The following is a 288358-nucleotide window of genomic DNA, read 5'->3' as shown; positions in this document are numbered from 1 at the left end:
GGCCTTCACCATGAAAAGGCATTGTGGAAAGAGAACTGTGCCCTGTAGTTAACCGGTATTGGGTTTATATGATGAGCATGATCAGGGATTCGATTTCAGTATGTGGAGACGTAATTTACGATTTTTGTTTTGCAATATTTGATGAGTCGAGTAAATCATAAATAAAATTGCACATTTATATTGAAGTGCTTTTTTCTACTCACTTGGAGGAAATTTCGGTATAAATATTATCTTTAAAACAATTAATAACGTATATGCTTACTGATGCTATAATTTACATGAAAAGCCTTTTTTATTTGATCTCAAAATGTTAATAAATATCTAAGAGTAAATGAACCTTAGTTGTAGAGACAGGGAAGATATTTTCATTGACTTTTGAGATTTTTCACTTAGAAAAACTTAATCGGTTATAATCGATTTAAAAACTCACAGTAAAACTAATAGAATTCAAAAATAACGTCAGACCTCCAAAAAGTTCTTAAAGAGGAATGTTTTTAAAAAATGCACGACAATTTCTTAAGCTGTTCCTTTAAAATTTTGTTTGTGATTGTTCATATAACTTTAGTATTAAAAAGATACGATTGGAACTTTATTCGATTTCATATTACTTGATTAATATAAAATTTGAACATCAAACGTTTCGCAGAAATAGCTGAACGAGTTTATAATAACATCTTTGCTCTAGATGTTTTTACAAGCCTTTACCTACACAACTCTGTTAGTTAAAAGTTGTGAAAACTTTTCACCGTTAATGGAAACCAAACCATAAATTTTCCTGTCTGATACACATTCCACATTAACTAGTAACAAAAAGTGAATTAACGTGAATAGTGTTTTATGTTAACATAGGAACAACTTTAAAAACTTTGTACGATAATTTAGACAAATTGTTAGAAATATAATTAAGTTTTTTTTTTAAATTATAAATTAATTAATGTAAGGGTGAGCGTGCCAGGAATGCTGCATTTCCGCGCTGAACAGCCAGGCTGATTCTTTGCGCAAAAATGAGCCAGCCTTTCTGTCATCAGATGATGCAATCAACCGCTGTGTAATGCCTCGCAAGTTATCTTTTTGTACCCCAGACCCCATGGCCCCAGTAGAGTTAAAATATGTAACTCTCTGTTAGGTAGGCATAATTTAGTTGGAATGGATAAAGGAAATTGGAATTATTGATAATTCAGCTATTATTTAGGATGGTTGAGGTAGACATTGCTACCCAGACAATTAGCAAATGGGGGCCCTAGTTCGGCTAGCCTCCTCGTGTGCCTCTATTTTTTGGGTCCCTTTTGATTCGTTTGGAGGGGAAGGGCCCGGCCGGTGCACCCTGGGAACATCGGTCACAATAGCCAGTGGCTAAAGACTAGAAGAGATGAGTTTTAATAAAGACAATAATTATAATTTTCAGGCCCATAAGTATCTACTTATTACTTCTACTATAAATTGTTAATCCAATAAAAGAGGCCAGTGCTCCTTAGTCGTCATTCTAAACTGAAAGATGGAAAGATTTAAATCTTGTTGGAGGCTTCGGCCGTGGCTAGCTACCACACTACCGACAAAGACGTGCTGCTAAACGACTTAGCGTTTAGGGTTTAATATAACTGCACTACCCTTAACAGTTTAGCCCCTTACCATCTTAGACTGCATCATCACATCACAGCAGGTGAGATTGCAGTCAAAGGCTGTTGTAGTGGAATAAAAAAAAACAAAAAAGATTGATATATATTTTATTCATATTTTTAAAAATTAATTAAAAATACGCAAATAATAATAATAATAATAATCATTCCATTCAGACGTTTCCATCCATAGATTGTTAGTATATTAGTAACAATTTTTCCTTTACCACTAAGTTAGTATTGATGAGTTTAAATAATAAATATAAATAAATACAGGGAAATAATATATAGAATAGTTTTTTTTTTAATATTACACACATTGGTATTCAAAAGCGATCTTATTAATTAAAAGCAATAGTTATAATTAAGTTTTCAAACATTCGCTCGTCCTCGATAAAAAATATAACTGAGGATTGGGTTGTTGTATTTTAATTACTTTTTCCCCCTAGGGCGAAGCTTTTGCCCGATGTTTGAATCTATTTTCCAAATAAAGTATATAATGAATAATTTATTTATTTTTCAGTTAGGCTGACGTGTTCCCGCAGCTACTCGACATAAGTGCTTAATTAACTATGCAAACCGTCATATCCGATTACGTTCATTGGCTTTTATTTAAAAACCGAAAACAATAGATACTTAAAGTTTTGTGAAGTTAAGTACTTCTATACCACGAAATTTTACATAAAATCATAATATAATAATAAGTATTTGTAGTTTATGTGTACGAACTAAAGCACATACCAAGACCTTTTGCATGAGTCTATCCAGGAAATTGTTTTAATTTATAATAAAAAAAAATGCATTTTATGTGATAAGTCCACTTAAGCAAGGGGTAAATTTTCAAAAATCTTTTCTTAGCGAATACTCAAAGCTGGAATTAAGAAGGCACACCCTCTACAACTTATATAGAAATAATCTACATTCCTATATAATATAGTTAGATTGTCTTAGTTGAGTGTTAAGGAAACAATCGGGCCGTGTCATTATTAAATTATACTGATATATATAAATCGTGTTCAATTTTAATGCTGTTTTAGTATAACATATCCTTTACTAAACTTTATATATATATATATATATATATTTCTTGTGTGCGTGTGTATGTCACTGAGCTCCTTCTAAACGGCTGGACCGATTTGACTGAATTTTTTGTTATGCGTTTGGGTGGCACCCTAGATGGTTTAGATTCATAAATCAGCCCGACAGATGGCGCTGGGGTCCGTGAAATCGCTATCAAGAAAAAATTATATTCATTCATTCATTTATTCATATAAAACTGAAGAGTTTGTTTTTTACTTAAACATGATGATCTCACTAAATGTTGGTCCGATTTAAACAAATCTTTCAGCGTTGGCTATCTAACCATTTATCAAGGAACGCTATAGGCTCGTCACGAAGATTATTTCAAAATCAGGGTTTTCTTCTTCTGAGAGCTTCCGCTGTGAGCGCTGCGTAAACACTTAAAGTTTCACGGAAATCACTTAAAAGTTCTAAAAAACAGCTCGCGACAACATAATTTATGACTGTCTTGACTGACTGACAGAATGAAAAAATTGTTTATCACTATAACAGTAAAACAGGCCTGGTTTTATCACCTGAGGACTCTGTGATGTCTGCAGCCATTACTGTCGATTTTTAAAATAGATTACATTTCAACTAAAATTTGTTTTTGCTCTAAAAATAAAAACGGTTTTCGGAGAACTAATATTAACACTCAATACAGTTGGAGTCCTCACGGCCGCTTTGATGTTTATTATTTAAATTATGCTGAGTGGACTGTATATAACGCTGATTATATTATATTAGATTTTTTATTAATAAGAATAACAACGTTGCGAACAATTGTCTAAAAAATCGTTGATCGTGTCGTCGGTCCTTTGTTGTCTCCTCCCGTGCGTTACATACGAGTATATCGTTCCCGCATAATACATTTAGTAGTACTAAAGATGTTTTTTAAAACAGCGCGTCCCTGGAAATACTACCGCCATGTTTATATCTGCCGCCGATCAGTATTGCGGCACGTTGCGGGTTGTGTTCCTTACATGCCAATCGAATCGTTGCTTTGTTTATAGGCGATGGCTTTCCATTTACCATGAACCATCAGGTGGGCCATCAGGTCCGTCAATTATTACTATTAAAAAGCATAAAAAGGGGGTCTAAGCTTTAAATCCACTTTTCATAAGAAACAAGACATATGCCCAGCACCTATACCATACGGCATAAGAAAATACAGTCATAACCGAATTATTGCAAGCTTGGAATGGCAAACCATTGAGTATATTTTTTAGCTGGTAGGACCTTAAATTATGTACGTACGTTGTTTACGCATAAAATTAATTATGAGTTATTTATTCGAAATGTACAGTATTTACCATTATAGCGTAGTACTTAAATCACAAACAAATAAACATTATTATATATTACCTACAACGTGTCGTGTAATGAGTTCTCTGCGACCGTTTCCGAGATATTATCAGTTAGAACAATTTTGCTGGCAAAGACTTCGCGTCTTGAAATATATTAGGTTGGAACAATTATCTTAAAAGATGCTAAAAAATATTTGGTATACATCCCTATCCCTACTAATATTATAAATGTCAATGTAAGTTTGTTTGTTACGCTTTCAAGCAAAAACTACTTAACCGATCCCCATGAAACTTTGTACACATATTTTTGGAAGTGTTAGAAGTAATATAGCATACTTTTTATCCTGACATTAAGCTCGGTTCCTTTGGGAGAGGGGATGAAAGTGTTTGGCGATTTTACACCATAACTCCGACAAATTATAACCGATTTATATAATTATTTTTGTACTATAGAGGTTATAATATCTGTCTATAATTTTGTTATAATTTTGCCAAAACTTTGTGCAGACCTGATGAATGTAGTTGGAGACAGAGGATAGAACTCCTCAGCGGACAGCAGCAAACCCCTCATTTAAGGCTTAGCGATACTGAATACTTGAATGCCAATTAAATGCCTCATCAATAACAAAATCAAACGCAGACGAAGTCGTGGGCAACAGCTAGTTTTGATATAAGTAAACTGTAAAACCTAAATATATTTTGAAGTTCACGAGTTTTTTTTTTATTTTATTGATCTTTATCTATACCTATTGCAGATAAATAATATACGACTCACATTCGTTACGAAGCTGAAATGGCAATGGACAGGGTACATAGCTCAGAGAACCGACGAACATCGGGGTCTCAAGGTGATGGAATGTCCTCTCCGCACCGGAAAATGCAGCGTTGTCCCCAACGAGGCTGACAGACGAAATCAAGCGAGTTGTATGAAGCAGCTGGAAACAAGCGGCTCAGTACTTTGGATCTTTCTACAAAGAAGCGGCAATCAGTTGAAGCGGTGATGATGCTGATAATACTTCTGCAGAATAACTTAAAAAAAATCTTTATAACTGTATTTTTTTTATGCCGTATGGTGACTGCAGATCAGAATGCGGTTGTCATAACCTCTTTTCTTCCCGCGGGTGTCGTACTAGGTGACTAAGGGAATATAACTGAAAACGAGCAGCAGCGTCCTCAGTGCATCTACTACCATCTACTGCGTTGATGATGTGTAGTCTTTTCGATTACACCGCACAATTTTGGTACGCTAAATGCGACTGTATAGGCGTTCCATCGTCACGTCTCCAACAAATTGCGCTCAAACTGACAGTATGGCGACAGGTGATGCGAATTGCATAGCACGTGAAATTGACGTGCACATTTCCATAAGGATTTCTAGTTCTGTATTTAGTTACAATTTAAAATGTAATTCAGTTTTTTAGAACCATGAACCATGTATTTTTCGAGGTATGAAGTAGCCATGTTATCCATTGTTTAATATATCTCAATTCCAAATTTCAGTCAAACCCGTTAAGTATTTTTTGTGTGAATTAGTAGCAAATATCCATACATCCATACATCCTCACAAATTTTCACGTTTATAATTGTAGTAGCTGTTGCCCACAATCATCGCCCGCGTTAATTACGAAACCTGGGATAAAAAGCCTATGCTTCTCTTAGTCCTTTCAACTAACACTGTGCCATAAAATCAAATCGATTGGCTGCCTATTTTGTGCGTGAAGGAAAGACAAACAAACAAACACACTATCGCAATATAATATTAGTAAGGCTTTATTTATTATTTAATGTAACACACGATAATATACTATGGATACAATAATTAAGAAAATTAAATCACTTGGATTGGTCATAAACCGGTTACAAGCGGTTACGGCTGGTTATGTCCAGCTGTGGAATGATTGTGTGTAAGTTTACAAAGTGAAACCCCAGCCTAATCCGTATACCCGGTCCATAAGAACGTTTTTTTAATTTATGTTTTTAACTACTAGCGTAACGCTGGGCAGATGGGTTGTTGATCGCAGTATATGGTAGTAGTAGCACGGCTGCCCGTTCTCTGTTATATTTCCTGAGAAGGGGCGGTGTCAACTGTATTCTGATCTGAAGTCCTTCAGTAAAGGTCACCTTCAATATTATATCATACTACGACCCGTAACGTGTATAAAACCGCGCGACACAGCTAGTTAGTTATTCAACGTATCTAACCTTATCATAAAACGTTTTGCTTGATGTTTCTTTGTAGAAATGTTGTAAAGAAATGTATGATAGAGTGTAAACGGTTATGACACTCTTTGATCCCCAAGTAATATTTCACATCACGTCGACACTACAACCCCTGTCTTCCAGACGCTAGTATCATCGTAAAACTACCACCTTCTTATAGTTCCACCAGTGTGCGTCTAAACTAAATTATAACTTGTAATAACATTTGAATAATTCAGCGCAAAGTAAATTTCGTTATAGATGAGACGAAAATGGACCGAATTTAAATTACCGCCAACAATTTTAGTAGGGGTATAACGTTATGTAACGTTGAAAATAAGGAAAATCAGGTATTTTACTTTAGTTACTTTAGACGGGCATTAATTAAAATTCAGAAAATAAATAAATGTATGGTAGGTACCTACATTAAGGCTTCCATTTCGAAATTTGAATGACTATTATTCTATTCCATTTCGAAATTTAAATGACTATATTTATATATTCTAATGATGAAATCGACATTAAAATGAAATAGTCATAGAGAAATAAGTGTGATATTTAAAGATTCATCATACTTACTCAGTTTATAGGGAGGAGGGATTAAAAAAGCTTCAAGCCAACACAGGCACCATGACAGTAACAAAGAATCGATAAAATACAGTATTTATCAAGTGATATATGATTCATGTAGTATGAAAAACGATTTTTTTATGTTCGAAGTGAGATTGGAATTTATTTTCAATAAATAAAACCTCTATCTAGCGATCCGGCAGTACAGGTGAAACACCGAATTCAAAATTATGAGGTTACGTCTCATCATATCAACCCACTACCGGCTAATTACAGGGCATGGGTCTTCACCCACAATGAGAACGGGTTAAGGGCGTAGTCCACCACGCTGGCCCAGTGTTGATCGGTGGACTCCACACACCTTTGATAACATTGTGGAGATTCGAACTCGGCCCCCCGGCTGTGAAGTCGAGCTCCTACCCACTTCTTAACGTCTATATAATATTTAATTTTGTACCGCTGGAACTTAGAAAATCTCTGCGTATATAAAGTATTTTGTGATTTCAAAAATACCAAAATCGTTAGCTGTGGAACAAGGGCTTTCTATAGCTCTAATTTGCCTATGACGTCACGAGTCACTTGACGTCACATGACACCCGAGCCTTTTCGCGAGATCTATTTTTTTTAATATAATTTGGAATATAATAATATAATAATATAATCAACAAAACCTTTTAAGAAAAAAATATTTTTTGGATAAAGTACATACATCAGGACATAATGGGGCAGTTTTTAGAAATTAGTCATCATGCCTATTACATCCGACATCATGCCGACAGGATGGACGTTACTAACTTGCTTTTTCAGGCCTGGTAAAACCTGACTACAACTTCAGACCGGTCCAGACCAAATTATAAAAACTGAAATTACACCTAATTAAAACACTATATTGGCATATATTTTATATCTATTGTTAATTAATCAGAGATTAATTTGATAATTACTATTAGTACCTCGCTCGTCTCTTTACTCGTTCTATTTTCACACATTCGAGTCCTCCAGGAAAAAAAATCTTAACGACATAAAAAAAAAGAATAGCTGGTAAACGAACTCAGGATCTCCTTAAATAACGCAAAGGTGTAATACAGTCATATCGCCGCTATCTTAAGATATAATCTAAACACGAAATAATAATACTTATGTTATCATTTCAGTTAGCTTAGAAATCAAGCAATCACTCAGGGTTTGGCTGACAATTTGAGCCTATTTTTGGTCAGCTTTGAGTTATTATACTTATTTATTTGTTATTACTAGTTCTGCCCGCAATTTATACACCTGTAGTTATAAGTTAACTTTAAAGAAAATATTTTTAAGAAAATCAAGGTAAGGTAAATAATTAATCAACATTAGATACTTATTTAGTAATACTAACACTCAAACCTTATGGTTATAGACTTCATTGTTTTAGAGTGCATAAGATATTTAACAATAAAAATTGGTTTATGCGAAGGCGGAAGGTAATTTTTTAAAGATGAAAATTATAATCCCTCTATAGGGCTAAGATGCACGTATCGACATAATTATGTCTACCTATTTTCTCATCTTATCTGATAGAAATAGGTTGAGTAAATGGTAGACATGGTAGCTCTACAGATTAGAGAGCTTTTTTTACAATTAGGTACTTATTTAGTAATACTAACACTCATACCTTATGGTTATAGACTTCATTGTTTTACAGTGCATAAGATATTTAAAAATTGGCTTATAGAGAAGCGGAAGGTAAGTTTTTGGTCGTAAAAAAGAAATTTTCACTCAGGACTTTTTCATTTGAATTTTACAAAAAATTAAAAAAGTGATTTCTTAGTATGCTTGGAAAGAAATAACACGGTAGATGTTAGATCTTGATAACATTTTTTTTTGCTTTTGTATCATAAAGATTACAAACAAATAAGCAATAAAATTTAAGGAACTTGAAAAAATTATAAAGTCATATGATGACATATCCCACATTGTTTCGATACGTTACAGATGATATCCCAGGTCAAAAAAACATCAAAAGCGAATATCGAAAATAAAATGATATAGAAAATCATTTTATATTTTTTTTACTTACCACTTTTACTTTACACTACGCTTTAAAATTAATAATAAATGTACTATAACAATACACACATCGCCATCTAGCCCAAACGACAGCATGGCTTGTGTTATGGGTACTAAGATGACTGATGAATATTTTTATGAATAATATACATAAATACATTAATGTTCATCACACAAATATTTTCCAGCTGTGGGAAACGAACCCATAGCCGTGGACTCAGAAAGCAGGGTCGCTGCGCCAATTGGCCGTTGACTATTGCGTTAGGTTATCAAAGATGTACATAGTCACAGACAAACATGGGCAAACTATATCACTTTATTATATGTGTAGATACAAACACACACACACATATACATTATTTATATCTATATAAGATATAGATAATGAATATTTTAGGATTATCAAGACTATGCAATATACACCGATAAAAATAAAACACAACATTTTTTGTATGTAGTATGTAGGTACCATTTTGTTCAATAACTTTTTGCCATTTTGTAGGTAGGGACATAATCCCATTGCTACAGAAATTTTGGGGCTTCTGATCAAAAAACCGCGACAAGTAGTTTTGGCAGCCCTCTCTTGATGTTAACCTGACACTGCTTAAAGAATTCTGAAGAGACCGAAACAGGTGGGAATCTGAAGGTGCAAGGTCAGGACTATACGGCGGATACAGCCACAGTCTGTGAAACCTGACCGGCCTTTGACCACGACCTTTTTCGCACGTTCTTGTCCTACATGATCCACTTCTCGTCACCATTTATCAGCTTCTTTCGGTATTTTACTAACGTTTGCTATATATATAGATATAGCACTACACTACAGCCCTTCTCTTGTGTGGAAGACGTGCCCTTCAGTGGGTACATATAACGATGATGATAGAACTCACAATTAGTGTAAAAATTATTCACTTTCTACGAAAGCACGTGACAGGAGATTGGGAAGTTAGATACTATGTGGTTGTGATTGACTGTCGTTATCGGGGCATCACAGCAACTAATTATTTACTTATCATAATTGAATAAAGATCAGGTTGTCGATCGAAGTATTAACTACATCATCAAATTGTCATTAATATACCGATAAGCATGAAATAGTTAAACGTTTTTTTCTATTTGACAATCTCATCTGATCACTGATGGCTACTTAATGACAAAGCAGTCTAAGTCTCGCATTCAAAAACCGATATAAATAAATAATAAATAAATATACTACGACAATACACACATCGCCACCTAGCCCCAAAGTAAGGGTAGCTTGTGTTATGGGTACTAAGATGACAGATGAATATTTTTATGAATTATATATACATAAATACTTAGAAAATACATATAAACACCCAGACACTGAAAAACACTTAATGCTCATCACACAAACATTTTCCAGTTGTGGGAATCGAACCCACGGCCTTGGACTCAGAAAGCAGAGTCGCTGCCCACTGCGCCAGTCGGCCGATATAGAAGTAAGAAGAGGTTTTCTAATTTGAATGGACAAATAGCTCGATATCCTATCCTTAGGCTGATGAGCTTATTAATATGATCCTAAGAAAAAAAGCCTACCATTTAATCAACCTATTTCTATGATAATCTTTTTCATCTTTATTATATTAATCTTAATAAAAAAAAAATAATTACATATGAACTTACGAGGTACTCTTGGTAGCTACCTTTATCTAATGATAACGATATTCTTATAAGTTTTGCTATTTCGGGCGTGCGCATTTAAACTATTTTTTATTTCTAACATTTTTACTTAACTTATAATGAAATGTGTGTGTGTGTGTGTGTGTGTGTCTCATGGCTTTGTATTTCCCGAACGGATGAACTGATTTAGATTTTGTTATTTTAGTTTGAAAGGTGTATTAGTCGGGAATATTCTTAGCTATGTTTGATGAAAATCGGATCAAGATGGCCTCCGCTAAAAAATGGCGGAATACATATTTTTTCCAACTCCCTCAATATGTGTATCACATAATAGGGCTTGACTACTGGAATAATCTACTCTGTCTGCCTGTCTGTCTGAAACTCAAGGGTTTTTTTTTTAATTTTTAACCTATATTTATTTATATTGCGGGAAACAGTAAGACAGACATGTAAAAATTACGTCACAGCTTACTCCTAGGGACTCAATAAAATAATAAATAATTATGAATTTATACAAGAGTAACCAAAATTTTTCAAGATTAAAGATAGCATCAAGGTAAATACTTACTTTGATAACATGACTATCATGCTTTGATCATAATATTATTAAAGATAATATTATATCAAAATACCTATCTTATCGATAAAGCTCGTCACTAAAATTTGAAATTTGTTAGCTCAGGCTTACCCTGCTTACGTGCGCTATTTTTATGTCATATTTCCGTGTAATTTTAATTCTGAGTTGATGTCATCGCAACATTATAAACTCAACCGACGAATGTCATATGCAGGTTATTATACTACGACCCGTAACGTGTATAAAACCGCGCGACACAGCTAGTTAGTTATTCAACGTACCTAACCTTATCATAAAACGTTTTGCTTGATGTTTCTTTGTAGAAATGTTGTAAAGAAATGTATGATAGAGTGTAAACGGTTATGACACTCTTTGATCCCCAAGTAATATTTCACATCACGTCGACACTACAACCCCTGTCTTCCAGACGCTAGTATCATCGTAAAACTACCACCTTCTTATAGTTCCACCAGTGTGCGTCTAAACTAAATTATAACTTGTAATAACATTTGAATAATTCAGCGCAAAGTAAATTTCGTTATAGATGAGACGAAAATGGACCGAATTTAAATTACCGCCAACAATTTTAGTAGGGGTATAACGTTATGTAACGTTGAAAATAAGGAAAATCAGGTATTTTACTTTAGTTACTTTAGACGGGCATTAATTAAAATTCAGAAAATAAATAAATGTATGGTAGGTACCTACATTAAGGCTTCCATTTCGAAATTTGAATGACTATTATTCTATTCCATTTCGAAATTTAAATGACTATATTTATATATTCTAATGATGAAATCGACATTAAAATGAAATAGTCATAGAGAAATAAGTGTGATATTTAAAGATTCATCATACTTACTCAGTTTATAGGGAGGAGGGATTAAAAAAGCTTCAAGCCAACACAGGCACCATGACAGTAACAAAGAATCGATAAAATACAGTATTTATCAAGTGATATATGATTCATGTAGTATGAAAAACGATTTTTTTATGTTCGAAGTGAGATTGGAATTTATTTTCAATAAATAAAACCTCTATCTAGCGATCCGGCAGTACAGGTGAAACACCGAATTCAAAATTATGAGGTTACGTCTCATCATATCAACCCACTACCGGCTAATTACAGGGCATGGGTCTCCACCCACAATGAGAACGGGTTAAGGGCGTAGTCCACCACGCGTGTTGATCGGTGGACTCCACACACCTTTGATAACATTGTGGAGATTCGAACTCGGCCCCCCGGCTGTGAAGTCGAGCTCCTACCCACTTCTTAACGTCTATATAATATTTAATTTTGTACCGCTGGAACTTAGAAAATCTCTGCGTATATAAAGTATTTTGTGATTTCAAAAATACCAAAATCGTTAGCTGTGGAACAAGGGCTTTCTATAGCTCTAATTTGCCTATGACGTCACGAGTCACTTGACGTCACATGACACCCGAGCCTTTTCGCGAGATCTATTTTTTTTAATATAATTTGGAATTTATATCAACAAAACCTTTTAAGAAAAAAATACTTTTTGGATAAAGTACATACATCAGGACATCATGGGGCAGTTTTTAGAAATTAGTCATCATGCCTATTACATCCGACATCATGCCGACAGGATGGACGTTACTAACTTGCTTTTTCAGGCCTGGTAAAACCTGACTAAAACTTCAGACCGGTCCAGACCAAATTATAAAAACTGAAATTACACCTAATTAAAACACTATATTGGCATATATTTTATATCTATTGTTAATTAATCAGAGATTAATTTGATAATTACTATTAGTACCTCGCTCGTCTCTTTACTCGTTCTATTTTCACACATTCGAGTCCTCCAGGAAAAAAAATCTTAACGACATAAAAAAAAGAATAGCTGGTAAACGAACTCAGGATCTCCTTAAATAACGCAAAGGTGTAATACAGTCATATCGCCGCTATCTTAAGATATAATCTAAACACGAAATAATAATACTTATGTTATCATTTCAGTTAGCTTAGAAATCAAGCAATCACTCAGGGTTTGGCTGACAATTTGAGCCTATTTTTGGTCAGCTTTGAGTTATTATACTTATTTATTTGTTATTACTAGTTCTGCCCGCAATTTATACACCTGTAGTTATAAGTTAACTTTAAAGAAAATATTTTTAAGAAAATCAAGGTAAGGTAAATAATTAATCAACATTAGATACTTATTTAGTAATACTAACACTCAAACCTTATGGTTATAGACTTCATTGTTTTAGAGTGCATAAGATATTTAACAATAAAAATTGGTTTATGCGAAGGCGGAAGGTAATTTTTTAAAGATGAAAATTATAATCCCTCTATAGGGCTAAGATGCACGTATCGACATAATTATGTCTACCTATTTTCTCATCTTATCTGATAGAAATAGGTTGAGTAAAGGGTAGACATGGTAGCTCTACAGATTAGAGAGCTTTTTTTACAATTAGGTACTTATTTAGTAATACTAACACTCATACCTTATGGTTATAGACTTCATTGTTTTACAGTGCATAAGATATTTAAAAATTGGCTTATAGAGAAGCGGAAGGTAAGTTTTTGGTCGTAAAAAGAAATTTTCACTCAGGACTTTTTCATTTGAATTTTACAAAAAATTAAAAAAGTGATTTCTTAGTATGCTTGGAAAGAAATAACACGGTAGATGTTAGATCTTGATAACATTTTTTTTTGCTTTTGTATCATAAAGATTACAAACAAATAAGCAATAAAATTTAAGGAACTTGAAAAAATTATAAAGTCATATGATGACATATCCCACATTGTTTCGATACGTTACAGATGATATCCCAGGTCAAAAAAACATCAAAAGCGAATATCGAAAATAAAATGATATAGAAAATCATTTTATATTTTTTTTACTTACCACTTTTACTTTACACTACGCTTTAAAATTAATAATAAATGTACTATAACAATACACACATCGCCATCTAGCCCAAACGACAGCATGGCTTGTGTTATGGGTACTAAGATGACTGATGAATATTTTTATGAATAATATACATAAATACATTAATGTTCATCACACAAATATTTTCCAGCTGTGGGAAACGAACCCATAGCCGTGGACTCAGAAAGCAGGGTCGCTGCGCCAATTGGCCGTTGACTATTGCGTTAGGTTATCAAAGATGTACATAGTCACAGACAAACATGGGCAAACTATATCACTTTATTATATGTGTAGATACAAACACACACACACACACACATATACATTATTTATATCTATATAAGATATAGATAATGAATATTTTAGGATTATCAAGACTATGCAATATACACAGATAAAAATATATCGAATAACCTTCATATAGTTATTTCATTATCATTACGAAACTTTAACTAAATAAATATATTAGGTTGCGGAAAAAGTTTCTTCGCATTTTTTTAGGTAAATTCGAAACATTTTTTGTATGTAGTATGTAGGTACCATTTTGTTCAATAACTTTTTGCCATTTTGTAGGTAGGGACATAATCCCATTGCTACAGAAATTTTGGGGCTTCTGATCAAAAAACCGCGACAAGTAGTTTTGGCAGCCCTCTCTTGATGTTAACCTGACACTGCTTAAAGAATTCTGAAGAGACCGAAACAGGTGGGAATCTGAAGGTGCAAGGTCAGGACTATACGGCGGATACAGCCACAGTCTGTGAAACCTGACCGGCCTTTGACCACGACCTTTTTCGCACGTTCTTGTCCTACATGATCCACTTCTCGTCACCATTTATCAGCTTCTTTCGGTATTTTACTAACGTTTGCTATATATATAGATATAGCACTACACTACAGCCCTTCTCTTGTGTGGAAGACGTGCCCTTCAGTGGGTACATATAACGATGATGATAGAACTCACAATTAGTGTAAAAATTATTCACTTTCTACGAAAGCACGTGACAGGAGATTGGGAAGTTAGATACTATGTGGTTGTGATTGACTGTCGTTATCGGGGCATCACAGCAACTAATTATTTACTTATCATAATTGAATAAAGATCAGGTTGTCGATCGAAGTATTAACTACATCATCAAATTGTCATTAATATACCGATAAGCATGAAATAGTTAAACGTTTTTTTCTATTTGACAATCTCATCTGATCACTGATGGCTACTTAATGACAAAGCAGTCTAAGTCTCGCATTCAAAAACCGATATAAATAAATAATAAATAAATATACTACGACAATACACACATCGCCACCTAGCCCCAAAGTAAGGGTAGCTTGTGTTATGGGTACTAAGATGACAGATGAATATTTTTATGAATTATATATACATAAATACTTAGAAAATACATATAAACACCCAGACACTGAAAAACACTTAATGCTCATCACACAAACATTTTCCAGTTGTGGGAATCGAACCCACAGCCTTGGACTCAGAAAGCAGAGTCGCTGCCCACTGCGCCAGTCGGCCGATATAGAAGTAAGAAGAGGTTTTCTAATTTGAATGGACAAATAGCTCGATATCCTATCCTTAGGCTGATGAGCTTATTAATATGATCCTAAGAAAAAAAGCCTACCATTTAATCAACCTATTTCTATGATAATCTTTTTCATCTTTATTATATTAATCTTAATAAAAAAAAAATAATTACATATGAACTTACGAGGTACTCTTGGTAGCTACCTTTATCTAATGATAACGATATTCTTATAAGTTTTGCTATTTCGGGCGTGCGCATTTAAACTATTTTTTATTTCTAACATTTTTACTTAACTTATAATGAAATGTGTGTGTGTGTGTGTGTGTGTGTGTGTGTCTCATGGCTTTGTATTTCCCGAACGGATGAACTGATTTAGATTTTGTTATTTTAGTTTGAAAGGTGTATTAGTCGGGAATATTCTTAGCTATGTTTGATGAAAATCGGATCAAGATGGCCTCCGCTAAAAAATGGCGGAATACATATTTTTTCCAACTCCCTCAATATGTGTATCACATAATAGGGCTTGACTACTGGAATAATCTACTCTGTCTGCCTGTCTGTCTGAAACTCAAGGGTTTTTTTTTAATTTTTAACCTATATTTATTTATATTGCGGGAAACAGTAAGACAGACATGTAAAAATTACGTCACAGCTTACTCCTAGGGACTCAATAAAATAATAAATAATTATGAATTTATACAAGAGTAACCAAAATTTTTCAAGATTAAAGATAGCATCAAGGTAAATACTTACTTTGATAACATGACTATCATGCTTTGATCATAATATTATTAAAGATAATATTATATCAAAATACCTATCTTATCGATAAAGCTCGTCACTAAAATTTGAAATTTGTTAGCTCAGGCTTACCCTGCTTACGTGCGCTATTTTTATGTCATATTTCCGTGTAATTTTAATTCTGAGTTGATGTCATCGCAACATCATAAACTCAACCGACGAATGTCATATGCAGGTTATTATTTTTTGTAGTTTTTCGTTATCCACACGCCATTATAAATTGAAATAGTGATAGCCCAGTGGTTAGGACTTCGGCTTCACTTTCGGGGGGCCGAGTTCGAATCCCAGCGATTAAATAACTATCAGCGGTGACGAAAAACGTCGTGTCTGCATGCCTGAGAGTTCTCCATAATGTTCGAAAAGGCGTGTGCGGTCCGCCAATCCGCACTAGGCCAACGTGGTGGACTACGGCCTAAATCCTTATCACTGTGGGAGGAGACCATTGCCCTTTAGTGGGCCGGAAAAAGGGTTGCAATGCTTGTAAATTAAGACACATGTGTCATGTTTATAGAGAAGTGTCGGTTTCGGTTTTTTTTATTGCATTTTAATTTTACTTTTCTGTAAGCCAACTGAAATAATCTTAAATGTTTTTTTTAATAATCATTTTAAATAGTGTGATATTCAAAATGATTAGTTTGAAATATTTTATAACATACTGGAAAAAACCCAAGTACCTTATACTCTTTTATATTGGCTAAGGTAAACACTGAAAATATTATCTACAAAATTTTAATCCGCTATTTTCGATCTTGTCACTATAATAATTAATTTCTTCTTAACGACGACCTCAAACATACAAATAAGCAAACACACTTTCCTTATTTTAACCCATTTTTTCCGTCGGAACATTACGTTTCGGATAAATCATAGTAGAAGGTCTACAATCATAGTAGAAGGTCTACTTGACTTTGACTTTGACTTTGACTTTGACATATAAGTTGCGTGATTCCACTGTCAATCTTCTTAATGAGGATAGTATAAATATAGACAATATTTCAACAATGCCTACATATAAACCGCCATACCTCCATGTGAAGCCCTTCAGAACACAATCGCTGTAATTCCCTAATTGTAGCTGTCAGTTACAGGGGCTAGTTTTGGCGGACAGCACAATAACTGTCTAGACCATATGATAAAGTCTGTCGAACAGTTAATAATCCAACAATAGCGATACGTCTTACGCTGTCGCTGTGGATTATAAAATTGGTATAGACAATTCTAGAAATTATATTTACGTGGCGCAAGGACCTAATGTTTTAATCCTGATAAAAACTCAATCAATACCCTTAGGGTTTTTTTTATCTGATAAAGATGACATTTGTTGTTTATGCAAAATGGCTGAATTGTTAAAATGCAGCCACACTGCAAAAACAACTCAGATCATCATTATCATAATTATCGTATTTTTTACGAAGGCCCTGGCGCAGCAGTGAGTGCTGTTTTAAGTTAAAGGTCCCGGGTTCGATGCCTCGTAGGGCCAATTTGGAAATTTATAATTTCTGTATTTTCTCTAGTATGGTCTGTTGGGAGGCTTCCGTCATCGCTAGTTACAACCCGACGAACAAAATCTTGCCGCTAAACGATTTAGCGTTCCCAGGTCGTGTAGAAACCGATTACTGCCCTCTTAGACTGCATCATCACACTCTACCAGGTGAGAGTGCAACCAAGGGCTATCTTGTAGTGGAAAAAAAATCATCGTCAGCCCATGCATGCCACATGCCACTACAGGGTACAGAACTCCTTTCAGAATGAGCAGTGTTTTAAGCCTGACTCCGCAAATTTGTAGACCTTTGACATTGAACTTTGAATTGACATTTGTAGTCTTTTGATTTAATATTACGCAGAACTCTCAAGCATGCAGGTTTGATCACAATATTTTTCCTCACTGTGAGGTTTTCCTTCGAGTGATAATTAATTGCTTTAAACTCAATCTCTCTTCACTCGGGCTCCCGAAAAGAATGCCGAGGCCTTACCCACTAGGGAAGCATCCCTACTGGTGTCAACAACGACTAGGCGTTATTGTCTAATGCCCGTTTTCACTAACGAAGAACAAGGCAATACCTAAAAGAGTTACGCCGTAACGTAGGAGCAAAATCAACCGTTCGCCAATAGTTATCATCTAAGAGTTGGTGGAATGTTTTTTTTCTATAGACATCGCCAATATCATTAGGCATTCGATCAAGGTGATGCCCAAGTTTAGTTAAAACAGGCATAAGTTTTAGGACCGTACTCCTCAGATAGGTAAAAGTATTTTATATACCTTGGCTGTGACTTCGCCCTTCGGTTTCGTCGGTTGTCGCCTGTCGGCTTTCAGTACATGACAATCTATCGATATCATCATTATTGGGACGAAAACACGTCCACTGCTGGATATAGAAAGGTATTTCTCACACTCCTGGCTTGTGCCGCTTGTGTACTACTTACAACTAAAATTATGTCCATACTAATCGACGGATAAAGTTTTTCTATTTCAATTTCTGTTACATCGCAATTCATGCTGTCATTATTGCCTTTATTATAAGAACCGTCTGTGCCGTGTTTCGACAACATGATTGCTGCTGCGTTTATAAGCACGCCAACCAAAAATTAAAAAGAAAAAAAAAAATACACTTATTCATGTTAAGTTGTAACACAAACAGTACATCTTATAATAATTCAGACATTATAAGAAAATCAACTGCCTTCAGGTTCCGTATAGAATTGTGAGGAAAATTTTTAAAGGTCATAAGTCCACGCATAAGTTCTTATCTTGAAAGGGAGTGTAGCGATGTTTTTTTTTAAATTATAATAGATTAGCGCGAATTAACGATAATCTCACCTGATAAAAAGTGTAGATGTGACCTAAGATGGGACGCGCTTGCCTAGAAGATTCCTATTCACTGTTTTTAAGACCCAGGTTGTAAGAATTACGAAACACAGATCTCGGAAGGAAACCGATTTTGCTGAAACTAGCGCTATTCCCTGAGTTGAAGATTTTTTTAACCATTAAAAAGAAATGGTCATGGTGAAATTGTAGTAAAATAAAAAAAAACTAGACTACTTGATCACTTAACAGGTTAGATTGCAGTCAAGGGCTACCTTCTAGAGGCATATAAAAAACCTTCACAGTAAATAGCACTCACCCTATCTTTCGTGGATAAAAATAATACACATCCATTCTAATATTTCCTAGTCCGCCTATCTTAATACAGAACAAATGAATTACTTTATCTAAATGGAATTAGTAGGTATATCCATTTAATTTTGGGGAACTATCTATTTTGTTTAAACATTAGTCAACTATGCGGAAGTAAATATAATTTATGTACCGTTGCTTTGATGACTTTCTAAATAAGCATGCGTAAATTGTTTGCGAAATGATTTTCGATTATGCAATCTATATACTTATATATATTACTAGCTGACCCGCGCAACTTCGTCTGAAACCAAGAACGTAATTGCAGCACCACCTACCAGTTTTTTTACCCAAACTATATAATACGCGGCCGCGCGGCCCTCGGCATTTTTCTTGCTTTTAACATTTGTAAACAACCGTCGTAATTTCTATACAATAGATTGAATTTGAATAATTTAAAGAGGAATTTGCTGGTAAATAATCAATTTTTGTTATAAAACTATTCATTTGGATAAGGATTATATTTTAATGAAGATCTGATAAATATTGTCGGAGATAAAGGACATAACTCTTCACAGATAACAGCGAGTCGCAAGGCGTATGTGACAACGATCGAATGCATGCGTACCATCTTAGTAATATTATAAATGCGAAAGTTTGCGAGAATGGATGTATGTATGGATGAATGGATTATTGTTACGCTTAACGCCAAAACGAAAGAACCGGTATATATGGTTCTTTTCATTAGATTGAATCCTTTTTAGTCTAATTTTATTATTATTTGTGGATTAAAGGAATTTAATTGGGGAATTATATTCTAAACTAGCTATTGCCCCCGTTCTTTGTCAGCATTGATTACGGTTTTTTACAAATCCCATGGGAACCGTTTGTTTTCCTGGGATAGATGATAGCCTATGTTACTCTCCGTCCTTTCAACTGATTCAAATCCAAATTATTGGTTGCTTATTTAAGGCGCGAAAAAAGGTCAACCAACAAACAAACAAACACGGAAAAGTTAGTAAAGATTACAAGAAGTTTACGTACCTATGTGATTATGAGTGGGCAGTGACCCTACTTCCTTAGTCAAAGGCTGTGAGTTCGATTCCCAAAACTGGAAAATGTTTGTGCGGTGAACATTAATGTTTTTCATTGTCAGGTTGTTTATCTGTATATTATAAGTATTTATGTATATTATTCATAAAAATATGCATCAGTCATCTTAGTCCCCATAACACAAACTACGATTACTTCGGGGCTAGATAGCGATGTGTGTATTGCGTAGTATATTTACGACCCCAAACGACGTTACCACATTACCACATACCCACATGCATTCACAGCGATTAAATCATTATTATATTCTCTACTAAACGGTTCCATAACATAAAGAGAGGACCGTAGTTAACTGAACGTCTATTTATCTACGTGGAGCAGCATCTATTGTTCACACTTCCGCAATTACGAGCTATTTAGGTAACAGCGGCATATCTCGGGAAAAGGGAAACCTTTAATCTCAGGGATTCCCGTAGCCGGAAGGGCATTCCAAATCTTTATTAACTTACACTAAAGTTAAGAAATTTCTGTAATTCCAGCTTCTGTTTTCCGAGTGTTTAAAGTGCCTTCAATGCAATTGTTCCTGTGTATTGTTTGTAATTATTTAAAAATTTTATCATGCTGATTTGACGTCTCTAAAATATGGATAACAGCTGAGACATAGGAGTGTCAGCAATATTAAAGCAATGGAAGCTTCCTGGACTTAACTTCTATGCCTGCCTTAAGAACGCTCTAAAATAAACTTTACTTGTGTTAGCTTAAATCTGTCATTTTATATTAACGTCAAGAAATAAAAACATAAATAATGTACGTTAAGATTTGACCATTCCTACATTTTTTAAACGTTTATTAACATATCTCTGGCGTTAGGTTTTTAATTTGAAAACTTAAATAGATAGAATTCAAAAACATTTTACATGGTTGCCCCTTACAGGCAAATTCGAAATCTATATTTATTTGACGGCCGATTAGGGCAATAAGCAGCAACCCTGCTTTCTGAGTCCAAGGCCGTGGGTCCGATTCCCACAAATAGAAAAAATTTGTGTGATGAACATGAATGTTTTTCAGTGTCTGGGTGTTTATCTGTATATTCTAAGTTTTTATGTATATTATTCGTTTCAATATTTATCTGTCATCTTAGTACCTGTAACACAAGCTACGCTTACTTGGGGGCTAGATGGCGATGTGTGTATTGTCGTAGTACATTTATTTATTTATTATATACCAGAGATAACTTTGTGGCTAGCCAGGTTTTCAACATCAAATTTAATCACCATAAAACAAAATCTAACCAACATCCAACATCTTATTTATCCCAAATCTTACTTTATCTTTGTAAACAACTGAAATAATATTTTAAAACACGCAATCTACTTGAGTCTTTAATTTATTTTTGAAGTTCTTATCGTAGTGGGGCCGAATTGGGTCCCACTATCAAGTTTCTGCCCCGGTTAGAACAAATCGTAAAGCCCGGGCTGCCACTAGGCCACCATGCTTTAACATTGTCACCATAACAAATGTTGATAATATCAGATATAATATTCAATCACTTTCTATTATATAATTTTTAACACTACGATAAAATAGTAGGTAGTTATATAACTATTTTCAAATATTGATCTCATTTTGGTCAGCGTGTGTAAATAAGAACATAATAGGTAATCAATATACGATAAGATAAGTTAATCTAACGACATTCAAAAGCCTACCGAAATATGTTATTGATGTGTTTATATCATTACAGGATCAATGTTATTAAACTCGATATTGCTCTTCAATTTTGTATCTTCTGTATAACTACCTAATCATCAATAACGACGCTGGGCAGAAGTGTTGGTGGTCGCAGATCGCTGTCCGCTCTCTGTTATAATCTCTACTTATTAAAGTATTTTCAATGTAACAATAAGTATTAAGTTATATTATTAACAGCTTACCTACCATGAATAGGATTTAAATCGGACCTGACTTTAATTTATTTAATTTAAAGGGTTCCTTATGTTTTCCTGGGTTAAAAAGTAGCCTATGCTCTCCGTCCTTTCAGCTAAGTCTAGAAAATCTAGTTGATTCGTTGCTCATTTAGGGCGCGCAAGCACAAACAAACAAACAAAAAAAAAATAACTTTTTTATTATATATAAATAACTCATTTTCATTTTTAATGTTTATAAATTATCTAAATTAATAAACTTAGAAACGTGCAACGTGTTGCTAGTGTGTAGTCAATATTTTTACAAATTACCACAGACACAATTCGAGTCCAATGCGTAGAAGAAAAGTCCGAAAGGGTCCGGCATAACATCATGCGGATGCTCAGGGACACTGACGGACTTTGGAAAATTACAAACCTTATCCCTTTGATCCGAAAGGTTGCGGTTATTCAACCAACAAAAACACTTCCAAAGAGGGTTGACATCAGAAAGGCGTCGGACGGAACTTAAGCAACAAGTCTCTCCAAAGTTAGAAGAGGAAAATATGTTGAGCTGGCCCCGCATAACATTGGGCGGGGTAAGACGAAAAACCATGAATACTCCTACCATTTGGCCGTTTGTGTTTATCTATGTAAGCCGCTTTCTTTGATCTGACGACAACCATGTGTAGAAAAATCAAGTGGTGAAAATCACGTTACTTACCAAGATAATAAAAGCGTGTTAAAAATTATTTCCCACAATACTTCCCTCAATTCAAAATCCAATTCAGTTTATTGTGTGCGTACGTACGTTACCACCACTATTTTGCCACTGTCAAGGTCATCGATTACCACGTCAAGGTCATATTATATTTGCAATTTACTTGTCTGGAAAAGATCAGTACTTGTAGTTATAGCCCTTAATTGAAGCTAATGAACTAAATGTTGATTGCATATTATTTATTAATGCTTGAGTTTTTGTTGCGTACAAAAGTAAATATAATTACACCTTACTCACATTCGAGGACTCACAAGCTGGAAAATATATGTATATAGGATAGGAAAATAACTTCAAAACGGGTTATATTTGAAAGGGAAATACAAAAAAATGCGCACATTCAACAATGTTCCAAACAGACAAGGTTATCGACCTTCCCCTTTTGGAGTTCCAGTTCCTTACTTTAGTAAGAACATACAAGTTCACTCGACTCGTTTGGTTCTTGTGGACGAGTAGAGTAATTTCCCCTTATAATCATCTACGTTTATTTTACTATTATAAATCGAACACCGGGTTGATTTGATTTATACACTTAAAACAAACATCCCTAAACTGATTGGAGTTCAAAAAGCTTTAGTACTTAAATACTACACAGCAATACAACACTCCATATTATTCCAGTGAATAAGTAAACATAAGCAAATTTTTGGCAAGAGATAAGGTAAAACAAACGAGAAAAACAATGAAAATTTTGTGCAATCATTTAAATTTAATTATATAATATAAAATTAAACAAATATTAGCTAAATATAATTGGGTTTGCTTACTTATCTTAACAAATTTTATTATATTCCATACCTTTTATGGTAACTTGCTAAATTTTACTACCTACTTTAGTAGATATCGTAACAAACAGTTCTAGACCAAATTAAATACCAATTTAAATAAACGCTCAGATAGTTTGTTACTGTGAAGTTTTGCAGAGTAAGTATGCGATGGTGTACAATGAGGGAATAAATTCTACGTGCCATTAGAATCGTACTTCGCCTACTCGTGACAGTCATAAGTGGCATCACACCAAATATTTCTTGTACGACTAAGTGTATTATTTTATGTTATCAAAAACATTTAACTTCATAGAAAATCAAGGCCTATCAATAATCTTATTGCTGGAACCTAAACCTCTTATTCGAATGCTCTTGTGTGTCAGATTTTATAGAAATCGAGCAAATATTGCTGATATAGCGTTACCGACAAAACACAAATTAAAAATTAACTTAAATACTTCTTAGCAAATTTCAATTTTATAATATACTTTAACATAATATCATAAAATTTTAATTTAACATCACATTTATCTGCAGAAATATAAATTAAAAAAAAAAAAAAACTCTCGCTAATTCGCAGATAAAGAGCCTTTACCACCGAATTAGCGTAACCGACAAATAAAATTTAATTCAACGAAGTTTTATTCAAAAAGATTACATTCATAATTATGAAATTTGAACTGGGATAAAATATACATGGCTTAAAAAGAGTCCTTGACCGGATAACTAATATTCGGCGGGATCCTAAGTGGAATATTCGGCATAGCTTTAAATAACCTTTCATAATAATTGTCCAATTATATACCAGAATCGTATAATTATTTATTATTATTTTCTTATTACGTAAATAACTTAACACAGATATACTTATTTTAGTCCTTAGTTATCCTATTCTACTATAGTCTTTTGTTCTATATTTAGTTAAATAAAAATATGGCGAAAATTCAGTAAAGTCTTCTCTCTTTCTAATAAATAAATACTTTTTCAATACCTTAAACAATCTCTATAATGTTGCCGTGGTTAAAGACTGACTATGACGACTAACTGCGATTTTATACATTACTGAAGACGACTCGTAATATACGAGTAAATTATAAATTCGTTTACACCATAATTCTAACACCGAAACTCCATATTTGTCAAGCTGTAAAGTAATTCGGTCTTTGAATATTTTCACATTTGGCCATTGCTAGATTGTACTTCAAAGTCTTTATCTTTCTTAGTTTCCAGCCAAGCTACCTTATAAAGCAGAGGTGCTACCGCACCACCGACGGCCGGGCCTAGCCAATATACCCAATGTGTATTCCAATTACCAGTCCATACGGCGGGCCCTAAGGACCTTGCCGGGTTCATACTCGCCCCTGTCAAAGGCCCCCCTGCAAGCGACAACGCGGCAATAGTGAACCCAAACTTCAAAGGAATCGCATCTTGCTTCTCTTTGTTCACAGGGTCCCATACAGCACAATTAATAAAACCTAGTGCTGTTGACAGTATTATTTCAATCACAAGAGCTTGGTACATAGTGTGATTCATATGAGGCTGAGTTATGCAAACACTACCTGGGATTAAGTCGATAGGTGAAACACTTAGCAGTAAACCGTATCCAACGATCGCACCACCGCACTGAGCTATAGCGTACATAACAGCGAGAGGGAGCGAAACGCTTCCCCATATTATTGCAGACAATGTCACCGACGGGTTCATATGCGCACCAGATATATGCCCAAATGACGTTATGTTGAACAAAACGACCAGACCAAAAGCAATCGGACCGTACATCGGAGGTTGTACGGTGAAATCGTCCAGTGGCACGTTAGCCATACATCCCAAAAATACCAATAGTGTTGTTGATACAAATTCCGCCAGGATAACTTTGAACTCTTTCGACCACCATCGCAATATATTCTTCACTGGTGATGGCTTCGAAACTCGTTCAGGCAGATCCCTCACGATGGTCATCTTTCTCGGTATAAACAAATATTCACAATAACAAAACTTGCTTTAAATTCACTTTAAACGCAAACACTATATCGATTTATCATCACTCGATTTGTTCACGTCTTATTCACTTTTGGAGCAACGTTTACGAACGCGATAGGCGACTGTTCTCCGGGGGCGATCAGGTGAAAATATTGATATTGATGTATGTTTATATGACTCGAACATTTGCAGCGAGAAGTGTATAATAACACAGATAGGCTAATGTTATCTGCCAACCAAATGCGTACGTACACCTATTTTCCTTCCTTGTGGAACGTTTAGAGATCCGTTACATATTTTATAGTGATATAAAACGATAATATAAAATGTACTTTTACCTTTGGTTTTTTTATAGACTTTGGCAGCATTGACGAAAATATCGAGATGTCATGTTGCCAATATGTGTAATCAAGTTGGCAGTCCTGTTTTCATTTCGTCGTATATGAAGATAAATTTTATGATTTGAGATTCGGCTCCACGAGAGAATCTACTTGAGTTTAGAATGTTAAGTTTTATGCTTTGTATACCCGTGCAGGTTATACTTAGAATATTCGAGTACGTTCAGTTAGTATGTATGGTTCCGTTATAGTTTTTTTGCAACTAACTGTAAGCATAGTAAACTTATGCATGTTAGCATTTTAGGTAGAACAAACTGAACCGGTTTTCATTATACAAGTTGAGATAACTATACCATATTTTTTGTGCGCATTTGCACGAACTATTTCGCCCGTCTGACGTGTCATGTACCTACCCAGTAGATACCTAATAAGGTAAGGTTCCAAGAATGGCATGCAAGCTGCCATGTTAATTTCGTTTTTGATTTTTTGTGTAATGCGTGTGTCTCTTGTTTTTCGAATGCATGGTCTCTTTGACAGGAATTAAAAATGATGTTTAGAATATATCAGTGTAGAATTAAGTATTAGTAAGTGAAAGTAAATAAAGAGGTTTTATTTAAAATACTCAATATTTATATATTGAGTATTCCAAATCATCTAAATATTTAGCTATAAGCTATGTTATTAATGACCTAAGGTCAGGCCATACGTTATTAAATTTATGGCAATGCCATGAATTTGCCTGCCTATTATAAGTTTGGATCCAATAAATAACAATAAATGATTAGAAAGTTGTTGGAAATTTGAGACATTAGTAAAATTTAAAATATGCTGTTCAATATCTATCGCGGTTTCATGCGTATAAAGTTTAGTTTTCGCCAGTGGTCAGTGCTGCAGTGGTTAGACAAACATTAAACCTCTGCACATCATCCTCCCCGTTCTACAATCATCCCCTATCGTCATCGGAACGTGGGCTCACTCATCGGGCTTTCCCCCATTTAATCCCCCCCCCCCCCCCGCGCCACGATTCTGAGGCACCCGGGTTACCTCCTGTTACCCCCTACAGCAATGCTGGTTGGGGGGCAGAAATACGCATAGCGGTTATACGTGGTACTTCCCCACTCACTCGCTCTTCCAGCTCGACTTACTTATCATCACCCTCAAAGTGCGTGCGTTATAAGTTTCCAGGTCCGGTCATCGGGGATGGCAGCGGACATTCTGAACAATCTTGACACCCCTTGCCCCGCCCTTAACATAACCGCTGCCAGAACCAGGAATAGCGCGGCTGCCGGGAACTATGGGCTTTAGCTCTCATGTCTCCATCTCATCATCATCATCATCATCTAGCCAATTCGTAGTGGTTATACCGCCACTTGTACGCTGTCGGCGCCTCGTTGGGCATTTACCATCTGGATTAGGGTATTTATTACGGGATCGAACTTTTATCGGATTCGCAACCGAAGAAGCGTGCAGAGCTCCTAAAAAATAATATCATGTTTTAATAATTCTATAATGTACCTACTTAAACATGTCAGTATGACGTCTAATATAAATTTAAACATACAATATATCTTAAAGACAACTGAGTATTATGTCAGTAGGTAAGACTAAAATATGACATACTTACGTATCATTTGACAATCTTATCTTATACTTAGATGTAATATCATAGATCGCGAACTTGTCTTATTTTGTGAGAGCTATACAAATTTTATCAGACGATGTTTTGTTGCCGTCAATCTTGAATTTCAAGATAATGTGCATTGGGTTGTTTGTTTTAAAAAAATGTTAGGTTCCGGAATTACACGTTAAGTCATCGTCTGTTCCAATAACTATCACTAAAATATGATAAACCTGGAAGCCCACGTTGACATGTTATAATTTAACGCAATATCGCAGAGTAAACAATTTAAAGTTATACAGGTGTATTTCACATAATATGTGAAACCTTAAATATTCTGTAGTTACAGATACAGTGAAGGTAGAAATTCTCGTTACACCGTACTCACTTACTAAACGAGTATAGCCCCCTCAATAAATATTACAGTTTGGTAGGTAACATTCCCATCGATATTACATCACATGGTTTATCTGGGTTTTCCATGCATATATTAACAACTGCTTTAATGGTAAAAATCTTCAACGTTACAAATTCACCCACTATTCACGAGACTTGGGACATTTCTACTTACTAGAAGAATATCTTTGTGAATTGAAAAAAAAAATGTAAGCGATCGAGATTATCATTAGTATTTGTATGAATAAATTAATGAATACACTTTTATTGTACCCCACATAAAAATAAACATACACACACACACACATGCAATACATATATATAAACATACAATATGAATGTGTCCTATTTTAGAAACTAGATTTGTTTTGTATACTTATTATTTTATTCATAAATTGAAAGTATAATCTCTAACGATCTTTACAATTTGTAAACAAGACGGGGATTTTGGGAATGCGCCACAAAATAATGGCTCTAAAAAGATGGTCTCTTTTAGCACAATACCACCTTTTATGTAAATACATTTGCACCGACAGGTATACACAGCGACGTCTAACAAGTTTTTGCGAATCACTCCGTGTATAATTTGAGGACATCTTGTATTTTTTGCATGTATGACCTTAAACACGAGCGACCAAAAATACAATCGCTTTAAATTATCTACACATACAATGAAAATTTTTTGGATACAACAAAGCAAAATAAAAACGTCATTTTACTGTTATCATAAAGGTATCATTCAGTGGCGTGCACTTCATATATGCACAAAAGCACTGCATACCCTAAATTTTTTGTGTAACTCATAAAGGGGAAGGATTTTTCAATTTTATGCCATCTTCCTTCTTTATGCATACCCTGGTCAATAACCCTGTGCACGCCACTCGTATCATTATATGAAAACTATACAATAGGCAAAAGGATATCCTCTTGATTCCTAATGAATTAAAAATCCATAAATCTGACAGCCGTTTAAACTTTTGTTTACCATAAAGGTAAACCGTTTTTTATGACCTTGGTATGACTTTTCTGGAATCTAGCTGTTACCGCGTTTGTTTCTGTTTATTAAATAGCCGCGAGAACCGTTTGTTTTTCCGGGATATAAAACGAATTGATATCGATTTTCAGGATACCGGATCTCTATGCCAAATTTCTATAAGCGTAGGATGTTATCTATTATTATTATTTAACTCTTGTATACCACAACATTAACATATATAAAATATAGTAAAAACAAACATATCCAAAGAAGTAGAATACAAAAGGCGGCCTTATAGCTTAATAGCGATCTCTGCCAGGCAACCTTTGAATTAGGAAAATAAAGAAGAGGAGAATAGACTGCTGGTGGTACAAATTTTAAAACACATAAATGCGAATAACTTCATACTAAAACATAAAGTATTGTACACAAATAGATCAAAGTACATACTATCATTAATAAATAAATATTAAAATAAACTAAATTATATAATAACAACACTTACATATTTAAATACTTTAACATACAATAAATGAGTAAGTATATACATGCTATTAATAGTCGTTGACAATATAATGGGCCTTAACTGCTTTTTTTAAATATTGCCAGTGATTTGGATCGTCGTATGCTCATTGTTAGAACATTCAAAAATTCCACAGCTCGTACGCTAAAAGAACGCTCTTATAATTTTGTCTTATGATAAAGCATACTCAGCGTCAGCGCACGGCACGATCTTAAATCAGATTGCTCACTAAGAAAAGTGAACTGCTCTTTCAAATACGAGGGAGTTTTTAGATGAAATAACACACAGTACAGAAGTGAAAGTACATGCATATTCCAAGATGTTAACGGCTACAGGGCTGCTGACATCATTTAATGATCCGCGCTGACCGTTGTTCACTAATCAGGTTAAACTGGAAAAACCAATAAGAAAACACATGTAAGTATCTTATGTGCAAAATCAGCATATTAAGTTCCCACAACTGTTAATCCCACAATTTATTTTATTATTATTTACTTACTTTAGCGGTGAAGGAAAACATAATTGGACGGCCGATTGGCGCAGTGGGCAGCGACCCTGCTTTCTGAGTGCAAGGCCGTGGGTTCGATTCCCACAACTGGAAAATGTTTGTGTGATGAACATGATTGTTTTTCAGTGTCTGGGTATTTATCTGTATATTATAAGTATTTATATGTATTATATTCATAAAGATATTCAACAGCTATCTTAGTACCCATAACACAAGCTACGCTTACTTTGGGGCTAGATGGTGATGTGTGTATTGTCGTAGTATATTTATTTATTATTATTATTATTATTATAATGAGGAAACCAGCATGCCTGAGAGTTCTCAATAATGTTCTCAAAGGCGTCTACCAATCAAAGGTGGTGTCTACCAATCCGCACAGGGCCTGCGTGGTGGACTACGGCCTTAATCCGTTCCGATGATGATACAAAATGGACGCTATTTCTATTGTATGTTACTAGTTCATTGTTGAACAAAACAAAACAATTCCTTTGTCTTGTTCTTAAAATTACCTTATTCTGTATTTTACAATAATACACATTAATCATAACTGGTCGCAACATCGTAATTCCATACACTTTATAACATCACTTCACATACATCACTGAAAAAACAACTTTTAACTAGCATGTACATCAAGTTTATAACTACGAGTTTATCTCGGAACATCTATGGCATCATTATAATAATTAAAATGTACGTAGTATTGCCTCATAAGTCTAGTAGGTGCCATGACTGACTACGGAATACTAGATCAGATTTTTTAACTCCTGGATCGCCAAAAATCATTAAATATGTATTGGTTCTAACTTCCAAGAAGTTCTTAGTAAATAGGTACCAGCCTATGTTTGTAATTTAGCGGTGCTACGGTCGTGGCTATCGCAAACATGTGTTTATAAACCTTCAGCCCGCCAGCCCGCATTTGAAGAGTGTAGAGGGTTTAAGCCCTATATTCCCCTCAGAAGATTGCTGTTTTTACATACATTTATTTACTACAAGTTAGCCCTTGACTGCAATCTCACGTGTTTGTAAGTGACGATGCAGTCTACTCTCGCTAAGCGATTTCCGCGAAACCGATTCAGGGTATGGGTTAAATATAACTGCCACACTCCCTAACAGGTTAGCCCGTTACCATCTTAGACTGCATCATCACTCAAGTGCTAACCGCTTGCTACTGTAATGTAGTAAATTTAAAAAAAGACTATATTACTTTGTTCTATTATATAATAGAACAAAGTAATATATTTCTTTTACTTTGTCAGCCGTTGATCGTGCCGTGAAGAACACAGCGTTCAAGTCATTCACCGATATGCAATCACTGGCGACAAACCACTTACACTTACACCAATTCTAACAATAAAATTTCCAATAGCTAATTAATCAACCGATTACGTTTATTCAACTCAACAGTGATTGTTTCAAACGCAAAACATGGGTATGTTTTTTTTTTCTATTCAAAATTCATTTATTTTAATTAAGCCCACTGTTGAAACGTCAATTACGTTTGATTGTAGTGACTCTACTATAATTCGGAAACATTTCTTTGTTTGTTTGTACCCAATAGGTCCCGAAAGTACTCCAGTGATTCTAACCATTTCTTCACCAATTGAAAACTAATCTTCCACGAAGTAACATAGGCTATAATTAAATTTTAAAAAATTGGAGATCCTTAGGAAATTTGCAATAATGAAACCATTTGCAATAAAATTCATTACTTAGCGTCCGCTGAGAAAACTAATGATGATACATTAAATTTACATGATTAAAGTACCTATTTATTATTACCTCCCAAAAAGTTCACAAGGAAATATATATAACTATTAGAATATATAACTATTAGAATATATAATAGAATCATCATCATCATCATCATCATGTCAACGAATCGACGTCCACTGCTGGACATAGGTCTTTGTCTGGTAGGGAGTTCCACAATACACGGTCCTGGGCCGCTTGCCTCCAGCGGCTCCCAGCGACTCGCCTGATGTCATCTGTCCACCTCGTTGGGGGCCGACCTACGCTGCGTTTACCGGTGCGGGGTCGCCATTCCAGCACCTTAAGACCCCAACGTCCATCGGTTCTCCGAGCTATGTGCCCTGCCCATTGCCACTTCAGTTTCGCGACTCGCTGAGTCATGTCGGTAACTATAGTTCTTCTATTGATCTCCTCATTTCTGATTTGATCACGTAGAGATACTCCTAGAGCTCTCTCCATCGCCCGCTGAGTGACTCTGAGCCTTCTTATGAGGCCCATAGTTAGCAACCATGTCTCAGTTCCGTAAGTTATCACTGGCAACTGTTCCAAGACTTTATTCTTCAGGCACTGAGGGATATAATAGAATATATATTAGAATATGTAGTTAAGGCGCAATAGCAGCCTTTATGTTCTATAATTTATCAGAACGCTGGTAGAAGCAAAAGTGGGTTTTCAAAAACATTAGTATCGCAGTACTAAAATCTTATCCAAATAAATGGTATTATGATCAAGTATATTTATGTATCAATAAACTACTTTTAAATTCCAATCAGACATTTAATCTAGAAGATATCGCGAGTTTCAATAATGTTGGGAATACACCTGAACCAAACAGTATGTTGTGAGATACAATTAATTGGATTTTTAAAAACTACACCCGATTATTTTTAATAAGAAGCGATTTGGATTATATCATATACATTATATTTATGTATATTATAAAAATTTAAATAACATCCTGCATTGTCCCATTAGGACAGCTTTGTACTTTAATGACAGAAATGTAAGATGTGAAATAAATAAATAATAAATACCTTAAAAAATGCTTTAAAAACAAAATCAAACGCGGACGAAGTCGCGGGCAACAGATAGTAATAGTACATAAAATATTTTGTTTAAACCTCACGCTAGAATACTCAAGCCATTGTAAGCATGCATTTGGCAGCCAAATGTTAGTGAGGTACCTACGTTACTCGAGATTGTTCATGCGCACAGCCTCGATCAAAGACTTCAAAGAGCGCTTGACGTGCAACATAACAATTGAATTTCAATAATTTTCCACTCACACAACGCATGCTTGTATATAATCCATGCATAAAGTTAACTGAGGCAATTGGAACCTGTATAAGAACTCCAGATGTGGTCGAAACTAGTTAGGCGTAATTTAACGAAAGTTACAGAGACTTCAGACGTTGATAAGGGGCTATTTGGAAAGAGGAAGTAGAAAAACAAACTAATAACAATCGATACAACTTCGACACGACGAATGTGAAAACAAGGTGATTTCTGACGTCATACGGATATGGATTCATGGTCCCGAGGGCGTTCAGATTACGCTCTTGTCCAAAGACCCAAAATCAGAAATCGAGTTCGAACGTGACAAGCACTCTTGAGCAGCGACGTCATAGATTTTATGCGAAATACTTAAGATATAGGAAACTAAGACAGTTTTCTTGCAACGTGCCATCAACTGAGCTTGGCATACCTACGTTACCTAATTAATAAATGGGCGTTAATTACCCAATAAAATGCATGCAAAGTGCATGAAAATTTAACATAACCTCCATCTAACCAAACCTTAAACCAGGTTTTGGAACTGTAAATCTTCCTTAGATTCCATTTATCTGCTCCTTTTTTAAATAATTGACGAACCAAGGTTACCCGATGGTAAATGGAAAAACATCGCCTTTAAATAGAGGTCAGTTCTCAGGGCATGCTTCCACGCATGCCCTGAGAACGTCCTGCAAAGTGCGGTTCTGTGCACATCAACCTAAGAGGTACTTAGGAGCTGTGACACACTGGCAACCACTGGAACTGGACTGTGTCCATCTGGAACACAGGAATGCTGTTTCACATGCTGTTTCACCGGATGATGTCTGCCACAAAAAGCTCTACTTTACTTCCTTTACTTTTTTAATTGCTTTGCAATATTAATTTGTCCTTTTGTTTCACGCGATCATTAAATTGATCATGAAAAATTGTTATCAATCGAATGTTAGCGTAAACATTGTTCTGAGTTCAGATTTATCCGATAAATCATCGATACAATAAATAATTATCCTGCGACATTATGTAACATAATCAATAAACTTTCCTTTCCATCTAGCTTAAAAAAATTTCATTGTGAATTTTAATTTATAAGAACAGTAGTATGTTTTATCAAATCTATAATAGTGTACAAATCCTTCGATCAATATCTACTGTATTCATTGTCGTTATATTTAGATCACGTTTATCACTATGGACTAATCCGTTTGTTCTTGATTGATCGCCATAAGTAAGCCCTGGTATTATTGCCTATTAACAATCAGAGATTTGATTCGATTTACGCATTTAATCGTCACCATCACTTCAACCGTTTGAATTCCACTGCTAGACGTAGGTCTTTTCTAAAGCGTTTCAAAATCCACTACCCTGGTTCGCTTGTTTCCAGCGGCTCGCCGTTAGACTGTCTGCCCACCTCGTTTGGGGCCGACCAACGCCGGTTACCGGTGCGGGTGCAATCTAAACCTTGGGACACCAACGTCCATCGGTTCTCCGAGCTATGAGCCCCGCCCATTGCCACTTGTCGGTAACTCTAGTTCTTCTACGGATCTCTTCATTTCCTTGGTTACGTAGAGGTACTCCCGAAATATGTATCTTTATATAAATATTTCTTTTGTGCGTGTGTATGTCACTGAACTCCTCCTAGACGGCTGGACCGATTTGAATGAATTTTTCGTTATGCGTTTGGGTGGCACCCTGGATGATTCAGATTCACAAATCCACCCGACAAATGGCGCTGGGGTCAGCTAGTATATATATACATATATATATATATATATATGACGATAAATAGATGAAAGTTATTTTTCATTTTTCGAAAGCATTTAAGGTTATTTAAAAAAAAACGAATTTTTATTTTAAAAAATATGAATTTGGATTTTTTTTAATAACCTTAAATCCATACGAAAAATAATATATATGATATATACAAACACAGCCAATGATCATGACATTGTGTCGGTGGGTACTTTGATAAAAAATACGGTTGCATTTTCGATACACAAGCGTCTTGTATGAGACTTAAACAATGATACCTCATGGTGTCTTAGTCGTTAACAGATTCAAGTTTTGGCTTCATGCGTGAATTAACATGAGTTTAGAAAGTAATCATTATTATTTCAACCGACTGAAGCCCAATGCATAGGTCTTTTGTAAGCATTTCTTGGTTGGTTTTGAGCCGCTTGTGCCCAGCGACTCCCTGCCACTCGTTTGATGTCGTCTTTGAGAAACAAACACTGAGCCTTTGAAATACCTACGTCACAGAATTAAGAATATACAGAAACCGTGTACACGACTATTATTGAGGCATCAAAACCACTCCACATTGGATTGGTTTCTCGAACAAATGGTTAGTCACTTTATACCATTTAGCAGTTGATAGTAATTATTTTACCTCTAATGTTTTAATGTTCTCTAATGTTCCATGAAGTGGGAAAATGGGAAACAATTTGTGATTTAGCAACATTCCCGGGTGAAAAGTGTGCGGGGAGTTTTCACTGTTTTTGGACACAATGCACTACATACAATAATAGCTGAATGAGGATGTTCTTAATTCAATGAGCTACGTGATTAAAAATCATCTGTGCTACATACTTTACTAAAGTTCCCACTTAGGTTTCAAAACTCGTTTAGTTAAGTTCTAAAGTAAGAGGACGTGTGCATCTTTTATCGAGTTAGTTCGATTATAGTTATATTACTAGGTACATCTATTCGTCGATCGAATCACGAAGGCGAGTATCCAACGACAACGATTTTGAGTTGTCTCCACCATCGTTATCATAAAGAAGTTTTATTATGTCACGTAAAGGCGTAATCTAAATCGCAATAAAACCAGGCTTATGTAATCATGAAGAGACCAAACTGGTACTCAATCGAATTATTAAAATCACGAATAGACTTATTTCAGGTACTTTACCTTGTACCTATTTACGCCTGCTCTCATTTGATATCACTTTTTTACGAGGAGGCGTTACCTATTTTACGAATGAGACAGCGACACGTCCTTATACTTGTTAGACAGTCATTAATTTAATTATTTTAACATAGCAGTAACAAGAAATTCCTGCTTCTTGCAATAAAAGCAGTAAAATGTCCTAAATATTTACCTAAACCAACATCTCTCACCAAAGATATGGCATGAGTAATAAAGCTTAATGCTATCATGCCATTTTGTTAATGTCTCGCATTGTCAAGGATAACAGAAGCAGGTAGCTAGATATTAAAGTGATATGATTAGATAAACTTCATCGATACAGTGCTGCAATGAGCAAATCCCTAAAGCCAGAATGACGAAATTCCATTCGAATTTGATGCGATCAATTCATAAGCCCTGAGTAGGTACTGTTTAAATGTTCATGACATATCTTTACGGATGCTTACGTCAACAACATGCTACTTAACTACTTAAGCCTATGTTTAACTAGTTGCCAGCCGTGACTTCGTTTGCCTTTTGCGTTCGAAGTGTTGGTACGTCTTTTTTCTTTATAAGCCTGGTTGCGGTCACACAACCTGAAAATCTTATAAAATGTAATTAATTATATAAATAAGTCGGTAATTAGTAATGTAAAATTTAAAATTTTAAGATTGGCAACACTATAAAGAAGAGTCGCACGATGACATCAACGGGCATCCATTATGTGTAATAAAAATTGCATCCTATGATCCTTTTACGAAGACTTACGCGTTTGATTTCGAGAAATACCAAGCCTACGAGTATCCGCTTACTCCATCCGATACTCCAACTTAATTTAAATCGGAGCAGCCGTTCTGAATATCTTTATGTTCTTAAACGTTTTATGTCTGTGTGAGAAGCTTCGACCGTGGCTAGTTAACATCCTAACGAGAAAGACGTGCCTGAGTATTTGAGCTTTCGAATACGATGAACCGACTAGGAGTGTGATTCTATTTCAATTTCATAAGCTCAACAGGTTAAGCCGCTGTCATTTTATCCTTGCTAACTTGGAGTCGATCTTATAAAAACCGGTCACTTTCCCGGAGTTGTATCCGGATCTAGCCTGGGTCACCCTCTTAACCATAAACTTGCGTTGCATAAAAAACACTGTAAGGCATTATTACTGCACGACATAAGAAAAACCAAACTTACATTAAAGCATTTATTATATTATTAATTTTAATAAATATGTTGTTGTTTTTTTATATTTATTATGTGTATACATAATTATACGACCTTAGGTAGATAGGTACGTTATGCGTAGACTGTAGAGGTTTGTTTTTTTCGAAATAACCTTATAGTTAGTACACTTGTCAAATCGAATTGAATCATAATCATCTAAAGTGTAATAAATGTAAATATATGAAAAATTTGTGCAAATTAAACATTATCAAGGAAAATAATGTAAAAATTACAGTTTTTTTAAATTAACGGTGTAATGTGAAGATAATAATGCCATCTATTCATATTTATCTAAACTACGCGAGAAGGAATGCCATCTACGAATAACCATTAACATTAAGCAGTGAGAACTTTAAAACTCTACGTTATTGGAATTACGTAGTAATAACTGATGATACCAATAGATGGCGCTAGATGATCATTAGATAGATAACAAACAGGTGGCGTTAGCGGTTCTGAAAACTTGATATGCAAATAAAAGGAACAGAATCTCAGTGAATTTACCTAGTAGTGAACATGTCTGATTGTGCCCGTCTAAATAACGCAAGATGATAATATAAAAGTGAAAATGATATAAACTGAGAAAACATTATAATAAATCGTTTCAGTTTGTATATTTATTTGTTGTTAGATGTTTTGCAATACACTCATTGTTGTAATCTGAATAGAACCTATAATATTGTATATAAAATAATACTATTCTTTGTTACTAAATATATTTGCTAATAAATATTTAAATAAGAATAAGCAACAAGTAATCAAAAAATTTTTAAAAAGTGGTGCTCAAACATACTCGGATAATTTACCCGTTGCTCTTATTTTCTGGCTAAACTCATACTTTAAGCTACCTTAATACCTACTGTTTATTCAATAAGGAAAAAAAAAAAATGGCAGGAGACACGGAGCAACTCTTAAAAGCTCTGGAAAGAATGGAAGAAAAAATAACTACAAAAATAAATAACAACATCGACCAGAAATTTGATTGTCTTCAGAAAGAGCTTCAGGATATGAAAATTTTGAGTGAAGACCAAGAAAAACGAATGTCTCTTATAGAGAAGCAACTAAGAGAAAAAAATCTATTATTTTTCGGAATATCAGAAGGCGAAAAAAGTTACGAAGAACTCGAAAACAAAATAGTGGAAACTATAAATAAAAATATGGAAATAGACTGCAGCTATAGAGACATTGAAATAGTTCACAGAGTAGGAAAAAAGGATACGGGTAAAATTAGGCCTGTTAAGGTTACGTTTGTTAGACTAGGAACTAAAATAAAAATATTAAAATGTAAAAAAGGCTTTGAGAGTTTAAATATTTACGTAAAACACGATTATCCTCAAAAGGTGCTTGAAATCAGAAAAAACCTACAGGAGCAAGTAAAAAAGGAAAGAGAGCAAGGAAACCAAGCTATATTAAGATACGATAAACTGATAGTAACTAAAAGAAATGAAAAACCACTAACGAATTCTCGATCGAACTTTGTACAGAAAAGACCCCTAAATATCACTCCTCCAAATACAAAACATACGGAAGAAAATCGAAACGAGCACAATACGTTCACAGAAACACAGCATAATAAAAAGAACAAAACAATGTCTTATGGAATACGTCATTTCATGCAAAACAAAAACACAGAAAGCATGACACCCGATAATCAATAGCAATTATTTATGAGTCCACGACTAAAAACCACCAACAACACTACAAACACTATATATAAAGGTAGAATACATAAAAAATCTCCCCCAGAACGGTTTGTCACCGCGGGGGTAGTAGACAAACACCCTCCATTAAAGAAAAAGTATTATATATCTACTTTTAACGTCAGATCATTAGGAAATGAAGATAGAGTCATACAACTAGAGCATGCGATAGCGAAAATAAAATGGGATATTATAGGTCTATCAGAAGTTCGCCGGTTGGGATATAACATGGAAGATAGAGGCCAATACATACTATATAGCTTCGGAGAAACGAAAGGAGAAAAAGGAGTCGGTTTTCTGATAAGAAAACAAAATCAAATTATAATATTGGATTTTATAGGTATAAGCGAGAGAGTGGCCGTACTTCGAGTGCAAATTGAAGGAAATATCTTCTCAATTATTCAGGTATATGCTCCTACAAGTGAAGCGAAGGACATTGAAATCCATTATTTTTACGAATGCTTGCACAATACAATTAAAAAATGTGATCTAAAAATGATTCTAATGGGAGACATGAATGCAAAGGTAGGACAGACAAATAATAATATGGGATTTATCATGGGAAAATACGGATACGGCATCAAAAACGAAAGAGGTGAATTATTTATAGAATTTTGTCAACAAAATAAATTAACCATAATGAATACTATATTTTACAAGCCTAAACAACTTAGATGGACATGGGAGTCGCCAAACGGATCCACAAGAAATGAAATAGACTTCATTACAACAAATGTCCCTAAGTCGATAGAGAATGTTAATGTCCTTAGCAGTTTAAAATTTCCAAGTGATCATAGGATGGTAAGAGCAACTTTAAATATTACCTGTCAAAAACGATCTAGACGACGATTCAATCAAAAGTCAGTAAAATATGTAGATATACCTAAACTTAAAGCATCACTTGCAAGCAAAATATTCAAAACATATTGGAATGAGACGGAAAACCCCCAAGAAATGTATGACATCATAGAAAAAACTATATTTGATAGCACAAAAGTATCTAAAATTACAAGTAGAGAAAACAAAAGGCAAAATATAATAAATAAGGAAGTGGAAGATCTAATAAATGAAAGACACGAGTTGAAGAATAAAAGAAATAAAACAAGAAAAGAAAAGAAAAAACTGAGCATGTTGTATAGAACTATTAATAAAAAAATAAGGGAAAATACTAAAAATTACAGACTACATATACTCCAACACTTACTAGAAAAAACTGGAGCAGTGAAGAAAGCTTATAAGAAGTTAGCCAATACGAAAATCGTCATGAGTCAGATAGAAACCGCTACAGGCTGTACCGTTACTAACAGAAATGAAACTATTCAGATAGCTACTCAATATTATAGAGCTCTATACAGTCAACAATCCCATACAAATGGTACAAAAGTAGAAACATACAATACGGACCCAGCACCACCGTTTATGGAAAGAGAGGTAGAGTTATCAATAAATAAATTAAAACATGACAAAAGCCCTGGACCGGACGGTATTAGCAATGAAATAATAATAGCTGGAAAGGACAGTCTTATTATACCATTGACGAAACTTTTTAACATTATACTTTATACGAAAAAACTACCGACTCAGTGGACATATTCTGAAATTTCATTAATTTATAAAAAAGGAGACCCGAAACAAATATGTAATTACAGGCCTATCAGTCTAACATCATGCATCTATAAAGTGTTCGCTACCACTTTATTGCGACGCATAACAAAAATCATAGATGAAAACCAGGGAGTAGAACAAGCAGGTTTTATACAAGGATTTTCCACAATAGATCATATTCACACACTAAAAAATATAATAGAAAAATACAAGGAATATGGAAAACCATTATACATTGGATTTATCGATTATTCTAAAGCATTCGATTCCATTTCCCATAATGCTATGTGGAATGCTCTAGCAGAACAGGGTATTAATAGTGAATACATAGACATTATAAAAGAACTCTACCACAAAAGTACATCTAGCGTTCGTATAGACACGGTCGGAATCCCATTTAAATTAGAAAGAGGTTTAAGGCAAGGCGACCCGCTCTCTTCAAAGCTTTTTTTAGCTGTCCTTGAAAATATATTCAGGACACTAAATTGGGACAACGTCGGGCTAAAAATATACGGTAGCTTCTTGTCACACCTGAGGTTTGCGGACGACATAGTACTATTTTCTGAAAGTTCAGATGGTTTACAGTATATGTTGGAAACATTAAATTTACAAAGTATGAAAGTAGGTCTGCATATAAATCAAGAAAAAACGAAAATTATCACAAACTCCACATGCAGTCAGATACAAATACAATCGAAAGTTATAGAATACGTAGAAGAATATATCTATCTTGGTCATCTGATCTCATTCCAAAACTCTATTGACAAAGAAATAGATAGACGAATCACCAATACATGGAAAAAATATTGGAGCATGAAGGAAATTTTTAAAGGAAATTTACCAATAAGATTAAAAACAAAAGCGCTAGAGACGTGTATATTACCATGTCTTACCTATGCATGCCAGTCCTGGCCCCTCTCAATCAGGACATTGAAAAAAATAAGGACATGTCAAAGAGGTTTGGAGAGGAGTATAGTTGGCCTTAAACTTAAAGACCGCATTAGGTGCTCTGATATAAGACGAGAGACCAAAGCAAGAGACGCCATAAAGCTAATTATGCAACTTAAATGGAGATGGGCGGGTCACATTCAAAGATGTCAAGATAGTAGATGGACAAAAATTGTTACCAACTGGCATCCCATGGATTGGAAGAGAAGACCCGGTAGGCCATTGAAAAGATGGGAGGACGACATCGCGAAAGTTGCGGGTAAGACATGGAGTACTCTTGCAAGGGACAGGTGCAAATGGAAAAATATGGAGGAGGCTTTTACCGCTACTGGCGGTCCTTACGTAAATTAGATAGTATAAGTACAATAAGGGCAATATATTACTTAGCTATGAAAACATTAAAATAGAAAATAAGAATTTAGGATTAAGGAAAATTGTATTTACTTAACTCTATTATATTTAGCCAGTAAGGTATTTAATTGTAAGGAATGTAAATAAAGCTTTATTATTATTATTATTATTATTATTATTACGTACGTCATACTTTTTTACAGTGTACCAATAATTAAGTATGTTACTCCCTATTACAGTATAGTGAGATTATGGTGATAACTATATTCGCAAACTTAAATTACAGCTATTAGAGTTAAAAACGTACCCTGGTTTTGAAGAAGCTGATAATTCTGTTTGTTATAACCATTTAACATTGTCAGCAAAAAGTACCTACCTAGTTGAAAGCAAACTATTAACTAGTAATTTTCACTCCAGAGTTTTTATCGTTTATTTTTTTCTCCTTTACTCTATAGGTACGTATTAGGATTTTTCTTTAAGCTTAAGTACGTTTAATAATATTAACCTCGACCTTGAGTCATCTCTGTGTTTTTCCTTTTGGAATTTCTGTAAAACTATATATTATTTATTTACTATTATATTTTTTTTTTGCATTTTATTCTATTTATGAAATACAGTAGCATGCAGCTCTAATATATTTTCACTTTTAAGAATTTTACAATCATTTATTTTCTTGTACTATGGCGAATAAGAAATATAAATCTACAACGATTAGAAATCATTAAGAGATTTCAAAGCGAAAACGTTTATTGAGTACCGTAATACCGGGAACATTTTTGTTTACTCGCATAACCGAAATAAATGGTCTGTTAAAATACCATTAGGAGAGTCGTTGAAATCCAATCGGAGTCGTTATAATCAGACTTGGCAGGAAATAGGCAAGTTAGGGTGATTAATTGTAGCGCTTCACGGGTTGCCAATTCATATAATTTCATTTGTGCTTAGGTAGTATGATTAGCCGACCATTTTAATGTATAAAGTTGATTGCCGACTACCGTAAGAACCGCAAACATTTTTTTTACATCGCTTTTAATTTTTTTCCACTACAAGTAAACCGTTGACTGCAACATCACCCGGTGGGCGTGAGGTGGCCAAGATAAAGACAGACAGACACACACAAATAAAAAAAAATACAGTTTTGGCTTCAGTATCCATTATAGAGGGCTCTATAGACCAGAAGCTGGGTATGTCCATGGGTAACGAGCTAACTTTGGCAGTTATATTAAACCCACCCCCCTAGTCGGTCTCTACGTGACATATCGGAACGCTTAAACGCTTGGCGGCACGTCTTTGCCCATAGAATAGTAACTAGCCGCGGCCAAAGCCTCCCACCAGACTATATAACCGCACAAAGTTTAGAGGGTGTACAAAACTACAATTTCAAACTCCAAAGAAATGATAAATGAAAAGAAGAAAGAAAGAAAAATACATAAATGTTTAATCCTCCCGAATTTCCTGCTAGCAACGAACAGGAAATGTTCTCAACAACATAATTTTAGAATAAATTCTCCTCACGTACACAGTTATGCATACTGGAATCCAAGCAGACACCTCAAGTTTCGCAAACCCCAATTTTAACCGTAGTACAGGCAGCTTTGTTCGGTGAGCACCTCTAAACCAGTGACCCCCATCTACACATTGGCTAGCATGTAATTTGGCTTAAATTCAATTTCCGTGGTAAATATTAAAGTGCCTTTTTATGAATCCTTACTAATATTATAAATGTAAAAGTGTTTTTGTTTATTTGTATTTCCTTAACGCACTAACTCAGGAAGCAATTGACTTGATTTTTGGCATAGAATTAGTTGGAACGACGGAGAGTAACATCGGCTACTTTATATATCAAAACCTAAAGTTCCCACTGGATTTGTAACAATCTTAATAAACTAGGACTAAAAACGCGGGAAATTCATCATCATATAAACCCATTAACGGCCCACTCCACAGCACACAGGTCTCCTCCCACAATGGGAAGCTAGTAGTTTTTTCAAATGCGGTTTATGTCATGCTAGGTAATTTTGGACCTACCAATGCATAAGTTTAAAGAATGTGTTAAAACACATTTATTACAGCGAGGTTATTATACAATTGATGAGTTCCTTAATGACAAGGTTGCTTGGAAGCATCCGGCTCCGCTTTCATCTCTCACAAGATAGAAAAATGAATGTTAAAATATAAAATGTAAATTTTTGATGTTGGAAAAGAGCAACTGCTGAGTTTCTTGCCGGCTTCTTCTCGGTAGAATCTGCCTTCCGAACCGGTGGTAGAGTCACTACACACGGACAGACTTGACGTTTCAAAAGTGCTTGTATTAGGCCTACTTGAAATAAATGAATTTTGAATTTTGAATTTTGAATTTTTGCTATCTCGCTCGCACAATATTTTCTTTCTTTATAGTTGTAATTGACGGACCAAGCTGATGGCCTGATGGTAACAGAAAACCATCGCCAAAAAATAGTGCAAAACTTTGCACGGCATGCAAGGCTACATGCATCGCTACTAAGCGATAAGGCCGCCTTTTGTATTCTACTTCCGTCTTTGTATTTCCGTTCTAATTTTATTTCCCTAACTTCATAGTGGTGTACAAATAAATAGTAAAAACCAGGAACACGTCCAAACAGTGGCGTGCATACCCTGCACAGGTTATGCAGACGATATAAAATGAAGAAAATCCCCAGCACGAGTTATAAATACTTAAGGGTAGGCTTTTTATACCCTTTACAATGCCTATCCTTAAGTTCTTTATAACTCTTCACTCGTCCATCAACCTGAAGTCTCACGTGCCTGTCAATTACCGGCATCTATTAAATTTTACAAAAGTTATTTTTTTCCACTAGTTAGCCCTTGACTGCAATCTCACGGTTGTAATTGATGTTGGAGTCTAAGATGGCAGCAAACTAATATGTTTGTTTATCTGATTGTTTGAAAACTTGATTGCGCACACACATTTAAAAAAAAGTAAACATATACATAGAAGAAACTTAGAATAGAAACTGGGGCGTGCAAAGGCGGTCTTTTCGCTAAACTGATCCCTTCCAGACAAACCTTTGACGTTAGGAAAGACGAAGGAACGTTAGGAATATGATACAATAATGGAGTTGTTTTAAACCCATACTTAGAATCGTTTTCAACGCGGCATCGTACCGCAACGTTAAATCGATTATCGACATGTCATTTTTGATAAGGTGGTAAATACCCACGGCAAAAAAAGTCAAAACATAAATTCAGCAATGAAAATATCCAGATAAGAATAATAAGGAATTATAAAATACCAAAGTGCATTTGGTGAGGATCGTACTCAGGACATCCCACTCATCAGAACAGCGCACACGATTGGCCACAGTGGTTATCAAATATTTTTTTACAAATCTCGTGGGAACCCTTTGTTTTCTAGGGATAAAAAGTAGCTTTGGTTACTCTCCATCCTTCCAACTAAGTCTATGCCTTAAATCTTTTTGACTGGTTACTATGTTAGGGAGTGAAGAAAGGACAAACAAACATACAGTCGCACTTATAATTTTATTATATTGAATGCTATATATATTGAAGCGGTGAAAGCCTCTTCAATATATTAAGACTTCAACCTCACTTTCACACTTTTACATTGTAAATCCTATCACAATTTGTGTATTATGTTAACACACATTCGTAACGTTCGTATCATAACTTTGACACAAAACGGGTTTAACATTTACGGAAGCTCGGATATGAATTCCAACTCAGCCAATTAGAAGGTGGGTTTTACCGTTATTAGTGGGAAAACAAAGGATAAGCCGCAAAATACGATGGGAGTTGGGCGTAGTGCCCGGAACTCGTCGCTGTCGACTCGGAATCTCGGATACCTGCATGCATAACTGTGTACCGTAAGAGAATTTATCTGTAATATTGTAGTGATGTAGTAGCTTAATAATTAAAAATATTACTTATATCGTTCAGTATAATATATAGCATAATCACCATCAACATATCAATCCATTACCGGCCCTCTACAGGGTACAGGTCTTCTCCTACAGTAAGAAGAGGTTAAGGAACGATGTTTTCCTTCACCGTTGAAGCAAATTATATTTTTATTGATAAAACGCACATAGCTTAGAAAAGTTAGATTTGCATGCTAGGATTCGAACTCACCAGCTGCAAGTGAAGCCGAAGTCCTAACCACTAGAGTAATTTTTGCTTTTTCCCAGTAGTTATTTATAGGGCGGCCAATCTTACCGGCCTGAATGTTATAATAGGTACGCCACTGATAATACGCAAAAACACATACGGAGAAATAACTGGTATTCATTAGGTACTACATTATTTGAACAATGGCATCCTATCTCTTATTGGAATATGATTGTTTTATATAACAAAGAACGCTTGTCATCCCTACTAATATTATTAATGTGAATATTAAGTTTGTTTGTTACGATTTCACGCGAAAACTACTTAACCGTCATCATGAAACTTTATACACATATTCTTGGAGGTATTAGAACTATTAGAAGCCACATTACTTAATTTTTAGTAAAAAAAAAAATACGATAGTAAAAAAAATGATTGTTAAAATATCTCAAAATCTAGCTACTATAACGCCATCAAGCATTGTTATTTTTTTCTGTCATTATATGCAACATAAAAGTATTTGAATTTTTTAAGTTAGGGGGGTTTTTTTGAGGTTATATTTGTGGTAAGATGCTATTCATTATTTAAGATCTTACTCGCTGGTAGTTTATTGATAAAAATACAATAATCAGAATAGGTAAAAATGTCATTTTAGAATAATTATTAGTTTGTTTGTTCTTCCTTAACACTTTCTAATTGCTCTACAGTTTAGTACCGACTCATTAGGTAAATACGACGTTAATATAATTTCTGTAGTGTAAAAGTATATTTTATAATTAATTAATATATTTTATATAAAGTTAATTAATTTCATAATGTAAAAAATAAATATATAAATATGGTATATTCGTAAATATGTCATATTTTTTATTAGTCCCTAAAAATGTTTAAGCACATTTAGGTTGGATGAGTAATTATTGTATCATGTAAAATATCATTGTTTCTCTAGCATATAGGCTTTAGAGAAACAATGTTAAAGAGCTAATGTTGTTGCACTTATGTTGATTACTGGTATATAAAATACAGTAATATATAAACGGTTAATTAACAGAGATCGTTTTTTTTTGCGATAATGTTGCCTTTTTAACATTTTATTTGTACATATATTTCTTGTTTTTTTTCGTAAGAAATAAAATAAAGCTTACCTAATTTCATTTATTTCATTATATTGATTAATAATAACGAAACTGTGAAACTTTGAAGAGTATGTAAATCTTTTTATCAAAATTAAATTCCGAAAAACCCAGACGGAGAAAACACGTTTATAAAGTTCCGAAGAAAAATTGCTGTCAAAATTTTTAAAAGAATTTAGCACGTTAGCTAAATTTACCCGGGCTTCCTTTGTGATATCACAGCATATTGTGGCAGATTCCGCTTGCAGATGAAATTAAACTGGACTCAAAGTGAGCGACGTTGCTTCATTAAAAATTTAATCCCTAGCTCTATTAAGAGAGTGTTATTAAAGCTCCATAATTTTTCTGCCGGAAAGGCTAAGCGAGCAATCACTCAAAGGCACTTGTGTAAAATTCCAGTCATATCCAATACTTAAACAACAACTATCCATCGAGTTTGATGAAAAATATATCTACTTTTATAATAATTAAAATGCTGCAGAGTTTTTGGTTATTGTATATAACTCGTTAATTTTTGGGACTGCCTTGCTGCTGTAGGTGCCGCTTGGAAACCGCTTAGTGGTATGGGTTTTGTGGTATTTTATGGTCGAAGTTTGACCACTGCGGGACTACTAGTATTCATGAAAATGTGTGAAAGGTTAACTACTTTCAAGCAGTTATATTCTATATCCATAGTATTTTGAATTGATTTTAGCTTCACCCGCAGCTTGCTTTATATATATATAATACTAGCCGTTTCCCGCCCGCTTCGCTGAGCGAATTGAAAAAGGAAATAAATTACATTTTATGTTTCATTTTTATTTATTTTTTTCATATTTTTATTATTCTCCTTTTTTTTTTATTTTTGTATGAACATAAATAGGCCCTGCGGATAGAACTGTAAGCATCGATATTGTTTAGACTTACTCAAATTCCAAATTCCATCGATTTAGCCTGTATCTTTCATCCAGGTGATTTTTCTCACTAATATTCATTGTAACTTTCAATGTGCAATCATCATAACATTTCCGTGCCTTTCTTCCAAAAATTAATAATAATTGACATGAAAAAAAAAATTTGAAATGAGCATTGAAAGTTTAAGTTAAAGTCATTGCAAGTCTCATATGTGAAGTTGAAATCTGTCTAGGTTCAAGTGCGACGAATTTTCTGTTAACTAAAATTTTCTCCGTGACATCAATTTTTTATAGAAAATTAATTGTGCATGTTTTTTATGAATTCTATTGGAATAAGTAACTAAATTTCTTTTCCACATCTCATGTGCTTGGAAAATGCATTCATTTTAATCTGTTACATTTCCGCGATCCCGCAATAAAAGAATTCGTCGGTTATGTAGTCTGCAAAAGTAAAATGAATGTAAAATTCTTAGTCCGTTGATTTGATAGCTACATGTAAAGTTAACTTTTTGAAACCTCTGAATGACTTTTTCTCCGCTGCCAAAAAGACGATGGTTGTAAGGAAATACACGAATATCCCTACATACACGAAGATCCCCACCAAATTTGGAGTCTGTAGAAGTTACAGGTTAGAAATAAAAATTTTAGATTTTAACACCCACCCCCGCAATTCCTGTCGGAAGTAGACTTTATTGAAATCCATTTTGAGATGTTCTTTATGTGAATAATAAAAGATTCCTACCATATTTAGAATTTTTAAACCTTATTGGAGGTGATTCATTGTAAAATCCGTTCGAAGATCATTTTTATATTACATAAAGAATACTCTCACTAAATTTGGAGTCTATAGGAGCTATCGCTTGGAAATTGAAAATTTTTATTGTTAACGCTCCGCAATCTTCTTTGGGGTGGGATATCGTAAAATTTGTTCATAAATCATTTTTACATCACTTATAGAAAATTCCTACAAAATTTGGAGCTTGTAGGAGCTTTAGCTGGAAAATTAAAAATAGTAATTGTTAATACCCACCCCCGCAACCCCCTGTGGGGTGAGCTATCGTAATATTCGTTCATAGCCTATTTCTACACCTCTTACAGAAGATTCCTGCCAAATTTGAAGTCTATAGGAGCTATAGTTTAAAAACGGGAATTGTTCATTGTTAACGCCCACGCAATCCCCTTTGGGGAATGAATTTCTTAAAATCTATTCATAGCTGACCTCTACATAGCAAAAGTAATATTCCTACCAAGTTTCACGTTTCTAAGTCTTATGGTTCCCGAGATTTCGTGGTGAGTGACTATATAGATGGGAATTCTTCGATTATCATCGAAATTTTTAACTTTTTATCGGGCTTTTTTAAAATTTTCTTACATATAAAACTTTCTCCTGACAATTCTGAAGATAAAAAAAAAGCCCAATTGGTCCAGCCGTTCTCCACTACCGTGAGTAGATTCTTAGCTGAATGTAAAAAACCATAATCCGTTTAATACACTCTGTTGAAATCCATGAAAACAAAAGAATCAAGAGAAAATGCTTATCTTTTGTTTTTATTAGCGGGATAAATGTTCATAAAAGTAAAACAGCAATAAAAAAATGAAGGAATGTTGGAATTCAAAAAATAGATAGCCATAAACCATCTAGGAAAAATTTCGCATCGAATGGTGATAGTTTCATGTCGATACGATTAGTGGTTTAGGCGTGATTGAGCCTCAAACGAAGACCATTTTCATTATATATATATAGATAGTTACTTTATATATAATAGTGAATTTTTCTTTAAATCTCACGGGGTATAGAAGTGAAATTTGGAGGATTCCGCGTCAAATAAGTGTCAGATGTCATATGATTATCTGTGTAACTTTAGGGAACTGCTGGCAGTTATTTTTTGTTTCTTTACAAGTTTAGCCCTTGACTGCAATATCACTTGCGGTTTGTTAACTATGAATAAACGTTTGAAACAGCACACTTACAAAGATGGACGCGTTCATGAGGTCCCTAAGCTACTATTGCAGGATATTAGTCGGGGGAACTAGCTTTGGGTCGTCGCGTCGTCGGTGTGTGCATCTGTGTGAGAGTGATGTTAGTATCTACATGCTTGTTTTCATCATTTGACGCTCTTCATGTTTTCGTGTGTTGCTGTAATGTATTAGGTTTGACAACCGATTTAACGTCTAAGCGGAAAAATAATGTACGCGTTATTGCAAAACTGGGTCTTTATCACGCTACGGAGGTCAAATTTTTAGTTAATGCTAGTTGAAATGATAACTCTCCTTAATTAATTGCGGTTCTATTCGAATAGATAATAGTAGGTACTACGGCTAAGTTCTAGTTATTACGGCTTCGGTTAAAATAATTGCGTTATCCAATGTAGTGTGGTAGTTTCAGAGTCTTCCGATTACAAATAAATAATCATACAAATGTTTCCTGTTTATAATATTTTTATTATATACTTTTGGAATCTGCTTCAATTCAATACCAGAAAGAAAGAAAATATTTAGTAGAAAAACAAAAAAAAAACTTCCGTCGCGTAACGTGTACCAGAGTCCAATATCCTACTAATATTATAAATGCGAAAGATAGTAGCAATGGATGGATGGTTGTTAGTTACTCTTTCACTCAAAAACTGCTAAACTAAATCGACTACAATTTGAAATGGAAATAAATTATATCTTGCCTTAACACATAGGCTACTTTTTATCCTGGAAAATAATAAAGGAATTAAAAAAACGCGGACGAAGCCGCCGGTAACCTGCTAATAATGTAATAAAGCAGCACAATGCTGCACTAGAATTTATTTGTATAGTTATTAACTTAAACTTAAAGCTTTGAAGATTACAAACTTTCGTAAATTTTACACGACCTATATGTTCTCGCTCTTGTCCTAATCCTAAGGTTGCCTGGCAGAGATCGCTTTTAAGCGATAAGGCCGCCTTTTCTACTCCAGTTTTTGTATTTCTCTCTATTCTTCCTTTATTTTCCTAAATGTGTAACCAATTTTTTAACAAATAAAGAGTTTAAATAAAAATAAATAAACTGTTTAAAAGTTTTGTACTCTATACAACCTAACCTAAACAATATAATGAGAACAATGGAACCCTGTTACAAACTATTATGAAATTATTAGAAAAAGCACACATCGTCTCTCTCCTTCGCTAACTTGAATGCATGGCAATAAAGCTACGGGTATCAAACACCCATTGCGGTTCGACGGCAAGTGAAATGCAATCATTTTTCAATTTTCCTTTATGCCCCGCGTAGTAGGTACATCACGAGTTTAAAGTCTAAACTTCAATCACTTTATAATGCGGCCAGAAACATGAGCGCTGTCGATGCTTCGCTCGGATTAGCTATTGAATTTTATATTCACATCAGAAATACTATTATCGGATATTTTTGGTACCCTTCCAACAGTGAATAGACATCGTCGTTACGATGCGGTGAGCTACGAGTAAATCTAGATTTATACTAGTGTATTAATGTCGGCGGCCGATTCGCGCAGTTTGCAGCGACTCTGCTTTCTGAGCCCAAGGCTGTGGATTCGATTCCTAAAACTGGAAAATGTCTGTGCTATGAGCATGAATGTTTTGCAGTGTCTGGGTGTTTATATGCATATTCAAAGTATTTATATATATTATTCATAAAAATATTCATCAGTCTTCTTAGTACCCATAACACAAGCTACGCTTACTTTGGGGCTAGATGGCGATGTGTGCATTGTCGTAGTATATTAACAAACATATAATACTTATATAGGTATACAAAAGTAAAAAACTTGCTGCTTTGGATAATTTTTACAAATAATATACGTGGTTCAACTGTTCACTTATTGGCATGGCATCCAAAATGCTGGCACTGTTGTAAAGCACTGTCAAGGTTATAAAGAACTGGTGACAAGACCTGTGTTATAATGTTAAGGTATATTCTTTATACATAAGAAATATACCTACGTTTACTGACAAAATTTAAATCTACAACGTCTTCGAAACTGGCGCAGGCATAGTGCCTAAGATACTGGCAGTATTGCACCTTTGTAATAGCACTTTGAACTAATTCTTTGGCCATGGTAACTGCCAGCTCTAGGATCACCGGTAGACTGGCTAGCCCTTTATTAACCCTTTAAATTTTTACTTTAATTTGCTAGGTACTAATATATTAGTATTGTGATTTTAAAAATGAGATCTTCCTGTCAGTCGTAAAAAAAATGCACATTAGCGTGTAGATTGTACCTACAAGTGCATGGAATAAGCAAATTTATTCGAGAAAATTATCTACATATTTGTATTATATTATTTAACTCGAGGATCAAAAGGTTTTTATGCCTGAAATACTTGCTTTTCACTTTGCGAGGAAATGAAACAGTGAAATTTAAAGTAAGAAGAAATGACTGAATGTTTTACACGAATTTTATTATTCTGAAAATAAAAACTACCTCTGAATATTTTTTTTCTATTTATTGCCTTCTCCTTTTGTAATACTTATTTTTATTTATACGCTTTATTTGTGCACAAACGAAAAATAAAGGAAGAATACAAACATAATGATTGAAGTAGAATACAAAAGGCGCTATCGGTTAATAGCGATATCTGCCAGGCAGCCTCAGGGTCAGGATCAAATTACTATATACGAATACATAAACTGTATTAAATAAATATAAAAATTATAAACTTATATGTGGTTATTAAATATAACAGAATTTAGAAGATTTAAATACTGAAGAATAAAAAAACATATATATATATATATATATATATATATATGTTTTATTTATATATACACTTTAAAAAATGGATACTTAGCTAGTAAGTTTTATTTTTACTCTGTCATTATAATGACCATTGCGTCGGCTTTACGTGGTCTCCGTGTCAAGATGGTTTGTCATTTTAGACTTCTAATCCAATTCTTGTTGATGGCTTTTATCCGTGCCAACTGTTGCCGTGGTGCGCGCTGTGGTCTTACCAGCAGGAAGTCCTCGTACCTGACAGGTAAGCTACAATAATAAAACAAATAAAAAAACATACTACGACAATTCACACATCGTCATCTAGCACCAAAGTTAGCGTAGCTTGTGTTATGGGTACTAAGATGCCTGATAAATATTTTTATAGGTATATAAACATCCAGACACAGAAAAACTTTCATGTTCATCAGACAAACATTTTCCAGTTGTGGGAATAGAACCTTGGAACTTGGAAATAAGGTCTTGGCCTCAGAAAGCAGCCCACTACGCCAATCGGCCGTCAGATTAATCAAAAGTTAGGTTGCAGTCTCGATAAAGGGGTTTCTTGTTGTGTTTTTGAAGTATAAAATTATATTCACATAATATGCTTTTGATTAGAACGGTAATTAGGTATTTATGGAATTCAAATTTGGTTAAGTAAGTATTATCAAACTAACAGGTAATATAGATATAGTAGAGGAGGTAGGTTTACAGATAACATTTTTAAAGCGACGTCGCTCACAGAGTCCAGAGTAATTTAATTTTCAGTAGGACGTTCCGCAATACGCTGTGACGTCACAAAGGGGTCTGAGTAAACCCAGCTATCTTGCTCTCAATTCACAAATGTCAGGAACAATTCTCTTTACGCTGTCTTGAATTTTTATACACGACATCTTTACATTTGACAAGCAGGTAAAATGTAAAACAGATTTTTATACCAATTACGTACCTGTTCGTCATAAAGTATTTGTATAGTGTGATTGTTTGTTTGTCCTTCCTTGACGCCCAAAGCTAGCAAAAGCGACTTGTTTTTTTTTGGTTAAAAGGTAGTTAAAAGAACTACGAATAACATATTCTACTTGGTGCTGGAAAAACATCAAATTTCTAAGGAACATAAAGGAACATTCGTATTTACATATTTTAATCGTAGTAATAACGCAGAGCTGTCACCATAGTGTTAGGACTCTGGCTTCACTTTCGGGGGGCCGAGTTCGAATCCCAGCACGCACCTCTCGCTGACCCGTGCTGTAATGGTTGAATGATGATAATAATAATGACAAATTATGTCTAATGATGACGGCCGACTGGCGCAGTGGGCAGCGAACCTGCTTTCTGAGTCGTGGCCGTGGGTTCGATTCCCACAACTGGAAAATGTTTGTGTGATGAACATGAATGTTTTTCAGTGTCTGGGTGTTTATCTGTATATTATAAGTATTTCTGTGTATTATATTCATAACAATATTCATCAGCTGTCTTAGTACCAATAACACAAGCTACGCTTACTTTGGGGCTAGGTGGCGATGTGTGTACTGTCGTAATATATTTACATTTTATTTATTTATATTACTGATTATTTTGGTAAAATATTTAAAGAACAAAAAAAAAATTGTGTTGATTTTTTTTTTCTTTCTATCTACGAATGATAAATCACTATATGTGAGTACGAATTCCTTAACTTTCTTTTTTAAGGTTTACTTTTAAGTTAAGTCGGGGAACTAAAGATATTGCGGTTTGAAGTTTTTAACGTAGTTTTACATGCTCTTTGGTTTCAAAGGTTTTTTTTTAAATTTTTGTTAACCTATGCGTATCCGTTCAGTTAGGTACCTACTATGAATGGGACAAAAGTAAATAGGATGCAGTTTAATAATATGCGGACTTTGTAAACATAATTATTAAAAAAAAGATTTGCATCTTTATAAACGTTATGTACCTAAACTGGCATTCATACTAGAAACACCGAGGATCAAAGAAATATTTTGTTTTATTTTTTGGAAAAAAAATCCTTACTATCGCTTTGTCATAAAATTAAAATTAATATACCTTTGCCTGTTCCGTACGGGAAAGAATAAAAAATAAAATTTATACTCTCTGAATCTCTAATCAAGGGGATCTGCATTTTTACATTTACTGTTTGGCTCGGATGACATTATTATCATTTGACAAACTGAAGCCAAACCAAAACTTTGATTATGTTTGTTAGCACCTCAAAGTAATGAATAAAACATTTTACTTTGGTACGTAAACAGCACCGAAAAAATCAATGCCAATGGCTGTCGCTCAGAGAATATAATATTCTTTAGACTAGTCAGTTGAGTTCAAGTTAAAAAATGGCGTTGTTTCCAGACTTAGACTCATTTAAAAAAATCTGTTTTAGTCACATTTGTAGACGCTCACGATTTCTATCTATATGATTTAAAATTGAACGGCCTCGAAGCACTTCGCGTCGCGAAGGTCGCGTTTTAGTTTGCAACGTTCTGAAATCGAATCCGTTCATGACACAGTCTCAGTAGTAGTAAACCCTGTGCGCACCACAGCCAATTTGGCAGGAAATTGATTTAAATATTAAATGCACTTACGTGTAGATTGTGACAGCTCAGCTACAGAAATCAAGCTTCGCGTTATTAGTGAGTAAACAAAGGATAAGCGGGCAGGAGTTTAGCACGGGCAGCTCTCGAGCCTTCTGCTTGGATTTCAGCATGCATAATATCGAATAGTAGTAGAGTTTTTTGTAACAGAGCTCGTCCGGGGAAGTACTGTTACCATGTTTATTTCTGCCGCTAAGCAGCAATGTTGCAATGCTGTGTTCTGGTCTGAAGGGCGTGTGTACCGGTGCAATCACAAGCATATGAATCACCTAGGCCTCAAGTTGACGGACACGTTGCTGGACGTGCGCCTTGCTCTGATGGTTTACCACTTACCATCAGGCGGGCCATCTGCTAGGTTCATCAATTATTACTATAAAAAAATAACCGCTATTAAATAAAGATAGTTTAGGTATCTTTTGGCGAAGAAATGGTGAAAATCAGTCCAGTACTTTTAGAGCCTATTGGGTCCGAACAAAAAATACATTTTTTTCTCTTTATAATATTAGTATAGATATTGTAAGAATATTAATAATTGGAAAAATAAAAACCAGTTGCCTGGAAGACGCTATTATAACAGATACAGCCATACCTCTAACCGCTTAACCCGCAGAGGTGTTCATGACCCAGGTAGGCATAAAGCAAGATAAAATGAAAAAAGTCCTCTTCCAATACGATTCATATTAAATGTATGAAGTATACTAGTAGACATACTAGTATGTATGAAGTATACTAGTATGTCTACTAGTATATGAATCGTATAGGAAGAGGACTTTTTTCATTTTATGACAGCTAGATAACTTTTAAAGTAATAAAAAAAAAATGTGAAGATTTATAGATAAAGCGTTATAAGTGGGTAAACAAAGGATAAGCCGGCAGGAGTTAGCCATAACATGCGACGCTCAAGCCTTCTGCTCGAATTCCCGCATGCATAACAGCTATGTACGTGAAGGGAATTTATCCGGAAGTTTAGCTGTAGGGAAGTTCTTGTCGTGTTCGTTTGTGAAACTAAATTCAGTGAGTTTAACCATACGTAGTGTACGGTACTAAGCGAGATCTCCGAATTAGCCATATGGTCATTGGAAAGGCTAAATTACTTAACCGCCTTCTCTCAGAAAGCGAAGCGTTTAGGCCGTAGTCCACCACGCACGCCAAGTGAAGGTTGTAACACTTAATACACTTTTATAAACGCTATAACGAAGACTCAGATATGCAGGTTTCCTCGTAATGTTTTCCTTCGCCGTAAAATCAAGTGATATTTCATTTGTTAAAAAAAAGTAGAAAGTAAAGAAATGTTAGAGGTATGTGCAAGGGGTCGAACTCGGTTCTCATAAAAGAATGGCTAAAAAGGTAAGGGATAATTTTACTCACAGGCAGATCACCGTTTATTTTAAACGTAAACATCATATTTATATATGTTGTATTTTATTTTAGTAGATTATTACATTAATTATTAGTAATGTTATTTCATGTATGTTTATATCTTATTTGTATTAATATATAATATTTTCATTATATATTTGTGTAATGTTTAAATTTTATTTATCGCACCACCTACCTCTTTTCTATATTTTTTCCTGTTTGTTGCCTGGAAGAAATCGCTATGTAGCGATAAGGCCACCAAAATTGTACTCTCTTGCTCTATGTTTATATCTCTGTAATTACTTTTTTTCTTTGGTGTACAATAAAAGTGTTCATTCATTCATTCATTAATCATCTTTACATAGTAAAATACAATATCGCTCCCGTTCTCGCTCAGTTCTACGCATAGATCTTTTACACTACGCAACAGATTCTAATGCAGTTTTAACCAAATAGATTGTTTCAAGAGGAAGGTTTATAAGCAGTATACAGGCATATTAAAGCAGAGGAAAGCCAAGATTTCAAAGATAAGGAAATATCCTGCAGTAAACATAGTTATTATATTTTTAATCACTCCAAACTGCCCCCCATTTGTATATACGAGTACGTTGCACCAGTGCGTAACCGGCAGGGTGATTACGTATTTCGCGACAGGTTTGCGACAGGTTCGCTACAGGCGTATATCTTGCAATCACTGCTGTCAGACGTAACTTTTGTTTATTTATTGTATAGAAAAGTGACGTTTGACAGCAGTGATTGCAAGATATACGCCTGTCGCAAACCTGTCGCGAGATACGTAATCACCCTGCGGGCGGGTTGCTAGTTATTTGCATTTAAACAACAAAAATAAAACTACATTTGCAATTTTATACTCGAACACTATACTTTCGCATTTATTCAAGAACACTATACTTTCACGGGATGTACGCGGTCCCAAAGTATCACCAAGCCTGTTGGCTTAAGAGGCAGTTTACCAGCTAACCGGCTAACTATAAAAGCAACTACACTACAAATGTCAAAATATGTAATATCAAAGGACAACCGCAAAATTCGATCCAAACCAATATTTTCTTTGTTACACAATTAATTGAATGGCATTCTATTTAATGGAATGCCATAAAAAGTATTTTAAAATGTTGGAATATTATATCCAAACGGCTTTTATTAATGATGGGGTTTAACGAAACGTACTATGTCTGCGGTGCGATATTTTGACAAATGCCTGATTGCAGTTTGTCAATTGTCATTTGTTCACGATGACGAGATTTGGACACGTGATGACAGTTGACATACGAAGATTGAACAGTGATAATTCAACCAGCACAGGATAAATATTGCTTCAAACGTCAAAATTAGTCGCTTTTTTTTAAACTATAAAAATTAATGTCATTGGAACCCAAAACAAAATTAAAAAAAAAAATCGTCTCTGTACACTCAAATTTGTTTCGTTGCCTACTCTATAGAAAGTTGCGGTTGCCCTTTATTTTCTCTTCACGAAATTAACGCGAGCGAAGTACGGGAGAAGATTGATTCAAACAGATTACATTCCTTTGTAGTTTCCCAAACTTAACCGTATTCACAATAGGTACGCAGATTTATTTCTTTACGTGCTCCTGATCCATTATTTTTTCACCTTTTTGTTGCAAGCGATACAATTCGGCTCCAAGTCACATCGGCAAACTTTGAAAGAGAGCGATCCATCGAAAGCCTTATTGTAATTCCACAACACCTTCACAGTTCCTTCGGTGTACGGTTCCTCGGAGTCATTTTTCATTTCGAACGATTCGCAGAAAATGGATTCCCCTACTAAAATTGCAGGTACAATAACATCTTTATTGTTCAACTGTATTTTGCACTTCCATGGTGTGAATGCCATAAACAGGTATATTTCAGCTAATTTCACTGTTAAAATTTCCCTCTTACCACTTTCGTATGTCATATATTCATTCGATGCTATTCTAGGGCAGAAATCTGGTCCGGACATAAGGGCCGGAACCTGTTGGGGATAAATCACGTTGTCGTTTCCACAAAGCTGTTTGGTGCACAGGCTTTTGGATACACACCATGTGCACACGTTCTTGGTGAGACATGAGGAACATGAAGTTATTGATCTGCATTCATCGTCCTTGGAATCTATGATGATGTCTCCAGCCAGGCAACATAATGCTGCACTGACAAGAATTACAGCAATTACGTTGATATGCAACGACATGATAGCGTCTGGAAAGAAAACAAACATTTTAAAAGTGTTGGTACCAGTGTTCCCGACATAAATCACTTTATTTCAAGCTTTCAGGACTCGGGTTACTCGCTCCAAACTAAGCTGAACGTTGCAGTTATTTTGTCTGACTGCCTCGTTTCTCTTTTGGTTAGCATGTTTGACTGCAGATCGCGACTCTCTGGTTGCTTAGTATAAGCTCGGTGTGGTGATTCAGTCCCGTGCTTCAGAGAGCAGAGCGGTCAGTTCAACCCGTCGTGTCGGATTTGCCTTCCAATCGGACAATATGAGTGAGGGAATAGAGAATGCGCCTGTGTTTTCGCATACACTTGTATACTGTAAAAGATCCCGCGTATTTGGAAAATTTCTTTTGATATTGAACACCGGTGCCGAAATCGGTCAGCCGGTGCAGAAACTGGTTCTATAATGCCTAAATACCTATTTGATATTTTTATTAATAAATACAAAAAAATATTTAAAATTAACGAAACTTAGATACAGCTTTTAATAGACCCCGTTACAATATGAGCGAATATTTCATGTAAAACAGAAAAAAAAAATTGTGGTCTCATTAAAAAGTTACTTTCAACGATAACCCAAATGCCCGTGTATTTTATCGTCTGAGCGATCTCCACAAATAAAGTTTTTATTATTGGTCATTGCTATTCAGATTTTTATGTAATTTTCGGCGTTGAACCAGAATAGGATTTTTAAATAAATGTGTTCTTTATTTTATAAGTTAAAGTGGTCTGCCGGTCAATTTTAAAATATATTCTACGCTACGCTTAGCAAAAATTATATTAACGAGTTGTATTACGAAACACCTTTTTAAGCTGTTTTAAGTAAAAATATGGATGTTTTCATAAAACGCGGTGACGGGGAGTTTATGCGCATAATATTTGCATAGCTTATATAAACAGGCGTTACTGAGTAAATGTTGTTAAATTTAATGGAAGTTTATTTTGGGGACGGAATGATCTGTAAAATTAACAAATTTTAACTGTTCCGTGCTAAATTTGACAAGATAAATTTTATATTAGACCAGTAAAATGAATATTTACTTTGAATAAATATTAAAGTATACAACTGTTGCCCGGGTTCTTCGGCCGCGTTTTTTCCGGTTTTTTACAAAATCCCGTGGGAACCGTTTGTTTTCCCTTCAACTAACTCTATTCCAAAGATCATGTTGATCGGTTGCTTAGTTAGAGTGAGAAGGAAGGACAATCAAACAAATAAACAAACAAACTTTCGCTTTATGAAAGTTATAGTCAACATTATTATCGAAAATAAATAACTGATGCATCCATAATTCAACATTTTAATCCACATATCAAAATACAATCACATCAATCTTCTATACAAGTTTTTTTTTATTTTGTTTTTCAAGGGAAACAAACAATAGGTACTACTACACATAAGAGTAATGCCGTATTTTTATCTCACATAAACCAATGAAGTTACCACAACTAAGTTTTACATAAACGATAACAATAACAAAATTAAATTAAAACAAAAAAAAAAACGAAAACTTTAAAAGCTTATAACACTCGTTTGCCAAAATTATTTTCCTAAAAGTGCCAGACGTGAAAATTTACATGTACTTCACAGTAACATTAATGCATTTACTTTTAAACCTTCCATCTGGAGATTCGTATTACATAGATTATTAATATCACGTACGTCAATAAAATAGCGATACAAAAATTTTACTCACTTTAACTCTTCTCAAACATAGGTCTCTTCTTCGTCATCTCATAGGTTAAGATGTACTAGGGAATCACTCTAAATAAACTATCACTTTATATAGAAATAATTTGCTATCAATTAGTGTGCGTGCAGAGTAGGTATGCTAATGTTGCATTTGATTAGCACATGGGGTGATGTCGTTAATATTATCTGGGGTACCTACTAAACAACCGATAGGAGAAATAAATTCCTCAGTCTGCTTGTATAGTTGAAGATGTAAAAAAGGATATATAAAATTAAAATAAACAATCAGTAGAAACCTAAAAGCGAAACTTAGAGGTAAATATGAAAATTTAAAATATTCACTAAAAATTAATACGAACCTCCGAGCTTTGGCTTCGGACGGAGCACAATTTTAAAACCCCTTATCCCCTTACTTTGCATAAGTTGGAAGAATATGTTAAAACACATTTATTACAGCGAGGTTGTTATACAATTGATGAATTTCTTAATGACAAGGTTACTTGGTAGCATTCGGCTCCACTTTTATGTCTCACAAGATAGAAAAATGTTAAAATGTAAAATGTAAATTGTTAATGTTGGAAAAGAGCAACTGCTGAGTTTCTTGCCGGCTTCTTTTCGGTAGAATCTCCCTTGCGAACTGGTGGTAGAGTCACTACAAATAGACAGACTTGACGTTTCAAAAGTGCTTATATTAGGCCTACTTGAAATAATTGAATTTTGAATTTTGCATTTGAATTTGAATTTACTTTATCCCTCTAACCTGTATTGGAAAATGCCTAGGATATTCCTCATCAACATCATCGTCATATTAAGCCATTACCGACCCGTTTCAGAGCACGGATCTCCTGACACAATGAAAAGAGGTTTAGGCCACCATGTTGGCCCAGTCGCAGGAACTCTTAGGCATAGTACAAGGTTCCTCACGATGTTTTCCATAACTTGAAGCAAGTAACATTTGTATTGCTTAAAACGCACATTACTTAGACAAGTTACAGGTGCGTGCTGGGTTTGAACTCGGCGCCCCGAAAGTGAAGTCAAAGTCCTACCCGGCTATTACCGCTTCTCACTGGGCTATCGACGCATCGAAAATCCCGCCATATAGAAGTTAATTATTTCTTCTAGTTATACATAGATTTTCGTTACAAGAGTCCTCATTATCATCCCATTCCCGGCACACTAAAAGGCCTCCTCTCAGAAAAGGGTTCTGCCGTAGTCTACCGTGCTAGCCAAGTGGGAATTCGCGAAAGAATTTACATAAGTTTTTTGATCTGAGATTATTATGAAGAACTCTCAGGCATGCCGGTGGCATCACGAAGCATCGGTAAGTGATACGTAATCAATCGCTAACACACTACAGTACCGACGTAAAAGCCTGTTTATCAGTTTTTTATAGGTTAAAATTTGGCGAGTGTGTTCAGGAAATTCCTAATCTTGTTACTACGGCACTATTCTACCACGGTCAAGATGCCGTGAATGGTGGCATCTTTATGAGATTGACATCGCAATTCGTGCGCTTTTCTGATATGTACCGGATTTGGACGCTTTTCCGGCATTGGTGTTTCCTGCCACTGTTTATGAAAAGTTTGGAATAGTTTGTTTGTATGAACAGTGATAGCCTAGTGGTTTATACTTCGGCTTCTTTTCGGGGGACCGAGTTCGATCCTCAGTACTATTTCCTCGAACGTATTCAAATTGTATACGTACTATCACTGTTCACACAAACAAACTATTCCAAACTTCTCATAATTTGAGCACCCTAATGCTACATTTTCCTTAAATATTTATCAATTCAAACAGACAGACAAAAACCCCTCAAATATTGAACCCCTCAGTTTTGTTCACAGGCGCAGTTTAAAAACATAATGCCATAATTTTGCAACGGCAGGGAAAATTTGTTTTTGAATTTAGATAAAAGTGATAAAAGGATATCCATAACGTATGGGAAATAATAATTTCTCTTATAGTCCAATGTTAACTTTTAGAAACCTACTATAATTTTCACACAGATCAAATCGGGAAATCAAACTAGTATTAAAGAGATAGATAGAAGGTCAGCATCAATAATTTATAAGCAGCGTGCTGAACCTGTGAGTAAATAAAGATAACAAAGACGTAAATACTTGCGCCAATCATGATAGGAACCTACTGTGCGAATATGATCGTATTGCTTGACCTTTTTATGCACGTAGTTGTATCGAATAAAACATTACGTACGCATCTAATATTTGACGGCCAACTGGCGCAGTGAGGAGCGTACCTATGAGTTCATGACCGTGGGTTCGATTCCCACAACTGGAACATGTTTGTGTGATGAACATGAATGTTTTTCAGTGTCTGGATGTTTATATGTATATTATAAGTATTTATGTGTATCATTCATAAAAATATAAGACAGTTATCTGAGTGCCCATAACACAAGGTACGTTTACTTTGGGGCTAGATGGCGATGTGTGTATTGTCGTAGTATATTTATTTATCATTTTTTTTTAACTAGCTGCCCGCGTTCTTCGTCCGTACTTTTTACGATTTTTTATAAATTTTGTGGGAACCGTTTGTTTTTTTCCTGGGATAAAAAGCAGCCTAGGTTACTACATTCATTTTACTCTATTCCAAAATTGATTGATTGATTGGTTCCTTAGTTAAGGCGTGAAGAAAGAACAAACAAAAAAAAACACTCGCATTTATAATTTTTTTTAATAAATCATTTGCCATTTTATATATTTTGTTTCTATTCCAATGGGTTAAGCCTAAAATAAATTAATTAATTTTTTTTTCTTGAATAATATTTGTTAGAATGTACATAAAAATTCCAGAATCATAAGGAATCGCGTAACTCAATTTCAGCATCGAATTGGCAAAGAATTCGAGCCGCAATAGTCGGAGAGATGTATTTTTAAAATTTAAATATTTAAAGTAATAATATTTGGATTGAATTCCAGAAACTTTCACTCAGATTAAGATTACCCACATTGTTTGCTTTATGGCTTTTCGTCTCGTCGCAAGAGCACGTTAGTTAGGTCCAGATATTATAAAATAAAATCTAATAATAACCGTTAAAACCCTCAAGAGCCTTGAAGGAGCGTTGAGAGACTATGCTCTTAAGAGCCCCTTATTTTTATGAGAGAGAAATTAATCTCTCCCTCCTAAAAATGAGGAGTCCTCAGCCAAGAAGCATCGCTAGCAAAGGGGATATAATTGGGGGATATAAAAATAATATATCAAGCACCATCAGCATCATATCGGCCCACCACCGGCCCACTACAGGGCACGGGTCTCCTCCCACAATGAGAAGAGGTTAAGGCCGTACTCCACCACGCTGGCCCAGTGCGGATTGGTGGACTCCACATACCTTTGAAAACATTATGTAGAACTCTCAGGCATGCAGGTTTCCTCGCGATGTTTTCCTTTACCGTCGAAGCAAGTGATATTCTTAATTACGTAAAACGCACATAACCTAGAAAAGTTAGAGGTGCGTGCTGGGATTCGAGTTCGTCGAAAGTGAAGTCGAGCCCCTTCCCACTGCGCTAAAGCACGTCGACAAGGAATAGCAGAAGTTTACCCCCGTTTACCCCCGTAGAGTTGATAAAATTTATAAAGTATTTAACCTAATTAAGGTATAAATTTAATTTCATAATGATGAATATATCCATAAACATTAGAGATACAAATTGCCCGATGTACCATGTGTTGCATAAGCAAGTGTCTAATCCATCTGAAAGCTAAGTTTAATACGGTAGTAATTACTAAAGCAGTAAATCAGTTAGGTAAACCAGCAGGTAAGTCGGGTCGCTAGCCATTTAATTGCAAAGTAGCATTTCCTACGTTTATCAAAAAAATTAGAAAACAACATAACAATATTATATTTAATAATTATTTATATTTCTTTAAAATAAATTCTTTGGTGTAAGTTTTATTTTCAATAAAAGAAAAGAAGCTGGTATTTTCAAGAATCTGTTGAAGCAGAAATAAAACTTATAATAGACAAAATGGGTTATTTTTATTTGGCGTTGATTTTGGTCTAAAATGAAATCTCTATCACTTTAATTATTCTCACGTCCGAAAAATCTGTTTAAATCTGATCAACCTTGAGCACGTTCCTAGTCGGTTGGTAGGTACTGCATGTTCAAAATCTAACTGCACAAGAAGAATTATATGATTTTCGGAAATAGGTATCACATAATTATATATCCTATATTTCTTAAACACAACCTGAACAAATTAAAAAAAAATTGTTTTAGTACGACATCATTGACGTCCCTCAAAATACAATATAAAGAAAATAATTTATTTGATGTTAACTAGTAACTACCTACCTAATGAACAAAAGCCTATAATTTTATTTCGCCTCGACACCCAATTATTAAATACAGATAAACACCCAGATACTGGAAAACATTCATGCTCATCACACAAACATTTCAAAGTTGTGGGAATCGAACCCACGGCCTTGGGCTCAGAAAGCCAACATCGCAAATCAATTAAATTACTATTATGTCATTTGTGGAAATATTAATATACATTTAAAATTCAAGTAGTAATAATATATTATATTTTCGGAGTAATGTGCGCTCTTTAACGGTGAAGAAAGTTCTCCGTAATGTTCTCAAAGTCGTGTGAAGTCTAAAAATCTCATTGTGGTGGACACCGACCTAAGCCCTTCTCATTTATGGTTATGGCTGGACAATGATGATGATGATTTTAGGTTTTATGGGCTTTATTATTTTTACCTTACCTTTCTTTTCCATACATATAATTTTTCCAGCAATACACGAACACGTTTTAATCAACAGTGGTAGTCAAGAAGTTATGCATGAATTCATTTCAAATAAAAAAATGTTTCACGTGAAATAAAATAACAATTAAAAGTGTCTAACTTATCTCTAAAATTCGGATTACCGAAAGCTACCAAATAATTATTCAAGAACTTAAACAAACTTTTAACAAAGGGTTGTCAATTTCACGTGCAATATTTCAATATTGATTGTCCTAATTTTATTTAGAGTTAGAGAGAGACATAAACTGTTTATCGGTCATGAAAATCTTTAGCTTACCTCTCTTTACTAAACATATCCCTTTACTATTCTTACAAACTAAGGTTTTAAGTAAATGTGCATCATCATCATATTTTCAAACGATTGATGTCTTTTTTAGAGAGTTCAAAAATCCACGGTCCTGGGCCAACCGATTCCAGCGACTCTTAGAAACTCGCTAGACGTTCTATCCATCTTGTTAGGGGTCGACTAACGCAGCAATTGCCGGTGCGGAGTCGCCATTTCACCTTGGGTCTCCAACACCCATTGTTTCTCCGAGTTATGCGCCCATTGCCACTTCACTTAGATACTCGTTATAACTTAGAGCTATGTTAATAAATTATATTCAGACAAATGAACATATATTTTTAATGTACATCTGTAACTGACTTAGTATACGTTTTGGCTAGCTGTAATTATACTAAGGATATTCATAAATAAATAAATAAATAACTACAGATCTTCTACAGAACAACTCAATTCTGATTTGACCACGTATAGCTTTCTCCATCGCTCGCAGATTGGCACTAAGCATTCTTATGAGGCCCATAGTAAGCGGCCTCGTTTCAGAGCCGTATGTCATCACCGGCAGCCCAGCAAATAGCAAATAGTAAATACAAATTCATAAAATTCATTTTGAAGCCGCAGTCGAAATAGCACTTAATTTCAAATTACAAAATGCTTCACGAGAAATAACACGATAATTCAATTTATGTCTAACTTGTCTCTCACATTCCAATTACTGGAAGATATCAGCACCTGTTGGTTCAATAACCGCACCGCACTCCAAATGCAATTTCATCAACAATTCACACCAACTCCGTCGTTAAATTGAAATATACCGATGTAAACACTTATCACGGATTCGTGTTTAGGTTTCCGCCATTCATTTAGAACTCAGTTAGGGTGTTTTTTAATGATATAGACACGCTAAACCTGTCGAAAAGTTATTTTCTGTCTTTGAACTTTCACATTATTTAATGTGTTTTCATACGATAGTAACATTTTAAATTAATGCATTTTCTATTTTAATATACCTTACAAGTTAACATATTAAAATAGTTCAAAACATAGATTTATGTTACTACTTATTTGTAAGCTCACTGATATTCAACGACAGATTTCCAAAAAGAGCAAGTTATTATTAAGACTTTTATATTTGCTTTATCACTCCGTAGTTAAATTAATGGTATTTAAAAACAATTTTAATTTGAGAGTCTACTATGTTTATATTATATACAACTGTATTTTTATACCCATTTATTATTTACACCAATCAGGTATTTAGTTTGGCCAACCTATTTTTATTATGTATGGGAATTGGGCTAATTGCAAATCGTTGAATTTTCGCATATCCCTAGGTCTTCATAATTTTAAAGCAAGAGTTTTAAATATAGGTACGTTTATTTTATTAATACTTTTTTAATAAACACCGCTGTTATTTCCAAGCTTGGATGATAATAATTATTATGCTCGCTCGGTAAACAAACAATGTCAGCAGAAGCGGAAACGACGCCATCGTTGTGCCGCCGCGACATCCTTTAAAATGCCTCCTTCCTTCCTCACATTGATGAGCACCGAAACGAGTGACTACCTATAACAAAATTGCACACGTGTTTGCAATTGTTGTTCAGATAAAGCCACATTACAGAGGTCGCGAAGTACGTTTATTTAATACTAGCTGTAGCTGAGTACTTCGTCCGCGATTATTACGGTTTTTTACAGAAGACAAACCGTGGGAACCGTGTTTTCCTGGGGTAAAAAGTAGCCTATGTTACTCTCCGTCCTTTTAACTGACTTTATGCGAAAAACTATGTCGAATGGTTGCTAAGTCAAAGCGTAACATTTATAATATTAGTATGAATTAGTATGGATTAAAATAGCGAGTAATAGGTTTTTTTTTATTTCACTTGACTGCAATCTCATGGTGATATGTAATGATATAGTCTAATATGGTTGCGGGCTATCCTATAAGGGCTATAGTGAGATATTGAACCCATAATTCCCTATTCCGCTCAATTGTTACGTTTAACCAGTTATCGTTGAGTGCTTCACTCGAAGTTTTCTGAGAGAGAGAGAGGTGAATATTTTAGTTTGGTATGTCCGACTTCGAGAAACAGGTGAACCACCGAATCCAACTCGGATGGGCAGTGGGAAACTCCATGACATCTTCTCATCGTAAAAACCTCAGTGCCTAAAGACCAAACACAATCATGATGACTTATTGCTCTGAAACGTGGTCGCTAACTATGGGTCTCATAAGAATTTCAGCTGGAAGTATCTCTGCTTGATTAAATCAGGAATGAGGAGATCCGTACCAGATCCAGACTCGCCAAGCTAAAGTGGCAATGGACGGGACATATCCCAAGGTGCCGGAATAGTGACCTCACACCAGTAAACGCATTGTTGGTGGACCCTTGAAGAGATGGACGAATGACAACAAGCGAGTCGCAGGGAGAAAGCGACAAAAGACCGTGGTATTTGGAACTCGCTACAAAAGACCCATGTCCAGCAGTGGACGTTCATTGGTTGAAATTTACATGAATTTGCTGAACACAATAGGCCAAATGACTTGCAAAGTAGAAATACTATCAAAATATTTTATGTCCAACAACGGATCGATCAAGACGACGCAGTATGGTATATAGAAGTTCAATCTGAAGTAATCGCAAACATCATCAAAACATTAAATTTCATCTCCGCAAAGTCGCAAAGACAAACATTGTCTACATTTTGCGCTCCCGCCAAGTTCGCGCGAATATCAAAGGAACAAAGATGTCACCGCGAACGACGTAAAGCCTACAACGCTGCTGTGTTATCTCTGAACGTATACTTACATCAATTCCACGAGCTCCTTATAATTACAAAATTCCTCGCGTGGAGATATAAGATGTTGTTTACTTGAGACAACATGTCGAGTCTTGCTTTTATTTTAAACTTTGAGAATCCAAACATTCCTACAAGTGTACCTATTATATCTACTGTTAAATAACTTAGACTTATCTCCGAAATAACTTAATAATTGTTAATAAATATTGCATTGAGTGTACTTATCAATTTAAAGGTAATTACTTTGTAATAGAACGCCGTGCCGGAGCGGCCAATTACATTCAAATGCGGAATGTGGGAATTTCGATGAAAGATGTCGCAACGTTGGACGTTAATCGGTTGAGATGATAATGATGGACCAGTGGCAATAGTGGATGTGATTAAATTTTAATTTATTTTCATTTTTACTATGAGACTTGACTACGTTTTAGGTAATTCAAATCTTAGCAGAGTTGAAACGGAAATAGCTTTTAAATTTTAGGTAAATAAATAGTTAAAAATCCATGTCCAAAAGTAGCGATTATAATGTGAAAACAATTTTACATTCAAATAAGCACTCATATTCTTGGATTATTCCAGTGAATGGTATAAACGAAATCACATCTCCAAAATGCAGAGTAAGATATTCAAAACGCGTAACTGGGGCCGTAAAAAATGAGAATAGGCTATTACGGGTCACTGACGCTAGTTTTTTCATTCATACTACCCTCAAACCAGAGGAAATGGAATAGGAAAGTTGGCATTTATTGCTAGCGTTTTATATCCATGCATGAAAAAGAGGGCGTTTCTCCCTAATGCGCTCGGAAACGTTTCTATCTGTGATATTATTTTTTACTGTCAATTCAATTAGAACTAAAATCCATATTCTAAAACTCTGTGTCTTTACTTTAAGTTTTATAAAATAAACTAACGAAATTATGAACGTTTAAATGTCATAATTTAGTAGCAAAATTCATTTATTTCAAGTAGGCCTAATATAAGCACTTTTGAAACGTCAAGTCTGCCTGTGTGTAATGACTCTACCAACGGTTCGGAAGGCAGATTCTACTTATTTCCATACTAGTAAAACGTAGGTATTATCAAATACTCCGTTAGTCTACAGATGGGAATATTCGTTGCGAATCAATCTAAAAATCAATCTAGGATCAACTATCCCAGGCACTGGGATATAAAATGTGTTTTGATACATTGTTTAAAATTATGCAAAAATCTGATATTACATTCGATGTCATGTTATAAAAGAATAATATAATCAGCCCCACAAAGGTTTTCTGTTCTTTTCTCAAACTTTATAACCGATATCACCAATTCATGTTCTTCTCTAGTCAGTCAATTGTTGATATCCACTAAAAAGTTAGCTTTGTATCATATTCCACAAAGTTCACATTCCAATGCCATAATTTGCGGAGTGGGTGTTGAGTCGATATATTGTACGAAGGCGAACGTCTGACGTCTAACTGTCTAACGTATTGTTCCGCTTGCATCCAGATTCTCACACCAACACGGTTAATGTCGATCTATATAGTGAACTCTACCAACGATCATTTTCAATTGAATTGATGAGTTGAGCAGAACTCAATAAGCTCTATTAGTATACTCCATTATAGTATCATCAATAGCCTGTAACAGTCCACTGCTGGACTAAAAGCCTCTCCCAACGCGAAAGTTGACGCATAAACACCCCTCTGCGCGGACGGTTTGGTGTTCACAGTAGACGGAGGTAGTTGCACAGAGTATGCAACCCGTTCTCCTTTATATACCCCTTGTCGCATTGTACGAAAACGCGGCATGCTATAGACAGCCTATTAAAATATATACTCAGCCCCGCACCGGTAAACGCAGCGTAAGTCGGCTCCCAACGCGGTGGACAGATGACATCAGGCGAGTCGCTGGGAGCCGCTTGAGGCAAGCGGCCCAGGACCGTGGATTGTGAAACTCCCTACCAAAGACCTATGTCCAGCAGTGGACGTCCATAGGTTGAAATGATGATGATGATTATGATGATATGCTCAGCTGACCTATTCCTTGCTATCTCCGTCTCGTGGTGTTAGCCACAGTGGTTTGATTGCTCTGTAAGGACGTGCAGGAAGGGCGATATTTGGTTTAAAAATACGAATGTTTCTTAGTTTCTTAATTTTTTTGACGACCGATTGGCGCATTTTGTAGCGACCCTGCTTTCTGAGTCCAAGGCCGTGGGTTGGAAAATGTGTTTGATGAGCATGAATGTTTTTCAGTGTCTGGGTGTTTATATGTATATTCTAAGTATTTATGTATATTATTTATAAAAATATTCATCAGTCATCTTAGTACCCAAAACACAAGCTACGCTTACTTTGGGGCTAGATGGCGATGTGTGCGTTGTCGTAATATATAAAAAAAAAAAAATTGATTTCTATCCAGGATCAAAAGAATCCTATGTTACTCTTTCATTTTAACTGTAGGCCAAAAATCCAACTGATTGGTGGATTGGTGCTTTAAGCAACGACAAACATACAAACACGCTTTCGCATTATTGTATTATCATGTATTTTTGAGTTGCGCGGGTAATAGCTTTAGTTCTTCTCCTTATCTCCTCATTCCTTCCTCGATTACGATTATTCTTTATTCGATTACGTAGAAGTGATTTGTGCATGGTTTTCTGTCCACTGTTGAATGACTTATAGCAGGAATAAAAGGCAATACACACCGGTCATGTGCAGCACGAGTGCCAGCCAGCATCAGTTGTGTCGCATGATACTGCTCCTGCCACGCGCTGCTCATCGAAAGCAGTCGGTGCGACGCGTTACATAGAGTTTCATAATGTTGGTACAGTTTGGGTAAAAGTCTGCAGTTGACAACTGGGACGCAACAACAACACTGAAATAATTTGACAATAAATAAAATTTCCATTGGTACCCACACTAGGTAAAATTTGTATTTACTATACGTTCGGTTAATGCAGATCGGAAACATGTTGCAAGCTTCTTTATATGTTTTTTTCTAATAATATTTTAATAATAACGAAACAGCAATACACGGTTCAGTAAGAGATCTAATATAGATAGATATATTAGATTTCTAGCTGAACCGTGTGCTCTAGATTTATATGTTCGTCTACTTAATTAACTTAACAATACTAATTCATTCATTGAATTACCCATTTATTCGTTAGACTGCGAGGTGAATTTTAGTATTCATTTCATCTATATTAATGAATTGGAGCGAAGATAAAGTAGAAATCTAGAGTCTCTAAAATTGAACCGTTTGAAATTCACAGCCGGTATTAATAGTCAGTGAGATGGTGAACAATTATTTTAAATGCTAAGAAATGCAAAGGACTGCAATTCTTCTGACTACTACTGACTTCAAAACTGCAAGTCCTTTTACTTTTAAAAAAACCTTTACAAAAGCAAGCTAAGAAACTAATAATAATAATAATTATTTATTTATTTCATATATAAAAATGTATACTTCAGGAATCTCCTAATGGACACAGTGATACTCTATTGATTTAAAATATATCCCAACTTTATATACCATCTGGGAATAAATACGCCAATCCATCTAGATGCAGCGCAGTTGATCTAAGTTGTGCTCAATCAACCAGGCACTAGTTATGGTACACATTTTGACAAGATACTAAGTTCATCATCAACTGTGATAGCCTTGTGGTTACCAACAAGGCCACCGGCTTCCGCTTTCCTTTCGAGAGACTGAGTTCGATACCCGGCAGCCACCACTGACTTATCGGAGTAATGTGCGTTTTTAATTTTAACAATTAAAACACCGAGAGAAAACCTGCATGCCTGAGAGTTCACCATAATGTTTTCAAGAGCTGGTGCAGTCTGCCAATCCGCAATTTTATCACTTTGAATAATTAATAATCTAATATTAAAAAAACAATATATTTTTTTTACTGGTTTTATGCAAAGGGATAGTGAAAAAGCAACGCAACTTTATATCTCAAGTAAAAATACCTCGAAGTGCCGATAACGGGAAAAATATTGAATAAATTACCGATGTAGGACTTATTTGAAATACAGTATTCTCTAGCTCTTAGTCTATGTGATTGAGTTCAGATTGAGGACCCTTTCTCATAAACTTTGAAGGTAAATTACTATTATCATAATGGTTCAATCGGGATTAGGTCAGGAAAAATATTATAGTAACTGTAACTATAGTAATTTCTATGTTATTTCCCACTGTTCCCCACGGTTTCACCCGGGTTATATAAAGGTCGTAACATCATGTTATATTTCCCACGCGAATACCACATTCTTAGAACCCTGCCGTACCTTACGTCATATTAATTCTTCATTATCTCCTAAACTAAGGGACCAAAGAAAATGCTGTAAAGTACGAGGTTTATTTGAAATTTAATTTTAAATTAAAATTATATTACAATAAATAAACAAATAAGTAAACTTTCATAAAATTCTTGGAAATAAAAAGGATTAATATTTTATGCCTAAAAATGACGATTGAAAGTCACTTTCTTCTTAGACAAAATGCGTTATTGTGAATAATTTTTGACGGCCGACTGGCGCAGTGGGCAGCGACCCTGTTTTCTGAGTCCAAAGCCGTGGGTTCGATTCCCACAAGTGGAAAATGCCTATGTGATAAACATGAACGTTTTTCAGTGTCTGGGTGTTTATCTGTATATTAAAAGTATTTATGTGGATTATATTCATAAAAATATTCAATAGCCATCTAAGTACACATAACACAAGCTACGCTTACTTTGGGGCTAGATGGCGATTTGTGTATTGTCGTAGTATATTTGCAAGTGCACTTTTAAAACACTTATAAGTTGTCCACCAAGTTAGTTGTCAACCTTTGTCACTTTCAGATAAAATAGCTTTATAATGGTGAAAAATAATTATAACGGATTCAGTAAGCAGTGCCAAAATGTATGTGTCTTTATTTTATAGTATTTTTTATAGCAATAGTTGACGGACCAAGTAGGCCCACGTTATGGGATAAGGGGAAAACTATCACCCATATCGTATCCATCATTTCATTACCCTGTATACATCATTCGTCTTGCCCTGTATCCATGTGAGCAGGGCATGCAAGGAATACATGCTGCAACGTGCCGCCATGTTTTTTTTGATTAACCTGAGGCATAGATGTTAAGCATCGTGTGCTTTTAATAAAATGGCAACTACGTCCCTCAGATAGCAACACACAGTTGCGTGCACTTAATACATGCGCAAAAGCACTGCCTACCCTAAAATTGATAAAAAGCTCGTATATTAGGTGGATTTTTAGGTATTTTATGCAATTTTCCTGCTGTATGCATACTCTGGTAAGAAACCCAGTGCACGCCAATGGCAACACAACATTGCGACAGTGCTACTTTGCGGTATAGGAAGGTTGGTAACACTCCGGACGAGCACAAAATTCTCTACTACTACTAAAAGAAAAGATTACAGTTTTACTTAACCATTTTATTTATCTATGATTGAGTTTATAATAATGATGGACGTGTTATAAACGTAGTAAAGTGAATTTAATCCAATTAATGTGTTGGTTCATTCTAGAGATAGGAAATTGACAATGTCAATCCCCTTTGCCTTAGAGCACTTTCAGCTGTCGGTTCCAGTAGTTCCAGCTTAGTAAAATCCCACCAGCGCTGCATCCCACTGGGCACAGACCACCTCTCTCATGTGAGAGAAGAAATCAGAGCATTGACCCACCGCGCGTCTAGTCTTCAAAAAGTTTTTACTATGGTGTAGATATATTGTATTGTTGTATGATAAGTATTGTAAGGAAAGGGTTTGTTTTATAAGCTTTAATAGTATATTGTTTGTTTATGCATAAGTTTAAAGAATAAGTCGAAACACATTTATTACAGCGAGGTTACTATACAATTGATGAATTTCTTAATAACAAGGTTGCTAGGAAGCATCCGGCTCCACTTTCATCTCCCACAAGATATAAAAATGTATGTTAAAATGTAAAATGTAAATTGTTGATGTTGGAAAAGAGCAACTGCTGAGTTTCTTGCCGGCTTCTTCTGGGTAGAATCTGCGTTCCAAACCGCTGGTAGAGTCAACTACAAAGAGATAGACTTGACATTCAAAAAGTTTTTACTATGGTGTAGATATATTGTATTGTTGTATGATAAGTATTGTAAGGAAAGGGTTTGTTTTATAAGCTTTAATAGTATATTGTTTGTTTATGCATAAGTTTAAAGAATAAGTCGAAACACATTTATTACAGCGAGGTTACTATACAATTGATGAATTTCTTAATAACAAGGTTGCTAGGAAGCATCCGGCTCCACTTTCATCTCCCACAAGATATAAAAATGTATGTTAAAATGTAAAATGTAAATTGTTGATGTTGGAAAAGAGCAACTGCTGAGTTTCTTCTGGGTAGAATCTGCGTTCCAAACCGCTGGTAGAGTCACTACAAACAGACAGACTTGACATTTCAATAAAGCTTATATGAGGCCTACTGGAAAAAAAAGAATTTTGAATTTTATAGATCGTGAAAATCAAAATATAAATCGGTGAGAAATAAGTTTGCTTTTGACACACAATTAATATAACGATCTCAGTAGGTGTCTACCTATTTCTATAGGAGCATTTCAAAGGTTTTAAATAAACCAATATTGCTCGAGTTAAGTTACATCTCAAAGCGCCTTGTTTACTTGCCTACTCTTTCGCCAAAGGCGGGTTTGATTACAAAAGCATGAAAAATTTATTTTCGACGATATGAGCGATATGAGCAAAAACATGTTATCTTATTACGCTTGTAGGTAGAAATATAAAGGCTCACTCACGGTGCTGGAACAACTCCGCTCTACTCACCCCACTCATTTAGTCGTTAACGGGAACTATTTCGGTAAAATTCAGATCTTTTTTTTTTTTGACACATATCTTATTTTACCGGTTTATTTGATTTAATTCAATGAAATTGGTTCCTTATAAACGAAGATTTGACTAACCAGTTAAACAAAGAAAAGAATTTATAACCGGATTTAATCCACTTGAATCCACGTCTTCCTACAATAAATTAGACTTCACAAAACATACAGAATAAGGCGGATAAAAATATATACTCACGAATAGCTGCAATGACTGCTCACGCGGCATTTTTGTTTTTCCATTTTTGAGGAGAAAAGTCTAACGGATAAAACTGCAATGCAGGCCTTCCCCGATGATATTATTAAGTGTATCTACTACAAACCTCAATTATCCAACACTTACTTTGACATCCCTAGCCATCCTGTAGTACGTACGAGTGTCTATAATATAAACACACACACACACACACACAAAATCTAGTGGAACATTTGTATAATTAGTGTACTATAACTCGTAGGTGGTACTTGCTAGTATTTTAAGTGCCATTGTAAATGTAGATTTATTATTTATTTATTTACTTACTTTCCTGTAAGTAAAGGAATGGCAGCTGTTCTTATGACATTGTTTTCTGCTTATCCCATTTGTTATGCCGTCGCATTAGTATCCTACCAATCCTACCATGCACAGTTAAATGATATATATTAGTTTCTACAAACATTTTCTCCGGAAGGCACTATATAAAAGTTAATTTTTGGTACAATACTTTTGGATGATAGAATAACTCAATTGCATCAAAACACAGATAAATAATACAAGAAAATTACTGAAAATTGGCGTTGCTGCTACCTGATGCTGCTGACTGATGCTGACCGAGCTGATGAGGTGACCATTGACCACAAGAACGCAACGTGCCTTTTAACTATTTGAGTGTTTTTCCCCTATATGTTATTTTTATAATTTTTGTATATTTTGCTTTAAGAATTGTGGTCAATAAATTGTACTATTTTAATAATGAATATTATTATTATCAATATTTATTATTAAAATAGTACAATTAAAATTTACCGATATTTTTTTTTCGAACTCTGGTCTGAATTTCAGTTTATATGTAAAGAACTCAATAGGTATCTAACCGATACTAGCCAAATCCGAGAATCAGACCCAGGATCCGTTGCCGAACCCAATAACTATTAGACCAACGAAGCAGGCCACGGAAGGCTTAAAGGTAAAGGAATGGTCAGGATAAACAATGTTACCCCATTCAGTGATGATGGCCACTCTTCTACAACTAAGTTCAAGTCGTTTTAAAAATAATACCTTTAAAATAAGTGATATAAAGCATGTCACTCACACTACAGCCCCATTGCAACACGAATGAGGGAAAATTCACTATCTACTAACGTAGGGTTGATACCAAGCCTTTTACTTTTAAGTATTTTACTGTGAACACGAATCTGTAAAGTCGAATTCGAAGCTAAACTGGCAATGTGCGAGGCACATAGCTCGAAGAACCGATGGAATTGTTGGTCCAAAGACCCCAAGGTGCTGCAATGGTAAACCAATCTGAATTGCCTCCACAATAGGTGGCACAATACCGTGTAATTTGGAATCCCTAGAACCCTAAATTCCAAGAATTATGTCCAGCAGTTGACATAAAAACATCTTAAAACGCTTCATTATGATGTAGTCGCCATTAAATTGTGACATGCTTCTTATCTTAAGGAAAAGTTAAAATTTCTTGTAGTGCAGTCCGATCTTAGATCGAGACGTTCGCGGACTTTGAGCATGCCGTTCCACAAAACGAAGTTTTACAAGCTACTGAATTGTGGAATTCACTCCTATTGAACATACGACAGTCGAAGTTACTAGGCAAATTTAAAAATGCTGTTAAGGCTTATTTTCCCGCTCAATAAAGACGACTATTACTTATTTATCTACTCTAACTCATATCTAAGTATTTATGGTATGTTAAAGTATGTATTAGTATACTTATTTTTATATTTATCAATAGTATTGTTGTATTAGTGTAGCCGGATTTATCTATTAGTAGTTATTCCTATGTATGTTTTAAACAGTGTACCCCAACTTTTCGTTTTTCTTTTTAGTTTTCCTAATCCTAAGTTTGCCTGGCAGAAATCGCTACATAGCGAGAAGATTGCCTTTTGAATCCTACTTCATTCTTTTAGATTTTTTTCCTTTTTTTTTGTTTTTCCGAATGATGTGGTGTAGAAATAAAAAGTAAAAATAAAAAATAAATAAATGGCAGGTAGCTGCCAAGTGGCAACCCTGGTTACATTGAAAATCAATTTTGCTACGAAGTAATAATAAAAGAGTTGCCTTTCAATTATCTTACGTGCTTCATTGGGTTTATTGAAAAGGGAAAAGGGTTTTTTTGGCTGTCATGTTTTTGTGATATTTAATATCATCATTTTACTAGTACTTTAATTAATTATAGCTGAACAAACTACATATCTGTTAGGCGAGATGATCATAACACACAAGGTCGTTTACTAGTACCGATAGAAATTCTCATTACCAGTTAGGAAATTTTCGTTAAACAGCTCCATGTCTCGAAGAGCACCCTGAGCTGTTGGTTGCAATTATAAACACAAATATATTGTGTTAATAGTTATAATAATCTAACGAAAGTTTATATTGTCACGTTATCTATGTGAGATGAAGATTAATGTAATTTAAGTGTATGGGTGTTTATTTGTATATTAGAAGTATTTATGTATATTATTCATAAAAATATTCATCAGTCATCTTAGTACCCATAACACAAGCCACGCTTATGTTGAGGCTAGATGGCGATTTGTGTATTGTCGTAGTATATATATAGTGTAACGTATATGTTTTTCTCGGTGTAAAATGGCATTTTTCACATAACGCAAAACTTCGTCCGAATACAAAACTTGAACTAAATTCAACATACACTAAATATATTCATTTATAAATTACAGAATTTGCTCGTTTCTATATATTTATTACTTTATGTAAGTTCTCGAGACCGAACATAGAAAACTAACATTTCATTTAACTAGAATTAACATTTCTATTGCTGGAATTTTGAAAATTGGCTGTCAGTTACGTATAAAGATATAGATATATGTATATATATCTTTATTTTGGTTGTTTAAAATTGTAAAAAAACTGATTGATGCTGGATGGCAACCGAATAAGTTATAGTAAATAGAAAATCTCTTAAAGATATACCTATCCTACAAGCGTACAAACACTTTAATGAAAATATAAATTTATGAGCGCCTAGAAAGCATCAAAAGTTACGAAAAAAAATCCACGTTATACTTACATTGGACTCAAATAAAGATGATATTCAAAATTGTATATGTTCAAATGATGTATTGTGTTTGATTATGTGAATCGACTCATCGCTCGTAAATGACGAATTTCCCGCGGAGACATTTCCACATTGTAACAGCTTTTGTTTCCCGATTGGTGGATATTTGTCACTTTTTAAAAGCCAATGTTGTGCTCATTAGACGGGAAATGAGCACATCGAGCTCGAGTCGAGCCAACACCTGCGCTCTCCCAACAGGATTCAATGATTGCTAAATCGGATTTCCTCTTTGCTTTTATAAAAGAATTTGATTGCGCAGCCATCTATGATTTTAGGGTTATTTTTGACGTGACAACGTCTTATAATTCGATGGAGCTGGCTACACGGCTGGCTGACGTATGCGGCGTTACCTCGCTCTGAGGCGTTCCACTCAAGGCTTGAAGTGCAAGCGAGAGCGCGGAACGAGCGACAAAGAGGCACAGTCGGCCTCCGCGTTCGACATCTGTCTCTCTCCTACTTGAGTGAGCGATGCGTCCGCGTGGACAGCTTCTATGCAATAATACATTTACATGTTTTCGGCAAGGATGATGTACAGTGAAAAGTGAATGTGGTGTCAATTGTTTGTAGCAACGATAATATCTACCAAACAAATAAAATTAAAATTTTCTTTTGAAAAATGCAACCATTCCATCAGGATTTTTCTTACGACGTTGTCACGTTTAACTATCGTCAGTAAAGCCGACTTTACAGACAACCAATTTTTTAGCAATCACTAAAGCGGGTCTCTGCGTCTTTTTGCAGTGATTCAGTAGCGATACAATGGTAAAAAGAGCGCGATATAGTTGCTATGCTGTCGCTGGTTCCGCACCTGCGCCCACGTAGCCATTTTAATGCAACAATACTTTCGCGATACAGTATAGCTACAAACACTACGCAACAATATCTACAGTCGCGCTCCACAATAAATTGATCGATACCCCACTCTTCTTTTATCCGAAGTCACTCAAAATAGTTGAACGTTTGCATCGATGCTAGAGCGATGTTTATTTGATTCTAAACGAATGTATCATTATTTCGATTATCGCGTTGCAAATGCGACAAACAGCATAAAGTAGCTATTCAGACGTGTGTTACCAAAACGGTCTACTGAGTCGCTCCATAAATGACAGCCGCGACCTTCCTTTATCACATTACAAATATTATCTGTGCGGTGGGAGGTTTCGGTCGTGGCTAGTTAACCTACCGAAGCCGTGTGCCGCTAAGCGATTTAGCATTCCGGTGCGTTCGCGTAGAAACCGATTAGGAATATGGGTTTAATATAACTGTCATACTCCCGAACAGTTTAGCCCGCTACCATCTTAGACTGCGTCATCACTCACTACCAGGTAAGATTTCAGTCAAGGGCTAACTTGTATTAAATTATCAAAAAAAAGTCTCGTTTTGCAGGGTCAATTTTACCATGAAAAACTCAAGAGAATTGAGCTTTACTTATTAAAGACTTCCTTATAAAGTAAACTACTTAAATATGTTCTGCATAAAAATTAACGTTTTAAAATTAAACTTCAAAGAGAAGGTGAACGTTTGAAAACTTGGCGATATTCTGCGCAAACATACTTTGTGTCTTATGCTTTTAAAGGCAAAAATATAAACTAGTTAGGCTTAAAAAGATCTTGGGTAACATTATAAATTGTGTAGTATGTTTGTTTAGTTTTTAAATTCTTTTTCTTCTGGGTTTATCATTAACATCATTAGTTCATCGAATAATATTATCTTAGGTTTTAGCAAACAGAACCTGGGACAAATTTTCCTCGAAAACCACTCTGATACAATGAACGGTTCATCCTTCTTTCACGCAGCAACTTTTACTTTAACAACATTAAAAGGGAAGTTATTATCGGCGTTTAACACTTTTCTTTATTTATTTACACATAACAAGCTTGTTTGGCTTTTGTGTACAATACAGTAATTAACAAAATGGGCAGCCACAGAAGCCATATTGCGACATTAAGCTAGGTATAGCAACGTGTTCATTTTTAAACAATTTTTCTTATTAAATTAGGATTTAAGACCTTATACTTCACTAGCTTTTGCCCACTTTCTTTGTCCGCGTTTATAACGGAGTACAAATCCCGTGGGAACCATTTGTTTTCTGGGATAAAAAGTAGCATATGCTTAGTAACTCTATGTAAAAAGCAAAGTTGATTGGTAGCTTAATTAGGGCGTTAAGAAAGTGCAAACAAACAATTACATTTTCGCATTTACAACTTTACTAAAGATAACTTCAAAGTTGCACGTAGATGGGTTTTAGTTTTTGTACTTTATTTTGCTGCACATAACACGACACGCCTACTCTAATGTAGAAAATGATTATTTTCTTTCAATAGCCCTACCTGCAATTTGTTCTTTGGCTTGCTGATTTTCAAAGGACTGGGATTATCGCACGAAGTCGGCTACTTTAAGACGTTTCCATGTGCGCCTGGCTTTTCTCAAGGAGCCTTGAAGGAGTCTCGGCGACGACGACAATGTCTCAAGACTTGTTCATGACTTTCAAGTTTGGTAATTTAACAACATGTGTTACATTATATGTGTTTGGAGTAATTGGACAAATCGAGTACCTACTTGTGACTAACCTAGATAATTTGAATAAATTTAAAGAATATAACGAAGTGGCGATATCCTAGTGATAAGAGCTTCGGTGTCACTTTCGGAGGGCCCAGTTTGAAGGTGGGCAAAAATATCGTGAGGAAACCTGCAAGCCTGATAGTTCTCCATAATGTCCAGCGTGGTGGACTACTGGCTTAACCTGTAATGATGATGAATTTAAAATTTGAAAATCCCCACGACTTTCAATATACTTAATGTATTCTACGAATCGAGCCCTTTCATTGGATTCCCACATTGAGAGAATTGCGAAAAAAAAGGAGTTCACCATTCTGTAGTGACGGCCATCTTGGATTTGTAATGTTTCATATTGTATAAAGTATTCTACTAGTTAAGCCCTTTCATTTGATATCCATATTGAGGGAGTTGCGAATAATAGGTATGTAATTTGCTTCGCATATTACGGCGGCCATCTTGGACCTATTTTCATCAAACATAGCTTAAACATAGTGGCGGTACTTCCATAAAAAATGGGTTTGCATTACAATCAAATAATCCGCAAGTTTTATTTATCGTAGTGTTTTACAAATATAAGTTGAAATGGTTCGTCAGTAAACACAACAAGAACTGCCGTTTAGAGCGGTCATGATGACTTAAATTAGTCCTAGAAGTATCGTGGTTTGCTCAAATCCAAGAACCTAGGAACGCCACCGACACTCACACATACACACACACACCGAGACACGTCAAACTTATACAACCCCAACGTTTTTGCGTTTTTTAAATTTAACTAGCCGATAAGTGTTAGGTGAGTTTTTCCCTAAAAGCTGTGGGCGAGTCATGGAAGACATGGATGCCAGGTTTCTCTTTTTAAACATCGTTTTATAAACTTTTTTCTATCATGCGGAAAATAGGAGCGCCTCTATCTAATACTAGAAAACATAAGATACCTACTTAATTTTACGCAGAACCATTTATCAAGAGAGCTTCCCTATCCAAAGAGAAAATCTGTTAATAACTGCCACGAGAGAATATCAAAGCGGTGACTTTCTTACTGAAATATTCGCGGTATTTTGAAATTTTAAAGCGCTAGTAGAGGCAAGCGTCGCATACAAAACTTATGAGAAAAGGCAAATTTCTACACGTAATTTTAGTGCAGCTGGTATAAAGAATTCGTACTTTTTAAGGGCGTGAATTACTTACATTGAAAAAGTCTAGGTTTTTTAGTACTACATACTTCAATGTTGCCTGCCTCGTTAATCTATTCAAAGTCAAAGTCAAAGTCAAAGTCAAAAATATCTTTATTCAAGTAGGCCCATAGGTGGCACTTTTGATGCGTACATAAGAATTACACGGTAGTGAGATGATGGCGATAACCACATTCGTAAACTTAAAACTAAAGCTACGAGGGTTACAACCGCGTCCTGGTCTAAGAAGAAGCTCACAACAAACTTAGCTGGGTGTTTTTTGTTTGTTTGTTATCACCATCTCACAATGTCATTTTAAATTATTGAATCCTGCCTTGTTGGTTTAGCGGTTCGCGTGTTCGATTGTGGACTTAGATCAATTTCTATTAAGTGCCAACATATTGCGGAAATAAAATACTAGTTAACTTATGCAAAAAAAAAAAAAAGTTCTTTATTGTTTCAAGTGCTGAATTTGAATTCGGAGCAAACGAATTCTTTGAGAAAAAAAATCTCATGATAGTAAAGGATAAAAGGGCCAAAAAAATATATTTATATGCACCACAAAACTCTCTTCTTTAACTGTGTTTTGCACCATTTATTGCCAGGGAGGGGTCATTATATAGCGATAAGGCCTACAAATTGTATACATTGTACTTGCTATTCACAATAATTCTCCTGTACTATTTTTTGTGGTGTACTACAAAAGTGTATTCATTCATTCATACATTCATTTAAAAATGGCACCTTGATTTAGTGTTAAGCTTTATATGTAACTAGAGAAAGTATAAAATCTGTAATTTGTACGGTTGTTTAAGATAACAATATTTTGAAACAAAATTACAAATTAATAAAATCTCCAACGAGTTCTCATTGCCGAAAAGAATACTTTTGTTTTTAATATTACTTACCATAAAAATATTGCAAAATGAAATGTTAGTGTGTGGATAAATCGTAAGTCAATGAAATTCCAAATGCCAAGTCGCAGCGTTCTAAATTCAAATCAATTTTCGCTCGCTGGTTTTAAGCAACAAAGACTCGCTGTTCGAGTTAGTGAGGCGAAAAGAGAAATTCCCATATGTTACGAAATTTTTCAATTTTATTTTTCAAAGCCACCTATGTAAATAATTCAAATATATTATGATCTTGAATAGCTTAATCAAGCACTGGCTAAACCCTGTTGGCCGATCGCGTACCTTCAGATTATTTATCAATGCTCTGCATATTATTTTGCTTTTTAACTTTTCGTACTTACTATTAATCTACTTGGAAAAGGAAATCAAACATTCATTTGATTTAAAAATAAAGATTGTTGAACTAGATTGCAACAATATCTACTTACATACGAGTACATATTTTTAACAATGCATCGGTGAGGTTTTAACTTAGAAGACCCGGGTTCGATTCCCGGCAAGAGCAATTTGAGTAATTATAATTTCTGAATTTTCTCTGGCCAACCGACAAAGATGTGCAGCTAAGCGATTAAGCAGTACCTACAGTAGTACCATTTCGTGCAGAAATCGATTAGCTTTAAATATAATTGCACTTACGACCAGGTGAGATTGCAGTCAAGGGCTAACTTGGCGTTATATAAAAAAAAATTACTTATAACCGAAATATTTGGTCAAAACCGATTAAGTCCTTATTATGCAAAGAAATGTCTCAATCCAGAATTGCAATATTCTTCAATCTGGGTTAGGACGCTCTTTTTACATAATTCGAGGAATACGGGGCTGATAAGGTCAAATTTTGATGCACTCCAAATGCTGCTTGTACCTTACCTTACCTTACCTTATCAAACTCTAGAATTTTCAACTACATAAAGCAAGTTTTACGCTAAAATACATTTCACGACACACTCGTAACGAATGGATACTAAATCTTGCACCCTAAACTTTGGCTGCCTCGTTCTTTGTCCAAGTTCCTGAGTGGAATAGAAAGAAGAACAATCACTTACGCAAGTTTGGGCTTTGTTTCACAAATGCTGTGCCTCGCTTTTATTGTAAGTAGGCATGTAGCTAGGTACTCGATGGCGATAGAAGTTTGGCCTTTGTCACCGCCCGATTCTGAGTATAGGTAAATGTTCGATAAATAGCGCATATAGGCGCAAGTACCTAAAACATTTTGCTTAATGGAAGTTATTTTTCTTGGCATTTTACCTATAATACACAAAAAATTAAAATCTTATTTGCTATGTATACCTACTATATATATTATCTGCAAACAAAAAATACACTGCAATGTGTTTGTTTTGTTTCTTAAGATTAACTTTTTAAAAATGAGCAATCTTTTTTGCGTTATTAACTTATTGTAACTAGTGTTACTTAGTATAAGTTACTTATCCATATAATTAAACAAAGCTCCCGTATCATAAAGATAATTTTAATTAATAGTGAAAACTTGATTGGCTTGTGTAAGATCTATTATTAAGATTATCCATTGTAACAATTTATTTGTAGCTGTTTGTTTTCAAAAATAAATGTATATAGTATAGTTATTTGGATTACTTGTATTTGTGGTTATTACATACACTGGTAAATGCACCATTATTTGATTTTGTGTGGTTTCTTCGCAATGTTTTTATCAGTATTTTAAAGTCACACATTTGCTGGTCGATCGATATCATCTTTATATTTAGTAATTTATCATCATCATCATCACTTAAACGAACCGGTTGAAGTCCACTGTTGGATTTTGGATCTCCAAAATCCACGATCCCTGGCCGCTTGTTTCCAGCGGCTCCCAGCGACTAGTTTGATGTTTTCTGTCGAAAAAATCATTTAAGAAATCGAATCCGGCCCTATCACAATCATAAACCGTTGGTTTACTTATATCAGAACAATAAATTTATTGACCTGAGGTTTATGTGTAACCGAGAATTATACAATGGAGACAAAAATTTCATCTCTCGAATGTCAACTGGGTGACGACAGTGGCGTGCATAGAGCATCTGCATACCGCGCAGGGTATGCAGATGATATCAAATGAAGAAAATCCCCAGTACGAGTTATAAATAGTTTAAGCTTTTTATAACTCTTACAATGCCTATCCTTAAGTTTTTTTATTAAAACCGTACTGGAGATTTTCTCAATCTTATATATTCTGCATACTACACGAGCAGTCTGTGGATTAATTACACGCATAAACAGTACAGTGCCCTCCGCGTACAGTAAAATAATGCGTTCAGGATGCTGACGGGATTGCCTCGGTCTTGCAGCGCGTCAGGGATGTTTGCCGAAGCGCATATAGATTGTTTCTACACGATCATACGAAAACGGTGTACATCCTTGGTGCGCGTGTAGGTGAAGTTAGCAGAGCATTTGCCAGCAGATCAAAAATAAAACGGAGTTCTCTTCGCATGCAGCTGAGTTCTGGAGTTCCTGATGATTTTTACGAATAGTTCTGGCGTTTTTACCCCCAAAAAAAGGGTGTCAAAAAATGATCTGCTAACTTCCGATAGCAGATCATTTTCGAGCAAATCAAAATTTGATGCTTGTTCTGGACGCATGCAGCTTAGATCTATAGTTCCTGATACTTTTTAATAATAGTTCTGTCGTAAATACTGAAAAAAAAATACTTAAAGAAAATAACCTTAAACATCCTATCGTACACAAAGACCTTTGAATAAAACATTTTTTAGACCCGTACTCTCTCGAAACTCTTTTCTTTCTCACACATCAGTATATAAACTATAATAAAAAAATATTAAAGTTCTTATAAATCAAGTTTCAGAGTCACCACAACAAACATGAAAATTTATTTTCTTAAATAATTACATAAAGTAATACAAAACATTTGTTTTTGAAAACCCTAGCTATTAAAGGGGTAAGAACTCTTTTGTTTCTGTTGAAGCATCATAACGCCTGAAACATAACATAAATTCAAGCCTAGAACACACGTACTTTAGACTGCATATCACACGTCAATATTTTAATATCGAAAAAATTACATAACAGAAAGTTTAATTATTTTTGTCAACCCTTTATTCCCCACAGCCTAGAACTCTTTTGTTTCCGATAGAACACTACTAACACTATAACATAATTAAAATTCAAGCCTAGAACACTCGTACTTTAGACTGCATATCACACGTCAATATTTTAAAATCGAAAAATTAGATTACTTGGTTTTTTTTTTTTAAGAAACCCATCCTACAGCCTAGAACTCTTTTAATTCCGATAGATAACTACTAACACTAAAACATAATCACAATTCAAGCCTAGAACACACGTACTTTAGACTGCATATCACACGTCAATATTTTAATATCGAAAAAATTACATAACAGAAAGTTTAATTATTTTTGGCAACCCTATATTCCCCACAGCCTAGAACTCTTTTGTTTCCGATAGAACACTACTAACACTATAACATAATTAAAATTCAAGCCTAGAACACTCGTACTTTAGACTGCATATCACACGTCAATATTTTAATATCGAAAAAATTACATAACAGAAAGTTTAATTATTTTTGGCAACCCTATATTCCCCACAGCCTAGAACTCTTTTGTTTCCGATAGAACACTACTAACACTATAACATAATTAAAATTCAAGCCTAGAACACTCGTACTTTAGGCTGCATATCGCACGTCAATATTTTAATATCGAAAAATTAGATTCCTTAAGTTGTATTTTTTTTTTAAAAAACCCATCCTACAGATTAGAACTCTTTAAATTCCGATAGATCACTACTAACACTAAAATATAATTTAAATTGAAGCCTAGAACACTCGTACTTTAAACTGCATATTACACGTCACTATTATAATTTCGAAAAAAATTCGGAAGAATATATTTTCTTCGCAACCCTAAACATTCCACAGCATAGAACTCTTTTGTATCTAGTTTTGAACACTTTTGAGACTATGAAGTGCTTAAAACAAAGTCTACAACACTTGTATTCGAGACTGCATATCACACGTCAATATTACGTTGCCAAAAATAATTAAACTTTCTGTTATGTAATTTTTTCGATATTAAAATATTGACGTGTGATATGCAGTCTAAAGTACGTGTGTTCTAGGCTTGAATTTTAATTGTATTATAGTGTAAGAAGTGTTCTACCAGTAATTAAAGAGTTCTAGGCTGTGTGGCCTATAGAGTTGCCAAAAAAAATTATACTTTCTGTTATGTAATTTTTTAGACATTTTAATATTGACGTGTGATATGCAGTCTAAAGTTCGAGTGTTCTAGGCTTGAATTTTAATTATGTTATAGTGTTAGTAGTGTTCTATCGGAAACAAAAGAGTTCTAGGCTGTGGGGAATATAGGGTTGCCAAAAATAATTAAACTTTCTGTTATGTAATTTTTTCGATATTAAAATATTGACGTGTGATATGCAGTCTAAAGTACGTGTGTCCTAGGCTTGAATTTTAATTATGTTTTAGTGTTAGTAGTGATCTATAGGAATTTAAAGAGTTCTAGGCTGTAGTATGGGTTTCTTAAAAAAAAATACAAACCAAGTAATCTAATTTTTCGATTTTAAAATATTGACGTGTGATATGCAGTCTAAAGTACGAGTGTTCTAGGCTTGAATTTTAATTATGTTATAGTGTTAGTAGTGTTCTATCGGAAACAAAAGAGTTCTAGGCTGTGGGGAATAAAGGGTTGCCAAAAATAATTAAACTTGCTGTTATGTAATTTTTTCGATATTAAAATATTGACGTGTGATATGCAGTCTAAAGTACGTGTGTTCTAGGCTTGAATTTTAATTGTGTTATAGTGTAAGAAGTGTTCTATCAGTAATTAAAGAGTTCTAGGCTGTGTGGTCTATAGGGTTGCCAAAAAAAATTATACTTTCTGTTATTTAATTTTTTAGACATTAAAATATTGACGTGTGATATGCAGTCTAAAGTACGAGTGTTCTAGGCTTGAATTTTAATAATGTTATAGTGTTAGTAGTGTTCTATCGGAAACAAAAGAGTTCTAGGCTGTGTGGAATATAGGGTTGCCAAAAATAATTAAACTTGCTGTTATGTAATTTTTTCGATATTAAAATATTGACGTGTGATATGCAGTCTAAAGTACGTGTGTTCTAGGCTTGAATTTAAATTGTGTTATAGTGTAAGAAGTGTTCTATCAGTAATTAAAGAGTTCTAGGCTGTGTGGTCTATAGGGTTGCCAAAAAAAATTATACTTTCTGTTATTTAATTTTTTAGACATTAAAATATTGACGTGTGATATGCAGTCTAAAGTTCGAGTGTTCGAGGCTTGAATTTTAATTATGTTATAGTGTTAGTAGTGTTCTATCGGAACCAAAAGAGTTCTAGGCTGTGGTATGTCAAGGGTTGCTAAAAAAAAATACAACTCAAGTAATAAAATTTTTCTGAAATTTAAATATTGACGTGTGATATGAAGTCTAAAGTACGAGTGTTCTAGGCTTGAATTTTAATTATGTTATAGTGTTAGTAGTGTTCTATCGGAAACAAAAGAGTTCTAGGCTGTGTGGAATATAGGGTTGCCAAAAATAATTAAACTTTCTGTTATGTAATATTTTCGATATTAAAATATTGACGTGTGATATGCAGTCTAAAGTACGTGTGTTCTAGGCTTGAATTTTAATTGTGTTATAGTGTAAGAAGTGTTCTATCAGTAATTACAGAGTTCTAGGCTGTGTGGTCTATAGGGTTGCCAAAAAAAATTATACTTTCTGTTATTTAATTTTGTAGACATTAAAATATTGACGTGTGATATGCAGTCTAAAGTTCGAGTGTTCGAGGCTTGAATTTTAATTATGTTATAGTGTTAGTAGTGTTCTATCGGAAACAAAAGAGTTCTAGGCTGTGGTTTGTCAAAGGTTGCTAAAAAAAAATACAACTCAAGTAATAAAATTTTTCTGAAATTTAAATATTGACGTGTGATATGCAGTCTAAAGTACGAGTGTTCTAGGCTTGAATTTTAATTATGTTATAGTGTTAGTAGTGTTCTATCGGAAACAAAAGAATTCTAGGCTGTAGGATGAATATCTAAAAAAAAAACAAACCAAGTAATCTAAATTTTCGATTTTAAAATATTGACGTGTGATATGCAGTCTAAAGTACGAGTGTTCTAGGTTTGAATTTTGATAATGTTATAGTGTCAGTATTGTTCTACCGGAAACAAAAGAGTTCTAGGCCGTGGAGAATATAGGGTTGCCAAAAATAATTAAACTTTCTGTTATGTAATTTTTTCGATATTAAAATATTGACGTGTGATATGCAGTCTAAAGTACGTGTGTTCTAGGCTTGAATTTAAATTGTGTTATAGTGTAAGAAGTGTTCTATTAGTAATTAAAGAGTTCTAGGCTGTGTGGTCTATAGGGTTGCCAAAAAAAATTATACTTTCTGTTATTTAATTTTTTCGATATTAAAATATTGACGTGTGATATGCAGTCTAAAGTACGTGTGTTCTAGGCTTGAATTTTAATTGTGTTATAGTGTAAGAAGTGTTCTATCAGAAATTACAGAGTTCTAGGCTGTGTGGTCTATAGGGTTGCCAAAAAAAATTATATTTTCTGTTATTTAATTTTTTAGACATTAAAATATTGACGTGTGATATGCAGTCTAAAGTTCGAGTGTTCGAGGCTTGAATTTTAATTATGTTATAGTGTTAGTAGTGTTCTATCGGAAACAAAAGAGTTCTAGGCTGTGGTTTATCAAGGGTTGCTAAAAAAAAATACAACTCAAGTAATAAAATTTTTCTGAAATTTAAATATTGACGTGTGATATGCAGTCTAAAGTACGAGTGTTCTAGGCTTGAATTTTAATTATGTTATAGTGTTAGTAGTGTTCTATCGGAAACAAAAGAATTCTAGGCTGTAGGATGAATATCTAAAAAAAAAACAAACCAAGTAATCTAATTTTTCGATTTTAAAATATTGACGTGTGATATGCAGTCTAAAGTACGAGTGTTCTAGGTTTGAATTTTAATAATATTATAGTGTTAGTATTGTTCTACCGGAAACAAAAGAGTTCTAGGCCGTGGAGAATATAGGGTTGCCAAAAATAATTAAACTTTCTGTTATGTAATTTTTTCGATATTAAAATATTGACGTGTGATATGCAGTCTAAAGTACGTGTGTTCTAGGCTTGAATTTAAATTATGTTATAGTGTTAGTAGTGTTCTATCGGAAACAAAAGAATTCTAGGCTGTAGGATGAATATCTAAAAAAAAAACAAACCAAGTAATCTAATTTTTCGATTTTAAAATATTGACGTGTGATATGCAGTCTAAAGTACGTGTGTTCTAGGCTTGAATTTTAATTGTGTTATAGTGTAAGAAGTGTTCTATCAGAAATTACAGAGTTCTAGGCTGTGTGGTCTATAGGGTTGCCAAAAAAAATTATATTTTCTGTTATTTAATTTTTTAGACATTAAAATATTGACGTGTGATATGCAGTCTAAAGTTCGAGTGTTCGAGGCTTGAATTTTAATAATGTTATAGTGTTAGTATGGTTCTACCGGAAACAAAAGAGTTCTAGGCCGTGGGGAATATAGGGTTGCCAAAAATAATTAAACTTTCTGTTATGTAATTTTTTCGATATTAAAATATTGACGTGTGATATGCAGTCTAAAGTACGTGTGTTCTAGGCTTGAATTTTAATTGTGTTATAGTGTAAGAAGTGTTCTATTAGTAATTAAAGAGTTCTAGGCTGTGTGGTCTATAGGGTTGCCAAAAAAAATTATACTTTCTGTTATTTAATTTTTTTGATATTAAAATATTGACGTGTGATATGCAGTCTAAAGTACGTGTGTTCTAGGCTTGAATTTTAATTATGTTTTAGTGTTAGTAGTGTTCTATCGGAAACAAAAGAGTTCTAGGCTGTAGGATGGGTTTCTTAAAAAAAAATACAAACCAAGTAATCTAATTTTTCGATATTAAAATATTGACGTGCGATATGCAGTCTAAAGTACGAGTGTTCTAGGCTTGAATTTTAATTTTGTTATAGTGTTAGTAGTGTTCTATCGGAAACAAAAGAGTTCTAGGCTGTGGGGAATATAGGGTTGCCAAAAATAATTAAACTTTCTGTTATGTAATTTTTTCGATATTAAAATATTGACGTGTGATATGCAGTCTAAAGTACGTGTGTTCTAGGCTTGAATTTAAATTGTGTTATAGTGTAAGAAGTGTTCGATCAGTAATTGAAGAGTTCTAGGCTGTGTGGTCTATAGGGTTGCCAAAAAAAATTATACTTTCTGTTATTTAATGTTTTAGACATTAAAATATTGACGTGTGATATGCAGTCTAAAGTTCGAGTGTTCTAGGCTTGAATTTTAATTATGTTATAGTGTTAGTAGTGTTCTATCGAAAACAAAAGAGTTCTAGGCTGTGGTATGTCAAGGGTTGCTAAAAAAAAAAAAAACTCAAGCAATAAATTTTTTCTGAAATTTAAATATTGACGTGTGATATGCAGTCTAAAGTACGAGTGTTCTAGGCTTGAATTTATGTTATGTTTCAGGCGTTATGATGCTTCAACAGAAACAAAAGAGTTCTTACCCCTTTAATAGGTAGGGTTTTCAAAAACAAATGTTTTGTATTATTTTATGTAATTATTTAAGAAAATTAAATTTTCATGTTTGTTGTGGTGACTCTGAAACTTGATTTATAAGAACTTTAATATTTTTTTATTATAGTTTATATACTGATGTGTGAGAAAGAAAAGAGTTTCGAGAGAGTACGGGTCTAAAAAATGTTTTATTCAAAGGTCTTTGTGTACGATAGGATGTTTAGGGTTATTTTCTTTAAGTATTTTTTTTTCAGTATTTACCACAGAACTATTATTAAAAAGTATCAGGAACTATAGATCTAAGCTGCATGCGTCCATAACAAGCATCAAATTTTGATTTGCTCGAAAATGATCTGCTATCGGAAGTTAGCAGGTCATTTTTTGACACCCTTTTTTTGGGGGTAAAAACGCCAGAACTATTCGTAAAAATCATCAGGAACTCTAGAACTCAGCTGCATGCGAAGAGAACTCCGTTTTATTTTTGATCTGCTGGCAAATGCTCTGCTAATTTCACCTACACTTGGTGCGCAGGGTTCTGGCTAGTTCCAGCGGCCTTCTGAGGGTACTTGCTGGCAGTACTGATTGTCAGTACCTGTGCCATTGCTGCATGGTACACGTGCTTTCCAATCAGGCATGCTCGAAGGGTTTTATATAAACTATTTCCTTAGGCTAAGTTTACTAACAGTTAACTTTGTATTTTACTAACCATTTATGATCCAAGTCGGTCGAAATAAATGAATTTTATTTATTTATTTATTGTGCATACCCTCTGTGTGCCACTGGGTGACGACCAACGAAAGAAAGAAAATATCATTATATGGGTAACTAAAAGCTACCTATATTTTTAGTGAGGCTGTAGGGTGTTTTTTTTTATACTAGATATGCTTGCGCTTGACAACTAACATGCCTGATGTTAAACAAAGATGCGGTCTTAGTTGGGGCGCGCTTGCCTAGAAAATGCCTATTCACTCTTGCCTTAAAGGCATTCAAGTTGTATGAATCAGGAAACACCGATGCCGGAAGAGCGTTCCAAACCTTATCGTAGGTTCGTATCAGAAACGTAGATGAAAAGCGCTTCGTGCGTGTTGTCTGTATCTCAACCACATAAGGATGCCACCGTTCACGGCGTCTCGCTGTGTGTGTGTCTCGGTCGGTAGGAATTATTCTAAGCGTAGGAATAATACAAATAAACAATTCAAACCTACACCTATTAATCTTGTAAATTTGCCTCCATCTAAAGTTGAAAATTAAAGCAATCAATCATTTCGATGTTCGGGACACATTTTGTAGGTATTTGATATCTTTGAGCCAATGGATGTTTCTTTTGATTTTAATGTTGTATTGAAATATATCGTTCTGAAATTGTAATTTATTTTTAAAATTTTCAAGATTCTCTTATTCGACCATACGTACACAAAACTTCTACATACCTACTTAGGTACTTAACAATTTTAAAATATAGTCACATAAAGTTTACATATTTGGTGTTCTACACCGTCTGGCATAACGTCGGAAGCATTGCTTTAATATTTCACTATCGGTCGGAAAACGGTTTCATGAGTAAACACTTAGAATGTTTTGAATTCGTTTGTATGGAAAAATGTATATGCTTATTTTGATTTAATATTTTTACAGTGAGATTCCTTATGAAATGAATGAATTCTTCAAAATTATTTCATAGTTCGGAAACACGTTGTATAAGGGCTGTCATGCAAAAAAGTTTTCTTTCGTTGGACTGGCAGTTCAGTCAGAGAGTGTCCCCACTACAGGGCACGGGTCTCTCAGAAAGACAAGGGTTTAAGAAGTAGTCTCAGGCAGAGATATCTCAGGCAACCTGTTTTTCCTGTACTGTACAAAAACCCGTTTTTTCTGTACTGTTAAAGCAAGTGATATTCAATCGCTTAAATTGAGGCTGCTGGTACAAGTTTATATTATTGACTATAATATGGACTGTATTGAAAATTTAAAGTTATGGTAAAAAATATTGTCAATAATATTGAATGCACGCGGGCAGCCTAAAAACGCACAAAGCTCCGAAAAGTTGATGACTAAACACTGAATAGGTAATTACCTAATTCCGACGTTATTCCACGTATAATTGTCGCTTTGTTGGTAAGACCCACCAACCCACAATGGAGCAGCCTGGTCGGTCTATGCTATTAAACCGTCTCTCCTATGAGAGACGAGGCCTGTGCCCAGTGGGACGTTAATAGGCTGCGGATAATGAAGACAGGGCTTTTCCCTAACATAGGCAACCACCAAGCAAAGGTGTTGTGGGCTCATTAAACGTAATTAAGAATCTTATCTCAATAAATATCCTTGCTAATTGCTTATCATATTGTGTTCGTACATTAAACTTGTATAAGTATTCCTACTAACCTCGGCTTTTGCCCCACTCAAAGCAGGCGTCCGACTCAGCAAAGTGATTGTTTTACCATCCGCTACTCAGAAACTCCAACAAAGAAGACGAAGTTTTCAGATTCAAGATTTAGTACCTTGATGCACTTTAGTATTGAAACTTAGAAGTAATATCCTTTAGAACTTGCCATCATGTTACGTTCATAATTCTTAAGTTTCAAAGCGCTTTACAATGGACGCACTGAAAATTTTAATATTCCAAGATTGTATGAACCATCAAAAAGTTTATACAAGAAACTGCTTTTACCTTTTACGCTTAAAGTGTAGTTTTAGATTCATGCTTTTAATTACTATCCATTCAAAATGCTGAGCGGAAGAAACCTTGTCGAACGCGTTACGTGCAGGTAGGGTTATCAAAGGAGAATCAAATTCAATTTAAATTCGAATTCAAAAAATCTTTATTCATGTAGGCTTATCACAGGCACTTATGAAGCGTACTCATAAGTTTGCATTACTTGAAAATAAAAAACCGTAATAACGAAGAACGTAGGCAACAGTTGGTTTTCCTTTCTACTTGGTCATAAAGATCAAGCAAACAAATAAGTTTCTAAAAAGGCAACTCTTTAATTTACAACTTTATTTATTATAAGTAATAAAAAATACCTGCACATTCTTCAGTTTGAACTCTCTTTATATTTTATAACTGTAATTATATACAGGCGATATTGCGTTGACAGACAGGCGAACGGACGGGAAGGCGAACAGAGGCCGCTTTGTAACAGGCTCCCGTTTACGTACCATTCGGTACGAAACCGTAAAAATAATCAAGCCGATGAAATTTTCGAGATAGCTTTCTTTCCCGTCATGCCCTGTAGTTGTTATTAAAATTTTGCTACATATAGCGTTCAAAGGAAGGCATGCATGCCTTCATATAATGCGATATGGAAACGGGATATTTCTTATCGCTAAGATTTCAGGGAAACATTTTCCTACTTCATACCTACTACCTCCAATCTACATACTACCTTTACTCCTGAAGCTTAGCAGACCGCTCATACCGCCAAGAGCTTCAGGTAATGATGCCGAGGAGCCAAGGTGTGCTGTGCGTTATTAGTATTTAGCATGCACGCTCTGGCCAGAGGACTGTAAAACCTTGAGCAGATAATGCAGCATCAAGTAGTCCGAGGCGACGAATAAATTTTTGTCTGACAGTTTTTGATCGATTAGTCTTAATCATTTTCTTTGTTGCCTTACGTTTTTGTACTTTAACTTATTTATTTATTCAAAATACCTAATTCTTTTTAGGGGTAAATCTGAGACCGTACCTAGTTCAAAATCTTATATTTATGTAACCTTTATGGCCTTAGATTATAGTGAAACTATTTATAGATATATTTTTATTGTAACGCTGATTACGAATAAATAAATAAATTTAAAAAAATCTGCAACTTACAGCATATACTTACTATATAGACATATTTTATTTGGGTTCATTAGAATAAATAAATATACTTACTACAATACACACATCGCCATCTAGCCCCAAAGCGAATGATGAATATTTTTATGAATGATATACATAAATACTTATAATATATAAATAAACACCCAGACACTAAAAACATTCATGAACATCACACAAGAAGTTTCCAGTTGTGGGAATCGAACCCACAGCCTTGACTCAAAAAGCAGGGTCGCTGCGCACTGCGCCAATCGGCGGTCTAATAGAATAGTCTCAAGCTTAGAATAGAATGAGCATACAGACTACGTTTCGTGCAAAGCGCATGGCCGGAGTCGCACACGGTATCTCTGTAGACCAATCACCGGCGTGCACGTGTGATGCAGAGTACTAGAACGTTTTGTGACAGAGCTCGTGCGGGGAATGCTTATTTCTGCCGAGCAGCAATGCATTGCTTATCCGGTCTAAACGGCGTGGTTGCCGGTTGTTAATTGTTATAAGGTTGATTTTTGCTTGATAGTTTAAAAGAAAATACGCATGCACTTTGTCAAGGTTTTATTGCGACTGGTTATTAGTATATCACATACTTACTTTAATTGGGATTGCTATGCTTGTTTGCTCTGTGTATGTATAATAGGAGTATGTTTGTATGCGTGTTAGCGGAATGTATGAAAGAAGACGTGTGAGTTGTACGTTTGTATATAATGTATGTCTATTTGTCACATATTTAGTATCTAGCCATATTTGACTCAACACCGATGTAGTAATGCCTTGACCCGTGCCGAATTTTGTTAAAGGAGCTCCAGCGCTACCAAAGGATGCCGCGTGCGGCGTACACCCACAGGCATTTTGGCAATTTATTTCGAAGTTCCATGCCGTAGTGAAAGGTTCTGTTTGTTGACTAGCAGAAAAGGTTTTTTTCTTACTTTATGTAGTACCTACGTCGAACACATGTTGTGCTAGGTATCGATACTTTAGTATGGATTCAGAACGTAATGACGTTGGATCCTTTATAATAAATAGGTTCAGGACACAATTACCCCACTATTCGCGTGATGAAAAATAGTGTCTATTTTACTTTGGTTCATCTACTCATATTTTTCATTTAAATTTTCCTTTTGCTTGTCTTAACTATTTATATTCGTATTTATTTGAATACCATAAGAATAAAATAGAAAAAAAAAATTCACAAACAGCTCACATAAAATTAGAACATTAATGTAAAATGCCAAATTCTCCTGCCGGTGTACCGACGCTATGAAATTGAACAGACCATAATTACAGGCACGTGAGGCCGGCACTATGGTATGGACACAGAGCGGCACATTGTAGGACGCATTCCATGCATGCCATAAATAGATCCTTATATAGGCGACTTTTGTACAGGTACACCATCTGATTAGACCGTCAATTATTATTATAAAAAACCTTAGAAGTCTTGAGGGTCTGCCTCAAGACGTTGTATTCTATCACTTTCCGTATAGCTCGTCACACAGACGCGCACGCAACACTTCTGCGCGTACCCCGTACGAGTGGCTTGCGTTCACACGTTTGTGTTTATTAACATAATGACAAAAGGTTTCAATAAAGGCTTACAAATTAGTAAATAATAAAACACAGAAAAATATTTCGATAATATTTATTGTATCATTGATACACGAGCACAATAATGCATTGTAATAACAATTACCCATTGGAATATCTGATAAATTAAGCATGAAAAATTCCGGATAGATAACAAGTTTATAACTGGGTTATTTTCAGATTCTAATAAGGGTAGGAATTCTATGTCTCAGCCCTTAGAGTACCTCAACCAGCTGGTTCGGGCCGCAGAAGGAATTTAGAATTGCATTAACAAATAAACTTATTTTTTCACGAGTCATATTGCACGAAATAAATTGACACCGGTTTGACGCGCGTCACCACTTGACGCTGGATTGACGCGCGTCACCACTTGACGCTGGATTGACGCACGTCAATACTGACACCGATTGACGCGTCACGTAGTCAGTCTATATGTAGCGCGTCATTATGAGCATAAGCAAAATATGATAAGATCTACCTGCAAAGCCATACAGGGCAACTGCAAATGCAATCGGCATAAATATAATTCTGTTACGCCGATGTTCCACTTTAAATAGCTTAAAATATTAAGATCCAAATCTAAGTATCTAACACATTATATTAATTCTTATATACTACACTTAATACTCTAAAACGCTAAATTACACTTCCAAGTCATAACGTCCAACTGTTTCAGTTATTATTTTCTTCCGCGTCCTGTAACACAAGAAAATATCGTTTTAATAAACACGAATTATGCGAAAAGAACATTTTCGGAATATCTTCATCTTCTTTTAGTATTTTGTACATTTTCTACAAATTAAAGATGATAGCTATTGCACGCGGCTCCATCTGTACTTGGATGTATGTAGCCTATGTCTTAATCGATATGGAGAAGCAGTGATAACATAGTGGTGGGACTCAGTCCACTCGTTCGGAACTTTTTGGAATTAATTAATATAACTTGATTTTGAAGCGGTGATAGAGAAGGTCAGAATGAGAAGGGTTTAGGCCATAGTCCAACACGCTGGCCAAGCGCGGATTGGAAGACTTCAAACGCCGTTGAGAACATTATGGAAAACTCTCAGGCACGCAGGTTTCCTCACGATGTTTTCCAACACCGTTTTAAGCAAGTGATATTTAAACAGCTTCTGATCATTATCTACACCTATGTACACCCAACAATAGAATTTCATCATAGTAAATAAAAGCTGTTTTTGACAGTTTGACAGTTCAAAAATAGGAGTGCTCCGATCGTCACCAAAGCGGAGATTCCCTGAAAGTTTCATTGAAATCGGTCCAGCCGTTTCGGAGCCTATACGGAACATACCCACACACTTTCTCTTTTATATTTATAGAGATAGATAATTTATGCCTAAGTTTGTAACAAAACTGTTGCTAAAAAAATAAAAGTTCTAACCAAATTAAAGTTTAAAACGAACCGAAACACTTTCAGTGCAAATAATAATTAATTATAAGCATCGCCCAGGCGAACATTAAGACTGCTCGCCGAGCTCCGTGCATTTTCCAAAACTATTTAAGCCATAACGCTGCCACCACCTTTATAATAGCTTTTCTTATTAGTGTTAGGTAACATTACTAGTAACAAGACAAAATAAAAATTTAAGAACGCACGAATATAACTAACATTTTTAAATAAGCATTATGTGTGCAAGTTTATCATTTTATAAAAAAAAAAAAATTTAATTGCAAATCTATTTTTGTTTTGAACGAGCTATTCTCTGAAACTATGATATCTATATCTATTTAATTGTTATTTAGTGAAATTCTTGAAGAGCGTTATACCTACGACTTTTGGGGGCTACCATATGAGATTGTGTGTTCCATTTTTGTTTCTTCACGAGCTATTCTCTACAACTATTAGAAGGATTTATTTTTATTTTAGTGCAATTCTTGAAGAGCGTTATACGTTTAGTGCAATTCTTGAAGAACCTTCGACCCTGGGAGCAACCAAGTAGCAACGCGCGAAGGACATAAGAAACGGTAGTTTTATGGGATAAATTTAATTATCATTGGGGATTAATTGCTAAAAATGCACTTAACTCTGCAAAGTTGAGAGGTGCCTACACTCTAAAAAAAGAAAGCCAACTAAGAGAGATTTTCTCTTAGTTGACGTTATATAAATTATAACAATTATGATAATAAACATAACAACAAAAGCTGATTAGTTATAGCAGCAAGTTCATTATAGATTGAGCTAACAATGTAGGTATGTTCATTGATTCTAACAAATAAATACGTTGTTTCTATTATTATTTACTTCTTTGTATGATTAGATCATTTTTAATTATTTAGCTTAAACAAGTACGTAAATTGAATCAGTTAAGAATATGCCTTAGTTAAGTAACAATAATAGGAGCAATACAGTTGCCCAGTCCATTGAATTATGATAAACAATCATTATCATCTTATTTGATGTATCTATGTTCTTAGGCTCGTATGGAATCAAGATGCTTGATCACAACAATCACTATCTTGTTAGGAATAACCAATTTTTTTTTAGAGTGTACCGCGGGATCGAATTCGAGCCCCCCGAAAGTGAGACCGACGTTTGACCCACTAAGCTAACACCCCTCTTTCTGATGCAGAAGCATCACTAAAACATACGCGTCGCATTCACGGAGACTCTTTTATTCAAGGGGGTTGTAAAAAAAAACTTTGCCGTAAAAATACAAAAACAATAAAATCCAATTCAACTCGGTAAACAAAAATATTTGAGAAACGCTATGTGAATAGCTGCGAAATGGAAATTTATTTAATTAGAGAGCCTTTTAACAAAGTGGAACTCATAAAAATACTGTATGAATTCCACTGAGGACTTTTTACTTTTAACAAAAGGCGTAGGGTGAGAATTTTTACGATCCTAATAAATGAAATTGAAGTGTTTGTGTTTTCGTATTAACTGCCTCTTTTTTTACTTCATAATTATTATACAATCATCCTTTTAGCCTTCCTCGTTCTCACCCGTCCCTCATTCATGGCATCGCTCCATTATGGTTGATGGTGTAGAGTGGCGTGCATAGAGGGTATGCAGATGATATAAAATGAAAAAAATCGCCAGTACAATGTATAAATACTCAAGGGTAGGCTTTCTATAAATCTTACAATGCCTAGCCTTAAAATGTTTATAACTCTTACTGGAGATTTTCTTCATTTTATATCATCTGCATACCCTGTGAATACCCTCTATGCACGCCACTGATGGTGTACACCCCTACACTTGCTCACCTCCATCATTCAAAAGGTAAAAAAACACTAATAACGCTCGCCGATTATTCAGAACTGGCATAAAATACACTGTCAATTCGCAAAGTAGACATACAGAACTCGCATGAAAGTCTTTCTATCTACATGCCAGACACACGGAGAAGGCATAAAATACCCTTGCAACTCAAAAGCAACAGATTCAGAACACGCATAAACGACACTTGCAACTCGCAAGCGACACATTCAGAACTCGCATAAAATACACTTTTTGCTCACATGACAGACATACGGAACTCGCAAAACAGTCAATTTCTACGAATATGCCAGACATAGAGAACTCACATAAAATACACTCCCAAATATATAAAAAAAATGGACCTCACAATAAGGCTCTGAGACACTCATCGGGCGATGAAGAGAACGAAGCTCGGAGTGTTTCTTCGTAATCAAATTTCAAATGAGGAGATACGAAAAAGAGTTACCGACATAACTCAACGAGTCGCTTTGCTAATGTGCCATAGCTTAGAGAACTGATGGACTTTGGAGTCCCAAGGTGCTACACAGCGTTCGTTTACCCCCAACGAAGTGGGCAGACGCATCAATCAAGTCGCTACGAGCCGCTGGAAAGAAGCGGGATATGACCGTTGATTTTGGAACTCCCTTCAAAAGACCTATATCTAGCAGTGGAGTCAATCGGTTGATATGCTGGGGATGAGTGAAGAGCTTAAAATAATATAGTTATCGCGGGCAAAGTCGCGGGGAAACGCTTATAAGTAACAATACAAAAGTTCAATACTCACAGTGGGGTCGCAGTCGGCACAATGCCATGAGTAGCCGCGCTTTTTCGGATTCTTATTCAGCGGCGGCTCGAGGCAAGTGAAGTGGTACCGCTTGCTACACTCGTCGCATCTAAATATAAACAAACGCTTTAGGCCTTCACACACTTGCGCCGCTCGCAATATCTTATTTGAGATACATAAAAAAGAAAAGTTGATTGAATTGTTGAAGCATTTAGTGTAACCGATAAATAAACAGTTTTAACTTTTTTTTTTATATTTTCTTTTGCTGTTAAACTGAAATTGTATCATGTCATGTTCATAAAGAAAGGAGACAATCGTTTCTGTGTGGGGAATAGGCCCACCAAAAAGTTTTGACGTACATTAAACAATTGCACGTCGATTTATTTTTTTGTATGATCTCTATATTAGAATGGTATGATTACCCTCGTCTTACCGGAGTAATGAGAAATAGATAAGTAAAACTGTGAACCTATAAACCTCACTAGCGATTTTCTCGTAAGTAGGTAAGTCCCGTCGGACGTTAAATTAGTTCACTGTACGGCTGCGGCGTTGAACAAAAGAAAAAAAACAAATCAAAGGAAAAAAAACACGCGAAAACATACAAAATCATTCAAGACTGAGTACAATTTAAAAACAAACCTGAAGTTGACTGGCATAAAAGGCATGACCGTGACGTAGACAAACTAAACGAATGCCAATAAAAGTATGGTGGATTTACAACATTAAGTTTCACGGTTTATTTAATACTAGCAGATCCGCGCGACTTCGTCCGCGAATGAGCCGATTTTAAAAAATATTCGTATGTGGTCGCGGACTGTTTTATAGAACTTTAAAGAAACAACAATTCCGACAATTCCGATATACTTAATACATACTTCCGTAGTTTGGCGTAACGTTTACCGTTCACGCATCGCACGTGTCAGAAAATAGGGAATTACAGCTATGATAAACCCGATGATTATATTTAATATATCAACAAATCATAGTATGTATACTCATTGATAGTGTATTAAAAATAGAATAATGGTAGTAGACTGTCAAAGAAAAAGTATAGGATCTATGGCGGGTGACGCGAGTTTGACAAGATAGATTGGCGGGAAAGAAAAGTGAGGACGGATTTAAATTAATGAATTGAGAATAGGAGATTAAGTAAAGTATTGTGGATAGAACGTTACAAATTGGGAATAGATGATTTATAATGGAAACGACATACTTAACGAAATATTGTTGTGGCGAAACAAGAGTCGTATATACTGGTGATGGAGTTGAGATAAGTTGTTAAAAGTTGTTGGTACTATGGTTGTACCTGATGTTGCATCGGATAAGTATGTATCTTATATCCTTTGGGTTATTCAGGTATCCTATATGGAGCCCTAGCATTATTTTATACAGATAGCTTATGTAGCAGACGTTGCTCTATACAAACAGTTTGTTCCAAAAGTCCTGATGTTATAAGTGATCATAGTAGTTATGTTTGACCCGTCTTATATGTCTTGTATAAAAGGGCCTAGCGTTATAACATATGACAATGTTGTAATTGTGTTTATAAGTCTTGTTTTAATTGATTGAATAAAAGAGCAATGGTAGAGTTTCTTACTAGTGGTCTTCTCTGCCGAAGACAGCATTCCGAACTGGTAGTATCATTTAAAGATAACAAGTAATATGAATTATAGAGATGCTTAATATACAGTATTAGAGTCAGTCCAGTTGTTTTATTTTACTCCTTAGGAAGACAGGGTTATAAAGTACAGACCCACAACACTGCTCTAATGCAGGTTGGTGGTGATATCTCTTATAAAATAATACCTTAATCGTAAGGAAGAATAATATTCATGATAATAAATAATTACTGCTAAGACACTAGGTATTTAGCTTCAATAATACTGTTAATTAATGAAAGATCTAAGTGCCATCCTAAACATTGTGGGTATTGAAGTTAATATCTGAATACCTTGGCCTCTCATCCCTTATTTTTTTAACACACGCATCAGAATCTCTCAGAAAGGATATTTTATGCAGTTTTAGCCCGATATTCCAATATAAATGAATCCTAGCTAGATCGATTTATCGCCCCCCTGTATACTAAATTTCATAAAAATCGTTGGAGCCGATTCCGAGATTCCAATTATATATATATAGTAAAATTTTATTTTCAAATTGTAAAAACGCTACAATACACGCTCATTTTTTCATATTAATATGACATTAACCGAATCAGATTAATAAACTCGAATAAAATGAGTAAATTACTTTATAAATGATTTCGTGAGAGTATACCTATGTTAAATTTTAATTATTATTATATTAAAAAATATTTTATAGAAAAAATGTCTAAAAATAGTGTGGCAGACAAGTGTGGAGAGACTCTTATGCATCTATTTTTACTTGGCAGCGAACCGAAGAATTCTTACTATTTCCCTTTTAACTTGCCTTTTAACTCAATGCAACGCTGAAAAGTTGGCTACGGACATAGTTCCCGCTTGTTTGACTTGTAAAGTTGTACGGAATTTAATTTGTTTTGAATGTTTAAATATCTTTGTAATTCCATTCAAAGTAGACGCTTAATATTTAAATACTCCCTCTTATTCCGGCAGCTGTAGACAAATATGTTGCAGTAAAGGAATTCTTGGGTTTAAAGTTAATTACTATTAAGTACGGATAAAGAGATCCTCTTATCGAATCCCGGTTCGCGCCAAGAATTGTTAGTTTTTTGTTAAAATTTCTCTCGACCCAACCTTAAACTTAGGAAATCGGCGGTGTTCACCTGCGCGTTTTGAAGAGCACGTTAAGCTGACGGTTTCGGTTATTGTCACAAATATATGGTCTTCATGATCTATTGACATATTTTTTTTAATATTGCACTATCCCGTTTCCATAATCATTTCTTTTCTTATTTCATTAAGGGTTGTCCGGAGATCGCTTAAAGCAATAAGACCGCCTTTGCGCATTTTTATTTTCTTTTATTACTGTATCTATGTATATATCTATCGGACTAAACAGTAGAGGTACGGCAACTATAGTTAATCCATCTAATCGTTTTCTGCTTAATTTGAACGGCAATATGGTGTTATAGCGTCAAAACAAAAGCGCGTCGAATTTTTACCCAAAGTCAAAGTCATATATTTCTTTATACATAGATGGGACTTTTGATGCGTACATTACATGTTAAATATGACATAGAAGCGAGTTGGTGACGATAAATAAATTCCTCAACTTAAAACTAAAGCTACGTGGGTTCTAAACGCGCCCTGGCCTAAGAAGATGCCCACAAACTTAGCTAACCCCACTTCGAGAGTCAATTTAAAAGGGGTCCAATACGGATCTTGAGGATTTCAAAACCCTAGCGCCTTTTACGGCTCTAGAAACCTTGAAATAAACTAAAAAAAACGTACCTGACGAGGTTGCTAGTATCCCCGGGCTGTCCGCACACATCGCATTGGGTCATAGGTGTGACAGGGTTGCTCGTGGATGCAGCCTCGGAGCTGCCCGCGCTTTTACTTGCGCGACTCGAACGCTATACATAAACTTAAATGGTTTCTTTTATAGTTATAACTAGCTATTGCCCGCGACTTCGTCTGCGTTTGATTTTGTTTTTTGATGTGGCATTCAATTAAGTTGTTGTTCTAAAAAAAAATTAAGTATTCAGTATCGCTAAGCTTTAAATGAGGGGTTTGCTACTGTCCGCTGAGGAGTTATGTCCTCTATCTCCAACCACATTCATCAGATCTACACAAAGTTTGGGCAAAATTAAACACATATTATAACCTCTATAGTACAAAAAAAAATATTTAAATCGATTATAATTTGTCGGAGTTATGGTGTAAAATCGTCAAACACTTTCATCCCCACTCCCAAAGGAACCGAGCTTAATGTCAGGATAAAAAGTATACTATATTACTTCTAACACTTCCAAGAATATGTGTACAAAGCTTCATGAGGATCGGTTCAGTAATTTTTGCGTGAAAGCGTAAAAAACAAACTTACATTGACATATATAATATTAGTAGGGATAGGTATAGGGATTGACGGACCAACCAGATGGCACACCTGATGGTAAGTTGAAACAGAGCAACACTTCGGTGGCTAAAGTCAAAGTCAAAAATATTTTTTTTTAAGTAGGCCCCATATGTGGCACTTATGGGTTTTACCCTGCGTTTCTAGAAGGCTTCGGTCGTGACCGGGACAGTTACACACACGGGACAAACACGTGCCGCAAAGCGATTTAGATAACTTATATATAAATAAAACAAAGCGATTCTTCAAACTTTGCAGTTTTCTTCTCTTTTTTGCTGTTTCCGACACTCTTCGTGTCAAAGACTTTTCAGCGAGCGAAAAATAAATTCCATTTATATTGCAAAGTAAAATCGGAGTTTATATTTAAAGCTCCTTTCCAAAGAATAAGGAATAAAATATTTTTTTTCAATATTTATCGTTTAATGAAAACGCTCCACAGTTAAGTAATAAGTAAGTAAAGTAAATATTAAGTAGGAGTCCCTGGGCGATTTTGGAAACTAATGTATCACTGTCCGTTGATCAAATAATAATAAAAAAAAATTACAAGTCTTTGATTTAAAAATTATAACAAACTTTTTCCCCGTGTAAATTGTGCACAAAGTGATTGATCAGTCTGATTGTGTAATAATGAAAAGTAATTAATATAAATGATGAACGATTAGCGCGGTGACGTATAAGTAACAGCTTGCCCAGACGATTTTAAATTGAATTTCGTTACTGATAGAGAAGACTTTTGATCAAAAGTAAATTTTGATGATAAAGTAGGCTATTTTAGCAATTGTACTTGTGTATTTCGATGTATTTTTATCGCAATAATACCCAAATACCGGAAAGATGTTTTAGCTCGTTTAAGCCATATTAGTGTGATTTCTGTACGAATTGAGTGCAACATGATTGAAATGGGCATCAAATACTTTAGATTTTTCTTTCAGTTACAATAGTTAATTATTTTTTAATATATATATTTAATTCTACTTAAAACTAAGAATTAACAAACTAAATACAGGCAAAATATTAAAAAGTTGTCAATCTTTAAATATTTTACAATTAATTCATAGTTTAAAAGAAGAAACGGACGGTTCAAATCACGACAGCCGACAAAAATCATGGAGAAATCATTTAAAAATGCAGGGAATTGATTTAAAAAGAAGGCTTAAGGCCTAAATATTCAAGTCGTGGAAATTCATAAGCATTCGTCTAGTTACGAGCGACGTTTTACGGAAGACATCCTTCACACATTATGCCCTTTATTCGCCGAGCGAGGGGAAACTGTCTTTTGTTAACGCATCACGTATTGTTAGCGTCTACAAAGGATGAAGTTGCTTTAAAAAGTGATGCCCTGACGGATCTGTAATCCAAATAATGCCTCTAGTTCCAATTTGTATGACCGTCTGTATATTATCCCTACAAATATTATGAATGCGAAAATGGGTTTATCCTTTGATAACGTTGAAACACAGTTTGACGTGATCCTTGCTACAGCTATGCGGAAACTATAGATGAAGTATTTTAATAAAACGGCACCCCAATTTCATCATCGTCAACCCAATACCGTCACTTCTCAGAATGAGATAGGTTTAGGCCGTAGTCCAGCAGGCTGGCTATGAGCAGATTGGTAGACTTCACACGCCCTTGGGAACCTTATGGATAAGACTCAGGCTCCGCAGGTTTCGTTGACGATGATTTCTATCACCATTAAAAGCATGTGATATTTAATTGCTAAAATAAAAAAACTCATTCGAACTCGGTTCTGCGACAGGAAAGCCGAGGACTTCCCTCTATAATCGCTTTAACCCTCTTTTAATAACATAAATTAAAAAAAAAAAAAAACTCCCTCTTTTGTCTTAGCAATGTAACCTATAATTAATAAATATACTACGACACACATCGCCATCCAGCCCCAAAGTAAGCGTACCATGTGTTATTTGTGTATATAATATTTTTGTGATTAACATACTTATAATATACAAATAAACACCCAGGCATTGAAAAACATTCATGTTTATCACACAAACATTTTCCAGTAGTGGGAATCGAACCCACAGCCGTGGACTCAGAAAGCAGTGTCGCTGCCAACTGCACTAATCGGCCTTCAAACTATAACAGTCCTCTGCTGCATCAAAATTACCACGTTGGGCAGACGGGTTCGTGATCGCAGTAGATGTCAGTTCTCTGTATTTTCCCTTAGTCGCCTCGTAAGACACCAGCAGGGAGAGTAGGGGTATATTGTAAGGGGTGACAACTGTATTCTTATCTTCGGTTTAATTTTGCTCCGGAAATTTTGCCTCTTTTGTACTTAATTTAATTTTTATTTTCTTTCCTGAAATATGAAGTTATGACAAACGGACAATGTCGCACCTTAAACACTTAATATAAATCATATAAATTCGGTTGTTTTTTTCATTTTCTCAATCAATTACCTTCGGCTTTGAAGATTCTGTAGGTGTCCCAACTTTCTCCTTATTTGCAGGACCATTAACATCCTGATCGTTAGCATGCTTGTAAGAAATAGTTAAGATCTCAGTACAAAAATTTTGTACAGAACAATTATTTATTTATTAATTATACAGTAAAAATAAAGTAATATTTATCTCTTTTGGCCTTGAAGTTGCACATAGTTTAGGGCGTTGGGAAAGGGTAGTCTGCAAACATTTTGGAACGTTATCTGAACCCTTAGACCTTTATTTAAAACTAAAGCTGTATTTACCGTTACTTTTAACCGGGTTACCCGGTAATTTATGCTGCCATTACTGATCTTACTGATCAATAAACTTCCAGTTAATTTGTTTTGCAAACGCTAATAATATTAAATATGTGAGGTCAAGTGTTGACAACGGCAACAGTATAGCAGTTGCCGTTATCAATATCGCTTGAAATATTCACAGAATATTTTAGTTCTATATTCACTTGAAAAATAAATAATGAAATTAGAATAAGACAAATAGTTCAGGGGGGCACCCCACACAACATACATGTTTTTTTTTGCCGTTTTCATTGATAGTTGTACGGATCGTCCGGTAAGTAAACAACGGGTTAAAGTAAAGCCAAGGATAAGGACATGTCATGGTGCTTTTAAGTACGAGTCCTACAATACCTCTGTCCTGCCCAAAAGCTGTCCTTTTGGGTAGCCATAAAGTACGGAACCTTTCTTCTTACACTTACATCTTCTTTTTCTTCTTAGGGTGGTGGTGTTTTATTCTCATTTTATTCTTAAACCTCGAGCTAGAAATGGATACTTACGTTTACAGGTGTGGTGGCTAAGGGATCGGGTGCGTTGAGAGGCAGTGGCGGCGGCAGCGCTAGTGGACTCTTCGGAGCTTCGACTTCAGAGTGCTGGACGAATACAGAATAGTTTAGAGTAGTAGATTGTTCAACATGCGAGTTATACGCTTCGCTTATACAATATGTTTTTACCTCTAACTCAAACTTATTTCTGAAAAAACGCACCCGAGTTCTACGATAACCAACTTAACATCTTACTATTTCGAGGGGTTTAGGGGCGGATGTTAAAGCAAAGTGGATAATAAAAGCATGGCTTGTAGAATTTTGGAATGTCTGTCATAAAACTAATTATCATCATACAGTAATTTTGATCTTCAAAATAAATAAACTTGATATAACTAATATTTACAGGTTTTTTGTTTTACAGGCCTTTCGGATTTTTTTTATCGAGGTTGCACTGTAATTGCTACATTTTCGGAATCTTTCATCATTCGATCACACTACATACACTTTTTTTTTAATTCATGTGATACTGTTCATTAAAAAGCTTACCTTAGCATGTTTCTTGATAACGGTAGGAGGTGGTCCATCGTTGCTGTCTGTTGGCACATAGAACATCTGCGTATCCAGAGATCCGTCTGGTTTCGGAATAGGCTTGATCTAAAATGAAAAACCAAGTTGATCTTACTACCACACATTTATTTCGTGAAGAGATAAGTTTAAAAAAAGGAATCAAAAATCATACTTTTATTGTAATCCTAGGGTGTGGTTGATCGGGATTCTCCACGTCCTGAGTCTTCTTCTTTCTCTTATGTTTGTGCGATTTAGATGGCGTGCGCAACAAATCTGGAGAATACCTAGATCTATGCTTTTCCTTCCTTCTTTTCCTATTGGCTTTATACATCGCGATATCTGAAGATAAATTCGCGAGAGTGTTTTCAATTGAACTCTCTATAGCTTTGCTATCTCTTTCTTTGGAATCATTAAGTAGAGCGGTGAAAGATAAATTTTGCGAATACAAACTGGAATCTTTAGGCGTTGGAACGTTACCGGAATCATTAGAATGTTCGTTGTGCGAGTCATTCGGACTGTCAGCTACTATTGGTGTTATTGACATAAGCGGGGTATTTGTTAAAATGGGCGACGTGAAGCTACGCTTGTGAATCTTCTTCGCTGAGATCTCACTTTCACCGCCAGATGTCGAAGTATATTCTTTCTTAGCTTTTACCCGTTTATCTTTCTTCAATTTCAGCATCTCTATACTTTCGTTCTCTTCGGTGAATTCGAATGGCTTTATAGTCACTTTTATCGGTGATATATTCTCTGTGGGAATGTTACTTTTAGGTTTCTCGATCTTATGGGATTTCTCTAGTTTAGGTTTGGGCGGCGGGGATAGCGGTAAAGAACCAGGACTGTGTGGTTCAGATATTATCGCTCCGTCCTTGCTGTATCGTATCCGCGAGCGTCGAGGCACTTTCTTTTCGAGTACTTCTGGTTCTGAATCTGATGTTTTATCACATTCAGAACATTGCCTGTGTGGAATTAATAAATTGATTACTAACAACACGTTAATAAAATTTTCCTTCTGTATGTTAGAAAAAAAAAAACAGAAATTTTGGGTGTGTGAGAGCACTTAAGTCACTCGAATGCCTGGCAAATGCTGAAAAACCTTAAATTTCGTGTTGTCTGCTCTGGAACCTTTCATAGATAAAAGAGTAATTGTTAACAAACGTGGCATATGGTGAACGCCACAAAATAAATTAGCTGCATCTTGTCAACAGCTTTCTGTACTTTAATGTATGTGTTTAAGTAAGCATCGTGTCGCATCAGCGTTTGTCATTTTATATAGATTTGAGAAAATTGGTCTGGACTGGTGATAGAATTCGCCGCTTCTTTTATTCGTCATCACATCAATCGATGGACGTCAGCTGGGCATAGATCTTTTGAGCCCTTGACTACAATCTCACCTGGTGGTGGATGTAGTCTAAGATAGTAGCGGGCTAAATTGTTAGGGACTATGGCAGTTATATTAGACCCATAACCCCTAATCGGTTTCCCCCACGCGAAATCTTACAGGAATGCTAAATCGCGTAGCGTGGTAACGGCCCAAACTTCCGGACCAGACAGAATTCAGAAATTATAAATTCTCAAATTGCCCCTGTCGGGAATCGAATCCGGGAACTCCAATTAAAACCACAGCGCTCACCGCTGCTTCAGGATGTAAAGTAAGTCAACCATGTGGATTACAGAGTAAATAAACAGCCTTACCATCCGTACATCTTGCATTTTTTGGGCGGGCGCTGGAGCGGCGGACGCAGGCAGTGCAAGTGATAGTGGTGATGGCACGTGTCACACGCGGCCATCAGGTGCTGTTCACTGCTGCGCGCGCACACTGCACATTCGCGCGCCGCCAACGCGCCCGCGGCTGGCAACCAACACACCGGATATCACGGTCAAACTTGGGCCACATATCCGGTTGCAATGGTCAACGCGAAAAGAAAGCATCTCGAGCTCATAAGAACTTGCTAGTTAACTAAAAACTACAGATGCGGCTAGCTCCTTACCGACACACTTCGATAAAGTGCTACAAAAGAACCTTATTGCTAGAATTCTAAAATTCAAAATCGCGTGCTACGTCACTTTAATCATATACCTACAAAAAAACAAAGACCGCTAAGTGCTAGTTAACTCAAAAGTACGGCTATTGCGGGTAGCTCAGTACCAACACACTTCAATAAAGAGCTACAAAGAACCTAATTGCTAGAACGCTAAAGTTCAAAATCGTGTGTCACTTTTATCGTATACCAGCACGACAAAGATATTGAGATAATAATCATTATGTTACTGGATCATCCCTTTTGTTAACGATCTCCAAATAAAGAAGGTTCTAGGGCTTCAATTATATAAAAGTGGGGGTACGTCGCTACGGAGTCAGTCTGCTTTGAGAGCGAAGCGAAGTAGCGTCAAAGCGAAACAAATGATCCAGTGTGATCTCGGCTACCATTATGGTTTACGATTACGAAGTGTGGTCTGGAACTTTTTTGAAGAGAATATTAAAGTCTTATAAGATTCATCAGGTGTTCTTATTCCAAATCCTCGAACCAATATATAGTTATACACAAATCAGTTTTGGGAGACAATGTTAAATAGCCCGCTCTCTTGCTCTGTTAAATTTCGACATTTTATATGGTTTAATACACTGAATATTACAATAAAGACGGTAACTTAAATTTTATATAACTTCTGGCGTTCGTAGTTTCAATCATTGGATGGCCTAGAGCAAGAAAAGCAATACGCCCATTATTTACGAAAATAGCTTAAACGAACGTAAGCCTGAAGTTTTTTTCTTTAAACAGTTCACGAATTTAAGAAAAAGGCATTAAACACAGGTTTAATTTAAAAAAAAAACTTGTGAGATTCTAGCATTTATACTAAATAATATATATACTAAAATTGCAGTATTAATCTCCAATTAAAAACTCTGTGTTAGTGAATAAGTGGACAATCCAAAGCATTCGTTTCAAAATCGTTCCGAAGCACTTTGTGGGCGAAATCTTGATAAATAATTATTGAATACATTACACCAACCAGACTATAATTTTAAACTCTTACAGCAAGAATGGATATCAAACTATACATGTACTGACCTTCCAATGAAGTAGACAAGACTTTTCCTTGGCGAGCGTCCGGGTTGTCGCTAAGAGGAAAACCAACGCCCATCTTAAGTGCAGCCGCGGTGGGTACAGAAATTGACCTGCTGGCCACCGACCATACAGTTTACAATATGTGGACATTGTATACCAATATACCATCACCCTCATATATTCGTGCCAACAATATACACCCCTTGGAATTCAAATTTTAAATTAATTTATTTCAAGTATAATATAAGCACTTTTGAAACGCCAGGTCTGTCTGTTTGAAACTACCACCGGCTCAGAAGACCTCACCGGCCAGTAAGAAACTCAGCAGTTTAAATAGTATCCTATGTCCGTTTCCTGGATATAAGCAATGTATGAGCTAAATTTAATCAAGATCGTTTCATTGCTCGTGTTACACGTACACACAAACAAACAAACAATCTGACACACTTTTGCATTTTATTATGGATTATGGATGATGAGTACTTTGACATTGATAAAAATACATATATACAAAAAGCATAGATCAGTAAAAAAGCTTTCGTATCAATCCGCTGCATACTTTAATTCCAAACTTAAAGAAATTGATACAAAGGGGTATATTGTTGCATGATACATCTGAATTTTCATCCTTTTTCTTGAAGAGCATAGAATTTTACTCTTTTCGATACATACTTCTACTAAGTAACTGTTAGGTACTATTTGATACATTTAATTTTGTTAAAGCATTATTTACTCTAGAAAAAGGATGTAAACCTGATAACATATTGAAATTATTGTGTAATGCCTCTCCCAACTAGGTGCATAGTTCTAGCTTGAATATCGAGTAAGAAACTACAAGTATGATTTTCAAGGACAGGAACAACAATATGACATAAACCGATCCTAGTAGAATATTCTGTTTCAGAAGTGAGATCGTTATTTGTGCTTAACGAAATATACCTACAAATTACATGGTCAATAATATTATCGAAAATAGATCGATGCGCTTACATACATTCTCAGGACCGGATGTTAACAAGATGTTTGTGAGACCGTTCATCAAGATTTGGCTGGCAAGAGCTGAGCACATCTACTAGACATTTTCACGTTCAAATAAATATAAGTCTGCGCCTTAACTTTTTACTCTGCGAAACTATTTCTCTTTTAGAACGCCGATTGGCATTGGTAGCGGCCCTGTTTTCTGAACCCAAGGCTGTGGCTTTGGCAAGCTACGCTAACTTTGGGGCTAGATGGCGATGTGTGTATTGTCCTAACAAATAATGTATTTATTTAGTTTTTGATTCGTTGGTTCACATTATAAATCTATATATTTCAATCAACTATCCACTTTAAAGTTTTCTCGACTTTAATTTTACACGCCTAGTTTTTTTTAATTTAAACAAAACGATTAAGATTTATGCTATGCCAATACTTTAACCTTTTCAGCCAAATATTCAATTTATTGCCAAAACTAAACTTTGGGCAAAAATCTGAGTTCTTGGTCGTGACGAGAACTAAATGCGTAAATTTTGAAAATGAGTAGGCACCTCTTTGGGAGAGCAAAGCATAGTTTAAGGCAGACTTAGATACCAGTATACTATACCGTTTGTGCAACTGTTGAGGTGTCACTTTGGGGGTAGACCGAGCGATAGCGGGCGGTAACAATGGTTTATCCTCCATAATAGGCGAGATGGTCTTCTTCGGAGAAACGGCTATTATGGCATCGTATATCTTTTGGAGCCCTTGACGCATCACTGTGAGTTTTTCCAACCCCTCCGTGTTTATTTTTGATGCCTGTGAATTACATCATATTCTATTATAATTGGAATTATAAACACTTTTAAGAAATTTCAACAATACAAAGCAAGCAACATGGTCACCCTACAATTTACCGGTTGATATCTTTGGGATGTCTCTAAAAAAGCTCAAAGTTTGTATTAAGCTTATAGAAGTCCTGTTATAGGATTACGAAAAGGATAAAAAAGCTTGGGTGTGAACTATTACTCTAACCAGGTTGCTTCTTAAATATTTTCAAATGTCAATGTGAGATGGTGGTAACAAAAAGAACATCCGGCTGTTGTTTTGGGCTTCTTTTAGACTAGGGCGCGTTTGAAACCCTCGTAGCTTTTGTTTTAAGTTTACGAATGTAGTTATTGTCATCACTACTCACTACTATGAACACATTTTTTATGTAATCAATGCATCAAAAGTGCCATCTATGTACCTATTTGAATGAAGAAATATATAACTTTGACTTTTACTTTGACTTTGACACTTCATAAGTTAGGTTTTTGTTCCCTACAACTTTAAACAGGTTTCGCGTTTCGAGTATATTTTGCTCCACTTACCTCATCATAATCAGCTCGCAATTTCTCATCATCAGCAACCAGTTTCTCATTTTCCTTAGTGAGTCTTTCTAGAGATTTCCTCAGGGAGGAGACACGTGTGTTCCTCTCGAGGTAGTACCCGACAAACTCCACAGAGAATGCGGGCGGTACGTGCCAACGACGTGAAACATCTTTCAATGCTGCCATCTGTAGAAAAAAATAGAAGCCTATCTGGTATTAAAGGAGCAAGGGAACAATATTCTAGGTAGCATTGTCTTGAGCCCCATATCAGTTTCTCGACAAAATTCGAAATCGATTCGAATCTTCTGTTCTTTTGTTTAAAATAAAATTCAGGTATACCAAAGGAACTTTGATGAAAAATTTGGAAACAGGGTCCAGCCTTGAGAACTAATTCCATATACTTTTGTGACCGGAAAAATTCCCTTTTGAGTTGTGTCGAAAAGGATCCAGGGAGAAAAAGCCGTTATACTTAAGAGTCAGGGGTTAAGAAGCGAATCTCGGTGTTACTTCGTGAAATGCGATCAGCTTTAGTCGATCTAACTGGCGTAGTGATAAGCGCTGTTTGGAAGTGAAAGGCTACTTATAAAGAACCGAATTTCTTTTTTATTAGAAAGAAAGAAAGAAAGAAAGAAAAACTTTATTTGGATATACACACACTAGAATTAAAATACAACTTAATAGTCTACACAACAATTATAGGAACGGTGTGATCCCAAAATGGTCTTCACTCAGCATGTTTACAGTGCCTGTTAAGACACAGCGCTGATCTTCCGTGAAGCCAGACGTGACGTTTGGACGGTAGGCACTGTCAGAGCGACGCTTAAAAACTATTACGATTTATAATTTCTGAATTTTGTCTTGTTTGAGACGGATGAAAAGCGATTCAAGTTTAAACTCATGAATTCTTTATTTATGTAGGGGTATCGGGTTAATATAACTGCCATACCCCAAAACACGTCACTAACTTAATAATTGACGAACCAAGATTTTGGATCAAGAGGTACGAGGAAACCCATCGCCTATAATTAAAGCACGCCCTCAGGGTATGCGAGGGACTCGTTCTGCAAGTACCAATTTACTTTACTGCACAAAACAACATCAGACAATACACACATCGCCATCTAGCCCACAAGTAAGCGTTTCTTGTGTTATGGATACTAAGATGACCGATGAATAATATACATAAACACTTATAATATACAGTAAAACACCCAGATACTGAAAAAGTTTCATGTTCATCACACAAACATTTTACAGTAGTGGGTATCGAGCCCAAGGCCTTGGATTCCGAAAGTAGGGTCGCTGCACCAATCGACGCGACGGTCAAACTCACTTGTGCGTCCTGGAACTCCAATGCGTGTGTATCGACGCCCATACATACGGCCTTGCGTTGAAACTTGCGCATGGCTGACGCACTGCTGTATATCATACGCGCCATCTTCTGCGTCGGTACTTCATACAATAAAAAAACGGATACATTATTTATGTACAGATTTATTAATGTAACACATATTTAATAATGTTATACAGATTAATTGATGTATTCTTAAGACCGCGTAAAGCTTCGTATGATAAAATTTAATATTTGCAAACTTACATCTACTGCTTAGCACCGACACACCGCGACGCACAGCCCGCCCTCATTGTTACTTAATTTTTTTTTCTGTTTTATGGATCGTAACATGACAATCGGATTTGAATAATCTGTTTTTGCATTCCATAACCGAATTCTTAGGGAAAGCTTTGTGTCGCCCTACGACTTATAGAAATCGAAGTTAAAGTGGAAAAAAATACCTATCAGAAGTTTAAATCTCTAGTTTACAAATAAAACCAAATTCATGAATTATTTTAATATAAAAACTGTAAATTGATGTTTGTATACATAAAACACATACCCCATGGTGGATTTCTGTTTTCCTTCTGCAGTGAATACTTTTTTCTGTATTTGATCAGCTTACGTTGTATTCTCTTTTTCTCTTCGGTACTAACTTTGTTTTGTAGCTCCAACTTTCTGTAAGAAAACATTTTCATGTAGCAATATCGAACGTACTTAACACGTCACCATATAAATAAAACAACCATTTTTTCTTTTATTGCGTGAGCTAAACATTTACTAACGCACTGCAATAGATTAAATTAATAAAAAAAACTTTTACACAAAGATAAATAAATATATTTTTTTTTATTCACGTTCTTTTGGAAAGTAAAACCTAATGATGGGTCCATGAACATCTGAGTAAAACAGGGCAGGTGTAGCAGCACACAGACGTGACGGACCCATCCGGCGTGAACTGTATTCTGTACAATCGACCAGTAAAGTTAAACTGCATGGACTGCAGGAGTAATTTTATTGTTTTACTAGTTGTACCCTGCCACGCTTCGCTGTGGCAAATTTTTATGGAATGTTTGAGAAATGAGAAACAAAACAAAAAATATATAACATATGTCAGCGAGTGTTTTTCTCGCTTTCGACAGATGGTGCGGTCACTGGTACATCGATCGTTAAAAAAAAACCTGTAGTTTCGCGGTCGCGGATACGTGACTGATGCAAAAAAATAGATAAAAACATTCCTTGATGCGGATTATATATCATGCTAAAATTTCAGCTCGATAGGTGCAGAACTTTTTGAGTTTTGGAAGCGTACACAAACGAACATAACATTTTTATATATATATAGATTATTGTTATAATGGACGGGGCAGATGGCTCACTTGATGGTATATGGAAAACCTACGCCTATAAACTGGCCCACTACAGGGCACGGGTCTCCTCCCACAATCAGAAGGGGTTCAGGCGGTAGTCCACCACGTCGGCCCAGTGCGGATTGGTGGACTTCACACACCTTTGAGAACATTATCGACAACTCTCAGGCAAGTGATATTTTAATTACTCAAGACGCACATAACTTAACAAGAAGAAACACTTAATTGCACGTATAACATACGGATTACAGTAAGGATTACACAATGAAGACATGCAAAGGCGGCCTTATCGCAACTCAGTGCGTGCTGGGATTCGAACTCGGCGCCCCGAAAGTGAAGTCGAGCGTACCCACTGGGCCATAACCACTTCACCGCCTGTATTCACACCGGCAACCGCACCCTTCAAATGGCAACAATAATGCTTCTTAGCGGCAGAAATAACGGCCGTGTTTCCGTCCTCACCTCTTATCCGTCCTTAGCTGCAACGCCAGCCAGTTACGCTTGCGTTTCTTGACCAACGCCTTGTCTGAATGCAGGCGACAGTGCGCGTAGAATGGATCAGCTTGTTCCGCCTCCTCCGAATGAGCTTCAGCTAAAAGACCTTCACGTTGCCCACTAAAATATGTAGTAATTGTTTTATTCCTCTAAAAGATAGCCCTTGACAGCAATCTCACCTGATGGTAAGTGTTGATGCAGTCTAAGATGGTAGCGGGCTAAATTTAATAAATAATAAATAAATATACTACGACAATATCGCCATCTAGCCCCAAAGTAAGCGTAGCTTGTGTTATGGGTACTAAGATGATTGATGAATATTTTTATAAATAATATACATAAATACTTATAATACACCCCCCCTGGTTGTCCACTTGGTTGGGGGTCGACGAACGCTGCGTTTACCGATGCGACCCCCAACCAGGTGGACCGACATCATAAAACGAGGGGCCTAAAATAGTGGAGTTTGGAACGCCCTACAAAACACCTATGTGCAGCAGTGAACGTCAATCGGTTGATTTGATGACGATGGTGATGAAACACCCAGACACTGAAAAACATTCATGTTCATCACACAAACATGTTCCAGTTATGGGAATCGAACCCATGGACTTGGACTCAAAAAGCAGGGTGCTGCCCACTGTGCCAGTCGGCCGTCAACATTAATACGTACAGACATCAATTTTTTTATGAGAAATAGGCCTGGGTTATAACGCAACGAGCGATCTGTGTTGCAGCGCGCTAACTTCAGTAATTTCTAGTTACTCTAATAACTCAATAAGCTGTTAGGTACTGTTACATTATAGACAGATTTTATTTATTTATTTATAATGGACAACGAACAGTAGATACATTATTACTTGCTCTTTCTTTTTGGAAAGAGTCACATAGTAAATGTTCAACTGTTTACAGGTTATCAAAGCATGTATTAAAATGTAAAAAGTCATTCCTATAAATTATTTACAGTTAATTAATTAGTTTGTTAATTCTTAATTCTGTGGCAAAAAAAACTTAAATATATTTTTTTAATGAAAAACTCGCCGATTACAGGAATACATCAAAATAGCAAAAAAAAATGTAATTTAGATAATAAATGAAATTCATGTATTTTTATGTATATCTCACCAGGTGACATGGAAGAAGGTCTTGCAAAGTCCCGCGTCACAGCCGACGCAGACGCCGGTACGGGCCAATGTAGCGTCGCTGCACAAAGCACACGAACGCGCACCCCAACGGGAGTATGCCATCTCGAATAACGTAACCCCTGACAGACGTTCCACCTAGAGACAGATAATTATGTATTCAGAAGTGTTATAGGTTCGATCATCACCATTATCAATACTTTAACTCAGAACTATAATTCGTGGACCTTCTATATTTTAAGTGATAACTTTTTAAAAAGATTTAGTTTTCACATCTATCGGTAGTTCCAAGACTGCCCTGCATGTTTTATTTAATTTAAAAGATCCAAGAAAATCTTTTACATACAGCTCGTTACAGAATTATGAAATTATGTTGAAGGATGCAAAATTATATTTCATAAGGAATCACCCTGTAAAAATATGAAATCAAAAGAAGCATTTATTTTTCCATACAACCGAATTTAAAACATTATAATTATTTCAAAATAGTGTTTACTTATGGCAACCCTATTGTAGATAAAAGACCGACACGAGCATAGTACCTACGCTACGCGACACGTATTTAATTAATTGGCAAATAATTTTAATTTTGCATGTGATGTTAGGGCTGTACCTGATTTGTTTCAGTAAAAACTATGGCAGTGGTTTACTCAAAAACGTTAAGGTTTTCGTTTTCACACATAAGTCTCAAAGACAGTACATAATGCTACTCTAAAGCCTGTGAAGTATTTTTGTGGTTTTCATTTACACGTTGTATTATGCTATAATTATCACTTACGCTATTCATAAGAAGAAGAATTATTAAGAAATAGTTTTAAATAAGAAGATTAGTATCCAAACAGAACAAACCTCTGAAAAAGCAACTCCTGGCACATAAAGGGCGCATACTAGATGAACCCATGCTCCTACCTCGGTCTCCTTGAATATACCACCTACAAAAGACAACAATTTTATAAAATTTTGATACGAATGTCGCCTAATTTAAATGTACTCAGATCTTTGACTTACGCTAACCTAACTATAGGTAAAGCTTTATTCATTGACAAGTTCGCGTGAGCTACGTAATACGACGTCGTTTTGATTTTAATGTGAAACGGCACAACATCACCCGACGTGCTTTAAACAGTCCTAACTTTTTTTTTTGTTTGTGGTATACAACGGCGCTATATAATTTTTTCATGCATATTTCGGCGGGACGTCTTTAGATGTCACTTAGCAAAGTTTGTATGTGATAATGGTGCGCCGCAGCGCACGAGTAGCATGCGAATCCGCTTCGAAATTGCTCACGCGAACGTGTTAATATTAACAATTTGCAATGATCCAAAGTACCAAAGTAAAGAGAGTCCAAGTACGCTTTTTACATAAACCATAAATAAGCTAGTACTTCTTCAAAGCATGTTTATTTAGTTTATACATCTCATGACATGAGACAAGTCATGAAATGATAAAGGCACAAAAAAATGACCACACCTTGCTAACTAAGATCTGTATATTTTCAACAGAACTCAGTCTTCCTTCCTCTATGTCACGAGACTACATCACCGTAGTGGTGATATAGTCTCGTCAGGCACAGATGTTGATAGCTGAAAGATAATGTTTCCCCTCTGTATGTAACAGAAGGAAAACCCTATGAGTTAATGATGCAGCAGCATGGAAGATATAAGCATCGTTATCAATCCTTCACCAGCTCACTAAAGGGCATGAATCTCATCCCAGAATCAGAAAGGTTTAGACCGAAGTCCGCCGCGCTGACCAAGTGCGGATTGGGGACTTCGCACGCCTTTGAGAACATTATGGAGAAATCCCAGGCGTGCCGGTTTCCTCGCGATGTTTTTTTCACCATTAAAAGCAAGTGACATTTAATTGCTCAATCGCACATAGCTTGGAAAGTTTAAGTTGCATACGAGGATTCGAAGTCAGCCCCCACGAAAGGCCTAACCTAACCACTAGGCTATCACCGATAATCTATCATCCCATATATGTAACGTCTATCACTAATTACCTTTATTGGGGCACAATTCACAATTAGGATCCGTGACGCCAGCTTTGCAAGCCTCGCAGAACCACGGCTCTGTGGAAGCTGAACTTATTGTGCTCGATTCACTTGCCACATCGGACACGCCATAGCATCCTAAAATATTGTTTACTTAGTTAAATATTAACCAAAAAATATAAAAGGTGTATTTTTGTTCAACTACTATAATCATAAATCCTTACAAAATTTACAGTACACCACCATGCCAGTAGGTAATCAGCAATAGGTAACCTCTAAGGAAATATTAATTAACAATAGTGGCATGTACCTACTCAGTACATTAATTAATAAACAAGATATTCCATATGAGTAAAACTTCCCTCAAAATTTTTTTAATGTAGTCATCGGTTAAAGTTTAGAATTGGTAGTAGGTGGATACTTTTTTTTTTGGAACGTTACTATGGATTTTTAAAAGCAAGATTTTTTTAAATTCTGTTTTAAAGGAGATTCAATATCCAGGTCTCAAGTAAATTGATTAAACAGTCTAAGATGTTACCACTGGACGGTAAACACACTGTCATTTTCCCTGAATGAAGAATATAATAAACAAAACTTACCCTCATGAACTGTTACACCACAGCCATCACACTCAACTATCTCATTGTAATCATCACTTCTTGAGCCCAAGCAACCAGCGCATATAAGGACATTCGCTAATTCTGGATACTGTAGGAGATGAAAGATATAAAAAAAAATTGACAGACTTTATAAAAAAAATTATTTAACCATCATATAATAAGCAGGAATTCACAAATCTTAAGCTAAATTGAACGATCTAGTAAGAAAAAGTAAGCACTAGTAAATACTAGTGCTTACTTTTTCTTCAGTGAACATTGTGAAAAATACAGCACTACTTGACCTGTGGTTTGGACCTGTTATGCTATATTAGGACCAATATCTCATATTAAAACTTTGCTTTTCTATTTTAGAGTAATTTAATTTATTTTGTAGTCCTCAATTCACACAGCAATGGAAAATTATGTATTCCTGAGCCATAGCCATGAGGCAGGGTTTGCATAGTGGTAACTAAATAAATACCTTAAACACTTGTTGTTTAGCTTTTTCAAGCAAATCTGTAATGCAGATCTCCTCCCCCAACTTTCCAGTTGTATTCTTATAATTCTCCTCTGCCTCTGAACCTGATTCCTCTGAGCTGCCACTGTTAGCAGCTCCTTCTAGAATTGCAAGTACATTATCATTTATTAAAAAACATTTTAATTTGTATACTGTAATTGGTTTATATTCATAAATAAAGTTTACCATATGTGATGTATATTATTAATTAATGAACTTTGGAGTGATGTATATTATTAATTAATGCCCTTCACATATAAGTTTTGAAGTCTTAACAACTTCAAAAGTTATTTTTGAACTCCACTATTCCATAACTGAGTTTTGGCAAACCGTCTACGAAACCAGACCTGAGCTAATTTAGAACTTGTTAATTTTCAGGGCAGGACTTATTCATTTTTGAAGTAACTAAAGTAGGTTAGCTTAGAGGTTTAACCTGTCATAGCCCTATACTACCCCACAAATATGTAGTGTGCTTCCATTTTCACCTTCATCTTTTGGTTAAACTTTGTGATGCTATCTGGTAAAACATGCAATGGTGGAGTTCCTTTGCAGCTTATCTAAAGCAAAGAAATCAGTTTATCTCATATAAAAAATCTTTTCTGTCACACTGATGTGCAGTTCCATTAAGCATGGGTTAAATTTTAGACTGCAATTCCCATAAGGTGAGATTTCGGTCAAGCTCTAACTTGTAATTCTAGTTTTAAAGAAAAACTTACTCTTATCATCATCGTCGCTATTTATGGAGTAGTCATCACTTTCCTCTGGGTGATCTTCTATGCGGAAGTCCGAGTCGTCTGAGCTCTCTCCCTCTCCAAGATCAAAATCCAATAGGGACTGCGGCTCTACCGGCTTCACTTGGCGTTTCGCAGCATTTCGGCCCGCTGTATAACATTTTACATTAGGTTGAAACTATATGCCGGCGAAAAAACAACAATAATGGACATTCTCTAAAATAAACATGTTATCTAAAAAAAACTTACGATTGCTCATGTTGTAGAGTAGGTAAATGTTACGCACTTTCACATTATGAGAAAAACTTGCATATCGCAAACATTATTACGATTTGAACTAAAATTTGCAGATTTTTTATTTTTAGCGTAAACCAAGCTTTGGGCTTTGGCGTTAGCAAAGTTTGACATAAGACAGATGACATTGATAGTTGATTGACACTGGCAGCATAAATTGAACAGATAATATATTAGTGAAGAGTAAGCGATTCTTGGTTCAGTCAACATGCCGAATCAATGACAGTCGGTGTCACTGTCGGCTGTCGTTCGTCAAGTGTCATAAGTCATTCTGATTTTTTTGTTTTTTTTGTTGTGAATATAGTGCCGAATTACTGATGTAAAAATTATACATCCTGACCAAATAATTTCACTGCCAATCAAGTACTTTTCCTTCGTTATTATCGTTTTAAACGTGGAAATAATTTAAAGATTGCTAAACTCTTCTGATAATTGGAAAAATGGTGGCTCTTGACGCAGACACCGACTGCGACAATATTGGTCTAGGATGTGCTCTGGAGCACTTCTCCGAGGTGGAAGAGGTGTTGAACATGATAGACAATGTGAAAAATATATACAACACACCAACTTTCGAAGTGGAGTACGAGAAACTTTACACAATATTAAAACAGTACTATGAACAGCCCCATTTGTTAGATCCTCATTTAGAAAAAATGTTGGCTAAAGTCATGAGTATAATCAATGATAAAAGTACACCGTTCGAGTTGAAGCACGCCACTTTTAACTATATGTATCAAATTATAAGAGTCAGAGGCTACAAAGTGGTAGTTCGTCATTTGCCACATGAGGTATTGTTTTTGTTTGTATGTTCTGTCAGGTCACACAGGTAAAGCTAGCCAATTGGTATGACTAATGTCTATTATAATAACAGAGTACTTATTATAGCTGCAATGATGCTGACAATAGACATAAAAGAATAAAGAGTTTTTGAATTGAAAAATTGTTACTTAAACCTGCCGCAAAAAACATTTCATATAGCCTATGGCTACCTTAGTAAATAGATTTTTCGACACAAAAATACTTTTTTTTAATGGGGTACTAATCCCTAAGATTGTTTAAGTCGGGTTTATGTATAAGGTTAATGCTAAGCTCATAGTATGGGTTGGCATGATCATTATGTTATAACCTTCCTAAACATTTTTTGTACCTATTGCCAATATAATATGCAATATGGTGGACTACCAGTAATTGAGATTAATGTTCCTCCATTTGAAGAATAAATTACTGACAGGCTCTGATCAAATGAACAATATAACTTGTAGAGTTTATTTGCTCTACTTATTTAAAAATTATATTATTAAATTCAACTAAAATTTTATTTTATAATCCTGACCTAAATTAGATGTTAAATTATATAAATAAGAAAACAACAATATTTATAACATTGTAACCACAAGGTTATGCTAAGCGGCAGGTGACACATCATTTCAGGGGCCAAATTATAAGGTACTTTATAGATTATATATACTTACAGGTTACAGACCTTTTAACTGTTCTTACATATCTTGAGGCCCAGGATCCAAATAACAAGGAAACATGGAGGAGCAGATTTGTTCTACTTCTGTGGTTATCTATAGTCGTTATCATTCCTTTCCACATGAGCCGACTTGATGGATTTGCTCCTGATCAACCAGGTAGTTTACAGCTTTGTTTGCATATTCTATCTGATAAGCCCAACTTTTTCATACGTAGCATTTATCCCCTCTTTTACTGTATATAACATTATTGATATACCGAGTACACTCACAAAGCTTTAATTACACACTTACAAGATCCAGAATGCCTTTTCCGCTTCCATATCATCAGCATCATCAACAACCTTTAGTGGCCCAGATTGGTAGACTTCACACTCCTTTGAGATCATAATGGAGAACTCTCAGGCACGGTTAAAGCAAGTGATATTTTAAATTCCTTAAATTAGAAATGAATATAACTCTACAAAGTTAATAGTGCATGCACTGCAGGGTGACCATGTTTGATCCCTGGAAATCGAACATTGTCACCCTGAAGTTCTAGCGTCTAGGCTATTACTGCTTCTCTGCTTCCATATGGAATATATTTACAAAAAGAGTGATGGACATCTTTTACACCCTCACACTACTTTAATGTGTCATTTATATGTATGTGCTTAATGTATCATCCAATACAAGATATGACTTCAGTCAGTAAGTAAGTGCTGGTATGTCTTTATAATAAAACAAACTTAATAATACAAACCAGTGTCAACTAGTATTCATACTATTATGCAGAGATATTTATATATTTCAGGTGCTGGTACATCCAAGAAATTAACAGTAATGGAGAGAATATTTAATATTTGCAAGACATATGCACTGAGCAAGGAAAGTTGTGCAGAAGCTAGTGCATATTTAGCCTCTAAATTTTTGATAAGGTAAGGCTCTTAAGTAAGCATTCCTATAATTCCATATCTTATAATTTTTAAGGAATTTAACCTGCGACTAGTACTTAAACTACTTTTGTTTCAAAGGGTGTCTAACAGGAATCTATTGCAATTTTCAACCATCTGTCTGCTTGTCATAGACAACCCAATAGCTTGACTTTACAGAATATTTGGCCTTATTGCGCTGTGAATATTAATAGTTCAAGTTTTATCAACCTCATTTAGCAGATCTGGACACTTACGTTTTTGATATTAGTTAATATACTTATTTTAGGTCTGACGTCAAAGAATTATATATGAGTTCATTCTTTGACTGGGCGTGTGATTTACATTCCAATTTACAAGAGGAAGGTACAATACACTACGGCGTATTAGCAGCAGTTGCTGCGGTGCTCAAACACGGAAAAAGAGATGACCTATTGCAGTATACACCTAAATTACTTGAGTGGGTCACAAAGCAGAACTATCAACAACATAAGGCGATGTTGGTCCGGAAATATGGCGTCAAGATTGTGCAGAGGATTGGTAAAACAAAAGCAAAATTTAATTATATAAATATTGATCCTAATTTCATTTAAGATTTACATTTTTACCACAGTGGTGTCATGTTACGAGTATCAAAACACTGTAACCTAATCTGTCTAATTTTAAATGTGTTTGAGAGTGAGACGCTAATTCTGCACTCCCGTTTTTTTACTGGAGCGATTCCTGTAAAAGTTGGATGGATTTGAGCTTTGGAATCTCGATTCATAAATTTCACAGAGAGTTGCAACTCTGCTACTCTGAGTTGACACTGCGCAATTACGCACTGTAATTGCGCAGTGAGCAGCGACCCTGCTTTCTGAGTCCAAGGCCGTGGGTTCGATTCCCACAAAAGGAAAATGTTTCTGTGATGAACATCAATGTTTTTCAGTGTCTGGGTGTTTATCTCTATTTTATAAGTATTTTTGAAGTTATACTTCTTTTGGCGCGTTAGGGAAAATGATGAGAGTATTATTTAGAGTTTTTTTTTTGTATATTTAAATAAACTTTATTTAACTAAATAGTGCGTTAGAATAAACTTTCAAGGTATGAAATATCTTTTTGTATTTTTAGTGTCGTTTTTTCTACAAACGTAGAATAAGGCGAAAGGGTAAAATTTTTGAAAAGATTTTTATCTTGTTACGCCAAAGTATAACTTCTTACGCGTGTACACACGTTTTTTTAAATATTATTCATAAAAATATTCAAATATATATAGATATTTATGATTAGGGACGCACAAATGTACGTCACTAATCATAAATACAAATTGACGTACAAATACTGAGGTTACTTACGTTATTACTATTTTTAAACCAGGTTTAACATTCCTTCGCCCCCGCGTGGCATCATGGCGATACACGCGCGGTTCTCGGTCATTGTCTGTGACGTTAGGGGGCGGCACCGCTGCTGCGGCGGGGGACACTGAACCCCTAACGTCACCGCCTGACGATGACGACCAGGACATTCCACAAGAGGTATTAATCTATATACTAGCTATGGCCCGCGGTTTGTTTACGTAAATCTAAATCTGTAATTTTTCCAGGATAAAAATAGCTTATGTGTTAACAGGGTATCACCATTTATTAGTAATAGTAGGAGTGGAAGTTATTTTTAGTAGTAGTAGAGCTTTTTGTGCCAGAGCTCGTCAGTTGCAATGCTGTGTTCCAGTCTGAAGGGTGCGGTTACCGGATTAATTACAAATGTACGTCCAGGCCTTTCACAGACACTTCAGGTTAAAGAATCATTTATTTCTCTTAAAGAATAATTTACATATTCACTTACAGAGAAATCATATTGAACTTATATTATTTGATTAGCAATAATTTATATTAAACTTATTATTAAGGTATACATATAAATTATTAAAGATCTGCCCACAGAAACTTTGATAACCGTATATTGCGAAATGCAAAGTCGTTGCATGCCACTTATGAAGCATTCATACATAAAATATGTTTACATAATGGTAAGGGGGTGGTGATAACTTCGTTCGCTAACTTAAACCTAAAGGGTTCCTAACGCACCCTGGTCTAAGACGAGCTCACAACAAACTTAACCGGGTGTTTTTTTTTGTTATCACCATCTCACAGTAAATTTATATTACGCTATGAAGTTAGAGCAACTCACACCCAAGCTTATTTATCGTTTAAGTAATCCTCAACGTTATAACAGGATTTTTCTGTAAGCTTACGTATTATATAAACTCACAACTTACGTATTATATAACATTCGGCAGCTGAGTTCGACACCTATGTCTTAGGTCGATGGATAAAGGGCAGGACTTGTTTCTGGCACGACCTTTTAAGTGTTGCTCCACAAACAGACAGACTTGACGTTTCAAAAATGCTTATATTAGGCCTATTTGAAATAGATTAATTTTGAATTTTTTTTTTTTTTTTTAATTTATAGGCGATGGTTTTGCTCTTAACATGAGGATGCCATCTGATTGGTCGACTAAAACAAAAAACCCATTCCGAATTTCATTCAAATTGCTTGGTGAAAGTAGATAGATAGATAAATTCTTTATTGCACACAATTAAGGTATACAGAAAATATATATTGAAAACTATATATATAACAAAAGTAATAAGTAGTAAGTCGACAGAGAGTACCTTGAAGAGACGTGCACTTAGTCCAAGTTCCAGACTAAATTACCACTTCGATTTAGAAAACGAAAAATAATTGTCTGTGAACTTTAGGCAATAATTGTTCTAGGTTGAAGATGTAGTGGAACTGCTACTTTGTTCTCTCCGCGATGACGACACAGTGGTGCGCTGGTCAGCGGCTAAAGGCGTTGGCCGAATCGGCGCTAGGTTGCCAGCGTTGGCTGCGGCAGATGTGTGCGAGAGCGTGCTCGTGTTGTTTGCCGAGAACGAGCGTGACACGGCCTGGCATGGGGGATGTATGGCACTTGCTGAGCTGGGTAAGTGGAAATATTCACATAGTTTACCTGAGAATTGCCTCGTTTGTCTATCGGGCTGGCATGTTCAACTACGTACCACAAGTTCTTGTGTTTGTGGTCGGGCCAATAACTCCTGTGTTTTTCTGTACTGTGATAGCCTAGTGGGTAAGGCTTCGGCTTCCGTTGCGGGGGACATAGCTTGATCTCCGGCACGCACCTCTAACTTTTCGAAGTTATGACCGTTTATAAATTAAATATAACGTTTTTAGTTAAATATAACTTGCTTTTACTATTACGAAGTCTATCACGCATATTTTATTTTGTAAAATGTACAAGATAAAAATGGTTACTGATTATCTCTAGAATTATCAGTGTTTCTCTACTATATAATGCAGGTATTATAACCTACTCGTACTCTAGAATCACTCTAACTTAAAAAAAAAAATCGCATCTAAATCAGTTGCGTATTTTAAAGATCTAAGCATTATACTTTGTTTTATACTCTGTAGCGATTATTATATTTATTCTGTGAGAATACTAGTAGGTCACAGAGGTGATAGCCTTGCAGCAGTAACAGCCTAGTGGTTAGGTATTCGGCTACACCTACATTACCGTCCCGCCTGCCCAGCGTGGTGATTATGGGCGAACCATCCAGTTGGGAGAGGCCTTTAGTCCAGCAGTCGACTGTCATAGGCTTTTGATGGTGATGAAGTACTTCATTTTTATTATGGACAGCATCCCTACTAATATTATAAATGTGAATGTCAGTTTTTTGTTACGCTTTCACGCAAAAACTACTTAACCGATCCTCATGAAACTTTGTACACATATTCTTGGAACTGTTAGCAGTAATATAGGATACTCTTTATCCCGACATTAAGCTCGGTTCCTTTGTGAGAGGGGATGAGTGTTTGACGATTTTACACCATAACTCCCACAAATTATAACCGATATAAATAATTATGTTTGTACTATAGAGGTTATAATATGTGTTTAATTTAGCCCAAACTTTGGTTGGAGATAGAGGACAGAACTCCTTAGCGGACAGCAGCAAACCCCTCATTTAGGGCTTAGCGATACTGAATACTTTAATTTTTTTTTAGATCTACAACTAAATTTAATGCCACATCAAAAAACAAAATCAAACGCAGACGATGTCGCGGGCATCAGCTAGTAATAAATAAATAAATAAATATATTACTACCATGTAGCCCCAAAGTAAGTGTAGCTCGTGTTATGGGTAGTAAGATGACTAATGAATATTTAATGAATAATATACACAAATGCTTATAATATAAAAATAAACACCCAGACACTGAAAAATTTTCGTGTTCATCACACAAACATTTTCCAGTTTTAGGCATCGAACCCACGGCCTTGGATCAGAAATCACGATCGCTACAAACTGCGCCAATCGGCCGTCAATAATTGATCCTATTGAGCATTGCTGTCCTAGAGCGCAATGCGCAATGAACTCTGTATAGGTGCCATGCTTCGGGTAACAGTGCAACAAGAAGGGACCAAGAACCAATTTTGGATAATACTCTTAGGTCGCCGCGGTCTAATCTCGCCTCGCCAGCTAAGCTCGGCGGTGCGGTGCGCGGTCGCAGCGCTCGCGCGGGACGAGCCACGTGCGGCGGGCGGGGGCGGCGGGGGACTCGCCGCGCGCGACTCCGCGTGCCACGCCGCGTGGGCCATCGCGCGAGCCTACGACGCGGCTGCGATTGCGCCGCACGCAGACCTGCTCGCCAACGCGCTCATAGCTACCGCTTGCTTTGATCGGGAGGTGAGGATTTTTTACACAATACAATGTAAATCCTTACTAATACTGTAAACTAACGATTTTAATTATCAACATTTGTTAAAAATCGTTAAAACTGGTATACATCACGATTGTGCGACCTCCCTGGCGCATTCATAGCACTCACCGAGCTTGCTATGAATTTAAGCGGGAGGTCCTGGGTTCGGCAGGGGAAATTTGGGAATTTATAATTTCTGAATATTCTCTGGTCTGGTTTAGTTGGGGGCTTTGGCTGTGGCTAGTTACCACTCTACCGACAAAGACATGCCGATGCCGTTCCGATGCGATTGGGGCACTATGACTATTATAATCACTAACTAAATTAATGATATGCTGTAAATCGCAAATAATAACTATATGAAATGTACAACGTATCTAATATAATTTATTTCATACAAAAAATATAGTAAAACATGTTATTTCTGTAAAGTGAGCCATGCACACACATATGTGTTAAATATTGAATTTCACAAACTATCGAGTAAAAAAAGTCGTAGAACAAAAGTTGTTAGTTTTAATGTAAAAAACTGCAGGCAAAGAGCTTCCTGGTATTATTTATTTAAACCTGTATACAAAGTGTAAACGGAATACTGTTGAAGGGGTTCAGTATATTTCAACAACACCCTGTAAAAATATTAAATCAAAGAATATTATTTTTTCCATACAAACAAATTCAAAACATTCTCAGCGTTTAATTATGACAACCTTATTGAGGATAAAAGACCGACACGTGCATAGTACTTACGCTACGCGACGCATACCTACTTAATAAAGAGGCAGGAGTCACTTGATTTTACTTTTGCATGTGATGTTAGGGCTATATCTGACTTATTTCAGTAAAAACTCCAGAACTATTAGCATTTCGGTTTTACAGATAAATCTCAGAGACAGTAAATAGTTGTACCTCTAAAGCCACTGAATTATTATTTCGGTTTTCATTTACACGTTGTATAAACATATGTATATAGATAAACTGTCGACGCGCGGCATCCGCTGCGTACCAAGAAAACGTCGGCCGCCACGGGTTGTTCCCTCACGGCATCGATGTGCTGACCGCGGCGGATTTCCAATCGGTCGGGCCTAGGAAAAACGCGTACCTCGTAGTCGCGCCCTACGTGGCCTCCTTCCCGGAGTACACCAGGCCGTTGCTGGATCACCTGGTGGAACTGAAATTGGAACACTGGGATTGCGCCATAAGAGAAGTGGCAGCTAAGGCCATAAGCAAACTTACAGATAAGGTAAGATTTATTTTAAGGTTTATTTAGGAATAATCGCTGGACAAAGCAGAGGGAAGAGAGATGAGAAAGAGCTGTTATGCGGAAAACCATTTCCTATTAACAGAGCAACACTTCGCAGGGCGATAGCAAGTGAAAAAGAGTTTTTTGACGAACTCCCGACGACGACGAGGCGCAACGTCGAGCGCTTTGAATTTCGGGTTCGATTCCGGGAAAGAGGGCAAATTGGGAATTTATAATTTCTGAATTTTCTATAGTCTGTTCTCATGGAAGGCTTTGGCTGTGGCCAGTTACCGCCCTGCCGACAAAGACGTGCCGCTACGCGATTAAGCTTTGCTGTGCGATGTCGAAATTTTCTGTGAAAATTTATTTCTTTAGAGGGCTCTCTATAATCGATACCGTAGCCGGCCTTTTTAGCCGATAATTTTGAAGTTGATAATGATAATGAAATAATATAGAAAAACAATACAATTTCTCTTACTCTTAATACCCCAGTTCGACTCACACGCGGCCCGTTAGGTTTAGTATGCGCTTCACTGACCTCTATTATGAAAGAAGCCAGTGATGCGCTCACTAAATAGGTTTCTATCACAACACTGGTTTTAAAATAAGATTTTTTTTCTAAATATAATATTTTATATTAATCTAAATATTGTCAAACACTTGTCAATCAATATTTCATTGATCTTAGAATAGGTTATCTTTTAAGTTATTTTTACATATTCTTCGCAGTAATAAAATAACTGTGATTTTTACAATTCCCAAATTTAATGATTGTGGGTGGTAGCATCATTGCAACAAGTCTAAAATGTTTGAAGTAAGTTCTTTCGACGTTTTTTTATGTCAGCAGCATGCATCCTTATCCTTATATACAAAAACAAAAAAAAAACATCGGCTAAGTTTGTTGTGGTCTTCTTCTTAGACCAGGGCGCGTTTGTAACCCTCGCAACTTTAGTTTTAAATTGCCGAATTTAGTTCTCGCCATCAACTCACTTCTATGTCATATTTTACATTAATGTAGGCATCAAAAGTGCCATCTATGTACCTATTTGAATAAAGAAATATTTGACTTTGACTTTTTAATTTCTACAATTATAAGAGCAGAAGCGTGTATGTTGATTTGACCTTCTTTCGCGCAGCGATGAATCAACGTAAATTTTTGCATACACATAAATAGGCCACTGATTTTTGATTGAATCTATTCGCTAACCTCAAATTTGTGCCTTTTACATTTGTACATTTTCTACCCTTTCTTTCTGAATCATAAGTGGACGAGTGATCGTTTTAATTGATTTTCAGATACCGGAATACGTAGCAACGGAAGTTCTGCCTAAATTAGTAAAGAAGACTGAATCAATTGATCTTAATATACGACATGGAGCTATCCTCGGCATAGGGGAGGCGATTTACGCGCTGTCGCAAGCTGAATTACCCGATGGTAAGTAAGCAAGATGTTACGCCATAGCGGCCATAACAGGACACTTCGGCACAGGGTGGACCCTGTGCCGAAGTGTCTGCTCAAAATGGGCATAATTGATGACCCTACATGTAGGGTCATCATCGAGGACGTCGAGTCCATGGAGCATCTACTTCGTGGATACGACGGATTGGCTAGAAAGCGGTTGGACCTCTTGGGAGTGGCCTATTCACAACCAGAGGATTCCTCCAACCTAAAAGCTTCAATCAAACTCTTAGATTGGATATTTGAAGCTATTTAGGGTGAGGGGATACAAGGACGGGGCGAGCACAAAAGATCCCGGAGGGTCGAAGTGCATCCGCTGAAGCGGGCCTCATTACAAGATAGATAGATAGAAGCAAGATGTTTTCTATCAAACAACAACAAAGGAAGGATACTCAACTGTAGAACTGATCTTTATAAAATTTGGCACACAATATATTGATGTCTTATTTATTCGGGTAAAGCTGCTGGAAAAAGTTACTATAGTGCCCGCGTTATTAACCGAGTCATCGGGTCATAAATTTCATTTCATAGATAAAATATTTAGGTAGCGAGTGCAAATGCAAAGCGAATGGTGTCTGGGTAGAGCGCGCGAGAAGTTCGGAGAGGAGAGTATTAAGCTTTGTTAAATCTTTGCAAAAGTACGGGTTAAAGTTGAATAAACGATTAGTATGATAATTTGTTAATTAAAAGTATGTTGTCGATAAATGTTATCGGTATCAGCTATCTGTTGTTACGCTACAGAAGCACCATGTGTGCGAGTGAGATAGACTGTATAATTATTTATTGCCCGACTACTATTAACGCGGGCACTATGAAAGTAATACAAAAAAAAGTGTGTCAGCTCCGACGCACGACTGGCGTTTACTCCTTAAGTACGATTGTCGAAACATACTCAAAAAGAGTTTATTTAACTGAATAAAGATTAATACCATATGAAAGGGTAAATTAAAATCCTGTGCAATATATTCACACACGGCGGAAGTGTAACTTCTTAAAAGTAGCCTACGAGAGGTTGAGGTGTATGTAGAGTATCTGAACTATTAGGATAAATGTAATGTTTATTATTTAGTTTCCATGGTAACTAGAATACGTAAAAAAATGTATTATGTTTTTTATCTTACTCTGTCCTATATTTTTATGTGTTTTTCTTTATCTAGATATTATTCGGTTTCCTTGGTAATTTAAATAGGAAAAATAAGTTAATTAAACGAAAGCGACGTTGCATGTTTGCGCATCATGGTTGCCGGGCATGCAACGTCGCAAAGCGAAAACGTAACGAGGTCATTCATTAGTAGATTTTACTCCTCACATTTTTCTCATACCGGGCGCCTTATATATGAAAATCGATTCTTAAGGAGTAAACTCCAAAATTACATTTGTTACCTATGCATAGCTTGGCATAATTTCGCATAGACATACTTCGCATCCCGGTAGGTCACCTAGTTTATATAATCTACGCTTTAGGTCGTAAAGGTGACACGTTGATAGACGAAGAACTATGGTCTCGCGTACGAGGTCTCGTAGGCGAGTTGCGTTCTCGACAATTGTTGCGTGGACTTGGCGGTGAGCTTATGCGCCAAGCCGCTTGCCATTGTCTCGCTAAACTATCCCTCGCCAGGACGCCTGTACACAAGGAAGACACTGTTGGTAAGTCACTTACTTACCCTTACACTAAAACCTATTTTCAGTGCCACATGTATTTATCAATAAGTGATAATAATCGACGACATAAAGTGCGGAGGTAGGCTAACTTGGAATGGTACTGATATTTTCATACCAGTTTCGTTAAACACTTTGTACAAACAATATGATTGAGTTGGACTCTGCAACTAGCCATATACCTGTCCCTATCATAAACGCCCCGAAGTTCTTGCTAACCCTTATAGAAATATGGTTACTTTCATTTGATATTAACCTTTCATTGCGTTTTTAGGTACACTTTCTATAACCTATCAAATTCAAAGCATACATGTGTAATGAGGTTAAAGGACAATAAATGATGTTGAATAGTTAACCTTTCTTGCTCGCGACGCTTGTCCGCGATTGCCGCGTGGCCGGCTGGTTTTTTCTTGCGTGCGGGTACTCTCAATGAGTATACAAACTATTTGACATAACTCTACTAATTCCATATTATTTTGCAATAGACAATTAAACTAACACACAAATCAACTGATAAACCACCAACAAAAATACCTCAGAAACAGGCCTCGTAATGACTCGTTTAATAAAAATTTGTACAGACGAATGGCTGAATCTGATCGAGGAGTGTCTCTCGCACGAAGTTCAAGCAATACGTGAGAGAGCTATCGAAGCTCTGCCACATGTATTCGAGCAATATCTGAAGGACGACAATTTGCACTACGGCAATGTAACGGCTAAGCAGAAGCGGATGCAGCTTGTTGAGAAATACTGCAATCAGCTGAGTAATACTGGGGTCAATGGACAGTTTCTAAGGATGGGGTATGCTCGTGCTCTCGGTAAGTTTTAATACGCATAAAATGTATAAACGACGATTGAAATAATCAAATCATCCATCAGTGATCTAGACGTGACGCGGAGTAAGAAAAATCTGTCAAATTGAGTCTTCTATCTATCATAATATCTATCTTCATAGAAAATTCTTTCAATTAAATTTCTAGAAAAAGTCTTTGGAATCTCCTAAGCAATTTTAGTAGCTAATTTAAATTATTTACTTTAATATAACGGGTTAAAATCAATTATTCAAAAATTTCAGGAGCTTTACCAAAATTCGTACTAACGGAACAAATGCAACTCGTCATACAATCCCTGATTGATTGCACCAAAGTGACTGAAGGAACACAAACGTGGGCCGAAGCTAGACGCGACGCGGTGGTTGGCCTTACAGAGGTTTGCCAAACATTGGGCCTTGGCTGTGGTTTGGAACGTCATGTTTGCGAAATGAGGACGGCTTTGTTGGAATGCTTATCTGAGTACACTGTTGACATGCGTGGCGACATCGGCGCTTGGGTCAGAGAAGCTAGCATGACAGGTGAGTTTAAAAATTTGTGGTCATTTTCTAGTTTTAATCCAAGACGATAATTTAGAAGAAGTAATGAACAGAAGATGAAGTAGCTGAATTTTGGAAGACCTCCCTGGCTTATTGGAGAGTGCTGTGGGGTGGTCTCTGGCGGGGCAATTTAGGAATTTATAATTTCCTTATTTTCTCTGGTCTGGTCTAGTGGAACGCTTTGACGGGGCTGGCTACCACCCTACAAACAACGAAATTCCCCCAAGCAATTAAGCGTTCCGGTAGGATTGCAGTCAAGGGCTAGTTTAACATTAATTGGTACGTACTGCCACGTATTTCAGGCACGCCTTGTAAAGTAGAGGCAATCATTAAAAGCTTGGAATAGTCCACTCTTGGACTAAAAAGTTCTTGCAATGAAAGGGTATGTCCATAATTACCACTTCGGGCAGGCGGGTTGGTGATCGCAGTATATGGTAGTAGCAGTACGGAGGACGCTGCTCATCACACGGCAATAGTCTAGAGAGTAGAGGTCTTAGATCTGTAATCGCAGTGTACGGCCAGACACTTAACAGGTCTCCTAGTGTAACTTATTCCCTAATTCCACAACTACACGGGTGTTTCACCTAACTTAAAAAAAACGTCATAATGTGCGGACCGATGTGAGCTTAACGCGAATTTGGCATGTGGCAGAATTAGCAAATCGTGTGAGTCGTGTATTAGCAGATGTAGCATATTATAAATAAATAAATGTATAACGACAATACACACATCACCATCTAGCCTCAAAGTAAGCGTAGCTTGTGTTATGGGTACTAAGATGACTGATGAAACATACATAAATACTTATAATATACATATAAACCACCCAGACACTGAAACAAATTCAACCGTTCAAACGTTTGTGTGATGAACAATCACACGAACGTTTTCCAGTTGTGGGAATCGTGCCCACGGCCTTGGACTCAGAAAGCATGGTCGCTGCCCATTGCGCCAATCGGCCGTCTTATATTATTCTGTAAGAATGGTTCCCGGATGTAGCGTATTATTATGTGACGATGCGTCATATTTTTTAGGTCTACTGTCGCTGTGCCGACAGTGCGCATCAGAAGCACCGCAGCTGAACGATACGGCGGCAGTGCAGGCCGTGGCGAGTGGGGTCGCTCAACAGACCGTGGAGAAGATCGATCGCACGCGCGCCCACGCCGGACGGATATTCACTGCGCTGATATACAAGTTAGTGGCTTTGTTGCAAGCTTACCTGGCCCTCGTCCTTCAAAGTGCCTTATTGTGTCGACCTTTTGTGTATAAGCCTCATACCAAAGAATAAGTAGATTGATGTGCCAGTGGGCGGGTCATGTTTGTCGTGAAACCGATGGCTGTCGGGACAGACGTGTTCTGGATTGGAGACCGCAAACCAGAAGGCGGTAGTGTGTTATCACCTCCAGCCGGTTGGATCTATGAACTTAAAAAAATTGTCTGGAAGCGAATGGATGAGAAAGTCGGAGGACCATGTGAGACCTATGTCCAGGAGTAAACGCTTGCGATGATGATGATAATGATGATACATTACTAATGTTGTTTTAGTGATCCACCAATATCAAACATTCCACACCATGAAGCATTGAAGCGCATATTCCCTTGCGAAGAGGTGGAATTCCGGAAGACTGACGAACCAGAGACCGCTAGCGAAAGCTCCGCAGTAGTGCTTTGGCTGTTTCCCGGACACACCATGCCGAGATTCGTGCAGCTACTGGCTTTTCCAACATACCGATACCACGTTATCAAAGGACTGGTTGTTAGTGCAGGGGAGCTCACTGAGAGTTTGGTAAGTTATCTCCTCTATAGATAATGATAGGATAGGTAAATTAGCGACCCGCCCCGGCTGCGCTCGGGTGCAGTGTAGATATTGTGGGGCGAGTTTGGGTGGTTAATAATACAATTCCGTGGTACAATAATTTAATTAATCTATTAATGTTTGACAACCTCCCCGGCGCAACGGTAAGCGCTGTGAATTCAATCAGGAGGTCCCGGGATCCATTGATGATGAATAATTGTTAAGTACTCAACAATCAACATCAAATGTATAGTCAACATCTCCTGAGAATGCTCCGGTTTGGAGCGAAACGTGCGTAGAGGGTACACTGCCGAAGATTCGTTTGGTGTAGAGTATATCAAATTAAGCGTAATTTTCATAATATATCATGGATTTCCGCAAAGTAACGCCTGCTTCTAACCTATATTTAAAGTTTAGGGTTTACTCTTTTAGGTAAAACACACAACGCAATCTCTGTTCTCATACCTGAACACTTTGCATGACGACAAGGAGATGATGAAGAGCATATGCGAGACGGTCACACAGGTGTTCGCCGACAACTTGCACGTCAAGAGGATCACTGGACCAATGTTCAACTTTCTGGACAGGCTTCTCAGTTCAGGTAATGAACAAGAGATTTTATTTAACAACAAAAAACTGTATATTTTAAATTTTTTACCCAACTAAAAGGTAAGGTAAATAATATTTTTTTTTTTATAAATCAAGCTTTAATACTATGTGCTACAACTAGCTTCCAGTCGCGAAATATGCAAATACTACTAACTTTGATAGAAAATGTGGCTGTAGGTACCCCAATACATATCCGCGTAACCCTTTCGAGTGTACAGGCCTGATGTTATGTTATGTGACATAACATCTATACAGGCGGTTGCTGTAATTTTTTTTAAATTACATTGCCCATCTCCTAAACGCTTATAAGATCTATACGAAATTGAAATGGGACCATTTCGTATTAAAACTTTATTTTTCGGAAAAAATTTAATATAAGGATTTTGCCCATTCGTCGTTATACATTCTTATTCCGAGAGAAGACCCATTCCCTGCAGTGGGCCAGTAATGAGTTGATAATGATGGCATTATCAACTTATTACTTTTGTTTTTTTTTTAAAGTTATTTTTTTTTAGTTTTAATTTCTGTGATATGGGTATTTGGCCTGAAATAAAAGCGTTTATTATTATTATTATATTATTGAAAGTATATTCACGACAAAAGTCTTCGAACAGTGCGTGTTGCCAGTGATGACCTATGGCTCTAAAATATGGTCGTTAACTATGGGCCTCATAAGAAGGCTCAGAGTCACTCAGAGGGCGAGGGAGAGAGCTATGCTCGGAGTATCTCTACGCGGTCAAATCAGAAATGTGGAGATTCGTAGAAGAACCAGAGTTACCGACATAGCTCAACGAGTCGCGAAGCTGAAGTGGCAATGGGTCGGGCACATAGTTCGGAGAAGGGATGGACGTTGGGGTCCCAAGGTGCTGGAATGGCAGCCCCGAACTGGTAAGCGCAGCGTTGATCGGCCACCAACGAGGTGGACAGACGACATTAAGCGCGTCGCAGGTAGCCGCTGGATCCAAGCGGCTCAGAACCGTGGAACTTGGAACTCCCTACAAAAGACCTATGTCCAGCAGTGGACGTCTATCGGTTGATGTGATGATGATGATGATGATGATATTCACGATAAAGTAAGCCTAGTCGCACATTTTCATATTCACAATATTAGTATGATTCTTTATTTTTGCAGGTTCAATATCTCCGATATTAGAAGACCCAGAATCAACATTCGCCCGGGATATATTAAAATATTTGCGACTGGAACTCCGAGGCGGCAAAAATATCTATAAACTCTTGGACGCAATTAATGTTTTGTGCCAATTAATCCAGGTTGGTAGCGAAAAGTATATTTAGTTTTTTGCCCATATACTCAGACCTCTGATCAATTTCTACCATTAGTTCGGTTATCTATAATTTCTTATTATCTATTTTTAACTCTAACTTCCCCTTTGGTCTGGTTGGTTTCAATGGGAGTGTAATAAACGGGGTGGAAAAACGCTGCTAAACTGCTAGTAAAATCAAATAGTAAATAGTATAGTATATATTAAGCTTAATTTTCATGTACATCACGGAGTTCTCCAAAGTAATACTCGCTTCCATCCAACTTTTAGTGAATAAAAATTAATAGTTCAAAAAAGTAAAAAAACACGCTTGGTATAAAAACTAATTTCTACCTTTTAGTTTAGTTTATTTATAAAATAGTGTTTTGTAGTTGTTTTTAAACTGTTATTTTCATTAGAGAAAAAAAAATCGGTAACCTGTTCACCATAAAATTTGATAATATTAGAAAAGATTGGTTAAAGATAATAATAGTTGGAAACATAAAATTAACATCACTCCTGCCTTATCGACTATAGATGAAAATTATATAAATTACCAAAAATCTTATTATGCAAATTTAAAAATGGAGTAATCTTATAAAATAAGTGTCCTCGATATATCTACAAAGTTTCAACGAAATCAGATCGTTTGAAGAGGGTAAAATCAAGTCTGTTGTAACCGACCCCTTTGGTCAGTTATAAACATACAAACAAACATACAGGAGAAGCTAATAAAAAGCGTGTAAAATAAAAAATGTGAGATAACCGCTGTTTTGTTCCAGGTGGGCGGAGCCGTGATGTCGTGTGCGCTGGGACAGCTGATGATCTACGTTTGCTACGCGGACCGCTACGTGCGACGTTGTGCGGCCGCGCGCCTCTACGAAGCGCTCACCCTCTACGGGGACCAGTGTGCGTTGGAACAGGAAGCTCTCGATCAGGTAGTAGGAGGAGTTTTTTGTAACAGAGCTACGAAGAAGTAATACTTGTACTACTGTTTATAGGCTTTAGTTGTTCATTCACCATCCGGTGGGCCATTTTCTTGGTTACTGCAAGGATTAAATACTAGCTAACAAAAACCTAGTTGTACCTAGAGTTAGTGAATTAAAGTAAAAGTGTTCTACTGACTTAACATGTTATGTAAATACTATGCAAAAATATTAAAGATGAATTTAAAATATGTTTCTTTATTAAGGATCATACAGCGCAATCTTGATATAACGTACCTAAATTTAATAACTATTAATTCAACTAATTCTTCGTAATCCCCTTAAATTGTACATAAGCTTCAATTTAACTATACTTGCTAAGTTTGATAACCCAAAGCCTTGTGAAGTATCAAAAAAAAATATTGTGGTAAACAAATCTACTTTTTGACCTGTTTTAACAAATTTTAGTCCCAATTTTTGTATAACGAATTTTTACTTGTTCTCTTGCGATTTGTTATTTTGAGGATGCATTTTAATCATGTTTATAGCTACTATTTTAAAGTTGAAAACTAAAGTGTCGAATTTAAAACTTAATTTCCTTCCAGGTGATGACAATCCTCGCCGAAACTGATTGGGAAAAAGACATTAACGAATTAAGGCCGATCAGGAATGAGATGTGCGATCTAATGGGCATAAAACGACCCGTCATGAAAAGCAACAGCAAGCAAATTCAAGCTTAATAATATTATCTGTGATTTTAAACTTAACATTGGTTATATGCGCTTCACTGATAGATCTCACTAGCGACGTGTCGTGCGACTAAGGGCCATCGCTCATTAACGACTCAACACCTTTTCGACACCAGTTCAACTCCAACTTACGATTAACCGCCATAGAATCATCCCTAGACCAATCATTCCCAAAGTAGTCCAGGTGTCCACGGGAGACTCTTCGTCTTATAACAACTTACTTTATTAAGTCTGAAACACGACTTTCCATGCTCCGATTTGAGTTGACTTGTTGTCGAGTCGATGACTATTCGATAAGGTATGCTGGTATGCGAAGGCCTTAGATGAAGTAACCAATAGAACGACTTTGTGCCGATTGGATAAAAAGTTAGATAACTAACGACGTATAGTATTGGAAACGTGTTGCAGCTCGAATAGGGATTACCACGGTAGTCGATAGAATATAAAAAGGAAGGTTAGGAGGTTCATATTTTATCGCCAATAGCAGGGCTTACCAACCTAAGTGCCGTAGAAAGTTCAAAGTTGCACCGCAAGGCTCCCCTACTTGTGTGTCTACTGTACTTCAAAAAAAAATCAAGTAAAATATTTTTTTGATAAATTTTATGCAACGGTGTCACGGGACCCAAACTTTATAAAATTGTGTGGAGATTACCAATCTCAGCCATCTCATTGTTCAAGTAGTTTTATTTTACTTAATTCTTTATTAAAAAATATTATTTATCCTCGTTTCGTTAGTTTCACAATGAGGATGTTTTATTTTTTGCGCCTATCTGCCTGACTAAGAAGTACCTATTTATTTTAACTAGCTGGGTTAAGGCGCGGTCGCCGTGTCAAATTTCTTAACTGGCAAGGTTGGTAACCCCTGGACTATAGCGTAACACGCAGTCGTATAAAACTGCATTGACCCTTATAGACACCACGGGTACTAGAAGAAGAGCAAAACAAACTAAGAACTTGTAACCGTGCAATGGCGGCCTTATTGCTGTAAGGGTTCTACGGGCACAACATTATTTTGGAGGCGAGTTCCGACACAACAAATAGTCGAAGGTGTTAATCTTCGCTTATATTCAAGCGTGAATATAAGTCGTGCTTGACGATATAGTTTGTGACTATTTGCCTGACTAACAAATACCTATCTATTTTAACTAGCTGGGTTAAGTCGCGGGCGCCGTGACAAATTTCTTAACTTGTAAGTGCGCCGCTGGCAAGGTTGGTAACCCCTGGACTATAGCGTAACAGGCAGTCGAATAAAACTGCAATGTCCATTTTAAAATGATCAACACTACTTGCCTGAGGTGTCTATACCCTTATAGACACAACGGGTAGATAGGAATAGAAGAGCAAAGCAAATAATAACTCAGAAATTGTAACCATGCAATGGCGGCCTTATTGCTGTTAGGGTTCTACGGGCACAACATTATTTTAGAGGCGAGTTCCGACACAACAAATAGTCGCAAGTGTTAATCTTCTCTTATATTCGAGCTTGAATATGAGTCGTGCTTAACGATATAGTTTGCTTAGTGCCTTTTAAAGTTATGAATTTATTTTTAATTATTAACTGAGTATTATTAAATGCACAATATATTTTTTTATTTACTAAAAAATAAAGTATGAGTTTACTTATGTTCATTGAGGAATGTATTAGATACTAACTGATTGCAATAAAATACATATACTTATGACGAGTCTTTTATTTATATTTTTTATAAACTACTAGCGTACCCAGCCCGCTTCGCTGGCCTAGATTTTGCTTTATTTTATTAAAAGCTGTATTTGACAGTTTGACAGTTCAAATATAGGAGTGATCCGATCGTCACCAAACTTTACAGTATTACTCGCCAGGTCAATCCGGATATTCCCTGAAAGTTTCATTGAAATCGGTCCAGCCATTTTGGAGCCTATACGGAACATACCCACAAACTTTCTCGTTTATACATATATATTTATTGTGCAAATGCAATAAGCAATCTTTTAAATATTTTTCAGTGTGAAGAATATTTGGAGAAAAAACATTGCTTAAGTGAATGAAAACAAATAATATACAGGGAGATATTCATTATGAACGTATTTTTTAATACTTTTAAAACAAAGGTACTTTACACTAAAAAGGAATTAAAAAGAGTGATTACAGACACACACAATAGATATGGATCCTAAGTGAGAACTCTAAAATAGTGTTGACCCTTTTATTGTGCTATTTGAGGGAAAGAATAACACTATTTATAAAACAAATCAAACTGTATCATTAATGTAAAATGGACCAAATGTTACTCGATTTAGAGTCTCAAATCCTGTAGTTCTAATTTGGTGTTACAAACGTTCTGCCAGAAGCCCGAGCTAAAGATATTTAGGGCAAATTTAAGCTTTAACAGTATCCAAATAAGATCCATTTTCAATTCAAGTATATCCATTCTCGATAACAACTCTATTGCGATTTGCGAGCAGATCTAGTACTAAGGAGGACCTAATAGGAATAATCCAGGCTACCTATTAGCCTCTTAGTAGTTATGAAAACAGCTAACTGCCCGTGTGGTCAAAAAAAAAATCGATACTTCCTTCTACTCGTATCATGTCTCAAAGACATCTATTCTAGTATATTTACTTATCGCAAACTGCCGCATCCGATGTGTAAAACACGTGGCAATAATAGTTTTTCTTGTGGAAAGTCTTTATATTTAAACCCAAAACGATGCTTCTTACTACACCTGATCTTGCAAAAAGGACCTAGCTTGAGACCCATAACACACATGCACCCACAGACGCAAGTGCATATATACACACACTAAATAAGACGCTGCGTGCTCTTTTTGTATTTGAAACTAGTTTGTTAAAGGCTTTTTCTATGTTCATTATTATTACAACCGTGGCAACATGTTAATATTATGTCAATCCTTGTAACACTACGTTTTTGGTATATATCGTAATTCTACGTTTTCGTAATTTCGTGGAATTATTGTCCCGCGGGACAGACAGCGACATCTATTACATCGACTATCTGTTGACGATTTGTCAACAGATAGTTACGATATACACCCAAAACGTATTGTTACATCTTGATGGTAGGTAACCTTACTAGTATTTTAAGTAAAATAAAAAAATAAAAATAGAATAAATGATAATAGAGAAATAGGTAATAAAAAATAATTTAATTAATAAAGAACTTGTAGTGCAGCGGGGTCTTGCGGCGCCTCGGCGATGAGATTCGACCAAAATGTTCCGTAGTTCTTCAGAACCGTGCCTCTGCAAGGGTATAAAGAATTTAGCAATTAATTAGAGTGCCAAATTTTCTACCGTTCATTTAAATTGTAACGGAGCGCCATGCTTTGAAAGAACATATAAATATTATCGTATTATTATACAATTAGTTACAATATTGGAAATATGGTTGGTTGGTCTATGCTATATGCCGTATATCCTAAGAGAGCCGAGGCCTGTACCCACTAGTAGGACTTTAATAGTAGGTACCAACGGCGAGTTAGGTGATAGGCGATTTTCGGTTCTAATCACTTACTCTTGGTAATAGTAGTTAAATCCCACCAATCCGCATTGGAGCAGCGTGATGGATATCTGCTATAAAACCGTCTCTACTATGAGAGGCGAGGCCCGTGTCGAGCAGTGGGACATTAATAGGATGATAATGACTTAAATAATGAGTTAATAAATCATTTCCTAAATGTTGAACTGTTTATAGAAAAATGATTTCATTACTCATACGGTTCTAAACACCTTTCACTTCGACCCATATAAACGTATGTTGTAATATACGAACATTCTCGCATCTCAGACCTTTTGATAAAACTAAAACGATATCGCTTCTCGAAATTCGTGCAGTAGCAATTACCTGCCTAGTTTAGCGGTAATATTTAGGCCGATCTCGTTATCGCCATAGCCTTACACCTTTTTAGCTGCCAACGCAAGTACCTACGTTCACTATAATTTCTTAATATACGTCATGTTTAGCTTGAGGTTACCGTCCTCGCACCAAATTTAAAGTAGACATACCTACCAGATATATAAGGATTATCTGCTAGCGTTTGTATGTCGACTTTGATATATAAGTGGTAACGTATGCGTTCTCACTGCGTTACGTGTGACGTCACAAGTCACAACAAATTCAATATGGCTGGCGGTGAGCTTATGACAAAATTAAATATGCATAGAATTAAATTTTTTGTTGTTCAATCAGTTGAATTTGTTACTAAGTAGGTAAAGGTAAAGGTTTGGAATTATCAATGTTATCTTGTAAACCATCTAGTAAGCTAGTAACATCCGTACTAATATTATAAATGTCAATGTAAGTTTGTTTGTTACGCATTCACGCAAAAACTACTTAACCGATCCTCATGAAACTTTGTACACATATTCTTAAAAGTGTTAGAAGTAATATAGGATACTTTTTATCCCGACGTTAAGCTCAGTTCCTTTGGGAGAGGGGATGAGTGTTTGACGATTTTACACCATAACTCCGACAAATTATAACCGATTTAAATAATTATTTTTGTACTATAGAGGTTATAATGTGTTTAATTTTGCCCAAACTGTGGATGAAGTGAATAGAGGACAGAACTCCTCAGTGGACAGCAGCAAACCCCTCATTTAAGGCTTAGCGATACTAAATACTTTATTTTTTTTTGGAACTGCAACTAAATTTAATGCTACATGAAAAACAAAATCAAACGCAGACGAAGTCGCGGGCAACAGCCAGTTCTGAATACCCCTTGCCTAAATCATATGTTTAAAATGTAATTTAATAATGAAAACCGGTGATGAGAACATAGGAACCTAAAGTTTATTTTTAACGAGAGAAAATTTAAAATGGTCTAACTAATAACGATGGTGAAACACTGTATCAATATTACCGTAAGGTGATGACCCCTTACGGTAATATTGATACAGTGTTTCATTATCGTTCCACTACTGGGCACGGGTCCACCACGCTGGTCTTTACATGCGTTTGAGAAAATTGAAGATGTAGTTCTGTATGTGATGTACAACGGCTGAAAGCCTCCCGAAACGGTGAAAGACACAACAGAAAGTAAAAAGTTAAACACTTACGTGAAATACACACGTCCATGGGAATTGTGGGGCGCTTTCCACGAGAGAATAGCTCTGATCTTGTCTTTAGGGTCCGCGTGGGTGATGGCTGAACACTCCGGGAGAGGACTGGTGTTCGGAGTCTCATCCCAAGAGCCTATCCATTCGTTGTTTTCAGCAGAGCGTGCTTGGATGAAAAAGCCTTTGAATGTTTCTGTGCCTTCGATCATCACTGAAAGTAAATAAAAAGAAGATAAATACCTACGTTGTATCCAAAAAAAAGTGCGCATCAAGGTAAAATGTTAGGGAAATACTAAAAAAAAGTGTCAAATAAACATAAATACGACGGCCGACTGGCGCAGTCGGCAGCGACAATGCTTTCTGAGTCCAGGGCCGTGGGTTCGATTCCCACAACTGGAAAATGTTTATATGATGAACATGAATGTTCAGTGTCTGGGTGTTTATCTGTATTTATAAAAATATTTATGTATATCTAATATATATAATTCTCGTGTCGCGGTGTTTGTAGTTAAACTCCTCCGAAACAGCTTGACCGATTCTCATGAAATTTTGGGTGCATATTCGGTCTGTCTGGGAATCGGACAACAACTATTTTTCATGCCCCCAAATATGGTCAGCTAGTTATTCATAAAAATATTCATCAGTCATCTTAGTACCCATAACACAAGCTACACTTACTTTGGGGCTAGATGGCGATGTGTGTATTGTCGTAGTATATTTATTTATTTATTTTATTTTAAATACGCGTCAATGTAAATAGTAATTGTGTAAAATTTCAACTCTGTTATTCGGTATAGAATTGAAATATTACGTTTTTTTGTTTAGTTAATTTCTGGTGACGGGTCGAAATCCGGCGGAGGAGTTTCTTTGGAACTCTTAAACTATTTCGTATCAAAAAAAAATTAGGTTGTTTTCTATAGAGAATTTTTTAGTATACCTACTTTCTAATATACCTCCGGTTTTAAGGAATTGGGATTAAACGCTTGGTGTCTCGGACTGCATGTTTAGCGTCAATCGAGCCCGGTTATCACTTACATTTAGTATTGATTATTTAAATCCCACCCTCCCGTATTGTAGGAGTGTGGTGGGTTTAAACCTTAAAGTCGTTAAAAGTTCTCAAATACGGAGATGAGGTGTGCCACTGCCCCGTCGGAAAAAAATGCTTCAAACAAGTCGTTTAGAAATAATAAAAATATCGAATCAACTAGTTGAGAACCCATTTGATAATATTGAGAAGCAAAGCAGAGAGCTTTACAATAGAGGGGCACTCTCTGATATCATCACAAATTTCTGTTGATTGTATTATTATTTCAATGTCCTTATGCAACTTTGCAGATAAACTTAAAAATATTAATAAGTTGGTATGGTTGTCTTATCAAACGAACCGGTCGAGTGAGTGGTTAACCATAAACGTTTGACCTACAATTTCATCATGCCCCTTAGTACAACCTACCTCGTAAACGATGGTTTTCGAATTAGGAAACTATTTAGTTAGATGCCGCGTGGTGCCAGATCAGAATACAGTTGTCACTACCCCTCCTCTTTCCGTGGTTGCCGTACGACGTGATTATTAAGATAATATAGTGGAGTATCGAAAGCAACGTCTTCTGTTATATTACTACCATCAACTGTGATCACCAACCGGTCTGCCCGCAGTGGCGTGCACTTCATACTTACACGCACAAAAGCACGGAGGATTTATGCCGTTTTATGCAATTTTCCTGCTGTATACCCTGGTAATAAACCAAGTGCGCGCCACTGTCTGCCCTGTGTGGTTATTATGAGCAAACCCTCCAGTTTTGGGGGTTCTGTAGTCCAGCTGTGGGCTGTAATAGACTAGTTAGATCTCAGATATATGTTACGTACGTAATGAGTCTACTGACCTAATTACCTACGTACGTAACATATACCTAACAATCATTTTACCTTTACAGAAAGTCCTCGTGAAATTGTAAGTAAAGTGAGATAAGAAAGATATCTTCACCATTGGGAAGATCTAACATATCTCAGCAGACAGGCGACAAAAATTATATCCCCCGATTATATCACCTGACAAGGGATGTTATTAACGTGTCCAACTGCTAAAGCAAGGGAACAGGGAACAGGAAAAGTTTACCCCCGTTTATTATTATACATATATTGTTTGGATATTATTTCCACTTGTGCACCAGTGCTCTGAGTGTTGATAAAGCTGTCGAAGAAGATTAATTTTCATCTTTTTGCCGGGGATATAATTGTCTCCTGTCCATGATAGCCGTGCTGTATATGCAGTATTTTTAATCAGCTAAATTGAACCGCATCTGGGCTTGACCCGAATTTGGGCCCTGAACTAAGGACCTCGTTAGTTTAACCACACAACCATGGAGGCAGTATCTAGTGCAACGGTATACTTAATAGACAAACGAGTGAGTTGGTCAAAAGAAGTACCATTGCATTCGTAGAAACAATTTCTGCGTTGGCCACGAATGCCCGTGAATATTTCTGTCTGTTCATCATCTTGAGCGGGTTCTGTAAAGCTGTATTTAGACGACGCGACGAGAACATTTTAGTGCGGTCGACGCGTGATTTCCTAAGTAATCCAACCTTGCACATTCGGCTCCTCGGCTGGGCCATTCACAAGAATATAAATGCGGCTGTGTAGATAATAGAATTAAATTTTCCAGGGTCGGTTTTCGTTTGTAACATCCTTGTGCAATTAATACCCTGGCTCGCGATCAAAGTCGAATACGTACTGTTATTAATATTACTGTGTTTTTTGGGCAGACATGCCCTTTTTGTTTCTGGATAGTATTAAGGTAAAAGATTTAAATGACGTGACGTTGATCTATTATATGGGCGCAGATTCTTTGGGGAAGCCGCAAGCGACGCATGCTCTTTGGAAACGTCATTGCGAGCGCCGCCTATAACTTAAAGCTCTCTTGTGCGCTGCAAACCCTGGACCCCTAGGCGCAGCACAAATGCTATTAATATTTTTACATACATTACATTCAGTAGGTATGATGTATTTTTTGTAAAATAGTCTATTTATTAGTACGTAGTTGTTTACATGTATGTATAAAAAAAAAATTGTACCACCCACAGTCCTTCTTTTTTCCTAAATCTAAGGTTGCCGAGCACAGATCGCTAGTAAGCGATAAGGCCGCCTTTCGTATTCTACTTCTTTCTTCATGTTTCTATATTTTTGTAGATACTAATAATGTGGTATACAAATAAAGAGTTGCATAGTAATAATAATAAACAATGCACGCGTGTACGCAGCGGCCAAGCGGCTGACGCGCGGCAACCGCTAAAAAAGTTTCCCGTCATCTAAACGCAGCATAACACTAATACATTACTCAAAGCGTAATTCTCTTGATTCGGATGAGATGAGCGGTAATGTGGCGGTTATAAACTCGAATTACAAAACCCTGACCCGCTCGCAACTTGCTCGGCAATAACTATTATGCAACGTTATGCATAGCATAACTAATTATACCTACTCAAGATTCACATATTGTATGCAAAGTAAATGAAATCAAAATTAAATTCTTTAAGCGAAGTAGAAACTATGGCTCGTTAATCCAGTGGTTTTTAAGCTCTGCCAGGTCCTGCTTCGATTACCGAGTCGGGCTAAAGTTTTCTTTCATGCCAAACAATTTGAGTAAACGCCCGAAGTTAGAAAATAATTATCGTTTTGGGCTGGTGAGACGCTTTGGCCGTGGCTAGTTACAACTCTACCAACAAAGACGTGATAAAACGACGTGACGATACAAAACGGTGATAGCCCATTGGTTAGGACTTTGGTTTTCATTTAGGGCCAGAGTTTGAATCCCAGCACGCACCTCTCGCTTTTCTAAGTTAATTTGCGTTTTAATTAATTCAAAATTCAAATTCATTTATTTCAAGTAGGCCTAGTTTATAAGCACTTTTGAAACGTCAAGTTAGTCTGTTTGTAGTGATTCTACGACCATTGGTAGGCAGACTCAACCGAGAAGAGCCGGCAAGAAACTCGGCAGATTGCTCTTTTCTAACATCATTTTATAGTTTATAAATCTTTAGATTTTTTCTGTTTTGTGAGAGATGAGAGCGGAGTGGCCTGCTTCTAAGCAGCCTGGTCGTTAAGGAATTCATCAATCGTGTAGTAACCACGATTGATTAAATGTGTTTTAATTAGGTATATTCTTAAAACTTATATCTGATTTACCTTCGTTATCATGTTATAACATACCATACCCGTCATATACCCGTCCCCACAAATTATTTCTGTACTTTTCTCAGACGATATGCATATATCACTAATTAAAATATCACTTGCTTCAATGGTGAAAGACACATCGCGAGGAAACCTGCATGCCTGAGAATTAACCATAATCTTCACAAAAGCGTGTAGAGTCAACCTTTATCTGGTAACGGGTTAATAAGATGATAAATAAATAAATATACTACGACAATACACACATCGCCATCCAGTCCCAAAGTAAGCGTAGCTTGTGATATGGGTTCAAATAGAACTCATGAATAATATTATGAATAATATACATAAAAACTTATAATATACAGATAAACAACCAGAAACTGAAAAATATTGATGTTCATCACACAAACATTTTCCAGTTGTGGGAATCGAACCCACGACTTTTGACTCAGAAAGCAGAATCACCCATTGCGCCAATTGGCCGTCAAATATACGACGACGCGACGTTGGGTAGTTTGTAGACACTAGACACCGATTGGGGGTGGGTAATAACTGCCCTATAATAAAAACACTCAAATATAATTATGCGGCAAACAAACCTGTGATCTTGGAATTGGGTTCATAGTTAGAAGATGAGGCGACGATCCTATAAGGCAGGTTCGATAGCGGCTGCGTGCGGTGCTGCCCATGGTTAGGTTGGTTGGCACGATCTTTGACGCAAGCGTCCACAGGCGCGCCATCCGGAAACCCATCCACACCCCAACAAACAAACATAACTATGAACAGTTTCGTCACCATTTCTATAACAGTCTTTACTAACTTCCTAAAAAATGTGTCTTATACTTTTATGTATTTTTATTGCTAAAAGTCTTTACGGTTTACTAAACTTGCGAAGGCTTTGGTAATCTTCCATCAAAGATCCAGCGTTAACTGCGCGTGCGCTTACAGATACGCTCACTTTTGTAACTCCAAGTTTGAAAGGTTTAAACTTGTGTATGTTTCACCCACGAATGTTAACCTTACATTATTTAATATCGTATTATTTTCTTAACAGTTTGTTTCGTATTTAGCTCTTCAGTCTTTACATTAGTATGATTATTCTGACTAACATTATGAGAGTTACAGAACATACAAACAGACAATGGTTCAGTAGGTAACTCGGTAGGCACGTAAGCAGTTCATACACGAAATTCCACCGACGTTGCGATATTATAAAACGAAACTATAAAGCATACGTTACTGGGATTTAAAGCTTAGCTTTGAACCAATTAAATCGAACAAAGATTTACAAGCAAGAAGAAAAAGAAAATCCACTTGTGTGACGGACCTTTTCTATTTCGTCAGTTACGTATGGATATAGAATGAAAACGATGGCCCAATTGTTTTATTTGATTTAAAAAAATATAAAAATAGTTTACAGTACACAGTTTACAATATCTAGACACAGTTTACAATATCTAGAATATAATATAAAAATAACAAGATAATTATGTCTATTTTCTCGTTATACTTCTATGGAGAAGTCGATATAATGTGTAGATGTAATTATCTCGTTAGAATATACTTGTATGTATTATTCTTCTACAAATACAATTTTATCTCCTTCTGATCTATTTGGTGCCAAAAGGTCTGGGTTTAATTTAACATCATGCGCTTCCATACACTGCATAATTTCATCCAGCATATTTTCATAATTCCCACAGTCAAATTCCATGTCTCGATCGATATCCAATCCTTTTTCACTGTCAATGTTATTATTACTCGTACATTCAGACAAACTATGAATAGCATTTTCATAATCACTTGACTCTAAGGATTTCTTATTATCTTCTTCATTTTGACCTGAAGATGTACTTATTTTAAGACTGTCCGTATCTTTAACAATTTCTTCGTGTATCACATGGCATCCAGGAACGGAAGCGTTATAAATATTGCTCGATGATGAAGACTCGCGTCTTAGCCAATCCGGACAACCTATCGAAATATTCGATGCATTTGTAAAACCATAATTCCGTGTAAACTCAGTATCAATGTCGTTATTTGACCGTTCTAAATAGTCATAGCCTTCGGAGTTTACATTGTCTATTGTTTCATAAACTGGGTCTAAGATCTCCGCGAGTCTTTCTGTTGCTTGTATTGATATTATTTCTGCCACATGTAGTTTTGGTTCTTTAGTTAAGTATTGGTTCTTTGAATCGTCTGCTTTGGTTGTAGTAAGAGCCGATGTATAAGTGAACCGTCTATTAGTTTTAGGATCTCCACTCATTCGAGGATAATAAGAGGAGCCTTTAAGGCGACTAGTAACAGTGTCCTCTGCTTTCTTGTACGTAGCTTTAATTAAGGCGTGCACCTGGAGTAGAAAATAATAACTTATAAAAAAATTAAATCACTTTTATTGCAGTCTCAATTAAGGATTTGTTTCTTACATGAAGTGTGACTAAAGTTCAGATCGGATTGAAGTATTTGTTTTAAAACTTGTAACGGTAGAGCACATTGCACATGAAGACACTGGCAAAATTTATAATAACCGAAGAAGTGCGTAGACGTACCTATTGCCGATCTTGCAGTCTTACAGAAAAAATACTAGTTCGGCTAATAAGTTGTTTGAACTTATGATCCCTTAGGGAAAGAAATGTTTCTAATAAATTAATTTTCATTGTAGTGTATTAAGATGTTGTAATAAATTGTACTCTATGTATGTTTTATGTTTGAGACGTTTCTAAGGAGTGGTCAAATCTTCAATTAATCTTTTATTTTTTCAATATATTATTATGATTAGGAATCCGATCTTCAGGAAGGGGGCGTAAATTCGTTATATCCTATAATTTTTTTAAGTCCTATAAATTTCAGTGGTTTTAATGTCGTTCCGCAAGGCGTGACCATTGGGACCAATATATAAGAATATCTATTGTATTTGTTCATACCTCCTTATTAATATAGCAGTAAAGTAAAGCGACGGTAAATCCTTGCAAGCCCTCGATTGTATACGCGACGATATAATAAAACTGTTCAACATCGCAATTAGTGGTGTACGGACGGAACACAGTGAATAAGAATTGCACTCCAAATATCGGCATCAAGAACAGCGTGGCTTTCGCTGTGTTTCTGTAAAGAGAAATAGAAAGTCAGATTATATCATCGCATAGATATTGTTTTTATTAATTTTTGATATCCGATTTGTAAAGAAGTCAAGAAAAAGTCCTCTGCTTCTGCTTCTTAAAACATACCAATGGCTTGAAGCAACGTGCTTTTAAGCTCTGAAATATCATTTATTTCACAACGGGTTATTAAGCAGTCTCTCATCTTCTTCATCTCTCACTACTTAGAATGACTGTAACCAACATTTTTTTTTAGGAACAGGTACAGGTTAGCCATTGCCTGCAATCCCACCTGATGATAAGTGATACTGCAGTGTAAGATGGTGACAGGCTAACTTGTTAGGTATCCGTTCAATTAAAGCCATAGCCATATCCTACTCCTAATCAGTACCCTGTATTGGGCTGGTCATGGGTAAATAATGATGATACCTACTCACAATTGATTGGCGTTCTCGCTATTCCGAATCTTGGTAAACAGTACTCGAAGTACGTCGATGTACAGCACGCCGTTGATCAAAAGTATGAGCAGGCGTGGCACGTCGATAATCCATTGGATGTGGTCGACCGTATACACCATCCAGCACGAGTGGTCGTTGTACAGGCTCATGACAATCGACCACGCGAACACTGGCAGCATTGCGAATACTATAAGAAAAAAAAACCATCCTCAGTGTCTTATTTCAGGGACCAGACCTTGACGCTCACTGTAAAGAGGTGTTTACATCAAAAACCATAACAATCAGAGGACGTGCACATAACAGAATGCACTCAGTAAATATACAACGTCTAGCAGAATTACGATATAAAATTGAAGGATGTTTAAGTATATTTCATAAGGAATCACCTTGTAAAAATATAAAATCAAAAGAAGCATATTTATTTTTCTATACACACGAATTTAAAAAAAATGTAGTGTTTACTTATGACAATACCTATTGAAGATGAAAGACCGACACGCGCATAGTACCCACGCGACGATATCTAATAAAGTGACAGGTCACATGGGAGTCACATGATTATAATTTTGAATGTGATGTTAGGGCTGTATCTGATTTTTTTCAGTAAAAACTATGGCAGTGGTTTACTCAAAAACTATTAGGTTTTCGGTTTGACAGATAAGTCTTAGAGACAGACATAATGTACCTCTAATTCCTGTGAAGTACCATTTCGGTTTTCATTTACATGTATAAGGTAAAGCAGTATGGAAACTATACCCGATTGATAAAATAAAATAACCTACACTGGACGCGATCTACCTACACTATTAAATTTTTTGTTATTTCCAACATGAAAAATACACATCGATCTCGTATTGATATTGTTTCATCATTTTCAACCCATTACCGACTCGGCTCAGCGCACCGGGCTGCATCAGAAAAAATAAATATACTACGACAATCCACACACAGCCATCTAGCCCAAAACTAAGCATAGTTTGTGTTATGGATACTAAGATGACGGATGAATATTTTTATAAAAAACATTTATGTATATCTCATAAACATTTTCCAGATGTAGGAATCGAACCCATAACCTAGGACCCAGAAAGCAGGGTCGCTGTCCAATCGGTCGTCAAATGAGAAGGGTTTAGGCCGTCCACGACGCTGACCAATTACGGATTGGTAGACTTCACGCGCCCTTTAAAACATAATGGAGAACTCTCAGGCATGCAGTTTCCCTCACGATGTTCTCCTTCAACGTTAAAGCATGTGAAGCAAGAAATTAAAATATAATTTCTTAAGTTAAAAAACGCCCCAAACTCCGAAAAGTTAGATATTCGTGCCGAGGATCGAACTCGGTCCTCTCGAAATGGAAGCCGAAGCTTTACACACTAGGGTATCCCCACTTCACTAGACTATCATCGCTTCACTAGACTATCGTCGCACTATCACCGCTTCTCTAGACTATCATCGCTTCACTAGACTATCATTTAGCATCCAAACTCCAAACTCCGAAAAGTTAGATATTCGTGCCGAGGATCGAACTCGGTCCTCCCGAAAGGGAAGCCGAAGCTTTACTCACTAGGATATCCCCACTTCACTAGACTATCATCGCTTCACTAGACTATCGTCGCACTATCACCGCTTCACTAGACTATCACCGCTTCTCTAGACTATCATCGCTTCACTAGACTATCATCGCTTCACTAGACTATCGTCGCACTATCACCGCTTCACTAGACTATCACCGCTTCTCTAGACTATGATCGCTTCACTAGACTATCGTCGCACTATCACCGCTTCACTAGACTATCATCGCTTCACTAGACTATCATTTAGCATCGCTTCACTAGACAATCATCGCTTAACTAAACTATCATCTATCATCGTTTCACTAGACTATCATTGCTTCACTAGACTATCAACGCTTCACTAGACTATAATCGCTTCACTCGCTGATATTGCTTAAAAAATTATAACCTTGAAGGTCTACTAACATACTCCGATGCAGTACAATATTTTCATGCTCAGCTTCTGCTTGAACACCGCCACTATGAGTCTATGCAGGTAGATTCCCTCCAACATCATGCATACGAATACAGCGTTGCCTGCGAGACGCTCCGCGAAGGCCAGTACTCGGCAAGCAACGCTATTTTGCGACATTATCGTCTCCCCAGCGTTTGTTAACTCGTCAATATAGATCTGTAAATTATATCATCATCATTACCAACCCATTACGGGGTCCATCACGCCAGAGAACATTATGGAGAACTCTCAGCCGTGCAGGGTTTTCTCAGGATGTTTTCCTTCACCGTTAAAACAGTTAAGGATTACTTAAACGATAAAAACACGCTTGGGTGTGAACTGATCTAAAGTCTAACTTCATAGCTTAATATTATTTTACTGTGATATGGTGATAACAAAAAATACCCGGCTTAGTTAGGCCAGGGCGCATTTGGAACCCTCGTAGCTTTAGGTTTAAGTTGGCGAACGAAGTTATCACCATCCCCTTACAATAATGTAAACATATATGTATGAACGCTTCATAACTGCCTGTGATAGGCCTACATGAATAAAGAAATTTTGAATTTTAATTTATGCTGTTTTAAGTCCTCAAATTAAAAGCTCACATAACTCCGAAAAGTTTGAAGTGCCGGTAGTCGAACTCTGTCCCCATGAAAGGCAGGATGAAGCTCGGACCATTAGGCTATGAGCCTATGACTGCTTCAAATGGAGCTCCGAGTTTTTTTTTAAATTACATTGTAAATTAGTTCTTGACTTCAATCTTACCTGATGGTAAGTGATTATGCAGTTTAAGATGGTAGCGGGCTAACCTGTTAGGGGTATGGCTAGATATATTAAACTAATCAATTTCTACTCGACATCGTACCGCAATGCTAAATAACTGGGCGACACAGACCAGAGAAAATTTTGAAATTATAAATTAACAAATTGCCTTTACCGGCGTTCGAATCCGGGAGACCTCTCATAAATGCTCACACCCGCGTCATACACTCTTCATTGTGCGCACCATTGCGCCTGACGTCGATGAAATTGGTAAACATAAATGTATCCCTCAACAATTGGTTATAACCATTACAACACAGTAAATTGCTCGGGCATTTTTAATTATGGTAAAAATTCTATCTAATTTTTTAAAATTGTTTAGAATACTGGAAAATAAAATCTTAAACAAATGTCGCAAGGTAATTGTATGTTAAAGAATGAAACATTCCAAAGATCACTTACCACGTTCCTGCTGATAACAACAATTATATTTCTCAGAACAATAGCTATGAGAAGGTTTCTGTGAAGGGCGACCCTGGTGACGCGTAGTCTTTTGTAGAATATAAAAATGCATATGGCGGGAAAGCTGGTGACCACAGAGAAGGTAAGTACTCCTATGTAGTAGCGATAGCGGCGCAGTAGCCGCGGTGTGATGCTGCAAGTACTGTAATCCGTTTGAAGCTCCCATGCCCCTTGGGGGTGACACTGTTTATGGCTGAAATCTGGAAATAAAACAATGAAATGTGGAATCTTTAGGGACGATTCCACATTTCCACAATTATCCTTCCTGACGGGCCGCTAAAGTAAATAGGCCCGTTAAATATACATAACAGATGATTAGCGACGGTTCGATTTATTAATGGTCTGTCAATCGCTACTTAGCGATAAGGCCGCCTTTTGTATACTCTCTGTGTTTTTCTTTATTCTCCCTCCCTTTTTTTATATGTAGTTTGCAACTAAGGAGTATAAATATAAATGAATAAATAAAACTAACAATAAATAAATAAAACTAACAAATAGCATCAAGCTTATAATATATAATTTCTGCAAGTCAAGTTACGTTTTGAAGTCAATATCTCCTGAGGATTTAAATGGCACTGTGCTAATTTGCCTGGTTTTAGCGGATTATAGAAAATGTTCGTTGTGGACTTCCGCAGAGTACTTTTAATGAGATAATGCTTATTAGATTCAAGCAATTTATAGTTAGTAGGTAATTGTAAAACTTACGATGACAAGTTGGTCCAGAATTTGAGTAGGCGAACTCTGGGCATACTGATCTGGCAACGGTACCGTTTTGTGCTGGCTGCCAGCAACTCCATCCATCAAATGTAGGTGGACATTGGCTATTTACTGGAAAAAACAGCTTCTCTTAAATATATTACAAGTAGGTACATACAATAATATGCAATAAAGATAAGTTATTAAAAAAACCTTTTATGAAATAACTAATTATTATTCTTCGCAGAATTACTATAAAAGTCTCTACAGTCTTTAATGTTTCGAAAAGTGGATAAGTCGGGAGTAGGGTTGCCAGGTCGCCAAAGCTAATAGCCGGATAGTCCAGCCAGTTTGGCCGGATATTTGGGAAAAAGGCACCCAACATTATTGAGGAATTTGTGTGTCAGTATTAAAAAGTACAACAAAAAGACACTGCGGGAGCAAGCGACTAACAGCCGACTCACCTGCATTTACCTAAGCTCGGCGCTTGCTCTTTTGTGTAATGTAAAAAGCCTAACAAAAGCCTGACAAGCTGGACACCTTTTATTTAGGGTGTACGCGCAATCAAAAAACCTAACTATGTCCGGCTTTATCCAGATGTCTGGCAACGCTAGTCAAAGCGTAATGTTAGCTATGTTTGATGAAAATCTGTCCAAGACATAGTATAATATGTAATGTATTACTATATTGGAAGAGATATATATCATTAATATTAACTTTAAAGTTCTTTTACCTTGTACAGTGTAATTCCCGTTCATAAAGTGACTGCAACAGTCGACGGCTCCATAGAAACATCTCTCCCATCTTCCGTGTATAGAAGGCACTAGGGCTTTGCGTACTGCCGTAGCTACTTCCTCGAGGCTCGGATCAAATGGGAAACAGCCGCATGTGCCATCGTCTTTTACCTGAAATACTTCGTGATGCTTAAAACCTAATTTATGGATTTTTGTTTAGTGATATATGACAAATCAAGCAGATACTTGAAGGTAAGTGTAAAGCCTCGCTAAGCCTCGGAAACCTGTAATGACACCGGTAATATCCGACGCAATAGACCGGAGCACATGCAGTTTGAACGGCAAAAATAAGCATGGCAGCAGTACTTTATCGGACGAGCTTTGTCATAAAAATTTCTACTACTACAAAGAAGTACCTACGTTCATAAATTTATCTAACATAAAAAAATCATTTGGTTTGCATTTGTATGAATAATAATTATGCAGCAGAACTGGGCTTAAAAGACGTGTCGGTTTGATAATTAACGTCGTCTTCAAGATTTTTTTTTATCATTTATAGGTGGCTTGTGCCAATTCCAGATCATACCTACTGACGTACCCCAACGTCGACTTCACTATTACTTTTCTCCAGGCATTACAGCATACAAGATAGTCTATACTTATAACAAAACTGTAACTGGAAGATTTCTGTACATTTAATATATTTTGAAAATTTTGACTGGGGGATACTTTATAATCAATACTGAGTCCAAAACAGATTTGTATTTAATTTTTGTCCGTCTGTCTGTCTGTCTGTCTGTCCGGGAATCACGTGAAAACTACTGCACGGATTTAAATAAAATTTCGTATAGTGGTAGCTGATATCCCGGGTCAACATATAGGATACTTTTTATCCCGATAAACAATAAGTTTCCTCCGGGATATGGGATGAAATTTTTTATCAATTTTACTTAATATCTCCATTAAATTTGCACCAACTTTAATCATTCTTTTTTTATTTGATAGTGTGTACTACTAAGCATGTATAGACTAATTTTAATGAAGGTCTGATGAATATTGTTGGAGATCAAGGACATAATTCTTCACAGATAACGGCAAGTCGCAAGGCATATGGGACAAAGATCGAATGCATGCGTACCATCCTACTAATATTATAAATTCAAAAGTTTGTGAGAATAAATGTATGGATGGGTGGATGTATGTATGGATGGATGTTTGTTACGCTTTAACGCCATTGGCAAACTGATTTGGCAAAATTTTGGCAAAGATACCTACAATATAGTCTGGCATAGCTCATAGGCTTCTTTTTATATCGGAAAAGCAAACAGCTTCTTCAGGATAGCATCGCAATTTTGTCCCCATCTGTGTTTCTAAATCCGCGCGACTGAGTTTTAGATTGACCTGGTTTTTGGATAAGCATAATTGACGTGTTTTTTTTAAAGTGGACTTATTCGCGGACGAATTCGCGCGGGTCCGCTAGTCTTATCTAAAACTTACGACTTCCAAGCAAGGCGCAAACAAATTCCCGTACACACAGCCTGCGTTCAGATTGATGGTATTTCTACCACCCACGAACAGAAAGTCCGGGGTGTACAGCAGGCATCCCCTGCCTGCCACCCAGCGGTACACCTGCTCCTGGTACCAGATGTTGCGATAGTTGCAGGTTTTAGTGTTCTCCGCTGGTATCATGTTCGGCGGTTCCTGGGAAAGTTAACCATTCTAATTTGCTGAGTTATATAAAAAAAGCCTTATGTTGTTTGGGATGATTTCAACTATTGCTTGTGAATGAGTGCGATTATTTCTTTTCGTTTTAGTTTAACAATCCATTAAAATTCGCTTCTCAGAATTATAAGGGTCCGTTAACAAGCATTTAAATTACTTTATTCTAATAAAACAATAAGCTAAACAAACAAGCAGCTAGAGCGGCGATAGCGCTTTAGGTAGGAGCTTGGCTTCACCTTCGGGGGGCCGAGTTCGAATCCTAGCACGAACTGCTAAATTTTCTAAGTTATGTGCGTTTTAAGTAACTTGCTTCAACGTTGAAGCTAAACAACGTGAGTAAACCTGCATGCCTGAGAGTTCTACATAATGTCCTGAAAGGTGTGTGGAGTCCATCAATCCGCACTGGGCCAGCGTGGTGGACTACGGCCTTTAACCCTTATCATTGTGGGTGGAGACCCCTGCTGTGTAGTGGGCCGGTAATGGGTTGATATGATGAAGCTAAACAATGGAGCAAATTTTATTTTACTAGTATACAAAATTGACAGGCCGAAACGTAGTGGTATCAAATGAGCAGTAGGTAGGTACCCTACTACTTCGAGACCTGTCTGTATGAAATAAATTAAAACTGAATTTTGTAAAGTCGTCGAACAAAAGTTTCTAGTTTTCTTGATAATAAATAAAAAATAATAATAATAATGAAATTTTAATTGATACAAGCCCGAGAGCTTTTTGATATTTTTTAATTATCCTACAGTGAAAGCATAACACATCGCCTAGGTGGCAAATTCTGATCAGATCTTGTCTAAAAACCCGTTTTTTACTTTAAACTTAGGTTGTAATGCAAAACCGCGTCAAAGTCGGTCCAGTATTCGATTTTAGGACAACAATTTCAACAATTTTAGATAAAACTAAAGCCTTAACTAAAAACTAAACTAGAGTCTTGTAAAATATAATCTAATACACCCAAAAGTGTAGTGTAAGTACATAAATCAAGAACCGCATTCGAATCGGTTAATCCGTTTGATGAATATTATATCAGCACGGCTAGCATGGGCAGGAGACAATTATATCCCCGGGGAAAGGTTATAAATTTATCTTCTCCCACAGCTTTATCAACTCTCAGAGCACTGGCGCACAAGTGGAAATAATATCCAAATAATATATGTGTATTAATAAACGGGGATGAACTTCTCCTATTCCATGTTCCAGTGATTTAGCAGGTGTGCATGTGAATTCTATCCCTTGCCAGGGGACATAATCGGGGGATATAACTTTTATCTCCCGCCCGTGCTAGCCCTGCAGAGACACAATAGGTACGTCCCACTTCTGGGCTCAGACCTTGTCTCTTATAGGAGAGAGCATAACCCCAACAAGCTACTTCAATGCGGGTTGGTGGGCTTTAAAGACAAAAGTAAGTAGCATCAACCGGGACCGACAGCTTTACTGGTTGGTGGTGGTGGTCGTTTGGTCTGGTTACTGAAAATTATTTATTTATTTATACACTTTATTTGTACACCACTAATAGTAAAAAAAAACAATGGACACAACAAAAATAAACTTAAAAAGTAGGATACAAAGGGCGGCCTTATCGCTTAGTAGCGATCTCTTCCAGGCAACCTTAGGATTAGGAAAACCAAGGGAAACCGATTGGTGGGGTGTATTATTATTATATACATACTTACGAACAATTACACACTAATACTTATCAAGATTACACACATAAAATACTAATAATAATAAAGATTAAAAATAATAAACTAATATATACTAAAACATACTTAAATATGAGTAACAGTTAATCACTGTCGTCTTTATTGTTCAAGATAATGGGCTTTAACAGCATTTTTGAATATGTCTAGTGACCTTGACTGTCGTATGCTTATTATAATTATATTAAAAGACAACAATGAAAACTTAACAAGCATGTTAACATACCTCGCAGAAATAAATATTAGGTTTCTCGCAAGCCAGCTCATTGTTGGTGCGTATCGCCACTCGAGGGTTTCGCTGATGCCACGCACTCAGGTCCCCATTCTCTGGGTTCAGGCCATCGCTAAAATAGCCCCCCACCTAAATTAAATAACACTCCATTAAACCTATTTACACGTATTATATATACGACCCTCATGACATTACGGTAAACGATATGACGCTCACTTATGCCGTCATGCCACCCATCTATTTACTCTTCTAGGTATTTAATGGTTATATAAACTTATATTTTCACGTGTGCCCATGACAGTAAATTTATTTGTATTTTTTTTTGTTTGTTTGCATATCTAATGTAATGTAATAAGCAAGGTTAATCTCAGTTCAGTGTGGCTATCAAAGTATTATTGCACCAAATAAGCCGATTTAGATAAATTATCTAAGACTGAGGAGTCTTGTGATGTAAATTTATCTTGCAAAATATTTGTAGGTACTATTGAAAATATTTTAATTTATTTTATTCATACCTATTAACTGTCTTTATATTCAATACATTACAAATATATTTAAAAATATTATATTATTTCGCTTTTCAGCGCAGTTAACATTGCTCTGTTATTTGCCACAGGCGTTTCCATGAAATCCAACAAGTTACTTTTGGTTTGGTTTTTACATAATCGTTTTATTTAAGAGAAATCCATCAGTTCATTTGCAGAATCTACCATGAAACCTACGTACAAATTCCACCCTCGTGTATCTGTGTAAGCTTTAAGATTAAAAAGCCATTCAGATATTATATTCAATGCTCGGTTGATGGGCGTTGGTAAGGAATAAACACCTACGCTTCTTGGCCAGTGACTTTCCGGAAGGTAGACTGCATAATCTAATCCATATTCTACGATACCTAGCATCGAAATCTTTAGTAGTCTATACATAGATTTTCACAAAAACGTTGATTGTTTTCGTTATTTTTGATGCTAGAACGACAAAATTGGTATTTATAAACCAACCTACACTTCGTCACCAATGCACGGCTTTATAGCTAAGCAGATAGCAGCTTTTGTAGTAATAACAGAAACAAAATTATCCCGGGAGGATTACTGGCACATGAGGCTAAACACTGGGCCTCAGGTTGATGGACACAGGGCATTGCAGGACGTGTTCCTTTCATGTCCTGCGAAGTGTAAGTCTATTCATAGGCGAGTGTAGTCACATACCTAGCATCAGGTGGGTCAATTATTATATTAAAATGGGAATGGCAAAAGCTAGCTCATGATAATAAACACAACTATTCCATGGGATCAATACTTTTAGAGAAACTAACTGGACAACAATTTAAAAAAAATCCGTCTATGTATATATATATATATATATATACTAGCTGTTGCCCGCGACTTCGTCTGCGTTTGATATTGTTTTTAAAGTATTCAGTATCGCTAAGCCTTAAATGAGTATAGTAGTATATATATAACATGTGACTGTCAATTTATTATAGACAAATAATTTGCAATAAAATAAAATTGCGACTATAATTAAAGACCTAAGCTATCCTATCTCTTAAGTTGGACCAGACTGCTCATGGTGTGCAAATTTAATTTAAAATCGGTTAAGTAGTTTAGGAGTCCATCGCGGACAAACATCGTGACAGGAGATTTATATATATTAGATATACATATATACATATATTATCAGCTGTTAACATTTTAGTTCAATTAATATTGGTCACGGATAACGGCAGCAGAATATAAAAGCAGTGGTAATTGCGTATCACTGGTTCCATTCGATTACAATTCCCATATCTTCCCATAACAAACACATCTAAATCCAATCCGGTCGTCAACTTTTTTAAGGTTTCTTTATTCTTTTTTTATTTAAAAGCTAAAATATACTTGTAATTAAAAAAAAAACTCTTATTATAGTATGATGTAGCTTCTGAAAGGAAGTACCTATTGTATACTTGCTAAGTTTTCTTTTAAATCGATAAAGCTCCCTAATAAAGCTACATTTAGGTACATACCTGCGCATCACAAACAATCCATAAACAAAACGCGACGGATAAAAACTTAATTGGTCTGCACATAATTCAAAACACAGTCACAAAAATCTCATAGTGACCACTCAAAATATAAACGCATCATAAAACAAACGTGTTTAATCGAAACAAGACGGCAATTTCAAGCACTTGGTACGGTACATCGGAAAACGACTAGTATCAAACATTCCTTTGCAAAGACGAAACACAACAACCTTTGTTGATTGTCAGCAACATTGAAATTATTTTTGCCACAGCTGTAATTGTTCTAAGCAACTGTTTACAAATTATCTGCCGTAGATATTGAGGTATTGTTATCTGCAAATAATCACCGAATATACCGTGATTCGTACATTGAAATGTCTTATCAGGATTGTATCAATGAATCAAATTATATTTTCTTGTTTTCATTGTCATTTTATTTAGCACAAAGATAGATAATACCACAGAATTAAGAATATACAGAGACCGTGTATACGACACGAAAAGCGGTGATAGCGCAGATGGTAGGAGATCGACTCCACTTTCGGGAAGCCGAGTTCGAATTCCGGCACGCTCCTCTAATTTTCGAAGTAACGTGCGTTGTAGTGTAGAATATCACTTGCTTCAACGGTGAAGGAAAACATTGTGAGAAAACATACATACTACATAATGTTCTCAGGGGTTGGTGGAGTCCACCAACCCGCACTGGGTCTGCGTGGTTGACCACGGCGTCAACCCCTTCTCATTGTGGGAGGAGACCCGTGCTCTGTAGTGGGCCCATGTATACACATCATCATCACATCAACTCATTGGTTGATGTGATGATGTATACGACAAATATTGAAACATCAAAAACCACTCCAGTTTAGTAGTGTTTCTCGACCAGGCGGTTATTCACTTCATCCTATTTAGCAATTGACAGTTATTATTGTTCTAAACGTTTACTCCTGCAAGATAGCAAAATGATTGTAAATGTTGATGTTGCAAAAGAGCAACTACTGAGTTTCTTACCGCCTCTTCTCGGTAGAACCTGCTTTTCGAACACCGGTTCGGTAGAGTCACTACAAACATACATACTTGACATTTCAAAAGTGCTTATAAAATAGGCCTACTTGAAATAAACGAATTTTGAACTTTACTAAAATAGGGAAAATGAGAAAAACTTTGAGAAACACTTCATGCGATAATGGCTGAATGAGCGTTTTGTATGTTCTTTATTCTATGGATTATACCAACTATTTTTTTAATCCTTAACAACGGCAAAGGAAAATGAGGATGCAGTCTAAGCTTGTAGCGGGCTCACCTGTGAGGGGTATTCAAAGCAGTTATACTAAACTCATTCCACTTATCGGTTTCTACATTGCATCGCGTAATGCTAATTCGCTTGGCGGCAATTATTGTCGGTAACTAGCCATGTACAAAGCCTTGTACAAGACCGGAGAAAATTCAGAAATTATAAGTTCCCTAATTTTCCTCACTACTGGTGTTTCCACCCGGGAACTGTGTTTATAACAGCTGCGTCAAAATTATAAAAAATAACTCTATTTAGCTAATCTACTAATATTAATGTACAAACTACTTTGCTTTAATAGTGATATTAGTGAAATGGTCCACAAAGGAAATAACTTAGATGCTTAAATGATTAAGTATTTATTATTTATATCTATTAGTATTCAGTTATCTATAACTGATCATATAAAAAAAAATTGCTTTTTATATGATCTGTTATAGATAACTGAATACTTATGTCTAAAGTGATATAGGAATTATGTAAGTAACTTTAAATATTTGTATAAAGCCGTTTTTCATGATTTATTCGTACTTCCTTATCTTTCTGCATACTTAGCTAAAAATATTTTATATTTACAAGTTTATTCAATCAAAATTCACTATTCCAAAGCCAGTAAAGTTTTAATTTTGTTGTATGTCTATTATGCAATAGCCGGATATGTAGATTCTCTCATAGTTTGCTCACGACGTTAAAGTATGTGAATAGTGATAACCAAACCGATAACCTTGTGTTTTTGAATTGGAAATGGGAAGGAAAAGAATACAAAAGTACAATGATCCACTTATCTACATTTAACAATGTACCTACTGACGTCGAAATTCCTACTTACTTATGTATATTTTCAACAATAAAGGTGTAAAAGATGTCGCGAAATAGGAACGTCAAATATATTAGCTATTTTATGCTCGCTCTTCGGAAACTCTGAATCGATTTTGACAGAACTTTGCGAGGAGTGTTCTAGGATTTATGCCGCGGGAAATGAGACAGTAGATTTTTTTTGTAGTTATGATTGACGGGCCCAGCAGTGGGCTCATCTGGAAAACTATATATAGCCCATAAAGCATCTGGAAAACTATATAAAGAGAGAAGCACTTCGCAGGGCATGCAAGGAACACATCATCGTCAAAGAACCGCCCTATGTCCATCATCCTGACGCGTAGGTTATCGCGACGAAGTCCTCTTATACAAGTCTAAAGTCGAAACTCTTCTTAACTTGATAATCAAGAAAGAAGCAGGCACTTTTTATGCGTCCATTCATACTTTCCATTGAAGATGATGTGATAAAAGCTTTTAAAGCTAAGAAATATATTTCGTGTACCTCGGAAACGGATGTAACTTTTTTTTTTAAATATTAACGATAGGCCAGTGCTTGACGACAATCATGCCCGTTAGAAAGCAATGATGAGGTCCAGGTTGGAGCATGCTTGCCTAGAAAAAGCCTATTCACTCTAGCCTTGAAGGTACTCAAATTATACGTGGCAGGAAACATAGTTGCCGGGAGGGCGTTCCACATCTTAGCGGCACGTATCAGAAACGTGGATAAAAAACGTTTCGTGCGTGTTGATGGAATATCAACCACATAAGGATGCCATCGCTCACGGTGTCTCGCTGTTCTGTGGTAGAACGGGGAAGGAGGAACAAGATTCAGAATTTCCTGAGCACACTCACCGAAGTATATCCGGTAAAAAACCGATAAACAGGCAACATTGCATCGGTGCTGGAGACAATGTATGTGTATATTTCGCCTGTGTTAACGATTTGTACTACATTATATATGACAGTACGTCATATATAATGCAGGGCAGTTAGAGCAGTTGTATTTAGATAAAATTATGCATATCGAAAAAAAAATTTCTGAAAAAAAAAAAACATAATATAGGAGATTGTTTAATTGTTATTGTTGTCTAAGCAGATGCATTATTTATTTTGTATTGGAATGACTGCAGTTCATAATCTGAAATATCTTTATTAAATCGGAAACAGCTCTATTAAAATTCAATGCTAGGTCCATATAATTGTCCTTGTATGAATTATCCAATGCGCAAGTCAGTCAGTGCTGTTTTTATGTGATGTGACCTGTACTTACTTATGCACAGATTATTTTATTCTTGGAAGTACGCAATATAGGCTTTTGTTCCTGACCTTTACCCATTCTATTGTATACGAGTAGGTACCTACTACGAGACATTCGACTCTTTCAATATAGTACATTATGTTTGCGACTTATGCCGCTTGGAAGTTGAGTTTTCGCTGGCCTACTCTCTCACAATGTAAGTGGGAATAAGAGCACTAACCCCACCCTAGATTTGGAAGAATGTGGTAATTTTACAGTACTCAATGCGCCAATTTAAGTGTCACTGACTAAGAACACTTTGAAAATAAATCAATAGGTATAGTATTGATTTTTCTAGTAAAAGACTCAAAGGTGAAGGAGTAATTATGAATTTGAGGGGAAAACTTTGCCGACTCTTCTTCTTCTTTTGTTCCTGGGGCAGTCTCCGTACTTTGTTGACCGAAACGATTTCGTTGGCGATTCCCCGCTGGTCTACTCCTGCCGGCCGAGTTCTCTTTAGACGCTTAGCAGGCCAGGTATCCGCATACTTCAAGGTGTGTTTTTTTGTAATAATTTCCGGACCAAGCAGATCCTGATGGTAGGTGGAAACCCATCGCCTATCAACAAAACAAGGGTATGCGAGAGACACGTCCGGCAAAGTTCCGCGCTGTCAGTGGTGTGCACTTCATACAAGCACAAAAACACTGCCTACCCCAGAATTTTTGTATGTCTTATAAAGAAGAAGATTTTTTCTATTTCGCGCCATCTTTTGCTGTGCCCATGAATCTACGGCGTAGCTGTTAAGCCTTACGTGCCTATAATAACACCGACAACCACGCCTTTCAGACCACTTTCAGATACTGATTGGCGAGAGAAATGCTGTTAATTGGCAGAAATATGCATGGCGATCGTACTTTCCGGAGAAGCTCTGTCACGAATAGCTCTACTTACTACTACTACTGATGCTGAGGAGCTAAGGTGTGCTGCGGGTTATTCTGATACTCCCTTGCAGACGAGAATTATGTGACAGTATTCCCTCCGGTATCATATCCATGCATGCTCTGCACTACCAGTCTGTGACTGGTAGTTATTTTTTAAAATTAAAAATGTGTTTGCTTTGCAGTGCTGTGTTATCATCCCTACAACTATTCTTAGTTACATTTCCTAAATATAGTTCAACGGGTACATACCACGATAATATTTTGGATTTGTCGATATTTCGACCCAGATCGTGGTAACGACGGGACTGCGTAGGTACAAGATGTCAAGTTGGATGACTACACTGACAACGTCACTTTTAAATTGAGAAGCTGTACGATGCTTTCTTGCTTTGCATAATTCTACCACTGGATTCCAAACACTTGCTAATTTAAAACCGTCCTCACGATGGAAGTTTTTGTGCTTCCGAATTTTAATCGCTTCACGAACTTGTCTTGGAATATAACGGTCAGTGGAGAGAACTTTAGGGCCATGTAGCTCTATCCAGTGCTGAGTGCCCCCTTCTTGAATGTGCTCCGCAATCGCTGTCTTCTGTGTTTCATTGTCTCTAACCGCTTTTATATGTTCGGTGACCCCAATGGCTATGGATGTCTTTGTTTGCCCAATGTATTCTTAGTTAGGCCCGGTTTAGTTGCACGGGTTTTCTTGTTAGACGTGGGTAGGGGCCTGGTTCCTTCGAAAGTTTGCAATCCTTTGTGTTTGTCTAAAACTAGTGTTTGGTTTGCGGTTGTTTATGCACCAATGTTTATTATTCTACCTACTTTATTTTATTTTGTTAGGGATTTTAAGGGTTTTAGTTGACCAATGACCATAGCTATGTCCGCTGTGATGCACTCGTTACGCACCGCTCGTTCGCTTTATTTACTCTATCAAATCTATCCGGAGTAGCGAAATACTTTTAGAATTATGCACTATTCTTGAATGGAATATTTAACATCTATTCAAAACCTGTTACAGCTGTTATTTGATTCATTTAATTTAGCTGCCTGAATTAATTGTTTTTAAATCCATCAAGATTTATATCTGATCTGATAACCTGAGTTGGTAAGTGCTTCATTTTAATAGGTCTTATCAAAGCATGCTTATCATTGAATTGCCTTACCTAGGTGTTAAATAATATATCTACCCTTACCATTTTGTTATAAAGATTTCATCAAAAAAATTACTGTTATAATTATAATATATTCTTAAACATAATTAGTTCAATATCACACTTTTAATAAATATTAATTTTATATACTTTAAAGGTGATGCCGTTTCTATCAAATCTCCAAAATGGCCTCCAACAGAAGCCGATGGACATAATTTACCCACTCGAAGTTGAGATGGCACCAGGATCACGATCTTCAGTGATGAAGGAACGACCATAGAGAGAGAGAGAACTTTAGGAAACCTGCATGCCTGTGTGTTCTTCATAACGATCTCAAAGGTGTGTGAAGTCTACCAATCCGCATTTGGCCAGCGTAGTGGATGGACCCTTCTCATTCTGAGAGGAGACGCGTGTCCGATAATGATGATGTCATCAATCATATTATCATCATCATCTTCATCATCATCATCATATCAACCGAGAGACCAAGAGAGTTCCAAATTCCACGGTTCTGTGCCGCTTGGATCCAGCGGCTACCCGCGACGCGCTTAATGTCGTCTGTCCACCTCGTTGGAGGTCGAACAACGCTGCGCTTACCAGGTCGGTGCTGCCATTCCAGCATGCTGGAATCAAATTATAAATGAGCCTAATTGTAGAAGGCTTCTTCGAAATCACAGACCGAACTTCAGTTCAATGTATTTGTATTGATAGATTGTGATTTATAACGATAGCTGGAGACACGTGTCGGATGATAAATCTTAACCTCGCTGTTGATCTGCCTCCGTGATATCATCCGTAGATACTAATATTATGTATGCGAAAGGGTGTTTGTGTGCTCTGTTATTGTCTCTTTATAACAGAGCAATGGAGTGACGTTGAATGATTTTACTGCGCTAATAATTATTTATGTGTTTCGGTCGTTGCTTTACCATTTACCGTCATGCCGACAAAGACTTAGCTACGATGCCGAGAAGAAACCGATTAGATCCCTAATCTTTAATTTAACTACATTAAACCTAACAGTTTATATAATACTTCGAGTTCACTTTCGTACCTCTAACTTTTTTAAGTTCTGCTTCAACGGTGACGGAGTTCTTTATAATGTTCTCAAAGGTTTGTGGAGTCCATCAATCCGAACTGGGCTAGCGTGGTGGACTACGGCCTTAACCCCTTCTCATTGAGGGAAGAGACCTGGGTCCTTTAGTGGATAGGTAATGGGTTGAAATGATGACAAGATGATTGAAAAAAACGATCCGCGAAGCCGCGGGAAGACATTAGTAGATTTTACCGCAATAATAAATGATTCTGAAGTGGTTTCTGCAATAACTGGAGAATAGTGGTTAAAAGGGTTAATAATAAAGTATTTTCTTGGTTTTTTTTATCTTTACCGGTTTTTTTTGTAACTTTATTTAATTTATTATTTAGTAATTTGCCAGTCATTCCTCGAAAAAAGAAAGTTAAAAACATATTAAACTCAAACCTAAAGTACAGTACATACTTAATGAATGCTTGATGTTCTTTCAAGTTTTCATGGAATTTACGCGGAATTGGGTGGCATTACCTTAAATTTTAAAAGAAGTTATTTAAAAAAAATATCTCGGTTGTAGTAAAAACTGCTTTGTTAGTCAAATATTTACCACGTTCAACTGCAGGATACCTAGAAATTCCCGATTATAAAAAATAAAATTCCCGATTATAAAAAACTGTTGGTGATCGAACCCAATTCTACAAGCATTTTGGGAAATAACGGGTTACAATATTATTTTTGTTCTAGCGGTAATTAATTGAACTATTGACCAAAATGATTCATAATATTCAAGTAACCGAAGTTGTGCGGTTCAACCCGGTTAATTTAGCGAAAAACGTTTCTATATTTACCCGGTTAAATGAACCTTAACCCAATGATGTCTGTAAGTGACCAAAATGATCCTAACGTTACATTTTCCAAGGTATTGCGGCTTATGCCATTTATAAAAAAATAGGGTTTGCTTCATTTCGGTTAATTGAGCGAAATAGAATTAATCGGTCTCTTTATGTAACCAGTTATGTAAACAAAATATAACCGTAATTTAGGCGGTTAATGATCGAAACTGGTTTGATATTAATACCGGTTTCCAAAATAAATGTGTAAACTCCAGCTCTGCGTAAATTCCCAGGTTTTCACGGACGTTCCAGTCGTCTGGCAACCCTACTCCTAGAGGTATTTATTATTATCTACAGTTTGTTATTTCTCTCAACGTTTTGAGAAGTTCATAATATTTTTGTTATCAATTATTCTGGCTTTTACGATAGCAAATAGAAATAATAATAATATGGATCACAGATTAATACTAACAATAATATCGTTTACGTGAATGTTGTCTGTTTAATGTTTGTCTCAAGTTCTGATGTAAGTATATCGACAAAAAAGTAAGCCACAGTCACACAGTCGTACAGCTTTTAAACTTTACCTATTTTACTATAAGTTGGTATATCGTTGAAGCAACTTTAGGACGTAAGTGTAAGTATGTGTAAAAAAATTATTACTCGAGTAAAAGTTTAAACAATTTTATTTATTCTTTTGACGGTCCTTTGGCACAGTGGGCAGCGACCCTGCTTTCTGAGTCCAGGGCCGTGGGTTCGGGCCATGAATGTTTTTCAGTGTATGGTTTTTTATATGTATATTATAACACAAGCTACGCTTACTTTGGGGCTAGATGGCGATGTGTATAGTCGTAGTATATGTATTTATTCTACAACAAGTTGACCACTGACTGTCTCATGATAGCAAGTGATTATGCAGTCTAAGATGTTAGCGAGCTAACCTATTTAGGTTATAGCAGTTATAAGACATACCCATAATCGGTTTTTATGTGATTGTACTGGGACGCAGAATCGCTTGATGGCACGCATATGTTCCAGTCTTGTAGATAGGATGGTAACTAGCCAAGGCCTTGGGAACCAACCAGACTTTATTTCCTACCAAGATTAAATCCATCTTCATTATCATCATATCGAAGCGGTGAAAGTCCAGTGTAAAAGGTAATAGCCCAGTGGATAGGACTTCGACTTCACTTGCGGGGGGCCAAGTTCGAATCCCAGCACCTCTAACTTTTCTAAATTATCGTCTTATGCAATTAAAATATCACTTGTTTCAACGGTGAAGGAAAACATCGTGAGGAAACCTGCATGCCTAAGAGTTCTCCATAATGTTCACAAAGGTGTGTGGGGTCCACCCATTACCGTCCCACAACTGGGCACTGGTGTCTGGTCTCCTCCCACAATGAGAAGGGATTAAAGCCGTACACCACACTGGCCCAGTGCGTTTATCGACACTGGTGGATTCGACACTGGTGTTTAGAACTCTAAGGCATACAGGTTTCCTCACGATGTTTTCCTTCACCGTAGCGTTAAGAAAATCTGTCGTTTGATAAAAACACGCGGTGTTGTGTGGATACATTCGAACGTATTATTTTTGGCGCAGGATGTTGTATGTCGCTCCGAACATGTGACGAAAAATCGCAAGGTATTTTTCTTAAGTGCATGATAATTGATAGACTTAAAATCGCTCGGACGCTTATTGCAGTGTAGGAACTACGCTACAGTTCTTACACAGTAAAATACTAGAATACTTCAAGTAACTGTGAACAGTTTGTATTACATAACATCGAACGCACATGACATACCATATGTGTTATCCAAAGTTTATAAAAAAAATGTTTTTTTACCAATTTGTCACGTTTTCGATATCGACTTACTAAAAATTAATGTGATCCGATAGGAATCGATGTATAAATATTTAACAATATTTTATCGATGATTACCAGTAGCAACTTCATTTAGCGGTAATTATTAATGAATTAAATTACTTAGTATAAGTAGTGTCATGTAAAAAGTTATTAAAAAAAGCTAACTTCAATATGCTATTTTTGAACATAATTTTTTTTTTATTTACTAATTACTAATACTGTGATCATTATCAACCCATTAGCGATCCACTACAGGGCACGATTCTCCTCACAGGACAAGAAGGGTTTAGGCCGTAGTCCACCACGCTGGCCAACTGCGGATTGGTAGAGTTCACACGCCCCTGAGATCATCTCCGAAACGCAACTCCGAAAAGTCGGAGTTGCGTGCGTGACGTGTACGGGGTGCGGGGTTGCCACACCAGCAGTACAAACTAGTTGCAGTACGCTAATTTGCTCGCAGCATACAGCGCTTCCACACTGCCATCCACATTGCGATCGATCGCTATGCTGTGTTTCTAAAGGCACGTAGCATAGCGAATGGACGTGAGAATAATAATCAATAATAATAATAATCATAGAAGTTCGTACAGTTGAAATTAAAGCGGAAGATTGCATTAAATCTTCGAAATCGCTGGTATATGGACAGTGGATATACATGTGCGATAAGTTTGTGACGAATTGCTGCGTCCGTAAAACATATCACCTGTCGGGCTATGTAATAAACTTGCTGTTTTTAGTATAGATAGGTAATCTTAAAAGTTATTTGAAATTAATTGATATTTTAAAACATACAAACATATATAAGAGATCAAAATAAATCTTAGATCTTTAATCTTTTTTTATTAACAATAAAATTATATATTTTAAAACACCATAACAATATAGAAACCATATTTTAAAAACGTATACACGCGTCAGCTAGTTTTTTTAGCTTGCGGAAATCGTGGAAATAGGTATGTCGTTGCTCAGTTTCATCTACAGATCATCATAATTTCTGGGTAAGTTCTGGGCTAAGCATCAAAAGTCGTGTTTAAAATATGTGACTTTGACTTGAGTTTGTCGCTGGCGTTCTTTTTAAGTGACACCTACTTGGAATACGTTGAAGTGATTTGTTTAAAAAAAGAAACGATAGTCATTTAGTATGACGCGAGATACCCTTCGACACGACTATGAGATAAAAGGTTCATCAAGTCAGTCATAGTTATCTTAATTTAAAACCTTGGGCATATTATGCAAATTCTTTTTTGTGTTTTTTTACCGTCCCGTCGTCGCATGGACAGTGATTAGATTATAATTTACTAGCTCAGGCACGCGGCTTCGTCCGCGGCTACTCAGTATGCTATAACAGTTCACTGCTAGACTAAAGGGACTCCCAAGGGGTTTGCCCGTTCACCGCACTGGGCAGACGGGTTGGTGATCGCATTAGACGGCAGCACGGCTAGCATGGGCAGAAGACAATTATTTCCCCGGAGAAAGGATATAAATTTATCTTCTCACACAGCTTTAACAACTTTCAGAGCACTGGCGCACACGTGGAAATAATATCCAGATAATATATGTGTAAGTATTAATAAACGTGGGTAAACTTCTCCTATTCCATGTGCCAGTAATTTAGCAGGTGGACACGTTAATTATATCCCTTGTCATTGGATATAACCGGGGGATATAATTTTTATCTCCCGCCCGTGCTAGCCCTGCAGTAGTAGCACAGAGGACGCTTCTGTCCATTCTCAGTTAGTCTCAGTCGCGGGGAAAGGAGGGGTGGTGCCAACTGTATTCAGTCCTACCATCACTACACGGTATAAGCTTTCTTGCGATTCGAATGTAATTATCTTTTCACAGCAGCGTGCATCGGGACTAGCAAGGACAAAAGTTTTATCGAGCCCTAAATACCGACTGAGACTGCATCTTTACTAACAATCAGGTGGAACTCACTTACAGTCACATGCAGTGGAATAAGAAAAGACATATGTATATATATCTTAATATATATAAATCTCCTGTCACGATGTTTGTCCGCGATGGACTCCTAAACTACTTAACCGATTTAAAACTAAATTTGTACACCGTGAGCAGTCTGGTCCAACTTAAGAGATAGGATAGCTTAGATCTTTGATTATAGTCGCAATTTTCTTTTATTTCAAATTATTTGTCTATAATTAATTGGCAGTCACATGTTATATATAAATACTACTATACTCATTTAAAGCTTAGCGATACTGAATACTTTAAAAACAAAATCAAACGCAGACGAAGTCGCGGGCAACAGCTAGTATATATATATATATATATATATATATAGAGTGCAAGCCTATTGTTTACGCTATCAGTAGCCAGTGGTGGCTCGACTGGCGCTGCCCACTGGCTTCGTATTATATTACGAGTACTTTCAGCAGGCTGTTATGTTTTCTCCATTCTCCAATATGACGTTGAAGCATGGACCCTCACAGAATCGAGCTGTAAGAAGTTAGAAGCCTTTGAAATGTGGGAATACACGAGAATGTTAAGATTACCCTGGAGGGACAAAATAAGAAACATACCCGTGCTAAGTCGCATAAATAAACCAGAAGTTGTATATTTAGTAAAGAAAAGAAAGCTAGAATATCTCGTGGATATAATGACGAAACCAAAAATACGACCTACTACACCTCTTCATACAGAGCAAGATCCTAGGAAAACAAAGCGTTGGGCGAAAAAGAACATCTTGGTTTAAAAAGTTACGTCAATTGTGTTGGAAAAATCACTCGTTCCCTATTCCCAAAAATACAAGTTGCCTCAATAATCGCTGTCCTTCGACAGAAGATGGCACTTTAAGAAGAAGTAAATAAATAAATATACTACGACAATACACACATCGCCACCTAGCTCCAAAGCTACGCTTGTGTTATGGGTACTAAGATGACTGATGAATATTTTTATGAATAATATACATAAATAAATAGCAATATACATATAAACACCCAGACACTGAAAAACATTCATGCTTATCACACAAACATTATCCAGTAGTGGGAATCGAACCCACAGCCTTGGACTCAGAAAGCAGGGTCGCTGCAAATTGCGCCAATCGGCCGTCAAAGTAGTTAAAGTAGGTAATGGACAGCCCCATTTCCATCAACAAGTCTACAAGTCCATAGAAGACACCAGTACCGCTAAAATACAGACGAAGAAAATACAAATACAGTACCGCGCAGGAGACAATTTTCTCCCCTGGAAAGGATGAAAACGTATCTTCTCCCACAGCTTTGTGAACTCAGAGCACTGACGCGCAAGTGGAAATAATATCCAAATAATATATTGTGTAATAATAAACGGGGGTAAACTCCTATTCCATTTTCCCGTGCTTTAGCGGGTGGACAAGTTAATTATATCCCTTCTCAGGGGATATAATCGGGCGATATAATTTTTGTCTGCTGCCCGTGCTAGCCCTGCTGGAGCAAAAGATGTGGAGGGCAATCTCCCTCCCACTCCCGGCCTTCTATCGCCGACGGCGAACCCAGCGAACGTTCGCCGTCGACCTCGGTCATTATTAGGTTAAGTATAATTTTAAGACTATATATATGTATTTAAAGCGGATTAGAGAATTATAAAGCTATATGTATATTTTATATCAGAATGTTTTTTTTTATAATTATTCTACTCTAATAATAAAGCTTTTTGTTTTTTTGTTTGAACGCCCCAATCTATCAAAATACCTACCTTATAGTCTTATATTAACATTTTTGCATTACATTGCCTCCCGCTATGAACTACCGTACCTTTGAACCTTTTAAAAACGTCGAGCGGGTGGGTGATGCAACGCGGTAAGTCAGAGTAGATTGTGTAGTATAGTGAATGAAAGTTTGTACATGGAAAAATAATCTTATCAAAAATTAGACGCGGATGAAGCCGCGAGGAATCGCTAGGTTGTGTTAAATTAAAGAATGACAACATTATATTTTCTGCTGAGATATTTTCCTTATTAATCTTATGTTGGTATTAACTAATGAATCGATGACTTACAAGGAGATTGTAATTATAATATCTCATGTCATGCAACGTAGAATCCAACCGACTATGTCATGAATCTACATATTTTCTTGGCTGAGTTACGTAAAGACAAAAAATGTGTGTGTGTAAATAGTAAACAAAAATAACCTAATATAACCTATATACTATATAATATAAAACGTCTTCGAAACCACCGCAGCGAGGCATAGTTCCTAATATGCTGGCAGCATTGCCCCAAACTAATTCCTTGGCCAAGGTAACTGCCCGCTCTAGGATCACCGGTAGACTCGTCAACCCTTTTTGATAAATCTTTAAAATAGCCCGAGCCCACGGACCCCACGGTCCCAAATTCTCTACTCCAAAAGGCACATACATCGAACACTTTTTTATATTGTGACCGGAGATAACAACGATAATGCTGTATACATCTAAGATTGATTATTGTAATGGCACTAGACAGAATTTGTAATTCTAACACATAATTTTTTTTTTTTATGAATGTACCTATGTAGTTACAATTAATTGTCTGTTGTAAAACTGGTGTGTCTTATGAATAAATAAATAAATAACATGCTATAAATAGCAGGCCAAGATGCGTAAATATGAAAACCTGGATAGCAGTTATCCAAGTTTTCATATTTACGCCTCTTGGCCTGCTCTGCACTGGAAGCATGGCACCCACCATTGACGAAGTGGCCTGTATGTGATAGGGTATCGAAACACGTTGCATCTCTCACAAGTGAGCAAAGTTCCCAGACTCCAAGGAATGAGCGTCATACCATATTTTTGTCTCTTTCCCTGGAAACGGGATTTCCTTAAAACCGTAATAAACTCGAACGAATATTACGGGCAACAGCTAGTAATTTTTATATTTCGGCTTTCTATAACCTTGGAGGTTATAGAAAGCCGAAAAGGGGCTGCCCCTTGGATATTCCAATGCTGATTTGAGCAAAAGATTCCCTTGAACCTCGAGAACACGTTAATATATATATAATTTAAATGACACAATTACAACCAATTTATTACATCAGCATGAATTTCTAATATGACAACACGGAGCGATTTAAAGGGTTAAAAGTTTATCGTTATTTTTGTAGCGCGATAGTCGGTGCCCACGAAGTTTGTTTTAAAATGATGCGATAACTTTAAGTTTTACAATAATCATGGTTTCCTATCTAGTTACGTCATATATACAGGCTATAAATCTTGCATAAACATAACAACTGATAAACTGTATTTAGCAGTAAGTATAAAAAAATGAATTGCAATTTTTTTAATGCGTGAACATCACGGGTATCATTATGGATACAAAGGAATAATTGCGTAACTTATTTTGATATTCAAAAAATGTCATCATCATTATTTCAAGCCATATAGGTACCAAATTATGAACATATATATATATTACTCATTATAGGTACATGTCTCATAGAGATGGTGTAAAATTACTAAATTATCCTCAAAAAACGTGGGTAGGCAGTGCTTTAATGCATGTATGAAGTGAATACCCACTGCTCGACCATGCTGGAATAGTGTCGAACGTTGTGGATGGGGTCGCAAGGAGCTGGACTGCTGACCCCCAATGTCCATCAGTCTTTCGAGCTACGTTCCCCGCCCATTGCCACTTCGGCTCCGCAAACATCTCTCAACACTAAATTTCCAAGTCTAAGGTATATAAAAAATTATGTCGACATCAAAATGAGTCAGGTTAATAACACGAATAAAAAATATATAAAAAGGTATAACGTCCTAGCTAGTTCTTATTAACATTTAATTAAGTAGTTCTAATTGGTAAGAAAATCTGATACTATGAAAAATTAAGCCCTGAAAGGTATGATATATATATTATAGGTATATCTATACCGTACCGTATATTTATTTATTTATTTAAATTACACTTTTTTTTTTTTGGAAAAAACTTAATGACACTTTAAAGATACGGGTTTTATAAATGCTACCTAAATAATTGTTCTCATAATATCAACAACGCCTGCCCGGCAACAGCAGCAATAAGAACGCTATATGTTTACGTAATGTTTTTGTAAATACAAGCACAAAATATGCTTTCAATAAAATTGGTATGCTTGCAATTCAGGGGGTAAATATAATACGTTAATTTATTGAAAGAAATTAAAAAAATAATCTACTACGCAATTAACACGACGCTATATTCGGCTATTTAACTTTATAATAAATATATCGATATAAGTAGGTACCCAATGAAAATAATTTTATTATCTTGGCACTTTAGTAATCTCTGAACTTTCGTCGAAGTTGATCTCCGTGGTATAAGAGATAGGTATAACATTTTGTTAGGAAGTTGTACATAATATACCGCTTTATACTCGTATTTAATATAGCGGTATATTCAATAAGCTCCACTTACAACCGTTCGGACGATTTTGTGGCTTTTAGCAACTTGTAAAGTAATATGCACTTTGGTGACGAGAGCAGTGCGGATTTGATCCGACCAACGGTATCGGGCTACGTCCACGAGGTCTCTTTCCTTCCACTTTGCCAGTGACCACTATCTTTTCAAGATTGTCTCCATCTCTTTTGGCTATGTGACCGAAGTACTCGAGAATCCTCATTTAATAAGCAGCGATAGCCTAATGGTTATAGCTGCAGCTTCCCTTTCGGGGGAACCGCGTTCGATCACCGACACGCACTTCTAGAAGTTTTGGGAGTTATGTGGCACGCGTGGTGGACTAAACCTAAACCTTACTCATCCTAAGAAGAGACTCGTGCCCTGTAGTGAGCAGTACTAGGTTGATAATGGCGAGGCTGATGTTTTATTACAGGCGTGAGTTTATTAAACGAGCCGTTAGACGGGGTTTTGCAACCTAAGGCTCGGTGTATAAACAGTGAGTTTATAAACTGAGCCTTAGGTTGCAAAACCCCGTCTAACGGCTCGTTTAATAAACTTAAGTTAAGTTATTTCCTACTTTTTCTACTCGAATGTTAAAATACTATTGCGATAATATAATTAATACTAACGCAATGCTAGGTTATACCCGAATGCTAGGCGAGGGGCATCCAGATTATAGTGTATATGATAAATAATAACGTAAGCGACTCACCCAATAATAGTAAATGTAAGGAAGCATTACTAACAACAAACAGGTCACATGGAGTCCTTCTATTTAAAAACGTCAGCTAGGTTGACTGCTTCGAAGGATCTTATTGTAGGATCTATTGTTTTTTCATGATATCAACTTTGAAGAATGATTAATTACTGAATATAATTTGACGGCCGATTGGCGCAGTGGGTAGCGACCCTGCTTCCTGTGTCCAAGGCCGTGGGTGCGATTCCCACAACTGGAAAATGTTTGTATGATGTACATGAATGTTTTTCAATGCCTGGGTGTTTACCTGTATATTATAAGTAGAAGTACTTATGTATATTATTCATTAAAATATTCATCAGTTATCTCAGTTACCATAAAACAAAATCGGGCTCACTTTGGGGCTAGATATGTGCATTGTTGTAGTATATTTATTTATTTATTAAAGTAGTTATTTATATTTACATCACTTTTATATTTTAACACTCGCATAGTTTAATTTTTATTTCGCCGTTATTTACTCTTAGACTATTTTGTCATAATAATGTATTGAATCACCAAAGATCTTTTAAATAAGTATATAACATATTAACTCACTCTCAGTTTGCTAGCAGTTTTCCACGCGTTCGGATCAATTGGAAGTTGATACTTTTGAATTTGAAACAGGATTTAATACTTGGAAGAAAAAGTGTTGTTTAAGTAGTAAAGGTGCATAATCAAGGTAGGTGTAGATACGAAATAAAAAAAATTGTTCATTAAGAGTAGGTTATTGATATAAATGTAAACAGCCTATTTAGAAAGTTATAAAACTTACTTTGGTTTACGAAGGGCGGGTCATGAATCATGATTAAGGATTTTTTAAATATATATTATTAGGTAAACAATTAAAAAATAATTAATATCTAATCTACTCAAATTATAACTATCATATAATGTTATGAAATAGCTCTTTCATTCAATTCAAGTTATAAAAGTCAGTAAACTAACTGCCTACTTGTCTTTCGCACTAAATGGAAAAATCTAAATATTTTCTTTTTATGTCAGACTGATATGAATTACTTCCTGAAATTTTTGTTATCATAGTTCAGACTCACATACTCTTCAGCTTTCTAGTATTGATGCAAAAGTATAGACAAGTTAGATGCTTTTATGGATATATAATAAGTATATCTAACTCTTTTACTCGTTTAAAATTTCCGATAGTATAATTATTGATTTTATATACCACACTTATTACTGATAATATGATATATATTATATGTGCACATCCAAATGGGATGAGTAATCTAGGCGTGGACATCTTAACCTTAAATTTGGTAGATAAAATTAGTTTCATATCAAAGAAATTCTGCTTATCTACGTAGATATTTATAGTTTACTAAACTTTTACTAACTTTCTGTTTTTCTCACTTTAGTTCACAGCTTTCAGAACAGAATAGATATTAAAGATACAACAGAGGCGAAATTAGGACTATTACTTTCTTAGAAAATAATATAATTTTGGTAAAAAATTGTTCTTTTCAATTAAATAAAAAATATTTTTAAGAATAAATAGTTCTATAATATTTCGTAAAAGCCGTAAAGTGACTTTTATTTACTGCTATGTGAAATATAAAGCGGATCTATGTAAACTCAAATTTTCAGCATTTTCCAAATTGAATTTCGCGGGTTTCTATGTCATAGTTTTCAATCTAATTTCAATCAATGCCATTTGTCAACCATAGACTTTATAAAGGTTTTTATTTTAGGCTATAGCAGAACCAAAACAAAATATTTTGGCCAATAGCAATCTGTCTACGATACTGTTGTGTCATTTTTGACGAAATCGGATTGGTCGATAATACCGGCTCAACAGCGCCATCCCGACCTTATAAATAAGACTGCGACACCGCGCCGGACCTCTTTTCCACAGTATTAGGTCGAGGGGATATTTGTCGTGTTATTTAAGTGAGCTAACTCTAAATTCAGAATGCCGGAAACCTCGAAAGTAAATGGATATGCAAAAACAAATGGCCACAGTTATGACATGGAAGATGGATCTTTGTTCTTATTCACATCGGAATCAGTCGGCGAGGGGCATCCAGGTTAGTGTTACAAGAGTACAGGATCATATCATTTAATGAAAGATGGCCGCTCACAACATGTGCGCAGATTTTGCATCAATACAAAACGTTTTGTTTATGTTATTAATTCTCGCGGCGTCAAAGAAACTCAACTTGTTCTCCACCACATGAGGCTGTGATAACGTTGAAATTGGTATGCGAAGTTAGTGTTTTGTTACATCATAATTTATGATTAAGCCGCGATCAATTATGAATTCCTGAAACACGTGGTTCGAAAATATTTTGATAGTGTGGTTTAGTGTTTCAAAAATTGATTGTTTTTATGTGTTTCAGATAAAATGTGCGATCAAATAAGTGACGCTATTCTTGATGCGCATTTAACTCAAGACCCCGACGCAAAAGTTGCCTGCGGTGAGTACGAACTAATAGAGGTTCATAATCACTCGGATGGGAACACTCGATCAATAACAACTTTTATTATTTCGTCCGCAGAGACCGTCACAAAAACTGGAATGATCCTGTTGTGCGGCGAAATAACGTCAAAAGCTAATGTTGATTATCAGAAAGTCGTCAGAGAGACTGTCAAACATATTGGTTACGACGATTCCTCCAAAGGTGAGCTTTAGCGACTAAACCAAATAATAGCGACAGTATTGGCTCCAAGCCAGGCACTAATAATTAGAACTGTTCAAAATTTCCATTTGACCTCCAGATTGTAGTATAGTTGAATAATTATTTCAAACACACTAGGTTTTGATTGGCGTTCACTAAATTTATTAGTGGCAATTGAAGAACAAAGTCGTAACATAGCTGAGGGGGTGTATGAAAACCGAGAAGAAATTGATATAGGGGCAGGAGATCAGGTACCTACCGATTTAAATTGAGCCTGTTGCACGATAAAATGGGATATTACTATTCGAGAACTAAATTTAGTTTCTTTCATCATATTATCTAAGATTGCATGTTGGGAAAACCAATAACAGAGGGATTACTATCTGGGCATATGACAGATATTGAGATGCAAACAAGATGCTAATTTTTAAACTTAAAAGTAACTACAAACACTAAGTATTTAGTCCTAAGACTGCATCATCTGTCATAATTGTTAGAAATCTGATATGTATTTCTCCGACCAGATTGCTTTCAGAATCCTGGTAGTTTTAGTTTATAAGTTAATTATGGGAGTTATCATCACTTAACAATAGGAAAAATATGCAATGATTCAAGTGACTGCAACATATGCCAATTAGAATAAGGTCTTTTAGTAACTACTTTCATCTATATACACATCATGTTAATTAATAATGAAACCATCCAAATGATGGTTCCCGAACCAGTTACATACCAAAGGCAATATGCGAAAATTGTTTTAGACCACTAAAACAATATACTTGTTTTTTATGGTTATTTATTAGAATGGTAGCATATGCCAGGTATCTGCTAGTTGAGCATAATTATACATTTTTGCTGCTATCAAATTTTTACATGTGGTAAATATAGGATGAGTACCTAAATTTTTATCATGGGATAAACATAAATTTTAGCAAATACATAACAGTTATTTCCTTAGCTGTTGTCTAATTAGGACTAAACAGAAATTGATGTAATTAATATGCATAGCTAGATGTATTTTATTATTAAGCCAATTTTAGTACAGCATCATTTTGTAATTTATTTTATAGGGTAGCAATAAGACAAATATTAAAATTTAATAAGATTTCAGTTTTCATTATGAAAGAAAAAAATTAACACATTATTCTTTTTAAATTTTAATACACATGAGGATGTCACCTATTTATTACGAAAAAGAATGCTGAAACCATTTGCACAGGGAATAAAATGTATGATTGTATCACCATTTATTCATTTTACAGTTTTTACATATCCAAATTTAGTAGTAATGAATAATTATTAAATGTATTAAACATATTATTGAAGTGAGTATGAAATATAAAACAAAATGTAAGACTCACAAATTGGTCATCAACTATCTCTTTGTAACACAACAAGATTGGGGCCCTAATTCTCTATGGCATTATATTCTTAACTGCGTACATTAAGATGAATGACAAGAACTAAAATTTTCATTTCATGAGATTGTTTTAGAGAATTAAGGCCTTGTGCACTAAAGGCCCATTTAATTAACACATATGATTGATTATTGTCAAATCATCATCGAATGCATGTTTGGGACCAGGGTTTGATTACAAGACATGCAGTGTGATGATGGCCCTGGATCAACAGTCTCCCAACATTGCGGCTGGTGTGCATGAGAACAGGAATGAAGAGGAAGTTGGTGCTGGGGATCAGGTAGGTTAAACAACAGCTCTGCAATCTGTCAGGTTGTCTGATACTCTTTCGATATTAATGCATCATCATCATTCAGGTTAACCTGGTTTTATATTTGTATGTGCAATAAAGACTTTCTTCTTCTTCTTCAGCTATAAAAGCATTGTTTTGGTTGGCATTATTAATAATCATTGCATAACGTTTAGAACTTCTTTTCACACCAACATTTGCTGTCAGTCAATGTGAGCCAAAACACTGCATTACTATTATAACACTGCCATGTTTATTGATTAAGGCCCTTAAGAAAAAATAATCTAGTTAATATAAAAAGGGAATGATAGTTTGAGGTTTCATATCTACACTACCCATCTATTTATTGTCTCTTCTCCCATGTTGCTTAATTAGAGCAAGTGGCAGATTTGCCTCAGTTTGTTGTGTCATTATCATCAGGCTGTTAGTGGCGCAATGCTAGACACAGACCTCTCTCATAGGAAAGAGGATTTTGGAGCAAAGACCCACAATGCTGCAACAATGTTGGTTGGCGGGCTTAGCTATTATTATCAGATGTTAATGTAAATCAGGATCATCATCAGAACCCAAAAAATTATAACTCCTGAGACCATAAATACAGTTATTCTGGAACAACCTGAGAATCCCAGGACTATATGATCCATACTTGAATATGCTGACCTATTGCACTGATGGAATCCCTTAGGAACCCCTTTCAATATTGGTTAGGATTTCAGAATGAATCCCAAAAGCTGGTGTTTTTTTTAAAACAGAACTACTTTTTTCAACAAAGCTGTACAATTTCAATTGTGTTTTACCTTCGAATTTGTGTGTTGCTTTGTTAAAGGCGACAGCTAAGCAAAAGTATTATTTTATTGAATTGCAAACCATTTGTTGGTGCAGTTGGCATAAAATAGGTAAATATACCTACCTCATACCACAATAGTAAATTGTATATATGTTGCCTCTGATTAATATTCATTAATTCATATTAACTCTTGGGTCTTTCGTAAAGAATAATGTTAGCAGTTTAACTAATCAAGGCTGTTCTAATATATAACGGCAAACATGCTCCTATATTATCATCCGATAATTTATTTGCAATCTAGTGTGCACATTTAATATGGGTTATTTTTATAAATTTTAATTCTTTTGACTGAGCCAAGATTCAATCCTATAAGTTATATAGTATAATTGTAATTACAATAATACATTTTCCTTAGGGCTTGATGTTTGGCTATGCTACAGACGAAACAGAAGAATGTATGCCACTAACAGTGGTACTAGCTCACAGGCTCAATCAAAAGATCGCTGAACTCCGGAGGAATGGTGAATTTTGGTGGGCGCGCCCTGACTCAAAGACACAGGTATATAAATATATTTTATTTACATTTTCAGTTTAAAAAACGGGTTTCAACACATTATTAAACTTATAACATATATGAGCTATTCAACTGAAACCAATGGCTGCGATTATGCTTTTTAATTTATTTAGGATTTAAAACACAATAATCTTTTCCAGTATTATAACTTGATGTCGCAATTTAAATTCGATACAAATAGTCCTTAACACGTTGACTGCTGCCTAACATTAACAAATATGGTACACGAGTGCGGCAGGATTACACGCTAGGCGTGTTTTCAGCACTGGTGAAGCGTATTCGAAACAGGCGCTACGAGCATGCGGCCCCACACGCCTGGCGTGTTTAAACTTATCGCGACAGCTATGCAGCCTTTACGCAACAGGTGTGTTATTACATCACTCGTATTTTCTCATTTATTTATTGAACAACATGAAAACCCAACACTTGTCGCATTTGAATAGCAATTTGTATTTTTTTGTTGTATAAAATAGAATAAAACATTAATGTAGTAAACACAGATTTTCTTTTTTTCAAAAATAATCATTTTCTAAAGAGCTTTAAATATAGTGGCTTTACATCTGGTAGGTACACTATTTTACTATATTCAAAATCGCGGCAACGTCAACCTGTGTGTAACTTGTGAATGTCATTTACGAATCATGATAAATAAATAAGTAAAAAAACAGTATTAAATACCTACTTACATACGAATGCGGATTGCCGACAAAGAAGCAAATTTTAAAATAATATGCATTTTAAATATAATAATCCTTGCAGTAAATATACAGAACCATTGTTAAATTTACTTTTAAATTCGAAACAATAGTAACTCATTCCTGAGTAGTTTATTGGTACCGCTGGCCGCACCGATAACGTTTATTTAAGACGATAAGAAAAAATAAGGATGCGGATGCATCGTTTTGTAATTCTGTCGGTATAATGGAATGCAAACCGATATTTATAAAATAAATTATTGACGATACCGATACCAATGAAAATAGTGCAGGCGAACTCAGGCGTACAAATATTAAAAAAATATACAAATAGACGTCAAACTTATGTTGCGGATACCTTTATTGCAGAAAAACATTGTAGAGTATGCTAAAATATAGGACGACGATCCTATATCGATATCAATATCTATTTCGCGTCCCTATAAAATATTTTAAAAGAATGCAATTATCTAGGTGGGTATTATTTAGTGATCGATGGTATTATACTATATACCAACCAAATATTTATATATATTATATAAATATTTGGTCGAAAACATGTTTTTTATATGAACTTGTTAGTTATACTTGTGATGGTCGATTCTCTCGATGGCATGGGAATTATTAAGAAAAACACTCATGTATAATGATTAGATAACTCACAAAACAACGAATTTTAAGTAGGTATACTGTCTAATATATAATAAAACGTAATTGCGTTAACGTTTAACTAATATTTAATAAAACGTACTTGCGGTAACGTATAACACACTTGTTGCGTAAAGGCCGCTCTAACAGTATATTTAAACAACACAGCGTTTGTGTTTGCCGCACTCGCAGAACGCCGGAAAAACACGCCCTGCGTGTTCGGCCGCATCCTTGTAGGTACATTTATTTTAACACGCCTAGCGTGTTCGAGCCGCACACGCGTTACGTAGTTTTCAAACACAAACGTTGTGTTTTCAGCAGCCAACGTGTTAACTATCATGCAATTGAATAAGTAAAGGTAGTCATGGATAATCTTGGACAAATGTGGATTTCAGTTACTACTTCTCTAACAAATCTTTTTAAATTAAGTTTATCTACATTTTATTAAATTGCTCCCATATTAAAAAAAATTATTATAGTCAATGCATATAATTTATCCTTTGTTTGCTTTGTTTAAGGTGACTGCAGAATACGTGTTTGCTGGTGGAGCAACTGTCCCACAGCGTGTGCATACCATTGTAGTTTCAGTTCAACACTCTGAGAAAGTAAGATATTTTACAAACTACCGTATTTTATGTACTAATACAAATGCAAAGCATCCATTATGGGAAACTTTGTTTACCATTAAGAGAAATCGTTATCAGCGATAAGGTCGCCAATTGTACAACTATTAGTGTCTATGTGTCATTTTATATTATAATTATGTGTCTCTTCGTGGACAATAAATTAAATGTACTATTTTTTCTTTTATATTTGAGAACTATTTGATAGAGGAAATTGCCTTATATCAACAACATGGTGGATGGACTTCAAGCTCTGTTTAGCTGCTTCTGCAAAAAAGATGTTTTACAGTCCATGCAGTGACATGACTAAAATCACCATTTTTAACGTCTATGGGCAAAGGATCATTTAAGTTTTAACACCTGTCTGTTTACTGAATATTTCTCACAATAATGTATTAAAAATAATTAGGTTAACCCATTAAAAATATATTTTTCGTCTATTAAATTGATATTTTCGTAGATTAAGTTGAACTATAATTCGTTGATAAACATAACAATGTCTTTTATTTAGATATGTCTGGATACTCTGCGTGATGAAATCAGAACCAAAGTAATCAAAGAAGTCATCCCACCACAATATTTTGATGAACGGACAGTCGTGCACATAAACCCTTGCGGAAACTTCATCATTGGTGGGCCTCAGGTAAGCAACTATGTTCTGTAAATTCTGCTGTTTGTTGTTTAACAATTATGGTTTCTCAATTAGTAGTTGTGTGTGTTTTCTAAAGTCGGTCATCTATGTGCTGCACATGCAAATACTCACCTATACACACACATGCACACACATACTCTCACACACACACACCCATGCACTCACATACACCAGTGGCGTGCACTTGGTTTCTTACCAGGGTATGCATACAGCAGGAAAGTGGCATAAAATGGAAAAAAATCCTTCTCTTATTCAGGCTATATTTCAATTTTAAGGTATGCAGTGCTTTTGTGCATGTATGAAGTGCACGCCACTGTCATACGCACACCCATGCACAAACTCACAAATCCACACTAAATAAGTTGCTGCATGTTTCTATTTTTTTTTTTTTTATTTGAAACTTAATCAATGTTTTTATTTATCTTTGTTTTATTTACTTACCTGGCTCTAATTTCTCTTTAGGCATTTACTATGTTCTAACTTTTGTTTTGTTTTATTGGTACTATACATTTATTGTTAGAGGGGGGTGTTAAATGTTGTGACACAGTTTATACTACTGCAACAGTTATCGAGCACGGAGCACCATGTTTATTGTGTTAATTCTGTACCCTTACCAATATTCTGAATAAATAAATTAATATAAAAAAGAACAACGACACGAAAGTCCGATTTCTCTCTAATTCAATAGTTGTTGCTGATTAAATTTGTTACAATGTACACAGTCTGATGCTGGGCTGACGGGTCGCAAGATCATCGTGGACACATACGGCGGCTGGGGTGCACACGGCGGCGGCGCCTTCTCCGGCAAGGACTTTACCAAAGTGGATCGCTCAGCTGCCTATGCCGCCAGATGGGTGGCCAAGTCGCTCGTGCGAGCGGGTCTGTGCCGTCGCTGTATGGTGCAGGTACGTGAAATAATGTTATTAGGGGCTATTTATCATCGGCACTATCAACCGATTTCCGGCCCACTACAGGTAATGGGTGTCCTCTCAGGATGACTACAGTTTAGGCTGTAGTCCCCAACACTGGTAATAGTACGCTGGCACATTTTATACAGCTTTGAGAACATATTACAGCACACTTAGGTGTTGTACATTTTGCTTTAATGTCACGATATTTCTATACTCTTAAATGACTACGATTGTGAACTTGCTAATCTTTTTTAACAAAATGTATCGATGATTCGCAGTGGCGTGCATTTTATATATGCACGAAAGCAATGCCTACCATTTTTATAGAGGAAATAAGATCGAGGAGGACTTCTCCATTTTATGCCATCTTCTTGATTTATGCCTACCTTGGGCAAAAACCATGTGATTAGTTATATAACAAAAATTTATCTCTCTCTGTAATCAGTAATTTCAATTTCATTTAGAAGTAGTCAAAAAATTGGCTAATAATACACTGCTTTTCAACATTTATTTTAAGTGGTTATAAACATAATATAAAACTCCTTAAGAGTTGTTACAGCGTCGCCGGGGGTGGGAGAGTGTTTTCAACAGCTAGCTTAATTTTTTTTTCTAATTGTCTTTCAGGTTGCATACGCCATTGGTGTTGCCGAACCGCTTTCTATCACCGTATTCGACTACGGAACATCGCACAAAACACAGCAAGAACTACTTTCCATCGTCAAAAAGAACTTCGACCTCCGACCAGGAAAAATCGTCAAGTATGTTTACACTTATACAGTCAATATCGACCCTTGACTAGTTTGGAAAAATGATCATCATTATTATCAAATGGTCTCCTCTCAGAATGAAAATGGTTTTGCCGTCTACATGCCGTAGACTTGGAACACCTTTGAAAATATTATGGAGAACTCTCAGGCATGCAGATTTCTTCAAAATGTTTTTCCTCTAAAGCAAGTGATATTTAGAAGCTTAAAACGCACATAACTCCGAAAAGAGGCTGAAGACTTACCCTTCCCGCTACGCTTTTTTATAATATTAGTGTTTATTTAAATAAGTAAAATTTTTTTTTGCAGAGATCTGAACCTCAGAGCCCCGATATACCAGAAGACCAGCACATACGGTCACTTTGGACGGGAGGGCTTCCCGTGGGAGAACCCCAAGCCCCTTGTGGATTGACTTGGGATGTGAGCGCATAGCACCATTGTAAATATTTTCATCAGTTATTCGAACTTATGTGTTTCTGTAGCGAGAGCGCCAGGATGCCGCCGCTGACTCTCTATAGGAGTATAGTTTATTTGTTATTATTTGGCTGAGAGCTGGTGAACGATTCGTACAAGATAATACTTATAAAAAGTGACTTGTAAGAGAGATAGGAGAGATGTATAAAACATGACAAGAATGTAAACTTCAATTCTTTTTTTACTAGTAGAGTCGTGATTAAGACTCTTGTTTGGAACGATTGTACGATTTACCCCTTTAATCCGATTGCATAACAACCAGGCTGCAAAATGTTTGATAGATACAAAAAACTTTTACTGTAAAGTTGTAGTTGCTATAAACATTTCTGCAGGCAAACTACGATATAAAGTGGCTTTTAAAATTATATTTGTTATAGGCCAATACTGCCAACAGTGTGGTGGGTCTAATTTTTCTCTCTCCTATGATAGAGAAGGTCTGGTCTGGGCCCAGCGATGCAACATCAATGAGGCTGATATATTGACTTTAAAAAGACAGTTTATATGCAAAATGTATCTTTATATTCCCGCTTCCAATGTTTGTGTTCGTAAAAATCTATAAGCAGTACATTAAATTATAACATAATGTTGCATTTATATATAAGAATGATTATATACTTTTTATCCCTAAGTTCCTACAGGAACGGGAAATTCGGAACGTTACGCTAGGTAAATATTATTAGTATTAGACGGCCATAGCAAAGCATATGGCCGCGATGCTCTGAATAAATCGATCGCCTGCTCTTAGACCGCTGAAACAAATCTCGCGAATGATACATGTTGACCATTTGACATTCATTTGCGCGATTCACATTAATTGTTAAGTATTCGTTAAATTAGTTTCATAGGCGTAACGGGTGCCGTCATTTATGAATTTGAGTTAGTTCGGGGTAAAAACGGCAGTCCTACTCGTAACAAATCAGCAGTTAGTGACCGATTTGCTTGAGCGACAAAACATGTATTTTTAAATGCATTTTTAGTTGATTTATATTATTATTCATTTACAATGAATTGAAAATATATATTCGGCGTAACTTATAACCATTCATTTTAATACATGTTTGTTATTGGCAATAATCAATCAACTCTAATTTATGTCATTACAGTTAATCATAATCAATTTTTATAAGTAAAGGCCCCCTTGCTTTTTATATTATATGTGGGAGAGAAAATTGTACCTTAACATTTTAACTTTTAAACGTTAACAACAAGGGTTAAAATTAAATGTAAATTTAACCTAAATAAATCGGTTGCTAACTCTTAGACTATAGCTTGAAACCTGCCATTTACCATTTACTACTATCCATTTTTTTTTTTATGAGTGATCTTATTATGTTTCCAATATATATTCGTTTTTGTCACGTTTTACATTGACAATCTGATATAATAATGGACTGCCAATAATCTCGAATTTTTCATTATGAGTGAGCTTTGTGATATGTTAGTGCTATGAGTTCCGTAGACGGTAGAGTAGACTACTGCTGCGGGCGTGTCACAGTGGAGCGAGTGCGAGAGAGACGAACGTAGTCTCGCTCTCTCTCGCTCACTGCAATGCAGCAGTGCACGTGTAGGCGACCATAAGGGGCACTTCCAATTAGTTCTATGGAATATACCTAACAAACTAGCGTTTTACGCGAGCTCATTTCACAGATGACATCATTGTATAACACCGGATTGTAACACTTACAAATCTAATTTTATCTGATGACATAATTTACCACAGAACCAATTGGAAATACCACTGTTAAGCTTATCTAGTATAATAATTGTAAGTGTCGATGTATTTTTTCTCTGATCCTAAACATTCGCCGCCTCGCGTACACTGCATTTTGTGTTGTGTTTCTGAAAAGGAATTATCGTGGAAAAGAGCCATTTTGAAAACACACCGACTCGTCCGGAGCAGTAGTGCACTTTGCATTTAATGAACTATCTATGTCTATTAATGGTTCCACCAGTGATAAACGTTGTCGTGTAAACTATGGATATATATCTAAAAGATTCTTTCCTAGTATTTCAATAGGGCAAAGTAGAATTCAATTTTTGTGATTATATTTTTCGACCTGTTGAAGTTTGTGACTCTTTAACTTCTGTGTATTTTCGACTTGTCTGAATGTGGAGTTTTAAACTAATATTAAACTGTGTTTTCCCGGCACACTATCGGGAAATATGAAGTACTTTTTTATTTCTAACCCCCCTTCGATACAGTTCGTACAATTTTATTCGGCCTAAATCTACACTTGCAAGACTGTTTGTTCATACTACCAATTACCATGTTGAATCCCTACAATTTGTTTTTCAGTCCGGCCCACTTTGCACATGCAGTGTTGCGAACATTAAAATTTCCTGCAACCCAGAATGTTGTTTTAGTGAGAGACAATATAGTTCCTGTAATAATTGGGTCCATATTTAAAAAAAATATCAGTTAGATTATTTATTAAATAAATCCAAAATCCGTATTTTATAAAATAACTTTTATTTGACTAGTTTGAAAGCCACTGTGCTACCATTCGCCTCGCGAATTGCTGTGCGTTGGTCATCCTAATAGTATCCGTCGCTCGCCAACTTTGCATGTCAAAGCAATGTGATGCTCTGTAAAAAAAATGGTACCTATTTTAATTGTATAAATAGGCAATCAAATTCACAATATTCAAGGAATTTTGAAAAAAGATCCTTATCGAGGAGTAAATTTCTCGATACCCGGAACTACTCTTATATCTCGATCATTTTATTAATCTTAATTTAACGTCAAAAACAGCCGTACTTGACGTAGATGTGACGTGACGTCTTGTAGGTACTTATGGACGCATCACGCAGATGAATAATTGAACCTCTACCTTCCTGCCTTCATTAGAGTCCATGTAGGACTGAAGTGTATCGATAATGCAGTTGTATGTATATCAAAATACCAAGGAACTCAATGTCATAAACATTGGTTATTAATCAAATATAATTTTATTTGTTTTTGAAAACTATCTATCAATTTAATAAAATATCTGGCAAATATGAATTTATACTTATCAAAAGTTTGGTTATTTACCCACTTTATAAAATTACTGTAACAAAAGTGATCAAAAACATCATTAAGTTTTGTTACTTTAGAACATCACCACCAAACCCCTGGGTCGACCTTCGTTTCGTTATGCAAATTTCCCCATCGCAGGCTATCAGCAGTAGCAGGTTTCTCACAACTCCGAATTCCTGTCTCCCTATTTACTACATCACTCCACCGATCTCTAGGTCGTCATCTGCCTCTACGCCCATCTACCTTCTATCATCTTGCCCTCCATCAACCTCTTTGGGGCACTCGCATTTTTAACAGTTCTATTGAAGGGTTTTGACGACATTCGGCTCTTTAAATAAGATACATCGAAAAAATCTACCTGGGAACTGTGATAGTGGGTGAACCATCTTTAAGGTCACGATCGTGTACGCCCAGTGCGTGCCAAGGGTCGACCTCGCCGTGGATATTGATAGTGTTATTTACGTCCGGCGTTAGACCGCCAAAAACTAGGTTCACGCGCTCCACTGCATCGTATACGAACGTCTCGTCGAACCTGAAATTCATAAATAGAATTAAGCTACCTATTAACAGGCTAAGCTTGTTTATCTAAATAGCTGGAATAAAGTTAGCGTTCCCACTTATCTCTATTTCATCATATCAACCCATTACCGGCCCACTACAGGGCACAGGTCTCCCACAATGATAAGGGGTCAAGGCCGTTGTCCACCACGCTGGCCCAGTGCGGATTGGACTCCACACACCTTTGAGAACGTTATGGAGAACTGTTAGGCATGCAGGTTTCCTCACGATGTTTTCCTTTACCGTTAAGCAAGTGATAAAAAGTAAAGGGTGCGAGCCCGTTTTCGAACTCGTCCCCTTAAAAGTAAAGTCGGGAGTCCTACCCACAGGGCTATTACCGCTTCTTTCTATTGACTGGTGGTTAACTATATTCCACTTGATACGTAATTCAGCCGTCACAGCTACTTAAGATTACAAGACAATTGATCGACGTATGTAAAGCCCTCAACTACGCGTAAGTTCAGGGTCAGCGTGGCAAGAAAGTTTGGAGACTCCTGTTATATTTGCAAAGATTTATACAACAGTACACGTGTGCAACTACTGTATGGTAGTCTAACGCTAATAGCGTGCTTGAAACGCGCGTAAGGCACTTGTCTCACCGGCAACGAGTAACGAGTAGAGCTAGAACTAGAAACGAGTTAGCGAGACGCGGGGAGCGAGTGCGTAGTTCCGATATTTGTGTAGCTCGGCTATAAGCGAGTGTGCGAGTGAGGCGGGCGATTACTCACATCACTCGCTCATAGTATATATACTCTCAAATCCTATCATAGAATTCATCATCATCGTCGTCTGAACTAGATAACAATGATAATTCAAATGATTTTTCGATATTCATATTAAATAAAAAAAACGTGTACTTTCAGATACGCACTGTAGAGAAATGACCACTGGTTGCTCTCTCGGCGTGAGTTCTAATCGCCGAGCGAATGTTATCTTTCATGGCTCTTGTCGCTCAGCGACAAACTAGTGAAGCGAGTGGTCGCCGGCAGTGTGAACAGTCAGCGATCAACTGTTTGTATATGCATCTCTTTTGTTCACACGGAAAGTATATCTATTGTACGTTTCTTGAGCGAGAAAATAGCCGATAGTTAGTCGTTTTCTCGTTGTTGGTGGGACAACTGCCTTAAATAGCGGGGTACCGTATTAGAGATGGGTTTTCTAGTATTCCAGTAGATATTTTATAACATAAGGTTGGGGAAACAGGTGGAAATCTGAAGGTGCAAGGTCAGGACTATACAGCGGATGCATTAACACCTCCCAGCCAAACTCTCTTAATTTTTGCTGAGTGGCTAAAGACCACAGGTACCACCATAATGACACATTTTCCTAATTTGAATTTGGAATTATCTTCAAAATGATACCAAAACCAGCCAGATACAAATAGTATAGCCAAATAGATTTTATTACAAGATCATACATACTATAATGCGAAAAGATTTTTTCCCCAACCTATTATCATCGGCCTCCTGTTTCTTACCCTATTCGTAAGACATATTCCATTTGTCTCGATATATTATTTTACAAAGTGGGTTTATTTAATTAAGGCTACTTTCATGTAGACCAAAGAGAGCAGTCAAAGTATGCAATGGAAGGAAACCGAATAGAGAGCCTACGCTTCCCACGACTTGCGCTTGGTCAATGGATTCGTTGTTACTAAGTTCATACGTACATGCCAATTATAATAGTGGTTTTCATTATTCGACACCTCAAATGAGGAAGGTTACCTACCTTCCTCTACTCGTATAGAACGAAACAAACATTAAGGTCAAGAGCAAGGACCTTTGACATGTCAAATGACACAATAATGAATGTAAATACAGCCAGCTCATGACACAATAATGAATGTAAAAGAGTAATGCAGGATTAACAACTATAGCGGTGCGTTTTACTTTGACGTTATAGTATTTCGTTACTTGAAAGAAATACGATTGAATTTGCAATACTAACTTCTGATCGAAAGCCTGTTTGCATACATCGACGTAGAATGGCACGCTGAGCCACGTGAGATCGTCAAACACGGTGCCAACACTGGGCGCCGTCTGATAGTAGCCGTACTCGGTACATGTCTGGTAGTACCAAGCACGTGCTGAAACATGGGTTGCTATTAATGGAGAATTCGATTATTTTCATAAACGGCAGTTTTCACAAGATAGAAAAATGAATGTTATAACAATAGAAACAGACTTATTAAATTATATACATAAATATCCCTTTCGAGTGTATCTATAGGTTATGGAAGCCATCGCGGCTAATTTGCTGTAATTTTTTAAAGAGTTGTATATCTCCGAAACTCTTCGTTAGATTTATATGTAATTTCAAATGGACCATTTCGGCATAAACCTTTGTCGACAAAAAAATATTTTTCTAATATATGACGGAACCTCAACGTAAAGAACCAAATTAATAACCTCCCCCTTTTTGAAGGAAGTCTGTTAAAAATATCAAAAGTGTTGATGAAAATGACGAAGAGAGATAAAAGAGCAACTACTGAGTTTTTTGTCGGCTTTTTCTCGGTAAAATATGCCCTCCGCACCGGTGGTAGAGACACCGATAAAAGACAGAATGTGCAGAATATAAGCTTCTTTTTAAATAATTTAAAGGGCCGTGCTAAATATGCTTATAGACATCACTTACAATTGGTATTTTGTGTGCGATATCTTTCAACGTAGCTTTCGTAGTCCATGTTCCAACAGTCACCCGCCCCGAGATTGCGTGTAGCTGCTATGTAGCCACCAATCTGTTCCATCGGTGTCATTCCTAATTAGAAAATAAAACTTAGTTACTTCGAACAGACGGTTAGTCACTTCATTGCATTTAGCAGTTGACAGTAATTATTTTACCACTAATGTGCTAGACGTTTACCATAAAATGAAGAAAATGGGAAAGTGCGCGGGGCATTTTGGCGCCCTCTTGGCGAAGGTAGATTGACAGTCGGTTGGCCCAGTGGGCAGTGACCCTGCTTTCCGCGTCCAAGGCCGTGGGGTTCGATTCCCACTACTGGAAACATGTTTTTCAGTGTCTGGGTGTTTATCTGTATAATATAAGTATTTATGTGTAAGTACTATTTTCATAAAAGTATTCATCAGCTACCCTAGTACTCAAAACACAAGCTACGCTTACTTTGGGGCTAGATGGCGATGTCGTAGTATATAAAAACATAAAAAAACAAATATTTACCATAGACGTTGTTAGCGAAGTTATTGCAAATGGCGGTGAGTGTCCCAGGGCGTGCTTGCTGCACCGACGTTGAAAATGACCAGCTGATGAGCCCTGAGAAGTAACCCATATCGAAGGGGCTGTCGTACTTCAATGGATTGCAAAGCCTGAAATTTATAAATACTAGTAAATAAGATATAGATATGTTATTGTGTACCTACAGTCTATTAAAATCTTGGTATATGTAGTGAACTTTCCCTTGGTGAACTCATATTAAATGTCGTTAAATGTTTTACTTATGCGGTATTTGACAAAATTAGCTACGCGCAGTGGCGTGCACTTCAAACATGCACAAAAGCACTGCTTACCCTAAAATTGATATAATAAGAAGAGAAGGAGGCTCTTGTAGAAGAAGGATTTTTGCCATTTATAAAATTTTCCTGCTGTATGCATACCCTGGTAAGAAACCCAGTGCACGCCCATGGCTACGCGAGTAGTAATTGAATTATTTCCGACTATATAAGTACCTAAATCCTTCTTATTGTGGGAGGAGACCCGAGCCCTGTAGTTGGCCGGTAATGGGTTGATATGATGAAGTAACCAAGGATAGAGAACCCGTACTATTTTTTTTCATTCCGCTACAAGTTAGCCCTTGACTGCAATCTCACCAGGTGGTAAGTTATCATGCAGTCTAAAATGGTAACGGGCTCACCCACACTCCTAATCGACTTCCATGCGAAATCGTACCGGAATGCTTAATTTGCTAGCAACACCATTTTGCCGGTGGTGCTAGCTAAGGCTTGAAGTCTACCAGAGTTGCTCCTGCTGGAAAAGGGATCGAACCCAGGATCTCTTACTTAAAACCACATCGCCGGGGAGATAGTCATTTCTGAGACTTTCCCAGGCACCCCCCTAGTTATATGCATTTTTTGCCCGTCTATTGCGGAAATAAAGCCTCATATTCCAGCGTATATAGGATGCGTATATCCCAGCGTTATTACGACGTAATTTCTGAGAGTTTCCCAGGCACCCCCCTCGTTATATGCATTCTTCAACCGTCTTTTGCGAAAATAAAGCCTCATATTCCACCGTATATATGATGCGTATATTCCAGCGTTTTTACGACGTAACTGATCTAAGTACAGCCCGACACTAATATCCACCTGTAAGCTTTTTCCAAGTTCTGCCGACCAAGTGCAGTTTGCAGCGCTGCTACTGTCAGTGTTATTCCATCTCGGATAGTAGCTATACAACTGTTTCCGCCTTCTGATAAAAATGCCCGGTGCACCACCTCCAAATACCCTGAAAAAACGTTTTCAACTTATAATTATTATGTAGGTACCTCAGTACATAAAAGGCAATAGCTTTTTCTTTGTATAAGGTTTTAGTTCACAGACAAAAAACCACAGAAAAGTTCGCAAAATGCGAACCTGTATATACCCACAAAACGCCAAGCGTGTTGCGTCGAATTGCGTACAGAATAAATGGCCATAGCAATTAACATAGATCACAGCGCGGTGCACACTTCAAAACTTTAATTTGTAATTTTAACTTTAAGTTGTGTACTGCCATCTTACATGAGTGACAAGAATGGGGTAGCTATATAAATACACAAAAAATCTTCTTACATATCTTATTATATACCAAAACAATCTTTCAATTACCTTTTAGTGTAAAGAAATAATAGTTAAAAATTAATAAAAGCATATAATCATAGAGAATGAGAGAAATCTCTATGAATATATGCTTTTATTAATACTTAGATAATGTTTTTATTAATTTCAACTCATTTGCTTTTCTTCTCTTTTTAAAACATTGTTTACATAATAAAGAAACTAGTTATGCAAAATAGAGTATATACGTATGTCGTATATGTGCTCTTAAGAGTTTTTCAACATTACACTCTACAATAAACTCACCAGTGAAATCGACTTGACCCTTTATCGGGGCACTAGAAGCGACACCGCCTACAACCAAATGCGGATATCTTTGTTTAAACCACAGCACCATGTTAGCGGCGTACGATCCACCATAAAGAATCACCTTGCTGTTTGCAAACCTTGGAATCTGTTTGACCTCTTTTATGAAATAAGCGAGATCGGCAAGGGCCTGATCTACGTTTAGGAATCTGAGGTTTTCGGTTGTAAAGTTCCTGAAAAAATATTTATAATTGTTTGTATTCGTAGTGTGATAGCAAATTTATATTTAACATAATAGTATGTACAAAATTAAAAGACTTTACTCAAGATGCAGTATCAATACCTCAGCGAAGGGATATTACGGGATTCCTAAGCTTGTTATATCAGATAGTGGTCCGCAATTTAAGATTAAATTAGATTGTTTAATATTTTATCCAGTCTAGCATCACTATTTAGTATATTATTCACAAATTATACCTAATAGAATCAGATGTAGAAAGGCTCTTAAAAAACTCGAGAACACGGTACACGGTACAGTTTTCCCTTTAATACGCCAAAGAGCAGGCAAGGTATACCAATTGAAATAAAACTTACTGATAAGGCAGACTCTCCCCGTAATATCTGTGTTCGGTGTATATCTGGTGGCCTTTATTCTCCTGTGCCATAAGGTACATATTACCGGCTTGCAGCCAGCCCGGTACTATATCCCATTCTCCTCCGACTAATATAAAGACCGGTTTGCCGTCGCCACCGAAGAATTCTTCGTTATACATATAACGCTGAACGGAAACACGACAATATCGTTACAAAAAATTTTGAATTCTTATTAAATTTTTTAATCTTTTTGTCTTTAATTTTTATTGGATACTATCCACGCAATACCATTGTATTATGATTCGTGCACTCATCATCATCATTTTAACCGCTGGACATCCTGTGCTATATATAAGTCTTGGGTGGGGATTTCCAAATTGCATGGTCTCCAAAGATTCGTTTGATGACGAATGTCCACCTAGTAATGGATCTCACAACACTGCCATTTCAGCATCATGGGACCCCAGCATCCACCTGTTCTTCAAGCTATCTAAGTCGGCCATGCGTGCGAGTGAGATAACACGCTATTAGTCGTAAATCTACTCTTCGGCATTGAAGAGTAGATTTACGACTAATAGAGTGTTATAACTGCACCACCCAATTAGTAAACTCTACCTGGTCAAGAAAGTAAAAAAACTTAATATTCGATACTGAAAAACCCTGGGTACGAGTAAGTAAGTAGGTACGAAATTTTAAAAATCACAAACCATACGATACGTGTCGCCATTTTGTGGATCAAAATGGTCAATAGGCATATCAATCCAAGCTGTCTTCACATCGCTCCTGGTAAGCGAACGGGTCTCAGCCGGCGGATAGAAGTCCATCCGTATCGGTGGCTCGACAAACCTGGGCTCAGCCCATGTTGATGCGAACAAACTCGCGATAATACACAGTTTTATCTGAAAACGATTACTTCGTATAATCATCATTATTATAAGTACTAATGTACCTGGGAACCTCTGAGAGGCAGGCAAAAGGCTACGACCTACAGGGACAGCTCCCTTCCATAAGTGAGCAACAGCGGTTCCTGGAAGATTTAGTGGTGTTGGGGATGTTTCTTAGGCCAGAAACCGTTGGGCAACATGGCCAAAGGAGTCAGGCATGCATAAAAAAAATCAAACTCATTTTAGAAAAAGTGCAGAAGTCATGTAACCAATGGAATTTCTTACGTCTATTCCCCCTGGAGGTCAGACGGACTTGCGACCAACTAAAAATTATGTATTGCATAGAAGCAGGCGTTACATTGCGGAATTCCATAATATATTATGAAAATGAGGCTTAATTTGCTATACTCCGGAAAAGCAAAAGAATATGTATGCTTAACAATTATTTATTATAAAGTCCCCATCTCCCGAGGATGCTCCGGTTTGCAGCGAAACTTGCGTAAATTAATTGTGTCGTATACGTGCCCTAAAAGCAATTAACCCTTTTGGTCCCTTTTTGTAGCGCTTTTGCACGAAGCTTGGCACCTATGGCGTCTATTGTCGTCATTCAATGCGCTCTCTCAGCCAGTCTCAATGGAATTCATTCCATGACGGGTGGACAGCATTGGTCCATGAATTTTTGAGGTACTCTGAGTATTGACTGAACTTTAATTCAATATTCGCGGAGTACCTACCACTACAGTACATTATAGTAATATCATGTCTTGTTTAATGTATAATGCCATCTTTAATGTATATGTGTTATAGTTATATAAACAATACAGTTCTATTTAATAAATGTAAGTGGTCCTGCCGTATGAACAAGATGTAAATTAATTAAATAAATGAAATAAGCCATCCAGGTTGATTATTCCCTTTTCAAAAATAAATAAGACTTATATAGGAAAAATAAATTAGACGCACCGCGCTGCGCAGTTTTGGCGGGCTGCGAGTATTATTAAAGAAAAAATGAAAGAACAATCTTCCTAGGTCTGTGGTCTTATGAGTAGAGATACGCGGCAGGGGAAATTTGGGAATTTATGATTTCTACATTATCTCTGCTATGGTCTGGTTCGGCCAAGGTTAGTTACTACTCTAAGAAACTGCTTCATCACTAAGCAACCAGACAAGAACTAGCTTATAGTGGAATAAAATAAAAATAAAACTATTCATCAACTTGTAATGATTTTTTTGCCGACCAACCTTTGGAGCAACATTATATAACTAGGTTCTACATTCCCTCTTATGAGATTGGTACTCATTGTCTATTGGTGGAAAAATAATATTAAAAATTTTGGGGTGAAAACTAAAACACTACTTACCATTGCAAACGATTCACAACACAAATTTGTGGCAGTAAATTACACGAGTGAGTGATTTGATTACCTAAGCACAGAAATATCAAATTCAGGGCGTACGCCATACTATCGCAGATGAAATGATAAAAAATCGATTATGAGACATTTGTTAAGATATCGTACATAATTTTATACGGACTATAAAATATATCCACAAGAGGTACTTACTTATTTTATCAAGTAAGTTAAGGTCGCGCATTGAATAGATATTAATAAGTTCACACGCGATTATATTATTTATGCGCGATTTTTGGTATAATTTGATAAATTCTGAAAATCAATCTCCTAATATCGAGATTGATTTTTCAGATTTTTTTATGATATTTATAAGCTGTGATGGTTAGGGCTTCGGCTTACTTTCGGGGAGACCGAGTTCAATCCCGGCGCACACCTCTTATCGGAGTAATGTGCGTTTTTTAAACTAAAATATCAACAAACATTGTGATTAAACCTGTATGCCTGAGAGTTTTCCATAGCGTATAGACGGTGAATTCTACAAATCCGCGGATGGCTCACCCCGTAGACCCGTGCTCTGTAGTGAGCGCGTAATAAGTTTTTTTTTTTTGCTAAATACCCAATTGTATTAGGTTCACCTTAACTATGAAAAAGTTGGGTAGGTAAAAATATGAAACAATAAAACGAATTTTGATGTTTGATATTATATTTAATGAAGCATATAATGTTTTGTATATGTTGATATAATGTTATGAACAATATTTTATGGCAATTTAGGTAATTTAAAATACTATGTAATTAATAAATTAGCATAAAAAAATATTTTAATTCAATGGTTTGCGGTCTATTTTTCTTTGCCCTAACACTAACTTTAATATCAAACTAACAACGACGGTCAGTATTTAAAAGTCAATTTTATAAATATAAAATGTCCTATTTATCTACACTGAACATGTGAACATGTGGAAAACGTGCAAGTGTCATCGCGGGGTTCTATCTATTTAAGTTGGTATATATTTATATTTTTTTATGTATGAAGTAGGTAATAATAGAAGCATCCTCACATAAACTGTGTCGTTTCTAAGGATGGCGTACGTCGTGTTTACCTAAGTCTAGCGATCCGCCATGACAGCTGAAACGTGTTGACGTCTGAAATTCAAAATTATGACGTCACTTCTACTTTCTACTACTAAACATATCTAATTTTGTACCGCCTGAACTTCGAAAATCTATGCGTTAGATTAATCTTTAGCTATGGAACAAGGTCTTACTAAAGCTATAATTTGCCTATGACGTCACGAGTGCGGCCATGACACCCGGAGGGAGTTTTCGCGGGAAATATTTTTTTAAATATAATTTGCAACTTTTATCAACGAAACCTTTGATTTCTGTAAAAATAAGATATTTTTGGATACAATAAATAACTCCGAACTTAATAGGGAAGTTTAAAAAAAATAGTGATCATGCCTATAATAAGGACAGTAAATATATAACGTTAAGTTAACATGGAAGATTAAAACATTAGCAGCTGTCCCCATAGATTTGGTCGCAGTCGTTGACGTTGCACGACAATTCGTTGCTGGCGCCGTTATCTTTGTATGGTGGCTGGCCCAAGTAGTTGCCGCTGTAACAATTAATAGCTGATTAAACGAGCTTACCGGTAAGTGAAGTTCAATCATGTAGAAGCTCGTCCTACAGAGTACTAATCCTGAAATATTAATAAACAGTGATATTTAAAAATTATATCCCCCGATTATATTCCCTGACAGGGGATATAATTAACGTGTCCATTATAAATCACGGGAACATGGAATAGGAGAAGTTTACCCCCGTTTATTATTACACATATATTATTTGGAAATTATATCCATATTTGTGCGCCAGTGCTTTAGGAGTTGAAAAAGCTGTGGGAGAAGATAATTTTTTATAATATCACCGGGGATATAATTGTCTCCTGCCCATGCTGAAGCATCACATAATTTAAAAAAAATCTAGCTGACGATAATTAAACTTTATGAATCATTTCATCATAGTGTTTGGGTAATGAAGACACAAACAAAAAAAACAAAAGCTATTTCTTAGTTTTACAGTTGAAGATTACCTTGGTCCGTAGTTACAAACGACGTAGTACACTTTCATCCCCTTTTCGAAGGTCTCTGATATTCCGCAACCAACGTATACCGAATTCCACCACGCCATCTACGAGTATAATAGGAAAACATTATAAAAACAAATTAAATATTAGAATGAAAAAAATAAAAATAAGATAAATAAAGAAAAAAAAGATTGGTATCTATTAGATAACAGTAAAATGTAAAGACCCATTGTAAAGACTCATTTACTGACTTGAGTCAGGTTGCGTACTATCTTCCTATCCTAAGTAATATTATTATTACTATTATCTATATATATAAAAGTGAAAGGTTACTAACTGACTGACTTTAAGTTTGTAGGCTATATAGTACCTGAGATTTCGTGATCAGTGAATCAGTCAGTCAGTGACCTTACGCTTAATCAAGTATTACCACTTAAGTATTAGTACTTGATTAAGATTACGCTTAATCTTAATCAAGTACTAATACTTAAGTGGTAGGCAAAAGGCAACGCGGAACCGAAAAAGGAAACCTTCTAACTTATCTTGGACCACGCTTAAGTCTGCAGCTCGCGATAGGTCTGGATGAAAAAATTAGTTGCACCATCAGGTGTTGAAGGACTCAAAGAAGAAGAAGTATATTTACGTGATTAAAGTTTTTAAAACAATGGGAGATTGTAGCTCCCCCGTAGGTTTATTACTCTTGTATTATTCTCGTACCAAAGATTTGCATATTTATTTAATCAGCTAACAGATAACAGAACCACCGGTATCTCTTTCTCAAATTTATTTAGGACAAAATTAGATAAGGCAAGATTATGAATGTATAATATAACGTGCGTACTAATTAAAATGGATAGACTAGCGGTCGACTGCAATCACACCTGATAGTTACCTAACGCCCGTTTTCACTAACGCCTAGCAAGGCAACCTACACGTAATCTAAGTAGATTCCTAGGCATACATCAACTGTTCACAATTAGTTGTCACCTAAGAGTTGGTAAAACGTTTTCTTTCTTTAGATGTCGCCTAAATCATTAGGCAGGATTTAGGCAATGCCTAGGTTTAATGAAAACGGGCATTAGTGACGATACAGCCTATGATGCTGCCTATTCACTCTTGATTTGGGAGTCATACCTGTTATAACAAGATCAAGCAGTGGGGAAACTCAATAAGACATGGAAAGATATGAGGATAACCAAAATCACTAAGATTCGACTCATGAGGTGCCTTGTCTTTCTAATATTTTTATACGGTGCGGAGACCTGGTCACTTAGACTACAAGACCGCTCTACAGATGTGGTGCTGACATTCCGCACCAACAATTCCATTTTAAAAGAACTGAATATAAAGGAAAGACTCGTCGACTGTGCAGTTACGAATATTAAAGTTTTCTGGCCACATCGCAAGAATGAGGGGTCGATGGAACGATTGGTGGTGCAAGGACAGGTTAAAGAAAAAAGAGCAAGAGGCCGGTCACCTACTCGCTGGACAGATACTGTGCAATCGTTGATCCAGACAACTGTGGTGGCATGCTTCCGACACGCTACCAACCTCCAAAAATGGGGAAGACTCGCACAGGAAGCCGTGCGATCCAATAATGCCTAACGCCATGCAATTCATCTCAGCAGCCACGACCACTCTGCCAAGAGTGACTACTAAAAGAATACGTATTACATATAATATTACAAGGGGCTGGGAAAATGAAAGACGGAAGGCTATTCCATTGTATCATTGTAGATAAATGTGCTATTTAACATTATATGTTAAATATCAATTTTATAGCACATTTATCTGCAATTTTATTATAATTCACATTTAATAAAGACAGCGTGACCGAAAAGATTAATTCGACGTCAATAAATTTTAATGAAATTATTTTGTTGATACATGTCATATCTAAAAATTTTAAAAGATATGCTACTATAATAAGACTATTTGATTGTTATGTGCGAAGCAAAGTTGAATATTTTTGCACAGTCTGGTCACCGTACACTGAAATTTATATTAAGAGGATTGAAAGAATACAAGAACGATTTTTGCGACTGCTCTCTTATAGATTCGATAGAAATCTTCATAATTATACAGACAGGCTTATTTATTTTAAAAAGCAAAGTCTTGAACATAGACGAGAGCTGTTGTCAATGACATTCTTATTTAATTTGTTTAACAATGGCGTTTATTGTCCTGAACTGATTCACAGATTTGCGATTAGAACACCGCGCACAAACAAACCTCGGGTTCCTTTTTTTTTTTAATTTAATTTGAATTTGAATTTTAATTCTATTTAATGTTTTAACATTATAACCTTATTAATTAGTAAAATATTTTTAGACATTTATTTTGTAATGCAGTTATATATAAAATGTAATTAATTTTGAAATTATTTGTAAACTTTGTGAAAAGCTGAACATTCACTTTTAACACATTAAATAAATAAAGGAACTTTTCTAAGTAACGCTAACTCACCGGTTATGAAACTATTTAGGTACTGTGCAATGAGACACATAAAATTATTCGAGCCATTACAGCCGACTAACGAGAAAACACAAAATTTTGAAGGTTAATTTAAATAGGCACTGGGGTATGCAGAAGGGTCTGTGCGAGAGTGTTAATTAAACATGAAATCATAAAATTTCTTTACAGAACCGCAAAAAAGTGCGGAAATGAAAAAAAAGGACAGCGATAATTCCTCAAAAAGCCACTAGGTCCAATTCGCAGAAGAGTATTGTTACCTGAGTATAATGTCCTATAGGTCCATTCGAGCCTTGGAAGTGCTCGATTTTGAGAGGTCCATACTCGAAGTCCTTGTACTCGTTGAACCAGGCTTCCATTGCAGAATCAACGTTGATTTCCCAGTTCATGTCGGAGTTGCCAGCGTAGTAAATATTCTCCCCAGTGGAGAATCTGCCTGACGCTACGGATTAAAGTTTGAAATTAGTATTAAGTAATTTCTTTTTTTTTAAATCGACTACAGTTCTACTGTTTCACACATATATTTCAAAAACGCGGGAAATATTATAGGCAGAAGTGTGATCGCAATAACAGGTGTCTAGTATCTATTCTCTCACTCTTATAGTCCGATGGGACGGCAAATCCGACAGTACCGCAAAGAGCTCAGGCGCAATTCCACAACAAACCCTCGAAGGTTGCACGTTACCTATTGGTCCAGTGGCGTGCACAGGAATTTGTACCAGGGTAAGCACAAAGTAGTAAAATGGCATAAAATCTCAAAATCCTCCTCAATTGCCAGTTTTATGAAAGTTTTAGGGTATGCAGTGCTTTTGTGCATGTATGAAGTGCACGCCACTGGTAATATCATGCCGCCGAAAATGAATATAAAATATTATGAATATTAAACTCATACCGTGCCGGAAGCTAAATCGCTTTGCGGTAATTGATCGCGTGGTGAATAAACACGGCAACTAGAGAAAACCGGAAAAATTTAGAAACGATACGTTTCCCAATAGCCGTTGCTGGGAGTCGAAGCCGGTACTTTCACCTTCATTACACCTCTTTTCTGCATTGAACGGCTATTGAAAACTGTGTACGTATTGCCAGGACGTTTAAAAAAATAGCCGCGTACGAATTATCATCACTAACATCGGGAGTTTATATAATATAATAAATCTTAATTGATGGATTTTTTACAATAATTAAAGTGCTAAGGTAAATACTTACCTACTATTTATGACCAAATTATACTTAATTTTACAAACTTTCATCATCTATTGTATTTAGCTTTTAAGAGGTTTCAGGTTGAAGAAATATTTTTTGTTGATGTCCAAGCCCTCTCTAAATTAGTACTTTCAAATGCGTACATTTATCTACGCACCTCAGTTGCGTTTACACGTAGAAAGACAAGCAAAAGTTGTCCCTATATTTTTGATGCTATAAAAGCAAAGAACCCGAGTAGGTACGGGAAATAGATTTCAAGTAGGTATGGTTTAGATATTTTTTAATACATAACATTATTTAATTTCATAATACATTACATAGGGAGGTACATTATTAAACTCGACAAATTATTTTATCACAAATATTTTAATTATTTGCGTATCTTTATACAGTTCAAAGCTCATAACCAAATGATATTTATCGTAACGTCACAGTCGGAACGCAAAGAGGAAGCCATCGACACCCCAATCAATAAAATTGGCCCAATAGAGGCATGTAATATGAAATATAAAAATTACCTACTCTTCCGTAGGTACTCGGGTTATACAATGCTTATCAAATAATGTTTATATAAGTCATCGAAGTAGTTCGTTTATGAAAAGTAAATAGTTACATCAAAAAATAAATATGCACTTAGCCAACACTTAAATATGCAATTTCTGAATTTATTAGTTGTACGTAGATACCATATATTTCTATACAATACATTCTACAAACCTATATATATATATATATATATATATATATATATAATAACAACTACCTATGTCAACTAAATTAAATTTTTACAAATAATATTTTATTTCATGAAAAATAATCTTAAAAATTAAACATTAACTTTGATACATTATATTGAAGCTAATGCCAAACAGCGGCGTGAAACTTGCGTCCTCTGTGACGGCCTGTCAAACAAAACATGTTTGAAACCTCGAGTGTGGTGAGACAGACAATATTATATTGCGCGGAATAGGTATATACATTTTTTATTGAAATGGCTAATATGGGCACTGGATAATATTCATAGGAACTATGTAATTAAATATTGTCTCTGAACTATGCAACAGATTGAAAACAAATGGATAATACCTAAAAATTAGAGTGAGACGACGTAATTTTTTTCTATCGATAAAATTTCATAAAAAATTATTTCTAAAATTTCTTCATGTACTTTCACTTCTATACTGTGTGTTATTTCATCCAAAGACTCCTTTTCTTAAGGAGAAGTTTAAATTTCTTGGAGTGCAGTCTGAACTTAGATCCTGTAGTGGCCTAAGCGTAAAGAGATATTACATAGCGGCAAAAAATATAGTCCAAATATTAAACATTTACACAGTTAAGTAGTAGTAGTAGGTATCTATAATTATTGAAAAATATGTTCACGCTATCTGTATTTGAATGTAGAATCCGCGATAAGCAGGATAATTCGTATAGTGTATTTTATTTTAACTTAATTTTTTATACCCAACTCTCTATAAACCATAAACATCTCCATAACAACGCACTCTACGTAAGTTTTTCTTCAATACCATAGTCTGGACTCTAGTTATCGGAGATTATAAAATTATTGCATCCCTAAAAAAACATTTCATGATGCTAATTGTGTTCTACCTTCATAAATCTTTAAACTCAACTGAATCGACAGGCCTGTCACAATAGTCTCAACACAAATCATCACAATAGTTATCAAACGCTTTTTCGAAAAAAACGCCAAAGCTCTAACCGCCAAACCAACCTTTAAAACGCTAGTTTTTAAACAGATGAAGACGAACCGCTTGTCTATTATTTCAAATACATTAAATACAAAAAGAGAAATTATGTCTTCGAAAAGGTGTTGAATACTTCATTAAAAAATCTAAAGTTGATAAATAGGTCATATGAAATACTCGTATTCATTAAATTGTATTGGAAGAATATGGTTTTTGATTATAACCGTGGTTAAAGCCTTCAGGCGGAACAGGTTCACTAGAAATGTTCTTCTATCCAGGGTCAATGCAGACGATGCGATCGTAGGATATTGGCACCGGTGCTATTTTTTTCTAAGGAGAACAGTACTGTCAAATTTATACTGACCTCTTTAGAAAAAGAAACACAAGTGCCGAGAAATGAGTTTTGCCGAGAATCTGAAAACTTTGCATTTCAGTTTATTATAAGAAAATAAGTATATATTTAAAAATGTTGAAAAGAAGAAGGTTTTCAGTCCGAAGCATATTTTAAAAACGAAATAAATACCATTAAGTGAAATTACCTATAGAGCAACAAAAAATGATTTGCTTACAACATAAGCTACACGCATGTCTTACACGAGATACGTAGGTCTCAAATTAGCTTCAATAATAAAAATAATTTCGACTTTGTAAAAATACCAAGTGATAAAAAGCTGAATCTCCAACCTTTACGCACGAGAAGGTAAATCTTGCTGGTAAAGTTTATTTTAAAACGATATCGACCAAATGAAGTAGCTAATATTTTAACAAATCTCATTAATGCCTGTCAAACTACTTATTGGAGAATAAACCTATTTTAGCTTTAGTACATAACCAATATAATACGACAGCGCTCCACAAAAGTAACGACATGGAATGTGATTGTGAATTTTTTAGATTTAATTAACACGTAGATTGATGCCATATGCAACTGTAAAAGGCGATACAGTCCCATTGTATTAAAATACATTTGTACGTATTTTTAAATAATAAGTATAGCAATTTTTATTCAATTTACACGGATGGTTGTAAAGGCTTTGAAGCTGGATTGACAACTGTAGATACTCAATCAAAAATTCAATTAAATTACTAGCTAGTACAAATATGTGAATAGTGCACTTTGAATTAATAGTCATAGCGGAAGCTGTTGATTGTTAATGGTTCTTGGCAAATATGTGATCCTTACGTGCTCCCCAACATATTTTAAAATATACTAAAGCTGTTTTTCGTGGAATACTAACGGTAAACTAATAGCTCATGATATCATTAAGTCTATACAGAAAATTAGTTCTGTTAAATAAAAACGTACATTTTCAGTAGATCCCGTCCCACATAGATCAGCCGGGTAACGTGGAAGTCGATCGCTTAGCCAAATAAGCATCGCATTGCGACTTAACATACGATAGGCTTCCTAATTTTAGTTATCTAACGTACATACGTTACGTTACGTTACGTTACGTTACATTAAGGAAAAGAGTTTTGATATGTGGTAGGTACACTGCGATCACAGATCTCTTAGTAAGGGCATTTGGTATAAAGCCATCCAAACATCTCTTTCTCGGTCTCAGTGGCTTGCTGGCGCTAAATTGAGAAGAGGTGATATTGTCATGTCTGCCTTGAGCCCTTCGCTCCAGGCACATCCCCCTAAATGGATTTGTACACCTAGTGAGAGAATCTGCCTCGGCTAGGTGCATGCTATCTAGGTTATTTATCACATTTTAGTGGAACGGAAATTGGATGCCTATAACACTGTTTTGTCGCATCCTTAATCCTCCGATGAAAGTGGCATATTAGGAATTGAACAAACCCTCAATAAAATTTAAGAAAAAAAAAACGACACTTGCGAGTAAGATTAACACCGAAAGTTGTACAAGTATGTTACAAATAAACGTACCTTTTTGTAATAGTTATTAAGTTAAACCATTTTACGACTTTCTAAAATAAGTATACAAGTTAAAAATTAAAAATTGATTTTTTTTATTCGGTTCATTAATTACAATGATTGCCTAAACAAATGAAAACGATGATCCTGGATACGTAAATACTGTGCCCGAGCTGGTAATCATCGCCCTCCATAAATAAAAACAGAGTTCCACAGTTCTAGCAAACAGAGGGAATATTAAGTTAGAGACATGAGGTAGTAATTTTCCTTTATCTTATAATAACAAATCAAACATTATGTATTTCAGAATTTTCGCTTAGCTTACTTCGGAAAACATAAGGGAGGAGTGGTAGTTTTTTATTTTTACGATAATTCTATATAAGTACGTTTCCGAACCTTTAAATTACGTACCTACTTCCGTATTATGATAGCACGCTTAATTTAGTAACCCCTCGTTGCTCTGTCTACAAACTCTACAATAATATTTGTCACAGATTTTTTGCTTTGCAAACTTCGAAGATGAAGTCCCGCACTATATCTACGTCTTGGTTGGTGTTTGTTTTATGGATGTTTTCAGGATGATTATAAAAAAGCAAAGTAAAACTCCTTTTATTTAAGTGCCCACCAATTTAAACTCTCGAGTCACCCGATTTTCTCTTATTTGTAAATAAAAATATTTTCATTCAAATTGAAATCAAAGTAAACAAGCATTATATCTATAAAAAATTATTATTTTCAGAACTCTACATGAAAAGAACAGGCTGTGCGTTAAATGCGATTTTATTTTCTTTGAATCTTTTTAGGGATCCCAATTTTAGGGTTTGAAGGGGTCGGAAGGTTTTTGTAAAATCTTTCGTACAAGTAGTTTACCCCTAGAAAGCCCATTCTCTTCAGCCATGAATAATGTATCTTATGAGTTCAGGTAGATTATATCTAGATTTATCAATCTATATTTAATAATATAGCCTTTAAATGTGGAATGCGTAGCAACATTTTTGATATTAAAATACAGTTCGAACAAGATATCAAGATATTCTAGGAAAACTAATCGACCAGTATGAGAAAAACCACTATATGGCACAAAAATAAAAAAATATTTTCTTTGCTCTATGTAACCTAAACGTAATTTCATGAAACGGGCGTGAATAAATAGGAAACAGGCGATCGTCCCACTTAAAAATACGGGTTAATGCGTTGCACACGTAATAAAGAACAAATTTGAATATTAAAACAAGTAAGAAGGAATTAATGGCTTGTCAGTAGATATATGTTCGCAACGCTGATATCGATCCGTTTAACGCAGGCGCTATAACAAAAGCAAGTCCTAATAAACTATTTCTATTACTGAAGCTGTTTAAAAACGACTAAACAAATAATTATGGCACCATATAAAGTCCAATCTCCATCGAATAAAAGTAACACGCAAATCGCTCGATCGCATATAACTGAAACCCTCTTCTTCTTTGTCAACCATATTGAAAAACGAAAAAAAAAAAACCTTTTGTATTGAAAATCTTGCAAGTAAATGTTCAAAACTTACCCTATACACGGTATTTAAAATAACACTACACATTGGAACTGTAAAAAAGGTAAGAGGTGGGTTGACGATAAGAAATATTTAGACAATGGAGTCAGGGATCGATAGCGGGACATTGCATGAAGGTAGGATCACGGCGGCGAACGTAAATGCGCGACCTTCACCGATCCCTCATCCCTGAAACCTGCAGCAGGACGCACTGCGCCGCTGCAGGTTGTGTTGCAAACAATAAGATTTTATTTCCCCCATATTTTTTAATAGATCAATTTTACTACATCCCTACAGATTTGTTGCATTAAAGAAATGAACACCTTAAATAGACCATTCATTTTAGATATTTCCCAGAAATGTGGGTAAGAACTGGTTCCAATTCTCTAAACTTAACTAAACTGAGATGATATATATACTTTTATATATATGCCTTTAATACACAACGTTGTGAAATGATTTAAACCTGTCAATTTAGTTAAGGTTAGAGTTTTTTGTACGAGCACAACTTTTTGTACAGCAACTTCGGTTTAATTAGGAAAAATTCACTTCCATCTGATTTTCATAGTGGCGGAAAATAAAATATTACCTACTTCAATTTAATATTAAGAACATATTGCTAAAGAAATGAAAACGTGTCTTGTAATTCTTTGATTTTTTTTAGGTTTAATTTCTTACGACAGGTTATTTATATTCCCAGAGAAAAAAATAAATAGATATGTATTAACAATAATGAATAGTATTAACACAATCATCGACCCCCCCTAATTTAATGAAAATTCAAAGTAAGCAAGAATGAGAAAGGAGGGATATTTTCTACGCAATATTTGTTCAGATACAGATTCATTATTCTTAATTTTGTTTATGAAATGGGGTGCCAATAAATTGATGGATATCAAAATTAATTAATAATTTTGTGGATGACAATGATTGACTGATTTATTCCACCTTTAACTGTTTCACGTGTACTTTTCTCTGTTATACAATGTCTTTACGTATAAGAAATTGGTTTTTAAATTTAGAAAAACATATTTGAATGTTGGTGCCATGAAATTTTAACACGCAAAAATTATTTCTCCCACAAAATCGAAACCCAAATAATACCCTAGGCATGAGGAAACTTTGAGGAAAATACCTCAAGCTGGGAACATTATTTCGTCTGCCGCACAGCTGGTGTGTGCTGTATAAATTTGATATTATGGTCTGTCAAATTGAACATGGGTCGTTTTTAGGTACCTACTTATGTAAAGACTTGATTCTTTTCTATGTTTGTATGAAATAGATTAAGTTAAAAACTGCTATATGTTTTTTTATTCCAGTAATAATAAGACTTAGATTTTAGATGAAATAACGTTATTTTTAAAGTAAGCCGGGAGAAAGAACGATACTGAACTTCCTCGAGTAAGTAGTTCGCCGGAAGTACATAAATATAAATACCTACTATGCGCCAAAACATAGGTGCTGGTTGTTAGTAGATTTACAAAAAGTCCGCATCATTATATACCTCCTAAAGGTTAATTAGGGGCTGAAAGTTTATATGTTTGAGCGCGCTGACCTCTGGAACGACAAGTCAGATTTCTAAAATCGTTTTTGCATCTTATAGCCATATTCACCCATATGGGGTTAAATAGAGGATGAAAGTTTGTATTACAGTTATTATATGCTATTTTATATCAGTCTACGACCGTTGGGGGCCGAGCAAGCGAATTATTACCGTAGTCAGACGATGCGATATATTGTGCAGAAGAGCGGTTTGGGATATTAACCAACTTGTACCATGACGAATTTGAGTGGAATTAGATAAGTTTGTTCATATATATCGGAAATCTCTGGTACCCTATAAACATCTAACAATTATAACTAAAGGTTTGATATACTTACCAATACTTCTGTCGGGATTGTGCGAGAATTTGTAGTGAGACGCCCATTCTGACGCTTTAGCAGCTAGTTCATCGTCCCAGACCTAGAGTGTAATAAAATGAAGAGGATACAGTGAAATATTGGTATTTTGCGTAGAGTTTTGTTGTACAAACAACAACTCTACGCAAATTGAAGTGAACAACTCTTTTATTCGTAGTACACTGAATGCAATTTTAAACGCCACTTACAACGCACGTTTGACGCCACTGTTTGGTCTTACCTTTAGAGTTTCCCGCAATACCTACTTATAAATCGGCCTAGTATCAAAGGCGTTCATAGGGTGATCGACCATGGTTACCTACATAAGGCTGCCCTTAAGGTGCCGAGTGCTTCTTAATCAGAGTGAAATAACAAAATAAGGCGAAACTACATAGTCTCCAGCACCGACGCAATGTTGCCTGTTTATCGGTTTTTTACCGGATATACTTCGGTGAGTGTGTTCAGGAACTTCACAATCTTGTTCCCCCTTCCCCGTTTTACCACAGAACAGCGAGACACTGAGAGCGGTGGTATCCTTATGTGGTTGATATCCCATCAACACGCACGAAACGTTTTTTATCCACGTTTCTGATACGTGCCGCTAAGATGTGGAACGCCCTCCCGGTAACTGTGTTTCCTGCCACGTATAATTTAAGTACCTTCAAGGCTAGAGTGAATAGGATTTTTCTAGGCAAGCGTGCTCCAACCTAGACCTCATCATTGCTTTCTAACGGGCATGATTGTCGTCAAACGCTAGCCTATCGTTAATAAAAAAAAAAAAAAAAATAGCTCTAACTATTTTTGAGCATCGAAAAATCGATGCCTGCATTTTCAGCTAGTACTAGTCCCACTGCTTGAGACAGGCCGCAGAAGTATTGTCTTGAATTTTGTTGTTTGATATGTATTTCTTAACAGTCACTCCCTATTGGACACTGGAACTTTTAAGGATCCCTCGGACTGCATTCCAAACCAACAATTCCATTTTTAAAGAACTGTTGAAGTATCAGTTGTGTATATTGAAATTTTTTGGCCACATCTCCAGGAATGAGGTGTCGATTGAATGATTGGTTGTACAAGGAAAGAAGACAGGTTTAAGGCAAAAAGGGAAAGTGACCGCCCAGCTGGTCACCTACCCGATGGACAGATACGGTGAGTTTGTAGACCCAGACAACTGTGGGATGCTTCTGACACGCTACCTAAAATGAGAAGACTCGCGCGGGAAGCCGTGCGATGATATGAAGCCTAACGCCATGCAAGGTATGACGGTCGTATGGCTCAGTTTATAGCGATCCTGCTTTCTGAATCTGAGGCCGTGGGTTCGATTCCCACAACTGGAAAATGTTGTGATGAATATGAAAGTTTTTCAGTGTCTGGGTGTTTATCTGTATATTATATGTGTTTATGTATATTACTCATAAAAAATATTCATCAGTCATTTTAGTACCCATAACACAAGCTACGCTTACTTTGGGGCTAGATGGCAATAAGTGTATTGTCGTAGTATATTTATTTATTTATTTAATTCATCTCAGCAGCCACAACCACTCTGTCAAGAGTGCAAGACTAAGAAGAGAGATTTTTGAGAATATTTCTGACCAAATGGTTATCCGCTTTACGCAAGTTAGTCAATTTTCTTTTCGATACTAAAAAATGTCAAAGTTACCTCATGCTAAAATTAAAAATTAAGTAAAATAAAACAAAAAAACTTTTATGTAGAAATTACTGATAAAGTATTATTTTCGTGAGGATATTCTTTTATTATTTATTTGATACCGATATTTCCTTCAAGTGCATTTGAAACCACTTAAATAACTATTAAAAAAATTACTTTAATCTTTTTTCAAAAAATCGGTATAACCCTAATCGGTAAAACCCATATTAATGTATAGCTGACATCAATACAAAGTATTTCTTAACGACGATATGTTTTAATACTCTTTGGATACGTTTTTAATTAGGTTTTTTTTTATTTCAATTATAACTCTATTAGATAACTGCTAGCAACAATAGTTAAATTTTGTTAGCTTAGATATATTTCTTTAACGATCTGTGAGATTTTGCCACATACAATTATTTTTTATCTTCTCTTCTCCTTCTCAGTTGTTGCGCTCTTGTTTTGCACATACATTATAAGTTGGCGAGCGCTATACAGGCGAGCGTTAAGGATAAATAGCCCGGATTAAACATAAAATATAAACAACGCTTTGGTTTTGAGGTTATTAAGAATGTATCGTCAACGCTAATACCCACAGTAATCAACCAATTATCGCCCCACTACAAGACACGAGTCTTCTCTCAGAACGATAAGGGTTTAGGCACAGAACTAAGAACATACAGAATCCGTGTACAAAACTAATATTGAAGCATCAAAAATCACTCCACTTTAGTAGTGTTTCTCAAACAAACGGTTAATCATTTAGCAGTTGAACGTAATTATTTTACCTCTAATGTTGTGAACGTTTAAAAAATAAATTTGAGCTAGAAACATTCCGCGGGTGTAAAGTGAGACGTGGGCGGGACGTTTTCACTAATTTAAGACACAAAACACTGCATACAATTATGCCTGAATGAGGATTCTTCGAAGGATAGTTCTTAATTCTGTTGGTTTAGGTCGTATTCTACCACGCTGGCCAAATGCGGTTATATATAGATATGGAGATGATCACAGACATGCAGGTTTCCTAACGGTGTTATTTCAACTGCCAGAAATTAAAAATAACTCCGAAAAGTTCAAAAAGCGTGCCGGGGTTCGAAGTAGCCACCGAAGTTCTAACCTCTAGGCTCATCGCAGCTCACAAACTTACGGTAATACTACTATCCTACTAATATTATAAATGTGAAAGTGTGGATTTTGTTTACTCAAGCAGAAACGGCTGAACGGATTGAGATGAAATTTGGCATGCATTTAGCCTTTGACATGGAAAAGAACATAGGCTACCTTTTATCTCGAGAGCTAAGGCGCGGGAAGACAGCATTGAAATTTGGTGTGCTATGGAAAAGGACATGTACAGATCTCTCAAATAGTTCCCGTGGTAGGATTAAATTTTTTTAACCCGCGAAGCTTTAGACCCAATTCTGAAGTCCATGCAGACGAAGTCGCGTGCAGAAGCTAGTAAGAAATCTCTCTCTCTGGTCGTTCCTTCATCACTGAAGATCGTGGTCCTGGTGAGATCTCAACTTCGCGTTGGTAAACTGTCTCCATCGGCTTCTGTTGGAGGCCATTTTGGCGATTTGATAGAAGCGGTCCGAATTTGATTTTTTCAACTGGTCTGCCCATCTTGTTGGGGACCGGCCTCTAGGTCTTTTGCCTTCGGTGTTGCCCGTAACTATAATTTTTTCCAGGCTATCATACCTCCGCCGCATTATGTGCCCGAAATAAGAAAGCAAACGTTGATAACATATAGACGAAAGTCGAACACTAACTCCTAGCTGCGCCAGGATAGACACATTTGTGCCTCCAGCACTACATCTCGAACGCGTCTATTCTTTGCCTTTCTCTTGCTTTGATGGTCCACGTTTCCACTCCGTACCGTACATGAATGTAGGGAAAAGCAAGGCACGGACCAAGCGGCTCTTAGTGTTTAATGTACTTAGTAAGGAATAAGTATCTATTAATTCATAGGTGTTTATGAAAGAATTGCATACCTATATATGAATTTGAATTAGAATTTGCATATTTACCACTTGTCCCATATCAGAAGCAGCGGGCTGGTTTGGGATTTCCCCCTTGGCGAGTCGTAAACGACGTGAATTATGCCCATCCACAAAGTCACGTACTTGACTGCATGTCAGTTGTAACACTGAAGAGAAAATAATTATAAGACAAAAAAATCGATGAGAGAAGAAAAACAGAAAACGAGTGTGAGAAAGAGAATTGGGAATTAAAAAATTCTGAATTTTGTTTGGTCTGGTGGCAGTCCCCGTTTTTTGCTAGTTGCCATTCGACCGACAAAGCCGAAAGATTTAGCGTTCCGGTACGATGTCGACTAGAAACCGATAAAGAGTACCTATTGGCGTACTATAACTGCCATACCTTAGCCCGCTATCTTCTTAGACTGCATCATAATTCAACACTTAAGTACCATAAGGTGAGATTGCAGTCAAGGGCGTGGATGAATGAAGAAAAAAAAATTAAAATAACCCGACTGGTGTGTGGAGTCAGATGTGTTTATCGAAATAAATCGATTTCTTCTCACATGATAAGCATGTAGGCATAAAGTGTAAGTCCCTACAAATAAATCATCAATAAAATGATAACACCCATACATCGTAGTAAGTATGCAATCGTACCGTTATTTTTTTCATCGATATAGGTAATTGAAGTCGTTGTTAGTTTTTATTCTTGTATTTATTAATTAACCTATTGTTTTCTAAAAAGTACCTATCCTATGACCGTCTTCTGGATGCGAGCTATCTCTGTGCCAAAATTGTATTATGATCGGTGTAGCGATTGAGCCGACAATAGTACCGAGCTTCTGGTCTAGGGGAAGGGCAAGTGCAATTTTTTTTAGAGTGCCGTCTATAATCGATAATGAAGCCAAAACTGTATTTTTTTCATTTTTGTCTGTCTGTCTGTAACTAGGCCGCTACATATTTTTTAAGAGAGTTCATACATTTCTGTTTAGACCATTAGAGGTTAAATAATTACTGTTAACTGCTATAGGAATTAAGTGTCAAACCGCCTGTTCGAGAAACACTACTAAAGTGCAGTGGTTTTTTGATTTATTTTTAGTCCTGTCCGGTTTCTGTATGTTCTGTGGTCACACTATGAACCTACTGGATTTCCTTTCCTTTTTTGTCCGCCAAATCTTTAATTTATACTACATAATATATTTTCGTGTTTGGATCTTATATAATTGCAAAGATTTTTTTTAGAGAAAATACAACGTAACAGACGCGTGATGTAAGTTATCATAAATAGGTGCATTTATTTGATTATGAGCTAGCCTATACAATCATAAAAATAAAGAATGTTAAAAAAAATGTTACGTTGGAAAAAGTAATTTAAGTTTGGAGTTTTTTTTTTGGATTTCCGGTTTATTTAAACAACAATAATCACTATCATCCCTCTCAAAATAAAAAGAGTTTAGGCCATAGACCACAACGCTGGCCAAGTATGGATTAATAGACATTATACAGCCTTTGAAAACACAAAACTCTCAGGTAAGTATCCTTACGATGTTTTCCTTCACCGTTAAAGCAAGTGAAAATAAATTGCTTTAATTAAAAACTGTACTGTACACACTGTATCCCTCCAAAAATTTAGTGCTGCGTGGGATCGAACGCGGTCCCCCCGAAAAGGAAACCGGTACACTAACCACTAGACTAACAACGGCTCATACATAAATTTACATATTTGAAAATTGAATTTATGTCCATAAAAAAATAACAAAATTTGAAAAGAAAATGGACTGTAACAATATAAATACTAGAAGCAAAAATAAACTCGTTGTGCAGTTTACTAGGTTACATAAAATTGCTAATTCATTCAAGGGCAATTGTATATTATTTTACAACAAATTACCGAATGAAATCTTTGAGTTGTCTCTCAATAAGTTCAAAGTTTATATAAAACAGAGCTTACAGAAAAATCCTATTATAACGTTAAGGATTACTTAAGCGATAAAAAAGCTTGGGTGTGAATTGCTCTAACTACATAACTTAATTTAAATTTACTGTGAGATGGTGATAACAAAAAAAAGAAAATACCCGGCTAATTTTGTTGTGGGCTCTTCTTAGACCAGGGGGCGTTTGGAACCCTCGTAAAACCTAAAGGTTTAAGTTAGCGAATGAGGTTATCACCATCCCTTTACAATTATGTAAACATATTATATGTATGAACGCTTCATAAGTGCCTGTGATAGGCCTACATAAATAAAGAAATTTTTAACAGAATTTGAATTTGAATAGTTACCAATAACCTTAATAATAATATAACTGCAAATTAAGTACGTATTAATTGGTTATACTAACCCTTTGACTGCGTAACGTGTAGCAAAAAAAGAATTAGAAACACTCGCATACCCATTGTTGATAAATATACGACTGAGGCGCGCTTACAAACGTTCGGCGTAAAATAGCTTATATACTTAACTATGACAATAAACGAATACAGAGCCGTATTGTCTACTGTATTAAGGCGTAATCCGCAATGAGAATGACTGAGACCTAAGTATTAGGCGAAGAGCTGATTAACGTTTTTTTTGTCTGCTGCAGGGCTAGCACGGGCAGGAGACAAAAATTATATCCCCTGACAAGGGATATAATTAACTCGTCCACCCGCTAAATTACGGGAATATAGAATTGGAGAAGTTTATCCCCGTTTATTATTACACATATATTATTTGGATATTATTTCCACTTGTGCGCCAGTGCTCTGAGGGTTGATAAAGCTGTGGGAGAAGAAACATTTATATCCTATCCCCGGGGATATAATTGTCCACTGCCCATGCTAGCCGTGCTGGAAGGCTTCGGCCGTGGCTAGTTACCACCCTACAAAGACGTGTGGATGATGTCACTTAGTAGCACTAGTAGCTAACTTGTAGTGATATAAAAAATAATGAACACAGCGTCGATATTCTAGCACCAGATGTTGGACTCATAGCTTAAGGTGACAGCATCTTAAAAGCTGTGTCCAACCCTTTGCCACTTCAGCATTACAACGTTCTAAATCAGGAACCTAATTATTATGTATGTCGTTAAGACTTATTATTTCTATATCCCATTTGATAATATATACGATCTATCTAAATCAAGTGTTTTTTATCTATATAAAATGACGTTCTGGTTTCGTAAAATTAAGTAGATTAAAAAAAGTATTTTTAAGTACTTAACTTTTAAAACTGTTTTGTTTACTGAAAATCAAGAAAAATACTTACGCGAATCGTAGTAAAAAGACAAGTAATCAGTAGACGACTATTATACAGCTAATGTTTATGGAATTATAAACATTAGCTGTATAATACCCTTAACGAATTATTTATAATGCGAAACAATGATTATTATCATTTTAATATGAACAGCGACGCTGATAAAAGTCTAGGCACTAGAAATAACTACATTTTAGCTAAACTAATAATTAATGCAATTATAAAAAAACGTGTGTGTACGGTTTACCTATGAACACGCGATAAAAGTTATACTTCTTTGGCGTAACAAGATAAAAATCTTTTCAATAATTTTAAGTTTCGCCTTATTCTACGTTTGTGGAAAAAACGATACTAACAATAAAAAAAAGTTATTAATTACATTGAAAGTTTTATTATAACGCATTATCTAGTTATCTCATTATCGGAGAATTTTGGACAATTTAATCAATTAAATCACCTCAATGAGCCCGCAGACTTTAACAATTGAAAGTGTACACTGCCAAACCTTATGGCTAACTTCATGGTGTCGGTTTTTTGTGACGGTGTGCGCGCGCATCGTAAAAATTTACTCTCATCACTTTTCCCTAACGCGTCACGACATTAAAAAAGATGGCTGCGTTGCGATAATTAATGTAAGCACGTTAAATAATAACTAGTACGAAACGTACTACGAAAGTAGGACTTGGTCTGAGGTGTTATTTATGTGAAACAAAAATCATCATAATCGGCTCAGCTATTTTAGACAAACACTTCATCACCCTCTGGTGGCCTTTAAGTTATAGTAAAAATGTCTTTGGCCGTGCTAAGAAGTACCTAGGACCTATAGAAAGTTTGTAGATTCCTGTACAAGTTAGCCCTAGACTGCAATCTCACCTGGTGGTAAAATGGTGCAGGTAACCAGTTTGGGGTATAGCAGTTTTATTAAACCTCTACTTACCCCTAATAAATTCCTATCTCATATCTAAATACACCAAACATTCTTCGCGGAGCTCTACGGAATCTTGCCTAATAGATATTTTGACACGTTCTTGACCGGTTATTTTAAACAAAATCAGAACCTCACCCTTCAAATTCTTTGAAATTCAAGCACAATACACGAGTTCTACATTGTTATTTCTCATAACGATTATGCATGCGTCAAAATAATGTTATTTAGCACAATGTAAGATGATGGGCAAGCAAAATAAGACGACGCGAGATAGACAGCGTGCTAAATCGTGTTATGTGATACTATGGAAAACTGTAGCAAAACATGTTTTGTATTTTCTTATCTCTGCGTCACTGCGGAAAGTTGGCATGGTTCGCATTTTATCATTGCAAACCTTTTTTAATTACTGCTAGAATTTGTTTTTTTTTACGTACGTACGTAGCTATGTACAGTCCGATTCTAACTTAATGTACTTAGTCGTCAACAACTGAACCGTGTTTGATTACCTAACTTTGAGCATCGGGACAAGATTCCCAGGCAAAGACAACTGATGTCGCCAGGCGACTAAGGAAATAAAACAGACCGAGCAGCAGCGTCCTCTGTGCAACTACTACAATCTACTCTGATCACCAACTCGTCTGCCCAGCGGGCTAAACCTCCTCTAGGGAGAGCAGTGACCTTTTGTGGCTATTGAGGATGATCAATTCATCTCTAAATACCCGAATGGTCCATCGTTAGTATCACCCGATACCCGAACCCGCTAGCGGTCGATTCTTCTAGTCACTCCCGACGATCACAAGAGACGATCCGATACGACTCGGACGATCAAATGTCGTCCGACAATGTGTCGCAACTAGGTAAAACACAAGCCTTAGTACAAGATTTGCTCGCTCGCAATCGAGGACTTGTTTTCGAGTATTAAACACTTTATCGTCAAAGGAGAATGGACCTAATGCCACTCGTTTAAGTCTCAAATCCGTTCTGATTTTTGTTTTACAAACGTTCTGTAGAAAGCCCCAGCTAAAGAATTGTACATGCTAATTTGAGCTTTAGAACTATTGAACTAAGATCCATTTTAATCCGATGTACACTCAAAAACAACTCCTCGACTGTGAACTAACAAATCTTGTACTAAGGCTACTGATACTAAAAGTTGTGCTAAATTGTCGATGTTGGATGAGAGCAACTGCAGATTTTCTAGAATCTGCCTACCGAGTTGGTGGTAGGACACTACGGGCAGACTTGACGTTGTTTCAAAAGTGCTCATAGAATAAGCCTACTTGTAATAAATAAGTTTCGAATTTGTATCGAATTTTAAAAACGTATGCACAGCGTCTCCGCATACCTACTCGATTTCTGACCTCATCCGGACGAAGGTCTTATCCATTGTCACAGAGGCGTTCGGACTAAACTCTAGTCAATATACCAACAATAAGTTAAAACTTCGACCTTCAAATCGAAGAACGCTGAGCTGAGCCGCCTCGATTTCCGATATCATCCAGACGCGGGTCTTATCTACGGTCGAGGTGTTCGGAGAAAATCCTAGTCATAAAAACCCACATATAGTTCAAATTTCGAGCTGAACTGACGTCAGAGCTCTCAAAAAAGGCATTTTTGGGTAGACGTCCCCCATTCACCCCGATGTCATCGAACCCTGGGGCTCAACTCTTGTAGGGCTCGGCACGCAGGCTAGCCCTACTACAGGGCTCCCCTATTTGCTCCCAAGTGATGCAGTTGACGGTTAGCATGGGCTGGATAAATTTTTTCTCCCGGGGAAAGGACGAAATTCTATCTTCTATCACGATCAGTACAGTGTTCTTATGAGATATTTGTTCCAAACTCTTGTACTGAATAAAATTAAAATCTGTTTGGTCAATCCAATGTTGCTACATTGATATAAAATGATATACTATGACATTTCATTATCAAAGTCTACCGGCCTACTACAGGTAACTCTTACAACTTGGTAGGTCTAACAATGAGAAGGGGTTAAGGCCGTCCACCACGCTGGCCCAGTGCGGATTTGTGTACTCCACACACCTTGGAGAACATTATGGAGATTCGTTACGGTGAAGACCATTAAGACCATCTTTTACTGTTAAAGTAATTGATAAGCTTAAAACGCACATCACTTAGAAAATTTAAAGTAGGGATTCGAACTTTTCCCCCCCGAAAGCGTTGTCGAAATTCTAACCACTGAGCTATCATCGCATTGGCGCATAGGTGGAAATAATATCCAAATAATATACGTGTAATAACAAAAGGGGGTAAACTTATATTCCCCAGTTGCCCAGGCCCCTTGTTATGCTAGCAGTGCAGCTACGATCCATTCGAATAGTTATATCGTTAAAATGCACTGTAATCCTTGCGAATTTTTAAATAAAAGTCAGAAATGATTTCAACACCATTTATTGAATTGAATTTACATTTTACTAATAATTTTATTCATTCACGAGACATTTCAATTAAAATCAGAACATAAGTATTTTGATTAAAATATGTATGTATTGGTTATCACTAGTTTCATAGCGGTTTGATGAAATTGGCTATTCATATTTTTTAAACAGGTAAAAATCCATGATACACTCGCATGCAAAGATTTAAAAAAAAAAATTCGTTCTGTATTTTGTTTGCAATATAAATAATTAGGCATGTCAGTTCTTAGAATACACGTAACAGTTAATAAAATCTTATTTCGGTAGGGTTTACAAATGGCATGTCTTTTGGCAATTTTATTTTTTTAGGGAATTTCTCGTTACTGACATTTATTAATCATCAAATTTTCAAATCTGTTTACTTTATTTTTACTTATATATAGCAACTATCGGTTCATCTTATTCTATAGCTTCTTTTAAACGGCATAAATTATACACGGTTACTTTTTTTTAAGTCGTACAAATGTGTGTCGTTGATGAAAAATAATAAACAAAAATATATATAAGAAACTAAATTAATAGTTTGATGTATGAGAATCTATAAATAATTAATTTTTGTTTTTGTCCGAAATAGGTACATAATTTCATCAGTATTTTACACAGTTTACGGTTCGTTTTGCGGGATGTTTCATAATCAGCATAAAAATACAAAATGCAGAAATTTTTTTAAAATTTATTATTACAGTAACCTACGGTAGATCGGATACCTAACGAGGCTATCGACGGTAAAAATGACTTGTGCTGTATGCACTATGGTACTATTTTTTTTTTGCATGGTTTTTGTATTTTCGACACGCATGATAATGATTTGAAATGAACATGAGAATTCTAAAATCGCGATCGATCGCTTTATTAGAAATTATTAGAATTTAATAAGAATTCAATCATATATTTCTTAATTACAAGCAAATAATGACGACAACTTTGCAAAATACAGACTGGTTGGATATAGCAAGAGTTCTACATAATTTGCCATTGTGTAAAGTTATAGTCTCTGGTTAAGATCATGAAGTTTGTCCGTCCATAATATAAAATGGCATAAGCTCTTATATACTTTTCAGGGTTTAATGAACGATTTGTTTTTCTTACCGCTAACCGGTAACGGTAGCTACTGTTTAACAAACTAAATAATAAATGTTTCTTTCGTTCTAACAGGTAAATTTTAAGAATGGTATAAGGGAACGAATTTAAGTAATCTTTTTGCGTGTTGACTGGGTTGATTGACCGCACTTGTTTCGATCTACACTAAGCAGCGATAAAATGTGCCGTGGGCAGGAATTATTTCTAAGCGACTTCACTGTTAAAGAGCGGTTCCATATATCGTTTCCAAATTATTCTTTCGCACTAAATCGAAATATGAATAAGGTTTAATTAAAATTAATATAGACTAATTCAAAATTGGCTGTAAGCATTAATATTATCAAATGTATCCCTAAAAATATACCCTATTATCAAATGTATTAAAAACAAATCACAGATGTGAGAGTGTGCCTATTTAAGCACGTCAAGTGGCCAATGAATTGAGTTTAGGTTACAAAATTGTAGCCTATATACAGGACACAAAATAACTACAAACTCGGTGCAACAATATTTTCGATCAAAAAAATAATTAGCAATTAACTAATATAATTGGATCCGGCAATCAATAGATTATTATACAAGTTTTTTTAAATACTTTTACGAGATCATTTTAGTACGGTAGAGGCTTTTAAATACACAGATGAGCTTTGCTGCCATGACTACTGACAAGAAGTCATGATGCAGCCTAAGATTGATCGCGCCTGGCCAGAATTTTCACTCTTCATTTGAAGGTTCATACTCATAAAGGTCTGAGAAGGATTTTCCCTTTTGATATGATGTCTATTTCATGCTAAGCACTGCACAGGCTAGTCATTAAAGAGTGCACAGGCTTGTTATTAAAGAGTGCACAGACAAGGGATAATATTTTAGTCATAAAAGATTGCACAGACTGAGGGTGATGCTTTAGTCATAAAAGAGTGCACAGGCTGCGGTTGAAACTTTTGTCATAAAAGAGTCCACAGGATACTTGTACTAATTTGGTCATCAAACAGTGCACAGACTATAGGTATTAATTTAGTCATAAAAGAGTGACTGTGTTTGATACTTTACTCATAAAATAATACACCAACTACAGCTGAAACTTTAGACATGAAAGAGAGCACAGAGTGGGTGATACTTTAGCCATAAGAGCGTGCACAGACTATGAATGAAGCTCTGATTGATGACATTTTCTTAACTGTCTAGTTCCTAATCAACTATTACTTTGTAGGTTTAATTAAACAACGTCACAATTTAACACCTCGACACTAATAGGGCGTTAAAACAACATGTCATACAGTAAAACCTCCGATTCGAAGTATTCTCCCTATCAAGATGAAGTATCTCAACTATTTTACTCTGCTAAAAATAAATATTGATATGACATAATAATTACTTGTTACATGGTAAAACCTAATTTTGGTATTGATTAAATAAAAATAATAATAGGCACCTACATTGTACTAATAACCGAAATTGTTTACATGGTTCAGAAATATATAGAATGATTTATAAATATGAAACTTTGCCGATTGAAGTTCTAAATATTTAAAAAAAAAAAAGTTTAATAAGGCTTTTTAATTTAAATAATTGATTATCGCACGGTCCGCAAAATTATCGACGACTCGATATTCCTTCGATAATTATGTCCTTTGACGTAATTGTCACTGCTTAAGTTAAACGCTGCGCACCAAATAAATTATTGATTATTCAACAAAATAAAATGGTAAGATGCTTAGAGATAGAAAATTAAAAAAATATATAAAATGGAAACCTACTTACGCTTAAGTTTTAAATATGTCTACAAATGAAACCATTTGTAGAGTAAAAAAATAAAAGGAAAATATTTATTTTCCATTGAATTATCACTATTTATAGATTCAGAGACAGACGTAAGATCTCTTATGAAATTAATACATAAAAATTATTGTTAACGTAACTGAAATCAGATACAAATTGCGAGTGTTGAGTTATAAACGGCAAATTATTATTAAACTAATTTTTCAAATTTTAGACAGACAAAATAAAATTTTGCCTTAATCGCGTTTCATTTATTTCAGATAAAAAGTTTATTAAATACTAATATTAAAATTCTGTTGTAAGGTTTCATTTTGTATTTTTGAGTTCATAAGTGTGATTTTGTTGTAAATTAAGGTAAGGTTTTCGATCCATGTGTAAAAACTGGCATTACAATCTTTCATTTACGTTTACTAACTTTAAAGAGTTTATAAGTTAAACGGTAATCTCAGAAACATCCAGTCATATATATATATATATATATATATATATTTTGCTTTAGATAGCCAATTTATTGAGGAAGTTTAGAGGCTAAATAACAACACACCCATGATATTACGAGGGTAAAACTGCGGGGCACACCTATTATAGTATAATACAAAATTGTAGCTATTCTATGTTCGCTATCAACAATATTAATATTTTTATGTATTCATACCATAGAATATCTGACGTCGTCGTCTTACACTATGAATTGTCCTAATTGGTGCTCGGGCTGTCGGTGCCGCTCCCACTGTTTTCTGCGTTCGCTAGCATCGATTTTGTATTCTTATTGTTCTTCTTAGCCGATTTGCTGAGTGTAGCCACTTCTTTTAGTAGATTTTGTATTTTTGAGTTCATAAGTGTGAATTTTGTTTCGTTCAAGCGGTCCTTGTTCTTCATCTCGCTACGAAGGTCTGTCGTGTCATTGTGATGCTGCGCTTTGAGTTCTGTGATCTGAAACAATAAGAAGATTATTTCAAATTTATCGCTATAGTGATATACTCATGTTTGTTGCGTTTTAATCCTTTTTCAAATTCAAAATTCAAATTCAAAATATCTTTATTCATGTAGGCCTATCACAGGCACTTTTGAAGCGTTCATACATATTTGTTTACATAATTGTAACGGGTTGGTGATAACTTCGTTCGCCAACTTAAATCTAAAGCTACGAGGGTTCCAAACGCGCCCTTGTCTAAGAAGAGCCCACAACAAACTTAGCCGGGTAAATTGATTTTTTTGTTATCACCATCTTCCAGTAAATTTAAATTAAGCTATGAAGCTAGAGCAATTCACACCCAAGCTTTTTTATCGTTTAAATAATCCTTAATATTTTAATAGGATTTTTCTGTAAGCTTACGTTTTATATAAACTTTGAACTTATTGAGAGACAACTCAAAGTTTTCATTTGGTAATTTGTTATAAAATAATATACAATTGCCCTTGAATGAATTTGCAATTTTGTGTAGCCTAGTAAACTGCACAACGAGTTCGTTTTTACTTCTAATATTTATATTGTTACAGTGCATTTTCTTTTTAAATTTTGATATATTTTTATGGACATAAATTAAATTTTCATATATGTACTGACTATACATTGTCATTATTTTAACTTCTTTAAATTTATCCCTTAATGACTCTCTTGGGCCCATTTTACATATCGCAAGAACAGCCCTTTTCCGCAGGACGAAAACAGAATCTATATCAGCAGCATTACCCCATAATAAAATGCCATAGGACATAATGCTGTGAAAATAACTAAAATAAACAAGCCTAGCAGTTTCTATGTTTGTCATATGACGAATCTTTTTTACCGCGTATGCTGCAGAACTAAGTCTGTTCGCTAAATTATTTATATGTGGGCCCCATTGAAGCTTAGCATCTAAAGTTATTCCTAAAAGGATTGTCGTATCCACCAAATCCAACTGCTCATTATTAAGTTGTACAATGGTTTTTACTTGTTTAACGGTAGTGTGAATTTAATACTCTTCGTTTTTTTTCCGCTAAGAGCTAACTTATTAGCCTCAAACTATTATACTACTTTAGCGAGACATATGTTTACATCGTCAAGATGTTTTCACGACGTTTAATTTTAAACATCAATGATGTATCATCAGCAAACAATACTATCCCGTGATTGTCCTCAGCTAGGTAAGGAAGGTCATTCATGTAAATGAGGAATAGGAAGGGTCCTAATATAGATCCCTGGGGGACACCAAATTGCACAAATGACCTGTTAGACCGCTTTCCGTTCACGTCAACTTTTTGAATTCTATCATTAAGATAGGAAATCATTAAATCTAGAGCTATGCCCCGAATTGTGGTGGTGGTGTAGTTTCCTGATTAATGTTTCATGTTGTACACAATCGAAAGCCTTGGACAAGTCACAGAAGACGCCAAGTGCGTCCCGTGACTTCTTCCAGGCTTCAAATATATTTTTTACTAACTCAACACCAGCATCGGTTGTAGAGCGACCCCGTGTAAAACCAAATTGCTGCCCGTGCAATAAATCGTTCTTAATAAAAAGTGAAGTAATTGATTTAATATAAGTTTTACATAGATTTTACTGAGAGTAGGTAGTACAGATATTGGTCTAAAGTTAGAGGGTCGGTAGTACTACCCGATTTGAACAACGGAACTAGTTTACTATGTTTCATTAAATCAGGAAACACACCACAGTCTATACAATTATTAAATATGAATGATAGGTCAGGTGCAATTATATCAATCAAAGACTTTACAACGTTAACGGAAATGCCCAACAAGTCATTTGTTTTCTTATTATTTAATAATTTAAATGCCTTAATAACGTCTGAGCTGCTAACGTGTCTGAACTTAAAAGTATCGTTACATTCAGGCACCTTAAACTTCAACAAAGAGAGAGCGGTGTCCGGTGATGATTTCAATGATTTTGTTGTGGAGACAGGAATGTTGGTGAAGAACGTTTCAAAAGCAGTTGCAACCTCGAAAGCTGACGTTATTGATTTGTTATCTACATCAAGTTTGATGTCATTCGTTCGAGGTGTTACTCTTCCTGTCTCCTGATTAATTATATTCCAAGTTGTTTTTATAAGATTACTGCTATTTTTTATTTTATTCTGTATGAATATTGATTTAGCCAAAATGCTTTCACGTTTAAATTGTTTGGAAAACAATTGCACATTTTTTTTTGAACTCATCACTGGTGTTATATTCTCGTATCGCGTACAGATCATATAACCTGTCTACTTTTATGCAATTCAGTCGTAGCCCACTCACTGAAAACTAGTGTATCAGTAATCATAACAGACTTACTAGTGAAAATGGAATTATATATTGTAATAAAATACTGAAGAAAGTAGTGTACATTGCGTTAGGGCCAATTGTAGATGATAAAAAAGGAAGGTCCTTAACGAGGCCTATTCTCATTTTCTCCAGTCGGTCCGATGTCACAGGCACAAAAGTTATTTTATGTTTAGACAATGTTTTTTCCCAATTTTTGAACTGGATTAATTGACCACAGTGATCAGAATCTAATTTACTTATTATATTTCTAGTGATTGGTTGATATTTGTAAAGATATTGTCTAAGCATGTGGCGCTAGTGGCAGTTATTCTTGTAGGCTCCATAAACATATTTGATAAGTTGTAGGTCTTAAATAGATTTAATAACCTACTACTTTGAGAGCTACTTTCTAAAATATTGCTTCTTCTTAATGGTCCACGCAGAGTTGATTACTTCTGTGGCTTCCTTGTCTTCTTTCTGTTCCGGTGCCTTGGTGTAGTGCAGCATCTTGTGGTGGAAATATTTGCAGCTGTTGACGCCGCACGCCTTAGCCCGGCAGTTGTGTGTTTTGTTTCTGTAGCGAAGACATCGAAAGCATAGGCGCTTGGACTTGGCTATATCCCATCTTCCATTCGCATCTGAGATCTTGAATTGTTCACACTCTGTTGCAATATGCTCTTCGTTGCATATGGGGCATTTGGGTGTGTACGTATTCTCTGTAACGTTGTGTATCTTCTGTGGTCTTCTCTGTTGAGTGGCTGGCATATGTGGCGTCACGTGCTCAGGCAGCGCATAAGGTCCACATAGCTCTGCTTCTCTCCTGAGGAACTTCTCCATCTTCAGCAGGTCTGGATCTTCCTTCGGCTGCGCTGCCGCGAAGTCGTAGTATCTGTAGCGCAGTGTAGGCGTGAGCTTGTCCACGACCGTCTTCGAAACTTCAGGGTCTCAGCTGAGACTCTCAGCTGTGTGAACTATATGTACATAGTTCACACAGCTGAGAGTCTTCAGTGTTGCTACCACGTTGGAGACCTTTGTTGAAAATATGCAGATGTCACGCGGTGACTCCGTGAGGCGTGGCAGTCCGCGTAGCGTCTCCATCTCCATCATGGCGATAGACTCTGGTCTTCCAAATCTTGACTCCAAAGTTTTCATGACATCTGCTGGATGCGCGCTGGTGATGAGAAGCCCCTCTACGGCTTCTTTGGCTCTTCCCTTCAAGTTTCTTCTTAGACGGTTCGTATTTTCTACTGTAGTGAACATGCCTTCAGTTTCGTAGTATGCGGCACGGAACGGTAGCCACTCTTGATGTGACCCTCCAAAGGTAGGTAACTCGATGAACTTGGGGCGTTGGGCCGCTTTGACGGCGCGTGTTATAGCTTCGGCTAACTCTGTTAAGCCGGGCTGTGCTCCCGCCGGTGACCGAAGTGGCGGGTCCTGTTGCCCCGCGTCGCAGACCACCGGCTCTTCTATAGCGTAGTGTGGTGCGTCGGTGATCGCCAGCACGGGGCGTTGAGGTTGATTCTCCAACCAGTTGTCCACTCGCTTCGTAACTTCGGCTTCGGGCTCGACGGAAGCAGCATCATCTTCCAATTCATCTTCTGTATCGTCTGCTTCCAGGGCGGCGAGACGGGCGGCGGCTAGTTCGACCTGCAGTCGTAACATATCTTCTTTGGCCTTCGCTATTTTATAAGCCTTAGCCTTGCTGTGTGTTGATCCACCCCCTTTCTGGCTAGGGGGGTTGGGTCTCTGTAGCTGTTTCAACCCCTGCGCGTTGACTGTGCTCTTCATCCTTACTGTTGACATGTCTGCATCTTGAGTACGTCCCCGTACTGTAGCGGAAGCCCCTCTGGCGGCGGGGGGTTCCAACTGTCTCGCAGCGGCTGGCGGCGTCGGCGCGATGGCGGGCGTAGTCGAGCAAGCGACGGCGGCAGCGACGGTAGCGGTAACGGCAGCGGCGCCGGCAGTGGCGGCCGCTTTTCCCTTTACCGTCGCAGAGGATGGTGCGGCGGGGGGGGCGTCGGAGCGTACGGCGGAGGGTACGGAGGTACCCGTAGTCGTCGTGCGCTCCGTGGTGTCGGTCGTGACAGTCCCCGTGGCTGTCGAACCGGTAGCGGTTTCCCCGCTGGCTTCAGTAGCGGTGCCCTCCGACGTGGTCGGAGTCTCTTCTGTCGATGGCTTGCGGTTCTTGAGTTCCTGCCGTGTTGTCGGCATTTTCGCTGACTCGACGAATTTTCTTCAGAATTTTCCCGATTTTCCAACGTAGTATCCGGCTCGAAGGACCATTCAATGTACGCTTCTGTACATGTACTGTTGCTGGGTTGGTTGGAAAATGAAAACTCCAGAGATTTCTTCTTGTTTCTTTTATTCTTCCTGTTTCTTGTTACCGCAACCGCTTGCTGATTGGAACTGACTCGGCGTACAAACGGGTGCGGTATTTATATCAAATTTGCCACAATAAAACAGGCCCTCTGATTGGTTCTATTTCTCGGCCAATCAGAGGGCGTTATTTTGTTCCAGTTACATAAGGGCAATTATTGTATTTCTAAAATGCTATTATTACCTATTAAATGTTACCTACTAAATTCTATTACTAAACTTAAAACTATTTACATGTTATCTTAAAATTAGGCACACGAAATATTAACTTTTAAACGTAATCAGCTGACCGTCCCGCACATGTTTATAGCAACGATAATATCTATCAAACAAATAAAATTGAAATTTTCTTTTGAAAAATGCAACCATTCCATCAGTATTTTCTTACGACGTTGTCACGTTCAACTATCGTTAGTAAGCCGACTTTACAGACAACCAATTTTGTTTTTTTAATTACTAAAACGCACATAACTCAGAAAAGTTAAAGGTGTGCGCTGGGATTTGAACTCGGCCCGAAAGTAAAGTCGAGCTCCTACCCAAGCCTAGAGCTAGGGGGGTTTGTATTATATTAACTGTAAGTTCATACCAGTTTGTCTTTGCCGAGTAACTCCATGTCCTTTTGCTGAACCCTCTTCTGTAGACTGGCGATAGTTTCCTTCAGCTGCGTCATCGCTACCACGTGGTCCGAACTATTTGGGTCTAACTCTCCTAAATAACAGAGAAAGAATAAATGAAAACTGTTATATGAAACTTACAAAACTAAAAAAAAAACACAACACAGCGTCACAGTATAAAAAAGATATGCAGTATTCAACCGCCTTTGATCTGGTGGCGAATGCCGACAGTGTATAGGGGGCTAGGGTTGTCGAGTATACGTTATACGGAATATTAATTTACTAATTGATTTCAGATTACAATCCGCTTTATTATTATTTCTACCAATTATATGCATTCCGTTCCCTGAACTTCGCTGAGGTCAATATTACCGATAATATTCTGCATATTGTCTGATTGTGTGCGGTGCGTATTAAAGAATTGATGTACTGGTAAAATTATTGTTAGTAATATTGAATGTATGAAAAAAATTTCATTGCGAATTGGGCCGCATCATCACCGTATTTTCCAAGTCAAAGTCAAATATTTCTTTATTCAAATAGGCACATATATGGCACTTTTGATGCGTACATTACATGTAAAATATGACATAGAAATGAGTTGATGGCGATAACTAAATTCGTCAACTTAAAACTTAAGCTACGAGGGTTCCAAACGCGCCCTGATCTCAGAAGAAGCCCACAACAAACTTAGCCGGTGGTTTTTTTTTGTTATCACCATCTCACATTGTCACTTAAAACTATTAATTATTATTGGTTTTTGGTTCGGTTTCCATGCCCTGTATAAAACTGTTAAGATGATAGTCATGTTAAGCATTGCTTGATATATTTACGCGTAACCGAATATTGCCAATTGATTTATGACACGCAACAAAACAATAGAATTTTTGTTGACCAGGATGGGATAGTATCTCCAAAGCCGTTATGCATGTCACCCTAAATTATCATTATTATTGCACAAAGAGAAAACAATACTTTTAAGGTTCGTATATGTAATATATCTTATTATTATACGTGAAAGTTTGTGAAGATGTGCGGATCGATGTTTATTACACTTCACGCAAAACTGGTGGATATTTAGTTAAAAATTTTGGTTATATAGACGGCTGCGAGAGGGAAGGCCGGGCAGGGTACGCCGCGAATAAACCCTTCTTACTCATAAGTAATCAGCTTAAACAAGTCGCGGAAAACAGTCGCGGACATCGGATAGTATCAATATTAAGTATTCAAACAACATACCTTGTATAGGGTGGAGTTTAGACTTCTTCTCCATCGGCTGTGAGTCGTTCATGGACATGTCGCCCGAGCCCATGGACTTCATCATGTCAGACTTGCGTTTGTCCTTATGACTGTTTTTGGACCTGCGCGTTGTATATCTTTTGCGTTTAATATTAAAAACAGTATAACATAAAATAAAACTGTAATGTCGGTATGTTTGTTTGCTCACGAATCGTGGAAATTAAAAAAAAAACTCATAACAGGGGTGATTCAAGTAAAACTTTTATTTTATATCTGTAGTGTGTTGTATCTGTGCACTTATAGCAATGAGTCCGATGCGATAAGGAACATCTCAGAAAGGGTTCGGAATAGTGTCATCCGGATGATGATTAGCGATTTAAAGGGGATTTCAACTTTACCCCACCCTTTGAACCAGAATATAGGGTCTTTGGAAATGTTTTTGTCAGTTTTCCACCAACAAAGCTTATCCAAAAAGGGTTGACGTCATACTTTTATTGGAATTATAATTGTGACATAAGCTTCGACACTTTACTCCAGCAACTGTTTAATTATTTATTACCCTTTATTGTTGACTAGTTAGGGTTAGGTTGTGCACAAAAAATACTAAAGGAAAAGAAATACGAAAAGAAAACACAAATAACAATAGATTTAACAATAAAAATATCACAACCTACATAAAAAAAAATGAAGTTGTTTTATGTTAAATACGTAAATAATATATTTCATCTTAAGACCATCACCTGCCATCTTTCGTTAGCTAGAAACAAAGTTAGAAAATTATTAAATTAATTACAACTGACTTATGTGAGCGATGCTTGTGTTTGTCCACAGCAGACATGTGCTGCTTTGTACGAGCGAGGGCCCTCTTTAGCGACTGGGTGCATAGCCAGCATAACAACTTGCCATCCACCTGAAAATATATGTCAGTGTTTTTACAAAAATATTTGAAAGTATCTTAAATAGCCACCAAATACCGTTCGATGTTAATAAACGCGGTGCAACGTTGGATTAGTAACACAGAGTTTTATGACGTTATTTTACAGTGTGTCAAAACACTGCATCACTTTATAAGTTTATACCATGTTATAATAAGGTGGAAAACTCCTAGCTGGCTATTTAATCCCAAGTGATGGCATCAGCTAAGTTTTTTCTTCAAACAAAAAAATTAAGACGCACTTCGAGTATCTTTATAATAATAATAAAAGTATTTATTTATTTAAAGTATAACCGAGATCTGATTTTTGAGTCTATAAATAACTTAACTTAGTCATAACTTTGTGAGATTTCGTACAATAACTACAATAATTTTATTTTTAATAGTAAATAAAGATGCTTAGAGGCAGAAACAAGCATGGTGGTAGTACTTCCCCGGAAGAGCTTTGTCACAAAAAGCTCTACCACCACAAAAAAACTAGTATAAACAGACTAAAGGTTTGTGTTTTATATAACTACCATACCTCTAATAGGTAAGACTGCATCATATACCACCAGGTGGAATTCCAGTCAAGGGCTAAACTTCTCGAAGAATCCTAACTAATATTATAAATGCGAAAGAGTGTTTGTTACTTTTCTTGTCATTCCTTCAAGCCCAAACAAATGGTTCCCAGGGGTTTTTCTAAAATACGTTAATAACGCAAACTTAGAACGGGGGCAAAATCCAAATATTGTAAACAAATCCTCCAACTTTACTCCTTCAAACAATTGGCAATTGCTAAAATGGACCATAAGTAAAACAACCAAAAGAAATAAAAAAAAAAGGGGGAAATTCCCTATTGTTGTACATACAACCTTCTTGTCATCATCGTGTCTATCGAATGCGCACCGCTGTTTGCACTGCTCGCAAGTAACCGCGGCTCCATACTTGCGCTCCGAGTTTGCGCACCGCTGACATTTGTTGCCTAAAAAATATACATCTAAAGTTTAAAGGGGCTAATCGCGTGTCTTAAACTATGATAAGTGATAGCCCGAGGAAGGACCTTTTCGAGGAAGGTTATTAAACTTCAGGCTCTCTGTAACCATCGAGGTTAGGTGTGGACGGGTCTACGCACTACAGCGTCAACTCGCGCCGTGTGAACAGACCCTTAGGAGCCGACCAACTAAGTTAACGCGAGCGGGCGATGCGACGCGGTTAATTAAGGATATGTTGTGTAGAATAGCAGATAAGTTTGATGAGAAAAACTTATCTGGGTCTGTAGCCAACAAATATATGGAATTGAACTGATTAAATAACAACCATGTATTTTAATAGCGACAGCCTTTGAAGTAGGTGATGTATGTACCTGTGTTAGAATTGTTTTTATTTGAAAAAATATTCAAATTTTACTTAGATTACCCCAAGGTAATACAAACCCCCAAACTAGCATATCCCATGTATGCAGGAGGTTCAAAACTGCATAATTTTTATATTTTGCTCCAGTAATCAGTTAACAGAGCTAGCCTGTTTTGTTAATGCTTCTGGAGTATGCCTCGAAATAAGGCAGGAAAGTTGTTCTATAGTATAGTATACTAAGGTGTTCTATGTTAAAGAGGCAAAAAATATGTGCTGTATCCTATTTATTTATACTCTTTATTTGTACACCCTTTATTTATTTTATTTATTAATAAATACTTAAATATGAGTTATTATGTATATAGTTATTATATGTTATAGAGTTATAGTTATTTCAGTAGATAAATAAATAATAATAGTCGTCTTTACGGAGCGAGACAAAAGGCCTTAAACAGAATTTTTAAATATGCCCAGTGACTTCCACTGTGTTATGCTTTTATTTTACCTCTTCATCCTATCAGGTTGAAGAGGTAAAATAAGATAGCCATATAGCTAAATGCTGAAACAAAGAGGCGTCAAACTTACCAATAAATGCAGCAATTATGTTGCAATATTCACAGGCTGTTGGCTTACCATATGCCTTGACATTGGCCTCACATTTTTTGCAGATTGAGGAAGTATTAGATTTACTGTAAATTAAAAAAAAAAAAAACAGATTAAAGAAAAACAGAAACATAATAAGTTATTGACTGGGAAAACGTAGATTTTAATCTGGATTCTTAATAGATGCACAGATACTTGTACTAGAAGTGTATCTAGCTATCATTGTTAGCAGTGTTTGTGGTCTTACATTTTATTAGATCACCGCGACAAACATGTGGGTGGGTAGTATCTAAGTAGCATTAAAATTCATCCCAATCAGTCATTTTATCCTGAGTTCAAAAAATTTAAGGATTACACCTAAACTACCTAAACAGCTAGTCATTTATAAAAATAATCAGTATTTTGTAGTTTTTTCACTTTAGTGACTATTATTATATGTTAGGCTCAACCGTTGAACAGATCTCAGATTAAATTCGTCATACGTTTGAGGATAATATTTATTCCATTACGGCTGCTTATAGCATTTAATGGCTTGACCTCTTACCTTAGTTTTGGATAAAAGTCCCAAATAAAGTGATCTTTTGCCAAAAAAGTGTGCTAAAGATTTACCTATTAATAAATTTTAAAATTACATTTTTAACAAACTAAATAATGAAAACTTATATAACACTAGCTGTTGCCCGCGACTTCGTCTGCGTTTGATTTTATTTTTAAAGTATTCAGTATCGCTAAGCCTTAAATGAGTATAGTTGTATATACATATAACATGTGACTGTCAATTAATTATAGAAAAATAATTTGCAATAAAATAAAATAAAATGTGTGACTTTACTTAAAGATCTAAGCTATCCTATCTCTTAAGTTGGACCAGACTGCTCACGGTGTGCCAATTTAATTTAAAATCGGTTCAGTAGTTTAGGAGTCCATCGCGGACAAACATCGTGACAGGAGATATATATATATTAAGATTAATGATTATTTTGAAATAAAATTTGACTAATAAATATACATTTCTAAATTTGACATTTTTGAGTTGACCAAGAAGTTGACATCTACCTAATTTTACTATTAAAACTGTAACTAAATGGATTAATCTTAAATACAAATAAATTGCCTAATTAAATAGATTTGTATACTTAAAAAATTTTGCACGCCTTTATGACAAAACATGTTTGGATGAATTTTATTTTGTATCTATTTACCATATATTATGTAACCCATGTTTAATGCAAATAAATAAATGAAAGCTGGGTCAAAGAAATTAGGCATGATGAAGTCCCACAACGGTAATAAGTCACCTAATTTTAGACCATCAAATGTAGATCAGTGATCAGGGGCATGTTTCACACGTTACAAGTACAATTTCCTTTAAAACATACCTAACCATCCATAACTTTAATTTATTTATTTTCCATTTTACTTTATTATGATCCCTTCTCTTTGTATTGCAGGTACTATATTTTCACTTTTGTTTTGTTAGTTGAGTTTTTAGATTATTTTATTTAAGCTTGCTGTGGTCATTTCTAGAAGGTTTCAATCTCCTATCTTACTCTTTTAATATAGTAGCATCCTGTTTAAATAACTTAAAGCAGCTGTAGTAAATAACTTGGCACAGTTAAGACCTTGGTTTTAGCACAAAATCTTGCAGCTTTATTTATACTTATGATACTTTTGCACTACTAGATTCCATAGTAAAAACTATGGAATCTGCTCTAAACTGCTCTTTATCATACAATGTTGTGTAACATTGTATGATAAAGAGCAGTATAGTTAGTATAAGTAACAACAATAGTATATTTTCCCTCTGCTTATGTGCAAAAGGACAATGAATAACGAACGAAACAACACTTGATTGATTGAGATTCCCAGAATTATGCATTATTATAGAATGTCTATGTACAGCTTGTACTTGGAGAGGATGTTTTGATAACATGTTTGAAAGAAACAAACTGGCCTGTTTAAGTTCTGATCCTATGCGTAATTTTCTATAAAAATATCACATGATTTGGCGCATCATTCTGACCTTGTCTGTTGAAACTCCGAACGGCAGTAGGTGCATTTGACGACGGGAAAAGATCCACGACACTCCTGAAAAACAGAAACGCGTCAATATTGACGTCAGAAACAACAGTAAACGTTGACCGTTGTGCGCAATGACTTAGTACTTACGCCAATTTCTTCCTCACACAGCAAAATAGATTATTATTAGATACAGTTTAATGAACAAATTACGACCAACGACGAAAAATCGACCTTACCTTGCATAGCTGTTCTCCTGGAGATAATTCTTCAAAAGGATGCCTTGAGAAACAACGAGAACAAGCAAAAAGGGCAGTAGATGCGGCTGAATTCATCTTAAGTCAATGTAAATTTAAAAATAAACTGAATGTTTAATTTGATAGCTATGCAAAAATCAAAATAAAATAACTTAATGACGCCAGAAAACTTCAAAAATTATGACAAAGTGGATGATGGATGACGAAACGAGAAACGTAACGCCATGACAGAATACTGAATACAGATTATACCAATCAAATGAAGAATGATTTATGTGGAGGTGGGAGGTGACATTCATGGAATTTCAAGAAAAAAAATTGGATCTGATTGTCTACTACTACTTGACTATCAAATTCAATTTCAATTAAAATTTTGTCATACACAAACAACATACTGAAACATCAACTGCCACTACTACTAACGGATATAATGGATGACCCCTCGCCCCTTTTACTTCTGGATTTTATTTAAACCAATAACCATTTATTCTACGTACGTAGGCTGAATGGTTATTGGTTTTTGCCACTGATTTAATGTGGTACTATTTTTGTAACGTCCATAGTTTGCAGGGAATAAACTATCGATTCTTTGCAACACATCAAAAAGGCAAGTGCAACAACTGTTGCGGAGGGCGGCGGCTTCGATAGAAACCGTGTAAATCGGGATTTGATATATGCCATTAAGTAGTGTTGGAATCCAATCGATAGATTTATGGAATTTCAGGGACGCGCCTTTTCGCTTCGGGGGTTCCCGCCCTTGTTCCAGTCACTGAAAAATCATCAGAGATTTATAAGCCACCAAAGATTATCCTACGTACTATTCAAGATCTATAAAGAGCACAGAAGCTCACAAATTATTTAGCAATATATTACAATTGAAGTCGCTGAATTACTCGAATTAGAATAATTAATCTACTGAAGACTGACTTTATGCTTTAGAATCAAATAAGATAACACTGAAGACATGGCTCTATGGTGATATACTTTTGCCTTTTTCCTACGAGAAAGAATAAAGAAAAAAAAGTGTCACAACTGTCAATTGTCAATTTAAATTTGACATAACTTTTGCGTGCTTGCTACTATTTTTTGTTTGTTTAGAATTTAAAAATGTGATTGTAATTTGTACTAAAAAAAGGGTTTTAGTGAAGTTATCGTGCCTAATGCTGTGTATTACTTAAATTTTAGATTTATCAAAATGGCTATACCACCTTTTCCGCCGCACGATTTGGCTAAGCTCGTTCTTGGTATGTTTGGCGGGAGCGCGTAAAACGGCGTACGATGCAACGGAATTTGAGAATTGATTACAATTACTACTTTAAAACTTCCAGGGTACCTTGCCGAGGAGCATTTAATGACGGCTTATGATGAATTTCTCCAAGCAAGCCCATATTTAGATGTGTTTAGAAACGAATATGACAGGATCTTTATGACCTCACTCAAAAGCATTTTAGCTGAATATAGGGCTGTCAAAATTTATGGTGAGTGTGCCCCTAATCCACTTAAATCTTTTACATTGTTACACATACGCTCGCTCGTTTCACTTTAACTAAGATCTCATGCCAAATGTATGTAAACACTACATATTAAGCTTTATGTTCACTTTATTACATTAAATTTATGCCTGCTTCAATCCAATAAGGATTCTTATTCTTTATTTGGATATACATAAACATTGCAGTATACTAAATATAATGATAGTATGATTGCAATATTATGTGTCAATTATTTACATTGTCATTAGTAATCCCATATTGCAAACAACTATGTTGTACGAGAATCTCTAAAGTAAACTAAATTGAGAGGTCTCAACATGCTATCCTTTTGGCCATGTTGAAGAAAAAGTATTGTAATAAATTTAAAGTTGAGATTGAGATTTATGTAAAACTGCCTTTTTGAAAAATTACACATTCCACAAGTGAATTTGCAAAAAAAAAATTATCAGTGTATTAAAGCTTTTTTTTGAATAAATATTTTACTCACAAAAAAGCATTTATTGAAGTGAACAAAATGCTCTTCATACATTGTATGTGTCTCTAATTCTGCGTGTGTGTACATAATAACTAGAGACATGCAATATTTGTTTGGTATTCAGTATATTCAGCATCTTTTCCACTATTTGTTGTCAGCCAAATTACTCAGTTTTGTTGTTGAATAGGTATATTCAATTCAAGCATTTCTGCTAATTATCAATATTTTAATATTTTTGTAAATATAAGCACCTTTGTACTGGTGTTAGTTCCCAGTAATATATTATTGAACTCTGTACAAACATCAATACTTTTGCGTGTGTTAAAGAATTGAAGAATTGATAAAAAATATTGACATAAAGTCAATAACTTTGTGTAGAGAACCTATGGGATCAGAATGATTTATACTTGTATCTGCATGTAATGTTTTTTTGCTTGATTTTCAGTTGAAACCTGTAAGCCGTTCTTGTTGCGTAAAAAGATATTCCAGTGCTCAAACATGTTGGAGGTGGTAAAGTTTCTTATAAATCATATTGACCTTAACAGACTCCATTCACAGGAATCTAGTATCGACAGATCCAGGTAGATACTTTAAATTTGTTTGTTTAGTAGCTGTTGCCCATGTTTATTATGATTTTTTACAAATCCTTAGGGAACTGTTGTTTTCCTGGGATAGAAAGTAGCCTATATTATTATCTGACCTTTCAACTAAATATGAAATGAAGCATTTATAAACTTAGTAAGGACATTTGGTTTCTATTGTAGTATTTTTTCTGTTCTGAAAATCTTTTATCAAAGAGACAGTTCTTTGTATGTATCCTCTACCTTAGAACATAAATAGTCAATTTATTTCATCCTGTATTAAATGCCAAAAATTTGCTATTTTGCACAATAGTAAATGCTCCACGGTTTACCAAAACAACAGACATGTATTAATTTCTTGCAATGCTTGTTGCCAAAGAAGAGTTATGCAACAACACCTAATACATAAGACCAGCTTAAAAGCGCATGTAAACAGGCTTGCAACATCACTTGCCACATGCAGTAAGGTAAGATTAATAGGCTAAAATACCCACAATAGAACAACTGTCTTGTGGACAGTGTTCACTGTCAATATGTGGCAGACCATTTGTGAGGTGTTGAATGGAGCAACTTCAAATACACCTTGCCAATGCATCAAATCTGCTTATAGTTAGACTGCTGACCGACTGCTTGCAGAAAGCTTAGATATACAAAAAAAAAACTTGTATTAAACTAATATTTTGCATTGTATTTCAGCTCTAATAAACATACTTCATACACCAAAATCAATGGATGTGAAGTGTGTAATTCTCTCAACCTCAGCACTTGTGAGTGTAGAGCCAGAGTTAAACCTGGATCCATAGCTCCACCTACTAGCCAAATAGAGGTGAGCAGTCCAGAAACCTCTATCGAAGCTACCTCCTTAGCTGATTTACCTGGTAAGTTGACTATACCTCTTACATTTTTAATTGAGACTTGACATATGCTGTGTGGTGATAGCATATCTGAATACAGTTGGGAGTACTCCTAACCTGCAAGTGTAGTACGTAGGGACTAGGAGAATATAATGGGGAGCAGGCAGCAGTTTTCTTGTCCTACTATCTACCATCTACTGTTCTACTAAAACCGGTCTGCCTGGCGTGGTGATTATGGTCATTGATTGTACCTCTGTAAACTAAACTAATTTAAGATTTATAAAAATGTCACTTGTTTAAATGGTGAAGGAAAACATAACTAAGGAAACCTGCATGCCTGAGAGTTCTCTATAATGTTCTCAAAGGTGTGTGGAGTTCACCAATCCAAACCTGTGCCCTGCAGTGGGCCGGTAATGGATTGATATAATGATGATGATGGTGATGATGGAGATGAAGATGATGATGATGATAATACAACATAAACTTTATATCATTAGAATAAGGTTGATATTTAATTTTATTACACGTTTTTGTTGCATTGAGCGTTAAGAAAAATGACGACAATCTTTATTTAGAAACAAGGACACTTAAATTATTGCAAGGGTGCAATTATTTTAAAAATAGTATGTAGAAATATTGGCCACATATACCTATTGCAGCATATAGTATCAAATAAAAAAGTTTAAAGGATTGTTATATCAGAGTTAATATGTATTGTTTTAATTATTGCAGGAAACTCTGTTACAAAAAGAAATACCAACAGGGAGTTGGCCACCGAGATCGCAAACTCGCCGCAAAGTAGTTTGGTTCAACCAATTTTGCAAAAAAGCTCAACTCAACAAATACTGCAAAGTGTTCAACACCCAATTTCCCAAGGAAGCACAGTTGAACAAATATCACAAAGTCCTATAGTTCAACAAGTATATATGCCTTGTAAAAATCTGCATGTTCTGAATAGCGACAGTGTAAAACCACAAGCAATTTCTTCAGCAAATTTACAAAACAATGCTAATCTACCATTTAATAGACAGGACATTTCAACGGTAAGATCCACTATGTTTTAATTCTTTATTATATAATTGATAACAAGTCATTTAAACTTGATAATTTTCTACATATTTTAATTCTTATATTAACCAAACTCTTGTATTATACTAGAGTTACTTACTTTATTATTGTTGTTATACTAACTATTCTCAATATAACTATTTCTAATAAAATACAGTCATAAAACAAATTACATGTAACAACACTTGACTTTGGATTTTACAGAAATAAAAAAAAAATACTTGTTGTATTATGTCAAATTGTATAAATACCTTTTTTTTATTTATAGTATGTGATAGAAATATTAAAGATAATAATAATATACTAATAGAATATCTGTTTTTATTTTACTTATTTTCTAATCAATTTTTAATAAAAAATATTTGTGCTACCTAATAATATTAATTGCATAAATAATTGTGTTACATAATTGTACTCATTTTACATAATTATACGTCGGTATTTTTGTCAGCAAGCGAATGTACTGGACTTATTGGCATGGGCTTGCCCGCTTTGCTTATTGTCTTGACAGCCGAGTGGCGCAGTGGGCAGTGACCCTGCTTTCCGCGTCCAAGGCTGTGGGTTCGATTCCCACAACTGGAAAAGTGTTTGTGTGATGAACATGAATGTTTTTCAGTGTCTGGGTGTTTATATGTATATTATAAGTATTAATGTGTATTATATTCATACAAATATCAGCTATCCTAGTACCCATAACACAAGCTACGCTTACTTTGGGGCTAGATGGCGATGTGTGTCTTGTCGTAGTATATTTATTTATTTATATTTATTTATAAAAGTTGTGGACTCTGCGTTTGCGACAGCTTTCCGCAAAAGTCATTTTATGTTGACAATAGTTCAAAGATATTGAAGAACTTAATTAATTTTGGTTGTGCTTTTTTGTTTGAAGGTCAAATCCGATGAAGCAAAGCAAAAGATGGAAGAGTTCAATACAATATTTAACCTTGTTTGTAGTAATAACAGTTCTACAAATACACCCAGAAGTCATAATTTTGCTACTGAAAATTCTACAAACAAACCAATATGTAGCGCTGGTTCGTTTCAAGAGTTTGCTACTGGTGTAGTTGGTAAGTTTATTGTTATATTTTATCATGTTTATTAATGTCCAACTAAAAAAAATAATGTCCCCACTGTATGTTTTATGTGTTTTATTTAGTTATTTTTCCAAGATTTAAATTATTCTGCATGATAAATATGTATACCTGAGCTTAGGATGATACGGACGGACAGACGAACGTTGAACATGGAAAAACTATAAGAGTTCCTTTTTATACTTTGGAACTCTAAAAAAGAAGGAACACGTTGTTCTCAAACATCTAAAAGAAAATACATAAATGAGGATGTTTTTTAAAAGTCTGTGTTTGAGGATTTTTTTTCTTTGGATGTGATTATATGTTATGTTTATGTATTAGTATGTAGTTAGAAATTTGTACCACCAACAGTCTATTCTCCTCTTATTTTTTTTTTCCTGATTCAAAGGTTGCCTGGCAGAGATCGCTATTAAGCGATAAGGCCGCCTCTTGTATTCTACTTCTTTATTTATGTTTTAGCTATATTTTGTATATTTTAATGTTGTGGTATACATATAAAGAGTTTAATAATAATAATATATGGGCCACCCAGTAATAGTATAGTTATACACTTGGTAATAATACATTAATTGTATTAATTTGTTATTTGTAGGAAGTGGCGATAAGGAAAAACAAACTGTATCTGATAGCAGCACATCTGAAAATTTTATAACACAGTGAGTTGAGTTTTGTTTTCAGTCAATGCACTTTTTTGACTAGAATTTATAGTAGGCATATATATTTTTTATTTGAATTTAGCAATCAAACTCCGATTTTAGTGTTAAAAACATAGGACTTTTATATACTACGCCTCCTCAATGTCATATCAGAGCAATGTGATTTGTATTGTTGCGCTCTGAGTGAATTCACCAGGATCGCAATATGGGCTATTTGTTACGGGAATAGATAATTAAATAGCATAGGATATATCATGAGGATGTTAAGATTGCTTTTTTTAAAAAAAGCTACACCATCGGATTAGGTTTAAATATTCTGTAATGATAGTGTAAGAATAAGAATATAAATAAATAAATAAAATAAATAAATAAATAAATTTGCCTTCCGGAATTCCCGGGAATTCTTTATTTGCAGATGCTTATTATATTAGCAATCTTTTTTTAAATTTCAAGTGTGTAGGCTTGGGTGAGTTAGGTCAGTGGTGTTACAATTGTATTAAAATAGATTTAAAATCCATGCATCTTTTCAGGACAACCAAGGAAAACAGAAAAAATGGTACTCCCATTCCTTATAACAAAGGACCAGTTGTCGCGCAATACTTTGTGAGAACGGGGACACTAAACACACCGTTGTTCCATGGAAACCAAAATTTATGCAACATGCCAAAAAGCCACTCGTACGTGAGAATCAAAGAAAAGCCCGATGATCAAAAAGTGCAAATTCTCTCCGATGTGAAAGTGGACACGTTCAAGGGTAATAATTCTGTGAGAATGCCCCAAGTTCTGAGATCTAACACGTCGAATTCAATGCTGCAAATGCAAACGATATTTATTAATGGTAGCCCTGCGTACGCGTATAAAAGACAAACGGGAGCGAGCGTCACTTATACAAAGGACGAAATTATGGCAATGCCTACGATAATTGTCGTACCTTCGTCAGGTGATTATTGTAATTTTTTTCTTTTTAATAAATATACTACGACAATACATACATCGCCATCTAGCCCCAAAGTAAACGTAGCTTGTGTTATGGGTACTGAGATGACTGATGAATATTTATATGAATAATATGCATAAACACTTAGAATATACATATAAACACCGAGACACTGAAAAACATTCATGCTCATCACACAAACACTTTCCAGTTGTAGTAATAGAACCCACGGCCTTGGACTCAGAAAGCAGGGTCGCTGCAAACTGCAACAAACGCAGTTACAGGGAAGGTCAAATATATATTGTAAAACACATATCACACATTCAGAACCGGCCGAATTTAAATTTTAATCCTGTATCTCTCTGGCTATCGCGGCCTGAGTAATTAGCGAATGCCACTCTCATCTGTAAAATCGATAATTTATTTGGCAAAGTACAATGATAATATCGCTGTTGCTAACTAAACCTGCACTTCTAATGTTGTTTCACCGGCGAAATATTTCAAAACGGACCGCATTCAAATCCGCATCTTTCCGGGTGCGGTTTGAATTCAGCCGGTTCTGAAATTTAGATATTGTGCATCTTAAAAAGAAATAGTTTAGCAAACAAGTTATTTAATCCCAGCGCAAAAAGAGTGATCTCGGCCGGGATTTTGTCCAGCGTCCTAGCCACGCATCTCGACTATTGATAAAGCCAAAAATTAAAAAGTCGAGTTCGCTGTGACGTTTTTTAAAATTCAGCATATTACATCACACCAACCCGTCTGCCCAGCGTAGTGATTATAGGAAAAGAGAGACCTTAAGTCCAGCCCGATTATTATGCAATATGCTTAGATTTTGTGTTTATATGTTGTTTATTATTGTTGTTGTTCTATTTTAATTTACTACTATTTAACACATATTAATATAATAATACATTAAATACACAACATACTAATCAGTAAACACGGTTTATTTAATTTTATCTTTTATATTTCATGTTTTGATTTCCTTTTCTTGCAGGTACAACTCAAGGCTCACAGGCGACTTACAGTCAAAGTAATGTTTCAAGCAGTACAAGCACTATAACATCAACCACTAACGCAACAACACGGGTCTTAGGTCCTTTAGTTATAGATGTTCCAAATAGTCCAACTCCGAAAAAAAGTTCAACGTTGCCAGACTTAAATCCTGAAGATCCCGATACAGAAGTTTCTGAAAATCTTGTTAGAACTGTTGATGTCACAGCTGCTTCTTTGCCAAAGGACAGCAATATCGCTGTTCCGAACAAAACCAGCACCCCTAATGTTATACCACCGGCGAGAAAATCCTCTTCAACGCCGCGGCGAAACTCTCACGTCAGGGTTTTAGACTTTGCCACACCTCGAAGGATATTGCACGAAACTATAAATGAAAATGACCCAAATCAGCAATCCACCGAAAGTAGTGCTAATGGCACCGAGGTTATACCCAGTGGTCCCACTGAATTACCGGTACATACAAATATTGTAACAGATGATAAATATGACGCTGCCGAAACCAATAACAAAAGTAAGAATACATCATGTAAAGAAAATAAATCGAAAATAGTGAAAAAAAGTAACTGGGATGCAGAACTTCGTGCGCTTGTGCTAGGAAAAGAATTCTCTGATGAAGCAGTGGTAACTCCGAAGCCAAAGCTTAAAAGAAAGAAAAAAAAGAAAAAAATATCCCCGGTTACTGAGCTTGTTCCCGAAACTCCAGAAGCGGATAGTACGAAAACAACATATTCGACGTCACACACAACTTCGAAATCAAACGAAAGTATAAAGTCGTTTGAAAATGTTGAGCCTCCCATGAAAGAAGTAACACCTAAAAATACTGCAACAGAAACTATAACTAGCACTGAATGTGACGGGAGTGCCAATGTTTTAAACGCAACAGAAAAGAATCAAATGAAAGGGAATACAAGTGAAGACCGTGTGGATACTCCTGAAGCAGAAAGGCTCTCGCTACAAAATGTTATTGGCGCTAAACTTAATATATCCGACTTATTAGAAACTCCATATAAACAAGCTTTGTATGACATCCAGATGGAAACTCCCAAATTTTTAGGTCCCGACTTGCCTGACGAACCCATTTCAGATATAAAAATTATGAGTATACCCACACCACGATTTCTGAATACTCCTAAGCCATTGCAAGCTACACCCTCGTCATACGCATCGCGTCCCACTGATTATTCTAGTGGGAGTTCTTACTATAAACCAGATGATCATGATTTCATACCGTCTGATGTCTTACAATGTGCAGGAAATATAACCGAAGACTCTATAAAGCCTACAAACAATGAGACAGATTTAGTGAAGCTTAAGGAAAAAGATAAATCTGAAAAACCTTGTCGACCTCAAAGAAAGTGTACCAAAAACGTGTCATACAAAAGTCCTAATGTTTTTAAAAGTAAAGATGATGATTCTTTCGAAGTGACTTCGGTGTCTAGTGAAACCAGTAACAAGAGTACGAAAGATAAACTTGAAAACAAATCAATAGATTCTAAAACTCGCATGAAATCTAAAACTAAATCAGCTAGTAAGAAAAAGGTTGTATATAAATCTCCACTAAAACCTAAACATTTTATGAAGATAAAACCCCGGAGGTCTACACCCATTAAGGAATCATCTAGCAAGGGTAGGAAAAAAACATTAGATGTAGCAGATAAGGGCTCTTCAATTCCTAGAAAGAGGACTACAAGTAAGGACAAAAATACGAGTATCACACCTTTCGCAGCAGCGGCACCAACAAAATCTCGTAGGAAGTCATCTACACCTAGAAAGCTGCTTAACTGTATAAAACCATTTAATCCGGAGACGGTTGTACAAAATGTATGTAGTTTGCCAAATGGCCAGGAAGATGTAGTTAAGGAAACCATTGCATGCCAACTACAAGATTCCGATACCGAGCAATTAGCTCTTCGTTGGTCGGATGATGGCTCCCAGGACGCTAAACCCAAAGAAAATGAGGAACAACCTACTTCGAGTTCTTTACCCGAAGACGACGAAATTACTAAGATACAGGAATATATTGAGACATCTGCACCACCAACACTTGCACCTGAGCAAAATTGTGAAGGTAGCTTGCAGATTGACCTAATAAAGAGAGGTTTTGATGTCGAAACTGCTAAAAGCATTGAACGGGACTTACTTGATACCACACCTATCCAAGATACAGCAATACAATCTACAAGCAACGAAGAAATAAGCGTAAACAAAAACGAAGTTTGTCTAATCGTAAGCGACAGAATGGAGTCAGCTTCTAGCACTGCAAACAATTTACCATTAGTTCATGAGGAGGATGAAGTAGAAGAAATTGAACTAACAGTTAATCACTGCCACGAAGATAGTGAGAATTTTGTTTTGTGCCAATTTGATGAATCAACATTTGTTCCTACTGATCAAATATCAAAGTTGAAAGATAAATTTTCTGTGGAACTGTGTGTTGACGATGACCTTACGATAAGATTAAGAGCGAATGCCTATACTAGTTTGTTTGACATGGAGCCTGAAGAACCACTAGTTCAATACGATAATACGGAAACTGAAGACGCGGTCAGTTCAATATCGAACATCGATAAGTTGTACACTCCTTTGAAAGACACTAGAGCGCAATGTTACGAAATATTTGATTCGACACTTACCAGTATAGACACACCGCTTAAATCAGATGTAACAGAATATGAAACCAAGGTTACTGAAATTGTATTAGAAGTTGAAAGAATAAAAGAAGATGTCAAAGAAAAGGCAGAAACTAAAAAGAGAAAGAGATTGCAGAGCGGAACCTTGGAAGAGTCATTGATTAAAAAGTCTAAACCTGATACCCAGTACTTACTTAATTCTGCAAATATACAAAACATTGATATCGAATCGGTATTGAGTAAGTTGCATGGGCCGTAACACAGCCGTAACACACGGAATGTGTTTTATTTATTATTATTTTACCGATTACTTACGCCCAGTATCTGAAAATCGTGTTGATCGTTATTGAATAGGCTTGTACGCCGATCATTTGCAGGTTGCTAGTGATCTTCAATTTAGTGCCGAGAATACGTTTTCAACCAGGTTAGACACAAAACGGCTCTAAAAAATGTACTGTACCATTCTGGAGATAAACATTTAATTAACGGTCAACTAAAATGGCTGACCGTGAATTAAATGTTTTCAGAAATTGAGCGTTCATTGTCAACGTTACTTTTTTAATAGAGATTAATTTTATGTTGACCATAAATATCGATATCTGTAAATAAAATGTCTATTACTTTAATAAGTACGCGATAGCATAAGTTCTTTTTGTTTTTAAACATTGAAACGCCTTATGTGTTAAGTATGCACATTTTGTATTGTGTTCTATAAACCAAACAAATGACTGTAAATATAAGATATTAGATAAGCCATTAACTATTCTTAGGACAGAGTCGTTTTTAAAGTGCTAGACACTATCAATAAGAAAAAAAGTGATTCAATAAAAACTAGTTTTTTTTTTTAAATCTTAGCATCAGTCTAAATCATTTTGACCATCCTGATCCACAGACCTCCTAACTCCTATCAAAGACATTCCCAAATTCTAGATAGGGTAACTAGTCCTGACGAAATCGGTTTAGCTATTACTGGCGATTACCAATTAAACGCATTGTTTTTATGAAATGGTTTTCCCTACTACGCAATAATGTTAAGCCGTAAGATGGCGTCGTTAAATGGACCAACATTAGTCCTGACGAAATCGGTTTAGCTATTACTGGCGATTACCAATTAAACGCATTGTGCTTATGAAATGGTTTTCCCTACTACGCAATAATGTTAAGCCGTAAGATGGCGTCGTTAAATGGACCAACATTTAACGACGCCATCTTTAATTTTTGACGATAACACTCGCAATCGTGGAATCGTTTTCAAGTATCGAAATACTTACGTCAAAGAAAAACGACCTAATATCAATTTGTAAAGAGTAGCAGATTCTGTAATTTTGTTTTTATTTTACAAGAGCGCTTGCTTTAGATTTGGACAAGGTTTATATCAAGTAGGATAAATTCTATTTTATTCTGACGTAACAGTGTCCATCGATTAGGAGAGTAGAAATCTTAAAAGTACTAAGGGTACCTACGGCATTATATTTATTCTTTCGGATTTTTTTTTGGTTTACCGCCAAAAAGGTCCGGTACGATGCCACGTAGATTCCAATTAGAGAAATGGGTGTTTTTTTCTGCGCTGGGGAATGCATTTACGCATAGCTTCCGAGGAAGGGGAATATATGTCGAGCCACATGTAGTAATCTGGTTAAGGTGTGCACCTCGGTGCTTATAAATAAATAATGAATAAATAAATATACTACGACAAAACACACATCGCCGTCTAGCCCCAAAGTAAGCGTAGCTTGTGCTATGGGTACTAAGATGACTGCTGAATATTATTTTATGAATAATATACATAAATACTTATGATAAACAGATAAACACCCAGACAGTGAAAAATATTCATGTTCTTCACACAAACATTTTCCTCAGAAAGCAGGGTCGCTGCCCACTGCGTCAATCGGCCGTCAATATGCGTCGGCTTATGGAATGATGCTTTGGGGTATAAGTTTAATGCCATACCCCTAACAGGTTAGTCCGCTACCATCTTATTTACCACCGTTCATGGTGGTGGTGATATTGTAGTCAGGGCTAAATAAAAGTTATAGGAAGTGCTTGGCTAAAAGCCTACTAGGTACTTTCATTGCTACTAAGGGGATGGTATACAAGGTATATCTATTATTAATAATTTAACATTTTACTTAGCACGGACTTTTAAGTAAGTTGTAGATCACATTTACTTCTTGCTTTTTAGTTGTGTAACAGTCTGTTATTTTTTTGTAATTTGTTGAGGTGATGCTCTACTCCTGATAATTCAAATTCAAATTAAAAATTTCTTTATTCATGTAGGCCTATCAAAGGCACTAATGAAGCGTTCATGCATATATGTTTACATAATTGTATGGGGATGGTGATAACTTCGTTCGCCAACTTGAACCTAAAGCCACGAGGGTTCCAAACGCGCCCTGGTCTAAGAAGAGCCCACAACAAACTTAGCCAGATTTTTTTTGTTATCACTAGAGCAATGGACACCCAAGCTTTTTTATCGTTTAAGTAATCCTTAATATTATAATAGGACTTTTCTGTAAGCTTAAATTTTATATAAACTTTGAACTTATTGAGAAACATCACAAAGATTTAATTTGGTAATTTCTTATAAAATAATATACGATTGCCCTTGAATGAATTTGCAATTTTGTGTAGCCTAGTAAACTGCACAATGAGTTTATTTTTGCTTCTAATATTAATATTGTTACATGTTGATATATGAAAGTCAAGCACTTTTCGAAACTTTCGAAATGAATGTATTTTCCCACATTGCACTTACCTATAGCATAATATTATCATATATATATATCAACAAAACATCGTTTAAACGTATTTGATATTTTTAAAAAACAATTATTTTGTTTACCTACCTAAAGTAAAAAAAAAAAATTACAAAAATATTCGAGGACGTCCGGATGTCTGATGGATCTGCACTATCACGACCGTAAAAATTAACGTATTGAAGCTTTTTCTTTAAAGGCAGCGCGCCGTTTCCTATTGAAAATCTCTGGGTAATTCGTTGTCGTTAAATTACAATTAATTAAAAACTAAACAAAATTGATTAGTCTTTAGTGTGTCTCTTATAAAAATTGGGTTAACAATGCTTGCGAGCTATTGTGTTGCTTTACGTCGAGAATGGCGCGAAATGTTGTAAGTATTTAGTTCCATCTACGTCGTTGACTGATAGTAAAGATAAGTAATAATTGAAAAAAAAACAGACGACTTGGAGCACCCGCATGCGATGAAAAGTATAAGGAACTATTTTTAATGAAAAATTAGTGCGTGCACTTTTGGATTTTCCTAACTATCAGGATAGATTATTCAATAGAAATGCAATGAAAGTTTCGATTTGCCTTATTATCCTGCGATATAGAGGTACTAAAGTAAAAATTACCCTCCCCGTGCAATCGGGTAACAAGCATCTGCTCAGAAATTCGTTGAGGTGTTCTCATTAAAATGATAATTCAGCGAACGAGCGAATGCGTCTAATTTGCCGTTCGGCTTGGAGAGTGTTCATGCGATTATGATAGGTACTCCGTTTAATTAGATATCGCAATTAGAGGTAATAGCGACACCGGCGGTGCGAACCGTTCATTACCCATGCTAATTTGTACCGCTACCGCGCGTACACGGTGCAATCTTTGTAAAAAATCGCCACCTCAAGTTTGGACTGAAAACAAAGAGTTTTATAGGGTAGAGCGGCTGTTTTGGTAGTTACAATTTATGTAAAACGAGAAAAATAAAAAAATCTGAAATAAATGTTATACATACCAAACGAATTCTTCACGAACTGCAGTATAATAATTTTTAACTCTTTATTTGTACGTTCACCACATAAAGTTGGGGATACCTATATATACAAGAAAACAGAACAATGAAGACAGAAGTAGAATACAAAAGGCGGCCTTATAGCTCAGTAACGATCTTTGCCTGCTGGATGTCTGCTGCATGCTCTCTCTACCACATAAAACCTTTTAAATATCTTCAACTGAAAGTCAAAACCTATGCGAGCGGTGTTTAAATGTTGTATGCATGTTCAGTTAATTTGAAACGCTTAATTATAAGCCGCGGCTATGAGAATTACGTTTACGTGTAATGGGCCCTCGATTTTCTATGTATGAGAATCTTATCTTATCTTTTTTGGTCGTCGATCATTAGCCTTGGAATATTCCGCCTTCCTAGCATGCATCTATAGGTGCATACCTACATCTTAAAAAATAAATAACATTGAAGTCTCTGTTTGGATTGACCAAGCCTGAGAATTTTGTTAAATTGATTTGAATTGATATATGATAGGTATAGTTCAACGGGTACATACGGGTATGTTGAAACTATATTTAAGAAATGTTGATTAACCTCGAAAATCTTAGTTTAAAATCTTTAATATTATAGGTATTTTATCATCATATATCAGCCCATTACCGCCCCCCTATAGGCCATGGGTGTCCTCCCACAATTAGAAGGGTCCGTAGTCCACAGTGCGGATTGGTGAAGTCAACAAGTATTTAGCACCCGTAGCTTAAGTTTTAAGTTTGCGAATGAAGTTATCGCCACCGTCTCGCTACCATGTTTAATATATTATACCTCCTTCATATACAGACAGTTAGCCAATTGAATCTTTTTTATAAATATGAATAAACCTGACTACTCCATACTAAGTTCCACCCCCTGTTTTTTATCTCCCCACTAGAGGTAGATTTTAAAAAACCGGGTCAGTAAACCCGAAATATACCAACATGACAGACAACCCTATGATCAGCTAATAACTATTTGGTCCAAGATATTCTACTCCACTACCTACTCGTGCAAATTAAGTTAGTAGGTACCCTCAGTTTGGAACGAGATAACCTAGACCAAAACAGCAAAGGGGGACCGGGAAGGGGTGTTAGAAAGTGGGTCACGGATACGGGCTCCTGACACGAATAGCGTCCCATCTCACGAACAGTGCCGCATGCATGTGTGTTATGGTGCTTCCTCTCAGAACTTAAACTTCATTTTATATATATTCCTTTATGCATTTCTATTTCTGATTAAAAAAAAAAGAATGACAACCTATACTTTTTATTCACATAGGTACATTGCTAAAATAAAAAATTACATGTGTGAGCGATGATCGATCTACGACCTTCAAATGATACACGGGTTACGATTTGAATATTATGAATGAATTAACGAATACCTACGCGAATATATACCACAGATTGTAAACGAGGAATGCGTGAAAATTTGGCGGCCTTATCACTTCATAGCGATGTCTTACAAGCAACCAAAGGCGTAAAAAGAAAATGCTACAGATGCACGGTAGATAGTACAATATGTATATTATATACACATCCATGTATATTATATACATATTATGTATATTATATACACACCACAATAATTATTAACCCATTACCGGTCCACTACAGGGCACGGGTCTTCTCTCAGTCTCTTCAATGAGGAGGTGTGACGCAGTAGTCTACCACGCTGACCAAGTCCGTATTGATCTACACATATCCATTACGTAATTAATATTAATTTTAAACATTAATTTCTTTGATTTGATTTTCTTTTGAGATTTTCTCTTCTGCATGCATAATTTTATTGTAAAACCAGATTTCATTAAAGTATAATTCATCTTTGTTGTATAATTCACCTTTGTTTAAATATTTTGACGGCGTAACGCCTTACGCTTATGCTCGGCAAATACCAAAAAATTATTAAATTAGAAAACACTCTAAAAACGTTGTCATAACCTTGTCGATATCGATCATTTCGTATCATGGCTAATTATTGACGTTACCATACAATTAAGAACATACAGAATCCCTGTCATATTGATGCATGAAATACTACTCCACCTTATTAGGGTTTCTCGAATAGGCGGTTAGTCATTTCATTCATTTAGCATATGACAGTAACTATTTTACCTCTAATTTTCGAAACGTTTACCATAGAATGAGGAAAATGAGAAAAGTTTGTGAAAAAGCAACAATCCGCGAGTGTAAAGTGAGACGTGTTTTTGGACACATTGCACTCCCTGCAATAATCGCTGTACGAGGATTCTGTATGCTCTTAAATCTGTGGATGTAACATTTGTGGTTTCACAGACGAAAAATAATGAATTTGTGAAAAATAAAGCTAGCATTTGTTAGTTATAGTAACTGAACAGAATGCCCAACGAGGCACGCGGATTACGGATGTGATTGGTACATAATTGGTTCTGGGAGTTTTGAGCAAAACCCAAAACTATTTTTTTTCCGGACCCGGGAATTGTACCCAGGAATTCGCGATCTGTGATCGAACACTAATTACTAAACCAACAAGTGCCATTAGTTCGCCTCAAACGAAGACCTCGCGCTACAAAGGAAGGCTTTTACCTTTTACCTTTGTAGCTTCATCTATCGATTCTAGTTCCACAGGATGAAAATGTTACGAATAAATGTTCCCGTTATTTTATACTTTAAAGTACATTGGCAAGAGTTTTTGAGTAAAAAAATTGCTGACATAAAAACAGCTTTTTTACACTTAGGGAAAAAGACAATTAATACCTACGTAGATAAGGTAGGTTGAGAAGACATGTTTATTCTAAAGCGCTTTACCTTTTTATAACTCTATATTGAAAAATAACTACTTATAACAAGTTTCTGCATTATTGCTGGACCTTGAGATACATAGAAAGAGAATTTAGGGAATTGAATGCTACATTGCTTGATATGGAACAATAGGGCTCTTGACAGATGGACGGTCAAACGGACAAGAAACTTCACTTTCCAATGAACGAATGATTACCGAATAATGTCGTTAGGTACGTAATAATTGGGTATTTATATAGCCATAGGTAATTAATTACGTTATAATATATGATCAACCAGCCAATACATACATAAAGATTAAATTATATAAAAAACTAGCCGACCCTAGCACCATCTGTCGGGCTGATTTGTGAATCTAAACCATCCAGGGTGCCACCCAAACGCACACCAAAAAATACATTCTACTCGGTCCAGCCGTTTAGGAGGAGTTCACTGACATACACACGCACACAAGAATTATATATATAAAGACTAGCGGACCCCAGCGCCATCTGTTGGGCTGATTTGTGAATCTAAACCATCCAGGCTGCCACCCAAACGCATACCAAAAAATTCATTAAAAATCGGTCCAGCCGTTTAGGAGTTCAGTGACATAAAAGAAATATATATATTGTATAAAGATATAGAAGAATATAATAGCTAGGTTGGCAAGTTTTCAGAAAGCACGTAACTGAAATCGGCTTTTATATATCTAAGTATTGAAGCGATTTGGAGGTCCTTTTTGGTTGTGGCTCAAAACATGACCGCTTACTCTTGATTGAGAGAGCTCATAGTACGTGATTAAATTTGAAATAAGAAGTCCCTTAGAAGAAGTAAGTTACTGACATAGTCCAACAAACTGTATCGGCCTCTGTGGCGAGCTATGGGCTCGGCACACAGCTCGCCACAGAGGTCGAGAGACGTTGGCATCCTAAGGTGCAGGAGCGGTGACCCTGCACCGGAAAGAGCAGCGAGCGACTTCCAATAGATGGATAAACTGGTAGTTATGGCTAAACTGGTAGTTAGAGGCAGGCGCTGGGCACAGTTCAGTTACTACAACCCTTAAAATATATACATATGTCCAGCAGTGGACGTCCTATACACGAGCAAGCTGTCCATGACATAAATTATAAACCTCAGTGGAATCGTTGTTGCTTTTAATTTCTAGGTGCCCATCGGTAACAAAGCGATAGTTTACGAAAGGTACCTTTCAAAAACATAACCTACCATGTTTCTAGTTTCGAAACATAATATGGATTTGACGGTAGCTAGGCGCGGCCGTAGCCTCCCATAAACTATCTAATTTGGTAGATATTTATAAACTTTATATATTAGCCCACACCGGGAATTGAACCCAGGATCTTCTCATAACCCGCTGCGCCAGAATTAGAAAGTAAGTTGCTTTTTCAATTTGCTCTTACAAAAATATCTTTAAATAGTCCTAACATTCAAAACATGCAGAACTGTAGATAACCGAAGACATAAATCGATATCTCGCTCAGTTTAGGATGTGGAACAATGAATAGATCCAATTACGCTATTCGGAAAGCTCAACGTTAATTTTCTACCACTAAAAATATGTTAAACGCGTGTGTATAAGCAGTAAAGTAGGAGATAATGTATGCCTAAGTAGGTATATACTATTTGAAAACAATGAAAAGCATTAATTCTTTCATCAATAAATTTTTAATTAATTCTAATTGTAACGGTGACACGACATGCCGTGAGAATATTCTATAGCACCGGGCGAAATGTGCAGCGCTCTCGTCTTGTTATATTTGAGATTGCCCGGGGACGTAATCCTACCCTGAACCGTATACATTGCTCCGCTTAATGCACTTTATAAAGTAGGTTGTAGAAGGGGAGACGCAATGTTAGACGCCCGAGCGAATCTCTGGGAATTTAGTGACAGCTAGTAATTCTACAGGCAGTTCGGGTATAAATGATTGCGGGTGATTTTACACCACCCTCCTCCCCCTGTTCTCCTAGTACCTAACCCCGTCCCAAGAGCTCCCAAAGTGCAACGCGACGTTGCCTCGGACAATCTGCGTGCTTTGCTTGTTTTCTCTCCTAATTCCTTCGCCGGAAATTGTCTTTATATAGGAGGAACCGTTTGGGGAGAAATGGTAAATGCATTAAAATTTTAGCTGTTTGTAGTGTCCAAACAGAATTAGATATTTCTTCCGACATTACCTCTTTGTTTGTTACTTTACTTGTGTCAGTTGCCAACATTTTTCTTACATAACAATCCGTAACTACCTTATAACCAAGGACAATTTTTTTCTTAAATAGTTAGACGGTGGTTTAGATTATTGGCGCAGTGGGCAGCGACCCTGCTTTCTGAGCCCATGGCAGTGGGGTCGATTCCTATAACTGGAAAAAGTTTGTGTGAATGTTTTTGTTGTCTGGGTGTTTATCTGTATTTATGTAAATTATTCATAAAAATATTCATCAGTCATATAGCACCCAAAACAGAAGCTACCCTTACTTTAGGGCTAGATGACGATGTGTGTATTGTCGTAGTAAAAAATAACTATTACAACGGTTGAATACGCTGGTTTAGCCACTTTGGTAACTGGATGTGTAACCACCTTTGGGTTCCTTTGTCCCAGTCATCATCCCCAACACCTGATAATAATTGTTGCCAATGCTCATAACTCTATAAAATTGATACCTATTTCTCTCTATTTAAATGAATATACCTGTGTCCCAAGAAGAATATGAATAACTTGTTGATTTTGATGATGGAAAAATCTTTGTGTGACTGAACTATATTTTTTCATTTTTTCATTTCAGATTGAATTTAGAATGCAATACGTATTTCAATATTCTCTAAGAACTTTCGAAAACCTATTATTCGTAATATTTTCCTCCTCGCATCCCATTTTTATTTCGTATTTATACAGGAAAATTCGATAGCGCAGTTCCAAGGTTAAGTAATGCATTTATTTGTACGTATGTTGATACGACCTACAGTCGGGCTGAAAGCCAACTGGGTCGAGCTTTTGTAACTTTCCGCGATTCTGCCAGCTTTGTACCTGCCCGCCGAAAGTGCAGTAATAAACATTTATAAAAACTACGCGTTACATTTTTTTTGTGCTCCTTTGAAATGGGCGTCGCAGATTTCTTCGTTCTGGTTGGTTTATGTTTACTCTTATTTTATGCAGCACCTACATTGTATACAGCAATTATAGATTTGAACTCGACTTTTATTCATAAAGAGTAGAAATATTTATATCTTTTTCCTTTTCATTAGAGTCCAATAAATTGTAGAGCATTATTTTTAATAGACTCCAAAAAAGGCTTCACTATTCGTCAGAATATTTTTATTGTAAAGTGTTGTTTTTTTTAATGATAGTTTCATTTATTTAGAAAACATTGTTCCTTAGCTTAGCTTTATATATCTAGTAATTTTACGAATGTATTTATAACCATCATCTCGTTGCAATGAGAAAAATAATATATACTACGCACCAAATGTGTCCTCTATGTGTATTTGAATAAAGTTTTCGCTTTGAGTTTATACAAACATTCATTAGTACGTTATATAACTTTGTGAATTACATATTTCGCGCTACACGTTTGATCGTGGGGTAGGTTACGTAATCAAGAATCAGGGTGGCTTGTGTCTTGTTGCTTGTTTTAAGGAGGGGGTTTTAAAAGTAAGCTTGGAGAGCAACGAGCGTATGGCTAACTGCAAAGAAGGCAACGTCGTAAGTGCCAAGTATTACCTTAAGTGTGTCAATTGGTGGCTCGATGTGCGTGGCCCCCACTCCCCACGAGGGTGGCAGAGCGTGGGGCAGGTCGCCCGATCGATACCCGACGTCTGGCCCACGACCTCGCCTTTCTTACCACCTTCCTAAATACTAATTACGTGCTTTGACACAGCATGCACGGCTCGTACCGAATGAAAAGAGCTATGGATGCCAACGTGAGCGTTATTAACGTTTCCACGCCGCGTCCTGTTTGTGCTTTTTTTTGGCAACTTATTGTACTTTTCTTGTTAATGTTTACCAGGACGTTTCCTACTATTTCTCTACGTTTGCTGGCTCAGTTACTAACCAAGGTCAGTGTGAGAGTAATGTGACATACAGTAAAATTGCTTAAGCTATTTTAACACGTAGCTTTAGTTTTGGCGTAAATAAAATAGCAAAATTAACATCACCAGCGCACTACATTGGAGAACACTGCATTCAGGCCACCATTAGTTCAAGTTCTTTGTATTTTAATAGAAAAAAGTTTTACTTTGATTTACTCTATAATTAGTAGGTATTCCTTAAATTGTTTTGGAAAAGCTAAGCGAGCCCTATTCGCTGGAACTGCTGCATTTCTCTTGCTTTGTAAGTTTACACGAGGATTAAATGAAACTTTTGTATTTTTAGGAAAAAAAATAAAAAAAGACAAAAAAAATATCGTAAGGTAAAAGCACAGTTTCTTCTTCACCTTTATAAGTATCACTATGCCCATTTTTAGGGTTCCGTTGCCAAATGGTAAAGAAAAATACTACTTTTTTACCATTCAATTTTTGAGTATCTAACTGGTCTTTAAATTTAAATAGTTAAATAAATTTGATTCGTTTGAGATAATGGTCTCGTTCAACTTTATTGCAAATCGCAATATTTTTTATTTCATGGCCAAAGTATGGCAGAATGGCATGTCAAAATTGGGATTAAATACTTGGGAATCCTTGATATCGTATGAAATGGCTTTATGGGTGATGCTGAAAGAAAAAAACGTTTCACCAACTCGTAGATGACAATGGGTCTATCTTAAGTAATGGCAATTCCGTATGTTATGAAACTGATTCAGCGGTGTGTATAATATAAATTAGTTTTTTTTAAATTAAATAATAATACAAACACAAAATAGCACACCTTGTTGCAAGAATCATTGATAAGTTAGGTTATATGAGTTGCTTAGTGAAAATCGATTCGTGAAAGGTATCTTTTAGGAATCATTTTTGATTAGGCGTTAATTACTTAGGCATTCCCTTGTTCGTCGTTAGTTAATATGGGCATAAATGTCTCAACCCATACACCATACACCACATTAGCGTGAGTTAGATCCTATTCGTTTAAAGACGTCCAATTTAAAATAAAATAAGTACCCCTTATAAAACACCTTGATGTCTTCATTTCCTTAATTGAATAGCAATCGGTCCGTGAGCTACATACGTAGTAGTATGTCAGATAAATTTTGCGGGAGACAGCAGCTTTCCTAAGCTGGATAATGTAAAGGAAATAAGATTAAAAATGTATTCCCTGCACGTGGGCCATAATGCGATTTATCGGTGCACAGGCATGTCGTGACTGCATTGTACTATGTAGGGTAGGTATTGCTAGCAAATACATCATAGGTGCAGCGTACAGCCTTTCATGGTCCCTTGTGTGCTTACCTTAACAGCGAGAATATGCTACAGACATGTCGTTCGATAAAAAGTTACATCTAGTCTAATTATTTACTTGTCTTAATGTAAACAATCTTTTGGTAACTTTTCAGTGTAAAGTATATTTTAAAATGTTATGAAAATAATAAAATCACACTTACCTGTCTATTTTTATGGTATTTTATTTTTAATATCTTAACACTAAAAAGTAATGAAGAGATTGATATACTGTTGTTGTGTTTACACTATAAAACAAGCTAGAAAAAATGGAGTGCTTTTAGGATGGAAAATATGAAGGTGCTTTACCAAGTAGGACTCGCACACTGGAGGTTCTGTACGGTTTACTATGCGAGTGGTTGTAGAATAAAAGTTTTGACTACATGCACTAAGAATTGTGGAGTGTTGGAAAGATGCATTGGCCGCGTGATGACGAAGCCAACTGGCACATATTTTTTATAGCAGCAGATGACTTTTGGTTTCCTCATCGCAGCTCCCCGAAAACTGATTACCTTATGAAATTTTTGACATAATTTCATACTTACGTGTTGCCGTTAGAATGTTCATAATAAACACATTGATTCAATGAACTGGTATTTTCTAACATCAGTGCTTCATTAATATTTTAAAACTGAAAAGTCTATGTTAAGCGCTGATCTTAGAAAATATCAAATTATTTTTATATAGATTGATATTTTGTAAGAATGAGAAATGTTACCTCGGATTTCTTTTGACAGATGGCTCTCGGATTGATTAAATCTACCAATTTTGGTTGTGCGAAGTTAACCGGCTTGTTTATCTGTTTATTTGTGTGTTACCTATATTCAGCTCGTCGAGAGCAGCACAGATAAAGATGAAATATTTCACTTGCATCCTGAAAATCGACATAAGATACCTTTATTCCAGAAAAGCAACAGTAAAACGTATCCGTGGGATTTAAATAATAACTTCCTATGTTAGCTATCTTAATATTTATTTATATATTATTATATATATAATTTTTTTTTATTAAGTATCACTAATTCAATCTTAAGCAAGGCTTAAGAGCTAATCCGATCTTGGTGAAATTTTGTACAGAGATAGCTTGTTTACTAAAGAATACTTTGTATCCCGGGAAAACTTATGGTTTCCTGTTTTATAAACACCCGAAAAAAATCGGATAGTAACAGAAATGTTTTTATTTACGTTGATTACACTTTTAAACAACTAACTCATAGTGCAGCCAGCTTAAATAAATATATAATATAATATAATATAATATAATATGTACCACGACAATACACACATCGCCATCCAGCCCCAAAGTAAGCGTAGCTTGTATTATGCGTACCAAGATAGCTGTTGAATATTTTTATGAATATAATACATAAATACTTTTAATATTCTCGTATATATAATTATAATATAATATAATATAAACACCCAAACACTGAAAAATATTCATGCTCATCACACAAACATTTTTCAGTTGTGGGAATCGAACCCACGGCCTTGGACTCAGAAAGCAGGGTCGCTGCAAACTGCGCCAATCGTCCGCCAATATTTAATATAAAGAAGTTTTTTATTATGCAATGAGTTGCGACAAGTCCCACCTTTGTGTGTTATGTTCCTAATGTGATCCCACGCAAACTGTACATATAAAGCGCTTACTTTCCAGGAACGAAAATTCAACGCGAAGTCATTAAATTCTTCCAGTTTTATTCCTACTTTTTGGGGGAAAATATTTGATGCGGGGGTGTCCCTTTAAAGGGTGTACGCTACTAATGAATGTTTTGAGGTAATCTTTTTGGTGTTCACCTATGAAAAAGTATGTTTTGAAATTATTTCATTCGTGCAAAATTATGATCAAATAGACATACATTTACTATTAACTCCAACTGCTGCTACATTTCGAAAGAATTTTAAAAGGTCTGTTTATTTTAATCAATCTAAGATGAAAACACTTTAATCTCAACTAGGTAGGTATATCTGACTTCAATCTATACCCCCCCTCCCACTCAGTTCCTACCAGGCATTGCACAGTTACGTTTAGACACTGAGCGATAGACAATGTAGAAATTCTACATTTCCTTATAGGCATAAAAATCATACGCAATACCTGACCTTACCTAACTAAAATTATTACTTCTTCTAACTGCGCAATGTGTTTTGATATTCTTTATACACTTGCTTACACTTACGCGTACTTTCTAGGATGTGTTTCTTGCATGTCCTGCTCACTGTTGGTCTGTTTATAGGCGACTTTACATCAGGTGGTAGGCCATCTATTCGGCTTATCAATTATTACTATAAAGAAAAACATTTTGCATTTCCAAATCTAGTTGGAAAAGGTAAAGGTGCTAAACCGATGGAGATATAGTGTTCATACAAAAGAAAAACTTTTTCCTGAGATCAACACTTTTTGAGAATTACCGTAGAAAGTTTGCATACTACTATTAAACATTGGATTGAATTGAATTCCATTGATATATTATAAAAATGAAGCTTAACTTTACAATGAATAATTAATTGTTAACAATTATTCATTGTAAAGTCAACATCTCCTAGGGATGGCTCTGGTTTCGAGGCGAAACGTGCGTAGAGGGTACATTTTCGAAGATCTGTTTGGTGTGGAGTATAAAGATTGTAGAGGTTAAAATTACATCATACAGATTCTCATACTTTTCGCGGAGTAAATTCAGCTTAATTTTCATAATACTACTTTAAGTGATAGCCATTCAATTCTATTCTTGTTTATGGCTTTTAGCATGTCAATTGCATGGCACGAGGTACTTCGCGTATGTCGTGTAGATAGAGAAGCCACGATGAAGATTGATCGATGAAAAGTTAATTTATAAATTTATAAATTTATTTATTTATTTATTTATTCACAAGAATGTAGGGTACATACAGTTTTTAAAATGTAAAGTAGTTATTATAATATTAATACAAACAAATGCGTGCCTCACAAATTATATTGGTGTGTATGTAATAAATGTATGTAATGGTGCCATTTAAAATCTACTGTCCCTGATTTAGGTAAAAACCTGTATTACAGGCGACAGTGCTCTCCTTAAATTGGTGTTTCGATGATTGAGTGTATGATTGTGCGTTTGTGAGTTTGCGTCGCATAGGTAATTGTGGTCGCGTATATGTTTGCTTATACAAGATAGTTATTATATTAAGTTATATATACATATATAAATTTGTTTTGCAGGTGTATGTGTGTGTTTGTATGTATGTATTTATATTTGTGTGTGTTTGTATGTGCGTGTGTGTGGTTGTGTGTGTGTGTGTATATGTGAGTTAGAGTTTTACATATTAATTCGATCCTAAGACTTCCAGAAGAATTTCAGTTTCAGCTTATGATTTTGTCAGTAGCCACTCTTTTACACATTTTTTAAAGTTAATTTTATTTAGGGGGTATATATTTATATCTCTATTGATTTTATTGTAAATTCTGGAGCTAATGATGTAGTACTGCCTCCCAGCTAGTTTACTTTTGTGCCTTTCTGTTTGAAAATTTATAATATGGACTACGCTCAAGCATTAAACACTTAAAGGACGGGGGACTTTAGGAGGAAGGACGTCATACAGGGGATAGATGAGTTTGGGACAGTTTAATATAATGTGAGTTACAACCATAACATAAGCTTTGTAAACATTAAATTACAAATAGGTTCACGGTTTATTGCTTTACCAAGGAAGGTGAATTATTGTTTTAATGTTAATTGAGACGATATAATATAATTATTGTTATCTTATTTACACACACACGTTCACAGATTCACATACACAGACGTGATTTCAAGTGATAACAATTAATTAGCATTGTCAAATTTTGGTTTTTTTTTTTTGATATATAAAATGCATTATTAGAAATTATATCTAATCATTTCTCTGAATACAGTATTGGCAGTTAATATCTAATAATTTATCTTAAAAGACTATTGCCTCTTAATAGCCATGATATGGTATACTTTGTATAGGTGGTATCCTAGTACTGCTATTCCAAGGCGTTGAGCAATGGAATTCTTGGAATGGAACATCATCAGTTGCTAATCTATATATAGATAGCTCTATTTCGTTCCGATTGTCACAGAGAAACAAGCGGGAAAAAAATGGGAGGTCCCGGTTGTGACCGGGGATCACAACAGGAACCTCCTATTTTTTTTCTCTTCAGGAAAAATGTAGCCTATTTAATACATTTAAAGTGTTACCCCTAATAGGTTTGTACGCGGCATTGTACCGGACAACGAAATCGCTAGACGGCACGTCTTTGTTGGTAGGGTGTTACTAGTCACGGCGGAAGCCTCCCGCCAGACTACACCAGAAAAAATTCCGAAAATATAAGTGCCCGAATTGCTCCTTCCTCCTTCCGAGAGCCAAACCCGGGGCCTCCCACTTGTAAGACCTCAGCGCTCACCACTGCGCTTGGGAGACACCCACACCTTATCTCTCTTACTCACCCTTTATAGAACTGTTATACAGTATATTCCCTCTATATGAGGTACTTAGAATTTCTCGTTGAGACTACACTGTACCTACCCTCAAAGCGAGACCGAGGTCATATGCTGTAAAACGGCCTGTCTTTGTGCATGTCTTACAGCCAATAGCCATTTAGCCCCAAAGTAAGCGTAACTTGTGTTATGGGTACTAAGATAATACACATAAATATTTATAATACAAAGATGAAAACCCAGTCACTGAGTCTAAATAACCTTAAATACCTAGCAGTCGCTTCTATCGCTTAGTTCCAAATGCACCTGCGAAATATTTCACCTCAGTTCTACAACACTAATTAGTCGGTGTCGATTTAATATTGTACAAACAGAAATACTACTTAATTGGCAGAATGCATAAAGGTGCAAACTCATTACAAGGGGCGGTGCGGTTTCGGCCAGAAACTCGATGCATCTTTGGGTGTGAGTGAGACCCCCCCTCCCTTACTTTCGGCACCCCCCGGGGGGGAAATGGACGCACGAGGCTCCTCGCTAGTTCGCTGCAACGTCGGTCTTTATGCCGCGTGCACTTACTAGTTTCTTTGACGTCCCTTTGTTGTGGATTCCAATTTCGAGACCTAACGCTATTGGATTTAGTATTACTTCTTGCCAATACGGGCCGCATGAACTAACTTAAATAATAACAGTACCGAATTGAAGATAAACTTTCATTTGTATTTGTGAAATTTTGTTGTCGACGATACCTACTTGATACACTTATTTTACTTTATTTAGAGAACTATATACTTTCTTGTTTTTATTTACTTACTCTTTATTTGGATACCACTATAAGATGAAGAAACAAAAGAAGAATGGAAAGACAAAGACAGAAGCAGAATACAAAAGGCGGCCTTATCGCTTAGTAGCGATCTCTGCCAGGCTTTTTTAAGTCTAATAGTTAGTAATTCAGTACTACTGATCTGACAAAAAATTGTACCCACCTACCTGTACCTGCCTGCAGTTAGATTTAATGGTGCCGTGCCTCAAGATGCGTGAGATGATGGCGATAACCACATTCGTAAACTTAAAACTAAAGCTACGAGGTTTCCAAACGCGTCCTGGTCTAAGAAGAAACGAATGATTATAGTATTTGGTTATAGTTTTTATTACTAAAATATAAGTAAAAGGTGTGATTTTGCCCCATATCACTTCGTAAATCGATGTTCAATATATTACATGCCGTTTTATCTGGCTCATAGCGATTTATGTTCGTCTGTTTGTCATGAAAAAGCCACGAATCAGTAATGATCAGTAAATTACTTACCCTTTTTCACGCAGGGAGGGAGGATCTAAGCTTTAAATCTTTTTCTCCTATGATACAGGAAGTCTTTGTACATAATTAGCCTAAACCTTGTGATGTGGATTCCTGGCCCTAACCTTGTTATTTCAAGTTGAATTAACGCAAAATTCGAAATTCAAAAAAATGTTTTATTTATGTAGACCTTATTACAGACCTTATGAAGCGTTTATACATTTAACACCAATGCTAGTGATGGTGATAACTTCGTCAACATAAAACTAAAGCTAGGAGGGTTCCGAACGCGCCTTGTTCCGAAGAGCCCACAGCAAACTTAGCCAGGTTGTTTTTTTTTTGTTATCGCCATCTCACACACTAGGTTAATGAGAATTATACAAACGGTTTAATACTTCAAAGGCGAAGGAACAAGAAGCTTTCATTGGTACGAAAGACAGAAGAATCTAAATGGTGCATCTCGTAAAAGAAAACTTTTACGTAACTTTTATGTGGTGACTTTGATCTATGCACAAATTTAGATTCTTCTGTCTTTCGTACCAATTATAATACTGAATTCATAGTAGCTTGTGAACAGTGGCGTGCACAGGAATTCCGACCAGGGTAAGCATAAAGCAGTAAAATGGCATAGAATGTCATAATCATCCTCTGTTGCCAGTTATATGAAAATTTTAGGGTAGGCAGCGCTTTTGCGTATGTATGAAGTTCACCACTGCTTATGAACACTTAATATGTCTACGAAAACAACAAGTTCGTGAGTCGAAAGATGGTGTTCTCTTTAAAGGCGAAAGCGGAATAACAGCGCAAAGTCGAGGTGATCTAAGTGGACTAACGGCTGGACAGATGTCAACGATTTTTTTTGGTATATATAACGATTTTATTGGGTACACACATCCAGAGTGGACACGAACCTGTGACCTCCAACTTAAATTTACACCGCTTACCGTTGCGCCAGGGAGGATATTAAATTGATGCACTATTTTGTTTACTAATATTTCTAGAATAATATTTTTAATTTTTATTCCATTATTTTTAACAAATATTTTGCACAATATATGTTAAAGCCATACCTATTTGGGTGAATCCAAACAAGTATTCGAAATGAAAGGTTCTGGCAAACGTTATCTTATTTGGATCCTGTTTCAAATTAGCTGACCACCAAATGTAAGGGTCGTGAACTCGTGACTTCGATCGAATATACGAGATACCTAGGTACTCTAGATACCGACCCCCTACGCCGCGCCGGATAGTCAACGTTTCATCTCTATTTATTATTTTCTTCAGGTTGCGATAGGATTTGAGGGTGGTTATTTTGCTTAAAATATAAGGATGCGATGATGTGTATACACACGTCTAGCTAAGTACTCAATTTGTGGTATAATAAGATGAAAATAGCAATCGATTATAACCCAATAAATATAATATCTATATTCCTTAGTCTTAGCATAGTCTTAATTAAAAAGGGCGTTCTTTGCAGGATATTATTATGACATACAGAGAGGCGTTGTGTATAATATGTAGGTACTTTCATAACTACTTAGTATAAAATAAAGTCGCTTTCCGCTGTCTGTCAAACTCAAATTCAAAATTTATTTATTCATGTAGGCCTATCACAGGCACTTAAGAAGCGTTCATACATGTATGTTTACATAATTGTAAGGGGATGGTGATAACTTCGTTCGCCAACTTAAACCTAATGCTACGAGGGTTCCAAACGCGCCCTGGTCTAAGAAGAGCCCAGGACAAACTTAGCCGGGTAAACTATTTTTTTTGTTATCACCATCTCACAGTAAATTTATATTAAGCTTTAAAGCTAGAGCAATTCACACCCAAGCTTTTTTATCGTTTAAGTAATCCTTAACATTATAATAGGTAAATGTCTGTAGCTATATATGCTTTGATCTCAACGGATTTTATTATTTAATATGATAGATATACTCAAGAGGAAGGTTTATGTACATAATACATGCCATTACCATTTTAGAGGGCACCAATGTGATGTCGCAAATAAACACATTGATTTCTTATCCTGATGTTGCCTGGCAGAGATCGCTACTAAGCGATAAGGCCGCCTTTGGTATACTGCTTCTGTATGTTTTTTAATCTTCTGTACTTTTTGTGTGCAAATAAACAGTATGAATAAATCAATAAATTGTTGGAGCTTTCATTGCAAACGCTGATTAAACCCAGATAGAGATAGAGATAGATGTACCAGATAGAGATAGAGATAGATGTACAAAGTCCGCGATGGTATATCTTTATGTCCAAAGCATAACCCGCAGTTACCATTTTTATCTTTAACCTTTAAAAAAAATCATGGGTTATTTACAAAACTATTTTAAACAATACAGTTTTTTTCCGTATTCAATTAAATACATTAGATACGTAGGACATTTCATGGGGATTAAAATTGTCCGTTACAGTATATCATTGAAATTAATATCTTACAGTATATCAGGGATTTAAAAAGCAGGGGCAGTGCCGCTGGCGGGCTCGACATTGAAACTCCTGAAAAACAAAGCAAATTACATACACATTTACATACATTGCACCCGTGGGAAGCCGGGGAGGGTCGTTATCAATATTATAAATGCGGAAGTGTGTTCGTTTGTCCTTCCTTTACACCATAACTGAGCAACCAATTAACTTGATTTGGCATAGAGTTAGTTAAAAGAACGAAGAACACTTTTTATTTCAGGAAAACAAAACAAAAAATCGTAATAAACGCGGAAAAAAACATGGCAATAGGTAACTAGCTACTCTATAATGAATTAAGATTATCGTATAGGCTATAGTCCTACTAATATTATAAATGCCAAGATTTGTATGGATGGATGGATGTTTATTACTCTTTCACGCAAACTACTAAACCAATATGACTGAATTTTGGAATGGTGCTAGATTGTACCCTGGATTAATATATACGCTGCTTTTTATCTCGGGAAAATGTACGGCTCCCGCAGGATTAACGAAAAACTAAGGGCACCAGCTTAAATCTCATACTAATAATGGAGCTGAGAAGTTTTTTTTTGTTTGAACAGTTTAATCTCCGGATTGGAAAATCTTTCCGAATTTGTATCTTTCTTGAAGAGGCAATTTATTAGGTTCACACGAGTCACTACTTTCATAATAAACTATGGTCATAGTTTTCAGATATTTAGTATTACCTACTTATTAAATGATCTTAGTACCATAGTGTTAGCTTATTTATTACATCAGTTAAAAAAATACATCAATGCCTACTAACAGTAGCCGCGTATAGAGAAAACAGCCACGAAGCATGCGACGCGGTGGGTCGTGGTACATTGTGTAGAGAAAAAAATACTCAGGTATTTGAAATTCTAGGTACGCATACGAAGTTGCGGGGAATCGCTGGTTATCATGGTATAATAAAGTAAGCATTACTGTACTACTCAAGTCCTTTCAATTAATATCTAGCCATATTGAGGGAGTTTTGAAAACAAAACACAATTTTGTGATGGCGGCCATCTTGGATTTAATTTTTTTATAGTGTATAGTATTCTGCTTGTCAAGTCCTTTCTTTTGATACCCATAATGAGGGTGTTGAAATAAAATATGTGAACTTTAGTGGCGGCGGCCATCTTGAACCGATTCTCATCAAACATAGCTAAGGATACTCCCAACTAATTCACCTTTCAAAACAAAAAAAACGAAATTTAAATCGGTTCATCCGTTCGAGTGCTACGATGCCACAGACAGGCACACACACAGACACGTCAAACTTTTAACACCCTGTCGTTTTTGTGTCGGGGGTTAAAAAGTAAATCAGAAAGTTCGCTGTTTTCAGTTCTACTCACTGAATATTGTTCGTTATGTACATGGTCTAAAAGGGTGGAATGAAGTTAGGGCAGTCAGATTAATTTCGAGATTAAGTGCACCCTTTGACCGTTGATAATTTACCCACTCAATCAATGAAATCTTTATTCAGTTTAGGCTATAGTTACAGCATTTATGCACGTCAAACATTGTTTGATTTATAAATATAATAATAAATGTTATATTGATGATTAAAAAAAAAAAGTACACTTTTTTTTTTTTCACTTTACGTGCGATTGAAGTAAAAGTTTTATTATTATTTATTGATGAAAGAGTATAATGTTCCTGGGACTCCACCATTTCATTTAATATTTACTTTTTCATTTTATATTCTTTTTAAAACTTCATTGATATCACTTTCACATTTTATAAACATTGTCATTGAATATTATAGAATTTTTCAAATGCGCAAGAGTGTCTGATTGTTTATTTATTTGCCATCTATGTTCTCGACTCGACTGGCACTGGATCTTGATGAAATTAGTCACAATAGTAATTTTGAAAAATTCACTATTGTGGTAGAAATCCTACGTCCTTTAGGATTGAAGTTATCAATCAATTTGTAGATACAGCTGAACCGCCAAACTGATTTTGAAGAACTTTTTCAGGAAGATAATTTGCATCATTCTTGATACGTTTTGGCTTTGCGATTAAAACCGCAGGCAAGAGTTAGTTAATTAAATGCTAATCATGTTAATAGAATGTAGATATATATTAATAAAATAACGAAATAGATTTTTATTTCTGATTATTTAAACCTTTTCTTTTTATTTGAATGGGATAATCTAAAACTAGCATCAGGATTTGTCAATATCTAGCCAAAGTACTATGATAGGAATCGTAAGGTCTTACATTGAATTTTAACATAAAGAATTCACTTTGATAGCAGGCGGGTGACGGCACGCGGTGGGTAAGGGTATATTGAGTAGAATACCGGATGAAAGTTTGTATGGGAAACTCATCTGCAGTTGGGCGCGGACGAAGTCGCGGGGGACGGCTAGTGCTTTAATATAGTTAGTTACTACCTACGTACTATGAATAATATAGTAACTTATTTTAATAAAACATCTCATCTTTGTTCTCTTTTTATATATCTCGTGGAGCGTCTGAATTAAGTATTATGCAAATTGCTTAAGACGCTGAGTGGCGCCATCTTTGAAATAAATTGAAAAGTTGCATCCCCCGAAGGTCGTACAAAGTTTCTCTCGTGAAATGAATCCACTGAAGTAAAACACTTTCGTTTGCTCCGTTTAACGGTTTGTTATTTTAATACCGAGTTGGTTTTCACTTCATCTGCATTTGTTATTTTAAAAGTAAGCAACTAATTATATGTAAATATCAAGCAAGATGTGTTTTGAAATTATTGTTCCACTTCATATCGTATGGTTTAGAATGTATTTGTTATTAGGTAGAGTATGTTTACTTAAACTTCGAGGAGCAGAGGCAAAACATTTAGACTTTTAGTTTAATATTTTTCAGTACATTTTGGGATACTGTAAAATAATCGAACTCGATTTTTGATCAACGGAATTCTTAAAAAAAACGATGTCAGCAGTTCTGAAATATGTTTTACCTATATTCCGATCACTGGTTATTATCATAAATAACTTTGATAATCTCTGAAGACCAAATCCGTTTTGAAGCCCTGGATATATGCCCTAATATGTTTCTCCTATGTAACAATTAACGATGATAAGTCCGTCCGTTATTTGGTTATTATAATTTAGATAATTGCTATCCTAAACACGGAGAAGCAAAAATAACATATTTACTAGAAACCCATTTTCTAATAACAAAAAAATATCTAATACCAAACTATATATACCAATTATATTTAACCCATATGGGTACGTATTCTTTATGTAAACTCATGGGAAGCGTGAGCATAATGACGCAAGTATCACTCTTTTTCACCCAAAAGAACACATATATACACAGTGAAAATCAAATATCTCATAGAAAGCGATCGGTCACAATGGCGTAAGTTTCATGACTTTTTTTTAAACAAAAAGAGCGCAAAGCTTCTAAAAAATTTTTCACTTCAAAAATAATCTGATAGGTACAGTAAAAGATAAACGTAATAATAATATGTAGATACCTATATTCATTGCTCATATCATATACGTCCACGAATGGCTTATTCGTTATCGACCTTTGCCTCTCCTTTCTTTGTCTATGAAGATTCGCATTTCGATACTGCTGTCAAATTCATAATTGGAACATTCAATACCGGAGCAGATGAGATAAACACATTTTCGTTATTGGCGTGTAACGTCATTAGCAGCATTTGCCAATTAAGTAAGGGAAGGCGCCGGCTCCTGAAATACAGTTCATTAGCCTAGGAGCCAGTGACTCATAATAGCGATGCTCACGGTACCTGCTTACTGTCTGACAAATTTAGTTTTCCTCGTTACTGTAACTAATGACGCGGGTAGCTTGATTATTTATGAAATTGAAGGAAATGAAAATACACTTCATTGTACACAATACTTATGTATTAGGTATTGATAATGAAAATACATTTATTGTACACAATATCTATGTATAAAGCAGTGATAACGAAAATACAATTGTACACACACGTACTATATTGTACATGGTCGCTTATTATGGGCCTCATAAGAAGAAAGTCACTCAGCGGGCGATGGAGACAGCTATGCGCGGAGTATCTTTACGTGATCAAATCTGAAAGTTGTAGATCCGTAGAAGAACCAGAGTTACCGACATAGTTCAACGAATCGCGAAGCTGAAGTGGCGCGGGACCGGGACATAGCTCGGAAAACGGATTGGGGTAAGCGTGGCGTTGTTCGACCCCCAAGGAGCGCGTCGCAGGGAGGGAGCCGTTGGACACAAGCGACACAAAACCGTGGAATTTGGAACTCTACAAAATACATATGTCCAGCAGTGGATGAATCGGTTGATATGATGATGATGATGATGTACACAATACGTGCAGAAAAAAATAATAAGTAGGTAGAGGTATATGGTAAAAAACAGATAAAATATAGGCAGTCTTATCCCCAATAACCGGTCTACCAGGCAACCAACGAGAGGAAGCGGCGTGCACAGGATTTTTGACCAGGGAAGGCATAAAGCAGGAACAAAGCATAAAATGAATAAATAAAATAAATAAATATACTACGACAATACACACATCGCCCCAAAGTAAGCGTAACTTGTTTTATTGGTACTAAGATAGCTGATGAATATTTTTTTATTAATATAATACACATAATAAATGTTATAATATACACATAAACACCCAGACACTGAGAAACATTCATGTTCATCACACAAACATTTTCCAGTTGTGGGAATCGAACCCACGAACTTGGACTCAGAATGCAGGGTCGCTGCGAACTGCGCCACTCAGCCGTGTAACTTAACTACATGAAAATACTCATTCAATCCCACATTTCAAAAGAATTTTTCCTTATGAATAACCTATGTATATCAATCGTTATAGATAACGAGAAGTTCTCAAGATGGGTTAATACGGATCCCAACTATAGCTACTTGAGCAAAACAATTACTAAACTATCGATGACTATGAAGCTGGTTTCAGAAGCCGGACTATTTACAAGGAAAGTTGTGAAGTTGGTATCAGGTATGCCATTGGGATATTACAGTGTTTCTAGCCTATAACAGGCCACTTCTACTAAATGCCTCTAGTAGACGGTAGAAGTAGCACAGAGGACAGTCGCCTCGAGGTGGGGGGGAGATCTAATTATATATAGTTTACGATAGACTCTTTAAACAGTGCAACATTTTGCAAAACATGCAAATCATACGTTCTGCAAAGTACCGCTCTATGACCATCACCCTGAGTCTGATGCCATCCCGTATTTCCACCGGAAACTACACCCTTCAGACCGGAACACAACATTCCTACTTCGCGGGAGAAATAAGCATGGTTATGGGAGCTATGGTTATACGCTCGACCGTAACAATAGGAAGATCTTGGAAAAGACAAGTTCCTCAAGGTATTTTCCTATAACATTTTAAGCAAGAGATATTTTAATTAATTTAAACGCACATAACTTTTTAGAGATGCGTACTTGGATTCGAATTCGGCTCCCAGAAAGTGAAGTCGAGTTCCTGTACAATGCGCTTTTCTTTAAACTCTTAGGTACATCTAACATTACCTTCGGTATCATATTATAAAAGCATATAAACTCGGTGTACAAAGGTTTTTTGCACTTTTCTTAGACGATATGTGTTGCGGAACAATTTAATTATCGTCGATTATAAGGTGGACGTGAAAGGGCGCGCTCGCTCGGTGCACTATCGATCTCTGCTGAATTAGTGTGCGGATCGGTCGACGTCTTTGTGGGCGTCGCAGGGCCAAACAGACCAAAACAAGCAACCTCCCCGGCCGGGGCCCACACCCGGCCCGCCTGTCGTTCAAGCCTTCATTTATGGTTTGGTGCCTCAATGCTTTTAAACTGCACTGACGAAATTCACGTCTTACCCCCCCTTTGTGGGTATGTGCTGTTGCTAACGAGTGTATGTGTTTCATTTACCTTTGGACATCACTTTAATGACCTATTCGACCTCCCTGGCGCATTTCTGAGCTGTGATCATATACCCTAATTGGGTGGTTGGAAATTTATAATTTCTCTGGTCTGGTCTGGTAGGAGGCCTCGGCCGTTTTTTTTTTATTATTTTCCACTACAAGTTAGTCCTTGACTACTAAACTTCACCTGCACGTTACTGACTGGTAATTGGTGATGCAGTTTAAGGTGGTATTGGGCAAACCTGTTAGGGAGTATGGCGGGTTTCTACGCGACAACGTTAAATCGCAAACAGGCACGTCTTTGCCGCTAGGACGGTAACTAGCCACGGCCGAAGCCTCCCACCAGAGAAAATTCAGATATTATAAATTCCGATATTATTGATGCGACGATGACACGTTCAAATCGATAAGGGGTATGTACTTCATATTACTACCCCTACTAACACAAATTGTACGCTACTATCTATTACATAAAAACTCACACTAGGGATTACTGGAGAAAAATAAACCCTTCACATACCTACTTACTCACTAAGCCATGTTGTAATATAATCAGAAAAAACGACTGCGAAGGCCCGACTCGGGAATCAAACTCAGGTCTAACTAGTTGTTCATGATAAGCACTACATAAACGAGGTGGTTAAACATTATACTTATAACAAAAAGCAAACTATAAATCAGTCATCTCCAACTTTATGTCAACATATTCCTTTGTTCCCATAGTTAGGTAGTACATAATAATCAATAGAAGTAACCATTTCCAATACTCTGAAAATGAACTTAAAATATAATCTTACAAAGGTATATAATACCTACGCCCTATAGCTATAGCCATACAAAAAACCTTGTTGTAAAATCAGATACCTACTCAGAACAAAGGAAAATATATTCAGGCAGAAAATCTTAAATTAGTCTCTATGGAAAAAGTAGAAGTTCGATGAGCATCTGATAGTTATAAGAAATCACTATTTTTCTCTATATTTTAAGTTTAATCTGCAATACGTGTTTTATTAAACAAAGAAACTTGTAATCTAGAGCGTCCATCTATTGAATTAGTAAAGTCTGTCAAAGTGCATCGGCGTGGCGCAAAGGTCGTTGCGTGGGAACTGGGGGTGGCGGGCGGAAACCGCCCCCCGGGGGCCCCGAGTAAGCTAGAGCTCCAGAAATTTGTTATGACGCACGGGGTTTTGTCTGCACTTTCGTACAAACACAATGGGTACTTTAGGGTCTTTTGAACGCGTACGAAATGTACTAATACGTACGACGACACGACAGGAGCGTGTTAATTACGTTAAGTAGCGCTTTTTTTGTGCGGTTTCATTAAAATTTCTTACTGTTCGGTATTTGGTAGACGCTGACTTTACGTACTTTGCGAGAGTACATACTATGTACACCCGCAAAGTACGTAATGTGGTGAAGCTTAATTAATTTGTAATTTGAAATGTATTTAATTAAACCTAACATGCTAATTGATGCGGTGTTTACTGGTTAAATTAAGAGTAGCTACTCAAAGTCACAGCATTTTTTTTTGTAAAATTAATTAAGTATCGATATTTTTTTGTGATGATTGATTAAAATGTCATGAAGATTGCCATTATTCAAATTATTTTATTTATTATAAATAATCTTGCTGACGAGAAATTAATGGCATCAAAGAGACAATATTCTAAGATCTAACTGTAGGTGTTTTTTTGGAATAAATCTTTTGGGACTTTGTGTCCTTTGTAAATCGAAACAGTTTGTGATTAAATTTTAATAATTTTTCAAGAATTAGTTTTTTGACAGCTACACAAACCGACACTTGCTAAAAGGTAGTTCAAATATCCTAATCAAACTCCAATACAGAATATAAGCAAGTTGGTATCTCAATTATTGAAGTGAAAAATCAGACCGTGTTGCGGCTTACAATCGTGCTTACTTATTATAGTTTTGTTCATCATCATCTTCAATTCCTACCGAGTCCACTGCTGGACATAGGGAGGACACTCACATGTAGGGAGTTGCACAATTTACGGTCCTGGGCCGCTTGTTTGCAGCGGCTCCCAGCGCCTGATGTCGTCTGCCCACCTCGTTGGGGGCCTACCTACGCTGCGTTTGTCGGTGCGGGGTCGCTATTCCAGCACCTTAGGACCCCAACGTCCACCGGTTCTCCGAGCTATTTGACCCACCAATTGCCACGTTAGCTTCGCGACTCGCTGAGTTACGACGGTAAGTCAAGCTCTTCCTCATTTCTGATTTGATCACGAAGAGATACTTCTAGCATACCTCCCTCGATCGCCCGCTAAATGACTCTGAGCGTTTTTGTGAGGCCCACTTTGTTAGTTAAAGATTTTTTTTATTTCCTAAGCCCAATCTAAATATTATGCTTTATATCCCGCCATATTTATTTCATTTAATAAATCATCCTTCCATGTGTTTTTTCTGTATAAAAATAGTTTCGATGTTTCACGTCATATGTCTGGCGTGCTGCGATGGCTCAATTTTTTTATTTTGATTCCAAAATATTTTTTGCCACTTTTGCTTTTTTTTATGCAACCTACGTTGCAGTGCCCGGCTGCAACGTAGGTTCTCTATCGATTTAATTGGGTACGGGTACAGAATGGGTAGCAGTGAAATTTCCCCTTTAGATCGATGATAAGAGTAAAAAGTAGCAAAATCATCGAAACTAAGGGACCTTTCAGAATCTTTGAAATAACAAACTGAATATATTTCTTTGTTAAGCTTTAGCTTGCTTAGTATGGTTTAGTTTCAATAGTGAAACCTGGATTCAGATACCTACTGGTGGTTATAGTTTGTAAATCGGTAAAAATTTCAAACCAGTTTCGGTCAATAACCCTGGTATCATTTAGGCATTATTTAGGTTCTGTTCGGTTCTGGCATTATTTAGGTTAAGGTTTTTTTATTTAGATAAACCGGCTAAATTAACACATATTAACCGGTTTTAAGAAGTGATGCATCACATTTATATTTATTCTGCGGCCTTAACTGGTTAACTTAAAGTTTAACGTTATAAATCATGACAGTCCTTTAAAAAACGTTCAATCAAATCACCGATAAATTGAATTTTTTCATTTGGAATAAAATGATGTAGATTAATTTTGCACTATGGATATTTCGTTGTTTACCTTGAAGTCCAAAAATATTAAGAGAAAATAGTAAAAGCTATTTGAATGAATAGGTAATACGATAATCAAATATTTTTGTGCACTTATTCTCGTGCATTTGACCAAACATAAATTTTTCGGTAATAATTTAACGATAAAAAATATTACTATGATACGCATAAAATAATCAGACTTCTGGCTTTGTTAAAAGGTTATCTTTTTTTTTTTCAATATAATTGCATGAAGTTATAACGCTCGGTCAATAACGTGTTACATATGTAGATCAGTCTACGCACACACTGATGGTCACAGGGGTGACAATACAATACAATTCATAAAATGATGCGTTTATACAAATTAAATCGAAATTTTATTATATTATAATTGACATCGTGTGATAACTAAATTCGAGGCTACGAGGCTACGAGGCGTTACGAGGCTTTTAAACGTGGCACATTCCAAGGAGTCCAATCAAAACTAAGTCAGGCCTCCTTTTTGTTGTCATCATCACAGTGTTCGTTATAAAAGTTAATAGCTACCTAGTCAATAGTAGTAAAGTCTAATAGGCCAATCGAAAACACAAAAAAGGTAACTTTTTCATACACATATACCTAACTAATGCAAACCTCACTAACATGAATTTAAATCGAACACTACCACCGTTGATGACAGCTATTGGGTAAGTATACTACGAATTATTTAACCTAAATATTATATGAAGGTATATTTGGATTTATTACTGTGATGCATGCTGACACGGCGAGCGTCTTACTATCTAATACATCTCTCATTTGCAGCCCAGTGGACCAAAAATCTTACAGCGATAACTTTGCTACGTCATCTCTATTACGGAGTACATTATTCCTCAAGGCTAATAGCGTACATAAATACAAGCGTAAGGGTAAATTGTCGATTTATCCCTTCGCTGCCGCTTTCAATATCGTTACCAAGTGATACCGAGATTTAAAAAAAATACAAGATCCAGTTACAAAGAAAAAAACTTATACGAAACAGTTACTACGAACTTTCCAACCAGTTTTTGTTTTCCACGCAATAAATGAACTCGGACTTATTTCAAAAAAAATTGTTTACTTTCTTTTATTAGCCTTTTATCCTAATACCCTCTCTGCCCCGCTTTTCAAATCTCTGATATCCTCTAAGTCTTATAGTCTAAGATATTCATGATATGCTGTGAAAGAAAATGTTGATCCACATGAAATGCACAACGTTTCGGTTGTATTTAGTTGGATAAGGAATAATATTGAATTGTTTTAAGTAGTTTTGTAAATAGCCTATAATTTTTTTGTAAAATGTTAAAGATAGAAATGTTTACTATTCTTTGGAGATAAACATACCTATACTATTGCATACTTTTTGTAGATCTTTTTAAGGTGTACAATTCTGTAGTACATTATTTTGATCCATCTCGTAGGGTTCAGCCAGGGTTTGAAAAAAATGTTTTTGCTTACAACATCACATAAGAAAACTTCAACATTAGCAATGTTACTATATTTTTCATGTATTATACATAAAAACCTTCCTCTTGAATCGTTCTATCACTAAAAAAACGCATTTAAATCCGCAGACCAGAGCAAACATATGGACAGACAGACAGTGGGAAGCAACTTTGTCGTGTACGATGTAGTGATTGATGATTTATATTTGATTATCTTGTTTTAGTTTAAGCGTCTTAGAACAGCGCAATAATTTTGGATTTGCTAAAATAATTATAACCATTGAAGATTAGGAAAATAAATAATAAATTACCTCATATGACACGACCAAGTGAAATGAAATTGCCCGTTTTCAGTCAGGCGATGTTCTTCCGTTTCATATGCACGCACGTCCGATGTTTTTCAATACATGAATAATTTTTAAAACAGTTTTGTATTGAAATAATTTTGACACCATAAAAAAATCGGGATTAATAATTGACGTTCGCTTGCGTGTGTTTATGGCAAATGTGCGCGAAAGCATTTTCTTGTTCTTTTTTCGTAAGAAATGGGGTGAAGCAACTTTTTGTCGCGTGACATGTCGTTAGTGACTACGTGAACGCAGGTAGTTTATAAAGCTGTTGCGTGAGTTAGGGAGTGACGCATGCACTCGCTCTAATGTTCCGAGAGCTAGTGGGAAATTTTCGAAGCTGCTTGATAAATGATAAAAAAAAAACAATTTTACTTCTCCTTTTTCCGGAATGCAGCAAACTAGCCCTAGTGGTTAGTGCATAATGGGTTTATTATTAATGACTGTAAAGTATAAATCAGTTAAACAGAAATCAGTTGCTTTATTCTAACAAAACATAAGACTTACTAAGCTCTTTGTCTAACATGCTTTTGAAAAAAACCTCTTTAATACCCTAGTAGAAGCTTAAAAATAAACTGGAAGTTGACAATAGAAACTCAAATTAGGCAATATTGACTAAAAAAAAAACAAAATTAATAACAAAAACATTAACCTGAAAAAAGGTTTGTTTTACTATTTGGACAAAGATATACACATATATATTATAAAGATCCCGAGAGAGCCAGAGAGCGACATCAAGAACTTTTTATTTCAGGAAAGTAAAACTACGTGGGAAAAAGCAACTATCCATACCAGTATTATAAATGCGAAAGAACTTCTATTTGTTGGTTCATTTGTTTGTTATCTATGGTCGGCACATCACTTGATTAAATTTTTTTGTTTTTTTTTTACAATACACACATCGCCATCTAGCCCCAAAGTAAGCGAAGCTTGTGTTATGGATGCTAAGATAGCTGATGAATATTTTTATGAAAATAATACACATAAATACTCATAATATACAGAGAAACACCCAGACACTGAAAAACATCCATGTTTATCACACAAACATTTTCCAATTGTGGGAATCGAACCCACGGCCTCGGACCTAAAAAGCAGGGTCGCTGCCCACAATTCTGCCAAAATTTGGCACTGCATACTTTTTATCCTGATATGGAATGTACGAAGTAGCTTTACATTGGCGTTGCTTTATGATGAGCATACTTTTGTTGTTTAACTGTCGTTCTAAATAATGACTATCATTAGATGAATTATATAAACTAAGATTTTTCATGTTAAAAATTTCAAAATCTAAAATTCAATATTTTTGTATTCATGTAGACCTTATCACAGACACTTATGAAGCGTTCATACATTTCACATGTTAACACTAATGTTAGCTGATGTTGATAACTACATTAGTTGGTCCCCCTGGTCTAAGAAGAGCCCGCAACAAACTTTTTTGCCAGGTTTTTTAAAATGTATTATCCCATTTTACAAGGTTATGTTTATTATTACCAACTGACAGACATACATAAGGGAAGCGTTCTTCAGCACAATAGCTGCACAATTTATTTATTAGATTTTTACAAGTCACGCCCATTATCCAATACTACAGGCTTTTACCAAGCACCTCCTCAAACAGGCCTATGACCCCTCGGGCTATAAAGTCTAGACATTATATTATTATGAGCACTCGACGCGTCGCCTCATTACACCCCACAGCTGTTTCTTATCAACCACATACACACATTTACATAAAGCCTTAATTAATTACTCGTCACCCCGTATTTAATTGTTTGTCAGTTAGTATTAAGCGTTTAATTTTGAAGTTTAGCCGATTCTACCGTAAAATGTCGCATTGTCGCGAGAAATGTACCATTAATAATAATAATAATTTATTTATTTCATAAAAAGAAATGTACATGAACAATATACAGCAGAAATATTCTTAATGGGCACAGTGATACTCTATTGATTTGTGCACAAAGGAGTGCTTAAACACTCGCACTAAGGTAACTTGTGTTACGAGTGTCGCCACCTTCCTTCGGACCCATTACAACAACGTGAAATTAGACAAATACAATCATCGCAATACATAATCTTAATATATATAAATCTCCTGTCACGATGTTTGTCCTTGATGGACTCCTAAACTACTTAACCGATTTTAAATAAAATTGGCTCACCGTGAGCAGTCTGGTCCAACTTAAGAGATAGGATATCTTAGATCTTTAATTATAGTCGCAATTTTATTTTATTGCAAATTATTTGTCACATGTTATATATATATGTATATATATACTACAATACTCACTTAAGGCTAAGCGATTCTGAATACTTTAAAAACAAAATTAAACGCAGACGAAGTCGCGGGCAACAGCTAGTAATAGATAAAAAACAAATATATATATATTAAATTAATTACGCATTATTTATACATTGCATTAATTATACATTAAATTTTAAGTACGCACTGGAAATGCAAGGGTGGTAAAATATATTTCACGGAATATATTTTTAATATCAGTTACGTCTGGTGGAAGTCTTCAGCCTTGGCTAGTTACCACCGTACCCTAGAAACCGATTAGGGGTATTGGGTTTTATAAAACTCCCATACCCATAACAGGTTACCTTACTATCTTAGACTGCATCATTACTATTGGATAGAAGCAGGCGTTACTTTGCGGAAATCCATGATCTATATATAAAAAGAAAAAGTGTGTGGGTATGTTTCGTATAGGCTCCGAAACGGCGATTTCAATGAAACTTTCAGGGAATCTCCGGATTGACCTGGCGAGTAATCCTGTAAAGTTTGGTGACGATCGGAGCACTCCTATTTTGGAACTGTCAAATACAGCTTTTATTTACTATGATGATATTCTATTGTTGGGTGTACATGGGTGTAGATAATGATCTTCACCAGCTCGAGAAGAGAATATTAGAGAATGAATACGGAGAGAAATAAATGATTTAATATATTATGAGACTTAAATTAAAAATTTTATGATGTAAGTTTTTTGTTTAAATAAAATAAAGCAAAATCTAGCCTGGCGAAGCGGGCTGGGTACGCTTGTATATTATGAAAATTAAGCCTAATTTGCTATAGTCCGCGAAAAGCAGGAGAATCTGTATGGTGTAATTTATAATTACTTCAATCCTTATACTCCACACCGAACAGATCTTCTCTACGCATGTTTCGCTACGAAACCGGAGCATCCTCAGGAGATGAAGAAAGAGTATAACTTAACAATTATTCATTGTTAAGTATGACTAAAATATTCATTGTAAAGTCAACATCTCCTGCTTGGTGTGGAGTATAAAGATTGAAGAAATTATTAATTACACTATACAGATTCTCCTGCTTTTCGCGGACTATAGTAAATTAATCTTAATTTTCATAATGCATCATTACTTACCACCTGGTGAGAGTGCAGTCAAGGGCTAACTTCTGGGGAGTTTAAACAAAAATATTAATGAATGAATGAATACACTTTCATTGCACACCACAAAAAGAACATAAAAAACAAAAGTATAACAAAAAAACGTATACAATTTGGCGGCCTTATCGCTTCATAGCGATTACTTCCAGGCAACCAATGGCATTAATGTAAATAAATCCTTATGGTAACTTATGAAAAACTTATGAGTCTACTGGTTAGGACTTCAGCCTCACTTTCGGGGCCGAGTTCGAATCCCAGCACGCACCACTAACTTTTTTCAGTTACGTGCGTTTTATGCATTTAAAATATCACTTGCTTTAACGGTGGACAACACCGTGAGAAAACCTGCATGCCTGAGAGTTCTGTATAATGTTCTCAAAAACGCGTGGAGTTCACCAATCCGCACTGGGTGGACTACGGCCTAAATCCTTCTGATGTGAGGGAAACCCGTGCCGTAATCTGTTATTACAAGAAAAAAAATATTTATTTCCGGTCGGGGACCCCATATACGAAATTGACAGATAAAAATGAAATAAATAAAAAAACACACAGATTTAAAAAAAATATATAAAGAATAAGAATTAACTGATATGAAGTATTATTAAAAGCTTCATTAAAAGTAATTTATTTCGACCGACTTGGATCATAAATTGTTAGTGAAATACAAAGTAAAAAAAACATGCAAGCATGTTTTGTGATCGTCGCATGTCGCTCTCTGTACCGTTCAGTATAATTATCCAGCAGGTCAAACTTTTCCATCCAAAATGTTTCAATCTTACTCGTTGAGATAGTAACTTTAAACGATCCAACGAACGAACTTTATACTGCTTTAGCATTATTTAGATATGACATGACGATGATGGTCACAATCTGTACAACTTGTACTTAGTGGAATAAAATGGAATGTATAATCCTTTACCTTTCTGTGGTTCAAGGTCCATCGAAATTGGTTAAGCTGCTCTAAAGATTAGCCCGGATAAACATACTGAAAACACATCAAAAACATTAAGAAAACACATTTTTGGTTAATATGAGGTAATTATTTCAAAATCACCGATATAAACTAAAACTATTTTAATCTGTAAATATATAAGATTACATTCTCCTCTGAGCGTTTATGCCATTAGATCTTTCTCTCAGTCGTCTTGGGCGGTCGAGGTACTTGCGGTCATCAATGATTGAGGGGTATAAGGGGAGGCGAGTGGTGGGGTCGAAAACGGAAAATCTCTGTTAGTTTGCGCTCTGTAGCCTCAAGGGGTGTTATATCTAAACGCTCTTTACAATTACTTACAATATCCTAATTACATACACAATAAGCTATTTGCTTAGGACTTTTGACTAATGTAGAAATTCGCCTGCTACATTCTTTTTTTTATTCCACCATAAGCTAGCCCTTGACTGCAATTAAACCTGGTGGTAAGTGATAATGAAGCCTTAGATGGTAGCGGTGTTAAATGTTAGGGGTATGGCAGTTTTTATGGCAGTATTACCCCTAATCGGTTTCTATGCAACATCATACCTCAAGTGGCCTCCACTGCGGTCTCTTGGGGGGGGCGTTACTCTAGTAGACTGTGATATTGATGATTAAGTTAAAAAGTAATGAGTGATTTTAAAAGGATTCATATTTATTATATTAACTTTAAGGTATCGCTGTATTATAAAAATAATGCTTCGGTCACATCCTTGTTAGTTCGTCGAACTTAACACCTAATACTATCGGTGTATCTACGTAACGTAGTCTGCTTAGTATTGTTCAGTTGACAGGGCAATGACGTTGGTGCAGTCCCCCCAAAGCCCCCCCAGTCGTCGGTCGACGCTCTCTAAACGAAAAAGGAAGCCAAAGGATAATCTATCATGCCCGAGGCTCGCCTTGATAAAAATGAACAATTAAACCGCAAAATCGATAACTTTGAATCCTATGCTCGGTTACAAAGACACATTGTTGTTTTGCGATGTGCATGAATATGGTGCAGATGTGTGCGTGAGTGTCGGACGCTTGTATTCGCAGATTTGTCTTTGTTTCCTACATCTGTCATTGACTGAGTAATTGATTAAGCTTGTACAGATTTTATTAAAATCAAACTAATCTATTATTGTGTCAGTTGCATTTGAGTAGATGCATGAGTCAGTTTTTAGGGTACAGTGTGTACATCATA

The 288358-nt window shown here is 35.9% G+C and overlaps 11 protein-coding genes across 19 annotated transcripts; 3 read left to right on the top strand and 8 right to left on the bottom strand.

Moving 5' to 3' along the window:
• Positions 1-24458: 24458 nt before the first annotated feature.
• On the bottom strand, positions 24459-26050 carry LOC120626316 (aquaporin AQPAe.a-like). Its single transcript, XM_039893791.1, has one exon. The coding sequence runs from the start codon at positions 25834-25836 to the stop codon at positions 25051-25053; it is 786 nt and encodes a 261-aa protein (XP_039749725.1). The 5' UTR covers positions 25837-26050; the 3' UTR covers positions 24459-25050.
• A 31569-nt stretch (positions 26051-57619) lies between these two features.
• On the bottom strand, positions 57620-60825 carry LOC120626533. Its single transcript, XM_039894075.1, has 2 exons — positions 60695-60825; positions 57620-58982 (listed from the first exon to the last, which is right to left on the bottom strand). Exon 2 carries the CDS (start codon positions 58972-58974, stop codon positions 58384-58386), a length of 591 nt encoding a protein of 196 aa, XP_039750009.1. The 5' UTR covers positions 58975-58982; positions 60695-60825; the 3' UTR covers positions 57620-58383.
• Positions 60826-97357: 36532 nt separating this feature from the next.
• On the bottom strand, positions 97358-123106 carry LOC120626324 (PHD finger protein 14). 4 transcript variants are annotated; one of them, XM_039893806.1, is made up of 20 exons: positions 122962-123106; positions 122698-122862; positions 121946-122082; positions 121465-121573; positions 120875-121003; positions 119722-119804; positions 118856-119010; positions 117698-117850; positions 116428-116543; positions 115866-115984; positions 114533-114718; positions 113788-113978; positions 112209-112318; positions 110830-110986; positions 109307-110093; positions 109114-109221; positions 108580-108672; positions 104718-104839; positions 101326-101434; positions 97358-98014 (listed from the first exon to the last, which is right to left on the bottom strand). In XM_039893806.1, exons 1-20 carry the CDS (start codon positions 122969-122971, stop codon positions 97991-97993), a joined length of 3063 nt encoding a protein of 1020 aa, XP_039749740.1. In that variant the 5' UTR covers positions 122972-123106; the 3' UTR covers positions 97358-97990. The 4 variants fall into 4 exon arrangements, with proteins under 4 accessions (XP_039749740.1, XP_039749741.1, XP_039749742.1 ...); XM_039893807.1 differs by having other exon boundaries at positions 112209-112315; XM_039893808.1 differs by lacking the exon at positions 110830-110986 and having other exon boundaries at positions 109307-109884.
• Positions 123107-123240: 134 nt separating this feature from the next.
• On the top strand, positions 123241-142867 carry LOC120626236 (tubulin-specific chaperone D). The gene is made up of 18 exons (XM_039893650.1): positions 123241-123794; positions 124481-124640; positions 125275-125398; positions 125682-125932; positions 126749-126906; positions 128147-128354; positions 129884-130119; positions 131103-131372; positions 132669-132807; positions 134296-134478; positions 135072-135308; positions 135566-135841; positions 136894-137053; positions 137405-137645; positions 138087-138255; positions 139396-139535; positions 140308-140463; positions 141057-142867. Exons 1-18 carry the CDS (start codon positions 123447-123449, stop codon positions 141189-141191), a joined length of 3591 nt encoding a protein of 1196 aa, XP_039749584.1. The 5' UTR covers positions 123241-123446; the 3' UTR covers positions 141192-142867.
• Positions 142868-144349: 1482 nt separating this feature from the next.
• On the bottom strand, positions 144350-151227 carry LOC120626455 (putative defense protein 3). Its single transcript, XM_039893981.1, has 3 exons — positions 151029-151227; positions 146256-146466; positions 144350-144440 (listed from the first exon to the last, which is right to left on the bottom strand). Exons 1-3 carry the CDS (start codon positions 151225-151227, stop codon positions 144350-144352), a joined length of 501 nt encoding a protein of 166 aa, XP_039749915.1.
• A 775-nt stretch (positions 151228-152002) lies between these two features.
• Positions 152003-170746, bottom strand: LOC120626454 (calcitonin receptor-like protein 1). Its single transcript, XM_039893980.1, has 10 exons — positions 170741-170746; positions 162364-162498; positions 160204-160407; positions 158706-158877; positions 157982-158104; positions 157217-157476; positions 155965-156169; positions 153965-154172; positions 153354-153534; positions 152003-152779 (listed from the first exon to the last, which is right to left on the bottom strand). Exons 1-10 carry the CDS (start codon positions 170744-170746, stop codon positions 152003-152005), a joined length of 2271 nt encoding a protein of 756 aa, XP_039749914.1.
• A 9806-nt stretch (positions 170747-180552) lies between these two features.
• LOC120626150 (S-adenosylmethionine synthase) lies at positions 180553-193265 on the top strand. Of its 3 annotated transcripts, none has more exons than XM_039893470.1 (11): positions 181200-181308; positions 182336-182671; positions 182984-183061; positions 183143-183265; positions 184848-184960; positions 186172-186315; positions 188192-188278; positions 188808-188939; positions 189671-189853; positions 190484-190617; positions 190933-193265. In XM_039893470.1, exons 2-11 carry the CDS (start codon positions 182557-182559, stop codon positions 191033-191035), a joined length of 1212 nt encoding a protein of 403 aa, XP_039749404.1. In that variant the 5' UTR covers positions 181200-181308; positions 182336-182556; the 3' UTR covers positions 191036-193265. The 3 variants fall into 3 exon arrangements, with proteins under 3 accessions (XP_039749406.1, XP_039749404.1, XP_039749405.1); XM_039893471.1 differs by lacking the exon at positions 184848-184960 and adding an exon at positions 183401-183513; XM_039893472.1 differs by lacking the exons at positions 181200-181308; positions 182336-182671 and adding an exon at positions 180553-180562.
• A 309-nt stretch (positions 193266-193574) lies between these two features.
• LOC120626149 (putative serine protease K12H4.7) lies at positions 193575-200532 on the bottom strand. The gene is made up of 8 exons (XM_039893469.1): positions 200344-200532; positions 199750-199982; positions 198994-199132; positions 197852-197997; positions 197309-197431; positions 196622-196760; positions 194475-194648; positions 193575-193683 (listed from the first exon to the last, which is right to left on the bottom strand). The coding sequence occupies exons 1-8, from the start codon at positions 200520-200522 to the stop codon at positions 193575-193577; spliced, it is 1242 nt and encodes a 413-aa protein (XP_039749403.1). The 5' UTR covers positions 200523-200532.
• A 2766-nt stretch (positions 200533-203298) lies between these two features.
• Positions 203299-221452, bottom strand: LOC120626137 (venom allergen 5-like). The gene is made up of 6 exons (XM_039893435.1): positions 221332-221452; positions 219040-219158; positions 215341-215422; positions 207407-207588; positions 204681-204778; positions 203299-204203 (listed from the first exon to the last, which is right to left on the bottom strand). The coding sequence occupies exons 1-6, from the start codon at positions 221384-221386 to the stop codon at positions 204101-204103; spliced, it is 639 nt and encodes a 212-aa protein (XP_039749369.1). The 5' UTR covers positions 221387-221452; the 3' UTR covers positions 203299-204100.
• Positions 221453-228803: 7351 nt separating this feature from the next.
• Positions 228804-241282, bottom strand: LOC120626135 (protein FAM76A). Of its 4 annotated transcripts, none has more exons than XM_039893431.1 (8): positions 241049-241144; positions 240814-240878; positions 238773-238876; positions 237704-237816; positions 236719-236828; positions 235919-236040; positions 234652-234773; positions 228804-229382 (listed from the first exon to the last, which is right to left on the bottom strand). In XM_039893431.1, the coding sequence occupies exons 1-8, from the start codon at positions 241142-241144 to the stop codon at positions 229146-229148; spliced, it is 969 nt and encodes a 322-aa protein (XP_039749365.1). In that variant the 3' UTR covers positions 228804-229145. The 4 variants fall into 4 exon arrangements, with proteins under 4 accessions (XP_039749365.1, XP_039749367.1, XP_039749366.1 ...); XM_039893433.1 differs by having other exon boundaries at positions 229146-229382; positions 235919-236028; positions 241049-241282; XM_039893432.1 differs by having other exon boundaries at positions 229146-229382; positions 237707-237816; positions 241049-241282.
• An 836-nt stretch (positions 241283-242118) lies between these two features.
• On the top strand, positions 242119-252716 carry LOC120626260. Its single transcript, XM_039893693.1, has 9 exons — positions 242119-242310; positions 242395-242544; positions 243480-243615; positions 244312-244493; positions 245202-245512; positions 246427-246604; positions 247221-247284; positions 247815-248224; positions 249222-252716. Exons 1-9 carry the CDS (start codon positions 242262-242264, stop codon positions 252125-252127), a joined length of 4386 nt encoding a protein of 1461 aa, XP_039749627.1. The 5' UTR covers positions 242119-242261; the 3' UTR covers positions 252128-252716.
• The last annotated feature ends 35642 nt before the right edge of the window (positions 252717-288358 follow it).

The sequence above is a fragment of the Pararge aegeria genome, chromosome 9 (assembly GCF_905163445.1).
Source record: "Pararge aegeria chromosome 9, ilParAegt1.1, whole genome shotgun sequence".
Lineage (NCBI taxonomy): Eukaryota > Metazoa > Arthropoda > Insecta > Lepidoptera > Nymphalidae > Pararge > Pararge aegeria.
This window is presented reverse-complemented; position numbering and strand designations above follow the sequence as displayed.

Excerpts from the sequence above, each read along its gene's own strand:
- LOC120626316 (XM_039893791.1), bottom strand. The coding sequence starts at position 25,836 with ATGACCATCGTGAGGGATCTGCCTGAACGAGTTTCGAAGCCATCACCA.
- LOC120626533 (XM_039894075.1), bottom strand. The coding sequence starts at position 58,974 with ATGTCGTTGCATATCAACGTAATTGCTGTAATTCTTGTCAGTGCAGCA.
- LOC120626324 (XM_039893806.1), bottom strand. Across the intron at positions 122,083-122,697 it reads TAGCGACGATGATGATAAGA|AAGGAGCTGCTAACAGTGGC; the intron begins GTAAGTTTTTCT and ends TTGCAATTCTAG. Across the intron at positions 117,851-118,855 it reads ACCTTCTTCCATGTCACCTG|TGGGCAACGTGAAGGTCTTT; the intron begins GTGAGATATACA and ends TACATATTTTAG.
- LOC120626236 (XM_039893650.1), top strand. The coding sequence starts at position 123,447 with ATGGTGGCTCTTGACGCAGACACCGACTGCGACAATATTGGTCTAGGA. Across the intron at positions 131,373-132,668 it reads TAAGCAAACTTACAGATAAG|ATACCGGAATACGTAGCAAC; the intron begins GTAAGATTTATT and ends ATTGATTTTCAG. Across the intron at positions 140,464-141,056 it reads AACAGGAAGCTCTCGATCAG|GTGATGACAATCCTCGCCGA; the intron begins GTAGTAGGAGGA and ends ATTTCCTTCCAG.
- LOC120626455 (XM_039893981.1), bottom strand. The coding sequence starts at position 151,227 with ATGGTGACGAAACTGTTCATAGTTATGTTTGTTTGTTGGGGTGTGGAT. Across the intron at positions 146,467-151,028 it reads ACCCAATTCCAAGATCACAG|TGATGATCGAAGGCACAGAA; the intron begins GTTTGTTTGCCG and ends ATTTACTTTCAG. Across the intron at positions 144,441-146,255 it reads CATGGACGTGTGTATTTCAC|AGGCACGGTTCTGAAGAACT; the intron begins GTAAGTGTTTAA and ends ATACCCTTGCAG.
- LOC120626454 (XM_039893980.1), bottom strand. Across the intron at positions 160,408-162,363 it reads CTAATATTTATTTCTGCGAG|GAACCGCCGAACATGATACC; the intron begins GTATGTTAACAT and ends TAACTTTCCCAG. Across the intron at positions 157,477-157,981 it reads TTCTGGACCAACTTGTCATC|ATTTCAGCCATAAACAGTGT; the intron begins GTAAGTTTTACA and ends TTTTATTTCCAG.
- LOC120626150 (XM_039893470.1), top strand. The coding sequence starts at position 182,557 with ATGCCGGAAACCTCGAAAGTAAATGGATATGCAAAAACAAATGGCCAC. Across the intron at positions 183,062-183,142 it reads CGACGCAAAAGTTGCCTGCG|AGACCGTCACAAAAACTGGA; the intron begins GTGAGTACGAAC and ends TTTCGTCCGCAG. Across the intron at positions 188,279-188,807 it reads CAGTTCAACACTCTGAGAAA|ATATGTCTGGATACTCTGCG; the intron begins GTAAGATATTTT and ends TCTTTTATTTAG.
- LOC120626149 (XM_039893469.1), bottom strand. The coding sequence starts at position 200,522 with ATGTATAACGAAGAATTCTTCGGTGGCGACGGCAAACCGGTCTTTATA. Across the intron at positions 199,133-199,749 it reads GGGTCAAGTCGATTTCACTG|GGTATTTGGAGGTGGTGCAC; the intron begins GTGAGTTTATTG and ends ACGTTTTTTCAG. Across the intron at positions 197,432-197,851 it reads CTTCGCTAACAACGTCTATG|GAATGACACCGATGGAACAG; the intron begins GTAAATATTTGT and ends TTTTCTAATTAG.
- LOC120626137 (XM_039893435.1), bottom strand. The coding sequence starts at position 221,386 with ATGGGTATGCGAGTGTTTCTAATTCTTTTTTTGCTACACGTTACGCAG. Across the intron at positions 207,589-215,340 it reads CAATCCCGACAGAAGTATTG|CGTCAGGCAGATTCTCCACT; the intron begins GTAAGTATATCA and ends TTTAATCCGTAG. Across the intron at positions 204,779-207,406 it reads CTATAGGACATTATACTCAG|ATGGCGTGGTGGAATTCGGT; the intron begins GTAACAATACTC and ends TTATACTCGTAG.
- LOC120626135 (XM_039893431.1), bottom strand. The coding sequence starts at position 241,144 with ATGAATTCAGCCGCATCTACTGCCCTTTTTGCTTGTTCTCGTTGTTTC. Across the intron at positions 237,817-238,772 it reads CATAATTGCTGCATTTATTG|GCAACAAATGTCAGCGGTGC; the intron begins GTAAGTTTGACG and ends TATATTTTTTAG. Across the intron at positions 236,041-236,718 it reads CACAAGCATCGCTCACATAA|GTCCAAAAACAGTCATAAGG; the intron begins GTCAGTTGTAAT and ends TACAACGCGCAG.
- LOC120626260 (XM_039893693.1), top strand. The coding sequence starts at position 242,262 with ATGGCTATACCACCTTTTCCGCCGCACGATTTGGCTAAGCTCGTTCTT. Across the intron at positions 242,311-242,394 it reads TTTGGCTAAGCTCGTTCTTG|GGTACCTTGCCGAGGAGCAT; the intron begins GTATGTTTGGCG and ends TAAAACTTCCAG. Across the intron at positions 248,225-249,221 it reads AATTGTCGTACCTTCGTCAG|GTACAACTCAAGGCTCACAG; the intron begins GTGATTATTGTA and ends CTTTTCTTGCAG.